Source organism: Oncorhynchus mykiss, chromosome 16, assembly GCF_013265735.2.
Source record: "Oncorhynchus mykiss isolate Arlee chromosome 16, USDA_OmykA_1.1, whole genome shotgun sequence".
Classification (NCBI taxonomy): domain Eukaryota; kingdom Metazoa; phylum Chordata; class Actinopteri; order Salmoniformes; family Salmonidae; genus Oncorhynchus; species Oncorhynchus mykiss.
Window position 1 is genome coordinate 43,918,460 of NC_048580.1, and position 243,793 is coordinate 44,162,252.

At 43.2% G+C, this 243,793-nt stretch overlaps 5 protein-coding genes and 1 pseudogene across 22 annotated transcripts; 4 read left to right on the forward strand and 2 right to left on the reverse strand.

The window, feature by feature from the left end:
• Nucleotides 1-28,024: 28,024 nt before the first annotated feature.
• Nucleotides 28,025-35,506, reverse strand: LOC110491066 (trypsin). Its single transcript, XM_021564436.2, has 5 exons — nt 35,491-35,506; nt 33,420-33,579; nt 30,849-30,990; nt 28,997-29,263; nt 28,025-28,712 (listed from the first exon to the last, which is right to left on the reverse strand). Exons 1-5 carry the CDS (start codon nt 35,504-35,506, stop codon nt 28,542-28,544), a joined length of 756 nt encoding a protein of 251 aa, XP_021420111.1. The 3' UTR covers nt 28,025-28,541.
• Nucleotides 35,507-44,139: 8,633 nt separating this feature from the next.
• On the forward strand, nt 44,140-48,257 carry LOC118939460 (annotated as a pseudogene).
• Nucleotides 48,258-50,318: 2,061 nt separating this feature from the next.
• LOC110492080 lies at nt 50,319-62,692 on the forward strand. Of its 2 annotated transcripts, XM_021566080.2 has the most exons (7): nt 50,319-50,713; nt 52,246-52,357; nt 52,677-52,735; nt 58,732-58,838; nt 59,011-59,171; nt 59,411-59,521; nt 61,988-62,692. In XM_021566080.2, the coding sequence occupies exons 1-7, from the start codon at nt 50,512-50,514 to the stop codon at nt 62,073-62,075; spliced, it is 840 nt and encodes a 279-aa protein (XP_021421755.2). In that variant the 5' UTR covers nt 50,319-50,511; the 3' UTR covers nt 62,076-62,692. The 2 variants fall into 2 exon arrangements, with proteins under 2 accessions (XP_021421755.2, XP_036802881.1); XM_036946986.1 differs by having other exon boundaries at nt 59,011-59,167; nt 59,411-62,692.
• Nucleotides 62,693-72,904: 10,212 nt separating this feature from the next.
• On the reverse strand, nt 72,905-79,381 carry LOC110492081 (dnaJ homolog subfamily C member 16). Its single transcript, XM_021566082.2, has 15 exons — nt 79,192-79,381; nt 78,681-78,869; nt 78,483-78,549; nt 78,034-78,358; nt 77,640-77,824; nt 77,445-77,549; nt 76,932-77,090; nt 76,556-76,686; nt 76,245-76,428; nt 75,848-76,030; nt 75,555-75,631; nt 75,377-75,457; nt 75,195-75,284; nt 74,848-75,018; nt 72,905-74,640 (listed from the first exon to the last, which is right to left on the reverse strand). The coding sequence occupies exons 2-15, from the start codon at nt 78,857-78,859 to the stop codon at nt 74,184-74,186; spliced, it is 2,394 nt and encodes a 797-aa protein (XP_021421757.1). The 5' UTR covers nt 78,860-78,869; nt 79,192-79,381; the 3' UTR covers nt 72,905-74,183.
• Nucleotides 79,382-79,436: 55 nt separating this feature from the next.
• casp9 (caspase-9) lies at nt 79,437-84,097 on the forward strand (the record flags this gene model as incomplete). Its single annotated transcript, NM_001124647.1, is given in 12 exon segments — nt 79,437-79,511; nt 80,066-80,231; nt 80,418-80,622; nt 80,727-80,774; nt 80,817-80,852; nt 80,937-80,998; nt 81,268-81,444; nt 81,542-81,631; nt 81,729-81,876; nt 83,329-83,520; nt 83,647-83,756; nt 83,912-84,097. Coding segments are annotated over 11 exon segments (1,326 nt in total). The 3' UTR covers nt 84,038-84,097.
• A 3,409-nt stretch (nt 84,098-87,506) lies between these two features.
• Nucleotides 87,507-242,897, forward strand: LOC110491067 (basement membrane-specific heparan sulfate proteoglycan core protein). 17 transcript variants are annotated; one of them, XM_036946987.1, is made up of 87 exons: nt 87,507-87,894; nt 135,922-136,054; nt 137,937-138,002; nt 156,434-156,543; nt 157,507-157,565; nt 158,083-158,255; nt 158,830-158,862; nt 159,759-159,884; nt 160,145-160,339; nt 160,607-160,726; nt 160,870-161,001; nt 161,311-161,455; nt 162,438-162,589; nt 164,189-164,329; nt 165,549-165,712; nt 166,199-166,378; nt 167,021-167,217; nt 167,472-167,619; nt 167,927-168,054; nt 168,841-168,927; nt 169,041-169,099; nt 169,421-169,482; nt 169,797-169,937; nt 170,239-170,412; nt 171,014-171,187; nt 171,437-171,555; nt 171,727-171,838; nt 172,102-172,215; nt 172,438-172,565; nt 173,993-174,079; nt 180,718-180,788; nt 180,934-181,001; nt 181,196-181,336; nt 181,583-181,774; nt 182,283-182,321; nt 183,727-183,966; nt 184,089-184,160; nt 184,949-185,032; nt 185,400-185,492; nt 185,670-185,759; nt 185,904-186,134; nt 186,366-186,479; nt 186,733-186,860; nt 187,115-187,201; nt 187,415-187,473; nt 187,646-187,813; nt 188,842-188,952; nt 189,163-189,263; nt 195,429-195,609; nt 199,157-199,216; nt 201,302-201,424; nt 202,074-202,274; nt 208,847-208,995; nt 209,239-209,316; nt 211,325-211,460; nt 211,701-211,861; nt 212,004-212,139; nt 212,378-212,521; nt 214,067-214,201; nt 214,365-214,546; nt 214,818-215,013; nt 215,283-215,462; nt 217,230-217,490; nt 217,687-217,849; nt 218,681-218,778; nt 219,339-219,605; nt 219,734-219,846; nt 219,968-220,115; nt 222,574-222,690; nt 222,930-222,947; nt 224,123-224,207; nt 227,376-227,520; nt 227,705-227,807; nt 228,010-228,119; nt 228,198-228,405; nt 228,592-228,813; nt 229,512-229,756; nt 230,029-230,200; nt 235,373-235,495; nt 237,878-237,934; nt 239,005-239,080; nt 239,343-239,427; nt 239,841-239,915; nt 240,571-240,641; nt 240,845-240,928; nt 241,537-241,640; nt 241,875-242,897. In XM_036946987.1, exons 1-87 carry the CDS (start codon nt 87,826-87,828, stop codon nt 242,045-242,047), a joined length of 11,202 nt encoding a protein of 3,733 aa, XP_036802882.1. In that variant the 5' UTR covers nt 87,507-87,825; the 3' UTR covers nt 242,048-242,897. The 17 variants fall into 17 exon arrangements, with proteins under 17 accessions (XP_036802882.1, XP_036802886.1, XP_036802884.1 ...); XM_036946991.1 differs by having other exon boundaries at nt 239,841-239,891; XM_036946989.1 differs by having other exon boundaries at nt 208,853-208,995.
• Nucleotides 242,898-243,793: the final 896 nt, after the last annotated feature.

Genomic DNA, 243,793 nt, shown 5'->3' on the forward strand with positions numbered 1-243,793 from the left:
CTAACTTGTTGCGTGTTCAGGCGTGTTGTCCGCACCCACTAATTGGCTCTTAATGAGTGCTTGTTTCCTTTTAAATTGGGTCTGGTGGCACAGTGGACTATTTCCATGGATAGAAAACAGAAGATCATAGGTTTAAATCTCACTGATGCCATGTCACAAAAGACAAGTGTTTGCATGATTAATGCCTAAGAAAATGCATTTCCATATGTCCTGTCTATGCTTGGAGTTCAAAACAGCAAGTGTTATTAAAAGTCTTATTGAAACATTTTCTCAGGACGTTATTTCATTACCTTCAAGTAATCTATAAAACTTTCCATGGACTTTCAGGGAACCACAGTAAATCTTCTCTGAATCTCCCAACAACCTAAAAATGTACTACCCCAGAATAGGCAAAGTTTTCAGAATGTTTAAAAAGCTTTCAGTTTTACCGGTCAGGAAGTTTATGGCTTCGTTCCCAGAACCAATGGAAAACCAAAAACGTACGTTCCCGCAACTTCCAAGGAACCAAATGTACTAGCTGGGAAGTCAGTCCCGAGCCAAACAAATTGAAAACAATAGGATTTACAACACACCTGATTGCACTTTCCTTAGTGTATGTAACGAGAGCCTTTTAAAAATGTGATTGCTTAGTGAAGGTTCATCACCAGAGGGCCTTCACCTCTGCTGCCACCCTTCTCTGGTTTAACAGTGGTGTAGACCTCAATGGAAGGCAACTTTCTCTGATAAAAAAGTGGTGCAGACCTTGACAATAGGGACTAAATGATATTTCCCTGCGTGATATTCCCTCTGCTCTGCTGGTATAAACAGACCTGTCTGAAGTCCAAGAACCTGTCCCAGGAGAGACAGACAAACGCAAGCCCACTTCAATTCAGTTCAGCCCACAGGCACAGGCTCCCACTTCAGGCTCAGCCTCTACCCCACCTGCTGTAAATCCATCCAGCAACTAATATCACAGCCTCACAGCAGTTATGGCTGGGGTAATCTCATGGAGCTTTAAACAATGTGGTTGTCAAGGGCCAGTCTGCACTGCCAAGCGTTTAGAGCCATGACCACTCTCACACAGCTCACAGAGGCAGAATGATCCCCCTAACTCAGGCCAGATTTGCTCTGTTCTGCTCTGTTCAGCCCCTGCTCTCCTCTAGGACCGATTGGAGTGTCTGAAAAGCATCTGGGTATTGGGTCTTCATTAGCTTCGCCCCAGACATTCAGGCATATCACCTCAAGCTATCCTTGAACAAAAATCATGTCATGGTCTGGTCCCAGGATAATAGGTCTCCATAGAAGTGAACGTTTGACCTACAAAGATCAACGTTGGACCTAGAAATATCTGATCTGACCGTTCTGTGAGAACAACGCTAGAGCCTGGTGACGCAGAACAAAATAGTTAATACGTGCTGTGACTAATTTATTATCCAATAAAAAATTACAAAGGGGTATTAAATTAGATGTCCAAGACAACAGGATAAATCACAAGGCACTGTATTTTTTACAATACCTTGTCGTAAAAGGCACAGCATAGTGTAGATTTCCCACACACACTATGGCTTTCCTCCCTCCTTCCCTCACTTGACGCAGTTCATCATTCATCTCTCATTGAAACCAATTAAAATTCTGATACATTCAGATTGGGACTTCACTTGCCAACAATATAAATGGGTTAGACATAGCTCTGATGGTTCTGGTTATGTTCTAGAATGAGGTCACACAGTGGAGTGAATGCAGACCTTATCTATTCCATTTATAAGGCCACCAGAGAATTACACTGCATTCACCTGCAGAGAGTGAGACCACTGACAGAACTATTTGATCTCTCAAAGGATGTGAGGCGGTGTTCTAGTTCCACAGTCCTCTGGGAGTCGTAGCACTGGCCAATGCTAATCAAATCATGCCACTGACACTGTTTCTGATATTTCTCCTCACTGTGTCGAGTGGCAGTTCCGTAATTCTGTTTTTTGGCTGCCTGAGAAAAATATTATTTTTAATATTGCATGCTGGCCACTCCATGCAGTTGCAGAACTCCTAAAATATAAGTTCCCTTTTCTCTGATAATATGTATTGGCAGACACCTGCTGGGCCTACACCTTAGCACCAATGAGACTCCTGAGCAGAGGGAACGTCAGCACTTGGAGGTAAGTAACCAAGGAGAGTTTATGGGAAGTGTCTGTTCAAAGGGCACTTAATGATGGTCTGTCAGACTCCAAGCTAAAAACAAATAGTCCCGACAGAAATTGTCTCTGCCTTCCTCCCAAAGCATTCATATATAACCTATCAAACAAGACAACAGAGAAATTATACAGAGCTGGGATTGTTTCTTTTTTCATTCTCAGCTCGAGATACTTCCCCATTAGTATGCTTGTTACTCAGCAGCCTCACTGGGGTTTGCTCATGATGAAAAATGATAATGAAATGAATGAACTCATTCTCATTTCCTGTACAGATAGACAATGATTGCAATTATTGTTATTATATTTTGTGCCTCCAAACATGAATGCACCATTACCAATATCTTCACGTCTGGCGTCTCCCAAGTTTCTGTAATTGCCAACCCATTCTCATTAGGTTGGATCTAAATGTCTATATTACTGTATATTGCTAATCGATATTGAATATTGAAGAAGTTACAAGACCATCTCAATCAGATCTCCTATTTAAACCAGAAAATCAACCATGAAAATAGAAAAGATGAGAGAGGAATTGAGCATATGTGATATTACTACGTAAATGGACTGGAACAAGGAGAAACCGCTAGCTCTTTAGTGTCTTGTACATGAATAAGGCAACACTAGAGATGCTTCCCAAAGCAGAATTATAGATTTATGAACCTTGGCTTGTTGACAAAGCTGAATAAACAACTTTCAGAGAGTAGCTGTTCTTGATTGTCTGACTCTCATCGTCTCCTGGCTGTGACTAAATAATGTAATTTACACAGCCGATACATGCGTGCATAACAACAGCACAGCTGGAAGCTAGCTGAGAACAATCCCTTTAATCGCATGAAATATTCAGATGGAGCCGCATCAACAGTCTTTGGTTTCTTCACCCAAAGTAACCCAATTTAGGCTGGGTATTTCCTGCCAATTGAATACTGCATACTGACTCACCTCATTGGTGAGCTGTGTGTACAGCATTGTTATGGTTTTTGGAGCCGACAACAGAGTTGATATACTGTTGACATACTGTGGTGCAGAGTATGGTGATTTATGACATTCCTGAAACGGCTGCCATTTTTATTGATACTTGACATTCAAATTCATGCGGATGTGTTTGTTTTTGAATAAAGCTTTGGCCTACATCAAATTGTATTGGTCACATAAACATTTTCAGCAGATGTTATTGTGGGTGTAGCGAAATGCTTGTCAGTTCCAAAATTACTGACACCCTTGATAAAGATGAGCAAAAAATATGAATACTGAGCTATATTGTATGCTCAAAGAAATTGGAAAACTATATTATTTTATAGTAATACAATGCTAATACAGATTTTGTTTAAAATGTGTTTGTTTTTTTATTCTCAAAAAGATATGGGTCAAAAATAATTGTCAGCCCTGTTTTCAAAACCTTTCATTGCCTCACCTTGAGAGAAGAATGGCACTGAACCTTTTTCTCAAATATTTCATGAGGTTGAAGAACACATTGAGAGGGATTTTAGACCATTCCTCCATACACAATCCTTCCAGATCCTCGATATCCTTCAGTCTGTACTTATAGACAGCCCCCTTCAATTCAAACCACCGGTTTTCAGGAGGTATGGGGTTCTTTTGGGCATATGCGTCTTTCGTTTGATGCAAAAACCCACAACTGGTGTGCGTGGCCAAAGAGCTCTATTTTCATGTCATCTGATCAAGAGCTGGTTCCAATCCAAGTGCCGTTTAGCAAACTCCAGGCATTTACATTTGTTGGAGGACATGAAAATAGAGCTCTTTGGCCATTACACCAGCGGTGGTTATTTTTGCATCAAAAGAAAGATGCATATGCTAAAAAGAACCCCATACCTACTGTAAAGTATGGTGGTGGATCTTTTAGATTTACAGCTGAATTATGTAGGCTATGTCAACATAAGCTGAACAAGGGTACAGTATATGAAAACAATATACCAATTTGTAAATACAAAGAATAGAGCACAACGGTACAGCACAACGGATCAAATTGTAAATTATTAACTTTTTAGTTTTTTGTTCCACTGTGAGAACTGCATAAATGTGTATAAAAATGTGCTAGACTGATCAAATATATTTGTTGTGCTGCTGTGCTAAAACAAACACACACAGGAGTACCACTGTATGCTACGCTCTTTCACTTTTGTGATCTACTAGAGCAAATAGAGTAATGGCACTCTATGGCATTTCAACAATTACCTCAGAGGATGGCCTTCCACATTAAAAGGCACCAGGTGGAAAATGAGCAATCAGAATGGAGGAACCCAAGTGAGACATTACTGTACCACATGGAGGGAAAAGAGAAATTGTTTGCAATTCTCTTCTCCCACGTACACACACACACACACACACGCTTGTGCAAACACATGCGCATACACGGTGCACGCACACACACACACATGTTTATGTGCACACACACACTACCCTTGTCTCTCTCTCTCAAACAACCATATTTAATATGTGTTTCAGTTTAATTGACCTACAGAGACACAATATAAACACCCACGAAACATAATCCAGGAAAGTCCATCACGATATTGCCCACTTTACTGTAAACAGTACAGTTTTTTCCCTCTCACACTTTGCTATCCATTCCACCAAAGACTATTGGGAAATGTCAGCAGAGAGGTTAGATGCTCCCTTCAGGGTCTAGGTTTGTCCCTTGACAAACAGTATCTAAAGTTATTGGCAGAAACAAGAGTTTTCTGGGAAATACGGCTACTTTTATCTCTATTGTAATAGGTTGTTTCCTCTACATAGTACAGACATTCAAAAAGCAAACAGCTAGCAGGCCAATTAATTTACCAATAGAAAGATGATCAAATCAAATCCAGCATGAGTAAAGTTATTTAACCATAAATCCCGTGACAGGATGTCACTGTCCTTCTGTTGTTTGATATACAGTGCATTCGTAAAGTATTCAGACCCCTTCCCTTTATCTACATTTTGTTACGTTACAGCCTTATTCTATAATGGATTCAATTGAATTTTTTCCTCATCAATCTACACACAATACCCCATAATGAAAAAAGCAAAACCAGGTTTTTAGACATTTTAGCCCATTTATAAAAAAAAGAAAAACAGAAATACCTTATTTACGTAAGTATTCACACCCTCCGCTATGAGATTCGAAATTGAGCTCAGGTGCATCCTGCTTCCATTGATAATCCTTGTTTGTTTCTCCAACTTGATTGGAGTCCACCGGTGGTAAATTCAATTGATTGGACATGATTTGGAAAGGCACACAACGGTCTATATAAGGTCCCACAGTTGACAGTGCATGTTAGAGCAAAAACCAAACCCTGAGGTAGAAAGAATTGTCCGTAGAGATCCGAGACAGGATTGTGTCGAGACACAGATCTGGGGAAGGGTCCCAAAACATTTCTATAGCATTTTAGGTCCCCATCATTCTTAAATGGAAGAAGTTTGGAACTACTAAGACTCATCCTAGAGCTGGCCGCCCGGGCCAAACTGAGCAATTGGGGGAGAAGGGCCTTTTCAGGGAGGTGACCAAGAACCCGGTGGTCAATCTAACAGAGCTCCAGAGTTCCTCTGTGGAGATGGGAGAAGCACTCAGAAAGACAAACATCCTGGAGTGGCCCAGCCTGAGCCCAGACTTGAACCCGATCGAACATCTCTGGAGAAACCTGAAAATAGCTGTGCAGCGACGCTCCCATCCAACCTGATAGAGCTTGATCTGCAGAGAAGAATGGAAGAAACCTCCCAAATACAGGTGTGCCAAGCTTGTAGCATCACCAAGAAGCCTCGAGGCTGTAATCGCTGCCAAGGAGCTTCAACAAAGTACTGAGTAAATGATCTAAATACTTACAGTATTTAAATTTGATATTTCAGTTTAGTTTTTTTATAAATGTGCAAAAATGTCTAAAAACTGTTTTTTCTCTGTCATTATGGGGTATTGTGTGTAGAATGTTGAGGGGAACAAAACAATTTAATACATTTTAGAATAAGGCTGTATGCAAAAAAGCAAAATGTGGAAAAAGTCAAGGGGTTCGAATACTTTCCGAATGAACTGTATGTCTATTTTTTCTAATGAAACGGGGGCAAACGGCCCATCATTCCACCCGAAGTTACTGTAAGGCCAAGTATATAGAAGTTGGAATAAAGTTTTAAGTTGTGCCTTTGAAATTGACTTTGTCTTGTTGTGCTGATGTATGGTCTTTCTCGTCCAGATGATAAACCCTATTTATAATATGGAATGGGTACCGGGCCAGAACAGTATTGATGTTTTATCTTTCTAAGAGTAATGTTTCTGGAGAATTCTGTCTAAAATAAAGGTCATAAAGAAGAGAAAGGGAAAGGAAAGGCAGTGAGAGACAGAGAAGGAGAAGGAAAGAGAGAGAGACAGAGAAAGAGAAGGAAAGGGAGAGAGAAAGAGAAGGAAAGAGAGAGAGAGAGAGAGAGAGAGAAAGAGTAGGAAAGAGAGAGAGAGAAGAAGGAAAGAGAGAGAGAGAAAGAGAAGGAACGAGAGAGAGAAGGAAAAAGAGAACGAGAAGTAAAGAGAGAGCAATAGAGAAGGAAAGAGAGAGAAAAAGAAGGAAAGAGAGAGAGGGAGAAAGAGAAGGAAAGAGAGAGAAAGAGAAGGAAAGAGAAGGAACGGGAGAGAGAAGGAAAGAGAGAAAGAGAAGGAAAGAGAGAGCAATAGAGAAGGAAAAAGTGAGAGAGAGAGAAAGAGAAGGAAAGAGAGAGAGAGAGAAAGAGAAGGAATGAGAGAGAAGGAGAAGGAAAGAGAGAAAGAGAAGGAAAGAGAGAGAGCGATAGAGAAGGAAAGAGAAAGAGAAGGAAAGAGAGAGAGATATAGAGAAGGAAAGACAGAGAGAAAGAGAAGGAAAGTGAGAGAGAGAAAGAGAAGGAAAGAGAGAGAGAGAAAGAGAAGGAACAAGAGAGAGAGAGAAGGAAAGAGAAAGAGAAGGAAAGAGAGAGAGATATAGAGAAGGAAAGACAGAGAGAAAGAGAAGGAAAGTGAGAGAGAGAAAGAGAAGGAAAGAGAGAGAGAGAAAGAGAAGGAACAAGAGAGAGAGAGAAGGAAAGAGAGAGAGAGAAACAGAGGGAAAGAGAAAGTAAGTGGGAAAGAGAGAGAGAGAAACCGAAACAGAGAGAGTGAGAGATTATTTTAAATAATAGAGAGAAAAGCAAGCCATCTTCAATTGGCTCTGAGAAGATGGGGAATGGGGGATTCTACCCTGTGAGATAACATGCACCGGATTGCTTGCAACATATCGATCCAGTGCCAAAGGACATCACAATCAAGCTCATTTAAGCCTGACACAATACGCCCTTTTCATTAATAATTATCTGTTAATATGGGTGCGGTGTACAGAGAAGTGTGGGTAGAATATAAAACGTTCAGAAAGCAGAGTCTACAACTGGGAATTGTATGAGAGAATAGTGTCTGCTCTCACCATATTAAATTATTGTGAATATGCATTACAATGGCCTTGAAGTTGAATTAAAAGGCTTGGTAAATTGCAGTTATGACCTTTGCATTTTGCCTCAAACTCAGAAAAAAAGGCTTTTCTTTTAGACAGAAACTGTGAATCAGTTGCAGAGTAAGATACCTATAGGAGGGTGCACCCCATCCCTGTGTTAAGGTGCACAGTATAAGCAATATTGTACAGTATTTGGGCATTTGCCTTGCTTTGTGTATTAACACAAGACTCTTAGCTGAACCAGCGGAATTCAACCTAGTGTACAATGTGCCATTTAAAAAGCCTCTCAGTGGCCTACTAACAGCTTTTCAGATAAAACAATTAGAGAGGGAGAGAGGTGCCTTCGGTTGCCAGGGGCCTGGATAAATCAACGGATCATTGGTCACACTGGATGATTCAATGGTCTGCTGATCACTTGTTGGTTCTCAGAAAAGCCATATTTTCTAGTTGTGAGAGACTGTAATACCTAACACTGCCTCTTTCAGGGCAGGTCCATGAGTATATGAGAGATTTCACTTTCTTGAACTGGTGTTTTACACAACATTTATTATCAGCAAAAATGAATGCCGATCCAGGATCAACACAGCTAAATGACAATCCAGGATCAACACAGTTTAATGACGATCCAGGATCAACACAGCTAAATGACGATCCAGGATCAACACAGCTTAATGACGATCCAGGATCAACACAGCTAAATGATGATCCAGGATCAACACAGCTTAATGATAATCCAGGATCAACACAGCTTAATGATGATCCAGGATCAACACAGCTTAATGATGATCCAGGATCAACACAGCTTAATGATGATCCAGGATCAACACAGCTAAATGACGATCCAGGATCAACACAGCTTAATGACGATCCAGGATCAACACAGCTAAATGATGATCCAGTATCAGCACAGCTTAATGATGATCCAGGATCAACACAGCTAAATGACGATCCAGGATCAACACAGCTTAATGACGATCCAGGATCAACACAGCTAAATGACGATCCAGGATCAACACAGCTAAATGATGATCCAGTATCAACACAGCTTAATGATGATCCAGGATCAACACAGCTAAATGATGATTCAGGATCAACACAGCTTAATGACGATCCAGGATCAATACAGCTTAATGACGATCCAAGATCAACACAGCTAAATGACGATCCAGGATCAACACAGCTAATTAACAATCCAGCATCAACACAGCTAAATGACGATCCAGGATCAACACAGCTAAATGGTGATCCATGATCAACACAGCTAAATGACAATCCAGGATTAACACAGCTAAATGACATTCCAGGATCAACACAGCTAAATGACAATCCAGGATCAGCACAGTTAAATGACAATCCCAGCTAGTGTGTCAACAGTCCTCTGTATCATATTCTGTATTGTGTGAGTGGAGAGACTGAGATTTAAGAGAAGGGTTATTCTGTCTTTCTAAAAGGACTCGTTATTCCTAACTAGTGGCTGACAATAATGGTATCATTAGACGGCAGTTTGAGATGAGGCAGTTCTGGCCATGCTGCTCCTGTAGTGCACTTGTTGTCAAACTTATCAGGTCCCTTTTAATTACAAGAATAGTTTATGATTGATAACATTTCAATATCAAACTATTATATATTATTTTTAATTACTGTATATGAGCGTTGATTGTCAACAGCTTTGACCCTTCCTGTACTGATTGACTGAATTGCACTACTGCATTGCCTTGAGAACTAACGCGCAGAAAACACATCAATGTTGTTATAGACATGAAATTCCATCCATTGTCAGTCAAAGTTATTTTTCAGAATGGTCTAATGGTCTCTTGTTTGAACTAGCTAAGTGAATCTGCATGGCAACATTTTGTTTGGTTGTGTGCCAGGACATAGGCTGGTAGGAACTAGAGGCAGTTGGTGACAGTTGGTCTGAGGGTTGAGTTATTTAATAATCTATGAAGCCCCAAACCACTAATGAATAAAACTGGGTATTGCTTACATGGCAATGGATAGGTCCATACCCCATGTTGTTAGACGATGAAAGGGATAAAAGTCATTCAAGAGGATATTGGCCAACCAGGCTTTAATATGATGTGCTACTAAGCATAACATGTTAACTAACATACAACAAACGGGCCACCAAGAAAAACTTCCAAAAGGACTAGTTCTACCTCAAATTAGTCATTTTGTTCGTTTTTCTTGATAAGCCCATTTGTTGGATTTTCGTCATTGCTGTCAAACACCCCTCCTATTTGTGTTTGTTGCTGTAGCGCAGAGGCCTACATGAACTCCCATATTAACTACAAGATTGTATTTGTTAATTGTATCCTCACTATCTTCCCATCTTGTTGAACCATCTGGTACTAGAACAAAGTCTCAATGTTCTAATGGTCATTTTGCCAGTGCAAGCCATAGGTCGGATAACTCCAAAGTAGCAGTAGACGGCTACAGTGGTAAGTGACTTGCCATCAGTGTTGACGTATAAAATAAACAGTTTATATTTCAGATTCTTCCCCAAGGCCCCTTTGACAGTAGACGTCCTCTGTCTAAGTGCTCGGGTCCCACAAGGTGCACGTCGACACGTCTACATAGCCTCGCAATAAGATCACTCTCTTCCTGTTCCCTCTCTAACATAACATAAACTCCATTAAACAGCAGCTCTGCACCACCCCAGGGCCTTCCAGGCTCGTAGCTCCCCTCCCGTCCTGCCCCACCTCCGGGCTCGTAGCTCCCCTCCCACCCCCAGCCCCTCCCACCCCCCGCCCCTCCCTCTGTGTTGAATTGGATGGGAGGTGGTTTGGATCACGATGGCTGGTGTACTCCAATATCCCATCCGGTATTCTCTTTCCTATTGATCGCCGTGATAAGTGACAGACAGAGAGCAGCATCCTGCACCGAGGTTGGCCTTGTGCATACTGATGAGATGTGATCTATCTGTCACACATCTTTAGCTGGAAGTGCTCTCTCTCTGTTGGCTGAGGGGCACTGAGGAAGAAATATCTCTGTTCTTTTGGATCACTACACACCAGACCTGGGTTTTAAATACTTGAAAAATATATTCAAATACATCTGTGTGCAAGTATTTGAACCCAGTTCTGAAACTTACCTGTTGTAAAAATGTCAGAGGAACAGTTGTTGAGCTGTAAATCTTACTGGATTTACAAGGATTATGTCCCTTTATATGCATAGTCTTAGTTTTAAAGTCGTGGATTTTGGAGCTTACTGTGTTTGCACTGTTGCCTGACAATGTCCCAGAAGCTTTGCAGTTTTTTTCACGTCTGGATGAAAGAACAATGTCATCATAATTCCTAACAATTCAAATGTTCCTCTAACACCCTTTGTTTTGTTGCAACACGTTAGAATGCAAAGGTCATACTCTGAGTGTGATCCAAGCCAGGGCAAGAGGAGCACACGTTTGTATTATCTCACCAGGCTTTTATCCATTGGGACTTAAAGAGCGTTTAAAGTTGATTTCCTTTGGGTGCTGCCTGCATTGAACATTCAGGCTGTTTGCCCTGTCTATTTAAGATTCTGTCTGAGTGACTCATCTTCAAACAGGAAGTTCAGAGCCAATTCACCACACACTCACCAGCCGGTGTCAAAACCTCTCACACTCCCCTATTCGTGACTGCTTTAGAGTTATTCAGTTCTTTTCTTTTTTCTTTGTTCCTCCCTGGAAGTGTGATTACGGTCTATTTTGAGTGAGGACAATGTTAAACAGAGAATGGAGAAAGACTAACTGCAAAAACAATTCTCATGCAAGTGTCTTTCTATCCTCACACAATTTCAGCTCCATCAGTCACATCACATGGGTGATGTAGGAATATTTTAGGTCCGTTTGTTTATCACAACATTTTCACTGTTGAAAATCATTCATTTCAATCATTTGCCAGAATTGGTGCCCTAGAACTTGCTTGCTGCTGTTATAACAGAAGACCCATGATCTTCTCAGTACTTCCGGCAATGCCGTGACATCGACGCTGAAGTCATCATGTCAAAAGCTTCATTAATAGTCTTTACACTAATGAACTGTATTTTTAGGGTCATGATGTTGCCCCAGTCCACCGTCATCATGCATCACACATGACTGGATCGCACACATTCCCCAAATCTCAATTTACGTAGACAGGAGACTGTTGAGGCGTGTTAATTGAGGTATTGAAATGACAGCTATCCACATTCAAACATGACAAGCCTGTCATCAGTTGTTAACACCATCATGTGGGCTTGTTTTTAGTGTTAATCACTCCCGCTTTTCCTCTCTCTCTCTCTCTCTCTCTCTCTCTCTCTCATTCTCTCTCTCTCTCTCTCTCTCTCTCTCTCTCTCTCTCTCTCTCTCTCTCTCTCTCTCTCTCTCTTCTCACTCTCTCCCTCTATCTCCCATCATCCATCTGACTGTCGCCCATCACACTGTGAGATTCAAGTGGCACGCATTCATATTCATAATCAAGTTGTAAATTAGCATCAACACTCCTAATTAGTCACTGCACTCTATTCCAGACGAGATGAGACCAACACATGACACAAAAATCAAACTTTACGCATTACAGCAGATATTAGCAAATGCGTACATACGCCTGCAACATCAGATGTGTATTGAAGCATTCGAGGCCGTTAAGTGAGAACAAAGTTGCTGTCAAACATTTGCGACATGAGTTTTCAGCAGGGCGTGTTGCTGCTGGCTGTGGGTGTGGGGAGTGTGTCAGTGTGTGTTAGTTAGGCTCCAATCAGATGTGCACCAAGAAGGGCTGTTGTGAGCAATTTCTCCACTGAGAACAAAGCCGCCCACCATTTTGATGGCAGCAGCTCTAAGTTAAGTTACTGTAGGAACCGTGAATAAAGTGCTCCAGTTTCTCCCTAATCCCCTAAAAAGGACAAGACGAGAGGCAAAAAAAAATGAAAGGAACGGCCAATGTGCCTGAAAGCATATTGTCCCATTGCTGCTTACAGTCTCTATAAAATCAAGATATATGGCTAACATGGGTAACATGTTCCCATACCTGTGTAGTATAATGGTATTACAACAGTAGCAGCATTGGGCACAGGTAAAAGAGCATCTTAATGTAAAGAAGTGCAGTCTGAACATATGGAACTGGAGGATGAGTGATCTCGGTAGACTGATTCATCAGCTCATCTGAGAGAGAGAGAGAGAGAGAGAGAGAGAGAGAGAGAGAGAGAGAAGATGATGATCCACCACGTTGTGTCTACTGGCTGTGCCTCATCTGTATCGACTATGGTAATTTTGGATACTGAAACACTGCACTCTGACCGCTTCAGGAAAACAGACATTGTGGAGTAGGGCCTAATTACCCTTTCGTCTTTCTCCCCCTCACTATATTCATGCTCATCATTTCCCTCAACAGGGACAACTGAACATTTTACTTTACATCCAGTCTGAACCCATCTACAATCGAATATAATTAATTTCCTTTAAGCCTCCCTTAGTTATTACTGTTGCAATCTCGGACAACATTTTCCTGAGAAGCCCAATTTGCCCTTCTAACCACTGGCGAAATCCCCTCGCAATGATCTTAACCTTTCCTCAAGCATCCCATTGGTTCTTGCATTAGCACATTTTTGTAATGCCCTCAATGGATTTCATGTGTTCCAAATGTGAGCTTGTCCGAGGTGTTGGATTTGACAACAGTTGCTATCCATTTTAGCGCTACGATTGGTTGCCTACAATTCTGGGGCTTAGCGAGGGGTCAATTAGCTGAATTGTAGCTAAGCAGATGTCCTGGTTTTCCAGAATAGGAGATTGCATAATAAATAAAGAGATTATAATTTACAACGAAAAGGTATGAAATATGGTAAGAAAATGCACCGACACTCACTGCATACAACCGGTGGAGCTCCTGAGGGGAGGCCGGCTCATAGTAATGGCTGGAAGGGAGTAAATAAAATGGAATGAAACACATTTAGTTTCCACGTGTTTCATTCTATTCCATCTACTCCATTCCAGCCATTAATATGAGCCGTGCTCCCATCACCAGCCACCTCTGCGGTATACATGCATTTGCAATATGCTGTTGCCATTTAATGATGATTCGGTATCAACACAGCTAAACGACAATCCAGGATCAACATAGGACAGTTATGTTCCTTCACTCAAAATCTAAATCAATGTACAATATAATGCATAATTACAATACGATGTTCCCTCCCTTCACAGTACTAGTCCATCTCAGATGGGAAGGTGAGGATGTAACACATTCATTATGACTAGGCTCAATTACAGAGAGTAGGGAATGTGTTTCATCATCTGACAAATGCGTGTCCCTCCCTGCCCCTGGAAAATACACATCATTTCCCCTCTCCTTGTCTTCAAGCAGTGTTTTACAGGCCTTATAAATGTCACCGGGTTTTAACGTACATCTGCGCTCTCCCGGGTGCACACTGCCAAAACTGACGGTACTCTGCGTTTGATCTATTCGTCTCAATTTAGCCACATTTCTGTGACTGTAGCTTTTCTCCAGTTGTCTATTATCTATCCTCTTGCCTAGTCACTGTATCCCTACCTATATGTACATACAGTTGAAGTCAGACATTTACATACACTTAGGTTGGAGTCACAAATTTCTTGTGGACAAACTATAGTTTTGGCAAGTCGGTTAGGACTTCTACTTTGTGCATGACACAAATACATTTTCCAACAATTGTTTACAGACAGATTATTTCACTGTGTCACAATTCCAGTGGGTCAGAAGTTTACATACACTAAGTTGACTGTGCCTTTAAACAGCTTGGAAAATTCCAGAAAATGATGTCATGGCTTTAGAAGCTTCTGTTAGGCTAATTGGCATAATTTGAGTCAATTGGAGATGTACCTGTGGATGTATTTCAAGGCCTACCTTCAAACTGCCTCTTTGCTTGACATCATGGGAAAATCAAAAGAAATCAGCCAGGACATCAAAAAACAATGGTAGACCTCCACAAGTCTGGTTCATCCTTGGGAGCAATTTCCAAATGCCTGAAGGTACCACGTTCATCTGTACAAACAATAGTACCCATGTATAAACACCATGGGACCATGCAGCTGTCATACCTCTCAGGAAGGAGACACGTTCTGTCTCCTAGAGATGAATGTACTTTGGTGCGAAAAGTGCAAATCGATCCGAGAACAACAGCAAAGGACCTTGTGAAGATGCTGGAGGAAACAGGTACAAAAGTATCTATATCCACAATAAAACCAGTCCTATATCGACATAACCTGAAAGGTCGCTTAGCAAGGAAGAAGCCACTGCTCCAAAACCACCATAAAAAAGCCAGACTACGGTTTGCAACTGCACATGAGGTCAAAGATCGTACTTTTTGGAGAAATGTCCTCTGGCCTGGTGAAACAAAAATATAACTGTTTGGCCATAATGACCATCATTATTTTTGGAGGAAAAAGGGGGAGGCTTGCAAGACGAAGAACACCATCCCAACCGTGAAGCACGGGGGTGGCAGCATCATGTTGTGGATGTGCTTTGCTGCAGGAGCGACTGGTGCACTTCCCAAAATAGATGGCATCATGAGGAGGGGAAATTATGTGGATTTATTGAAGCAATATCCCAAGACATCAGTCAGGAAGTTAAAGCTTGGTCGCAAATGTGTCTACCAAATGGACAATGATACTTACAAAGTTGTGGCAAAATGGCGTAAGGACAACAAAGTCAATGTATTGGAGTGGCCATCACAAAGCCCTGACCTCAATCCTTTAGAAAATGTGTGGGCAGAACTGAAAAGGCGTGTGCGAGCAAGGATGCCTACAAACCTGACTCAGTTACACCAGCTCTGTCAGGAGGAATGGCCAACTTATTGTGGGAAACTTGTGGAAGGCTACCCGAAACATTTGACCCAAGTTAAACAATTTAAAGGCAATGCTACCAAATATTAATTGAGTGTATGTAAACTTCTGACCCAGTGGGGATGTGCTGAAATCTGAAATCTGAAACCTGAAATAAATCATTCTCTCTACTATTATTCATTTCACATTCTTAAAATAAAGTGGTGATCCTAACTGACCTAAAACAGGGAATTTTTTACTATGATTAAATGTCAGGAATTGTGAAAAACTGAGTTTAAATGTATTTGGCTAAGGTGTATGTAAACTTCCGACTTCAACTGTACCTCAATTTAACTAGGCAAGTAGGTTAAGAACAAATGTTTATTTTCAATGACGGCCTAGGAGCAGTGGATTAACTGCCTCGTTCAGGGGCAGAACGACAGATTTGTACCTTGTCAGCTCGGGGTAGCCAAGTCATCGCTAGGCTACCCATTGTGTATTTATTCCTCCGATATTATTTTTCTATTTTTCTATTATTGATACGTTTTTTCTCTCTGCATTGTTGGGAAGGGACCGTAGTAAGTAAGCATTTCACTCTAAGTCTACACCTGTTGTTTGCCAAGCATGCAATTTGATTTTGAGTCGATTCGACTTCTCTCTCAATCAGGGGGAAGAATACATGGGCCCCATTTGAGTGGTAATTGGTTTCAGTGCTGACTGGCTGTAAACGCTTGAGACTGTCTGTCAGACCAATTATGAGACAGGACAACTATTAACTGGAGGAATTTGTTCTGTTCTTTTCAACCATACAGGAGCTATGACTTGTGTTTCTACATTAGCTAATGGATCGCTTTGTCTCTGTTTGTATCTTGGCAGGAGAATTGACTCTGAGTGGTATGTTTCTGTATTAATGACAGTCTGAACTGTAGAGGATAATTTAATCAGTTAAAACGTTTGTTATCCATTAATGGTAACGTCATGACTGATTCAATTATCCTTTGAATTTAACCTCTCTGGACACCTGTGAGTAGCAGATAAAAGTGTCATCTGTTGTGGTGCTCAGTGGCATCTACTGCGGTCATCAATTAGGCTACGCTGCTTCAAATCAAACATCATTTTATTTACTGCATGCTTCGTAGACATCAGGTGTAGACAAACAGTGGAATGCTGACTTATTCAAAGCAACAATGCAGAGTTAAAGATAAGATAAAACAATTGAATAACATACTGCTTTCGAAAAATCTAAAAATCTATCCTCTAAGATATGAGGATATATATATATATATATATATATATATATATATATATATATGGAATCATGTAGTAACCAAAAAAGTGTTAAACAAATCAAAATATATTTTAGATTCTTCAAAGTAGACACCTTTTGCCTTGTTGAGAGCTTTGCACACTCTTGGCATTCTTTTCATTCCAAGATGGCATAGCAGTCAGACGTACTTTGTCGTACACTTGTCGTGTATACAGTGGGGCAAAAAAACGTATTTAGTCAGCCACCAATTGTGCAAGTTCGCCCACTTAAAAAGATGAGAGAGGCCTGTAATTTCCATCATAGGTACACTTCAACTATGACAGACAAAATTAGAAAAAAAATCCAGAAAATCACATTGTAGGATATTTAATGAATTTATTTGCAAATTATGGTGGAAAATAAGTATTTGGTCAGCTACAAAAAAGCAAGATTTCTGGCTCTCACAGACCTGTAACTTCTTTTTTAAGAGGCTCCTCTGTCCTCCACTTGTTACCTGTATTAATGGCACCTGTTTGAACTTGTTATCAGTATAAAAGACACCTGTTCACAACCTCAAACAGTCACACTCCAAACTCCACTATGGCCAAGACCAAAGAGCTGTCAAAGGACACCAGAAACAAAATTGTAGACCTGCACCAGGCTGGGAAGACTGGACCTGCAATAGGTAAGCAGCTTGGTTTGAAGAAATCAACTGTGGGAGCAATTATTAGGAAATGGAAGACATACAAGACCACTGATAATCTCCCTCGATCTGGGGCTCCATGCAAGATCTCACCCCGTGGGGTCAAAATGATCACAAGAACGGTGAGCAAAAATCCCAGAAACACACGGGGGGACCTAGTGAATGACCTGCAAAGAGCTGGGACCAAAGTAACAAAGCCTACAATCAGTAACACACTACGCCGCCAGTGACTCAAATCCTGCAGTGCCAGACGTGTCCCCCTGCTTAAGCCAGTACATGTCCAGGCCCGTCTGAAGTTTGCTAGAGAGCATTTGGATGATCCAGAAGAAGATTGGGAGAATGTCATATGGTCAGATGAAACCAAAATATAACTTTTTGGTAAAAACTAAACTTGTCGTGTTTGGAGGACAAAGAATGCTGAGTTGCATTCAAAGAACACCATACCTACTGTGAAGCATGGGGGTGGAAACATCATGCTTTGGGGCTGTTTTTCTGCAAAGGGACCAGGACGACTGATCCGTGTAAAGGAAAGAATGAATGGGGCCATGTATCGTGAGATTTTGAGTGAAAACCTCCTTCCATCAGCAAGGGCATTGAAGATGAAACGTGGCTGGGTCTTTCAGCATGACAATGATCCCAAACACACCGCCCTGGCAACGAAGAGGTGGCTTCGTAAGAAGCATTTCAAGGTCCTGGAGTGGTCTAGCCAAGTCTCCAGATCTCAACCCCATAGAAAATCTTTGGAGGGAGTTGAAAGTCCGTGTTGTCCAGCAACCTTCCCAAAACGTCACTGCTCTAGAGGAGATCTGCATGGAGGAATGGGCCAACATACCAGCAACAGTGTGTGAAAACCTTGTGAAGACTTACAGAAAACGTTTGACCTCTGTCATTGCCAACAAAGGGTATATAACAAAGTATTGAGAAACTTTTGTTATTGACCAAATACTTATTTTCCACCATAATTTGCCAATAAATTCATTAAAAATCCTGCAATGTGATTTTCTGGATTTTTTTTCTCATTTTGTCTGTCATAGTTGAAGTGTACCTATGATAAACATTACAGGCCTCTCTCATCTTTTTAAGTGGGAGAACTTGCACAATTGGTGGCTGACTAAATACTTTTTTGCCCCACTGTATATATTTACATCTTTCTTCGCATATCTTTTATATATTTTCTTACTTCAAAACACTCTCCTGTTTAAAAAAATAAGTATTATTTACCTAAAATCTGAAATCCACAATAGAAGCTAGCCAGAAGCTAATCAGAAGCTAGCCAGAAGCTAGCCAGAAGCTAACCAGAAGCTAACCAGAAGCTAGCCAGAAGCTAACCAGAAGCTAGCCAGAAGCTAACCAGAAGCTAGCCAGAAGCTAGCCAGAAGCTAACCAGAAGCTAACCAGAAGCTAGCCAGTTTACTGGCTAATGTTAGTATTCAGCTAACCACAGTTGGTGGTCATCAGCTATCCTTTAGCTCGAAAAGCGCGACTCAGACCAGATCATACTGGACCTATTTTTCTCTCCATATCCCCAGATTTCAACAGAAAGCTCTGGACATTTACACCTGGATCTCGCAGCTAGCTAGCTGCTATCCGTGTGACTATTGGTTTACGTTGGTTCCGGAGCAAACATCAATTATTCCGGAGCTAGCCAGCTGAAGAGTTCCATCAGCCACTTCTGGGCTACAATCACCTATCCGGACCCGTTTTACTGCCGATGCAGAGCCCCACCGAGCCTTCACAACTGGACTACTGACGTTATCTGCCCGAGGGAGTTATCCAACTGGCCCCTTCATCGCGACGTTACCTGAACGCCCATCTGCGGCCCACTAATCGTTAGCTGTCTTATCGGCTGCTAGCTGGATAGGTCTATTGGACAATTTTTGGGGGGTCACTTTAACTATATCTATTTTGCCAATCGCAGGGAACCCCACTAATCTACTGACGGAAACGCACGAGGTGGCTAAAAACAGACCTCCATCCTATGCTAGCTTGCTACCGATGGCCCGGCTAGCTGTCTGAAACGCCGTGACCCCAACCACCCTCACTACTCACAGGACCCTTATGATCATTCGACTAAGCATGCCTCTCCTTAAGTTAATGTCAATATGCCTTGTCCATTGCTGTTCTGGTTAGTGTTTATTGGCTTATTTCACTGTAGATCCTCTAGCCCTGCTCATTATAACTTATCCAACCTTTCAGTTCCACCACCCACACATGCGATGACATCACCTGGTTTCAATTATGTACCTCAGGGTTCAATTCTTGGACCGACTCTTCTCTGTATACATCAATAATGTCGCTCTTGCTGCTGGTGAGTCTCTGATCCACCTCTACACAGACGGCACCATTCTGTATACTTCTGGCCCTTCTTTGGACATTGTGTTAACAACCCTCCAGACGAGCTTCAATGCCATACAACTCTCCTTCTGTGGCCTCCAATTGCTCTTAAATACAAGTAAAACTAAATGCATGCTCTTCAACCGATCGCTGCCTGCACCTGCCCGCCCGTCCAACATCACTATTCTGGACAGTTCTGACTTAGAATATGTGGACAACTACAAATACCTAGGTGTCTGATTAGACTGTAAACTCTCCTCCCAGACTCATATCAAACATCTCTAATCCAAAGTTAAATCTAGAATTGGCTTCATATTTCGCAACAAAGCATTCTTCACTCATGCTGCCAAACATACCCTTGTAAAACTGACCATCCTACCGATCCTCGACTTCGACGATGTCATTTGCAAAATAGCCTCCAATACCCTACTCAATAAATTGGATGCAGTCTATCACAGTGCCTTCCATTTTTTCACCAAAGCCCCATATACTACCCATCACTGCGATCTGTAGGCTCTCGTTGGCTGGCCCTCGCTTCATACTCGTCTCCAAACCCACTGGCTCCAGGTCATCTACAAGACCCTGCTAGGTAAAGCTCTGCCTTATCTCAGCTCGCTGGTCACCATAGCAGCACCCACCTGTAGCACGCGCTCCAGCAGGTATATCTCTCTGGTCACCCCCAAAACCAACTCTTCCTTTGGCTGCCTCTCCTTCCAGTTCTCTACTGCCAATGATTGGAACGAACTACAAAAATCTCTGAAACTGGAAACACTTATCTCCCTCACTAGCTTTAAGCACCAGCTGTCAGAGCGGCTCACAGATTACTGCACCTGTACATAGCCCATCTATAATGTAGCCCAAACAACTACCTCTCCCCCTACTGTATTTATTTTGCTCCTTTATACCCCATTATTTCTATCTCTACTTTGCACTTTCATCCACTGCAAATCTACCATTCCAGTGTTTTACTTGCTATATTGTATTTACTTCGCCACCATGGCCTTTTTTTGCCTTTACAGTGCCTTGCGAAAATATTCGGCCCCCTTGAACTTTGCGACCTTTTGCCACATTTCAGGCTTCAAACATAAAGATATAAAACTGTATTTTTTTGTGAAGAATCAACAACAAGTGGGACACAATCATGAAGTGGAACGACATTTATTGGATTTTTCAAACTTTTTTAACAAATCAAAAACTGAAAAATTGGGCGTGCAAAGTTATTCAGCCCCTTTACTTTCAGTGCAGCAAACTCTCTCCAGAAGTTCAGTGAGGATCTCTGAATGATCCAATGTTGACCTAAATGACTAATGATGATAAATACAATCCACCTGTTTGTAATCAAGTCTCCGTATAAATGCACCTGCACTGTGATAGTCTCAGAGGTCCGTCAAAAGCGCAGAGAAAAGATTTCCCAAGCTTTAAACATCCCAAGGAGCACTGTGCAAGCAATAATATTGAAATGGAAGGAGTATCAGACCACTGCAAATCTACCAAGACCTGGCCGTCCATCTAAACTTTCAGCTCATACAAGGAGAAGACTGGTCAGAGATGCAGCCAAGAGGCCCATGATCACTCTGGATGAACTGCAGAGATCTACAGCTGAGGTGGGAGACTCTGTCCATAGGACAACAATCAGTCGTATATTGCACAAATCTGGCCTTTATGGAAGAGTGGCAAGAAGAAAGCCATTTCTTAAAGATATCCATAAAAAGTGTCATTTAAAGTTTGCCACAAGCCACCTGGGAGACACACCAAACATGTGGAAGAAGGTGCTCTGGTCAGATGAAAGCTAAATTGAACTTTTTGGCAACAATGCAAAACGTTATGTTTGGCGTAAAAGCAACACAGCTCATCACCCTGACCACACCATCCCCACTGTCAAACATGGTGGTGGCAGCATCATGGTTTGGGCCTGCTTTTCTTCAGCAGGGACAGGGAAAATGGTTAAAATTGATGGGAAGATGGATGGAGCCAAATACAAGACCATTCTGGAAGAAAACCTGATGGAGTCTGCAAAAGACCTGAGACTGGGACGGAGATTTGTCTTCCAACAAGACAATGATGCAAAACATAAAGCAAAATCTACAATGGAATGGTTCAAAAATAAACATATCCAGGTGTTAGAATGGCCAAGTCAAAGTCCAGACCTGAATCCAATCGAGAATCTGTGGAAAGAACTGAAAACTGCTGTTCACAAATGCTCTCCATCCAACCTCACTGAGCTCGAGCTGTTTTGCAAGGAGGAAGGGGAAAAAAATGTCAGTCTCTCGATGTGCAAAACTGATAGAGACATACCCCAAACGACTTACAGCTGTAATCGCAGCAAAAGGTGGCGCTACAAAGTATTAACTTAAGGGGGCTGAATAATTTTGCACGCCCAATTTTTCAGTTTTTGATTTGTTAAAAAAGTTTTAAAATATCCAATAAATGTCGTTCCACTTCATGATTGTGTCCCACTTGTTGTTGATTCTTCACAAAAAATGTCCATGTCTTTTTGAGACGCAGAGTGTGTGAACGGATGATCTCTGCATGTGTGGTTCCCACCATGAAGCATGGAGGAGGTGGTGTGATGGAGTGGGGGTGCTTTGCTGGTGACACTGTCACGGACTTTCGAATTTCGAATTCAAGGCACACTTAGCCAGCATGGCTCCCACAGCATTCTGCAGCAATACGCCATCCCGTCTCGTTTGCGCTTAGTGGAACTATCATTTGTTTTTCAACAAGTAAATGACCCAAAACACACCTCCAGGCTATGTAAGGGATATTTGACCAAGAAGGAGAGTGATGGAGTGCTGCATCAGATGACCTGGCCTCCATAATCACTCAACCTCAAGCCAATTGAGATGGTTTTGGAAGAGTTGGACCGATGAGTGAAGGAAAAGCAGCCAACACGTGCTCAGCATATGTGGGAACTCCTTCAAGACTGTTGGAAAAGCATTCCATGTGAAGCTTTTATTTATTTTATTTTATTTATCCATTATTTTACCAGGTAAGTTGACTGAGAACAAGTTCTCATTTACAGCAACGACCTGGGGAATAGTTACAGGGGAGAGGAGGGGGATGAATGAGCCAATTGTAAACTTGGGATTCTTCGGTGACCATCATGGTTTGGGGGCCAGATTGGGAATTTAGCCAGGACACCGGGGTTAACACCCCTACTCTTACGATAAGTGCCATGGGATCTTTAAGGACCTCAGAGAGTCAGGACACCCGTTTAATGTCCCATCCGAAAGACAAAAATTGAGATGGTTTGGGATGTGTTGGACCGCAGAGTGAAGGAAAAGCAGCCAACACGTGCTCAGCATATGTGGGAACTCCTTCAAGACTGTTGGAAAAGCCTTCCCCATGAAGCCGAATGCCAAGAGTGTGCAAAGCTGTCATCAAGGCAAAGAGTGGCTACTTTGAAGATTCTCAAATATAACATTTATTTTGATTTGTTTAACCATTTTTGTGGGTTACTACATGATTCCATATATGTTATTTCATAGTTTAGATGTCTTCACTATTATTCTACATTCTATGAAATTATAAAATTAAGAAAAACCCTGATATGAGTAGGTGTGCCCAAACGTTTGACTGGTACTGTATATAATAATATATATATACAGTACCAAAAGTATGTGGTCCAACATCCGATTCCAAAATCATGGGCATGAATATGGAGTTTGTCTTCCCTTTGCTGCTTTAACAACCTCCACTACCTCCATTGACTACCTCCAACCTTTAACAACCTCCACAACCTCCATTGCTGCAGAGACTTGCTTCCATTCAGCCACAAGAGCATTAGTTTGGTCAGGCAGTGATGTTGGGCGATTAGGCCTGGCTCGGGGTCGGCTTTCCAAATCATCCCAAAGATGTTCGATGGGTTGAGGTCAGGACTCTGTGTAAATTGTTCCACACCAATCTCGACAAGATTTTTCTGGAACTAAGGCGCATGAATCATGAATAACAGCCCCAGACCATTATTTCTCCTTTAAACTTTGATGTTGTTTGTACTTTTACCACTTTTTCTCCCCAATTGGAAGTTACAGTCTTGTCCCATCACTGCAACCCATGTACAGACTCAGGAGAGTCAAATGTCAGGACCATGCGTCCTCCGAAACACGACCCTGCCAAGCCGCACTGCTTGTTTAACCCGGAAGCCAGCCACACCAATGTGTTGGAGGAAACACAGAACAACTGCATCAGCTTGCAGGCACCCAGCCTACCACAAGGAGTCACTAGAGCGCAATGGGACAAGGACATTCCAGCCAAACCCTCCCCTAACTAGGATGACGATGGGCCAATTGTGCACCGTCTCATCGGTCTCCCGTCATGGCCGGATGTGACACAGCCTGGGCTCGAACCCGGGGCTGATGTGAAGCCTCAAGCATTGCAATTCAGTGCCTTAGACCGCTGCGCCACTCGGGAGGCTCTCCACCAAACTTTACAGTTGGCACTATGCGTTCTCCTGGCATCTGTCGAACCCAGATTTGTTAGTCTGACTACCAGATGGTGAAGCGGGGTTCATCACTCAAGAGAATGCATTTTCACTGCTGAGCTTTACACCACGCTTGGCATTGCGCAAAGTGATCTTGGGCTTGTGTGCGGCTGCTGGGCCATGGAAATCCATTTCATGAAGCCCCGACAAACAGTTTTTGTGCTGACGTTGCTTCCAGAGGCAGTTTGGAACTCGATAGTTAGTGTTGCAACAAAGGACAGACCATTTTACGAGCTACGTACTTCAGCATTCAGTTGTCCCATTCTGTGAGCTTGTGTGGCCTACCACTTCTCGGGTTGAGCCGATGTCGTTCCTAGACATTTCCACTTCACAATAACAGCACTTACAGTTGACCGGGTAAGCTCTAGCATGGCAGAAATTTGACAAACTGACTTGTTGGAAAGGTGGCAACCCATAACAATGCCACATTCAAAGTCACTGAGCTCTTCAGGAAGGCCTTTCTACTGCCAATGTTTGTCTACGAAGATTGCATGGCTGTGGGTGTGGGGTGTGGCTGAAATAGCCAAATCCATTAATTTGAAGGGGTGTCCACATACTTTTGTAAATATAGTGTATGTCACAAATCTCTCCCATAGGATGTAATGTAAAAAAAATCATCCAACACATCAGTTATGGAAATATGGATATTGCTGCCTGGCCTAGTTTATGGAAGTCCATGTTAATTCCCCAAACTATATAACAAGCTTTGTCTTCGCAGTCACGAAGCCCTTTCCCCTGGGATTGCTTGTTTGTCTGTGCCAGAATCGATAGCCTACAATACTCTTTATTCAACGAACAAACACAACAAAAACTTTTCCAAATTTATTTGAGGTTAATGTATGTATGGCAAACTAAAATAGTCAAATGTCAGATGACATTCTAAAGATGGCAGCGGCACAATGGTAACCACTCTTAATGTAACCACTTGCAAAGTTTTAAAAAGGCCAAGAAACATGTCAATCATATTATATGACTCCTGGCCAACAGCAGTGAAACCAGAGAGGCGCGTTAAGCAGGCTATCAACTATTCATTCTGTTGTGATACGCCTAGCGCTATCAGGAGTCGCTCGATTCTGTATATATTCTCCAAGGTGTTAAGGCAGTCTCTAGGAGAGGCAGGTGGGTCCTTCCTGGAATCCCAGTGTTTACACTTCCGCCAGGCAGGGTGAGGGAATCAATCAAAGTCTTAGTCATTACATTAGAAGAAATTGCAGAGCAGAGCCGGGCCTGACTCTATGCATACTTCATTAGGGTTCTACGCCAGTCTTGAGGTAATTCATCAAGCAAAGAGCACCATCTACAACCATATTATTAAAGATGGTGACCTCAAGCAAACAGAGTGGCCGTGATAGCCGGATGACGTATAGATGAGGGCTACTGTCCAAGTGTTTGAGACAGAAATTAGTGCAGTCGTGCTGTTGAGCAACTGCAGACTTAATTTTGAATCACATGGTTTGCTACATAAGGACGCTGTTGTATCTCAGAAAACAAGTAATGAAGATTGATGCACCTCCCTAACGAGCTGGGTAGCTATGTTCCACTGGATTTTATTTCTGTAATTAACTCACCCTGCGTCCCAATACCACCCTGCGTCCCACTGCTGGTTTGCCTCTGAAGCTAAGCAGGGTTGGGCCTGGTCGGTCCCTGGGTGGGAGACCAGATGCCGCTGGAAGAGGAGGGCCAGTAGGAGGCATTCTTTCCTCTGGCCTAAAAAAAATATCCCAATTCCCCAGGGCAGTGATTTGGGACATTGCCCTGTGTAAGGTGCTGTCTTTCAGATGGGATGTTAAACGGGTGTCCTGACTCTCTGTGGTCCTTAAAGATCCCATGGCAATTATCATAAGAGTAGGGGTGGTTTCTTTTTTTGTAATTTGTATTTGAATATCACAATTTTCTCACATATTAAGAGATACAGTAACAAAGATAAAACAAGAATAACAAATAAAATAATATATATATTAAATTAACATACAGACAGAAAGTAAACACAAAAGCTCAGTTTAAATAAAGGAATCAGGTCTAACACATTTGTTACAGTGTAGTACAGTGTGGTACAGTGTAGTCCAGCAACAGGTAAGCTATTATGCAAGCATACTAGCTGATAAATTAGGTTCTAGGTCATTTAAATAAGGTTCCCACACTTTTGTAGAACTGATCTGTTTTAGAATTGAATGTACAGTACATGTCAGATAATCCAATGGCACCCATTCAAATAGTATCTTATGCCAATCCTTAATAGAATCTACTGTAAAAAAGATGTTTTGCGATTTGGGGATATATGCAATCTGTGTATTATTCTTAAATGGATTGCTCTAGTACAACTACAGATAGATATTGTTTTTGCATACATGTATCTCCTAATGTCCTCCCACATCTCCTCGTCAATAGTAACAGACAATTCTTTCTCCCACACTTGCTTGACCCTCTGTGTGTCAACAGTAGAAAAGGACCTCAAAGCATCATAAAATAAACGTACAGACATTTCCCTTTGTCAGAAAAAAAGCATAATTTCAATGACAGACACATCAGGGTTGCCAATTAAGGTGGTGCTCTTCAAATGATAATGTCCTGGTTGTAGAAAGTAGAAAAAGTCCTGCTTTGGAAGTCAATATTTCTCAACCATCTGCTCAAATTAAATTACATTTTTATTAGCGAATAAAACATTTAGTCTGCCTATGCCCTTATTAAGCGAAATGTTAAAGCCAGCATCCAGCAATCCTGGTAGAAAATCTGGGTTGTTAAGAATTGGGGTAAGAGCAGAGGTTAGTTTGGACCTTCCCAAAAAACATTGAACTGACCTTCATGCTTTGAGTGTGTTAAGTGTAATGGGATTATTGCAGTTATCTTTTACAGGCTTTAACCTTCTAAAAAATAAAATATCCTGCAGGGGGTATTTTGAAAAAGAAGTCTCAATATCTAACCAAATATATGAGTCATCATTTGTGATCCAGTCAGAAATATAACAGAAGTGGGCACACCACTGATAAAACCTAATATTGGGAAGATCCAAGCCACCCGTAGAACCTGGCAGCTGCAATATTGTCAAGTCTTGGCTTGTGTTTACTCCATATGAAGGAACTTAACCAGCCACTTAAATAGTTTATTACCTCATTGTAAAGTAAGACTAGGATCGTTTGGATTGGGTAAAGTAGTCCAGGTCAAATGTTAATTTTCAAGCGGGTTTTCTATCCAACCATGAAATCGGAAGAGAGTTCCAACGCTCCAGATCCTGTCTTATTGTATCGAATAGGGGAACAAAATTGGCTTTGAACATTTGCTGGAATTTAGGAGTTACAACTATACCCAAATATGTAAAACCTGAGGGGGAACATTTAAAAGGAAAGGGGGGAAAGGTAATAGGTACAGAGGGAAGACAACCAAGTGGCATAGCCTCTGATTTAGTTAAATTAATTTTGTAGCCTGAGAATTCACGGAGTAATTCAACAGTATTAACAAGAAGTCTCAGGGCTAGAGATGAATATCAAAACATCATCAGCATACAAGCAGATTTGATGATGAACGTCACCAATGAGCAGACAAGAGTAGGGGTGTTAACCCTGGTGTCCTGGCTACATTTCCAATCTGGCCCTCATATCATCATGTCCACCTAATCATCCCCAGCATCTAATTGGCTCATTCCTCTCCCCTGTAACTTTCCCAGAGTTTGTTGCTAAATGAGAATGTGTTCTCAGTCAACTTACCTGGTAAAATAAGGGTAAAATAAATAAATACAATTATGGGTACAGCTGGGATATTTGTTCAGGAACTTTGGAAGTTGATAACAACTCTACTATTTTTTTTGTTGTAAATATGCCTGTCCAGAATTTGATCCCTCAATTAAATCTGGATGACATACTTGCAATACAAATTGTGAAAATAAAACCAGTCCACCTTGAATTGGTAGTGATGCATTATATAAAACAAGGAAAACATACAGTTCACTTCGGTTTTTTATAACACACTCACAAATTCACAATTATTTAACTATTCTATGTAGTCTAAATATACATGCACTCACCTCTCAGACTTGAAGTTGCTTCATTCAAGTTTATGCTCTATGCATTTGTGTCTGGTTGATAACACTGGTGTTCATATAAACTAAACCATGTTAACTTGGCATTACATCTCTTGTTAAATAAATGTTTTATTGTTGACATGATTCATATTTTATCAGTTGTTCGTCATGTTGCTTTGTGGAATAGCATTGCTAGGGGACTACAAGTAGCAACATACTGTACTGCAAGAACATGTTGGGAATGGTCCATGTTTCTATCGATGTTTTATAAAAAAGTAAAAGTAATGAAAAGCTACATGACACTGGGAGACTTTTTATCCCCAATATTGGACGTGTTTCACATCAAGCTCTCTGAAATGTTTCCAAGTTCAAGATAAGGGTAGTGTTTCAGACAGAAACACTTGATTCTAATACTTGCTGCAGCGTCCGTAGTAGCTGAACATGATCCGGTCTATCCACCTGCGATACTTTGACACAGCAGTGTAGACTCCTGGGTACTTGGCATCGGCACAGCCCATCCCCCAGGAAACCACGCCATAGATCCGACCTTCACACACCAGTGGGCCCCCAGAATCTCCCTGAAACAACAGACAGACAAAAGCCTGGAGTTTAGAGACACAAACTCTTCTATACCGTGTGCAATGGCAATCAATATTTGGATGCCAAATTCGATTTTTCTAGATATCCTAAAGATTCAAGGCATGTTTGACGGACCAAGCTTAAACCTACTCCCTCGACTAATAGCCATGCTCAATGGGAAATATGTATTAAACATGCTTTTTAGTCTAGTATTAGGTATAATCCGACCCATAGCACTAGAAATCGTAAAACCCTATCCTAGTAACTATAGCGTGGGTCCTACCTTACACGCATCCTGTCTGCCAGCGCTGTAGCCTGCACAGATCATGTTGGATGTGATGTTCCCATTGAAAGACTCACTGCTGTTGCATTTGGCTGTGGAGATGATGGGAAGTTTGACTGTGCGCAGGGAGGAGGGTATCTGTCCCCCACTAGAGCTGGTGAACCCCCAGCCTGACACCCTGCACAACCGCCCCTCTGCCACCGAGGCACTCTGGCGGGGCAGCGGAGCGATGGACACATAGCTATTCAGGTACACTGGAGCTTTCAGCTGAAAAGAGATGGAGACAGACACTGGAAATGTGGGTCAGGTTAGGTTTGAAGAAAAAACTTTCTGTCCTTTACCAAGGCCTTCAAAGAGTAATTAAACACCTAATGATGACATTTAACTAAGCCTTGAGTGAAAAAGTACAGTACCAGTCAAAAGTTTGGACACACCTACTCATTCAAGGGTTTTTCTTTATTTTTACTTTTTTCTACGTTGTAGAATAATAGTGCAGACATCAAAACTATGAAATAACACATATGGAATCATGTAGTAACCAAAAAAACAAATCAAAATATATTTTAGATTCTTCAAAATAGCCACCCTTTGCCTTGATGGCAGCTTTGCACACTCTTGGCATTCTCTCAACCAGTTTCATGAGGTAGTAACCTGGAATACATGTCAATTAACAAGGTGTGCCTTGTTAAAAGTTCATTTGTGGAATTTATTTCCTCTTAATGCATTTGAGCCAATCAGTTGTGTTGTGACAAGGTAAGGGTGGAATACAGAAGATAGCCCTATTTGGTAAAAGACCAAATCCATATTATGCCAAGAACAGCTCAAATAAGCAAAGAGAAATGACAGTCCATCATTACCTTAATTAAAAGACATGAAGGTCAGTCAATCCAGAACATTTCAAGAAAATTGAATCTTTCTTCAAGTGCAGTTGCAAAAACCATGATGAAACTGGCTCTCAGGAGGACCACCACAGGAAAGGAAGACCCAGAGTTACCTCTGCTGGAGGATAAGTTCATTAGAGTTACCAGCCCAAATAAATACTTCACAGAGTTCAAGTAACAGACACATCTCAACATAAACTGTTCAGAGGAGACTGCGTGAATCAGGTCTTCATGGTCGAATTGCTGCAAAGAATCCACTACTAAAGGACACCAATAATAAGAAAAGACTTGCTTGGGCCAAGAAACATGAGCAATGGACATTAGACCGGTGGAAATCTGTCCTTTGGTATAATGAGTCCACATTTGAGATTTTTGGTTCCAACCATTGTGTGTTTGTGAGACGCGGAGCAGGTGAACAGATGATCTCTGCATGTGTGTTTCCCACCGTGAAGCATGGAGGAGGAGGTGTGATGGTGTGGGGGTGCTTTTCTGGTGACACTGTCAATGATTTATTTAGAATTCAAGGCACACTTAACCAGCAAGGCTACCACAGCATTCTGCAATGATATGCCATCCCATCTGGTTTGTGCTTAGTGGGAATATCATTTGTTTTTAAACAGGACACTGACCCAACACACCTCCAGACTGTGTAAGGGCTATTTGACCAAGAAGGAGAGTGATGGAGTGCTGCATCAGATGACCTGGCCTCCACAATCACCCGACCTCAACCCAATTGAGATGGTTTGGGATGAGTTGGACCGCATAGTGAAGGAAAAGCAGCAAACACGTGCTCAGCATATGTGGGAACTCCTTCAAGACTGTTGGAAAAGCATTCCAGGTGAAGCTGGTTGAGAGAATGCCAAGCATGTGCAAAGCTGTCATTAAGCCAAAGGGTGGTACAATTGATATAGTATACTACATAGCCTACCTAGATACTACAGATATCACCAGTATTTCTTCCTCTCTTTTACCTTGATAAGCATAATATCTGCGTTGTTCGTAATCTTGTTGTACTGGGGGTGGGGTATTAAGAGCTGGGGTATGAAGAACTGTTCAGTCCCTTCATACATGCTTACTGAATAGTCTCCTGCTACTATCATAATTTGTTCCACCCTGTAAAGGAAAGATACATATTTGTATTACTTCCAAGTTAATGCAGAGCCAACCATGGATACACACAGTAGGCCTTATTGTATGTGCTGACAAACTGGAGGGAATGACTGTTCAGCAGTATAATTATTTTTCATTCACCAGTGCATAACTGTAGCTCAACCAACATAGTTGGGTAACACTTTTCCAATGACTAGGGTAACACTTTTCCAATGACTATATATATGAATGGACAAAGCCATCAATCACGTGACACCATAAATCCCATGTGAAGACTTCTTCTGGGTGCAATTTTATGAGTCACAGTATGAGATGTTATAAAACCGGTTATAATGGGTGTTAATGACTGTTCATGTCCATTCAGGCTGTAAAGGCATCAATTTCCTCCTTAACTCAATTTAATGGCGAGAAAGCGGGAAGAAAATTATGAAAATATGCATACTTTCTTTTTGAAACACCATTTCCCATCACCATGCTGGAGTAGCTAATGCTACTTCCTGATGTTGCGCTCCGCATTCAGCCAGGGGTAAACAACTAGCTGGACGTGATCTAGCATTCCTAGGCATTAGCATTGTGGCTAACTCATTAAATTCATTTTTTTTTTTTAAATTGTACCCCTTTTTCGTGGTATCCAATTGTTTTTAGTAGCTACTATCATGTCTCATTGCTAGAACTCACGTACGGGCTCGGGAGAGACGACGGTTGAAAGTCATGCGTCCTCCGATACACAACCCAACCAAGCCGCACTGCTTCTTAACACAGCGCGCATCCAACCCAGCGCACCAATGTGTCGGAGGAAACACCGCGCACCTGGCAACCTTGGTTAGCGTGCACTGCGCCCGGCCCGCCACAGGAGTCACTGGTGCGCGATGAGACAAAGATATCCCTAACCCGGACGACGCTAGGCCAATTGTGCGTCGCCCCACGGACCTCCCGGTCGCGGCCGGTTACGACAGAGCCTGGCGCGAACCCAGGGTCTCTGCAGCACAGCACCCTTGGCCACTGCGCCACCCGGGAAGCCCCTGCAACCCTTCTTCTGACCCTTCCGATTTCAGCGATATGATTATCTGACAGAAGGGCTCTTAATGACTTTTCATTGCATCTGCTTTGTGTCAGCAAATCACATAACATAGCTGAAATTTGATGGACAGTTTGGAGATCCAATGAAATGTTATTGAGAGCTCTCGTGCCAGGGAATCGTATTGCTGAAATCAGAATAAAAGGTGGGAAATAAGATGGGAGAAGAGATATTGGCACTAGCTACAGCAAATAATATGGATAACAATAATGTTAGTTTGCTTGAGCTAAATAACGTGTATTAGCATGAAAAGGTAATTGTGTTTAAAGTAAAAGAGAACGTTAATGTGCAATGTGCTACAGAGTTTTTTACTTCCACCTTTAGCTAGTAAAGTTAGCTAGCTAGCGTCGAGAAAAAAAAAATAATAATTGATTGATTTAGCTTTAGCTAGTTGTAGTTCCATTTCTCTGACAGTTAGTTTTACCACAGACCTTATTTTCAGCATGTATCCAAAACCCTACAAAAAAAATAATAATTTCCCCATAATCTTTTCCCAACGAGCCATAGCGGAGTTAGCCTCCATTAGTGCCTACAAAAAGACACCATTATTATCTCTCTCTATTGCAACATAAACCAACTAGTCAATTACCTGATTAGTAAGCCATTTTTTTCATAATATAGCAGTCATTGTTACTGTAGCTTGCACATATTCATTTTTCACAGCTGTCACAAATCCTGTTGTGTCCCATGCAAAGTTGTTATCCATTTCGTTTCAACATTTTTCAACAGTGCAGACATTTTTCAAAAATGTACAGACATAAATCTTGCCTTTTGGGTTAATGTGTAAATTCACTTTCCCGAACAAAAGCTTCTGTGTTTTGGTAACCGTATGTAAGTATGTCGATTAGCCTCTGGGCCCTGGGATGCTTGAGTCAGTTTGCTGTGCCACAGAATCACGGCACAAAACCTCTTATTGTGAGCTTGGTGCCCCTATCGCTTTCAGGCACTTGCTCTCAGCCTTGATACGTTTCAGCTGGGACAATCTGATACCTCTCCATGGACCTGCTAATGGACTTGACTTACACACACCCACAGACACACTCATGCCCGCACGTGCACGCTTGCACACACACCACACTCACACACCACATGCGCACATACAAACACACTCTTATGGATGTCAAGTCGAGCTGCCCTGTGTCAATGAGTCTATTATATTGTTTCCCAGTTCCTGCATAGTGTACTTTTGAGGCCACCGTAGCTGCATCATTTCCCATCAATACTAAGGTACAGAGTGAGTAATGCTGTGTACTATATCTATTTCCTATCTGACCTGGTTAATTTTGTCAAGGTAGATCAGGTTTGTGCTTGCGACATACACACTGTACGCGGGGGGGCATGAAAATGAACTTACCCTATAGTACAATGTGCTGCTGTGAGCACCCAGTATGTATTTATCAAGGATCCTCCACAAAAGTGTTGTCCTCTAGTTGACTGTATTGATACAATGTATTTGATGGAATGGGGTGCAGGGGCATATCCCCCCACTATGCGCCCTTGTATCAGCTCCTGGCCTGTGATATAAAAAATAAAAAACATAAGGATATAGTACACAACACAATCACATATGGTTGTAACAGTTACTGTGGCAGCACACACCTCATAAAGACAACATCATAAGGTTTTATGGCACAGATGCTGTACAGATCAATAAAATCCAATCTCAGGCGTGCACAGAGTCAATATCAATCACATTTCACTGAGGCCATTATAGAGTGTAGCCTCTCATGTTGGTAACATGTTTTGGGGGACAATATTGAATTTGACCTGTATTGGATATTATTTTCCATGACATGCTTTGTTTTGCTTGTGCTGTTTCTGTGTATATCTATACATATAAAGCATATTGCGAAGACTGTAATATCCCTTATTTTACTGTTGTCTGTTTACTCATCATGTAAGATAGAATAGGATAGGATACAATAAACTTTATTTTAGCAGGGTGAACTAAGGTCTATGTACTACATTAACTAAAGTTTATCTGCATCATACTTGCCACATGTTGTCTTTTTGTATTGTCCTAGAAGGGGAAATTGTCTAGGACACACAGTCTAGGTACAGTATGTATTTAATAAAGTTAAGGCACAGAAAACCCAGGTTTGAGCACCACCCACTGGGCAAAAACTGGTTGAAACAACATTGTTTCCACGTCATTTCAACTAAAGAAATCAACGTTGAATCAACGTCAAAAAAACGGATTGGATTTGCAAAAATCATCAACATAAGGGAGTTTCAACCTAAATCCAAGGACATGGTGACATTTGTTGTTGATTTCACGTTGAATTCACGTTAGTTGACGACTCAACCAAATGCAAATTAAAACTAGAAGTTGAAATGACGTCTGTGCCCAGTGGGTAGAGACCAGACAGGAACTGAGATCTCTCTATGGAATGAAAGCCAATGCTCCATTACGTTTCTGGATATTGATCCTGTCCCACTCTATAATTAGACAGTTCCGTGTAAGAAGCAGCAGGAAAGGTAACCCTATACAATATGACCCAGCACGAACTGCACATTAACGTTCATTGTCACGAGTCTTGCCCTGGAGGCAGAACTGAGCGGTTTCCGCTAGATGGTATGTGGTTGTCCCATCTAACTATCTTAAGACGAATACTCTGGAGAAGAGCGTCTAATAAATTATTAAAACGTCAAATATAAATGCAATGGGCGAGCTGCAAAGTCAGAATTGGCTATGTTGTCAAAAATTCATGGAAACAAAAATGTGCTTTTGGCCATCATTTAAGGTTAGGGTTAGGCATTAGGGATAGCAGTGTGGTTAAGGTCAGTGTTAAGGTTAGAGTTAAAAATCAGATTTGATGACTTTGTGGCTCTGCCAGCTAGTGAACACTCCGCAGAGCTGCCTCCAGTACAGGAGTCATCTCAGTAAATGCCAAGCTGCATAGACTGCACCCTTATTCTGGTACAGTATGTGCTTGAAATGGACAATGACTATGTCCTGTCTACCACAGTATGAGAACTAGCACGTTCATGACATACGTAAGTCTATGGAACTAAGACCTGTGGAACTAACACATAATGAACAAGAACTATAAGGCACAGAGAGCATGTGTTTGAAGACACAAATCTGAAACGACATTGATTTTAAGTTCCATGGCTTAATAAACATGCGTTGCTTCCATAGTTTTTCAATCCAAAGGTATAACTGAAATGCACGTTTGAACTTTGATACATACATCGCCTCTTTCCTGTAATTGATGTGTGAAAACAGTTGCTAGAGTACAAATGCATTATTGAGCATCTGTTAAAGAAGCTACAAATAGTACGAGAAGAAAATCACCTCATGAGTGTTTGGGTGGAAAAGTAGCTCGTCAATAATTGTTTGGTCAGACAAATAAGTCAGACATCATAACTTGCCTTTTCAGATGAGAGTGAGCCTGACATTTTCGATAAATGACTCTTCCCACTTTGGACCTCAGCCATAACTGTCAACGTGATTTCATTTCTAAATTAGGATTCCTAATTACAAACAAATCAACTGTAGCAATAATCATCTCTAGATAAAAAATGACAGTGACAAATAATTGGCAAAAAGATATACCCCTTGGGACTATGACATCAGAAACAAGAAATACAGAACATAGAAAAACTGTTAAAAGTTTCCGATATCATGACCACAATGAGCAAATTCTACTATAATCCTTTCTACATTTTTTACCTTTGTCTTTTCACATTCAATCATAAAATCAGCATTCAATGGACTAGTCATCCAAGCACAGCCACGTACAACAACAGTAAATTAACCAGAAAATAGGAAATGAAACATTTGCTTACAGCTCACAGCAAGGAGTTCCAGAAGTATACATAGTAAAACTGAAGGCAGGTCCATGCTGAAACAAAGGAGAGGCCAGACCAGACAGAGACGTTCACCTTGACCTGTGCTACACTAATCCAATCTAAAGGTGAAGGGATCTAGGAACTCAACAGTATTCTCAGGTTTCTTAGTTCCGATGTCCGTTTCCATGGCCACCCTGTCGTCCTGAAACAATATATACAGTGCATTCGCAAAGTATTCAGACCCTTTGACTTTTTCCACATTTTGTTTACATTACAGCCTTATTCTAAAATGAATTCAATTGTTTTGTTTTTTATCAAGCTACACACAATACCCCATAATGAAAGCAAAAAAAGGTTTATAGAAATGTTTGCACATTTATTTAAAAAAATTAAAACGTAAATATCAGATTTACATAAGTATTCAGACCCTTTACTTAGTACTTTGTTGAAGTACCTTTGACAGCGATTACAGCCTCGAGACGTCTTGGGTATGACGCTAAAAGCTTGGCACACCTGTATTTGGGGAGATTCTACCATTCTTCTCTGCAGATCCTCTCAAGCTCTGTCAGGTTGGATGTGGAGCTTCACTACACAGCTATTGTCAGATCTCTCCAGAGATGTTCGATCAGGTTCAAGACTGGACTCTGGCTGGGCGACTCAAGGACCTTCAGAGACTGAAGCCACTCCTGCGTTGTCTTGGCTGTGTGCTTAGGATCGATGTCCTGTTGGAAGGTTCTCCCATCGCCACAGAGGAACTGGAGCTCTGTCAGAGTGACCATCAGGTCCTTGGTCACCTCCTTAACCAAGGCCCTTCTCCCCCGATTGCTCAGTTTGGCCAGGCTCTAGGAATGATGGATGCCACTGTGTTCTTGGGGACCTTCAAAGCTGCCGTAATGTTTTGGTACCCTTCCCCAGATCTGTGCCTCCACACAATCCTGTCTCGGAGCTCTACGGATAATTCCTTCAACCTCAATGGCTTGGTTTTTGCTCTGACATGCACTGTCAACTGTGGGACCTTCTATAGACAGGTGTGCCTCTCCAAATCATGTCCAATCAATTGAATTTACCACAGGAGAAACATCTCAAGGATGATCAATGGAAATTGGAGCACAATTTCGAGTCTCATAGCAAAGGGTCTGAATACTTAAGGTATTTCTGTTTTTTATTTGTAATACATTTGCAAACATAAAAAAACAAACATGTTTTCACTTTGTCCTTATGGGGTATTGTGTGTAGATTGATGAGGAACACATTGAATTGCATCAATTTTCGAATAAGGCTGTAATGTAACAACATTTGGAAAAAGTCAAGGGGTCTGAATACTTTCCGAATGCACTGTAACTGAAGCAGCAGCGTAAAGCCTACACCCCCTGGAATAACCTGTACTGTGACCTTTTCAGTCTTTTCTAATGATTAGAAAGGAAGAAATGTTAGGCGGCTGATTGCTGCTGGGCTCGGGAGATGTTTTTCTCTAGTTTCCCAGGGACAAAAGGGCAATTTCCACAGAAACAGAGTGATGCTGAGACTCAAATTTTTCACTTTAAAATACATGCCAAACATAAAACCAATGATTGCAAAGTTAAACAAACCATACAATTCTTTGCACAAAGACTAATTTTAACAATTTCCACTGAACATTTTTACAAAAATCCATTTACTTGAAGAACAGCGCAGCTGCAAAGTTTGGTAACAAAATGACGGTTTATGCTGTCTGTGCCGTCATTCTGTTACCAGAATTTGCATCTGCACTGTTCTTCAAGTAAATGTGTTTTTGTAAAATGTTCAACACACTGGTGTAGGTATAAACGCTCTGAATGAATGCAACAACCTGCTATGCTTTTTGTCTTGACCTGCAACTGATTGAATTGGGGCCTAAATGCAATACACTGTCTTACCATAAGATCACCCCTGGTGAGCATTTTACGGCTAAAGCACTACCAATGTGAATGAGAAATGGGCTGTACCACCAATGTGTATGTAAAATGGTCTGTACCACCAATGTGTATGAGAAATGGGTCGACTTCATGTCTTAATGAAAAAGAGAGTGAAGAGTGAGGTTTCTCAGCTCTTCATCATTATTGTCCCTTTTCTTATTGATCTTTACTGTCTGGAGTGACTGACTACCGTTTGACTGCGCCGCAGCAGTGTACTGCCTCAGGCTTGGCCCAGTACATCTTCCCAACAGGCCTGGCTAGGGCATCATTAAAAATGGAGCACAGAGCATTGACAGGGCTCATCAGTGACATTGTACGCACCCTCTCTCTCTGCATTTCTCTCTCTCTCTTTGTCTCCCTCTCTCTGTCTCTCTCACCAGTGCCACCTTCCCCTGGTGGACCTCCTGACCTCAGCCAGCTAATGGCCCTCAGCCAGCAAATTTGCATCTGACACTGTCTGACACAGCAAGCAACCTCCTCCCTCGCTCCTTCCCTCGCTCCCTCCCTCCGCTGCTCATCCTCTGGGTGCTGACCAAAGCTGTTTTTCCACGGTGCAAGGGCATTACCCCATCTTCATATCCCTGGAGTCATGGATAATTGGGGTCAATACCATATTCATTCTGTCAATTCAAGAAGTAAAACTGAAATTCCAATGTTCCTTTTTGTAAAGAAAATTAACTGGAATTTCAGTGGAATTTACCCAAATCCTACCTGTCTGGATGACGGTGACCTCACTGTTTTGACCCCTGACCTGTAACAACATTTGATATCGAGATGAATTTACCTAACAGTCCAGCTCAGGTGTCTGTTATTTAAGTTTCTGTACCAGATAGATATCAGTGGACCATGCGCTCACTGAATTCCAGTTCCGGAATCTAAAAAGGTCAAACGTAAATGCTCTGTTAATTCCTTCTTACGTATACTCTAATCGAGAAAGGTTTTGTGTTTATCTTGATCTACATTGGGACAAATTATGTGAAATCTTAGAAAGTTGATTACACCCTAACATGTGCATACAGTATTCTATATATCCTTTATACTGTAACAGAACCTTCTGGAAAAATATATGCAGAATCATGACTGTATATCATTTCACACAACGTATCTATATAATAACGTGATATCACTAACACAGTGGCAATCAGGAAAGAACATCCTTGAGCATAATGCTTTCTTCAAAATCTCTATTATTTCCTTTCTGAATATGTGGAAAATATTGCAAACGTATGCTGTTGAATTGCAAACAATGTGATATATACAGTAATGTGACACGCTCTACTTTTCCTTTCAGGAAAATATGAACACGATCTCAATAAACCCAATTTACCGTAAGAGCATAATTGGAACAGGGTGCTACAAAGGCCCATATATAAAGCAGAGTCATGAGCCATTGTCTGCCCTTGGACCACCTCAACAGCCATTAGTAAATCACAGTCCTTGGTAGCGGTGTAAAGTACTTAAGTAAAAATACTTTAAAGTACTAAGTCATTTTTGGGGGTATGTACTTTACCTTACTATTTATATTTTGACAACTTTTACTTTTACTCCACTATATTCCTAAAGAAAATATGTACTTTTTACTCCATACATTTTCCCTGACACCAAAAAGTACTCGTTATGATCCAATTCACGCACCAATCAATATAATGCGTTGTCATCATCACTACTGAATCCGATCTGATGGACTCACTAAACACAAATACCATGTTTGTAAATGATGCCTGAGTGTGTCCGAAAAATATAAATAATTGTGCCGTCCTGTGTGCTTAATATAAGAAATTTGATGTATAGCATTTACTTTTACTTTTTACTTTTACTCAAGTATGACAATTGAGTACTTTTTCCACCACCATACTTAAATACATTTAAAACAAGATAATTGTAGACTTAAGTAGTACTTTACTGGGCATCTTTTACTTTTACTTGAGACATTTTCTATTAAGATATGTTTACCTTTACTCAGGTATGACAATTGAATACTTTTTCCACCACTGGTCTTTGGTCACAACCATCAAGTAGGAGAGGGACTGATAGCGAGTGGCTTAATAACATACTTTGTAGGGATGGAGAGGTTAGTCTGCGTTACTGTCACAGCAGTGACGGGCGCTATAGGGAACTGTCAGATGCTGTTTTGTCAATTTGTGTCAATAGGCTTGTTCATTCAGAGGCTCAGGCCTGGTTTGTAACAAGTATATTCATAGTACAACTCCTCAGTCCTCCGTGTATTTGTGAGTAACAAAAGAGTTGGCTTAGAATTGACCTACAAAACTGTTTCTGTCTGTTGGGAATTTTCCTATCAAGGTTTGGAGTATAGAATCAGAGATGGGATCAGACAACAATGTAAACGGTTATCACAATGACACTGTAACTATAGTGGACGAATATATAAATTCAATAATTCCCCATTTCTTCAAAAATCAGTTGACATTGAAATAATATTTTGGTTTCCCATACCATTTTATTGGATTTTCAACATTGCACAAACTATTTTCCTTTTTGAAACTTAGGTTTACAATTCTTTTAATGTTTTATTTGGTTCCAAATGAAACATTCAAAGAAAAGAACACCCTTGGATCAAACATGTGGGAGGTTCAATGATGCTGTGGGGTTGCTGCCTCTGGTACTGGGGGCCTTAAACGTGTGCAAGGCATCATGAAATCAAGGTGTTTTGGACTCACGGACTCATGTTTTGGACAATGTTCGACCTAGTGTCCAACAACTGGGTCTCCGTCGAAGAGTATGCATCTTTCAGCAGGACAATTACACCAAACCCATTAAAAACACCCAGGAATGGTTCAAGAAGAAATGGTGATACTGTATGTTCTGTAGTGGCTAGGTTGAGTGCAGGTCTGAATCACATTGAAAGCAGCAGTTGGTTGAAGTCACCCCTCAAACTTTGCAGAATTGGAGCAGTTTGCAGCTCAACAGAGGGCCAAGCCTCCAGTAGAAAAGTGCAGCAAGCTCATTGATGGCTACAATAAGCATTTATGGGCAGTTATCTTGGCCCTACGATAGACTAGCGTCCTGTCCAGGTGGTGTACTTGTACATCCAGCTGCCTCACTCTTCAGAAATAGGATATACTGTAGGCTCCTGCTCCTATGAGCCATTTCATCTGTCAAGGGTACCAATATAAACTGAACAAAGATATAACATGTAAAGTGTTGGTCCAATGTTTCATGAGCTGAAATAAAAGATCCCAGAAATGTTCCATACAAACAAAAAGCTTATTTCTCTCAAATGTTGTGCACAAATGTGTTAACATCTCTGTGAGTGAGCATTTGTCATTTGCCAAGATAACCATCCGCTTGACAGGTATGGCATATCAAGAATCTGATTAAACAGCATGATCGTTAATGTAATGTTAATTTCTCTACCATAAGTCACCTCCAACATTGTTTAAGAGAATTTGGCAGTACGTCCAACTGGCTTCACAACCGCAGACCACATGCAGACCATATAAAAATGTCCCAGTTCTTCCATGGCCTGGATACTCACCAGACATGTCACCCATTGAGCATGTTTGGGATGCGGCAGGGTAGCCTAGTGGTTAGAGCGTTGGACTAGTAACTGGAAGGTTGCCAGTTCAAACCCCCAGGCTGACAATCTTTCATTCTGCCCCTGAAGAAGGCAGTTAACCCACTGTTCCTAGGCTGTCATTGTAAATAAGAATTTGTTCTTAACTGACTTGCCTAGTTAAATAAAGGTAAAATAAAATAAATGTTTGGGATGCTCTGGATTGACATGTATGGCAGTGTTTTCCAGTTTCCCCCAATATCCAGCAACTTCGCACAGCCATTGAAGAGGAGTGGGACAATGTTCCACAGGCCACAATCAACAGCCTGATCAACTCCATTATTTTGAGCAGAGAACAGGTAAAAAGGTAAATACTTCTGAATGCGTGAGTGTGCCTGTTTGTGTGCATGCTGTAGTAGGTTGGCGCCCCCCTTGGGTTGTGCGTGGCGGAGATCTTTGTGGGCTATACTCGGCCTTGTCTCAGGATGGTAAGTTGGTAGTTGAAGATATCCCTCTAGTGGTGTGGGGGCTGTGCTTTGGCAAAGTGGGTGGGGTTATATCCTGCCTGTTTGGCTCTGTCCGGGGGTATCATCGGATGGGGCCACAGTGTCTCCTGACCCCTCCTGTCTCAGCCTCCAGTATTTATGCTGCAGTAATGTGTCGGGGGGGCTAGGGTCAGTCTGTTATATCTGGAGTACTTCTCCTGTCTAGTCCTGTGTAAATTTAAGTATGATCTCTCTAATTCTCTCTTTCTTTCTCTCTCTCGGAAGACCTGAGCCCCAGGACCATGCCTCAGGACTACCTGGCATGATGACTCCTTGCTGTCTCCAGTCCACCTGGCCATGCTGCTGCTCCAGTTTCAACGGTTCTGCCTGCGGCTATGGAACCCTGACCTGTTCACCGGACGTGCTACCTGTCCCAGACCTGCTGTTTTCAACTCTCTAGAGACAGCAGGAGAAGTAGAGATACTCTTAATGATCGGCTATGAAAAGCCAACTGACATTTACTCCTGAGGTGCTGACTTGCTGCACTCTTATTATTATTTGACCATGCTGGTCATTTATGAACATTCGAACATCTTGGCCATGTTCTGTTATAATCTCCACCCGGCACAGCTAGAAGAGGACTGGCCACCCCTCATAGCCTGGTTCCTCTCTAGGTTTCATCCTAAGTTTTGGCCTTTCTAGGGAGATTTTCCTAGCCACTGTGCTTCTACATCTGCATTGCTTGCTGTTTGGGGTTTTAGGCTGGGTTTCTGTACAGCACTTTGAAATATCAGCTGATGTAAGAAGGGCTGTATAAATACATTTGATTTGAAATCTAATGCAAAAAGAGCTGTGATTAGCCTAAGTCCAGCCCTGAATAACCTTTGTATGTGACATCTTACCATCATCAACAAAGGTGTCAGGTCTTTCAGAAAAGGTTCTTATGACCTTTGAAGTCCCTGTAGTCCATTTCCATTGAACAGTGTACAACACAACAACTTACATTATCAGACTAACATTGTCAGTTTCAACGTTTTGTTGTCACATGCACGACATACAGCAGGTGTAAAACAGTACAGTGAAATCAAATAAAATCAAATTGTATTTGTCACATGCTCCAAATACAACAGGTGTAGACCTTACCGTGAAATATTACTTACAAGCCCGTTTGATTAGTTTAGTTGTTCAGCATTCTTATTTATGGCTTGGGGTAAAAGGTGTTAAGGAGCCTTTTGGACCTAGACTTGGCGCTCTGGTACCGTTTGCCGTGCGGTAGCAGAGAGAACAGTCTATGAATTGGGTGACTGGAGTCTTTGACAAATGTTTGGGCCTTCCTCTGACACCGCCTAGTATATAGGTCCAGGATGTCAGGAAGCTTGGCCTCTGCAGTGCCTTCCGATGAGATGCAGAGCAGTTGCCATTCCAGGCGGTAATGCAACCGGTCAGGATGCAAATTAATGTAGGTGCAAATTAATGTAGGAGAATATAACACATTAGATCTGGTAAAAGATAATACAATGAAAAAAACATGCATATTTTGTTTTTTGTACCATAATCTTTGAAATGCAAGAGAAAGGCCATAATGTATTATCCAGCCCAGGCGCAATTTAGTTTTTGGCCACTAGATGGCAGCAGTGCATGTGCAAAGTTTTAGACTGATTGAATGACTGAGCCAATGATGTTTGTACATGTTTGTACCAAATGTGCCTAATTGGTTTATTAATACATTTTCAAGTTCATAATTGTGCACTCTACTCAAACAATAGCATGGTATTATTTCACTGTAACAGCTACTGTAAATTGAACAGTGCAGTTAGATTAACAAGAATTTAAGCTTTCTGCCCATATCAAATATGTCTATGTCCTAGAATTTTTTAAAATGACTTACAACCTCATGCTAATCACATTATCCTATGTTAGCTCAACCGTCCCTTGGGGGGCACACCGATCCTGTAGAGGTTTTAATTAAAGAAGTGTTTTTAATGGGATACTTCAGGATTTTGGAAATGAGGCCCTTTATCTACTTCTCCGGCGTCAGATGAACTCTTGGATACCATTGTTATGTCTCGGGGGTCCAGTATGAAGGAAGTTTGAGATAGTTTTGTAAGCCAATGCTAACTAGCATTAGCACAAAGCAGATACCCATAGACCTCCAGTCATTGCGCTAAGGCTGGTTAGCAACTTCCTTCAAACTGCACGCAGAGACATAAAAATGGTATTCATGAGTTCATCTGACTCTGGGGAAGTACATAGATAAAGGGCTTCATTGTCAAAATCCCAAAGTATCCCTTTAAGCCTTGAGACAATTGAGACATGAATTGTGTTGGTGTAACATTCAGAGGGTAAATGGGTAAGACAAAATATTTAAGTGCATTTGAACAGAGTATGGTAGTAGGTGCCAGGCGCACCATTTTGAGTGAGTCAAGAACTGCAACGCTGCTAGGTTTCATACTCAACATTTCCTGTGTGTATCAAGAATGGTCCACCACCCAATTTGACACAACTGTGGGAAGCATTGGAGTCGACATGAGCCAACCTCCCTGAGGTACACTTTCGACACCTTGTCCATGCCCCGATGAATTGAGGCTGTTTTGAAGGCAAATAGGGGTGCAACTCAATAAAGCTGATCCTAATGTTTTGTATACTCCTTTTTATATACACAGCATAAGGTACGGTGTCAGTGAAAAACATGATGTTTGTACATTATAATAGTATGACAATTTAAAGTACAGTTGCTGCCAATATCCAGCTGGTTAGTGATTTTGTGTAATTAATGCATACAGTTTACACCGGTTTCATAATTTACATCGTTTTTCTAATGAGAGCCACAGAACCTTGAACAGAATCATCAATCAGGCCTCGTGTATTCCTTTTTCAGCCTTCTGTTCAATTAGTGTATCCATATTGGTTTTTAATGTACGCCCGTGTAGGAATCTGTGTAAACCAGTTTACTAATTTAGATGAATAACTGTCCTCTCATTCTAATCCACAGAGACACTTACAAAGAGAATCATCAGAGGCCAGGAGGTCCAGCCATACTCTATCAAGTACCAGGCGTAACAGGGACCACTACCGTGGAGCCACACTCATCCGACCCAAGTAGGTGTGTGTCTGCTGCCCACTGCTGGAAACCGTTGAGTACTGACTACAATTATGGGAGAGGGATGGATATCGGTGTACAGTGTACACAATAGCATATTTGGGTGGATTCATCTTATCTCGAACGGGTTTTGGACAATTCTATTGGTCCTAAATTGAAATGAAATGTTTTGTTTTTCTATCACTACAGCCGCAACAACATCATGCTCATCAAGGTAAGAGACTTTATTTTAATGTTTCACCACCATGAGCTAGAGTCGTTTCAATACCCACACAGGCATACCACTTACAACTTTGGGCAAGTGGTATGCTAGTGTAGATATCGGAACCTATCGATGGTGTTACGGTTGTTTGTACTTTATATTTCAGTTAGTCTGCTCACTGCGCATCTTCAGATGCTACTGCAGCCTAGACACTAAAATCCATACCGTCACTCTGTCCCTGTTGATCCCTGCTTCTGATTGGTCAGCATCTGATTGTGCGCCTTTGCTATGGTTGTGTGTGTTCTAGCTCAGTGAGCGAGCCCAGCTCAATGCCTACGTTCAGCCTGCCGCACTGCCAGAAGACAACACCCCTGGTCTCCAAGGGTACACCACCTGTACGGTGAGCGGCTGGGGCGTCACCCCGCATCTACAGCTACTACCTGTCCCCTGTGCTGCGGATGTGTAGACCTTACTGCCGCTCCTACTGCTGCTATTGCTACTACTGCTACTGCTCCTGCTACTGGAGGACCACAGACAACATGATGTGAGGTAGGACCCACTTTGGTGGCAAGGACTCCTGTCAGGTAAAGCCTAATCTCGGCACCCAGAACCAAATCCTTAACATCTGTCACAAGAGCCTAGGTATAAACTGGTATGAATAACAGGGTGTGGCCCTTAAAAACTGGGCCAGAGCCAATGGGGATATATACTGTTTGGATTAGGGAAATGTATGTGTTCAGACAAGGGAAATCAGATAGCGGTCTCCAGGTCATAGGATTTGTTTGCTATGATCTCTTAATAATAAAATAATCATATGAATGTGTTAAACTTCTATAGCGCTTTTCAGGATAGACATCTCAAAGCGCTTTATAAGCAAAAAACAAACAAACAATCATGACATGTCAGGTCAACCAATAGAGGCCAAGCCGCTGAATGCTGCATCCTTTGCGGATGGAGAGGGTCAGTTCTTGGCTCGAGTTTAAGCGGAGGGAGTTGGTCAGAAGTTACTAAGAGTTCCTTTGTAGCACTAACAAAAGGACCAGAGCTTTTGTTCACTATTGTGTCTTTTGTATTATTGTTCTACAGGGTATGGTAGAAATTATATAGGAAGAGAGACTGCAGATTCTTCCAAACAACAACTTTATTATAAGATTTGCAAAAATTGAGTATTTCAACAATTTCAACAAGATCAACAATTCCCGCATGTTTCCACACAGCTAAGTTCCTGTAGATTGTGGAAACAGGATGCCACATACTGCGGTCGCACCCAAACGGCTCTTATCTGTACACCCAGACTTATGACTAAGTCACAGAAGACAAGCCTGCATCAGCAAAAAATATTAACATGCAGTACCAGTCAAAAGTTTGGACACACCGACTAATTCAAGGGTTTCTAGATTGTATAATAATAGTGAAGACATCAAAATGATGAAATAACACATATGGAATCATGTAGTAAATAAAAAAGTGTTAAACAAATCAAAATATATTTTAGATTCTTCAAAGTAGCCACCCTTTACCTTGATGACAGCTTTGCACACTCTTGGCATTCTCTCAACCAGCTTCTGAGGAATGCTTTTCCACAGTCTTGAAGGAGTTCCCACATATGCTGGGCACTTGTTGGCTGCTTTTCATTCACTCATCGGTCCAACTCATCCCAAACCATTTCAATTGGGTTGAGGTCTGGTGATTGTGGAGGTCTGGTCATCTGATGCAGCACTCCATCACGCTCCTTCTTGGTCAAATAAACCTTACACAAGCAGTTGCTTGGCCCAAGCAACTCTGTTCTTCTTATTGGTTTTCTTTAGTAGTGGTTTCTTTGCAGCAATTCGACAATGAAGGCCTGATTCTCCTCGGAACAGCTGATGTTGAGATGTGTCTGTTATTGAACTCTGTGAAGCAATTATTTGGGCTGCAATCTGAGGTGCAGTTAACTCTAATGAACTTATCCTCTGCAGCAGAGGTAACTCTGGGTTTTCCTTTCCTGTGGCGGTCCTCGTGAGAGCCAGTTTCATCATAGCGCTTGACGATTTTTGCGACTGCACTTGAAGAAACGTTCAAAGTCCTTGACATTTTCTAGATTGACTGAACTTCATGTCTTAAAGTAATGGCTGTTATTTCTCTTTGCATATTTGAGCTGTTCTTGCCATAATATGGACTTGGTATTTTACCAAATAGGCCTATTTTCTGAAAACCAGCCCTAACCTGTCACAACACAGCTGATTTCCTCAAATGCATTAAGAAGGAAATCAATTCCACAAATGAACTTTTAACACCTTTTAATTGAAATGCATTCCAAGGTGACTAGCTCATGAAGCTGTTTGGGAGAATGCCAAGAGTATTTAAAGCTGTCATCAAGGCAAAGGGTGGCTACTTTGAAGAACCTCACAAGTGAAATATATTGTGATTTGTTTAACACTTTTTTGATTACTACATGATTCCATGTGTTATTTCATAGTTTTGATGTCTTTACTATTATTCTACAATGAGAATATAGTATAATAAATAAAAACTATACTGTTAAACAATGGACAATTCTCTAAGTAAAAACAGCATAGTATGTCTAATTAAACTGCATAGCATGTAATTAATTAATTTCCTCCACAAGGGTGACTCGGGCAGACTCCTTATCTGCAATGGAAACTTAGAAGGCATTGTCTCATGGGAAGTCAGCCGTGTGACATATGAACAAGAGCAGTGGCTGTGACTCTGAGCAGAGTCATGTATTTATAGAGAGCTGGGCCATTGAGGTTTCTGCATTATGTTAATTTACATGATGCTACAAACATTCTATGGCAATCATGTTAGCACCCCATTAACATTACATGGGAAATATTTCTATGTAACTGAATGTTTAAAAGTTGGTCCAACACTCTAAATATATGGTCCTGGCTCTGAGTAGTGGGCAAACACAGAAGCAATAGTATGGGATAGCACAAAGATCTCATGTAATTCTGTGTGGAACAGCCCCATGCCAAACCACAACTCCTTCATTTTATTATTAATTTCTGATGAACAGCTTTGGACACTGATTCCTGCTTACAAGCAAAAACTAAAGCAGGAAGTACCAGTGGCTCGCTCAATACGGATGTGGTCATGACGCGGATGCTACACTACAGGACTGTTTTGCTAGCACAGACTGGAATATGTTCCTGGGATTCATCCAATGGCATTGAGGAATACATCACCTCAGTCAACGGCTTCATCAATAAGTGCATCGATGACGTTGTCCCCACAGTGACTGTATGTACATATCCCAACCAGAAGCCATGGATTACAGGCAACATCCGCATCGAGCTAAAGGCTAGAGCTGCCGCTTTCAAGGAGCGGGAGACTAATCCGGACGCTTATAATAAATCTTGCTATGCCCTCAGACAAACCATCAAACAAGCAAAGCGTCAATACAGGATTAAGATTGAATCCTACAACACCGGCTCTGACGCTCGTCGGATGTCGCAGGGCTTGAAAACTATTACGGACTACAAAGGGAAACCCAGACGCCAGCTGCCCAGTGACGCGAGCCTACCAGACGAGCTAAATGCCTTTTTTATGCTCGCTTCGAGGCAAGCAACACTGAAGCATGCACGAGAGCACCAGCTGTTCTGGATGACTCTGTGATAACGCTCTCGGTAGCTGTTGTGAACAAAACCTTTAAACAGGTCAACATTCACAAAGCCGCTGGGCCAGACGGATTACCAAGACGTGTCCTCAAAGCATGCAAGGACCAACTGTCAAGTGTCTTCACTGACATTTTCAACCTCTGAGTCTGTAATACCTACATGTTTCAAGCAGACCACCACAGTCCCTTTGCCCAAAGAAGCAAAGGTAACCTGCCTAAATGATTACCGCCCGTGGCACTCACGTCGGTAGCCATGAAGTGCTTTGAAAGGCTGGTCATGGCTCACATCAACAGCATCCTCCCGGACACCCTAGGCCCACTCCAATTCGCATAACGCCCCAATAGATCCACAAATGATGCAATCTCAATCACACTCCACACCGCCCTTTCTCACCTGGACAAAAGGAACACCTACTGTATGTGAGAATTCCGTTCATCGACTACAGCTCAGCGTTCAACACCATAGTGCCCACGAAGCTCATCACTAAGCTAAGGACTCTGGGACTAAACACCTCTCTCTGCAACTGGATCCTGGACTTCCTGATGGGCCTCCCCCAGGTGGTAAGAGTAGGCAACACTACGTCTGCCACGCTGATCCTTAACACTGGGGCCCCTCAGGGGTGTGTACTTAGTCCCCTCCTGTATTCCCTGTTCACCCACGACTGCGTGGCCAAACACGACTCCAACACCATCATTAAGTTCGCTGACTACACAACAGTGGTAGGCCTGATCACCGACAACGATGAGACGGCCTATAGGGAGAAGGTCAGAGAACTGGCAGTGTGGTGCCAGGACAACAACCTCCCCCTCAATGTGAGCAAGACAAAGGAGGACTACAGGAACTACAGGAAAAGTGGACTACAGGAAAAGGTGGGCCGAACAGGCTCCCGTTAACATCGACAGGGCTTTAGTGGAGCAGGTCGAGAGTTTCAAGTTCCTTGGTGTCCACATAACCAACGAACTAACATGGTCCAAACATACCAAGACAGTCGTGAAGAGGGCACGGGGAAAAAAATCCCCCTCAGGAGACTGAAAAGATTTTACATGGGCCCCCAGATCCTCAAAAGGTCCTACAACTGCACCATAGAGAGCATCCTGACCAGTTGCATCACTAGTATGGCAACTGCTCAGTATGGCAACTGCTCAGCATCTGACCGTAAGGCACTACAGAGGGTAGTGCGAACGACCCAATATATCACTGGGGCCATTCTTCCTGCCATCTAGGACCTATATAATAGGCGTGTCAGAGGAAAGCCCATAAAATTGTCAGACCCCAGTCACCCAAGTTATAGACTGTTTTCTCTGCTACCGCATGGCAAGCGGTACCCGAGCGTCAAGTCTAGGACCAAAAGGCTCCTCAACAGCTTCTACTCCCAAGCCATTAGACTCTACCCCTGCACACTGACTTGGTACCGGTGCCCCCTGTATATAGCCTCATTATTGTTATTCTTATTGTGTTACTTTTTATTATTACTTTTTATTTTTGCCTACTTGGTAAATATTTTCTTCTTGAACTGCACTGTTGGTTAAGGGCTTGTAAGTAAGCACTACACTTGTTGTACAAAGTCTACACTTGTTGTATTCGGCGCATGTGGCAAATAAGGTTTGATTTGATTTGACTTTACAGATATCGTAGGCACCGAACACACAGCACCACTTCATGTGGCTCTTAAAAACCTGCTTTTTTATCTACAGCTGTCTATCAATCCACTCTCTATTTCTACCTCTTAACTCTCTCTCAACACACTCTCACACGGACACAGATACAACACAGACACTGACAAAGAAAGTGTTGTTATGACAGACCTCAGGATCAATGAGCTCAGGGTCGACGAAGCAGACACAGAAGCCAGCAATCACTCGAGTGAAGAAGAGAATGAGGATTGGATTAAACCTCTTATTTACCAGTCCCAGGGGGCCAAAGAGTTTGCCTACTGTCCCTACAGCAAGTTCCGGGTGGGGGCAGCCCTGTTGGCACATGACGGAACCGTTTTTACAGGTGAGGGGCTTACAAATAATATAATAATAATAATACATGGGTTGGGGGCTGATAAAATGGTTCCATTGATTTATTTGGTACAGTATGTTGCGTATTTAACTCTTCAGATTGCTTGAATAAAGCCCTACAGCGCAGTCATGACTGCTTATATCATTGTTATGAACAATGAATTAGAAGATGTGCCTTCTGTATAGGAATGGAATTACGAAAAGGAGAATAATAAGTTATAAAGTTTCTTGTTATCAGAGTGGCTGGTCTGGCCACCATCAGTGGATACAAACAGCATTTTCCTGATTCAATATTGGTAAAACACGTTTGCGATCAAAAACTCCTGTGCCTGTTGAACTACTGCACAGACAGAATATTTTTCTTTTTAATGTTTGGCCTGGTCGAGACTAACTTGTTGTATAGTTTTCTGTTTCATTTAAAAAAATATTTTTTGACACATTAGCGTTTAGATTATTTAGACATTCCTACTTTTTGACCCCAAAAAAAGTATTTAGGTGTTTCATTAGATTCATTTCATTATTGTGCAGGTTGGTCAGTGGTGCCAATGTTTTGATTTCACTGTGCACTTAGTAATTATTAGTATTGATACTATGACATTGGTTGTTAAGACCAAGGCAATGTTACATTTGTTGCATTCATTGGCACTGCAATGTTAAGTAATTGCAATGCAAGTCCTCAGTAGAGTAAAGGCTTGGTAAGTCAAACATCTTGTCCACTGTGGACACAGACTTTATTCTCTTTACTTAAATGTAAGAATCCCTCCTCGTGTATATTTTGCACTGAAGGCTTTCTACAGAACTAATTATTCTAATCTATTCCAAAAAAATGTTTTAAGTAGGTCTAAACCTTGTTTTAATACTGTTTTTTTTAATCCTGTTTTGCTTCTGAATGATATAACAATGGCCTGGTCGAGACTAACTTGTCGTATAGTTTTCTGTTTCATTTAAAATCTATATTTTTGACACATTAGCATTTAGATTGTTTAGGGTTAATCCTGTCAGAGAGGGGTGGGTCAGGTGAGGCAGGTAGCCTAGCGGTTAACAGCAACGGGCCAGTAACCGAAAGGTCGAAAGGTGAAAATCTGTCTATGTGCCCTTGAGCAAAGCACTTAACCCTAACTGCTCCTGTAAGTCGCTTATTGCTGGACAAGAGCGTCTGCTAAATGACTCAAATGTCAACGTAAAAAATATATATATATATGCCTGTACGACTAGTCCAGAGATGTACAAATATACAGAATATCTACATTCCTGATTATTTACATTCCTGTTTAGTGCAGGTCATACAATATGGAAAAGTCAATAACAATATATGACAGTCAGACTGCCCTCAGCAGCATCACATCTAACCCTCTAAGTGTTATCTGAATCAAGAATGATCATTGAGATTCATTAAAGTACTTTTATAGTGTTGTTAAGGATGAAGACGTGTTCTGTATTTGATTTGATACCATTCCAGAGATTCCGGGAGCTCTTACGAACACAGAAAACATTAACTAAAGCATCCTCCTTATTTCTTAACAGGATGCAATGTAGAAAATGCAAGCTACAATCTTGGTCTCTGTGCAGAGAGAACAACTATTGCAAAAGCTGTTTCCGAGGGATACCGACGTTTCAAGACCATTGCCATTGCCAGGTGCAGTATTCCTGAACTTTGCCTTGTTTCCGAGTAAACAACAGTTGATCCAAAATAATTATTGATTCAGTTATATTTCGTCCTGTTGAGTTCATCAGACAACATAACACTATACATGAAATTGTTTGAGTTCACTGGGTTCTGCTGCCCGTCAGACAGTGTAGATGGTTAAAACCTTCTACTCCTATGAGGTGATCTCCCTGAAGTGTTTAAATACTACTACACTGTATTATTGTCAACATAAAATATTGGTTAACAACACAGTACTGAAAATCACCACTGCGGGTAAATGTTGCTAATGATATGACTGATTTTGTAGTGACCTGGAAGACCAGTTCGTCTCACCCTGTGGAGGTTGCAGACAGTTCATGCCGAGAGGTAAGTCAATTATTTATACAACTTGGATTTGTCAATGATCTGTGAATGGTAAAAACCAATTTTATGCAATCACTTTTTGACAGCACCCCCTTTTGATTTGAACAAAACATTCCATAGATATTTGCTCATTGTAGAAGTGCTCAGAAAGTGACTTTCTGGAGCTGAATGTCGAAACATTCAAGAGATGAAGGTACTAGAAGTTCACCTATTTTGCATACCCACCATACCATGAGTCATCCATGTCTTCATCACCACTGGAAAAGATCAACGTTTGAGATTGATCTCATTTAAAAGCTTACAAACAGAGTTGTACAACTATTTTATCATTTTGATTTTTTTTTAAATGATAAAATAGTTTGACAACGCTGTTTGTAAACTTTTAAATGATTTCAAACTCAACCATTTATCTTTTCCAGTGATGAAGACATGGATGTCTCGTGGTATGGTGGGGTATGCAAATTGGGTCAACTTTGAACCCATTTATTTTCTGAATGTTTTGGCATTCAGGACCAAAACGTCACTTTCTGACCACTTCTTCCATGAGGAAACATGTATGAAAAGTTTTGTTAAAATCCAAAGGGGTGCTGTCAAAAAGTTACTGAATTCAAACGGAAAGGGAATGGGAAAGACTACATTGAGAATGGATCCAAGGTCTAATCCAGGAAACCTACATCTACTGTGGATTTAAAATTAATGGAACAGCACAACTAACTTTTCCCTTGTAGTTTGGTGATCAGTGGTCCGTGTACCTATCCAAGCCTGATGGGTCTTATGTGGAAATTACTGTAGGAGAGCTGCTTCCTGTGTCATTTGGACCTGAAGACCTGAAGAAAAAGACCATGTTCACTACACAGAATGGGTCATAATAGTATTCACAAGACAAGAGGAAAATCAGGAATCATTCATAACAGCATTACAAGTCCATGAAATGTCAATAACCCCTAGCCACATACATGAAGAATGTTAGACTTCCAATAAGACTACTAGGCAATGTATTAGTATTAGATAATGCCAGTGGATATTGACTTGTGTCTCAGAAATTAAGAAAATGCCTCAATGTGTTTTCTAACAAGTGTTGGAAATACAGTATATTACATCAAATTATATTTGGCTACACAGCTCACATTCACATTACTATTTGTATGTGTATGATTGGAAGTGATTGAAGTATCAATGTTAAAAATACTTGATGTATTACTCAAAAATATTAAAGTGCTTTAGGACAATTGAGTAAAGTTTAAATCGTTTTTAGGCCTATTTGCATAATTTGCTGACGCCGGTAAAATTGTAATTGTCGCACTTTTAAGTGGCTCTTTAATTCTAAAACAGGTCAAGTAACAAAATAACGTCCGGTGACTGTAACAAGGATGCCTCTGTATGTTCTAGTTTGTTTACATAACGATTCGTCCTTGTGGATCTTATGAACGACGAGGACTGATGGAGAAAGTATAAACTTGCTTTATTGTTAAAGCATGTCTGTAAAACATGGCATCAGCAGTGGGGTGGAGTTGGAACGGACAGTTTTCCAGTTAGGTTACTAACAGCAAAGTTCCAAGGTGAGTGTCTTTGTGTAGGACAACCAGTCCACACCGTTCAGCCTCAAACTTTCCTACCAGTTCGGTACCGATATTACCACACGTTGTTGAGTGATATTGCTACACAGCTGCAGACCGGTGGATTCAGGAGGTTTGGGGAGCAACGGTTTGCCAAGAAATAAAGTGGTGCTTTTGGTCTGGGGCGGGTTTGATTCAACGACAAAAGTAGTGATGTGACATGCCAGGAAATCCAGGTAAATAACAACATGGCTTTAGGCAGCAAATATATACAATAAAAATAGCTATAGTTAGTTATAGCCTAGCTCCGTAGTAAGATCACTGCAATGGATCGAACACTGGAGTTAAGTCTTAGCTAGGCAGCAAGTTGATTAACTAGCAGATTTGAGGTCATACTAAATGTCATACTTCCTTTTGATAGTTCAGAAATTGTAGATAGAACTTGTAGATCAACTTGTAGCTATAAAAAAAGATTGCCTAGTCATAACATATCTGTTCCAGCTGTCTGAAAGGCGTTATTAGATACTGTTTGGCGTAGAAGATAATTTTCGGCCAACATTATTAACTTGTCGATATTTCCTCAATTCCTCAAAATTCTCTTCTACGCCAAACAGTATCTAATAACGCCTATCAGATAGCTGGACAGAGTAATGGTCTGGCAATATTGTTAATAGCTACAAGTTGATCTATAAGCAGTGGAGACCCATCATTTTGTCTGCACCACCTGTTATGAAACCCACATTTACTTGGGCTTTCCTGTTTTGCATGTTATTTTGGCATTAATATGTGTCACATATCCGTTTGCAAACAATGTAAAATATATATATAACATTGAGTTAATAAAGCCACATACAAAACAGAACAGTGCTATCTGTGGTGGTGGGGAAAGCCAGCAGAAAATACGGAGTGTTGCGCCGTGATTGGCTCAGTGTTCTGTCACTCATGGGGATTACGTCACCTCCAAGTCTAAGGGTAGTGCTCTAAAATTCTAGCCCCTTTGGGTGCTGCCATAGAGTTACATTAGAAATGCCCATCCAAGAAGGTTCAAGATCATTGGCGACAGAAAAAATGATGTCCCCTATGTTGAACATAATAAACGGCTCTCTATCCACCAGATGTGTATCAAACTCACTAAAAGTGTCAGTAATAAAGCCTCTCTTGAAAAGCCAAACCTTGACCCAGAAAATATGAAAAACTATCGGGCTATATCGAATCTCCCATTTCTGTTTGGCGTAGAAGATAATTTTCGGCCAACATTATTAACTTGTCGATATTTCCTCAATTCCTCAAAATTCTCTTCTACGCCAAACAGTATCTAATAACGCCTATCAGATAGCTGGACAGAGTAATGGTCTGGCAATATTGTTAATAGCTACAAGTTGATCTATAAGCAGTGGAGACCCATCATTTTGTCTGCACCACCTGTTATGAAACCCACATTTACTTGGGCTTTCCTGTTTTGCATGTTATTTTGGCATTAATATGTGTCACATATCCGTTTGCAAACAATGTAAAATATATATATAACATTGAGTTAATAAAGCCACATACAAAACAGAACAGTGCTATCTGTGGTGGTGGGGAAAGCCAGCAGAAAATACGGAGTGTTGCGCCGTGATTGGCTCAGTGTTCTGTCACTCATGGGGATTACGTCACCTCCAAGTCTAAGGGTAGTGCTCTAAAATTCTAGCCCCTTTGGGTGCTGCCATAGAGTTACATTAGAAATGCCCATCCAAGAAGGTTCAAGATCATTGGCGACAGAAAAAATGATGTCCCCTATGTTGAACATAATAAACGGCTCTCTATCCACCAGATGTGTATCAAACTCACTAAAAGTGGCAGTAATAAAGCCTCTCTTGAAAAGCCAAACCTTGACCCAGAAAATATGAAAAACTATCGGCCTATATCGAATCTCCCATTTCTTAAAAAAAAAAAAAAAAGCTGTTGCGTAGCAACTCACTGCTTTCCTGAAGAGAAACAATGTATATGAAAGGCTCCAGTCTGGTTTTAGACCTCATCATAGCACTGAGACTGCACTTGTGAAGGTGGTAAATGACCTTTTAATGGTGTCAGACCGAGGCTCTGCATCTGTCATCGTGCTCCTAGACAGGGCTGCTTTTGATACCATCGATCACCACATTCTTTTGGAGAGATTGGAAACCCAAATTGGTTATTATTTGACCATGCTGGTCATCTATGAACATTTGAACATCTTGGCCATGTTCTGTTATAATCTCCACCCGGCACAGCAAGAAGAGGACTGGCCACCCCTCATATCCTGGTTCCTGGTTTCTTCCTAGGTTCTGGCCTTTCTAGGGAGTTTTTCCTAGCCACTGTGCTTCTACACCTGCATTGCTTGCTGTTTAGGGATTTAGGCTGGGTTTCTGTACAGCACTTTGTGACATCAGCGGATGTAAGAAGGGCTTTAGAAATAAATTTGATTGATTGATTGATGTCAAATCACGTTATATCTATAGTAGCTTTGATTGGACTGTCAACATCATACCTTCAAAATCTTAGCTAGTAGTCATCATCATGAATCAAGTCGACAATCTACTGGCAAATCCTTTTTAATCCTTGTCATATGAAGAGAAATAATGCGGAGAAATCATAGGTAAAATGTTTCGGTGCTCATCGGCCATTGGACATAAACATTACAAAACAAGTTGGAAATCGCAAGTTCAGCAATGAGTGATTTGGAAGGAATCAGTGGCTAACTGCAAGCATTTCAAAGTCATCATTAGCCTGCTATTCAGTGGAGTGGCTGTGGCTATTGTCCTAAGTCTAAGATTAAGGGTATTTTTTCCTAGTTTAAAATGATAAACATTCAACGTTGGATATGTTGTCAATGAAGCACGATTTGTGCAGCTCTCAAAACAACTGCTAACTCGGAACTGCAAAATCTGACTAGTGAGTTCAAGACAACTGGGCTACGACTGGGAAAAAACATTTTGAACTTTCATCCAACTCGGAATTGTAAGTTGTGAACTCGGGCCTCTTTCTAGAGCTACGACCTGAACATCACTGAAATCATCATGATTCAACCTTTTTTTCCCCCCCGAGTTCCCAGTTGTCTTGAAGCACCATAAATCCAGAAAATGCCAGACTTTGATGACAGAAGTTGCCCACGAAGGACCACCGCGCCACCCTCCTGTTCAAGTGAGCACAGCACAACAAGGTGAGTCCAAAAATGTATTGTATGCTGCTGCATAAATTATGTAATATGCCAGGGAGATATGTATACTGTAGCTGAGAAAGTAATACTAAGTGTATGTAAGCTGTTAGTAGACCATGTGCCTCACCCTAATAATTTGGTCTATTTTCACCTACTGATCTGACTTGGTGGTGCACATGTAGCCTATAGCCTGTTTTTGAGAAATGTATCCTATGGTTCTGACTTGGTGTACAAGGAGAATAATGTAAGAACCGCCCATGTTCTGAATTCTGTCGCCGTACATTTCAAAAGTGCTGAACAAATAGTTTTTTTTTTTTCACCTTTATTTAACCAGGTAGGCTAGTTGAGAACAAGTTCTCATTACAACTGCGATCTGGCCAAAATAAAGCATAGCAGTGTGAACAGACAGCAACACAGAGTTACACATGGAGTAAATAATAAACAAGTCAATAACACAGTAGGAAAAAAAAGAAAGAAAAAAAAAGTCTATATACATTGTGTGCAAAAGGCATGAGGAGTTAGGCGAATAATTACAATTTAGCAGATTAACACTGGAGTGATAAATGATCAGATGGTCAACAAATAGTTGCATTGACTACGTGCGTCCTAGTTCGCTCATTAATGTCTTAATCAAAATTGCGGATTGCCTCTTATCCGCTTGTTGTCTCCTTATGCCATAGTTTGTACATCTCAATTGTCAGTAGAAACCACATTTCTTTAAGCAAGTCAGCCATATCAGCTATGTTTTTTTCAAAGGCAGTAAATGAGGCTGAATGAACTGTTTCGCTGTCAGACAAGGCTCTGCTGAAAGCAAGGTGTGCAGTGGTATAGTGCTATTAATGTATTGTTCAGTGTTGTGTTGTGTAGTGGCTTTGATGGCATGCATCCCACTTTTTTTTTTGCCCCACCAAGATTTCCCTGCTAAAATTTTCACTGTCTACAAGTTCTATCTACAATTTCCAAACTACCAAAAGGAAGTACGACATGTAGTACAATAAAATAATAATACAATTGTCAAAATATATATAGATTTTTTAATTGCACGGCCATATTCAGATATCATGAACTTCATGGATAAAAAAAAAGGAGTGGTAGAAGAAATATGGGGGAAACTCTGTATAGCCTGTTCTTACAACAAGTAAGGACAGATTATTGGGGCACATGGAGTGTGTGTTACTTTTTGGTTTTCAAATATTACTGTAGAATACTGGCTATATTCAGCATGCAATTGGCATAGTAATACGATTGTATTCCCTGTTCCCCTGCAGGCTGGTTCATCAAGCAAGGCTATTCTGAGACCCATGTCCCAGGAGCTGATCCCTGCAGGCCCTCTCACCATGCAACAGGAAAAAGAGGAACAGATTGCATTAAACGGGTTAGTAACCGCAATCAGTCACAGCATCAACTTACTTTCAATAGTCACAGAATAGCCCAACATATTTTGAGATTGTCTCTCGAAAGATTGACCGAACATAAAACTGAGTTTTGGCACGCGATCAAGAGTGCCTTTCAAGTTGATTTCTATTGACTGAACAGCTGTTGGTTAGTTTTGCAGGTATTTCGGGGACGTGTCTGCCCAACCCAATGTGATCAGGGTGTACCGGCCGTTCACAGCGGACATACCCCTTCTACCCGGTGCACAGGAGGAGTACCCTGATGTCCTGCCAGACTCAACCCTGAGAGCCTGGGCAACAACCGTACTCTGTAAGTAAGGATCATTCTCCTCCATCCATCCTCCAGCTTTATCTCAATGTCTTGGGGTCTGTTTCCCAGCCCCAGATGAAGCCAACTTTTGGACTAAAAAGCATTTTTTTTTTTAGTCCAGGATTAGGCTTAATCTGTGTCCGGGAAACTGGCCCATTATGTATTATGTCCAGATTCGTCCAACTCTATATTCACCCACCCCAGAGTATACTGATCTAACCTCTCCTCCCCCTGTTTCCATAGTTACCCGTACACACTGCGTCAGTGCCTGGAGGTGAACGTGCCCAGCAGGAGAGAGGGCTCTCTAATGGTGCTGCAGCTGCTGGACCTCTTCCTCATTTCAACCAACATTGAGTAATCGTATTGTTATTTAATATCTTTATTGTGCAGATGGTTGCCCCCAGCTGGTTATCACTGACTGTGGCTGCTGCTTGGCTCAGAAAGACTCTAGTCTACAGCTGCCCTTCAACTCTATATGGGTGAACAAATATGGCACCTAAGGTAATCATCCTCAGAGAAATACAATAACACCACCTGAACATTCAAAACAACAAGCCCTTCTATTAGGGCTGTCCCTGACTAAATAAAATCTTGGTCGACCGAGATACATCTGTTCTTTTGACCAATCGATTGGTTGAAATTTTAAAAGGTGCATTTTTCCTCATACAGACACACCCTATGTGTTTTATTAAAATCAACTATATGTAGGCTATTGAGCTTGTCTTATGCTTTAAGAACACTGTGATCAAATAATTAAGACAAACAAATTACTCAAAAGGGAGCCAGGAGGACCTCCCTAGTGGTGCAGCGGTCTAAGGCACTACATCGTAGTGCTTAAGGCGTCACTACAGAACTGGGTTCGATCCCAGGCTGTGTTACAGACGGCCGTGACCGAGAGACAGGTTTGGCGGCGCACAATTGTCCCAGCGTCGTCCGGCGTTAGAGAAGGGTTTGGCTGGCCGGGATGTCCTTGTTCCATCGCGTTCTAGCGACTCCTTGTGGCAGGCTGGGCGCCTAAAAGCTGACTTCGGTTCCCCGTTGTACAGTTTTCCTTTGACACATTGGTCCAGGTGGCTTCCGTGTTAAGAGGACAGGTGTTAAGAGGCGTGGTTTGGCAGGTCATGTTTCGGAGGACGCATGACTCGACCTTTGCCTCCTGAGCGCGTTGAGGAGTTGCACCGATGAGACAAGATCGAAATTGTGGGGTAAAATACAAAAATTATACAATATTAATACCGTATAAATCACAATGGCTACGCATGGCATGTCTGCAAGGAACGTGAAACATTGTATCAACTAACAACTTGGTCCGGCCTGAAGCTGGCACTAGCAAACTTGCAACATTGTATAAAATATTCTTAGCCCCCCGAGTTTCCTGTGCCAGTGAGCTCCAGGCAGACACAGCTGTAAACTATTTGTGCAAATGATAAGAAGTAATCAGGTAGGCCTACTTTATTACGTTTCCACCGGATCAGAGCATGATATCCCCCCCTTCACGCGAGGAGTTATCGAAAGAGAAACGTTGAGGAACTGTTGTCATTCTCAATATATGTAAAACCAGACTTTGTTTACCTGCTGTTTGAGTTGAAGACAAAAATGACTTGATATTCCTCAATCAGATCCCCAAATGGGTACATTTATAGGCCTACATTTGCGTGCAGGCCAGTTAGCCTAGGCCTAATTCTATGCACAATCAGGTGTACTTCCTTACTCAACATTGACAGGAGCGCTACAAACAAAACTCCTAAATGGAATTAAATAAACCAAAACGCATTCCTCACAAGCGTAGCCTAGGTTGTACGGTCCGCAAACACCGTGTCCACTCTGACAATGAGAATGGTAAAATACTGTAATAATAATATATTGAATCCATTAACAGAAACTCTAGTACCCAAACAGACATTGTAGATTAGAACTGTAAACGTACTACTGGTGATACTGGTGTGCCATCCCTGCGACCTTCGCAATGGATTAGTCCACTGAGACAGGCGTGAATCAGACAGGTGTCCGTGTGCCATAAAAATAAAATAAAAACATACTGTATTTTTGCGACTGCTCGACTAAAAACATATCAGTCGACCAACAGCCTATCGACCAGTCGACTAAAGGGGTTCAGCCAACCCTTTCTATCTATCAATTTTTGAAGCAAACTTCGATTGTTCTACCAGGAGTTGCTGAACATCTTTTCATCTTTGCTCTCTCCAAAGGTGGCCACTGCAGTTCCAAGCCAGGGAGTGGTAATCAATTACAGCAAGGCAGATGCCAGGGCTGTCAGTGCCATTTCCTATGAGATATTTGGCCAGGCCAACCTGTTCTATGGAACAGGGGGCCTGGCTAGCAGGTGTTTCCAGGAGAAGCAGCTCCCTGCCCTACCTGCCAGTGTGCTGACATGCAGCTTGGGGCGGCAGGTAGCCTAGTGGTTAGAGCATTGGGTCAGTAACTGAAAGGTTGCTAGATCAAATCCCCAAGCTGACAAGATAACAATCTGTCTTTCTGCCTCTAGTCAGTTCCCCAGTAGGCTGTCATTGTAAATAAGAATTAGTTCTTAACTGACTTGCCTAGATAAATAAATAACATTTAAAAAAAAATAGTGGTCAGGCTGCTCATGCGAAGGAACCCCAATAAGGTAGGAGTCTAATTAGGATTTTCAAACCTTTACTTCATTGAAGGGTATGCAAGGTATTAAAGATGAATTCAGTATTCCGTTCAGTAAATAAGGGTTTGGTGCTTAGTATGCAAATCCATTACATTATCAGAGGTATCAGAGATATGCCCTGAATCCAAGACTCATATTATGCTCATATCGTTGTTTCTCTGCAGTGCCCCAGTGCCAGAATGGCTGCCAACATGCTGCATCTCAGCCTCTGGGGAAGGCGGGCCCTGGCCAATCAGGACAGCGCTGGTATGAAGACGTTAGCTGATTGGCTGCTGTGCCAGTCTGCCATGGTGCTCCTGAGAGGCTGCAGGCCCAGTGGGAGCTTGGAAGAGGCAGAGCTACAGTACAGAGGTGCTTCATGTCCAACGTGGACCTGGAAGACCTCAGATTGTGGTGGAAATAGAAAAGTCACTCTGTGAAGTTGTGGGAACCCACCAATATAAAATCATTGAATTTACCTGAAAAAGGAATATAATAATAATGTCAAAATAGTTTCTCTCCCCATTTCCACCCATGTGTGTAGAGCTTTCAGGAAACAAATACAGTGCGCTCCAAAAGTATTGGGACAGTGACACATTTTTTGTTGTTTTAGCTCTGTACTCCAGCACTTTGGTTTTGAAATGATACAATGACTGTAAGGTTAAAGACTGTCAGCTTTAATTTGAGGGTATTTTCATGCATATCGGGTAAACTGTTTCGAAATTACAGCACTTTTTGCACATAGAACCCCCATTTTCAGGGAGCAAAAGTAACGAGACAAATTCACTTTTGTATTAAAGTAGTAAAAAGTTTAGTATTTGATCCCATATTCATAGCGCGCAATGACTACATCAAGCTTGTGACTCTACAACTTGTTGGATACATTTGCTGTTTGTTTTGGTGGTTTCAGATTATTTTGTACCCAATAGAAATGAATGGTAAATAACATATTGTGCCATTTTGGAGTCACTTTTATTGTAAATAAGAATAGAATATGTTTCTAAACACTTTCACTTTAAATGTGGATGCTACCATGGTTACTGATAATTCTGAATGAATCGTGAATAATGATGAGTGAGAGTTAGACACATACAGTGCCTTGCGAAAGTATTCGGCCCCCTTGAACTTTGCGACCTTTTGCCACATTTCAGGCTTCAAACATAAAGATATAAAACTGTATTTTTTTGTGAAGAATCAACAACAAGTGGGACACAATCATGAAGTGGAACGACATTTATTGGATATTTCAAACTTTTTTAACAAATCAAAAACTGAAAAATTGGGCGTGCAAAATTATTCAGCCCTTTACTTTCAGTGCAGCTAACTCTCTCCAGAAGTTCAGTGAGGAACTCTGAATGATCCAATGTTGACCTAAATGACTAATGATGATAAATACAATCCACCTGTGTGTAATCAAGTCTCCGTATAAATGCACCTGCACTGTGATAGTCTCAGAGGTCCGTTAAAAGCGCAAAGAGCATCATGAAGAACAAGGAACACACCAGGCAGGTCCGAGATACTGTTGTGAAGAAGTTTAAAGCCGGATTTGGATACAAAAAGATTTCCCAAGCTTTAAACATCCCAAGGAGCACTGTGCAAGCGATAATATTGAAATGGAAGGAGTATCAGACCACTGCAAATCTACCAAGACCTGGCCGTCCCTCTAAACTTTCAGCTCATACAAGGAGAAGACTGATCAGAGATGCAGCCAAGAGGCCCATGATCACTCTGGATGAACTGCAGAGATCTACAGCTGAGGTGGGAGACTCTGTCCATAGGACAACAATCAGTTGTATATTGCACATATCTGGCCTTTATGGAAGAGTGGCAAGAAGAAAGCCATTTCTTAAAGATATCCATAAAAAGTGTTGTTTAAAGTTTGCCACAAGCCACCTGGGAGACACACCAAACATGTGGAAGAAGGTGCTCTGGTCAGATGAAACCAAAATTGAACTTTTTGGCAACAATGCAAAACGTTATGTTTGGCGTAAAAGCAACACAGCTGAACACACCATCCCCACTGTCAAACATGGTGGTGGCAGCATCATGGTTTGGGCCTGCTTTTCTTCAGCAGGGACAGGGAAGATGGTTAAAATGGATGGGAAGATGGATGGAGCCAAATACAGGACCATTCTGGATGAAAACCTGATGGAGTCTGCAAAAGACCTGAGACTGGAGACTGAGATTTGTCTTCCAACAAGACAATGATCCAAAACATAAAGCAAAATCTACAATGGAATGGTTCAAAAATAAACATATCCAGGTGTTAGAATGGCCAAGTCAAAGTCCAGACCTGAATCCAACCGAGAATCTGTGGAAAGAACTGAAAACTGCTGTTCACAAATGCTCTCCATCCAACCTCACTGAGCTCGAGCTGTTTTGCAAGGAGGAATGGGAAAAAATGTCAGTCTCTCGATGTGCAAAACTGATAGAGACATACCCCAAACGACTTACAGCTGTAATCGCAGCAAAAGGTGGCGCTACAAAGTATTAACTTAAGGGGGCTGAATAATTTTGCACGCCCAATTTTTCAGTTTTTGATTTGTTAAAAAAGTTTGAAATATCCAATAAATGTCGTTCCACTTCATGATTGTGTCCCACTTGTTGTTGATTCTTCACAAAAAAATACAGTTTTATATCTTTATGTTTGAGGCCTGAAATGTGGCAAAAGGTCGCAAAGTTCAAGGGGGCCGAATACTTTCGCAAGGCACTGTATATCATACCCCCAAGACATGCTAACCTCTCACAATTGCAATAACAGGGGATGTTAGCATTTTTTTGTGGGGGGGGTATGATATTTGTGCATCTGTAACTTTCTCACTTGTGTCTAACAAATTGTGCTTGTTACACAAAGGTAAGACAATGCATGGTCCTTTACAGATTTAGCCATCGTCAGAGCAGGGTCTGCCATGTTGAGGGCCTACAAAAGTGACACCCGGGCAGTGCCCTATGAGTCTCTGATGGTGGCTGATGTTGGGGACGTCAACGTGTATGAGGCCTACCGTACAATCCTGGCCACGGGCTTTATCCACCTTACTATTGGTGATGAGGAGCCCCCTTTTCTACACTATGCAATCTGAGATGTGAGGAAAGTGATTTTGGACATTAATAGCAAAGGCCTACTAACTGCAGTTCGGCAGTGTTCAGTTTACCTTTCAGATGTGCCTCAAGACAACACCTGCTTCGTCTTTCTCCTCGTCACACATTTAGGCTAATGTCGAATGAACCTTCCTGACAGATGCAGGACAAAGGTTACTGTTATAATGTTTTGACACGAAGCACTCAAGATACATTTGTTGTAATGTTTAACTGTATAGGCCACCTTTTTTTTTAAACAGGTGGTGATCACACCGTAGCATACCGTATTCTCCAAGCATTTGCTGAGAAATAAGTATTGTACTCGTAAGCTTCATTTTTCATATGCCAGAACAACTAGAATACTTTCAGGGCCGGTTTCCCGGACAAAGATTAAGCCTAGTCCTGGAATAAAAAGCACTTTCAATGGAGAATCTCTGATGAGCACATTTTTTTTCTTATGCAGGACTAGGCTGAATCTATTTCTGTGAAACAGTACATTTGTGTCCTGTGTTTGTCAGACACGGCCCTGTGGGTCTCATCCATGTGGGTGACAAAGATTGGCCCGGGGCCCCCTTCAGACGTTGTGAGTAGAAGGGCCTGCTGGACTTCAAGAGGGTTGTCCAGATAGAGCTGTGTGGAACACGCTACTCACCTGAAGCCTACGAGTGGAGCCGAGGACAGGTACACACTTCATTGTGTGTAGTGGTCTTCCTCACCTAGGGCGACACAAACATTAACAATAGTTAAAAATACAGGTCCTTCAGAAAGTATTCACCCCTTGACCTCTTCCACATTTTCCTGTGTTACAGCCTGACTTTAAAATGGATTACATTTAGATTTAAAAAAAATAATCATTGCCCTCCACACAATGCCCCATAATGTCATAGTGGAATTCTGTTTTTACAAATTCATAAAAAATTCATAGCTGAGATGTCTTGAGTCAATAAGTATTCAACCCCTTTGTTATGGGAAGCCTAAACAAGTTCAGGAGTAAAAATGTACTGAACAAGTCACATAAAAGGTTGCATGGACTCACTCTGTGTGCAATAATAGTGTTTAAAATGATTTTTGAATAACTACCTCATACCACACACATACAATTATCTGTATGGTCCCTCAGTCGAGCAGTGAATTTCAAACAGATTCAACCACAAAGAAAAGTGAGGTTTTCCAACGCCTCGCAAAGAGGTCACGGATTCCCCCGGTACTGCTGCTCATTCCGTGCACCAGCACTGTTTCATTATGCACACCTGGTTCCCATTCCCCCTGATTAGTAATTGTATATATGTGCCCTCTGTTCACCATTGTTTTGTCGGTTATTGTTCCCATGTCTGTTGGTGTGCTTTGTGGATTTGGTTTTCGTGCTGAGTGTATTGTTGTGCAGTTACTGTTATGGGTCTCATCCCATGTATTTGAGGTTTAAGCTCACTCTTTTGTTTGGGTTACAACCCTGTGTTTTTGTATACGTGTTTGTTTTGGGCTTCGTCCCCGTGTCTTTCATGGCATGTTGTATTTTTGGGTGGAGTATTAAAACCCCCTATTACATATCCCTGCACCTGTCTCCAATCATTTATATGTGATGCAGCCAGCAGCATACCACCCTGCATACCATTGCTGGCTTGCTTCTGAAGATAAGCAGGGTTGGTCCTGGTCAGTCCCTGGATGGGAGACCAGATGCTGCTGGAAGTGGTGTTGGAGGGCCAGTAGGAGGCACTCTTTCCTCTGGTCTAAAAAACATCCCATTGCCCCAGGCTGTCTTTCAGATGGGACATTAAACGGGTGTCCTGACTCTGAGGTCATTAAAGATCCCATGGCACTTATTGTAAGAGTAGGGGTGTTAACCCTGGTGTCCTGGCTAAATTCCCAATCTGGTTCTCAAACCATCATGGTCACCTAATAAACCCCAGTTTACAATTGGCTCATTCATCCCCTTCTCTCCCCTGTAAGTTTTCCCTAGGTTGTTGCTGTAAATGAGAATGTGTTCTCAGTCAACTTACCTGGTAAAATAACAGATAAATAGATGGGTAAACATAAAATAAAAAGCAGACATTGAATATTGCTTTGAGCATGAAGTTATTAATTCAAAACTTTGGATGGTAAAATCAATACACCCAGTCACTACAAAGATAGTCGTCCTTCCTAACTCAGTAGCCGGAGTGGAAGGAACCAGCTCAGGGATTTCACATTGAGGCAAATAGTGACCTTAAAACATATACAGTTTAATGGCTGTGATAGGAGAAAACAGCATTGAAAAATAGAATTGTAGTTACACTACCAACCTAATTGACAGAGTGAAAAGAAAGAAGCCTGTGCAGAACAAAAACATTCCAAAACATAAATCATTTTGGCAACACTCACAGTGTAATTAAAAAGCAATGTATATCAGGTTTCAAGTATGACCCAGATGCAGATAGTGTCGAAGAAACAAAAGTTTATTTTTAGTACAGGGGCAGGCAGTCTCAGGGTCAGGGCAGGCAGGGGTCAGTAATCCAGTGAGGTGGGGAAAGGTATAGAAAAGTAGGCAGGCTCAGGGTCAGGGCAGGCAGAATGGTCAAAACCGAGAAGGACTAGAAAACAGGGGCAAGAACAGACTGGAGCAGGGGAACAAACACTGGTAGGTTTCATGAAACAAAACGAACTGGTAACAGACAAATAGAGAAGACAGGTATAAATATACTGGGGATAATGGGGAAGATTGAAACAGGAGACAACGGGCTGTGAGACATGGATTTCCCTCTTGACACATGGAAGGTGGGATGTATACAGAGGGTACGGGGCAACAGAAGACAAACAGTAAAGGGGCTAATGACCTTGGAGATGGGAAAAGGACCGATAAACCAGGGGGAGAGTTTGCGGGATTCCATCCGGACAGACAGATCCCGGATGGACAATCATACCTTCTGCCCGAAACGATACAGGGGAGCCGGGGTCCGGTGACGATCCGCTTGTCGTCGATACCTGGAGGTGGTCTTGAGGAGGGCCGACCGGGCTCTCCTCCAGGTACGACGACAGCGGCGGACAAACATCTGGGCCGAAGGTATGCCAGGAAGAGCGGGTCTGTTCAGGGAAGAGCGGGTCTGATACCCCAGGGAACACTCAAAGGGTGATAGGCCCGTGGAAGAACAGGGAAGGGTGTTGCTGGCGTATTTGACCCACACAAGCTGCTGACTCCAGGTGGCGGGGTTTGCGGAGACCAGGCAGCGCAGAGTAGTTTCTAGGTCCTGGTTGGCTCACTCCAACTGGCCGTTGGACTGGGGATGGAACCCGGAGGAGAGGCTGGCCGATGACCCAATGAGGGTACAGAACACCTTCCAGAACCGGGACGAGAACTGAGGACCCCACTCGGAGACCATGTCTACTGGCAGTCCATGGATCCGGAAGTGCTCCACCATGAGCTAGGCCGTCTCTTTGGCAGAGGGTAGCTTGGGGAGAGGAATGAAGTGGGCGGCTATGGAAAACTGATCCACTACAGTCAGGATAGCGATGTTGCCATCAGACGGGGGGAGACCCATGACAAAGTCCAGGGAGATGTGAGACCAGGGATGGTGAGGGACAGGCAGAGGTTGGAAGAGACCAGCCGGAGCTTGACGAGGAGTCTTGCTCTGTGCACAGACCTTGCAAGCGGCGACGAATGCGGAGATGTCAGGAACCATGGTAGGCCACCAAAAGCATTGTCGCACAAAAGCCAGTGTCCGATGAGAGCCCGTGTGGCAGGCAAGCTTGGCGGAGCAGACCAGGACCAAGGAGCGGACCGCGTCAGGAACAAACATCCGGGGTTCAGCTGGGAACGGTGCGCCTCACGAACCTGCTTCCCTATCCCCCCGCTGTGTGCCATCGCTAGGCACGAGGTGGGAAGGATGGTCTCAGGTTCCAGGGTAGTAGCCGTGGGACTATAGCGACGTGAAAGTGCATCCGGCTTGACATTCTTGTAATTGGGCAGTATGGAAGGGAGAAGTAGAACCGGGTGAACAGTAGGGCTGACCTAGCTTGCCTGGAATTGAGGTGCTTGGCGTTGCAGAGATGTTCCAGGTTCTTGTGGCCGGTAAACACAATGAAAGGATGTTCCACCCCCTCCAGCCAGTGCCTTCACTCCTCCAATGCCATCTTCACCTCGAGAACTGACGATTCCCCACATTGTAGTTCCTCTCCATGGCATTGAGGCGGTGGGAGAAGAAGGCACAGGGATGTAACTTGAGGTCCAGGGCAGACCGCTTGGAGAGAGCAGCCCCCACTTCAGCATCCGAAGCATCGGCCTCTACCACAAACTGGGTCAGGATGAACCAAGATGGGAGCTATGGTGAAGCGGTGTTTGAGATCCCGAAACGCCCGGTCAGCAGCTGGGAAGCACGTGAACGGAACCTTGGGAGAGGTGAGTGCAGACAGGGGGGAAGTCAGGGTGCTGTAGCCCTGGATAAAGCATCAATAAACGTTGGCGAATCCCAGGAAATGTTGCAGCTGTACTCTGGACGTAGGGATAATCCACCACGCTCTCACTTTCCCAAGATCCATCTGTCCACTCCCTGCAGCGATGATGTAACCCAGAAAGGGGATGGTGGAGTGATGGAATTCACACTTCTCTGCTTTTACAAAAAGCTGGTTCTCCAGGAGGTGTTGGAGAACCTGTCGGACGTGGAACACGTGTTCTTAGGTGGAGCGGGAGAAGACGAGGATGTCATCGAGGTAGACGAAGACGAGCCGGTTCAACATGTCGAGGGGAACATCATTAACCAGAGCCTGGAACACGGCATTGGTAAAGCCAAATGGCACAACCAGATACTCGTAGTGAACACTGGCTGTGTTGAAGGCAGTTTTCCACTCGTCCCCTTCCCATATCCGCATCAGGTGGTAGGTGTTCCGTAGGTCCGGCTTGGAGAACACGGTGGCCCCGTGGAGCGGCTCGAAGGCCGAGGAGTTGAGGTAGAGGATAGCGGTTCTTCACCGTGATGTCGTGGAGACCCCGGTAGTCGATGCACGGGCAAAGGGTTTTGTCCTTCTTCTCCAGAAAGAGAAGCCTCTCTACCGGACAATGGAGAATCAAACACCTTCCAAACCTCTTCCACAAACTCCTCCAGACTGAGGCAGACGGCGAATTGTGGCTCCTACACCGCAGTGGCCCAGGCGAGTGCCCTCCCGGACATCAGCGTTATGATGTACGCTATCCTTGAGCCGTCCGAGGGGAAAGAAGAAGGCTGCAACTCGTAAATGAGGGAGCACTGGGAGAGAAAAGCCCAGCAGGTTCTGGAATCTCCAGCGTAGGTATGCGGGGTTCTCGGGACACTGGGGTAGGCTGGGAGATCACCATTGTGGTAGGCTGCCTAACAGTCAACCCACGGAATTGCTCCAGCAATGTGTTAAACGCTCAGTCATGGCGTTCGGCCAAGGTCTGGTACCCTTCCATCAGTCCACAAAGCAACTCCTTGTGCATTCCAATGGTGGCTCCTTGGGAGGAGAGGGCGTTGCGGAGCTGGTCCGAGTCTGCTGGGTCAGTCATGGCCAGTTCGTACTATCACGTTTCATGTATGACCCAGATGCAGACAGTGTCGAAGAAACAAGATTATTTATAGTACAGGGGCAGGCAAACAAACGCTGGTAGCTTTCAAGAAACAAAACGAACTGGCAACATACAGAGAACACAGGTACAAATACACTGGGAATAATGGAGAAGATGGACAAAGACAGGTGAAACAGATCAGGGTGTAACAATGTACAGTAGTATAAATATTAGAATTAGCTGTCATGAGAATACAGTATTTAAAGTGTGAAACAGAAAGTGTCCAGTGGTTTACTTTCTCTATAACGGGGTGAATCAGCTTTAATATTGCAAATAGATTGTGGCTTCTATCAATGTAATTGTCTGCCTAATATGTAATCCCCCCATATATTTTTTATAGATATTATTTTAAATATATTTTCCTTTATTATTTTCCCTTTACCCTACCACATCTCCCCTAATTGGAGTAAACTAATGGGCAACAACACTTAGGCTTCTACTTCCAGCTCCGACGCACCTGTGCTGCCTCCATCTGTTGGACGGTAGCAGAGTTAGTCCGTGGCTTGGGGGGGGGGGGGGGGGGGGGACCAAGCTGAATTTCTTCAGCCGCCTGAGGTACAAACAACAATACAATCAAAGGTAAAATAATCACTTGGTCTGACCATATCATGCCAAACAAGGATACTGATAAAGCTGAGAAATACAACTTGATATAATTTGTCTTGGCAACAAATGAACGTAAGCATTTATTTCACACAGCAAGAGGATATGCACTGTAGCAGAACCTTTGAGACATGTGAAACATCAGATTAATTTATTTAGTCAACATTGTAATTTTGTAACAAAATGTTTATAAATGGAACAAACAACAGTGTTTATAAATGGAACAAACAACAGTATTGGTGAATGATATGACCACATTATTATAATAAATCCATGTAAAAACAACAAATATTTGATGTATTACAGTATGTTAATATATGTACAGATGACGTGGTAGAACATGTACAGCATTTCCAAATTTGTAAATTAATTTGAGTTAAGCACAATAAAGTTTAGTTTTTTATTTCAAAATAGATCAGATAATGTCACATGAAATGTTGTCCATTCTCCAACACACAGTGCCTTGCAAAAGTATTCATCCCCCTTGGCGTTTTTCCTATTTTGTTGCATTACAACCTGTAATTTAAATGTATTTATAATTTGATTTCATGTAATGGACATACACAAAATAGTCCAAATTGGTGAAATGAAGAAAAAAAAAGAGACTTGTTTCAAAATTCTAAAAAATAAATGGAAAAAAAAAAACGGAAAAGTGGTGTGTGCATTGGTATTCACCCCCTTTGCGATGAAGCCCCTAAATAAGATCTGGTGCAAACAATTACCTTCAGAAGTCACATAATTAGTTAAATAAAGTCCACCTGTGTAATCTAAGTGGCACATGATCTGTCACATGATCTCAGTATATATACACACCTGTTCTGAAAGGCCCCAGAGTCTGCAACACCACCAAGCAAGCGGCACCAATGAGCTCTCCAAACAGGTCAGGGACAAAGTTGTGGAGAAGTACAGATCAGAGTTGGGTTATAAAAAAAAAAGGATCAGGGTTGGGTTATAAAAAAAAAATCTGAAACTTTGAACATCCCACGGAGCACCATTAAATCCATTATTAAAAAATGGAAAGAATATGGCACCACAACAAACCTGCCAAGAGATGGCTGCCCACCAAACTCACGGACCAGGCAAGGAGGGCATTAATCAGAGAGGCAACAAAGAGACCAAAGATAACCCTGAAGGAGCTGCAAAGCTCCACAACGGAGATTGGAGTATCTGTCCATAGGACCACTTCAAGCCGTACACTCCACAGAGCTGGGTTTACGGAAAACTGGCCAAAAAAAAGACATTGCTTAAAGAAAAAAATAAGCAAACACATTTAGTGTTAGCCAAAAGGCATGCGGGAGACTCCCCAAACATATGGAAGAAGGTACTTTGGTCAGATGAGACTAAAATTTAGCTTTTTGGCCATCAAGGAAAATGTCTGGCGCAAACCCAACACCCCGAGAACACTATCCCCACAGTGAAGCATGGTGGTGGCAGCATCATGCTGTGGGGATGTTTTTCATCGGCAGGGACTGAGAAACTGGTCAGAATTGAAGGAATGATGGATGATGCTAAATACAGGGAAATTATTGAGGGGAAACCTGTTTCAGTCTTCTAGAGATTTGAGACTGGGACGGAGATTCACCTTCCAGCAGGACAATGACCATACGCATACTGCTAAAGCAACACTCGAGTGGTTTAACGGGAAACATTTAAATGTCTTGGAATGGCCTAGTCAAAGCCCAGACCTCAATCCAATTGAGAATTTGTTGTATGACTTAAAGATTGCTATACACCAGCGGAACCCATCCAACTTGAAGGAGCTGGAGCAGTTTTTCCTTGAAGAATGGGCAAAAATCCTAGTGGCTAGATGTGCCAAGCTTATAGAGACATACCCCAAAAGACTTGCAGCAAAAGGTGCCTCTACAAAGTATTGACTTTGGAGGGGGGAGGGGGGTGAATAGTTATGCATGCTCAAGTTTTCCATTTTTTTGTCTTGTTTGTTTCACAAAAAACATTTTGCATCTTCAAAGTGGTAGGCATGTAAATCAAATGACACAAAGCACCCCTCAAAAAACCTATTTTAAATCCAGGTTGTAAGGCAAGAAGATAGGAAAAATGCCAAGGGGGGTGAATATTTTCACAAGCCACTGTACACTATTTCATTGCTATATGAAGCCACTGGCCAAGTTCTGTTGTAAAACTAAAAAAGCTCTGACGAAGGCCAAGAGGACGATATGTAAAGCCTAATAAAGAACAGTGACACTAGCAAGAGCAGTGTGCGGGTTTCTCTTGTCTTCCACGTAAAAAATAAAGGGAAATAGACTAATGCAAAAAACTTGGTCATGTAACAAAAAGCTAAAGTATAACGTTAAGACTTTTTTTTAAATAGCCTATTTCTACATGAATAAGAATGAACATGAAATATTAGCAGCCCAGGATAAATGGAAGGCATTGTAGTTACAGTATATATTGCACAAGAATAAAATATATTTTTTTGGAGTGAGGTCAAAATGGTGAAGAAAATAGATCTAGTAGAGCCATGCATCACTATTCACAGTACTGACCAATCACCATTGGGACAGTGAAGCTAATATCAAAGCACAATCTGATAGATTAGATATTTGAATAATGATGGATGACGGTTCTAAAAAGGCAGGAGTCTACTTATGACCACAGTGATTCAGTTAGCGCAGCTAGAGGTTGTAACAGCAGTCGATATTAGAACTAAGTAGCTAACTAATGACAGCATGCAGAGGAAGGGATCCGAAAGGGAAAGCAATCTAGGAACTGTTCAACGGTTGTTGCTTTGAGATCCACCATATTCTGCACCCTCCCTCTTTTACTGAAGCTACTTTTCTAAGTACTTCCGTAACAAATAAATATTTCAAGTGCAAAAAAAGGCAGCAGAACATGACGGCAGATAAATGTGGTACAGTTGTCGCAATGAGCCAAGCCAACCTCACTATTGAATGTAATTTCTTCAAACCATGTCCTAGTGCAATCACTCAAAACATACAGTAGCCTCTGAACACAGCCATGAGGATACCTCGGCGTCGTCTTGGCTTTTAAACACAGATAGCTTTGGAGCGCGTCCATTTAGGCCTGTATCCTGACTTGGGATGTGTGCATGCAATGCATCTCAAACTTCCAAGCATATCTTTTTGGGGATATTTTTTCACAACGTACAGTATAAGTAATTGACACGATTTCTATTTGGGGCCTGTGATCTTGTCCAGGCCCGGCCAGCCAGGAATGTAGTACCGGGGCAGAGTTCCCTCCATAAGCCTCTCCATCCACAGCCCCAGGCGGTCCAGTTTGTGGTGGATCTGCAGTGTGGCGGTGGAGCGGGACCTGGGCGTAGACCTGCGTGGTGGGTGGTCGTCCCTGGACCCGGACCTAGACCTCTTCCCTCCCCCAGTGGCGCCCCCAGGCCCTTCCTCCTCGGAGGACCCGCCTTCCTCCCCGGTGTAGACAGGCTTGAAGAGGCAGAGGTACTTCTTATGGCCGTTGAGTGCCAGCACATAGCCTGTGTAGTCTATCTTGTGGCGGGCACAGTCATCCTCTTCGGTGTCTATCTGCATGGCGTCCTGGGCAAACTCCAACAGTGTTTCCATCCATGCACTGTGCTTGTCCATGTTCAGGAAGGAAAAGTGAAGAGTCAGGCTCCTGTCGTGGCAAGAGGAGAAGACATGATATGTTGGTAACCCTTTAAACATGTATAAGCATTTAGAATGTGAATATAATAACGGCAGTTGTGTTCACCATACCACTCGCCTATAAATATTCATGCTATAAGCACAAAACATACATCATTCAATGTATGTCTATTTCACCTCAAGCACCAGACCATGTGGGATCATATCCTGCCCTCACCCGGTGAAAGAGTAGACTTCTTTGGCGAACTTGCTGAGTAAGACATTCTTGGTGGCATCAGTGAGCACCAGTACCACGTTCATATGGCCTGGTCTCAGCTTCACCAGGTTACTGGTGTATGTGATGTCTGTCAGCTCCGTCACCTCCACAAAGTTCTTCTTAGGTGGGCGACTATAAAATAAAATAAAATAAAAAGCAGAACCACTGAACCACTCATTTTCATTTATTGAAAGCGAAAGTCAAAATATAACCCCCCAAAATATGTCAGATAGTTAAACCAAAACATAATATTATAGTCACAGCTTGAATATTTTCAATATAGCTTAAAATAAAAAATGCTGTCTTGCCTTGAGGTGCTGCTGCTACCCGGTGACCCATTTTCTGCCTTAGTTCCTTCTTTTGCCTTCGGTTTGGATTTACCATCTTCACTGGAGTCACTGAAATCCCACAAAGCAGAACGGTAAGCCGAAACAGTTTCCCTCAAGGTGATGTGTTTGAGTAGCAGAATCACACTGTTCCTCCATTTTACCTGAAGGCCTGAACCACCACAGTGCCAAACAGGATGAATAAGGCAGAGAATATCAACGACAGGAGGGGCATCATCTCACGCCTGCAGAAACACATTACAGACATTGATTATGTCCTCTCCTCCTGATGTCGTCCGCTCCCAAATACAAACCTACAATTTTGAATAAAAGATAACTTACCAATTATTATGAAGAATATCATCAAGGATTTCAGAAATGTAATCATATGCTGTGTAGATCCATCGAATAAGAAACATCTGGAAAATATATATACATTTACTGCCTATAATTGTACTGTATTATCCATTATATTAAAAAACATTTCAGATTTGGAATGCCATAAAAGAACATTTGATCAAATACCTTATCTCTGGACACAGTACTAATTACTAACTACATCATTACCCTTGCTCTGCCGAGACTTAAGTAGGCCAGCCTTTCTAATGAGGATAATACTGTGGAACACAATTTACAGAGGCAAACTCATTGTTGAGCTCCGGCAGCATGGCGTCGTAGTTGAGGATGGAGGGGTCTTTCTGCAGCCTCTCCAGCTCATCCAACAGACGTTGTTTATCCTCATCAGTACCATTCCAACCGCCCGCCACCTCCTTGTACAGGACCTTCCCTGCTGGGTTACGACGCTCCAAGATGAACACCTGCCGAGCAAGCACACCCAGGCAGACACACACATCCACATGTGATACATTATAGCAGAGAGAGAGAGGATGAGTGACTGTAGCTCATTATACAGACACTTCGACCATAAGCTCTCAAAAACGGAATTGCAGTCCATATGGCTCTTAAGATGCATCCAAGGAGATCACATTAACAAAGTTAATCTCCACTACAGCTATGTTGGGATACACTTACCTGTGGTGGTGGAGGTGTGCTGTCCTTAGTCTTCAGCAGAATATCACACAGTGATTGTTGCAGTCTTTGGTAGACGTAGGCAAACCTCACCACCTCCAGAGTGTTGGTAGAGGCAAATGTGAGGAAGGCCTGGTTTCCTATGGTATAGGACTCCTCATCACCAGTGATCAGTAGAACACAGTACCTAAAAGACAGATGTTTGGGAATATGATGCAAAAGTGAAATCGTGTAAACTGGCTGTTCATAAACGGTATGTTTATAAATAGACAATAGACTTGAGCCAAAAAAGGAAATGAAAAGCACCAGCTTACTTCCTGCGTCGGTGGAACTGCTTCACAGGGCAAAGTTCATCAAACAGTTTCTGGTTCACCAGTCGAGGGACGAGGAGAAACTTGTTGTTCGTTATAAATTCATCAATGATTTGTTTCTTCATCCCTTTAGCCTAGAGAACAACGACACAAAGGCATCAAGGACATGAAATGCCATGTCTCGAATCAGCTTAAATTAACAACAAACACCGCATCTCGAAATATAATCAATGATATGTCAGTAATACAGATAATATGTCAGTAATACCTCAGATACTACGCAGGTATTCAAATGCTATTTAATTATTCAATCAAACTGTCTGGTGGGAAAGTAAGAGGATCCACAGTAGTCGAGTCTAGTAAAGCATCTAGTATCCACCTGTATAATGTCTGCAGGCTTGTCTGTACTCTCCTTAAAGACCAGCATGGTGGGGGCGTAGGTGTTGATGTTGAACTGCTTCAGTAGGTTCGCGGTCTCTGACAGGCCCTGGTCCACGTATCCAAACTGAACATAATCCTTATAGGCGAAAGCAGTCAGCTAAAAAATATAAGAGAAAAAAACTCAACTGTAAGCAAGTATTAGAAAGCTGTCGTCAATGGTCTATGCTCCGGAAGGAAGTAAATAATAGTTAGTCAGAACAGCGCTCTCAGTGGTGGTTAAAACTGATGCCAGACTGAATAATCTAGACCAGGGCAACTCCCGTCCTCGGGGGCCTGATTGTTGTCACACTTTTGCCCCCGGGCCCCAGCTAACACACTTGACTCCAATAATCAACTAATCATGATCTTCAGTTAAACATGCAATTAGTTTAAATCAGCTGTGTCTGCTAAGGATGGGGGAGAAGTGTGACACCAATCAGGACCCTGAGGACTGATCTAGACAATGGCTTACCTTGTACAAGAGTGGAACTACAGGCACTTGGTCAAACAGAAGCACGTGTGGCTTGTTCTGCTCATGCCAGCTGTTCAGGAATTGAAAGTCGTTCCTGTCTGTAACCTGAAACAGTTTATTTTTTGTAAACATAATTTCTGAGATGCCAACAACGGTGAGTCAAAAAACAAATCTGCCAAAAACGTGTAATTTTACCTTCTCAACCAGTCTCTGAGGGAGCAGGTCCTCCACAAACTGCCTCAGGTGCTCCTTCACCACAGCGTAGTGGAAGAAGGTCACTTTCCCGTTGATGACCCCCAGTATGGATGGGGTGCGGTGAGCACCGAGGTGATTGGCCAGACGTCTCTCATAACCAACGTCCACCACACCAATCCCCACACCTAAGACATAACACACCAGTTGAACACAATCAGCCAAACCAAGACTCCGTATGGTTATTTTACCTACTTTAGTTGAATGCACTGATTGTATGTCGCTCGGGATCAGAGTGTCTGCTAAATGACTAGCATGTAATGTAAAACACTATCATGTGGAAGGTGAAGTCGCTGAGTCATTTTCATTTGTGTAATGCATTTCATAACTTTCCTACCCAAGGCTTCCAGCTCCAACACAACCTCTTTCCAGACCGGTTCAATGTGGATACAGCTGAAACACCAGTCGGATGTGATTTTGATCAGGTACGGTCTCTTATAGCTGTCAGGCACCACGTCATTCACATACTGGTTGAAGTGCAGAGCGTACTTGCTGTCGGCAAACTCCCGGTTGCCCTTATTGTTGAATGGGAAGTGGAAGAAGGACTCGTCGAAGTAGAAGTGGTCGTGGCGGTGACCATAGTGACCATGACCATACGGCTGGGTGTCATCAGTCTGGCCATACCGGTCATAGTTGGTTCTCTTCTCCTCATTGGATAATATCTTAGAGTTTGGGTAGAAAGCAGACGCATATGGTTACCAGAGGGTGGAGCCTTCCCTTCTGAATAACGCATTTACAGTAAACTGCTGAGGTTTTAATATTGGCAAATATTGGATACTCTCTTACCTCATAAGATTTGGTAATCTTGATGAACATATCTTCAGCGCCTTCATTTTTGTTTTTGTCCGGATGCCTTACAGAAATAAAGGAACCATGCATCACTGGCCATGTATTTTTGTCAACAGGGTCATTCGTCTTAATGCTAAATATATCCAGTGAGTCCTGACACCCAGAAGAGAAAGGGTCAGTTAAAGATGTTCTTACCATTCCCTAACTAGGCGCTTGTACACTTTCTTGATTTCAGCTTGACTTGCACTTTTGGTCACTCCAAGAATCTTGTATGGGTCTACTTCATTGGCTGTCTCCATTGAGCCACCCAGAAGATGCAGACAGACAACCACTATACCAGGAAATGTCAAAAACATCCTTGTTCTTCTTGCCATGTGTTTTTGTCTGGAAAGCACCAACAAAGACAGTCAGATAGAACATATCTGCCTGATGGGATGTCTAGCTAAGGTTGGGCAAATGAGTCTGTATCGGTAAAAGGAAGATTTGAATGCCAATGGGAAACCTTTGAAATATACACAGACTAAAATAACCACCTAAACACAGCATTTAGCAGGCAATGGCATTATAATTGCCACATGTGAAGATTTAAAACAGAACACATGCATTAGATTGCCATTGACTTGAATCACCACATTGCTATGCAATCAATTTATAACAGAGAGCTCGCTAGCTATCCAGGCTAGCTTGTTGAAAAACATACACGCACCTCAAGAATCTGGTTGGATCAACTGTTCTTCTGTCACATTCATCTAAAATGTCTCTGTCACTGCTTTTCTACGAACGAAAAGCATGGAAAAGGTGTAATTTGAAGCATCATCCGAGCTCTCTAACGTTATCTCTCCTCCGTAAATGATAACCTGCTGGGACTGCATCCAGTGTGAAGGAGGGACCAGCTACACCGAGAAGCATTGTGGGAATTGGAGTCTATTGCAATCCATCAATCACGAAGATGTGCGATGTAAACAAGGAAGTCGGTGGTGAAATAGAAAGGGACATTTAAGTCTGTGAGGAGATCACACGGAGCTGGTAAATATATATTTATCACCACTGTTTGTCATTATATTCAGTGTGTTATTTGTATTCTAATTTACAACTGTATACATATACTGTATTGTAAAACTCAGCTCAAGACTTCCGTGTAACATTGCTTTAGCCCTGGTCAATGTCGTTTCATTATGTAGCTAGCTAAAGTTAGCATGTGAATGTGAATGTCTTAGCCAGGTACATTTTAGTGAGTTTGCACCCGCATTATAGAAATCCTAGATCCCATCTCCTGCCATTGTGCCCTTAAGCAAGGCCGTTAACCCCCACAACTGATCCACGGGCCCCACAGTATGGCTACCCTCTGCTCTAACCTCTCCAACTTATGTTTGTGTGTCTTTCGGAAGGGTTGGGATAACGCGGAAGTCGAATTTCCTTCAAAAAGGCAAACAGCCTGTTTGCTGTTTGTATTGCTCATTAATATTTCATAGTACTGGGATTGTCTTTGTACTACCATGTAAATACATAAATGTTTAGGAACACTTATGGAAATGGCACTGGTTTGGTCATTTCTCTTCTCTGCCACATAATCATTGCAGAGTTCCTGTTTCATGCCTCATATAAGCCTACAGAATGGAGGAGAGACACAAAAGGATTCTCCAACGCAATAGGGTCAATCTCGTGAGCGACCTGAACCCATCAGATATGTATGATGGACTTCTGTCAAAAGGAATCTTTACTCAAGACATGATTGACGAGATAAAGGTAAGGTGTGACGCTATTCTTCTTGACTATTATTGTCTGTCTTGCAGGAATCCCAGGAATAGACATCATTATGATTAGGCTATCCTCATTTCCATGCTTTTGCACACAGCGAAATCTGGAATTCTAACCAAGTATCATATGCTACTTTCAGTTCTCACAAGCCCATGCCTTGTTCCTCAATTTCAGAGATCAGGAACCAGGCGAGACCAAGCCAGACAGCTGGTTCGAGACCTGGAGACTCGTGGGAGTCGGGCCTTCCCAGCTTTAATAGAGTGCCTTCGTGAGAAAGGGCAGCATAGCCTGCCGGATCTCCTGTTGGCGGGGGAACCACAGAGCCAGCCTCTACCTCTGCCTGTCCATGTCCGGCCAGTCGTTAGGCCTTTGCCAGTTTGTAAGTATGCCTATGTGGTTAAATATCATCTGTGATTCATTGCAATGTCGGTCCATACTACTGAAATGTTCATATTTGCTTTGGATTTTGCTCTATTTTGACAGACTCTCATGTGGACACTGTGGTAACCCCTGTCTATCCAAGTCAACCAGTTAGACCTTTGCCTATAACCCCTGTCTATCCAAGTCAACCAGTTAGACCTTTGCCTACGCCTACCACTCCCAGTTTATGTAAGTGATCACAACAATTTTCTGTACGTACTTTGACATATGTCTCTGAATATTCAAGTATAAAAGTGGTGATTTTTATTACAGCCCCTGAAAGGGAGTTTGGAAAACCCAGGGCAACAGGAAGAGTTAGACGTGACAGTATTCAGGTAAGTTATCTTGCCTTTTGGCTCTATGTACTATAGGCTAAATGTAGCATCCGTTCCCCATTGTGGTTTTCGACAGTACTCTCCAGCGGAGTTGTTGTATCTCAGTTCTGTTGAATTTAACTTCACATATTATGCTATATAAATCCACATATTGTATCTTACCTCGTCAAGATTACAACAAGTCTAAATTTGAGTCTAACCAGTTCCCTAATTTTATAGTTTGGATATACTGTGGAATCAATGCATGCTTTTCTTTCATGTTCTCTCAGAGTTATAAGATGGATGCCAGCCCCTGTGGACACTGCCTGATCATAAACAATGTCGATTTTGAGCCTCAGTCAGAGCTGAATAACCGCACAGGGTCCAACATAGACTGCGACAAACTGGAGAGAAGATTTCAATCCCTTAACTTTATTGTCCTTGTCAAGAGAAACCTGAAACAGAAGGTGAGTATTTCCTCAGCTACCCTCCTTTATATATATTCATGTTTAACTTAGATACTGGCCTAATGATCTAATGCTTACAGTAATAACTATATTTCAGCAAATAAGGCAGGAGCTATCAGCTTTGTCCAAGAAGGATCATTCACAATGTGATTGTTGTGTGGTGATCATGCTATCACATGGGACGGAGGTAAGAGACTCCTTCTATCTTTTTACAAATGCATAGAAAGTAGAAAGGTTTGTCTTTCTGGAGATGAATAATGTTATTTCATTGCATTTGTTTTTAGGTAAGTCACAATCGCTTCCCTGGTGCAGTGCATGGAGTGGACGGGCCCAATGTCCCAGTTCAGCTCATCACAAACTACCTCAATGGTCAGAACTGCCCATCCCTACAGGGCAAGCCCAAGCTCTTCTTCATCCAGGCCTGTGGGGGAGGTAAGACAACTTTGCTGTAGGAGTTTCTTATGCTTAGTGATCCCTTAGTACTGCTTATGCAGCACTGTAACAATAGTGTTATAAATGTGATGTAATACTAGTCTGTACACTGGGTTACATCTCCAACAGTGGAGGAAATATTTTGGGGAAACCAGTCTCTCTCTGTCAGTCACCACCCCGGATTCATGTTTGAGAAACCTAGAACTGCTGGAGTCCAGGCTAGGATACTAATATCTACAGTACCAGTCAAAAGTTTGGACATGCCTGCTCATTCAAGGGTTTTTCTTTATTTGTACTATTTTCTACATTGTAAAGACATCAAAACTATGAAATAACACATATGGAATCATGTAGTAACCAAAAGGTGTTAAATAAATCTAAAAAAATGTTATATTTGAGATTCTTCAAAGTAGCCACCCTTTGCCTTGATGAAAGCTTTGCACACTTGACATTTTGACATTCTCTCAACCACTTTTGACATTCTCTCAACCAGCTTCACCTGAAATGCTTTTCCAACAGTCTTGAAGGAGTTCCCACATATGCTGAGCACTTGTTGGATGCTTTTCCTTCAATCTGCGGTCCAACTCATCCCAAACCATCTCAGTTGGGTTGAGGTCGGGTGATTGTGGAGGCCAGGTCATCTGACGCAGCACTCAATCACTCTCCTTCTTGGTCAAATAGCCCTTACACTGACAGTGTCACCAACAAATCACCCCCACACCACCTCCTCCATGCTTAAAGGTGCAAACCACACATGCAGAGATCATCCGTTCACCTACTCTGCATCTCACAAAGACCTTATAAACTTATCCTCTGCAGCAGAGGTAACTCTGGGTCTTCCTTTCCTGTGGCGGTCCTCATGAGAGCCAGTTTCGTCATAGTGCTTGATGGTTTTGGGACTGCACTTGAAGAAACGTTGAAAGTTCTTGAAATTTTCCTGGATTGACTGACCTTCATGCCGTTTCTCTTTGCTTATTTGAGCTGTTCTTGCCATAATATAGACTTGGTCTTTTACCAAATAGGGCTATTTTCTGTTGGCTCAAACTGATTGGCTCAAAGCCATCAAAAAGGAAAGAAATTCCACAAATTAACTTTAAAAACACACACCTGTTATTTGAAATGTATTCCAGGTGACTACCTCATGAAGCTGGTTGAGAGATGTCCTCAAGGGAAAGGGTGGCTATTTGAAGAATCTCAAATGTAAAATATATTTTGATTTGTTTAACACTTTTTTTTGTTGGTTACTACATGATTCCATATGTGTTATTTCATAGTTTTGATGTCTTCACTATTATTGTACAATGTAGAAAATAGTAAAAAATAAAGAAAAACTCTGGAAGGAGTAGCTGTGTCAACTTTGGACTGGTACTGTAGATGGGATGTTACTATGTCTATTACGTTCATGATCTATATCTCTAATAAAGATAATGCATATGCGTTGTGGTCTGGCAGGTGAGAGAGACACAGGCTTTGAGGTGACTCCTGACGAGGATAGGCCTTGTATTGGAGGAACAGATGACCAGACGGACGCCATGCCCATGTCCTCCAGCAGTGACTCTCTGAGCACTCCGTCTGATGAGCCAGACGCTAGGGCCACACTGCCCACACCTAGTGACATACTGGTGTCCTACTCCACCTTCCCAGGTGTGTGTGGGGGGGGGGAGGGGGGTTGCTCTCAAATACAATACTTATTTGTGGTGATCAATCGCAAGAAAGTGTCATTTGTATGCCTGTCGCCCTGATGGCTGTTTGTCTGTGTGACTTGAACAGGTTACGTCTCCTGGAGAGATACACAAGCTGGCTCCTGGTATGTAGAAACACTGGATAACGTCTTAGAAGACAATGCTGCCGATAATGACCTGGTCACCATGTTAATGATGGTGAGTTTGTTGTTTTTAATATTGTAAAGAAAAAATGACAATACAGTTAATTTATAGTTTTTTAAAAAAAATGTTGTTATAAAGCTGTATTTTTATTTTGAACGGCAGTAAGGATATTCTCTTATGAAGCTATTCATGTTTTTGTTTGTGGTCAGGTAAACCATGAAGTTTCACAAAACTCAGCCAAAGGCCTCTACAAACAGATGCCTGGTTCCTTTAACTTTCTACGCAAACTTCTCTACTTTCAAGTCCTGCCCTGCCAGAGACCAATCCAGGCATGACGGCACTCTCAGGAAACATTTGTCTCTTCATGTGCCATTAATAAAAATATCCTCTACCAATGTTTATCTGGATATGTGAACAAAAGGACCAAGATTGGAATTGAACGTTTGTTCCTTTTAAAATGTTCTTTCTTTTCTTGTTTTACACTCAATTTTTGCTCTTACAAGACCCAAAAACAATGTTTTTCCTTGAAGCGCTCTGCAAAAAATGAATCGGTACTGCACCCTCTATAACCACTGTGGTTATTATTTGACCCTGCTGGTCATCTATGAACATTTGAACAACGATTTGGCCTTAATGGCCATGTACTCTAAATAATCTCCATCTGGCGCAGCCAGAAGAGGCCTGGCCTACCCCGCAGAGGCTGGTTCCTCTCTAGGTTTCTTCCTATGTTCCTTCCTTTCTAGGAAGTTTTTCCTAGCCGCCGTGCTTCTGAATTTCTTGCTGTTTGGGGTTTTAGGCTGGGGTTCTGTATAACCACTTTCTGCTGATATAAAAAGGGCTTTATAAATACCTTTGATTTGATTTGACGACCTTTACTGTTAGCCAGAACCTCTAATGTTTATAATATGTTGTTTTCATCTTGAGTGATTTAGTTTTAGGTGAATGGGTGTTCAGTGAATGGGTATTAATGCCCTATAGCTGAATGTTGTGATGTCCAAATGTAATTGTGTAATGCTCTGTTCTGGTTGTCTTTCTATACAGTTTTTTATGTATTTGAAGGTTACCGTTGCATTCACTCAATTTAATGAGAGACTGTAGAGTTGACTGGCTCACTATGTCTGTAGCCTTAGTCAATTGTCATTTTTAGCTCAGTTGTCTATTCCCCGAATCTAATGATGCAAACGCTAGAATCTATCATTGGAGTATCTCGGCTGGAAGCCATGCACATTTGGCTGCACTAGAGGAGAGAGCTTCTTGGGAAAAGAATTCACACCTAGATATAAATATAGTACTGCTTATGTCTCTATTACATTTGAATACTTCACACAGTTGAAGGATGTAAAGGTAAGTGTCCAATAGATGGAGTCTGTGAGTCAGACGTTGAGGATTTGGTCTGTGTACATACCATACACAGACCAAATCTGTGATGCCAAACAGTGTTTCCCGAACTGTGGTCCACAATACATAAAAATCCATCTAATGGTGGATGATTTTCATTTATATTCCAAATCACACCATTGTGGATTCAGAGTCCTGCAACACAAATAATCCTTTGTGATTCTTGAATCCAAGAGAATAATAATATATGTATTTACATAAAGTCAAAGGCAGTAGAATATAATAAACATTTTAACACAAGTATAATACAGGAAGGCACAATGTGTAGTCCAATATGTACACGTGCTTTGGGGAAGGGGTGGATTGGGGTGTTTAAATTGTGCATTGTTAGCTATAGTAAATACACGCCTGGTAGCAGCAAGCCTGTGTGAGTGCATGTGTGCTAAGGTATGGAGAATCAGAGCAGGTGGTCAGTCCAGTTCAAGTGTTCAGCAGTCTGATGGCTAGTAGGTAGAAACGGTCTCTGAGCCTGTTAGTGTCAGTCCTCATGCTCCGATACCGTCTGCCCGACGGTAAGGGAGTGAACAGCTTGTGGCTGGGGTTTGAGGGGTCCTTGATGATGCTGTCCTCAGGCACCATTTCAAGTAGATGTCCTGGATGGGTGGGAGCACGGTCCGTCTTCATCACCCGCTGGAGGGCCTTGTGGTTGTGGACGCTGAGGAACTTAAGGCAAAGGGTGGCTACTTTGAAGAATCTCAAATATAACATATATTTAGATTTGTTTATCACTTTGTTTTGGTTACTACATGATTCCATATGTGTTATTTCATAGTTTTGATGTCTTCACTATTATTGTACAATGTAGAAAATATTAAAGATAAAACCCTTGAATTAGAAGGTGTGTTCAAACTTTTGACTGATGCTGTAGGCGTTACTCTTGTCCAGATGTCATGCCATGTGAATAGCGATGGAAATGGCATGTTCTGTGGATCTGTTGGAGCGGTAGGAAAATTGGAGTGGGTCCAGTGTGCCTCGCATGCACTACGGACGAGCCTGTAGTCTCTCATCCTGCACACCGTTTTCGTCGTCCTAGGAACTGGGGCAGGTTAAATGCCAAGGAAGAGCAGAGGAGCCAGCTCTAACCCTGGGGCCGATCACAATTTTCAGTATGTGTTTTTGTGTTCATATAACGGTGGTGTGCAATGCAACTTTGGCACCTGAATTCCATGTAACTTTGGTTCCACATTGCACTGTGTAATGCATATACATTAAATGCAGGTATAATGTAATTATAGTGTAGTTACATCGTATGACACCGTACTTACACTGTACCATGCATGCCTATGTAACTACACATATCTCTTCTGTTAATCAGTGTTGTTGCAGCCTTTGAGGAGTGGAAACATAGTGGAACAAGCTGCAGCTGAAATGCCAGGGTTAAACTCTTAATTGACAGCAGCTGCTCGGTGTGATCTCTTGAGATGGAGGCGTTCTTTGTACCAATTATGGATATGAATGAACAAAAACATAAATCCACTGTCAGTAAATGCTCTCTCTGTAGTTGTTCAGGGGATGGAGCATGGGGTTGAAAATAGCCAGACCTGGCCTACGTGCTTCAGGCCTAAAGGTTAGTAGGCTTAATAGTTAATCTGTAGGCTCGAACTGTTAGAGCAAGTCTCTTTTTGTTTGCAATGGAGTCCAGTTGCACAATTTTTTCAGTTATAATTCAATTGTTACTCTAGGCTTACACTATTATCATTTTAGAAAAGTACTTGCGCAATTATGATTTTGTGTGCTGATTTCATGAAGAATAGTATGTTCGTAATGTACTGTTAATCACATAAATGATCTGATATGCAGTGGAGAAACGTCATCAAGCCTTCATGATTGGCCCACAAGGGCAATTGATTCAAGGGCAACTGATTTGAGATCAACAGAGGGCGCCGATGTGCAGACTTCACCAGCGTCAAGGTAGGCCTAAACCACTGGTGCAAACTTTCCACATAGGCCTACAGGCTACAGTAATTTCAACTGGAATAGTTAATGCTTTAAAGGTAAAGTGATCCACATCGTGTAGTATCAAAATATAGCTCTCTCCTCAAACCACTTTTGGTATGGATTGTGGTTATGCATGAAAAAAAAAAGCGAGCCACACGTCTTTCGCGGGCATGAGAGTAGATCTAAAATACATGCCAAGAGGGCATCATTGTGTGACCAGTCAAGTGATTAGGATAAAGTACAACATTTGCATCCGAGTGGATTTTAAATTGGTGAGTCATTTAACGTATTAATCTATACATTAAATCCAGTTATTTTAACTTTATAACACATTTTGAACCAATGTGTTTTTAAAAAAAACTGTAACGCTAAATATGTCCTATGTGGCGTCTCCTCACGGAGTGATTGAGACTGCCTATCAGCAGCACTCCCTGAATTCCATTCCGCCTTTTATGCAGGGAAGTGGCTCGTGTGTCTCAATAGCGTCAGACTTCCCAGTGACTCACTGACTTGCGCTCGCATTACAAGTCGAAGTTTTGAGTGCAAAAGACAGTGGGTCCGAAGTGACGCAAACCGATCTATCTATTTCACGGCACTTTTGATAAATATTTTTGTTCTGCTTCCATAACAAAACGCACAAAGGGACAATTCTCTGTTGATGAAGTCCCACCGCGTGTGGGACGTATAAAGTGTTGAGGCGCACCTTTATATTACTTCAGTGGCCAGAAGTGAAAGACATTGATTTTCCTTTCCCCAGCATTTGCAGCCTGTGCTGGGTTGGTGGAACATGGGCACGCGGATCCACAAGGTCTCTGGACTTATCGTCTCGTTGATATTTACCTGTCATCTAGTGAATGTAAGTTATTTTTTGCATACTTTTATTTTGAAGTTTCATTTATTTCTGGTAAACCAGCTTTTGTAGATCATCTGCTCTAGTGCTCACACCGTTGCACGCACAGCAACCTTATTTATTTCCCAAAGAAAAGAAACCTAGTTAATTATTTTCAAAATGTTATTACAAAATATGAAACGTATTGGCTATTTGTTACTTGAGTGTTTCAGTTCAAGTGTTGTTACATATACCATAGTTGAACATATATAATTCCCCACACACTAATTATACTTTTCATAAAGATGCTGTTAAAAGTAATGTGACAAACTAGAATCTCTAGTGGAATAGAGTTGATCTAATTCTGTCCATAGAAACAGTCTATTCATAGTCTCAAACTTATATCTGAATCACACTCACTTCACTTGAAACACTTCAGGAAAATTAGCAAAATTTGACCACATTTCCAGTATTTGCAAAATGATGCAATGGTAGCTAATTTAACTCACTTGGTACCCAGAAGGAACTGATTATTACGTTTATTCAGTTATAGGTGGTAGCTGCAGACAATAAAGGTAACCTAGGGCTACATAAAATAATGATGGACGGGTAGTGAAAGAAACTGGTCAGCATCTAGAATTGGTTGCTTATTAGTGACTGTGCAATAAAATCAACTGTAACAGCTTTTTTTCTTGGGGGAAATACTGGTGTCTATAACATATCTTCATTGTGTCAATATACTTTGATCATGCCACTTGTGCTTGTATAAATATTCATCCGTGTACTTTTCAACTTGATACAGTCCTTGTGCTAGTGACATAATGTTTTCAATTCATTCAAAATGGTCTGTGAATACCTCTTCAGACAGAGCTTCACAGTCCTTGGATCATAAGGATCATGTATAAGATGTAGCCTGGCCCTGCATTCAAGTGATGTGCATTGTAGGAGTTGCCACTTTATCAAACATTATGAGAATAATTACTAGACTATACCCGAGATCATGTCTGGTTTCTCGCCTATTTGTTCTCTAACAGAAAAATCTGTCACGGTCTGTCTGCCTGTCTGTCTGCTACTACTCTGTTTTTAATTTGATCAAAAGTTAAGCCTTTTCAGAAGAGCCCACTGTAGTTCCTGTGGTTTACATGACGATAATGGAAAGTGTTGTTGTTATGTCCAATTGGCTGAAGTATGTGGTTTTTCTGTTTCGGGTGCATTTTCAAGCATATCATCAATCGCTATCGAAGATCAACTTATTATTATTTTTTTTTTCATTTGGCAGGAATGTTATACAGTTTGACTCAACGTCTTGTTGGTAATGGCAGATGGCTTCCATAGTTTTACAAGTAACCTCGGTGACAATAGCAGCATAATTGAATTATCTGGGACAAGGAGCAGTATCTTTTTCCAGCGTTTTGACTCTGCACTGTGACAGGCTTGACACTTGATTCAATTAAGCATATGTACTGATGTTAGTATAGGGCCTCCTTCACACGTCTGGAATGTGAGGGCCAGTTCTAGCAATCAACTCAAACAATCAATAGCTAGGTTTCCATCAAATTAGCTACAGATTTTCATGTGAATATTCTAAAATCGGATTAAAAACAATATGCGCATTTTCCCACGAGAGATGTGCTCCCATCAAATTGACTTTGTTGCAGATAAAAGGCTGAGCTTGATGTCATAATACATTAAATTCCCATGTACCAAATAAAAAAAAAACAAGTTAAATGGGTTTCCATTGCATTTTCAACTCTACTGATGGTTTCTCACAAAAAAATTGGCTTTGTATAGTGAGTGTGCCCACAATGGTATTGGCATGTGCGCTCTAGTCAACTGCTCACAGATACAGTGCAGGTATAGCCTACATACATGATGAGATTATTATGGACAAAAGCCAAGCATCAATGATCATGTCACCAGAATAAGACCGTTGATATTTTCTGTAAAGGATCATCAACTTTCACTTCCACAACCCTGTGAAGTTCATCATCATTTATTTCATCTGTAGCCTAATAAACTGCATCGTTTCCCGACGAGTCGTAGTGGAAGGGTCACACTACATGTCATCGTGTGACTGAAAGTTTACTTCGATGTAATGGTTATCATATCAGTGTTTGAGCGTAAAAGCGTTTCCACCGATATTTCTCTCGTAATTAATTTTACAGACAAAAAGATCCCGCATAGCATATTTTGTGTTGGCGACATTTGGAAAGTTTACCGACAAATGTTCTGTTTCCATCAGGCAGTGTCATTACATTTTTCTATCCGACATGTACTTAACTCGCATGAAAATGTTGGATGGAAACCTGGTTAATGTCAATACAACTCAATCAACTGCTCTCATCCTGCCTTTAACCATACATATCTTATGTTGGGGATCATTTCAGTGAAAGGCTTTTATTGTTAACACACTGATGAAGCCACCAGCATCTGTCCAGGGTAGTCGAGGGCCTGTCCTGATCATAGATATAGAACATGGTATATCTCTATGAACCTGACACCCTGTCCTTCTCGTGATAATACGAGCAGTTTGGAGTTTGGAGGCCACTTTGTTTTCTGGTTGTCTGACATCAGAACTGAGCACTGCTGACTATTTTGGCTCTGTGAGCCCTCCCTCCCGGTATAGAATACCACAGCCACAAGTGTCCCCTGACTTCATTGGTTGTTGTGTGTAAGGGGGAGGTTGCCCTGGATTTCTGAGCTCATATACAGCATGTGTGCCCATTGTCATAAACTTGTTCTTTTTTAATCCTGTAAAACGATCCCCTTTTAACTCTTATGCAACATCTTGATATAGCTAGTGATAGAGTCCAGGGTGTCAGGCCATGCTTTGTGTCAGGCCATGTGGTATATTAAGTAAGCGATTTAGTCTGTTCAAATCAAATTTCAAATCAAATGTATTTATATAGCCATTCTTACATCAGCTGATATCTCAAGGTGCTGTACAGAAACCCAGCCTAAAACCCCAAACAGCAAGCAATGCAGGTGTAGAAGCACGGTGGCTAGGAAAAACTCCCTAGAAAGGCCAAAACCTAGGAAGAAACCTAGAGAGGAACCAGGCTATGGTGGAGATTATAACATAACATGGCCAAGATGTTCAAATGTTTATAAATGACCAGCATGGTCAAATAATAGTAATCACAGTGAACAGGCCAGGGTTCCATAGCCGCAGGCAGAACAGTTGAAACTGGAGCAGCAGCACGGCCAGGTGGACTGGGGACAACAAGGAGTCATAATGCCAGGTAGTCCTGAGGCATGGTCCTAGGGCTCAGGTCTTCCGACAGAGAGCAAGAAAGAGAAAAAGAGAGAATTAGAGAGAGCATACTTAAGTTCACACAGGACACCGGATAAGACAGGAGAAGTACTCCAGATATAACATAAATACTAGAGGCTGAGACAGGAGGGGTCAGGAGACACTGTGGCACCATCCGATGATACCCCAGGACAGGGCCAAACAGGAAGGATATAACCCCACCCACTTTGACAAAGCACAGCCCCCACACCACTAGAGGGATATCTTCAACCACCAACTTACCATTCTGAGACAAGGCCGAGTATAGCCCACAAAGATCTCCGCCACGGCACAACCCAAGGGGGGCGCCAACCCAGACAGGAAGATCACGTCAGTGACTCAACCCACTCAAGTGACGCACCCCTCGGCATGAAAGAGCACCTGTAAGCCAGTGACTCAGCCCCTGTAATAGGGTTAGAGGCACAGAATCCCAGTGGTGAGAGGGGAACCGGCCAGGCAGAGACAGCAAGGGCGGTTCGTTGCTCCAGAGCTTTTCCGTTCACCTTCACACTCCTGGGCCAGACTACACTCAATCATATGACCCACTGAAGAGATGAGTCTTCAGTAAAGACTTAATGGTTGAGACCGAGTCTGCGTCTCTCACATGGGTAGGCAGACCATTCCATAAAAATTGAGCTCTATAGGAGAAAGCCCTGCCTCAAGTTGTTTGCTTAGAAATTCTAGGGACAATTAGGAGGCCTGCGTCTTGTGACCGTAGCGTACGTGTAGGTATGTACGGCAGGACCAAATCAGAGAGTTAGGTAGGAGCAAGCCCATGTAATGCTTTGTAGGTTAGCAGTAAAACCTTGAAATCAGCCCTTGCCTTAACAGGAAGCCAGTGTAGGGAGGCTAGCCAGTGTAGGGAGGCTAGCACTGGAGTAATATGATCAAATTTTTTAGTTCTAGTCAGGATTCTAGCAGCCGTATTTAGCACTAACTGAAGTTTATTCAGTACTTTATCCGGGTAGCCAGAAAGTAGAGCATTGCAGTAGTGTAACCTAGAAGTAACAAAAGCATGGATGAATTTTTCTGCATCATTTTTGGACAGAAAGTTTCTGATTTTTGCAATGTTACTTAGATGGAAAAAAGCTGTCCTTGAAACAGTCTTGATATGTTCGTCAAAAGAGAGATCAGGGTCCAGAGTAACGCCGAGGTCCTTCACAGTTTTATTTGAGACGACTGTACAACCATCAAGATTAATTGTCAGATTCAACAGAAGATCTCTTTGTTTCTTGGGACCTAGAACAAGCATCTCTGTTTTGTCCGAGTTTAAAAGTAGAAAGTTTGCAGCCATCCACTTCCTTATGTCTGAAACACAGGCTTCTAGCGAGGTCAATTTTGGGGCTTCACCATGTTTCATTGAAATGTACAGCTGTGTGTCATCCACATAGCAGAGAAAGTTAACATTATGTTTTCGAATGACATCCCCAAGAGGTAAAATATATAGTGAAAACAATAGTGGTCCTAAAACGGAACCTTGAGGAACACCAACATTTACAGTTGATTTGTCAGAGGACGAACCATTCACAGAGACAAAATTATATCTTTCCGACAGATAAGATCTAAACCAGGCCAGGACTTGTCCATGTAGACCAATTTGGGTTTCCAATCTCTCCAAAAGAATGTGGTGATCGATGGTATCAAAAGCAGCATTAAGGTCTAGGAGCACAAGGACAGATGCAAAGCCTCGGTCTGACGCAATTAAAAGGTAATTTACCACCTTCACAAGTGCAGTCTCAGTGCTATGATGGGGTCTAAAACCAGACGGAAGCATTTCGTATACATTTCGTATACATTGTTTGTCTTCAGAAGGCAGCTTTTTCTAAAATTCTTGAGAGGAATGGAAGATTCGATATAGGCCGATAGTTTTTTAAATATATTTTCTGGGTCAAGGTTTGGCTTTTTCACGAGAGGCTTTATTACTGCCACTTTTAGTGAGTTTGGTACACATCCGGTGGATAGAGAGCCGTCTGTTACTGTGTGCTTCTGCTTTGTCACCCCAGATCTGTCTGTGTGTTGAGATTTAGATGCAGGGATCCAAAGCCAAAATGACCACATACAGTATTTCAGTGAGTGAATTGCAACAGTTCAGTGATTTACAGTGTTTCATATTTTTGCCTGCCCACCCAGTTTTCTATGTTCAAACAAAATACAGACACTCTAAACCGATTAGCAATAATACGTTTTCTATTGACTAGCTTACCTGTTGTTCACTGCACAGCAGTCAAGATTCACACAATAAGGCCCCCACCTAGGGTCCCTGGTGCACTGCAGTGCAAACAGCAGTTTAGAAAGTTGGGCCTCAATAATTTGAGCTAATTGGGTGAAGACTTGGCTTGACAAACATTGCATTGTTGACTTAGTTCTCCCCCCAGGAGGCAAAGGAGGCCATCTTGTCTCTGAGGACAATGCTATCCTGAAGTGGCTGGCTTGCCCTGGCCTCCTCAAACATATTTAGGTGCACACACACACGCACGCACACACACACACACACACACATGGCTGTGCACATATGGAGTGCAGCAGACACTATAGGTAGTGCAGGCAGCATTTATTTACACTGCAGTAGAAGTGAGGTGTGACAAATGGGGCCTGGGTGGACAGAGGTCACAGAGGTTAGGACTCTTTTTTTCATAGTTCACAGTATGGGCCTCTTTATGATTTATTCACCCCAGAGATTGATTGCCCTGTGCCTTGGGGGTACACATTTCCATTCAGGGTTCCCATGCAAAATTGTACTCTTCATCTTGTTTCAAGTTGATTGTGAAGCCTCAAGCATCTAATTTTACAATGTATTCATTCTCTCCCACCATTCTTACTCATTTGTTGGAGAGCATCAAAATAGTGTTTGTGTGCAGAGTATTTGGCACTCACAGTTAATAAAGCAGAAAATAATTTGTTTTGTCACTCCGCTCTACAAACAAACCTCTTATATTTCTTCTCGCAATGCAGTGTGCTTTGCGGTTGTGGTTGTTATGGGGAGCGTGTGCTTCGCTTTCATGTGTGTTGCGTCCGTGTCAGGCGGAAGGGCAGACTCCAAACACAGCTGCACCTCAGCTGGTACAGCAGGACTGAGCATGTGCTGACATGAGCAGAAGCACCATAGCCTGCTCCTCTCCTAGTACCACCTTGCCTGATGCAACAGGAGACCCTGAGAAACTCTGTTTCCCTTTCTTTCTTCCTCCCTATTCTCTCTCCCCTAGATCTTTGCTAGCCTGTTTTTTGGAACACACATCATCCAAAACTACTAGTATGTTGCTGTGACATTCTGCCCAGAAATCTTGCTCTCTTCATCCCTCGTGGAATTATGCTAGATCTTGACTGACCCACGAGCTAAGTTTTAAGTGTAGGACAAGGGCTACAATTATCCTAAAATATGAATGTCCATGGTGTCAACCCACTGGGCACAAAATGGTTGAATCAACATTGTTCCCACGTAATTTGTCAGTGGTATTGTGACGCAGATATTTATGTGGAAAATACATTGGATTAAGGGTGAAATTTCAACCACAGGATTTTGTCATCATTGTAGCCAATTTCAACATAGACAAACCTTGTATGAAACATGTTGAATTTTTGTAACATCCGATCTTCAACGTTATAGCCACTATATAAAAATAAACAAGGCTGGGCAGCACCTCCTACTGGAGAGTTGAACTATAGCTATTCATTTGGTCTCCCGTCCAGGGTTTTAACAAAGCCCCGCTTTTATATTTGTCACTGACGACTACCACTGTGCTATTGTGAGAATGATTATTCAGAGACCTCTTAATAACTAAATATATTCACTGTTGCTATTGAAGTCATTCTAAAAGGTAGGTTTAAAAGAGCAAATTGAATAGTATCGTCAATGATACTATTGAGGCCTATATAGTATTTGCAAAGTCATCAACAGCTGCTGGGTTTCAATTCAACCCACAGTTCAACTAAAAATAGGCAATACATAGAGGCCTAGGGTTTCAAGCTTTGGTTGATTTCAAATGTAATCTTCAAGTTAATCATTATTATGTCGGATTCACATCTCAAGCTCAACTCAACATCAAAGTTAAAGAATAGGACTAAATCAAATCAGACGTTATTTAAAGTGCATTACAAATTTGATTAGATTTAGTCCTATTCTTTAACTTAGATTTTTGGTTGAGCTGGAGACATGAATCCAACAAACTGCATGTTGAATTGTGTTTGGTTGTAAATGCAACCAAATATCAGCATTTGAAGGAGATGTATCTTCTGCTTGGATAGTTCCATCTGTGCCACTGACTTAGTCTGGCTTTAATTCCAGCTTGTTAAAACCTCTCTAGGGTATGTGGGATGGTAGCGTCCCACCTGTCAACAGCCAGTGAAACTGCAGGGCGCCAAATTCAAAACAACAGAAATCCCATAATTAAAATTCCTCAAACATATATGTATTTTACACCACTTTAAAGATACACTTGTTGTAAATCCAGCCACAGTGTCCGATTTCAAAAAGTCTTTATGACGAAAGCAAACCAAATGATTATGTTAGGTCAGAGCCAAGTCACAGAAAAACACAGCCATTTTTCCAGCCAAAGAGAGGAGTCACAAAAAGCAGAAATATAGATAAAATTAATCACTAACCTTTGATGATCTTCATCAGATGACACTCATAGGACTTCATGTTACACAATACATGTATGTTTTGTTCGGTAAAGTTCATATTTATATCCAAAAATCTGAGTTTACATTGGTGCATTATGTTCAGTAGTTCCAAAACATCTGATTTTGCAGAGAGCCACATCAATTTACAGAAATACTCATAATAAACATTGATAAACGATACAAGTGTTATTCACAGAATTAAAGATATACTTCTCCTTATTGCAACCGCTGTGTCAGATTTCAAAATAACTTTACGGAAAAAGCAAACCATGCAATAATCTGAGTGGAATCTAGTGGAAGCCTTAGGAAGTGCAACATGACCCCATAGACACTGTGTATTTGATAGGGTAAGAGTCGAAAAACTACAAACCTCAGATTTCCCACTTCCTGGTTGGATTTTCTCGTATTATAGCTTTTATGGCACAGTAGCATGCAGTTTAATTTGGGCACGCTTTTCATCCAAAACTCCCAATGCTGCCCCCTACCCTAGAGAAGTTAATGAATAAGACATAATCAAATCAAACTTTAAATGCACTTTAAAAAAGTTTTTTTTAAATGTAGTCCAATTCTTTTTCTTTGATTCTTGGTAGAGATGGACACCTAAATCCAACATATAAATTATTAATTTGTAGACAAACTGGAATTTGTTGACAACCAAACACAACTCAATATCACTTTTTCTATACAGTTAATAGCCTATGAACTTGTTTGATAAATTAACAAATTAAATGTTGAATTCACGTCTCCAACTAAACCAAAAAAAAAGTTAAAGAATAGAATTAAGCCAGTGGCTCAGATGGAACTATCCAACAAATTGATATCCTTTAAATGTTATTTGGTTGTGTTGTCAACCAAACAAAATTCAATAATATTTTTGTAGTACAGTACATAGCCTAAAGTTAAAGCTATCTAGCAAACTAATGTAACCGTATTTGTTCAACATTCCATGGCCACATTTTGGGGTTAGCCTACTGTAACTAGTGTCTTATGTAATCATGGAAATCGTGCATGTTCAAGATAGCATGCAAAGGTCGCAGGTCTGCGGAGATCTTCACAATTGCTGTAATAATCTGTGCAGAATCTTGAACATCACTGATCACTTGCATTACGCACTTTTAATGTAATCTCAACTGCAATCCAGGTCATTTGGTTCTGCTATTAGATGTGAGAACACATTAAGTCATGTGTCAAACTCATTCCATGGTGGGCTGAGTGTCTGCGGATTTTGGCTCCTTCCCTGTACTTGATTGATGAATTAAGGTCACTAATTTGTAAGGAACTCCGCTTACCTGGTTGTCTAGGTCTTAATTGAAAGGGGGAAACTAAAACCAGCAGACACCAGGCTCTCCATGGAATGAGTTTGACACCCCTGCATTAGATTGTTGTATAAATACAAAATATCTGAAATTGTATTTCCATTTGAACTTTGTTGTGCTTTTAAATGGATGAAAGTGCAGAGATAACACATTTAGATGACAACTAATCAAAACATTTGACATTGTTTTGATTTGATTGTGCTTTTAGGTGGTTGAAAGCGTAGTGATGACTCATTGGGAATTCAACTCTTTTCAAGTGGGTGAATAAAGGTTGAAATCTCATTGATCAATCATCTCAACCAAATATTACCCACATTTCCACGTTAAAATGACCTGGTGTGACCAATGGGAATGGCCTCTAAGAAGTCCTTCCATACATAAACAGTCCAATGTGAAGTCTAATATACCTGATGCCAGTAACTGTTTAGTGGGGGATTCAGCTTGAGTGAATAAGCTTTAGTCTGGGTGGATTCTTCCTCATACCTCTTTTATGGAACTATGTATGTCAGTCAGAGAGCCAGTTGAGTTCATGACAAGGTCACCCACTGGCCGGAGGCCTCAGCGAGGGAAACTATTCCTGTGTGTCCCAAATGGCACCCTATTCCCTATTGTGCACTGCTTTTGACCAGAACCCTATGGAAATACGGTGCCATTTAGGAAACACACTTCATATTTTGCTGGTAGACTTTCTCTCCTGGCTGCCTGTCTCTTGGCCTGCACTTATTGGAGATTCATTGAAATGCTAAGTTAACTGTATAACATTTTCTCCCGTCGAAGGCTCTTTATCGTCGTCTGTGTTCTGTAGAATCTCCATAATTGTCTTTTTCCCTTGCATTAACGTTAAGCCATTTGAATGCCCTCCTTGTTGTCCAGAGGAGTTAATGCATTGTTATGTAAGGTTCCTACTCCCTGGTTGTAGACTTCCCTGCTCTGCAACTTTGAAGCGGGTTAGTTACCCTATTTACCCAGGCTTCTTTGGCTAAATAAATGATGTGCTTGAAGCCTCTATTTTGTTGCCAAAAGTATATTATTAAGAAAGTATTGTTATTTTTTAACCTAACTCTTTTTTTAACTCCTAGTGACCGTGCCATCCTGTGGTTTGTTGATTACAAATCCGCTTCCTTATTTGGTGATTCCCAAACCACTGAACAGAGACTAGAAGGCCCATGCCATCCTTTCCTTCAATGTCAGACAAGCCCCTGCCTGTCCCGAGAAGAAAAGCTCTGTTTTATCAATACTTGTTTTATTTTCTTCTCAACTCCAGTAAAATACACATTCTCCCTGGGTGTTATTAAATCATTGATGTTTATTGAGGAAACCGGGCAACGGGTATTTCACTGCCCTTGGGTCATTTTGCCTCACTGCAAAAGGAAGGTAATTAAGAGGGGGGAAAGACTTGTAACTTCTGGTTATGTTTTTTATTTTTTTACTGGGTTCGTGGGCCTCTGTTGATGCTGTGAGTGACAACTTTGTCATTTTATCCTGTAAAAAGTGATACTTTATTCAAAAGTCTGCTGGATACAACTATTTGGATGCAAAATCCAAATAGAGCTTGCGCCTGACCCAGTACAGTTGACCTAGTGGACGCATCCAGGACACAGTAGCTGTAATGCACAGTGCTCGTGCACTGTTGGCAAACAGGTATCTTTTGAAGCCCCTGCCAAAATATGTCTCAGTTTGCCTCTGTGTAGCCCTGTATCCCTGTAGCCCTGTAGTCCTGTAGTCCTGTAGTCCTGTAGCCCTGTATTCCTGTATTCCTGTATTCCTGTATTCCTGTAGTCCTGTAGTCCTGTAGCCCTGTAGCCCTGTAACCCTGTATTCCTGTAGCCCTGTAGCCCTGTAGTCCTGTATTCCTGTATTCCTGTAGCCCTGTAGTCCTGTAGCCCTGTAGCCCTGTAGCCCTGTAGTCCTGTAGTCCTGTAGCCCTGTATTCCTGTATTCCCGTAGCCCTGTAGTCCTGTAGCCCTGTAGTCCTGTAGCCCTGTAGTCCTGTAGCCCTGTAGCCCTGTAGTCCCGTAGCCCTGTAGTCCTGTAGCCCTGTAGCCCTGTAGTCCTGTATTCCTGTAGCCCTGTAGTCCTGTAGTCCTGTATTCCCGTAGCCCTGTGGCCCTGTAGTCCTGTAGCCCTGTAGTCCTGTAGCCCTGTAGCCCTGTAGTCCTGTAGCCCTGTAGCCCTGTAGTCCTGTAGCCCTGTAGCCCTGTAGTCCAGTAGCCCTGTAGTCCTGTAGTCCTGCGCCTGGTAGTGTTCCGCTCTCTTATCAGCACCCAGGGCCTCTGCTCTACACCCCTCTCATCCTCTCTCTCAGCCTACACAGCCCATTAGACTGGAGAGAGCAGCGAGGAGATAACCCCCTGAGAGGCCAGCAAGAGTCTGCCCGGAGTTAGCATGTCAACAGCCTTCCTATGAGAATGGACAATTCAACCACTCTCTCTCTCTCTCTCTTGCTCTCTCGCGCTCTCTCTTCCCTCTAGACTCTACAGAATATACCTTGTGTTATTTGTAAATTCACCTTTGCTTTCTATGTATATGCCTTGTGTTGGGGTACTAGTGGGGTAGAGGAGGCTGGTGGGAGGTGCTATAGGAGGACAGGCTCATTGTAATTGCTGAAATTGAGTCAAACATGGCACAGAGTCAAACATGTGGTTTCCATGTGTTTGATACCGTTCCATTCCAGCCATTACAATGAGCCCGTCCTCCTAGGGTTTTGGTTAAACTAGGGGTTAACAAACTCTTTTGTCCCTAGACCCCATTTTTTATTTTTTTTTAAATGTGCGGCCTCATCATGTAAAAAAAAATTGATGTAATTGGGGCTATGACAATCTATTACAAATCAGTCTGACAGCACTTTTCTCTGTATTTCAATCGGGAAGGAAGTATGGTTTGAAATGACTGAAATGCATCAGAAAGGTATTGGAAAGTTCAAAAGATCGTCATGTAATGATTTTTTAGGATCTTCTTTGTGGATAATAACAATAATTGATGATGTTTTTATTCCCCCAGTCAGATTTAGTGTCTGGTCTCGTACACTGTTCTATCGAGGCTTGTGGGCATTGTAGAGGGAAACGATAGAGGGAAACGAGTTTCTCACGTGACCCTCATTTTCAAATCAAGTGACTCCACATGGGGTCGTGACCCCTAGTTCGGAAAATGCTGGGTTAAGCCACAGTAGGATGTGCTGAGTAAATTACACTGTGCTCACTACAGCCTTTCTCGTCGGCTGCATCTCCAAGCCACCTGAGCGTGAGTTTCACCCTGCGTGACTTAATTCACAGTAGCAACGGTCGTCAAAAGTGATAGAAGGTTAAACAAATAAATAAAAATTGTAACAGCTGTAGAATGGAGTAAGATTCTCAACTTTTTATTTATAAAAAATAATCCATCAAATATTGACTGTATTACAGCACATAAACAATTGTACAATAATGTATAATGAGAGACAGAAAATCTATGTAATCTAGGCATTTTGGGAGGACTTCTGGAATTCAATTGAATGTTAAATATTTAAAAAAAATCTTCCTTGAAATTATACACGCCAAGGTTTTTAAACCCTATATGGACCTTTTTTATATGTTTTGTTTTTATATTAATAGAATATATATTTAGAGGGGCCTCCCGAGTGGCGCAGTGGTCTGAGGCCCTGCATCGCAGTGTTTTGCGGCGTCACTACAGCCTGGGGTTTGATCCCAGGCTGTGTCACAACCGGGTCCCATAGGCGGCACACAATTGTCCCAACGTCTTCCGGGTTAGGGAAGGGTTTGGCCGGGGGGGCTATATTTGGCTCATCACGCTCTAGATACTCCTTGTTGCGCCTGCAAGCTGACTTCAGTTGTCAGTAGAATGGTGTTTCCTCCGACACATTGGTGCAGCTGGCTTCAAGATTAAGAGCGGGTGTTAAGAAGCGAAGCGTGGGGGGTCATGTTTCGGAGGATGCATGACTCGATGAGACAAGATTGTTATCACGAAATTGCGGAGTAAAAGGGGCTAATTGTGCAGCGCCATATGGAACTCCCGGGATTGAACCCCAGGTTGTAGTGACACCGCAACACTGCGATGCAGTGCCTTGGACCGCTGCGCTACTCGGGAGGCCCTTACTTTATAATCTAATCAAACATCAACAATTTTCTATCCAACCAAGAGGAACACATCTGCACTTCTCAAATACAGCCAAAATATGGCAAAGAGATGTGTATTGCCAGGTGGGCGTGGCTTGAGCCTTGCTACTCACAGCACTCTCTGGTGTATCCTGAGAAACCAGGGAGGAAATCTGGCTAAGTGATTGGTCTCATCATGAGGTATCTTTAGAGCAACAGGCGACAAAGGGTTGGGATTTAGGATTTTTCTTTTTTCCTTCAACTAACAGACCATTGTTTGGTGTGGTGGTTAGTTGTTTGCGATTGTCTACAGAACAGAACGGGGCCACCATGTTGCTGACACATCGTCCTGTTGGGGGAAATGACACCTGGATTTATCTGCAGGACAAGTCGAGCCCCACTTCCCCGGAGTAAAAGTTTATTCAGGCTTTCCTGTGCCATGCGGGGCACATTGCAGTCAGACCATGTCCTGTCTGTCCTCTCCTATAGGACCTAGGCTACGTAGCCACAGCAGTAACCCTATGTGTTGTTTTTCTTCTCTTCCCTGGAACTATCTGCTCTCTGAAGTGTGTTTGGATTAGAAAATCCCCAAGATCTTCAATCATGCCTGTTTTCCTCTCAGGCGTCCTTATCTGTGGACTCAAAACACGGTTTACAGTGCTCCCCGCTTTCCCATAATCCCCTTATGTAGAGTGAACATGCACAAACCCACCGCACCGTCATTCCAAGTATTCAATCTCGTTCTCAGAAGAAAAGTTGAAACTCAGTTGCTGTGATCTGTGGAAACATGAAGCAAGCAGAACTGAACTGTCGACTGTTGAGAGATTTTCACATACTGTTTGGTCACAGTCAAAGCTGCATAGTGGGACCATGTAAGTCTTAACCTGGAAATGAATTAATTGCCTAGGACCCCATAGCACCAAACCTCGCCAGAACTACATACTTTACTGTTAATAGTTCCCTCTGAAGGGCCGCATGTGATATTTTGATTTCCATCACAGCTTCAACCGCGTCCATACAGGCTTGTTAGCCTAGCGTTCATTCAGCAGGTTCCGTTGGCATTAGCCAAATTATCTCGTCATGGAAAAACCCTCAATTTGAACCAAATGATAACCACTCACTGTGTTAGCTAATGTAATGACAAGAGAATATCAGTGAGCGTGAATTCCAGAGTATCTGACTAGAATTTGGCCTGCATCTGTTGGCCAGAGATGAAGAAGTGTGGAGTAAGTGAATGAGAGAGACATTGTGCATCAGTTAAGACTGAGAGAGTACTGCTGCTGATGGCAATCAGCTGGATATTATTTTGTAGAGATTCAATATGAGAGGTCTACTCATACTTCTTGTGTCAATATACTTAAATTAAAAGGAGATTTTTTTCCCAAGGCTACAGTACTTCAAAATGAGGCTGCCCACAGTATACCAGGAATGCTCTTCATAGCAAATGTTCTCTAGTAATGCAACAATTGTAATAAACTATATCTCCATCATTAGAAAAACTACTTAGAATGAATCCCGATGCCCCACCTTTGTGTTACCCTCTACTGGTAGTCTTTTTCTTGTTCTTTTCTTTGTTAGATCTGTGGACCATACTTTTGTAATGATTAGCTCAGAATGAGATTTCCAAAAGTTGTCCTTTAGTAAGCCCAGATAATTTACACTGAACAAAAATATGAATGCAACATGTAAGGTGTTGGTCCCATGTTTCATGAGCTGAAGTAAAAGATCCCAGAAATGTTCCATATGCACAAGAAGTGCATTTCTGTCCAATTTTGTGCACAAATTGAATTACATCCCTGTTAGTGAGCATTTCTTCTTTGCCAAGACAATCCATCCCTGTGACATGTGTGGCATATCAAGAAGTTGATTAAACAGCAGGTGCACCTTGTGGTGGGGGACAGTAATGGCCACTCTAAAATGTGCAGTTTTGTCCCACAACACAATGCCACAGATGTCTCAAGTTTTGAAGGAGTGTGCAATTGGCATGCTGACTGCAGGAATGTCCACCAGAGCTGTTGCAAGTGAATTTAATGTTCATTTGTCTACCAGATGCCGCCTCCAACGTCGTTTTACAGAATTTGGAAGTACGTCCAACCGGCCTCACAACCGCAGACCACTTATATGGCATCATGTGGGCGAGCAGTTTGCCAACAGTTTGTCAACAGTTGTGAACAAAGTGCCCCATGGTGGGGTTATGGTATGTGCAGGCATAAGCTATGGACAACGAACCCAAATGCATTTGAATGCACAAAAATACAGTGACGAGATTGTGAGGCCCATGGGGGGGGCCCATTTGTTTTAAGGTATCTGTGAGCAACAGATGCACATCTGTATTCCCAGTCATGTGAAATCCATAGATAAGTGCCTAATGAATCCCTTTCAACTGACTGATTCCTTCATATGAACTGTAACTCAGTAAAATCAATGAAATTGTTGCATGTTACGTTTATATTTTTGTTCCGTATATTTATAAATCACATCATTGGATGTTCAGGTAGTTGCGTTTCCCAACGGACTCCATAGGCCAGCATAGCCAATCTAAATTGTAAATATAGAAAGAAGGACTTGCCTGGTAATGTGTATGTGTCTTTCAAATCTTGGAATGTTCTCAAACCATTACTGTCCATGATATCGGTAAGGGTCCGGATTCCACATTTAGACCATCAGGGGGATCCAAAAGGCGGCCCTCAAAGATCACAATGCGTTATTGTGAAATATGTGAGTATGGGTATGCCATTTTGATTCCCAGTTACATTGTCTTTCAATTTTGCGCCAAATATAAATTGCGTGAGCAATAATAGCACCAAAGCGTAGTTTACATTGTTTAAGGGACATATCAGTGAAGTCCACCTCATCCAGGGCAATAGGAGACACCATATTTATCTCTATACTCAGCCAGAGGACAGAAGAATCATGTCTAAACCAATTTAGGAATGGACGAAATGATAAAGCCTCGAAATACAATTTAAAGTTTGGTACGGATAGTCCTCCTACATCTTTCCCTCTTTGTAAAAGTATACATTTTTATCCGGGATCGCTTACCTTGCCATAAAATGAACTGAACTACAGAAATTCAGCCGTGGCAATATATTCATTTTGACAATAGATATTCTACCGGTTTAAGCAATTGGGTTTTTATTCCATCTACTGAGGTCGGATTGAAATGATTTTAGAGTTCTGTTAAAGTTTCTGGCAATGGTTTTATCTAAAGAAGGAGATCTATCTAATCCCAAATATGTAAAATGGGAAACGTGTGAAATTGTGATTCCATAAGTAGAGATGGAGTCCTCCATGGGGGTCTTGAGATGCAGTAGGGCTGATCTGGTTAGATTCATTTTATAACTTGAGATGAAGCTAAATTTATCTATGATCTTCAATGCGTTTGGAGCGATTGAAATTCTTTGTCTAGATATAGTCAAATTTTGTCTGCATTTAATGCAGCTCAGCCTTCAAGGGTGCGTGCTTAGCCCCCTCCTGTACTCGTTGTTCACCCATGACTGCATGGCCACGCACGCCTCCAACTCAATCATCAAGTTTGCAGACTACACAATAGTAGTAGTCCTGATTACCGACAATGACGAGACAGCCGACAGGGAGGAGGTGAGGGCCCTTGTGGAGTGGTGCCAGAAAAATAACCTCTCCCTCAACGTCAACAAAACAAAGGAGCTGATCATGGACTTCAGGAGACAGCAGAGGGAGCACGCCCCAATCCACATCGTCGGGACCGCAGTCAAGAAGGTGAAAAGCTTCCAATTCCTTGGTGTACACATCACTGACAGTCTGAAATGGTCCACCCACACAGACAGTGTTGTGAAGAAGGCGCAACAGCGCCTCTTCAACCTCAGGAGGCTGAAGAAATTCAGCTTGGACCCTAATACCCTCACAAACGTTTACAGATGCACCATTGAAAGCATCCTGTCTGGCTGAATCCCCGCCAGGTACTGCACCGCCCGCAACTGCTGAGCACTCCAGAGGGTGGTGCGGCCTCTCCAACGCATCCCTAGGGGCACACTGCCTGCCCTCCAGGATACCTACAGCACCCAATGTCACAGGAAGACCAAAAAGATACAGTGCAGGTGCATCAAAGCTGGGACCGAAAGACTGAAAAAGAACTTCTATCTCATGGCCATCCGACTGTTAAATAGCCGTCAATAGCCAGCCAGCCTCCATCCAGTACCCTGCACTGAACTTAGTCACTGTGACTAGCCGGCTACCACCCGGTTACTCAACCCTGCACCTTAGAGGATGCTGCCCTATGTACATAGATATGGAATCACTGGTCACCTTTATAATGGAACACTGGTCACTTTAATAATATATATTTTTTAATTATGTCATATGTATACACTGTATCCTGCTGTATTTAGTCTATGCCACTCCGACATTGCTAATCCTAATATTTATGCATTTCTTATTTCCAGCCTTTTAATTTGAGATTTGTGTCTGCTAAATATGTGTATGTGACCAATAACATTTTATTTCCTCTTCCACTTGGCAAACATATGTGCCTACCTATTAGTAACGTCTCTGAGGTTCAGGCCAAAGTCAAGTTTTCCTTGTAAGGTGGGCTGTTATTGTTATTCAGACTGGATGGAGTGTGTCTCCCACAGGCTACTGGAGGAAGTTGTGGGCAAGGATGTAATGTGGATCCTGTGTTAGGCCGAGTGCTTCCTCTTCCTCTTGCCTAGTTCAATAAAGGTGAACTAAAAAAAAAGAGATACAAAAATTCATTAGATCAGAATCATGACCATTGCACCATGCTTGCTAGACATGTTCTACTCACTATGCGACGGCAGGTAGCCTGGTGATTAGAGCGTTGGGGCCAGTAACCGAAAGGTTGCTGGATTGAATCCCTGAGCTGACAAGGTAAATCTGTTGTTCTGCCCCTGAGCAAGGCAGTTAACCCAGTTAACGGCGAAGACGTGGATGTCAATTAAGGCAGCCCCCCCCCCCCCCCCCCCCCCGCACCGAGTCAGAGGGTTTGGGTTAAATGCGGAATACATATTTCAGTTGAAGGCATTCAGTTGTACGACTGACTTTCCCTAATGTGTCCACTGGAGACTGTCTAGTCATGGGACTGAATTACTTCATACCTACGTTTTTCTTTATGTTCATGAAAATAGTATAGGCAATCACATCTAATGAAAAGAATCATCAACATAAGCCCCAACTCACATTACGTTTTTGGGACATTCTATCGTGTGCACAGAAGTTGGGCACAATTGGCTAGATATTTAGGAACGGTTTACCCAGTACTGACTACCAGTCATGAGGGGAATTTCGGTGGCTTGCAGACTAAAGTGGTTTTATGTTATTTTCTCTACACCATCTGTTGATTCATGCTGGGACTAGGCTGGGTAGTATCACCCAAACACACTTTGCCTGCCTCTAGATAATCTATCTTAAAGGAATACTTTGGGATTTTGGCAATGAGGCCCTTGATCTACTTCCCCAGAGTCAGACAAATAGATACCAGTGTGGATACCATTTTTTTTTGTCTCTGTGTCCAGTATAAAGGAAATTCAAGGTAGTTTTGCCAGACAATGCGATATGCATGGAACACAGGAGGTTGGTGGCACCTTAATTGGGGAGGACGGGCTCGTTGGAATGACTGGAGCGGAATCAGTGGAATGGTATCAAATACATCAAACACTTGTTTCCAGGTGTTTGATGCCATTCCATTTGCTCTTTTCCGGCCATTATTATGAGCCTTTCTCCCTTCAGCAGCCAACACTGGACTGGAAGTCAATGGTATCTGCTAACATGCTAGCACATACCATAGACTTCCAGTCATTGCACGTTCATCTGACTCTGGGGAAGTAGATAAAGGGCCTCATTGCCAAACACCCCAAAGTATCCCTTTAAGATAGATTATCTATAGGCAGGCAGAGTGTGTTTAGGTGATACCACCCAGCCTAGTCCCAGCATGAATCAACAGATTGTTAAGGTTCATTTTCACATCAGGAAAATAATCCTGCAGCAACATGAAATGTGAATCACTATGTGGATTATAATGAATGGGACATTTTGTAAAGGTTGATACATTTTCCATTAGGGAAAATCAAGTCTGAAATGTTAAAGTGGAAATTTCAAACTTTTAGAAGCCTTTTTAAACCTTGGATACACTACAATTTGCATTTTCTCCTGCGCAGGAAAATTCTCTAGGACAACAGTGGTCCAATTAAGATAACAGATCTGGAGGTTAAATTTACACAGCTTTCAGAAGTTTTTTATCACGAGTTAACGACTCTTAAGGGCTTCATTGTTTAATATTTCAGTACTTGAGCAGACGTTCTCAGTAAATATAGCCTACCTCTGCGAATCTTCCCAGAATGACACAACAGGCTAAAACGCTAAAGTTGTGCTTTACTCATTGCAAGACTCAGTTGTACCTTAGCAGGTTAGTAATACTGATCTTTTGATGGCAGTGAGTCCCACCAGAAGTGTAATTGGAAGCACATGGGCGGCGGGCCTGCTTGCCGTTCTCTGTCGAAGTGAACACAGTTGATGGTGAACACAATGAGAACCATGGGGCTTGTGGGCACAACAGCTGCAACTCATTCTAACACGTGCTTTTTTTAATTCATAATTAACACCTATGATGTCATTGTTGTTACTACAGTTTTGAGTCTTGGGTCTTGGATTCCTTTGTTTGCTTATTAGAGAATGTAGTTAACACATGGATTTCTAGAAAGACCTGTTTGATGTTTCATGTCTGAGTCTAATGTTTCAGTTCAATGTAATCTATGTGTCCAGTCAGCTCTTGTTTATCAATTCTAAACTTCCCCACAACCATCTACTGTAGACCTTTAGAGGCTTCACAGTTCGAATTCACTCAGCTAACAGCACCTCTAGCCAAGTCAAGCAATTATTGCCTTTAAATGGGTAATTAATTGGTTCTTCCCTTAACTGTGAGAGTTTGTGATTTATGTCAACTTGCTGGAGGGCCTCTGGAGGAGGCTGTTTCAGTTGTACCGGGGAGGTGAGGGGCCCTAGACTTTCCCCAATCCCCACCAGAACTACTCCTGCTGGGCCTCTATTCTGGCCTTGTCTGCCCTTTCTGGCCCTGTCGTTGGGCACAAGGGGTGGGAAGGTGGTAGCAATTTGGCACAGAGGCGAGACTGCAGTCAGATTCCCTGGCACAGACACAAGCCCTGCCCACTGTGGGCACAGCACAGTTTTTTCACCAGGCAGGGGTTAGGGATCCCTTGTGCAGAACTAATGGAAAAGATTGCACCAAGGGGAGATTTGCAGACATAACAGAATAATGCAGGGCAAAGCTGTTTTTTTTCATGCATATTTGTTTTTTTTTAAGGCCAGATGAGACAGACAGGGGGAGGGCAGGCTCAGAGTTTATCATAGTCTGATCAGCCCAGACCAGGGTGGGATGTCCCTTAAAACCAGTCAGCTCTGTTCTCTCTCCTCTCCTGCTGCCCCTCCTGGTCAAATCCCCAACCCTGCTAGAATCATGTCAAGAGAATGTTTGCTCATATATTTGGGTTGTGAGGAAATGCTTGCTAGAGAAATTACAGGGAAAATGTTTAAAAAACGACACTTTTTTATTCAAATAGTATTGTGAAAGTCTAGGCTGAAAGATGACTCTTTTGAGTCATTTTCCTTTAAGAAAGATCACGAACTGGCTCATGATGAGGGCTTGTCTGGGTGATAACAATGCCTGTGAGTCACATAAGAACAGACAGATGTGTCTGTCTGTCTGTAGTTAGTGTCACTGCTTTCTAGTCTACCTGACTTGTCTGACTGATTGCAATCCAGAGCTCGGGAGACTTTTTCACGGACACCCAGATCCTCCCATTCCTGTAATTACATCGTATTATAGTAGGAAATGGAGGCTTCACATCTGCTCTCAATGAATGGGCCCAGCAATGGGCCCCCTGCTTTCTTGTATTGTTGCATAAACCTCTGGCAAACAGATGTCTAGGTAGGGGGCGAAGAAGCAGTCAGTGTTGGTGCGCAGTCTGCAACGCACCTTCTAAATTATACCAAGTGTTTGAATGAAAGGATAGGTGATGTGAAATGCTTCTGTCAAATGGTGGAGGACCGAAGACATGTTCCCGAGTATGTTTATTTCTTGGCAGTGAGAGGGCAGCCTGTTGGTCTGCTGTGTAATCCCCGTAAATCCCATAATGTTGTTCACTGTTTCCAGTAAGGGTACACTTCGCAGGGATTTAACGTTATTAGTAATCTACCCAGGCTTTTTGAGTTTACCCCTACATGCTCCCTGTAAGTACTGTATGTACACGTTTCATCCTCTTGTAATCCTTTTTAGATTGGACGAAAATATCCAAGGAGAGAGAACTGTTAGGTACACCAAACGAGGTACATCATTATGATCAGCGTTGAATATGTGCCAACGTTGGGGGATAGCGGTTAAGACATGGGATGTGGTTTCCTGTTAAATTGACCCGACTTTCTGGTCAACTGCACTCTTTCATGTCCAGCTCCTATGTGGGCTAGCTAATTGTAATGGGCAGCACATTACACCGGGGCAGAGCACAGAAGCAGACTTTCAGAGGCTTCGTTTTACAGCAGATCCCTCTCTTGGCTAGAATATCAGCTTTATTGCACATCTGTAGCGAAAAAGTGATCCCTAAAGTTCCCAGATCCCTGAAGTGTGGTTTGTGGTTCGAGTTTCTTAATGGTGGGATTATTGCTCATTAGTTTCGCACACAATTATACTTAAATATATTGGGAGGTTTCCGCTTCTGCCACCTTCAGTCAGACTAGGTTGCATCTGCAGCTTCTGAATAGGAGGAAAGCGGCTTAAGCCTACCTGGATTTGAATAGGCCTAATCTTTGAGTTTTAGATGAATGCTTCCTGCCCTAATGCATAGTACCAACTGTAAAGTTTAGTGGAGGAGGAATAATTGTCTGGGGCTGTTTTTCATGGTATTGGCTAGGCCTCTTAGTTCCAGTGAATGGAAATCTTAACGCTACAGCATACAATGACATTGTAGACGAATCTGTGCTTACAATTTTGTGGCAACAGTTTGGGAAAGACCCTTTCTTGTTTAAGCATGTCAATGCCATGTGCACTAAGCGAGGTCCCTGCAGAAATGGTTTGTCGAGATCGGTGTGGAAGAACTTGACTGGCCTGCACAGAGCCCTGACCTCAACCCCATCGAACACCTATGGGATGAATTGGAATGCTGACTGCGAGCCAGGCCTAATTGCTCAACATCATTGCCCGACCTCATTAATGCTCTTGTGGCTGAATGGAAGCAAGTCCCTGCAGCAATGTTTCAACATCTAGTGGAAAGCCTTCCCAGAAGAGTGGAGGCTGTTATAGCAGCAGACGTGGGACCAACTCCATATTAATAGTGTGTATGTGTGTCCTCAATTGCAGCGGGCATCCAAGTTTGCTGTCACTCAGTCAGAAAGCGAATTAGCGTTTCATCTTTTTTTCCCTAACCTTGCCCAACTTGTTAGATATTATGCACATTGATAGCTTGATAGCAATTGTCCTCTTCATGTGATGTATTATAGTAGCAGGCAGCAGCAATCTAAATGATCAGACCGAAAACATGCGAGAAAGTGATCCGGTGAAATTATGAAGCGAGTGGAAGGAGAAATACTGCTTCACTCTATCCAATCAGAGAAGCAGATAATTAAAAGAAATACTTGTATCATAATCGTATCCATAAAATTGCCCATATCCATTACGATACTTATTTTGTCCGACTACTCGGCACACACCTACCTACTACCATACCCCGTTCAAAGGCACTTACATTTTTCGTCTTACACATTAGCCCTCTGATTGGCACACATACACAATCCATGTCTCAATTGTCTCAAGTAATGTGGTTATACAGTCAATAGCCTGATGTGTTATCTTGGTGTTTGTGTTGTGTGTAATCCTGAAGGCCTTTGTCTGAGAGACTAGGACTATATCTGATAAGCAGGGAGGAAGAGACGGGAGAGAATGGAGATATTCTGTCAGAAGACTGGCATCTTCACAAAAATGGCCTTTTAAACAAACACACTCAAATTAGTATTGATATGAAAACTGTCAATTCAATGCAGTAGTTGCATGTTTTAGCAAGGGGTATATAGCTGGCATGGTAATAAGTCAGATATTAAATTGGACTGCTGCCAAATAAAATAATATATGGCATAGTAGACATCCCATGTTGACCTTGGCTGGCCTGCTGTCCCCAGTCTAATCTGCAGTCTAACAGCTTTCCCCCCTAGCTCTCATTCATAACCATATCTCCATCCTGCACTCTCAGTCTCACAGACAGCACAGCCTGCTTATCCACTGTCTGTCTTGAGTCCCACGTGACACCCTCTTACCAATAGTGTGCACTACTTGTGATCAGAACCCAATGGGTTCTGGTCAAAAGTAGTCCCACCATGTAGGGAATAAGTTTCTATTTAAAACACCGTCTGCGTCTTCCACTCCAGCACCACGCTGCCTTGGCCGGGAGTTCCAGAGTTGTTTCTGCACGGAGTTCTTGGAGGTATTACAACAGTGCGATTGAATTCTTGTTTCTCAATGTCCTACTGTTGGAACATCTGCTAAGAACCTGTTCAAAGTTGAACTCTACTTTTAGTCATATTATTGCTCTTGTTAAGTCCCACAAGAGGAATGTGTCTTTTAGTGACTCAGCAAGAGGTGCCCATCATATCCTTGTGTGTACAGTACTATACTTTATGGACATGCAAAAGGTGCTATGATCATGTGTTATGATATGGAGGAGGACCCATTTCAAATTGTACCCACAAAACACCAGTCTCAACGTCAACCGTGAAGAGGCGACTCCGGGATGCTGGCCTTCTAGGCAGAGTTCCTCTGTCCAGTGTCTGTGTTCTTTTGTCCATCTTAATATTTAATTTTTATTGGCCAGTTTGAGATATGGCTTTTTCTTTGCAACTCTGCCTAGAAGGCCAGCATCCTGGAGTCGCATCTTCACTGTTGACGTTGAGACAGGTGTTTTGTGGGTACTATTTAATGAAGCTGCCAGTTGAAGACTTGTGAGGCGTCTGTTTCTCAAACTAGACACTCTAATGTACTTGTCCTCTTGCTCAGTTGTGCACCGGGGCCTCCCACTCCTCTTTCTATTCTAGTTAGAGGCAGTTTGCGCTGTTCTATGAAGGGAGTAGTACACAGCATTGTACGAGATCTTCAGTTTCTTGGCAATTTCTCGCATGGAATAGCCTTCATTTCTCAGAACAAGAATAGACTGACGAGTTTCAGAAGAAAGGTCTTTGTTTCTGGCCATTTTGAGCCTGTAATCAAAGCCACAAATGCTGAGTCTCCAGATACTCAACTAGTCTAAAGAAGGCCAGTTTTATTGCTTCTTTAATCAGAACAACAGTTTTCAGTTGTGCTAACATAATTGAAAAAGGGTTTTCTATTGATCAAGTAGCCTTTTAAAATTATAAACTTGGAACACAGGAGTGATGGTTGCTGATAATGGGCTCCTGTACGCCTACGTAGATATTCCATTAAAAATCAGTCGTTTCCAGCTACAATAGTAATTTACAACATTAACAATGTCTACACTGTATTTCTGATCAATTTGATGTTATTTTAATGGACCAAAAATGTGCTTTTCTTTCAAAAACAAGGACATTTCTAAGTGACCCCAAACTTTTGTATGTTTATGTAAATCTCCCATTGGCTTCAATATATTTATGCAGAAGTTCAAGTTATGCTCAACTCCAGCCTGGAATGTCAAGGCTTGATAGAATATAATGACCTGTATGGTCCGTTTTGAGTAGAGTCAGACCTGTAGAACACAGTCTTCCCTAACTGCCCCCGTCAAAGGGTGAAATCCAACCTTCATATCCCCAGGATTCTCATCCAGACAGACCCTTCTCCTCTCATCTCTGACCCAGCCTCTAAAAGAGATAATCCTGTGGTCCGTCGGTCCACGAGTGGCCAGCTCCTTGATCCTTTGTCAGTGGGTGACAGGGGTAGTCTAAATCCAAGGATTTAAACCAGAGAATAGAGCCGAGGAGAGCCAATCAGAGACAAAGCATTTCATGCAGACCAAGTGTGCACCTGATCCCTTCTCACATGCTGAACCCATATAATTGGCCTCAGGAATGTTCACATTTTTCCTGCTTTACGTTGGTTCATGGTTTCAAAGAGACTACTGGTGGTGTTTTTGGGCGCATCTCAAGGGCCTTCCTGGTTAAATATAATATAAATAAAGAAGATTTGCCACCATTATTCTCAAACGATCACAAATCGGATCGAGGAAAGTAAATCACTTCTAGTAAAACACAGAAGGACCAAACCCTGGAAAGTTCTTGTTAGCCCCAAGCTTAGGGTCACACGGCTAGCATGGGTGGATGTGCGTCATGACACGAATGACTTGTTGAAAAGTTCTCTGTTGCAGTTTTTTTATTCCGTTTTTTATTTATTTTTTATAAATGATTCATGTTTTAATACAGACTTCTGAATTCTTATTAATGTACCCAATACCCATGCATGCTCTAATGAACAGCGGAGAGAAAGCATGACCTATTTAAATATTCCTGGAGTCCCCTTTTGTGTGAACAGTATGGGAGTGGGTGTCCCGAAGTGCTGCGCAACCGTTGGCTGGCTTTGTGTCCCACTCTTTTGCGACTGGAGTTTTTGTAAAGCATGTTTCTTTAGTGTGGACTGACCTCAAATGGCAAGGTTTGAGGATTTCAGAGCAGCTGTGTGCTGCTTACTGTAGCCTACGGCAGACTGCTATGTAAAGATGACAATGTCTTTGGTTCTGGGAAATGGGAAACGGTTTTGCAAAAATAGGCTGTAGAGAGGCTTTAACAAACGCATCTTTGAATAAACTTGGACTCAGGTGAATCTGTACACAGCATCATAGCCTCATACACTGGAATACTGTATAGCGAAGCTGTAGTTGCAACAAGGAGGCCGACTTTTACAGAATGCACTGATTGTGTTGACCATTGTTCTGAAGTAGCTGAGAAACATTTTCATGTTCAAAGCGTTTATTGTGTTCACTTTGCCAGTCAATTATGCACACAAGTACACACAGGAGTGTCCTTAGTCTGACGGAATCATTTAATGTGGGATCCTCCTTTCACAAATTGCTGGGTCTGCTGCTACAGCGTTGTGGACGTAGGACAGGTAAGGTTTTATGCATTGTACAGAGGCTGAAGCTAAACATATTTGAAATAGCGGAGTAAGCTATTTCGCTTACTGTTTAAGAGTGATAAATAGCCAGAAGAGTGGTGTTTCATTGTGAAGCTATTATTGCGTTGCATTAGGACTGCCGGTGTTTTTTTTGCTCTCCAATTCATAGGCTTGCATTGTGATAAATTCGTACAACTAGAACACCCACTCATGTTATTAAATGACACTGATGTTCAACATAGCTTGCTTCCATGTTCACCTTATGCATTGATAACTAATATTGATAGGCAATATGATGCAGTACAACTAGATTAGAAGGCTCATTCATCCTAATGTAAGCTAAATGCATTGGATACAAACAAATACTGACAAATGATAAAGGAGAACATGTCCAATTTAATTATATGCATGCATCTCGAACAGGAATATATATATATATATAACATTTAATGAATACACCATTGCAATACTACAATGGTGTATTCATTAAATGTTATATATATTCCTGTTGGATATGCATGCGTGTAATTCAATTGGGCACGTTCTCCTTTATCGTACGTCAATGTTTGTTAATGCCGTTCTCTCTCCTTGTAGGGGATTAGACAGATGAACTGCAACCCCTAGATGCCCAATCTTCAAAACCAGAACAGCGGGGAGATCTCAACATTTGTCATTTTTTATAACTATTAACCCTTTTATTGGTTTTGAATCCTTAGAACATAGCACATTGTACCGAGGTCAAGTTTCAGGTTTTATTAATGTTCTGTATAGTATACACATGCTCCAACTAAATGCTTACATGCAGGTTCCGTCTCGACAATACAACAACAATAACAAATAATACGAGATAATACGAACGTCAAGTAAATGGCTCAGTCGAATAGAATAAAAAATATGTGCATCCCCAAGTGAGGGACATTAAGGTGATGAACGATCAAAAGCTTGTTCAGTACATAAGGACACATTTTGTCATGACAGCCACAGGTTTTTTTTTATATACAGGACAGGACTTTGCAGGTTTGTGCTGGCAGGAATAAAAAATGTGCACACATGCGGATCCCTGGGGCAGAAATCACCCACATCTGTATTTCAGAATGAGCTTTATATGTTAAAATGAGCTGACCATTCTGCATGATAGAGAATAACACGTGGATCTACATCAAACATAGTGATGTTGCACACTGCTGAATAAGCTCCTGGGACAGGGGGATTTTTCTGTTGGAAGGGAGGCTCCCAAGATCTTTAAAACTGTCTGGGTGATGGGGTGGGATGTGCTTCAATCTGTGGAGAACAGAGCAGAAACCTAAGGCCAAGAGGGAGAAATGAACCTCACTGCTCAAATGTCAGTGCTGGTTCAAGTTGCTGAGAACCACCGCTACCTTTGTGAATGAGCAATGGTTTTGTTAACAGCTTTGCGTATACATAGCCTTGATCAAGTTGTCACCGATTTACTTTTAATTGGTCATTTCATTATTCAAAACATTTTATTGATATGCAACACAAAGAGGGTAGGGGAAAGTGCCGAGAAGAAAGTTAGCTTCGCAAGGTGTTATGGCATAGCCTCCCAGGCGAAGGGAACAAAAAAAGTATGCTCCCATGCATGCTTTGCTATCCAGATCTCCCAAGTACGCTTATAGAAGTTCCAGTAAACTTAGTACATACTTGCCTTTCCGAGTTATTATGTTTGGAATCGCACTTGAAAAATGACAGTTGACTTCCGTACTCGCTATACGCTCCCGATAGAACACAAGTAGGCATTTTGGAACACAGCTTTTTTGCCTAATTGATTAGAAGGTAATGAAAGTGCACACTACTTCAATTCAGATTTTGAATGGAAAATGGATTGTGTAACATGCTGGTTGTTCTGTATGAAACACTTTTGCTGCCTGGTGACGTGATTAATTAACTGGTGCCGTTACCTTAGTTCGCTGATGTGGAGTTGACTTATGATGTTCCTGCCAAAACCCACATTGTAATGTGGAAACAGCTGCAGACATTTATCGCTCATTGTTTGTCATGAGTCATGACTGTTGTTACCTTAGGCTACAGTATGTGAAGGATAGGTCCTACCCTGAAGTCATTTTTGTCCTGTGTTGATTTAATAAGTGAATAACAATCTCAACAAAGGAGACGGCATTGCATTCAGAGTCGCTCCAGAATAGCTCCAGTCAGTTTCAATCAGATCTGTGTGTTGTGTGACGTTTTTGTCACTGGGCGAGATGACTTCTCTGTCCCCCGAGCCTGTTGAATGTGGCACCGCTTCTTGATGGCCTTTCCAAAGGTTTTACCAAAGCCTTTTGAAACTTATTCTTCTTCTATGCATGACTCATTCAACCAATGTCAAACGTTTGCCCTGCAGTCTACAGACAGTCACGTCCCTCTCCAAGGAATGGGATGCTTACTTTCTTACCTGCAGGGATTTGTAGTATCATCTAGAACAGGACGGTGGTTCAGTGACTCATCCTCTAACCCTCTAATACAACTACTGGACTGATATTTGAATAAATAACACCAGCACTGCAAATCAACAGTGAAGGGAACTTATCAAAGTGACAGACACATACAGGGAATGACAACCATGTGTACCGTAGGCCTGATGCCCAAGAGGCCCTATCATCAGAATGTAATGTAAACCTTAACCAACTCCAAGGTATCAGATGATCATCCACTGAGACCTCATCCATCAGAGATGTCCAGACTTTTCTGTCAAAAATCCCCTCTGGGAACCTTCCATAGACTGTAGTTATTGATGAGCACATGGCTAGGACATGTTCATTCTCATAAAACAGGGAAGGTTTTCTGAAAATACAAGACGTCCGTGTGTGAAGTCTCTCCGTACTGTTGTTCCTGGGGTTTGTAATGGAAGTTGATCTCATGCCCAAGGATATGTTGCGTTGTGGTGTGTGTGTCGAGCCAGATCTTATTTCCCTCCCCAGTCGTCTTGTCTCCTCTCATCCCAGTGTTGCCTTTCCCAGAGAGCACAGGCTAAATAAAACAGCTGTTAGGTCATTTCCAGAGTAGAGGATGGAGCAGGCTTTTTAAAGCAGTGGATAACCTTTGAATACTTCTCCTTCTTCTCCCCTCTCTCCATCGCACAGGCCTTTGAGGATATTGTCAACATGAGTCTTTATAACCTCTTCTGTGTCATGCTCAATTTTGCTACATAAAACATCTGGACATTACTCTCGTCATCTTATGTACTGTTTATCGAATGATAATGCCTACTGTATATCCCTCAACAGAAAATAACTACTGACCATGTTTGTCAGTCTGTTGAAATATCTACTGCAAGGTCTCAAATAGAAAGAGCATTGCGTCTTTGAATTGCAGATGGGGCCCCCACAAAGCTCTGTGGCCGGTCCTGTTAGCAGGAGGTTTTTGTTGTGATCCTCGCTGAAAAGGAGCATATCAGGTTACCAAACAAAGAGGTTGAACTTGTGGTCTGAGATGCTCGGCATCGGTATGTTGTCGTTGCTCACTGCTCGCTCGACATTCCAAAAGCTTCACCACGGTGGTGCACTGCCAATTCCCAGTTAATTATGAGATAGCCGTCCCAAATAGCATTACCTTGTGAAGTTGGGAACTGTCTGGAAGTGGCTTTGCAACGTGAAATTACCCCTGGCCGTGAGGATGTTCTTTCCCTAGGCTTTTACACTGACCAGTTTAGAAAATGAAAAAGTTCACGTAGGACTGATAACTTTTTAGACTTATCTTTTACCTCACAATCTCTCACAAAACTTTGTAAACAAGGTCATTTTTGAGAATGTTCTGATTTGCACTAAAATATGTCATTTGACTTTACAGTGTTTTCTTGACATTTCTTTGCTCTTCCTGCTTTGCAATGCATTTTTTTGTTTTGAGAATTAGACATTTCCTAGGGTAAGACTCAGAAGGCTGTGAGTTAACTCATTTCATTCCTTTTGACCTGGTGGTCTGTGGCACAGTGTGAGCCAGCTTGGCCGAGGCAACAGGTAGTGTCAGACTTTCGCTCCTGAGGCGAAAATGAGAGCCAGAGTGGAGGATGAATGTAAAGCTGCCACTGCTGCTGGTGCTGCTACTGGTGTGAGAAACCAGAGCTTTATCAGAGTCATCAAACAGCTACCGCTACTTCCTTCATGACTCCTCCTGGCCGGCAGAGCTTGAAATCAGATGAGCTTGACTTACTTGGCTTAAACACTCCATGAGAAGCGTAGATCATCCAGCAGAGAATTGTGGTGCTATTGCTATCTCCTGAAGATCTGTGATGAATTCAAATAGATCTTGAGTGAATATTTGAACAAAAGTGTTTTTTAACTTTGCTGCTTATTATTGTTGACAACCATGAACACAAACTGTAAGATACATCCTACATCCTTTGTATGATTATAGAATGATGTCCATAATATATTTGTCCTTTTCACTAGTATTCAGCACTAGGTACTTGGAGCCTAGCCAAGCTTCAGTCGGTGAGTCCTTCCTTTTACATGGCGAAGCTATTGATCCCTTCCCTTGGTAGGCTGACAGAGCCTGGCAGTCAGGAGTTATCCAGGGGACGGAAACGTTATCGGGGCTGCTTAAATGACACAGTGTGGCGTTCCTGGGGCGAGGGGCCCTTCCATCCCGTTATAAATAACCCTAGCTGCTCTTCCCCTGTGAGCTGCCAGACGACCACCTCAATCAGCACCTCGCTGTCCCAGCTGTCGTCTGAGGGAACTGGACATGGTCAGGGAGGATCAGTCTGCATCCCAAATGGCACCCTATTCCCTATGCGGTGGACTACTTTTGACCAGGGCCCATAGGGTTCTGTTCAAAAGAGGCACAAAATGTAGGGAATAGGGTGCTCTTTGGGATGCTACCGCTGTCTCTTGGAGGCCTGCTGAGTCACTCTCTAAAGCTCCTTACCGGAAATGGACCTCTATTTTTAGACGCATAAAAATGCTTTTCCGTGTTTATGTTTTTGTAAGTCAAGGTGATTCATTTTTTGAGTTTTGGGGTCAGCTCAGGTCGGCAACGTCAGTGGATTATTTTTTGATAGTAGGCCGAAGCAGTAACGCATAACATTATGGTGGCCATTATCTGTGAATAATATCCCGAATAAGTCTGAATCCTGATCTTAACAGTGGACTGATAAGTGTGTCAATCTGTTTCACTAGGTTGTTTTGACAGTTGTGGAGTGTTGTCTCAGCCACCTCTCCTGTGGAGAGTGGTACCCTGTTGGTACCCCTGTTGTGGTGATAATTGAAGGGGGGGGGGGGGGGGGGGGGGGTCTGAAGGTGCCATCTGGGGGCCCTCTCTCACAGTCAAGGAAGGAAAGTTGTCTTGGAATGTGCTCCATCCCACTCAATCTACACACCCACAGATTACAGTTACTGTAAGGAACGACGCTGCAGAAGAGAAGCAGGTACGGGGAGTTGACATTCAACTTGGAACGGACATGCAACAGGACGGGAACAGCGTCAGAACTGGGGAAACACAAAGATAAACGACAATCAATGCAGCAGCGGAGGAACAGAGCTGGGGAACTGACAAATATCGGGGAGGTAATTAACAGGTGATTGAGTCCACGTGAGTCCAATATCGCTGATGCGCGTGACGAGGGAAGGCAGGTGTGCGTACTGATGGTGGCAGGAGTGTGTAAAGCAGGGCAGCCTGTCGCCCTCGAGCGCCAGGGGGGAAGAGCGGGAGCAGGCGTGACAGTTACAATCTACTGTTACTAGATGGAATATCTGCCTACCTTTGTAACATATACTTCACATGTTTTTCCATTCAGGGTGATTAGCCCAGGGGTGTCAAACTCAATCAGCGCAAGGGCCATATTGAAAAAAATACAAGATGTAAGTGGGCCAAACATAGCCTGTTACCAAAAAACGTCCATTAGAAATGGCCTGTTGTTTAAAATTATTATATATTTTTTAAATGGCCCTTTGTAATGTCCACTTATGTACGTAGGATGCTTCATATTGGATTTTTAACATATTAAAACAAAAGAAGAGATCAAAAATGTTTGTCCAGCCTTTGCTGGTATGCTTGCCGACTTGCATAATGTGCTGCGACCCTAATCGAAAAATGATTTCATAACTCAAAATAACAAAACCCAGCTAGGTTGTTGTGATATTTAAACTTAAAACATGTTGTCCGTTGTTTTGCACTGCATGGATCACTGGTGCGGTTGAATGCAACATTGCTGTATGTTTTGCACTCAAAACGTCTTGTAGTTGAGTAGCCAGCAAAGTCTCCTGCTTAAATGTTTCTGTCATAGACCTACATGTTTCTCCTTTGCATGGTGTTTTGTTGCAGGTTTTGGTCTGGTAGAAGATTGGGTCAGTGCCATTAGTGATGATATGATACAGAGCACTGGCTGGCTCGTGTGTGGTTCTGTGTGTGGGTCTGGGACGAGGGGTTGTGTGTGTGGAAATGCACTGCCGTTTGGCGTGCAGCACGTTGGCAGTGCTTGCTGTGACTTGTAGTGCAACTCACGGCGGGCTTTATGGAAGCAGGCCAAAATGAATTCACAACCCAAATCATTGCTTGGACCGGATAGAAATGTGTCATGGGCTGAATTCGCCCCACGGGCCTTGTGTTTGTTTGACACATGGATTAACCTATACCAGGGGTTTGCAACAGGGAGCATGTGATTTTTTTGGTGCCCCCCAGAGTTTTTAAGATTTTAGTTTTTGGTCAAGAAATACTAAAATCACCAGGACTTTAGCAAAAAGAAACTTGGGCCTTAGTTGCGGTCAATTTGCAATGTACAGTACAATGATTATTATTGTGTTCCGGAATCTAGTTGCCTACCCCTGGCCTATATTTTCTGTTACTGTAGCTCTGTCCTGTCAAATATACTGAACAAAAATATAAACGCAACATGTAAAGTGTTGGTCCTATGTTTCATGAGCTGAAATAAAAAATCCTCAGAAATGTTCCAAAAAGCTTTATTTCTCTCAAATTTTGTGCACAAATTTGTTTACATCCCTGTTAGTGAGGATTTCTCATTTGCCAAGATAATCCATCTACCTGACAGGTGTGGCATATCAAGAAGCTGATTAAAGTGTATGATCATTACACAGGTGCACCTTGTGCTGGGGACAATAAAAGTACACTATAAAATATGCTTTTCACACAACACGATGCTGCAGATGTCTCAAGTATTGAGGGAGCGTTTAATTGGCATGCTGACTGCAGGAATGTCCACCAGAGCTGTTGCCAGATAATTTAATGTTAATTTCTCTACCATAAACCGCCTCTAACGTTGTTTTAGAGAATTTGGCAGTACATCCAACCAGCCTCACAACCGCAGACCACGTCTAACCACATAAGCCCAGGACCTCCACATCCGTCTTCTTCTCCTGCGGGATGACCTGAGACCAGCCACCCGGACAGCTGATGAAACTGAGGAGTATTTCTGTCTGTAATAAAGCCCTTTTGTGAGGAAAAACTCATTCTGATTGGCTGGGCCTGGCTCCCCAGTGGGTGGGCCTGTCTAGGCCCACCCAAGCCCATCCATGGCTGCGCCCCTGCCCAGTCATGTGAAATCCGAAGATTAGGGCCTAATGAATGTATTTAAATTGACTGGTTTCCTTATATGAACTGTAACTCAGTAAAATCGCTGAAATTATTGCTTGTTGCTTTTATACTTTTGTTCAGTATAGTTCCAGGATCCTCCATTGCCTAATGCCTGTTACAAACCTCTTCCATAGGCCAACTCATCTCCTCATAGACAAGGAACATCATGGAAGGAAAATACATATCAGCTTGGGTCTTTCCAATGCCTTTTTCACTATACATAATATGTTAATAATATGTACTCGGTGTCTCATGATTCTGCTATCATCAAGGTTGAAAATGATTCTCCTGGTTTTAGATGTTTTATTTAGGGTGGTGTCTGACAGGGTTCTCTGGTTTCACAGCCCCACCTCTGGTCTCTGTGTCGCCAGCCATTTGTAACAGAGTAGGTCCTTTGCCTCCAAAACACCACTCTCAGTCAATTACGATATTGCAGCATGGCTGTTAGTGTTTTCATATACAGTAAAGGAAGGTGAGATGTGCTTCAAATTGTAGAGTTGCCAGTTAACCAATACGTATTTTAGGCTACATTTGTCACAGGAATAATTGCAAAAGCCTGCCTGCCAGTCCAGCATCTTTAATTTCACAGAGCCTCACTTCCCAGACAGTTTCTCTGTTTTTAAAATTATTCCATACTAGGCTCTCTGTATGTATGTTTCATCTACAAAATGTTTTTGTTTGAAATTGTCTGTCTCTTTGTACATGTGTGTACATGTGTGTTATCCTTTCCCCTCCTTTGGCTTACTCCACTGTTCCTTTTATCCCTGGGGAAAAAGAGAAAAGCATCTCCCCAACCCAGCAAGACACGGAGCAGCCAAACATTTCTTCACTTCTAATCACACCCTCCCTCTAATTGTGGTTTGGACATCTCCTTTCTCTCATCACTTGCCTAGCTCTGCTGCTGCAGCAGTCTCACCTTGCAAGTCCATACATGCCAGCCACTTCTTTTGACATGCCTTCCTGAACAATAGCTCTGGTGTAAATAAAGAGGTGTGTGTGTGTGTGTGTGTGTGTGTGTGTGTGTGTGTGTGTGTGTGTGTGTGTGTGTGTGTGTGTGTGTGTGTGTGTGTGTGTGTGTGTGTGTGTGTGTGTGTGTGTGTGTGTGTGTGACACACTGTGGAGCGGAGCGCTGCCCTTGCAAGGCTGAAGTCTCTGCTTGGCAGGCTGAGGCAGAAGTCATTTTTAACAGTGTTCCTCCCAGGGCCTTGTGTGGAAAAACTACAGGGAAACTGGCACAATATAGGGCCATAGTTTCCCCTTGTTTTATCTCAAATCAGCCGTGGTTAAAGAACAATAAAGGGTTGCACACACCTAGCGTGAATGCTAAATGACTCATACTCTCAATAGTTACCATTTCAATGACAACTGTGTTCTTGTTTTGTTTTCCTTGATCATTTTTTGGAACACTTCCCATTTTAGCAGCCTATTTCATGTTATTCAGGCATACAGTCAATATATGCAGCAAAGATGAAAAATACAAGATTGTACATTGAAGGCCAGAGGCAGCAGGCGTTCCCCGCAATGACTTGTTAAGTAGATGTAATGTGAAACACATGGTGGACTTCAAACCAGGGGCTGTACGTTGGCTTTGAGCTGGGTCGATAAACCAGAAATTGCCGACTCCAACCATACCAATCACTTGATCGCAGGCACATTGCTGATATAGTTCATTACGCCTATACCACAGAAATGTGAAGTTGGAAATTAAATAGGTTTGCAATATGGGTGATTGTTAATGGGACAATTGATGGCTACAACATCAAACTACTAGTAGTAGTTTTAAGGGTCATTAAAAAAACTGTGGTGCGCATGATTGTTATCAATTCAGGCAATTTCTCGCAATATGGATTTTTGTCTATATCACCCAGCTCTACATAGGCTACAAAGTTCCTCCTCACACTACTAGGAGATTATAGGCTGTCTCCAACATGACGAGCAGCTAATCTGAGCCTGACTCTGGACCCTTCCAAGACGTTAGTCAAGGGTGTCTAGAGAGAAATACCGGGCCTGGTACACACTGGAATGCCTGTGGGAGTGGTGACTTATCGTAGCATGCAGGGCCGGCTCCAGGCAGAAGCAAAAATGATTTTTGGGGGGAGGAGTCAACTTAATGAGAATAGTAGAATACACAAGGTGCAATTTCAACATTCGGTTGTGCATTAGCAGTTTTTCTCTTGTTATGTCAGTCACTAAGATATCATTTTTTTAGTCACTTTCACTAAGTTATCATTTACATGGCTTAAGTGTTGGCAAAATTAGTGCAATTGCATGCATGACATTTCTTATAAAATGGGGGAGGGGGCTGTTAGCATGCATGGCATCCTGTATGTAGGAGAGAATGAATGGCCTGGGGGAAGATTGCAGTCATTCTGAGTATTGCAGTCAGAATGTAATATTTCTAATATTTTTGTTCATTTTATCTCACACACACAAACATACACACACACACTGCCCATACACTAAAACATCCTGCCGGTGACAGCTCACCATGCGGTCACACTCATTTACACATTATACATTTACATTTTCTCTCTCCCTATCCGTCTTTCCATTTAGAAATATTGTGACCCTGCTTGTGTCAATGTCTGTATGGAACATTGAAAATAGATAATCCTGTAGCTAGTTGTCAGAGAGTTGTTGTCTGTTGAAAGAGGCTCGTATGCTTCCTTCCTGTCCCAGCATCACTTTGTATTGGACTGTGTAGAGCTCTGTAGAGAGCAGAGGGGCTTCTCTCATCGTCCTCTTTATCCAAGAGGGTCTCAGCCTGAGGTTTAGTGGTACAAGTGGCAGTTTGTCAATCCCCCCACCACTTTGTTCAAGGGGCTAAACGTACACAGGAAATTCACATGCATTTACACAGACACACACACTCAGGCACAGAGTCATCATGTTGTCATACCCTCATTGTCAATAAAAAGCTGGAGCTAAAGCACTGACTAGCGGAGAATAAACTGGACGCCAACAAAACAAAGAGAGTCGCACACTATTTAAGCTTCCAGTAATTTATTGGGTAAAACACCAATGTTTCAGTATCACTGTGCCTTCTTCCCATTTGGTGTTTTACACAATAAATCACAGTTGAAGTCAGAGGTTTACATACACCTTAGCCAAACACATTTAAACTCAGTTTTTCACAATTCCTGACATTTTATCCTAGTAAAAATTCCCTGTCTTAGGTCAGTTAAGATCACCACTTTATTTTAAGAATGTGAAATGTCAGAATAATAGTAGAAATAATGATTTCAGCTTTTATTTCTTTCATCACATCCCCAGAAGTTTACATACACTCAATTAGTGTTTGGTAGCATTGCCTTTAAATTGTTTAACTTGGGTCAAGCGTTTCGGGTAGCCTTCCACAAGCTTCCCACAATAAGTTGGGAGTCAGACTCGTGTGTGTATAGGTGGCAGGGAAGTCAGGCACAGGAGAATCCAACTGAGTGTAATGGAGTTATTTAATAACAATAAATGAAACATACTCCAAACACTAAATGTAACAAATAAACAAAGTGTGTACGAGGACCCGTCGCGCACCAATACAAAACAACACAACACTGAAATAACAAACAATCTCTGACAAAGACATGAGGGGAAACAGAGGGTTAAATACACAACGAGTAATGAATGGGATTGAAACCAGGTGTGTAGGAAGACAAGACAAAACAATGGAAAATGAAAAATGGATCAATGTTGGCTAGAAGACCGGTGACGTCGACCGCCGAGCACCGCCCGAACAAGGAGAGGCTTCGACTTCGGCAGAAGTTGTGACATTGGGTGAATTTTGGCCCATTCCTCGAAACAGAGTTGGTGTAACTGAATCAGTTTTGTAGGCCTCCTTGCTTGCACATGCTTTTTCAGTTCTGCCCACACATTTTCTATAGGTTTGAGGTCAGGGCTTTGTGATGGCCACTCCAATACCTTGACTTGGTTGTCCTTATGCCATTTTGCCACAACTTTGGAAGTATGCTTGGGGTCATTGTCCATTTGGAAGATCCATTTGTGACTAAGCTTTAACTTCCTGACTGATGTCTTGAGATGTTGCTTCAATATATCCACATAATTTCCCCTCCTCATGGTGACATCTATTTTGTGAAGTGCACCAGTCCCTCCTACACCAAAGCACCCCCACAACTTGAAGCTGCCACCCCCGTGCATCACAATTGGGATGGTGTTCTTCAGCTTACAAGCCTCCCCCATTTTCCTCCAAACATAACGATGGTCATTATGGCCGAACAGTTCTATTTTTGTTTCATCAGACCAGAGGACATTTCTCCAAAAAGTATGATCTTTGTCCCCATGTGCAGTTGCAAACCGTAGTCTGGCTTTTTTATGGCGGTTTTGGAGCAGTGGCTTCTTCCTTGCTGAGCGGCCTTTCAGGTTATGTCGATATAGGACTTGTTTTACTGTGGATATAGATACTTTTGTACATGTTTCCTCCAGCATCTTCACAAGGTCCTTTGCTGTTGTTCTGGGATTGATTTGCACTTTTCTCACGAAAGTACATTCATCTCTAGGAGAGAACTCGTCTCCTTCCTGAGCGGTATGACAGCTGCGTGGTCCCATGGTGTTTATACTTGCGTACTATTGTTTGTACAGATGAACGTGGTACCTTCAGGCGTTTGGAAATTGCTCCTAAGGATGAACCACACTTCTGGAGGTCTACAACGTTTTTCTGAGGTCTCGGCTGATTTCTTTTGATTTTCCCATGATGTCAAGCAAAGAGGCACTGAGCTTGAAGGTAGGCCTTGAAATACATCCACAGGTACACCTCCAATTGACTCAAATGATGTCAATTAGCCTATCAGAAGCTTCTAAAGCCATGGCATAATTTTCTGGAATTTTCCAAACTGTTTAAAGGCACAGTCAACTTAGTGTATGTAAACTTCTGACCCACTGGAATTGTGATTAAGTGAAATAATCTATCTGTAAACAATTGTTGGAAAAATTACTTGTGTCATGCAAAGTAGATGTCCTAACCGACTTGCCAAAACTATAGTTTGTTAACAAGAAATGTGTGGAGTGGTTGATAAACAAGTTTTAATGACTCCAACCTAAGTGTATGTAAACTCCTGACTTCAACTGTAAATATACAGAGAGTGTGCGACTCTATTTATTTATTTTTATATCTTATTTTTATATAATTGTTAAACATCACCAGTGGACATCTCTCTCTCTCTGTCTGTCTCCTGTGCTGCTCCTGTTCGCCTCAGTCAGTGTAATAGGTGTGGAATAAGTGTTTCTCAGTCAGTGTAATAGGTGTGGAATAACAGTGTTTCTCAGTCAGTGCAATAGGTGTGAATAACAGTGTTTCTAGGTCAGTGTAATAGGTGTGAATAACAGCGTTTCTCAGTCAGTGCAATAGGTGTGGAATAACAGTGTTTCTCAGTCAGTGTAATAGGTGTGAATAACAGTGTTTCTCAGTCAGTGCAATAGGTGTGGAATAACAGTGTTTCTCAGTCAGTGCAATAGGTGTGGAATAACAGTGTTTCTCAGTCAGTGTAATAGGTGTGAATAACAGTGTTTCTCAGTCAGTGTAATAGGTGTGAATAACAGTGTTTCTCAGTCAGTGTAATAGGTGTGAATAACAGTGTTTCTCAGTCAGTGCAATAGGTGTGGAATAACAGTGTTTCTCAGTCAGTGTAATAGGTGTGAATAACAGTGTTTCTCAGTCAGTGTAATAGGTGTGGAATAACAGTGTTTCCCAGTCAGTGTAATAGGTGTGGAATAACAGTGTTTCTCAGTCAGTGTAATAGGTGTGGAATAACAGTGTTTCTCAGTCAGTGTAATAGGTGTGGAATAACAGTGTTTCTCAGTCAGTGTAATAGGTGTGAATAACAGTGTTTCTCAGTCAGTGTAATAGGTGTGGAATAACAGTGTTTCTAAGTCAGTGTAATAGGTGTGAATAACAGCGTTTCTCAGTCAGTGTAATAGGTGTGGAATAACAGTGTTTCTAAGTCAGTGTAATAGGTGTGGAATAACAGTGTTTCTAAGTCAGTGTAATAGGTGTGAATAACAGCGTTTCTCAGTCAGTGTAATAGGTGTGAATAACAGTGTTTCTCAGTCAGTGTAATAGGTGTGGAACAACAGTGTTTCTAAGTCAGTGTAATAGGTGTGGAATAACAGTGTTTCTCAGGGACTGACTTTCTCCCTCTTTCCCTGATGCCTGTCATCACTCGTCCAAACGTAAAAAGCGTTGTGTGTGTGTGTGTGTGTGTGTGTGTGTGTGTGTGTGTGTGTGTGTGTGTGTGTGTGTGTGTGTGTGTGTATCTACTCTACTCTACTCTACATATAGTCCCGAAGCTGGGGTCAGAGAGATAAAGCATATGTCCCTGGTGCCATGAAGTGCTGTGCTAGGTGGGACTCTACACAGGGCAGCAGCCAGAAAGCTTTACAGTGTGTGTGCATGTGTGTGCAGGCAGGCAGGGAAGAGCCTACCCGTGTCATGCTTTCGTCCAGTTAATGCTGCTAGCTGAACTGTTTAGAGTTGTGTTCCTGTTTAAAGCCCAGGTAGCGTCGTCTCTCCTCCCTCCTCATGTCTGAGGAGATATTGTTAGGACTTAGCCGTGAAGGAAATAACATGAAGGGGTTTTCTGAATGTTGTGTTGTTCCCTGTGTTGCTGCTATCATACACCCACCACCATCTGGACTCTACAGAGATATGGAGTCTGAGCTCTTGCTTTGATCAGCATTCTCAGAAGAGGCTAGAAATGCAACCTTTTAGCACAATTAGGAAATACTGGCCCGAAGAGGAACTTTTTTACAAGATGTGTAATGCCGGAAAATTATATTGTAAGAAATTTGTAATGAAGTAAAACCAGTAACTAGTTTCAGTGACAAGTTAGACCTTGCTGTATCTGTATCTGGAAGATGTCTGGTTTAGGTGGTGAAGTTGATCTCCTGGAACATTCGTCTCACGCTGTTCTCTCTTGACAGGCATTGGCTGTTGGCTGTTACAGGGTCATGGTGGGGATGGGAATGCTGGACTGGTGTGTGTGTGTGTGTGTAAAAACAAGGTTATTTACACCATCTCATGGGCACACATCTGTCTGGCTCTGTGTCTCGCTATGATGACAGCAGATGTTTGACTCTCAAGACATGCAGGATAGCTGATGGTGCTCTACTCTATGATGGGATCTTGGAGGCGTTGTCCCAACTCCCTCTGTTCCTCCTGATCATTCTGCCCCTGCTGCTGGTCATTGATTGTTCACGGAGAAAAAATGTTGGTATTCATCTCCTCTTGCACTGTAAACAGCAGCTGGGCAAACTTAGAGGGGATATCTTGTCTCGGGGCTTCACCATGTGGACTCACCTGTCCTTTGATACCCCACAGAATGTGTGCCTGTCCCTTTTTGTCTGTACCTCCTTTTACATTCTAGCAAGGCAAACGTTTGTCATTGTGAAAAACCTAATTCAAAAGTAAACATTGGGATTCCAACAATGGGTGGAATGTGTTTTTTTCCCCCACCCCCCTCACCACTTTGCCTGGGTGTGTAGCTCCTTTACACTGACAAGGTTGGGTTGGAGGCAGGAAAACTGCAGAGCAGGTCGCAGGGTCTCAGATTATCTGTAGGGAATGATAAACACAAGACAGTGGACTTGTCCCAACTCTTAAGAGGGACACAAAGGTCACACTAGTTTTGATCTTTTTCCTGTTCTGGAAAAATCTAAAACATTTGGCTAGGGCTGGCACGGTAATGGTGTAATCGTGTAACCGATGATTATTGATGAAAATAAAATAAAAATAACCTGCTTAATAAATAGATACATAATAAATAAACAAATAATGCATTGAATATGATGATAGAATTATAATAAAATACATGTTTTATACTGTATATACAGTACCAGTCAAAAGTTTGGACACCTACTCATTCAAGAGTTTTTCTTTTCTTTTTTGCTATTTTCTACATTGTAGAATAATAGTGAAGACATTAAAACTATGATATAACACATATGGAATTATGTAGTAACCAAAGAAGCTTTGCACACTCTTGGCATTCTCTCAACCAGCTTCATGAGGAATGCTTTTCCAACGGTCTTGAAGGAGTTCCCAAAGATGCTGAGCACTTGTTGGCTGCTTTTCCTTCACTCTGCAGTCCAACTCATCCCAAACCATCTCAATTAGGTTGAGTGATTGTGGAGGCCAGGTAATTTGATGCAGCACCATCACTCTCCTTCTTGGTCAAATAGCCCTTACACAGCCTGGAGGTGTGATTTGGGTCATTGTCCTGTTGAAAAAAAAAATGATAGTCCCATTATGCACAAACCAATTGGGATGACGTATCGCTGCTGAATGCTGTGGTAGCCATGCTGGTTAAGTGTGCAAGTCTCTTCTTATTATTGGTGTCCTTTAGTAGTGGTTACTCTGCAGCAATTCGACCATGAAGGCCTGATTCACGCAAGACGCTGGGGTCTTCCTGTCCTGTGGCGGTCCTCATGAGAGCCAATTTCATCATAGCGCTTGATGGTTTTTGCGACTGCACTTGAAGAAACTTTCAAAGTTCTTTAAACTTTCCGTGTTGACTGACCTTCATGTCTTAACGTAATGATGGACTGTCGTTTCTCTTTTGCTTATTTGAGCTGTTCTTGCCACAATATGGACTTGGTCTTTTACCACCCCTACCTTGTCACACACAACTGATTGGCTCAAATGCATTAAGAAGGAAAGAAATTCCACAAATGAACAAGGCACAACTGTTAATTGAAATACATTCCAGGTGACTACCTCATGAAGCTGGTTGAGAGAATGACAAGGGTGTGCAAAGCTGTCATCAAGGCAAAGGGTGGCTACTTTGAAGAATCTCAAATATAAAATATATTTTGGTTACATCATGATTCCATGTGTTATTTCATAGTTTTGATGTCTTCACTATTATTCTAAATAGTAAAAATAAAGATCAACCCTTGAATGAGATGTTGTGTCCAAACTTTTCACTGGTAATGTATATTTATTTATCAACTTCATATTCAAGTCAGCAAACTTTACCCAAAAGCAGCAAAGTAAAAGTATGCCTAGTTTACATCTAACAACCGATATAAGGAGAGACGAGAGGAGGCAAAACGATGAAGTTTTAGAATTCTTTATGGAATTAACAGCTGACTGAAGACGGAACTACTGGGCATTCAAAAAGATGAAGCATGTGTTTGAGTCCGTTTCCACGGTAACAAGGACTCTTTACAACTTGATGAAACTTTGTTGCTCCTTGTTTCAGCAAGGTGTTGTAGCAAACAATCTCTGGTTGCCTAGGTAACCCCCCGCCAACCCCTTCCTACAACAGCAGCACATGCAGTCAGAAAATGTTGCTATCAGAACGATAATAACAAATAACCGTCATCCAAAATCCTATGACCTTCACAGCCCTATGTTTGACTGTTAGTGAAAATGTGATAACTGACACAGCATTGTTTCATGAGGAACATATCAGTTGATGAAGTTTGCCACACAAAAAAAGGCTTTTGTTTGCCAAAAATGGCAATGTATCGCCCATCCAGAAAGAGAGAATAAGTGAGAGAGGGAGAGAGTGAAAGAGTGAGATATAGGGAGAGAGAGAGACAGACAGACAGACAGAGAGGGAGAGAGAGAGAACCCCATCGGACCCCATCCATCCCAAGGGAGTGGGACCGGGAAGCAGGAGATGATCACACCAACGGTTGGCTGGTTGGCTCCAGTGAAAAGAATTGGTGCAGTCAGCGGTTTCCTTTTGAAAAAGGCCCGGGATTGTTGTTGTACGGTGTTCAGTCAGGGGAGAGAGGATTTGGGGGAGAGATAAAGTTATTTATTAGCCAGAGTCATTTAAACGGGAAACTCTGCCATGATGAGGGCGGATGAAAATGTGAACTGGCATGCCAGGCTGACTGGAAATGCCAAGGGGGGCATGCTGCCAGGGATGTAGGCAAACCTATAGCTCAGGTTTTGGACTGGTGGGGATGGTACTGACCCAGGGAGAGAGATTAGGGCTCTTTTTTAGCTCATATTTTTAAACTGAGCGAGTAGTCTGGAGACCTTGGGCAGTATCATTAAGACATTATCAAGATGATCAGGTATCAGATTATCTGTTTAGATTTTTCATGTCTTCAGTTAGATTTGTATGGGTTCTTTGGGTCAGTAATGTCCTTCCACAGAGATAGACTCAGGGCGGCTGGTAGCCTAATGGTTAGAGCGTTGGGCCAGTAAGTGAAAGTTTGCTGGATCAAATCCCTGAGCTGACGAGGTAAACATCTGCCCTTGAGCAAGGCAGTTAACCCACTGTTCTCTGGGGGCCGAAGACGTGGCTGTTGATTAAGGCAGTCCACGAACCTCTCTGGTTCAGAGGTTCAATGCGGAAGACACATTTCAGTTGAAAGCATTCAGCATTCATTCCTCCTTTCCCTCCCCCACTATTGAACTATTATCAAATTCTTATACCTTTCCCCTCTTCTCCAATTGCATTTAACAATCTCTTCACACCTTGACTAAATCAAGGAACACCTTCTGATCACCCCCCTTTCAGTGATTTCTACTCCACTGTGAGGATGTTTTGACTAGCCCAAGAGGTAACAATCTTTCCATGACAAAGTGCTTTCTGATCCTCTGTTGAGGGCCCACTATAAATCTCTCCTGCCTGCCTGTCCTGGGCGGATGGAGTTTAAAACATATTTGAACCGATTTGTGTCATCTAACTATTCTGATATCAACCTCAACTAACCACTGGTTTCAAGACACAGTCACCTCCAAAATGATTAGCAAACTTAATGAGTATAAAAAATACTGTATAACATAAATAATACACATGAGCAAAATTTTAAGAATTATATTATTTCATACTAATAAAATTGTTCAGAGAATAAGATTTTGCTTAACCAATTGTGAGCACTCGAAGGGTGGGAAAGGCCCACTTTTGGCCCCACCTGGTGGCCAAATGACTCGTTACAAGGTGTGGCAGCTCTCCATAGAGGCTTAATAGACTGCAGCTGCACACCTTGCTGCAATTAGGGCTGCAGCAGCGCATAGGCCATGCAGGGGCATTCACATGGCAGAGAGGTGTGAGGAGGATACACTGAAGCTCTGTCGCAATTGTTGCACCAGCCAGAAGAATTGAACCCCAATAAGATTAAGGTTTGAATCACTCTATACCCTGGGGTAAAAGATGGTCTTCCCCAGTATTTAAGTTTACTTTAGTTATTGAATTAAATGGCCAGTGTTTGTTTTGTAGCATTTGCCTTGGTTGAGTGAGAACTTTATTTTGGGACATGAAGATTCCCAAAGCTACATGTTAAGCCTTTTGAGTTAATAAATCCCCATTTGAGAACTGCATTTCCTTGTCTGACTCTTTGTTTTGCACTACAGTGCACATGGCACACCTCTACCTACAGAGTAATAAAAAAAAGATAGGTGTCAAAATGATTGACACCCCTGTTTATATACTTTGTGCACCCTCCCCTTGTGAGGATAATGGCACTCAGGCTTTTTCTACAATGTTTCATGAGATTGGACAACACCATTTGGAGGGATCATTAGACCATTCCTCCATACAGAATCTATCCAGATCCTTGATGTCATTCAGTCTGCTTATGGACAGCCCTTGTCAATTAAAATCAACAGGGTTCAAGTCTGGAGACTGATGGCAATTGCAAAATGTTGTTTTTTTGTGGTCACTTAAGGTCAATGGTAGAATGAACTCTACCAAGTCCCAGGACGTTTTTTGCCAAAAAAACTGGTTGCCTCTGCTAGGAGGCTGAAACTTGCCCACAAGTGGATCTTCCAGCAAGACAACGACCCCAAGCACACAGAAATGGTTAACCTCTTGAGACTAGGGGGCAGTGTTTGGATGAATAACGTACCCAAATGAAACTGCCTATTTCTCAGGCCCAGAAGCTAGAATATGCATATAATTGGCAGACTAGGATAGAAAACACTCTAAAGTTTCCAAAACTATCAAATATTGTCTGTGAGTATAACATAACTTATATTGCAGGCGAAAACCTGAGGAAAATCCAATCAGGAAGTGCTGTTTTTCTGAAACCTCTCTGTTCCATTGCCTTCCCTCCATTTAAAGGGATATCAACCAGATTCCTTTCATAGGGAAAGGAATCTGGTTGATATCCCTTTAAATGGAGGGATGGAGGGCTTCCACATGGTGTGAACAGTCTTTAGACATAGTTTCAGGCTTTTATTCTGAAAAATGAGCAAGAATGATCACATCGTGTCAATGGATAGCTGTGTGTCCCCAGAGTTTTGCATTTATTTTTATTTTACCTTTATTTCTGTTAAGAACAAATTCTTATTTTCAATGACAGTGCCTGTTCAGGGGCAGAACGACAGATTTGTACCTTGTCAGCTCGGGGGTTTGAACTTGCAACCTTCTGGTTACTAGTCCAATGCTCTAACCACTAGGGTACCCAGCCGCATGCTCGAGCAGCTTGGAGCAGACCTTTTCTCTCTCTCTCTCTCCTATTGAAAAGGCTACTGCTGCTAGCTGTTTGTAATGTTTTGTCTGCTGAGAGAGATGTCCTCACATAAACGCTTGGTTTGCTTTCGCTGTAAAGCTTTTTTGAAATCTGACACGCCAGATGGATTAACAAGCTAAGCTGTGTTTTGGTCTATTGCACTTGTGATTACATGAAAATTAAATATTTGTAGTAATTTAATTTGAATTTGGCGCCCTGCAATTCGGCGGATGTTGACGAAAATGATCCCCGCTAAACGGGATGGGTGCGCCAAGAAGTTTTAACAAGGGCCCCAATATGACCAGTGGTAAGCAAAACCGCCTGATAACATCAAAGATCCACCACTATATTTTACAGTAGGAATGAGGTTATTTTCTGCATTTGTATAATCCTTTCAATGCTGAACCCACCACTGGTGTGTGTGTGTGTGTGGCCAAATAGCTCTATTTTAGTCTCATCTGACCATAGCACTCGGTTCCAATCAAAGTGCCAATGCAGTTTAGCAAACTCCAGGCGTTTACATTTGTTTGCTCTCAAAGGCTTTTTTTAATGGCAGCCCTTCCAAAAAGCCTATTGGCATGGAGGTGCCATTGTAATTGTAGATATGGAGACTGTGACCCCCAAGATGTGACCAAGTTCTGCCAACTGTGGCCCTTGGACTCACTTTGTGTTGGGGACAAAATACACTTGCGTTCTTTGCCAGTCATGTTTACCACTATTCCAGTGGTTTTAAACATGTTAATAGTGGTGATATTTTTGTTGTACCAATTGCCTGGTTTATGAAAGTAAACCACCATTTGTCTTTCATTTGAGTCTTTTGCCTTTCCCCATGGTGATGGATGAAAGGGATTGCACATGCTTGTTTCTTCATTTTTATATTCCAGTGAAACAGGAAGCCATGGAAGGCCACAATAGTTCATTCAACTTTTTAAAAAGTAGAATGTTAATGGAGATTTTAATTTAGCTAGATTTTATTTATTGCAGTCCTTAGGATGCCAATTTTTAAATGAATATAATTAGCGAATTTTTTGGGCATAAATTATTCTGTATTTCTATTATGTTATACGGTCTTTTTTGCTCATCAGTTTTTAATATATCTGAGCGTGACAATGGGTGCCCCCCTGTGGGTGCCCCATTGTCGACCATGATTAGTACAAGTTTAGACAGCTGGCTAGACTAACTTACCAATCTAAAAAACAACAAAAAACAAATTGCTGACATGGGCTAACAAGAGCTGATGCACAACCAAATTTCAAAATTGCACCACTATTCTAACTCGCTACAGTTATTTTTGGGGGGAAGGGTTGAGCCATGGGTCTACAGGACTGCCAGTTACCCATCCCTGACCTAGATAATGAATGTTCAAGCTCCCAGCCTGTGTGAAGCTCCCAGCCTCACACCATCTCAGGTTTTGTTTTTCCTTCCACTCCCAGGCCCTGTATAATGGTCCTGCTGGGTGTAACCTAACTAACCTGGGCTTACATCCCAAATAGCACCCTATTCCCTATATAGTGCTACTTTTGACCATAGTCCTATGAGGTATAGTGTACCAAATAGGCAACCTGGGTTGCGTCCCAAATGGCACCCTATCTGGAGACATAAGACTTCAACCCCTATAAATCTCTTAAGTAGTGTTGTGTGTGTGTTTTCTGTCTGCAGGTGGCTCAGAGCTCCAAGGTGTGGGGAGAAGTGCCACTGCCCGAGGACCTGGATTCATCAAGGACTGTTCTCCAAAGATCTCAGCGCTTCCTGGACGATGACGAGGACTTTGCTGCCGATGAAGCATCAGGAGGTGGGGTCTAGGGTCAACACAGCTGGATCGCAAACAAGCTTTCTTTTCATAGACAAACTTTTATTTATGATATTTTAAGATCATGATTATAATACTATACTGTACAGAACTTCATACTACCTCTGAACTGTTCCTTACGAAACTGCAAACAATGTTAACAGTGGTGAACCATGGTGAATCCATGGTGAACCTAACTGTTTACTGTAACTATTATCTCCACCATAATCCCCTGGGTGCACAAGGGTCTGTAATACCTACATGCTTCAAGCAGACCACCACAGTCTCTATGCCCACGAAGACCAAGGTAACCTGTCTAAATAACTATCGCCCAGTAGCACTCACATCTTTAGTCATGCAATGCTTTGAAAGGCTGGTCATGGCTCACATCGACACCATCAGCCCAGACACCCTGGACCAGCTCCCGTTGGCATACCGCCCCAACAGATCCACAGATGATGCTATCTCTATTTCACTCTCCCACCTGGACTAGAGGAACACCTATGTAAGAATGCTGTTCATTGCTATATCTCGGCGTTTAACACTATAGTGCCCTCCAAGCTCATCACTACGCTCAGTACCTTGGGACTGAACACCTCCCTCTGCAACTTGGATCCCGGACTTCCGGACAGGGTGCCCCCAGGTGGTGAGGGTAGGCAACAACACATCCGCCACACAGACCCTCAACATGGGCCCCTCTGGGTGCATGCTTAGACCCCTCCTGTACTCCCTATTCACCCACGATGGCCACGCATGACTCCAACACCATAATTAAGTTTGCTGACGACACGACGGCGGTTGGCCTGATCACCGACGACGACGAAACAGCCTATGTGGAGGGGGTCAGTGACCTGTAAGTGTCATGCCAGGACAAAAACCACTCCCTCAACTTCAGCAAGACAAAAGGAGGGCCGAGCACGCACTCATCCACATTGATGGGGATGTAGTGGAGCTGGTCGAGAGCTTCAAGTTCTGTGTCCATGTCACTAAGGAATTATCATTGCCCACACACACCAACACCTCTTTCCCCTCAAAAGGCTGAAAAGATTTGCAATGGACCCTCAGATACCCAAAAAGTTATACAGTTGCACCACTGAGAGCATCTTGACTGGCTTCCTCACCGCTTGGTATGGCAACTGCTTGGTATCCGATCGCAAGGCGCTACAAAGGGTAGTGCGTATGGCCCAGTACATCACTGGCACTGAGTCCCCTGCCATCCAGGACCTCTATACCAGGCGATATCAGAGGAAGGCCCTAAAAATTGTAAAGACTCCAGCCACCCAAGTCATACACTGTTCTCTCTGCTACAGCACGGCAAGCGGTACCGATGCAACAAGTCTGGAACCAGCAGGACCCTGAACAGCTTCTAACCCCAAGCCTTAAGACTGTAAATAGTTTGTTAAATTGTTAACCATCAGCTACCCGGACTATCTGCATGGACCCTTTTTGCACTAACTCTTGACTCATCGCAACTGCTACTGTTTATTATCTATCTTCTTACATAGTCACTTTATCCCTGCCTATATGTACATACATATGTGTACATCAATTACCTTGTACCCCTGCATATCAACTCGGTGCTGGTGCCCCGTGTATATAGTCAAGTTATCGTTACTCATTGTGTATTTATTCCTTGTGTTATTATTTTTCTATTTCTCTCTGCATTGTTGGGAAGGGCCCGTAACTAAGTGTTTAATTGTCAGTCTACACCGGTTGTTTAACCAAGCATGTGACAAATACAATTTGATTTGATTTGACCCTGCTGCACTTCAGACGTAGACATGTATGTTCCACCTGTTGAGTAAATGAATGAGTCCTCCCTAGTCCTCCCTGGGCCTTGAGCTATGCTAACATTCTGACCACACCTCTTTTATCTTCCCCGTAGATCTGCCCAGTGGAGAGGAGGATGGAAGCACGCCAGAACCCACAGTGGTGACTGAGATCAGCACAAGTAAGAACCCTGAGCCCTCAGCCCTGAGCATAACACTCCCTGCACTCTTGGAAGATAAGCCACATGGTGGGGCTAAAAATAGATTCTAATAAACAAACACGCATCCCCCACCAGGGTTGCCTCATTTAAATGGCCACTTGTCCCATAGATGTGTACAAAACATTAAGATCACCTGCTCTTTCCATGACATAGACTGACCAGGTGAATCCAGGTGAAAGCTATGATCCCTTATTGATGTCACTTATTAAATCCACTGCAATCAGTATAGATGAAGAAGACGAGACAGGTTAAAGAATGATTTTTAAGCCTTGAGACAATTGAGACATGGATTGTGTATGTGTGCCATTCAGAGGGTGAATGGGCAAGTCAAAACATTTGCCTTTGAACTAGGTATGGTAGTAGGTGCCAGGCTCACCGGTTTGTGTCAGGAACTGTAATGCCGCTGTTCTTTTGTTGCGCTAAGTTTTGCGTGTGTATCAAGAATGGTCCACAACGCAAAGGATATGCAGCCAACTTGACAACTGTGGGAAGCATTGGAGTCAAAATGGGCCAGCATCCCTTTGGAATGCTTTTGACACCTTTCAGAGTCTATTCCTGGACAAATTGAGTCTGTTCTGAGGGCAAAGGGGGGGGGGACTAGGGCTTTTACAGAAATCGTATTACTGCCACACTGGCAGTCACGAGTCATGATGGCAGTCAAATTCCATGTGACCGTTTAGTCATGGTAATTAGGCTTCTCCTAGCTCTGATGCTGCTGATGGTCGTTAGTAGCCTACCAAACTTGCTAACTGCCTGGATCTCAGCACTCTATTCTCCCTCAAATCATGCAAATGTAATCGAAAATCTAATTAAACACTTCATGAGAGCCCATGAGCTCATGTTGCGCAACATTTCTATAGGCTATGCAATTGCGTGAAAAAACATTCATGGCCTCTTATTAAAAATAAGGGGCTCCATCAGCTTTCTATAGGCTAGGCTTACTAAACTCAGCAAAAAAAGAAACCTCCTCTCACTGTCAACTGCGTTTATTTTCAGCAAACTTAACATGTGTAAATACTTGTATGAACATAAGGTTCAACAACTGATACATAAACTGAACAAGTTCCACAGACATGTGACTCACAGAAATTTAATAATATGTCCCTGAACAAAGGGGGAGGGGGAGGGGGGGGGTCAAAATCAAAAGTAACAGTCAGTATCTGGTGTAGCCACCAGCTGCATTAAGTACTGCAGTGCATCTCCTCCTCGTGGACTGCATCAGATTTGCCATTTCTTGCAGTGAGATGTTACCCCAATTTTCCACCAAGGCACCTGCAAGTTACCGGACATTTCTGGGGGGAATGGCCCTAGTCCTCACCCTCCGATCCAACAGGTCCCAGACGTGCTCAATGGGTTTGAGATCCGTGCTCCTCGCTGGCCAACACGAGCAGTATGGCTGGTGGCATTGTCATGCTACAGGGTCATGTCAGGGTGACCCTGCAAGAAGGGTATCACGAGGAAGATGTCTTCCCTGTAACGCACAGCGTTGAGTTTGCCTGCAATGACAACAAGATCAGTCCGATGATGCTGTGACACACCGCCCCAGACGGACCCTCCACCTCCAAATCTATCCCGCTCTAGAGTACAGGCCTCGGTGTAACGCTCATTCCTTCGACAATGAACACGAATCTGACCATCACCCTGGTGAGACAAAACCGCGACTCGTCAGTGAAGAGCACTTTTTGCCAGTCCTGTCTGGTCCAGCGACGGTGGGTTTGTGCCCATAGGCGACGTTGTTGCCGGTGATGTCTGGTGATGACCTGCTTTACAACAGGCCTACAAGCCTTCAGTCCAGCCTCTCTCAGCCTATTGCGGACAGTCTGAGCACTGATAGAGGGATTGTGCGTTCCTGGTGTAACTCGGGCATTTGTTGTTGCCATGCTGTACCTGTCCCGCAAGTGTGATGTACCGATCCCGTGCAGGAGTTGTTACACGTGGTCTGCCACTGCGAGGACGATCAGCTGTCCGTCCTTTCTCCCAGTAGCGCTGTCTTAGGCGTCTCACAGTACGGACATTGCAATTTATTTCCCTGGCCACATCTGCAGTCCTCATGCCTCCTTGCAGCATGCCTAAAGCACGTTCACGCAGATGAGCAGGGATCCTGGGCATCATTCTTTTGGTGTTTTTCAGAGTCAGTAGAAAGGCCTCTTTAGTGTCCTAAGACCTTAATTGCCTTAATTGCCTTAATAAGCTGTTAGTGTCTTAACAACTGTTTTTTTGCTGAGTTTATATTTATTTGGCAACTTTCCAAATGTTAAGCACATTGCTTCTCTTTACAACAGGAGTATAGCCTACCTGGCTGGCATGAAAATGAACCAAATCTTAGTCGCACACCTCATGTAGTCTAGGCCTATATGTTTTGATAACGTTTGTATCACTGAAATGGCCAAATTACTTCAAATGAAGCACATTATTCCGCTTTACAACAGGTGTAGAGCCTAACTGGCATACATACCCAGCATTCGAGTTTCAAGCTTGGGGAAGATCATTTCCACCATAAAAATTACCTTTCATGACCGCCACAGCCCTACGGTGACACACTCAATATTAGGAAGGTATTCCTAATGTTTTTTTTATACTCAGTGTACATGATTATCTACAGTATCCACACAATGGTGGTCTTTTAGACGAAACTGATGATTTGTTAAACACCACCTCATTACATAGAGGGTCTTCCACAGCTAAATTTACTGGCAGTGGAATTTCACTCCTTGCTTGTTGAAACGTTTCTGTGAGGGCCTTATTTAGTCGATCTGTGGAAGAGATCACTCGTCTGTGGTGTCTTCCCCCATCTGTGATTGTGGGTTCCGCTGAGTGTGTGTGTGTGTGTGTGTGTGTGTGTGTGTGTGTGTGTGTGTGTGTGTGTGTGTGTGTGTGTGTGTGTGTGTGTGTGTGTGTGTGTGTGTGTGTGTGTGTGTGTGTGTGTGTGTGTGTGTGTGCGTGCGTGCGTGCGTGCATGCGCTTGTTTGAATGCATCCAGGAGAAACTGTCTGTTAGTCTGTCTCTGGATGGTGTCCCCCTCACATCCGGCTGCGCCATCTTTCACAGGGCTGAGTCTCTGGTCATAACACAGGGAGGCAGATTTTTGCCCGAGATGTAAACATTCACATCTCTTCCTTTCGTCCAATGGCTGAGGTGAAAACACAAGCACATGAAAGAGAAGATAAACAATACAGAGCTGAAGGAAACATCACCAACACCTTTGTTTTGCATTCCTCAATAGATACACACGGCGCAGCTTAATGTGACCATGCCCCTGAGTAGGGTACAGCCATAGGGTACTCCCATGTAATTTGCTTAACTTTGGCGGGATCCTAAGCAAACCGCTGACACTTTTTCAGCAGCCTCACGTGTCGTTATTAACATACTTGGCTGTCACAACAACAAATGATTTTCATAAATACTTATTCTGCCCCTCAAAAATGTGTTGCCCGACCTGCTTAACACTGGCAGTAAAGATAGTATAGCTGTCCCATTAAACTTACATCACTGTTTGTTTACCTCTAGCATGTTTTGCCAGTTAGCTGGCAATATCCAAATGCAGATGAATATTATAGCTGTTACTTGGATGGATACAGCTCACTAGTCCTTACTACAAGCTAACTAGCAAACTTGAATTCACCCTCTCATCTGACACATGTAGGAATAAATCACGTGTGAAAATGTTCACTTGAAAAAAAATATCATGTGACGCGTGGTTTTCGGACACAAAGTTTTTTTTGTTTTTTTTTTACATGTAAATTTTTCGGATTTGAACAAATCCCATGTGAAAACCAAAACTGTACATGAGTCAGATGCGTGGTTTTCGGACACGTGTGAAGTTTTACATACATTTCTCACATGTAAGTGTTTCACATGACACGTGGTTTACCAACATTTCACGTGATAGTCTTAAGTTTCACCTGTGTGCTTTTGTATCTGGCGGGATTAAAACCTGGGTCTCCCAGGTCTCCTTGAGAACCCAATGTTTTGACCATTATGTTGATTGTTCAATTCAAAATAGGGCTGTCAAATGTAATGTAAAAAAAAAAGTCAAGTTAATAGCAAGGATTTGCTGTGATTAATCACGTATTCGGAATTTGCTCAAATTGAGCGAATTTGAGATGTCAATATTCTTGTAATTATTTTTATATAGAACATCTTGATTTTTGTCCAAATTAACAGTTAGCAAAATGAGGTGAATTGATAAAGCACACTTTCTTTAACCTCAATGTCAACTTTTGACATCGCATTGTTGTTTTTAGCTGTATAGATGATGTATTTTCGATTTTCAAGGCTTTCCTACAATGTGATTAATCAACAACAAAAAATAAGTGCACTAAAATTACGAAAAGTTAACTGATTAAAACTCAAAATCATCTCTTTGTAGAAATGTGTCTGTTCACATTAATTCCAAAAGCAAACGCATTGAGCTTAAATTTAACGTTTAGAGTTCACATGCTAACACTACTCTTTAAAAAATATATATATATTTTTAGATACATGTGAGGAGAATAAAATGTGATCACCTTACATGTAAATTGCAAGTTCCCATGTGAAAAACAATCATGTGAAAATCACATTTGCAGTTTCACATGTAAGAACTCCAAATGTGTAAATCTCACTTTCACATGTGAAAAACAATGACATTGGAAGAAGCGAAAAGAACAGAGAAGTGGCTTATTTTTATTCTGTTTTCTGGTTTGTACGCATGGTTACGTTTTCAAAATCTATAGGTTACATGTTTAACTAAACTGTGACGAGTTTTCTGGTCATTTTTATGAATCATTTAATTGTTTTGACCGAGTGAAAAACAAGAGAGATTTTCAGGAGTGTAGACAGGCTTAGTATATCTAGCTAGTTCACTTTTATATGCAAGTCAATGAGAACAAGATGGCGTTTCGGATTGATTTGTTTAAATATCCGTTCTAAATGTTTTTGGCTCTTAAATGGTTTTATTTTTACAAATGAGGGCTCATATTGAGTGTATTTGCATGTGTACATTTGAACCTCGCATATTGATATGTATTTTAGAAGGTTACTTTTTATGACATTTGTATCTAATGGTCGCATGCTAATTGTTAACCGCTAGCTAGCTTAGTGATAGGCGATAGCTAGCCTTTCATTTCACCCTAGCTAGCTAGCTTCTGTTATTGTTAGATGTCCAATGTTTTTTGTTCCATTTAATCTAAAGGCCTAACAGGGATTTTAATGTATTTTAAAATGTGTGAATGCGTTTGCTTTTGGAGGAATGTGAAGAGATACTGTTCTGCAAAGAGATGATTTTTGAAATAGGGCTGTCAGAGTTAATCAGTTAACTCAAATTCACTTTTTGTCATTTTAGTGCACTGTAAAAAAAAAAAAATGTGATTAATCACATTGTCTGAAAGCGTTGAACATACACTGAAAACATCCAAAATACATAATCTATACAGCTAAAAACAACAATGCGATGTCAAAGGTTGACATTGAGGTTAAAGAAAAGTGTGCTTTATCAAAAGAATAGGAATGAGGAAAGTTGTTTCTGTGAACTATCCTTTTAACACAAGTATAATATGGAAAACACATGTAAAATGGCTGTTTTAAAAAATAAATAAAAAGTTGTAAGGGTTTCTTCACCGAAATGGCTCAGCACTGAGGCCTAGCGAGCTGGATATGTCCAGGTAAGGAGTACAAAAGTCCTTCAACTGTACACCTCCTTTATTGAAGCATCCAGAGTTAGCCATGACTAAGCAGGTGAGTTACGGTTTGCTCACAGCATTAGCAGATCACACTCGCAGTAGTAGATTTAAAGTCTCTAAGCCTCCAACAGTCAAATTGGAGCACATGAGTGGTTTGTTGACCCATTTGAGGATTATAGATGTGAACACACCAGACACCACTTGGGGCGTGTTTGTAGTTCTCGGCCAAATCCTGCTGGGAAGCTTGGATTAGTGGCCTCAGGGTCAAATCAGATTTGGCAGATATGCATTACACACTACACAAAAGTGTATTCAAATACAAAAGGAAGTGGGAAAGTCTGAAAATATAATTGAGAGTATATGGGATTTCTGGGGTTTTCCGCAAAATAATCGTCTGATAAACCATCCAGTCTTACTGTCCTACTGTATTGACATGCTTTTCCTACACTGGAGTCTTTTTTTCTACTGCTATCACAAAGAACTTGCTATTTCTGGCAGTAAAAATGCATATTTTAACTTTCGCTCTTCAGTTCAGTTAGTGTTACAATTTGGACTTGTTGTTAGTAAATATCCATGACTAAGTACTGTATCCAATTACTCAGACAGAATTGTCTGTTTCAGAATAGAAAACATGCCTTGTCTGGCAGCGGTGAAGGCCGGGGCAACAGTGTGCTGTGCTCATCGTTCCATTTTTAGATTATTATATGACAGCAGTTGGGAAGCAACATTACTGATTTCCTGAGTTGGATTTGTCTAGTCAACGCGTTGGTGCCGAGTCTCCCTGTCCAGCGGGTTGTCCTTGTGGCATGTAGGCTCTCGGCTCTCCTTCCTCCCCCGTTTACATAGTGTAGAGTGATGGAAGTAGAGGTGCCACTTCTGCACCCATTATGATGCACATACTGTTGTGTTTGCTGTGTTGAAGATTTCCACCTTTCCTAGTCTCTCAGGGACCTAACATTTGAACCGGTTGATCTGGCATTTGAAGCTGTGTGAGAAACAAATCCAGAGTCTTTAACCGTTATTTTCAACCTCTTGTCTATTGTCTTTTGGTCCACTGAAGGTTCTGAAGTTCAGTTCAGCATGGTCCCTCCCAACCTCCTCTCTTGACCTCTGCAGCATATCTCAATACAGTTCTATGGGAGACATCCTCCAGCCTGTCTTTCATCTCTCGGTATTCCACTGGTTCACATGCACCCGCCTCCTTGCAGACATTCCTAGAGCAGCCAGAGAACATTGTTTAGAGCCATAGAAACAGAGGTTAGTTAGAGAGTTCTTCCCAAGGCTAATTTTAAACCAGAGGCTTCAAAATTCACTATCTCCAGTCTGACTCGGTCTGTCTTCCCTTGGTTTAAAGGCATTTTATCACAGACTACATTGACCTCGAGACTGCTTGGTTATTTATTGTTTTTTGTGATGTTTGAAATCACATCTGCAAACAGTAGGTGGAAATGTATATACAATGTGTCATGAATTCTTACACTAATTTATTTTAAAACAATTCAAACATACATAATTAATCCCCTTTAATCAATATTTGAAGTTATTTCCAGCAGAGTGACAACACTTGTTTAAGATGGGTCAAAGGGCCTCCAGGAAGTTTGTTTTAACTTTGGGGTCATGGGAAGATTCTCACAATGCCCTCCCTGTATGTACACAATTAAAAACATGACATTACATTTCACCACACATTAAGTGTGTGCCCTTAGGCCACTACTCTACTACCACATACACTACATTACCAAAAGTATGTGGACACCTGCTCATCAAACATCTCATTCCAGAATCATGGGCATTAATATGGAGTTGGTCCCACGTCTGCTGCTATAACAGCCTCCACTCTTCTGGGAAGGCTTTCCACTAGATGTTGGAACATTGCTGCAGGAACTTACTTTCATTCAGCCACAAGAGCATTAGTGAGGTTGAGCAATGATGTCTGGCGATTAGGCCTGGCTCGCAGTCAGCGTTTTAATTCATCCCAAAGGTATTAGATGGGGTTGAGGTCAGAGCTCTGTGCAGGCCAGTCAAGTTCTTCCACACCGATCTTGACAAATCAATTCTGTATGAACCTCGCTTCGTGCACGCCCCTTTCCTGCTGAAACAGGAAAGGGCCTTCCCTAAACTGTTGCCACAAAGTTGGAAGCACAGAATCATCGACAATGTTGTTGTATGCTGTAGCATTAAGATTTCCCTACACTAGAACTAACCACTAACCACACCATGAAACACATCCCCAGACCATTATTCCTCCTCCACCAAACTGTACAGTTGGCACTATGCATTGGAGCAGGTAGCATTCTCATGGCAATATCGTCCACTACTAAGTTGTCAGACCCAAATGGCTTGTCGTTTTTGATAGACAACAATCATTTTTTCACCTCTTACAACGTTGTCTTTCAAAATGTGGTCAGTTAGATTCTGAACTTGTTGCTGGCAGGTCATGCCCAAGTTTGCTAATCTTGCCAATGAAAAAATCATTAAAATAATTGACAATATCAGTGGGTTTTGTGATGAATAAGCCATCTGATTCAATGAATGATGGAGCTGAGTTTGCCTTTTTGCCAAAAATTCATTTAAGGTGGCCCGAAGCTTTTTACTATCATTATTTATCTCATTTATCTTTGTTTCATATCACAGTGTGACGTGTGTAATGTGTGTGTCAGTCATTGGCGTTGTTTGTCAGACTGCCTGGGCTCTCAGATAGTCACACCGACAGGGGGCAGAAGGACAAGCGGTGGCAGCTGCAGTTATGTTGGTGTGTTCTTTGTTGCGGTTCTGCTCAGGCCTTCTCGGAGGGGGTCACTGGTCACACTCAGACACACCTGCGTCACTGACGTGAACAGGGGGCAGAAAGCTGAGCAGAACTTGCTATGGGAGGAAGGGATGGTGTGTGATAGGAGGACTACTCATGGGAGGATAAGAAAAATAAAAAACTGTAGTATTTTAGGACACTGTCTGATGGGGTTAAGCATTTCAATTTCATCCCTTAATCCTTGATTGTTTATTAGTTCACAGTGCCAAGGTATTGTCTTTGATTATTATTCAGTGTCAGTGTGAATGGTTTTACTGAATGGTTCCCAAACTGTGGGGCCCAAAGCATTGTTTTAATATTCTTTTTTTAACAAATTCTTACATTATCTTCAGGAGAATGTTAGCCTGGAGTGTCGGTCACAATTAAATCTGTTCCTTACGTTTTTCTTCAGATTCAAGCATAAATAATGGCGCAGCCCTTAATTGCTGCTCTTGACAACATAATTTGCGGCTCCTGATAATAATCTGTTATGAGTTCTAACTGGTGACTGTGGCTCTGCCTGCACTCTTCTCTTCTTTCTCCTGAACAAACCCTCACATCTCGGTGCTGGCTTAGAACAAATAAAATAGGGCAGTCAAATTGAACTTGGTAAATTCATACACACAAATAAGAATGATATCTTTCTAAATGTTTTCCAAATGGAGAAAGTTTATTTTTCTCAAAATGAGTGATAGTTGCAAACGGTTATATTGGGCTTAATTTTAAGAGTTGAAAGCCAACTTTGGCATTATTATTATTCTAAAATATATGGTTTCTAGTAGGCTACAGAATTAGAGGAGGGCTGTTTCTCTGAATCTCAGGCAGTAGGCTCAAGAAAGCCCATTTGTCTCCCCAGAGGCAGCTTGCCTATCTTCCAGACTCTGACAAGCAGTAGCAGGTCTCTAGGCATAAGCAACATAAACACTTAGATTTTAGGAGGGTCAGTCAGGGTCACAACTTACTTTCAGATAGGCTAGTACAATACACAATGTGAAACTTCTCAATTTGGTATCAGCAGTTTTCCTCTTATGTCAGTCACTGACACTCACTCAATTAGCCCGTGTCAGCTAAAATGTTATCGATTGCTAGGACTAGCCAGCTATCTAAACCTTGTAGTAATCAAGGCCGAATTATTGATTGGGCATGCAGGCCCAAAATGTTAGCAACAGCCCTGAGTAGCAGCAATCTATCCCCTGAGTAGCAGCAATCTGTCCCCTGAGTAGCAGCAATCTGTCCCCTGAGTAGCAGCAATCTATCCCCTGAGAAGCAGCAATCTATCCCCTGAGGAGCAGCAATCTATCCCCTGAGGAGCAGCAGTCTATCCCCTGAGAAGCAGCAATCTATCCCCTGAGAAGCAGCAGTCTATCCCCCGAGAAGCAGCAATCTGTCCCCTGAGAAGCAGCAATCTAGGCCATAATTCTGGGGGAAAGCACTAAACATGTTTATGCAACATAATAATCACCCTTAGAATCCTTCAAAACCACTTTAATTTGTATTTAAAATGAAGAATATCTACAATACAAATTGCCCCCACCCTAGTCAAAAAAGGAATGTGACATTGCACAATAGTAAGCTGGCTTATTTTCCTTCATTTTTCCCTTCTTGATTTCAATATGAACGAGGAAACAGGTACTGGTATTTGTATGTACTCATTCTTAGTCTGAAAAAGGCAAAATTTAAGAACTACATTTAAATAGTTAACATGCTGTATATTAGTGTAACAATAGTAGCAGTTAATTTAATTGGGGGGGGGGGGGGGGGGGGGGGGGGGGGGCACATGATGTTCCGTCATGATGAAAGGGGGCATGGGAAGCAGCTTCCTCATCCACTCCAGCTCTGGGCCCTTGATGCTGCTACAGTCGGTTGTGCCAATAACAGTTCATGTTGCCTTGGAAAAGTGGACTTTTCCCTCTCCTCTTTAGCAAACACTTCTTCAAGAGATTTAGTTTACACCGAGTTTACACAGTTTGTTACGGTTTCAGATACAATTCTCAACTTATTAGTAGTAGTAGATGGTAACAAATCCATCTGTTTAATTGACCTACATTACTGACAGGATGTCAGTGGGGGGTTATCGCTGATGTCAGTTGGATATCAACTAATCTCTGTCCCGCAAACCTAATCCTGCATGTGTGCTCGTCAGGCCAGCAAGTCGATTTGGCTAAATATTAAGATGTACTTTGGATATAAATACTACGGAACATTCCAATGAAAATATGTGAATAGATAATGGTGGTTCACTTATCTAGCTGATTATTCAATAGTCTCAAGTTCCCTCCAGTGCAGAGTTTGTTTTCATTGTGTATTTCAGTTCGACATGGTTTCCTGCTCTACGTTTTGGGAGTAACCAACTGTCCATTATCATAGTGATAATCCTTCTCCTGGGATTCGCTAAACGGTTTACAGCTTTTCTTCCGGTAGTTTGAAAAAGCTCATTCACATTACCCGCTGAAATGACCAAAAAAATGGGAAACAAAACTACCCACAACTCTTTGATCTAGTAAAAACTCAGATAGTCACTGAAACAGTGTTTACCGTACGGAGTCGTTGACGGCCAACAGTAAGTAGCCCAGGACTTAACAGGAGAGTTTAGCCACGACCGCTCTGCTCTCTGCTCTTTTTTTTTTCTTTCTCTCATGGCAGCAATTTGACTGTGACAAGGATCGCAACATTTCCAGTAGCTCTTTGAAGTTGTGCAGATGCTTCATTTACACTAATTAGGTTGGGTCACCATGAACTGGACTACCGACAAAACCCTTTAGCCTTTGGGGAAGGGGCCGCCACCGCCGCCCTTTTGACACGCACCACACTGTCATTGTTCTATGTATTTGACAGGAACATATAGGCACTTCTATACTGCTTCTGGAGAATGTTACCGTGAAGCAGAGCTGGCTGAAGCCATCTTTCCTCTAGAGACGTGACTTCTGTTTTTAGAGCGTCAACTTACATCGATCCCTTCATTAAATCGTATGAGCTTCCTCGCCAAGCAAGGGAGGGGCATGCATCATAGATTCTCTCTAGTCTATTCAATGATATTGTCTCAGCGAAGGCCCGTGTGTGTTTCTGTGTGCGCAGCAGGGGCACGGCTGGATCCAGCATACCTACTTGATTATATAGGCTTCACCAGCAGTTCAAGTTTATGACAGGGGACTTGCAACAGACTCTGGACTGGAGCCTTTTAAAGAGTCCCTTCAGCTAGGATCTCACTGTAAGAGTTAGCATTGCATAATGATTATTATTGCACTGATATAAATGCAAATGAGATTTGTATTATTATTATTATTGTGTTTTTCTTTGCAGAATCGTCTACAGTGATATAATGTTTATTATAAACTGGGTAGTTCGAGCCCTGAATGTTGATTGGTTGACAGCCGTGGTATATAAGACCGTATACCACGGGTATGAAAAAACATTTATTTTTACTGCTGAAATTACATTGGTAACCAATAGCAATAAGGCACCTCAGGGGTTTGTGATATGTGGCCAATATACCACGGCTAAGGGCTGTATCCAGGCACTCCTCGTTGCGTCGTGCATAAGAACAGCCCTTAGCTGCGGTATATTGACCATGTACCACACCCCATAGGGCCTTATTGCTTAAATGACCTATAGTATAAATGTTTACACAATGAGAATTTATTCTCAAACTCTTGCTCAATGTCTTTCAGAGCACGTCCTCTGGTCTAACCAAAGCAATGGAAGAATGATTGAGTCATCAGAAAATAGTCCCATTGACGTCTTTTCCAGTGTGATATATTGCACTGGTTTTTAGTGAGAAATCAGTCCAGTCTCCCAGCCTTTTCCCTCCTAATGGGAACAACAGGAAGTGCCAACTCCTAGAGTCCGAAACCCCCTTTTTTTTACAGAGTGGATCCAACCATCAGAGAAGCAGGCTGCTTTCCAAATATCCCCCTCTTCCCTAAATAGTGCACTATTTTTGACGAGAGCCCTGTGGTCAAAAGTAGTGCACTACTTTTAAGGTTTCATTTTGTGACGCACACGCAAATGCAGAGAGTGGAGGGAAGTGTGTTCAGTCTGAAGGATTTCCATTCAGCTCCCAGTGATATATTGACATAATTCCCTAAGAGATAACCTCTGACCTTCTTCCCAGGACTCTGTCATGCAACGGAGCTTTGTCATTGGTTTTTCCATTCAGTGCGTTGGTCATTTATCATCAAGCTCACACTGGAATGAGTGGGTGAATGGACACGCATGTCAAAGGAGCATTGCAGATAGTATCACTCATTGCAGTGTGATCAGATACACTGCTGCTATACTCTTTAGATTCTACATATATGGAGGACTGTCATGTCAGATATTGATTGAATGTACAGTCTTTGTCATTTTATCATTACATTTGAAGTACTTTGCTCTGTGAATGGACATTAGCATTGAATGTATGGATCATTACAGAGGCACTGTAAATTAAAGACAACTGTTTAGCATTTTTACATTTTATCGTTATTAACATTGTAAGTTCCCTCTCTGTGACAAGTGGCATTGATGTCAGAGGGATATCACATTGCAGATACACTGCTGCTATACTAGATATAGTGTACAACTCATGCAACTCAGACTCGTGTGTTCTGATATTCATTAAATGTGTGTCTCATTTATCATCTGGTTCACATATGTCTATGTGACGTGACGTTAAAGACAGTGGGATGTAACAGATCTACTGATAGACTGCAACCACATTTCATACATTGTAGTTCCATTGGATTTACTTTACACATCAGGATTCTATAGAGAGAGCTCAAAAAGTGCTCGCACTCAAACCAACAGTCACTGGTTATCACAGACTTGTCCTTGTGCCCTACGAGGTATTTTCACACTGTTCACACGTCCCGACTTTCAATTTCCACAAAGCTCGGCCCTCCTCACAATTCATTCAGTCTGAATAGCCCAGGGACTTTTTCTTAGTTGTGCAACTGTTTCTGTTGAGAGAACTCTCTTGAGAAATGTTCTGTTCTTTCTAATCAACGCTTTCCATTTTTTCTTTCCCCTCACACTCCGTGCCACACTCACCTGCCTGGAGTAACTCTGTCCTTTTTCCTGATTCGTCTCACTTGTTCTTGTTTTCTCTTTTGTCCCCTATTTTTTATTTTTTATTATTGAACCTTTATTTAACTAGGCTAGTCTGTTAAGAACAAATTCTTATTTACAATGACGGTCTACTCCGGCCAAACCCGGACAACGCTGGGCCGATTGTGAGCCACCCTATGGGACTCCCAATCACGGCCGGATGTGATACAGCCTGATTCGAACCAGTGACTATATTAATTGCCTCTTGCACTGAGATGCAGTGCCTTAGACCACTGCGCCACTCGGGAACCCCCTATCTTCGACCCCCCCCCTACTCCCCTTACCATAGCACTGCTGGTGGAACCTCCATTTATTGGGGAAATTCTAAGCCCAGACCAGGCAGTCTTCAGTAAGTCTATCTGATCTCTATGTCTATTGTTACTATTTCCCTTCTCCCTCTATTCAAATACCTTGACGAATCTTATCATCATCTGCTCTGTTCAGCTAAACACTCTCATTTCCACATTCACCCCAAGACACCATTCCTGGGATTCTTGGTCTTGTGAAGTTTGAGTCCAGTCTGAAGTTTTTTTTTCCATTTCAGGCAGGCTGCAATGTTTTCTGTTGCCAATGGAAAATTATGGGGTTGTTGCGTCTTGTCATAGCTTTCACTCCCTCCCATTGACACCAGCATTTCCAGCTAAAAACATCTAGGTTAAAATAGGTTTTCATTTCTCTTTTGATGAGTCGCCGTGTGTCATTTAGTCTTGAAAATCATGTTACATGTTTCACACTACAGTGACTTCCAATATTCCCTTATTTCATTTTCAGGGTTGTAGTTTAGTTCCAACACTAAGCATGACTGAACTGGATAATGGATTGGTCCACCCCAATGATGCAAACAGATTGTGTGAAAGGATCACTGCCAGCCAGTAGGATTTTTGTATGTGTAGTGGAAAGCCAATATGAGTGTTTACACGCTAAAAAGAAAGGTGGCCGGTGTGTAGAAGGAAAAATATAGAGAGAGCTCAAAAAGTACTCGCACTCAAACCATAAAAAGGAAGAACTCAAGGAGGCAGAGATGCTAAAATAATATACTCACGTACTCCATGCTCAAAACAATGCAAAAGATGATAGTAAAAGGTGCGGGGGGGGGGGGGGGGGGGGGTGTTCTGCTGTTTCCCTGAAAGGTTTTTTGACATTCAGATTGTGTGCTTGGGGAGAGAGAGCACAAAGGGGTTCCAGTAATATTGGGGCCAGAAGTCATTCCCTTGAGCTCTGAAGCAGTCTATTCTGTAGAACAGGGCTATTTGGCTGACCACCAGCGGTGGGGGAGGGGACAGAGAGAGACCCTCGTACTAGGCCGATTCCCCGTGGGATGCCGTGGTGATACGACTTGGGCCTCGTTCTTGTAGGCTCATGGTCTCGTTCTTGTAGGCTTATGGTCTCGTTCTTGTAGGCTTATGGTCTCGTTCTTGTAGGCTTATGGTCTCGTTCTTGTAGGCTTATGGTCTCGTTCTTGTAGGCTTATGGTCTCGTTCTTGTAGGCTCATGGTCTCGTTCTTGTAGGCTCATGGTCTCGTTCTTGTAGGCTCATGGTTTCGTTCTTGTAGGCTCATGGTCTCGTTCTTGTAGGCTCATGGTCTCGTTCTTGTAGGCTCATGGTCTCGTTCTTGTAGGCTCATGGTCTCGTTCTTGTAGGTTTATGGTCTCGTTCTTGTAGGCTCATGGTCTCGTTCTCCCACACTCAAATTTTTCTTTCTCTATTTATGTCTCGTTCATTTTAACCCTCACGCTCTCTTCTCTTTCATTCTCTTACGCCCTTTCTTTCTTTCTTTCTTTCTTTCTTTCTTTCTTTCTTTCTTTCTTTCTTTCTTTCTTTCTTTCTTTCTTTCTTTCTTTCTTTCTTTCTTTCTTTCTTTCTTTCTTTCTCCCCCTCTCTCTCCTCCACTCCCCTGCCATAGGCACTGAATAGAGAGAAGGGGGTTGAAGGTCAGGCTGAAAGCGTCTGGGCTTTAAAGGCCAGCCTGGGGCGCGTGCTCAATCAGCTCTTTGTCTTTTGCTACAGGCCTCTCTGTGTGTTCAGAGGGGGGGGGCGGCTCGCCTCACAAAACCGCCACATTTCTGCTGCACAGCTTTAATAACTAAATGTGTTTATGAATTAAGAGTTTGGAATGCAATTTTTCCAGGCTCATTTTTTTTCTCCCCCGCACTCTCTCACTCTCGGCAGGCAGTTTCATCACCCTTGGTGGTGCTTGACGGGGGATGTTCCCGTAAGTGGCATTCGGCAGAATGCTCGTCAGAGAGAGGGATAGGAGAAGGAAAAGAGCGAGAGAGGGAGAGGACATAGAGAGAGTAGGCCAGGGAGCCCTCGTTAGCGTTAAGGGCACAGCCCAACGCTGTAATCAAAAACTCATGGGCACTGAGTGTGCTCACCAGGCCGTGACGTGTCATCAGAGCGGAGAGGAGACAGGGTAATTAATGTCTGTTACTGGGTGTGTGTGTGTGTGTGGGTCTGTTCGCTGCAGGGAAAGTGCCAAGGGTCAAATGAGGCCCTTTGGTCAGTATCTGTGGGTCAAATGAGGCCCTTTGGTCAGCCCTTTTGATGTTGCTTGTCTTCTGGTACTGTTTTCAAACCATACAATATATCCTTTTAGGCCCAGCTGACTGTATGGAACAGTCTACCATGTCCATGCCAGGCTATACAGCTGTACACTAGATAGTCAGCTCACTCTGTGGGTTTATTTTTTAGTCTTTTTTTAAAACCCCTTTTCTCCCCAATTTCGTCATATCCAATTGGTAGTTACTGTCTTGTCCCATCGCTGCAACTCCCGTACGGACTCGGGAGAGGTGAAGGTCGAGAGCCACGCGTCCCCCGAAACACAACCCCGCCAAGCCGCACCGCTTCTCGACACGATGCCCACTTAACCTGGAAGCCAGCCACACCAATGTGTCAGTGTGCATGCGCCCGGCCGCCACAAGGAGTCCCTAGAGCGCGATGGGACAAGGACATCCCGACCGGCCAAACCCTCCCTTAACCCGGACGATGCTGGGCTGATTGGGTGTCGCCTCGTGGCTCTCCCGGAGGCGGACGGCTGTGACACCGTCCGGTATCGAACCAGGATCTGTAGTAACGCAGCTAGCAATGCAATGCAGTGCCTTAGACCGCTGCGCCACTCGAGAGGCCTGTTCACTTTGCAACAAGAAGTGGCAGGTGTCATGGAGGAACCAGGCCAGCTTGTGCCAATGTCCCGTTGTAATTAGAGCAAACTAAGATCTGCTTTGAAAGGCAGATTCTCACCACCAACCATAATAACACTGCTGCCGGCCAGTCTGCCCTGTCACTGGCACAATCATTATCAGACCCCTTAGGGCCTCAACGCAATGGATGTGTGTGTGTGTGTGTGTGTGTGTGTGTGTGTGTGTGAGGTACTCTTAATCCAACTTTTAATTAAACAGCAGGGTTCCTAAAGCATGATGAACACACGCTGTCATTGTCATAAGGAACACAGCAACACGTCGTCTAGCAGTATGTAATTACTTCAACCGCAGAGAGGAAGGGAGGGGGGGGCTGAAAGAGAAAGACAGGAGGGAAGATGTGTGCATGTGTGTGTGTTCTGTTGACTTGAGGCCCCAGTCTAGGGTATACCCACAGAAAACACGACTCGTCAGTAGAGCCAAGGCAAGTAGCAACTGACTGTAAGAAAGAACCCAAATATTGACTTCCTTCCCCCAACCTGGACCAGGCCAGGCAGAGACCAAGCTGAACAGAAGCTGGCAGACCCAGGCCAGCTCAACAAGGTTGGCAGGGTTGTGAGCCGGCCTGGGCTATTTAAAGGAGGTGTATTTGTGAGTGGTATGGGAGAAGATGTGCGTCTTGGAAAGTAAAATAGATCTGCAATAAAAATAGACCCTTTAATAGACCATGTAATAATAATAAGACGAACCATTAGTTGTTGTTGCTTTAGTTGCTAGGAGACCAAGTAGAAAAGCAGTGACAGTAGCCTACAGTATGTCTACAGAAGGTGACACGTTATAAGTTGCATAAACCGACCATAGACCACCAATATGGATAGTACAGTATCTATAGTATGACCTACTTGAGTATGAACTGCATAGCGCCAGGTCAGCATAGCTTAGCTAGCCTCTGTTCTCCGTAGGCAGTAGAGCCCCAGCCTCTCTGATGTGTTTGACTTCATTGATGGGAAGGGAATGTCGAGAATCACTCACTGGAGCTTTTTTCACCTCAGCCGTTGGTATAGTAGTGCTGCTACCTGGGTTGGGGGTGTAGCTGGGCTGGGGGCTCCCTTCCCATTCAGTTTCGAACTCCAACTGTGATGTCACCTGTTCACTGTGAGTAAAAGTGTAGCTCGCAAGGTAGTGAGTGACCCACCGTTGCTGACAGTGTGCTTGTACTTGTGTGTGCTTGTCCACACATGTGGATGTGTGTGTATTTGTATGACAAGTGTTGACGTAAGTGTGTGTCTGACGTGCACGTTTTGTGTTATAGACAGAGAGTGTGTTTGTGTGTGTGAGTGTTGGTGCGGGCATGCGTGTGCATGTTTATGCCTGCTGTGCCTCTCGTTCGAGTGTAAATGCGGCCCAGTTGTTAGGTTTACTACAGACCACAATATGGAACTATGCCCCATCATTTGTACATGGCTCTGAATTTAGCCACAGTTATGTTTCTCGAGTTTCTTTCTCCAAACATAGATCCAAGTTCTGCCAGAGGCACATTGTTCCCAAACAGTAGCCAAGCATAACTCTAAATTAATCTCAATTCCGTTTGAACAAGTCAACACCACCAAAGGAAAATCTCATGCAAATGTGGCCTTGTGTACATTATGTTGGCCTTTATGTGCGCTGTGGTTCCTGTATGTCATTATGTGGTTAAACTAACCGTTGTCTTTCTGTTCTAGCGTACTACAGAGCTCTGGTGAACTTCACAGACTCCATCGTGTACAGGCCTGACATGGAGGACATCTACTCGCTGTCTTTCCAGGAGATTTCGGATGCGGTGGTGGACACGGTAGGCCTATTCTAGAACCATATACTGTACACGGCCTATTCTAGAACCATATACTGTACACGGTAGGCCTATTCTAGAACCATACACTGTGTACTGTACACGGTAGGCCTATTCTAAAACCATATACTGTGTACTGTACATGGTAGGCCTATTCTAGAACCATACACTGTATACTGTACATGGTAGGCCTATTCTAGAACCATATACTGTGTACTGTACATGGTAGGCCTATTCTAGAACCATACACTGTGTACTGTACACGGTAGGCCTATTCTAGAACCATACACTGTGTACTGTACACGGTAGGCCTATTCTAAAACCATATACTGTACACGGCCTATTCTAGAACTATATACTGTACACGGTAGGCCTATTCTAGAACCATACACTGTGTACTGTACATGGTAGGCCTATTCTAGAACCATATACTGTGTACTGTTCATGGTAGGCCTATTCTAAAACCATATACTGTGTGCTGTACCTGGTAGGCCTATTCTAGAACCATATACTGTGTACTGTACACGGTAGGCCTATTCTAGAACCATACACTGTGTACTGTACACGGTAGGCCTATTCTAGAACCATACACTGTGTACTGTACATGTTAGGCCTATTCTAGAACCGTGTACTGTACACGGTAGGCCTATTCCAGATATAGTGCACAGTAGACCTATCCCAGAGCCAAATAGATTCTCTACACTGTGTATCCATCCCTCCCTCCCCACAGGGGCTGTATCGTTTACACAGGCCAGGGCAGGATTCTCACACCTTGCATTCCACTGCCAAGTCATGTCTGTCAGCAGGTCAAATACTGTAGATCATTTTAGTCAATATACTTTATTGTACAATATACTACTGTACATCAATGTATGTAAGAGCACTTGTTAGGAACGTTTTTAAACTTGTTAAAACATCTGTATGCTCATTTGTACCCATCTAAGTATTATTTTCTCTCTTCCACAGTTGGAGTCAGAGTACAACAAGATCCCAGGCATCCAGACTGTAAATGTGGTCCTCATCAAGTAAGATCGCTGTTCACCTCCAGCTGCTGTGACTTACTTTACTTGCTTAAGCCTGGGTGTAACAAAGGTGCTTCAGGGAACCATGATCGCGTGACGAGTCGCCTTGTCTGAGATCTGAAGACTTGGTTCCCAGAGCTAATGCTCAGGCTTCATCTTAGACTCTCCTCTGGTTGATTCAGCAAACACAGTCTCCAAGCTGCGTGTAACAAATCAATGTTCTTAGCATGAGAAAATCATGATATGCCCCGGGCCAAACATAAATTCAAACGGGAGCACTGTACTGCAAAATATACATTTGAGTCATTTAACGGACGCTCTTATTTAGAGCGACTTACAGGAGCAATTAGGGTTAAGTGCCTTGCTCAAAGGCACGTCGAGTGATTTTACACCTTCATTCGCAACCTTTCGGTTACTGGCCCAACGCTCTAAACCGCTAAGCTACCTGCCGCCCCAAATCGTTATTGTCATCACGTCCGTCTCTAACAAACCCCCTTGGTTCTTGTCCTGGTCTGTTTAGGAAGATGCCCAGGCAGAATGGAGTGGATGTGCTTGTAGAGCTTGACGTGGGCTCTGACTACAACAACAACGAAAATCAGATCCGCAACGTGTTGTATGGAGTGGTGAAGGAGGGAACCATCGCCTCCTACATCACCTCTGTCCAGGGATTCCAGTTCAGACGCCTGGGAGAAGGTAAGGACCACATGGGATAATGTTGACTCCGCATGATCAGGGCTGTCCAGTGTACGGAGCGGCTTCCATGTAAGGAAGTTGTCAAAGGTATAGCATCCATTTTAGGAAGTTGTCAAAGGTATGGCATTCATTTTAGGAAGTTGTCAAAGGTATGGCATCCATTTTAGGAAGTTGTCAAAGGTATGGCATCCATTTTAGGAAGTTGTCAAAGGTATGGCATCCATTTTAGGAAGTTGTAACTGACATCTTCCTACTATAAATGCTGTACAAGTGAGAGCGAAAAAAAGGTCTAGTCTCATAGCTGTAGTATTCTTTATTTAATTCAGACATTGATCATATCTCATTACAATCTTTCAAGTAAGCTAGGCTAGCCAGCCCAAGGCATCAAGCTAAAAAAGTGCTAGGTGGTGCCCTCTTTTCACCGTTCTTCTTCACTATTTTGACTTCTCCTCTATAAGTCTCCCCATCATTCTGGCCTATTTCTGTTAATAAACCAGTACAAAATGAAAATAAAGAAAAAGGAGGGCTAGGTGAACTCTAAGTAGTGTCCTTAACTTGTCTCTCTGGTTTCTAGCTCTGCCCCTTGTGAACCCCATGGCTGTCCCAGGTTTGTACTGTACCATGCCGACCTGGTTTCAATGCTATTTGAAATCATTTTAAGTACTTTAGATGGGTTTGACTGAGCATGCATGGCTCAATGGAACCAGTAGAAAACTAGCAAAAGAGCCAACTCCAGGCAGACTGTCACTCCAGGCAGGCTGAAGCAAACGCTAAAAGTATTTGAAAGACTTCAAATAGTATTTGAACCCAGGTGTGGTACCATGCCTGCTGCACGGAGACTGCCAGAGCTGCTGTAGAAACGATATGACTGTTCTGTAGCTATTTCTGGATGAGGAGCATGGAGATGACGACTAGCTCTCTGGAAATCTGTTAGAGTTCACGCAGGATGTTATGCATGTGTGCACCTAGAGTAGATGTCTGACAACGTTTTGGTTTTTGGAATGCCCAAGAGGACTGCGAAGATTTTTGCATGGCATGAGGATAGTTACAGATATTGCTTTTTGCTAAAAAATAAATAAATATAAAACCTTCAGAGTTTCTGTAGTGTGTAAATCGGCAAGAGTTTCTTCAGAAGGATCTCAATTTGCCTATCGAACCAGGCCATGGTACACCTATGGTACAGTACAGTAAGCTGTTAGAAGCCCCAGGCCCAAGCATGACCTGCAGTGACCCGGGAGGGTCAGTGGAGGCTGGTGATAGAAGGACGGTTCATAGTAATGACTGGAATGGAATCAAACACATGGCGTCTGTGATAACATTCCATTCCAGCCGTTACAATGAGCCCATCTTACGATTTTAAAGTGACGCCAGCCTCCACCGTGGAAGGTCTCCTTGTATTAAAAAAACAGACTTTTGAACAGCAAGCGTTGTGTTGTGTGGTGGCCTTTTAGCCGTGCATGTCTGACCCTTGAACCCCACCCCCCCCTCCCCCGTCTCTCTCAGTGATCCCCAACCCTCTGCCCTGCATGAAGGATGAGCACACGTGTCAGGATGGGGGTTGTATCCCTCTGGAGTACCTGTGTGACAACAGACCTGATTGCAATGACATGAGTGATGAGCTGGATTGTGGTGAGTGGAAATGGCATTGGTGTGGTGTGGTGTAAATGGCATTGGTGTGGTGTGGTGGAACTGGCATTGGTGTGGTGTGGTGGAGTGTGGAGTAGTGGCAAAGGGTCTGAGGTTTGTTGTATCCTAAGAAGAGCGTTATATCTGGTTATTGCCTTGCTGTGGCTTCTAACACCATGGCGTCTACAGCATATCTCAGGGCAACTCTGGTTATGGCTGTGTGAACAGTAGTTATAAACTCTTTTTGATTTTGATCTGATCAGATCAGATTCAGCCTGGACCAGTGACCCCCACCCCTCCCACCACCACCCCCATCAAGATGTCCACACGCCCCCTTGGCCCCCTAGGGCCCTGCAAAGTGGACCAGGCCACCTGCCAGAACGGGGAATGTGTCCCCAGAGACTACCTGTGCGATGGAGAGAGGGACTGCTCTGACGGCAGCGACGAGTTCAGATGTGGTGAGAATCAGGGACACACACGAAGACTTCAAAAGTGCAGTATACGCACAGGGAGGCACACAGAAGGAGGGCGAGAGGGGAGGGCAATAGTCTTCTGTGTGCCCTTTTCTATCTCTCCCTTTCATCATCCTTTCACACACACACACACACACACACACACACGACCGTCAGTCACAAAGCTTTGCATCTGCTTCATGTCAACACACCTGATCAATGTGTCTGATTGATGAAGTGCTCCTCTGATCATGCCCCTCTGTCTGGCTCCAGGCACTCCCTCTCCCTGTGAACCCAATGAGTTCAAGTGTAAGAACGGCCGCTGTGCTCTCAAGCTGTGGCGCTGTGATGGAGACAACGACTGTGAGGACAACTCAGACGAGACCGACTGCCGTGAGTTCCACATCCCACGTTTATTGATTGAACATTAAAGGACCGCTTTTCTAGTCCTTAGACTAAAAAGCTCTTTAAATTGTGAGTTTCTTTGTTTACATGAATGACGATGAAGTCATTTTCTATCTCTTCTTGTGTTCCAGCCACCAGAGGTCCAGGTGACACGTGTGCCCCAGAGCAGTTTGTGTGCCTCAGTGACCGCACCTGCATCCCATCTAGCTACCAGTGTGATGAGGAGCCCGACTGCCCTGACCGCTCGGATGAGTTCGGCTGCAGTAAGTCCCTGACCACCATACCATCTCTCTCTGTCTTTGTCCCTGTCCGTCTTTCTCTGTCCTGTCTCTCTCTGAGACACAGTGCAGAATTGTCCATCCATGGCAAACAGTTATATTTTCCCAAACTTTCCATCATGTTTGTGCCTCACCAAAGAGATTGAGACCAAAAATAAACCACTGCCGTTTTAAATTGGGGTTGGGTAGTGGGGACTAGTTTTGAAATGTGTGTGCGCCATCATACGTCACACAGTGCATGCATCCTTGGCTTTATAGATGCTCATGTTGTTTTCTCATAACTTTCCCTTTAAGCTCCTCCCACAGTGACCAATCCCCCAGAGGAATCTATTGAGGCGGAGCGGGGGGAGACGGTGACTTTCAACTGTGTGGCAGTTGGTGTTCCCACCCCCATCATCACCTGGAGGCTCAACTGGGGCCATATCCCCATCAGTGGCAGGTGAGTTGGTACAGTCCTCCTACTCCTTCCAACCTTGTCTGGTTCACCCCATAACAGCTCTTATCACAAACTTAGTTCGACATTTAGGCCAATGGCCCCATTCTGAATGACTCCTGAATCGATGGGATGTTATGTTGTGTTTGAAAATGTGTGTGTGAGTGTTGGCAAACATTCGACTCTAGAAGATGACATTAAAGTTGATATGCATCATACAAGTATTTCATGTGGAGTTCTGAACCCCTCTGTTGCGTGATACAAGTGGCTTCTCGTCAAACTCTGTCTGTCTGATGCCATTATGGAAGAGAGTGTTGATCTGTGCGGTGATAGCTCTGGAAAGAAAGCCGGGATTAATTTGTGGGATTGTGTGAAATGAGTCTTGCGTATAATTGATTGGAAACAGACCATAACCATTTTAAAATGACTGAGGATTTGTCCGCTATCCAATCTCGTTAGGCCACAAAATGCAGCATTTCATGCATTGCTGATTAAGCACTGTCATATATCTACAGACAAGTCATGTTTGATTTGATTCAAAGAAGACTCATCTTTCAAACACTTCTGTCATTAAGTATTGAGTTATTCAATTATTGCTTTGTGGCCAATCATGTCCAATAACAGAGCTTACTGTACATCCATTGAATGGCTGTTTTATACAGTAAAGTGCTATATTATGCTATATTATAAACTAAACTCCTACAGTTAACTCAATCACTATTAAATACCATTCTGAAAGCCTAAAGTTGCAGAGAGTAGGCTGTATGGCACTTCCTGTAGCAATATGTCAGTTCAGGAAAGAGATTTAGAGTCATAATATTCCTTGTCCTCTGAACGCCCTTTAGAGTCATAATATTCCTTGTCCTCTGAACGACCTTAACTTTGAAAAGTGAATCGTCACTGTTTGGTTAGAGGTGAGTCGAACACAGGCTGCAGTGGTTGAAGCATCAGTGTAATGTAAGCAATGTATATGTATCGGTCTTCCCAGGATCTCAATGACCAGTGAGAATGGGCGTGGCAGCCTGACCATCCGTGACGTAAAGGAGGCGGACCAGGGGGCGTACACCTGTGAGGCCATCAACGCCAAAGGCCTTGTGTTTGGTATCCCTGACGGGGTGCTCAGCCTCACACAGAAACCAGGTATGTACTCTATTGCCTGAATCACACTATAGGGCCAAGCTAAGCCATGCCTAGCTGATCTGAGCTGGCCTGGTTATGCATGGTTCCATCAAAGCTGCTGGGACCATGCTGTAAAGAACATCCAACATAGCTGCTGGAATCATGCTGCAAAGGATAGCTGCTGGGACCATGCTGGAAAGGACAACCACCATAGCTGCTGGGACCATGCTGGAGAGGACAACCACCATAGCTGCTGGGACCATGCTGGAAAGGACATCCACCATAGCTGCTGGGACCATGCTGGAAAGGACAACCACCATAGCTGCTGGGACCATGCTGGAAAGGACAACCACCATAGCTGCTGGGACCATGCTGGAGAGGACAACCACCATAGCTGCTGGGACCATGCTGGAAAGGACAACCACCATAGCTGCTGGGACCATGCTGGAAAGGACATCCACTATAGCTGCTGGGACCATGCTGGAGAGGACAACCACCATAGCTGCTGGGACCATGCTGGAAAGGACAACCACCATAGCTGCTGGAACCATGCTGGAAAGGACATCCACTATAGCTGCTGGGACCATGCTGGAGAGGACAACCACCATAGCTGCTGGGACCATGCTGGAAAGGACATCCACCATAGCTGCTGGGACCATGCTGGAAAGGACATCCACTATAGCTGCTGGGACCATGCTGGAAAGGACATCCACCATAGCTGCTGGGACCATGCTGGAGAGGACATCCACCATAGCTGCTGGAACCATGGTGGAAAGGACATCCACCATATCTGCTGGAACCATGCTGGAAAGGATAGCTGTTGGGACCATGCTGGAAAGGATAGCTGCTGGAACCATGCTGGAAAGGATAGCTGCTGGAACCATGCTGGAGAGGATAGCTGCTGGAAAGGATAGCTGCTGGGACCATGCTGGAAAGGATAGCTGCTGGGACCATGCTGGAAAGGATAGCTGCTGGAACCATGCTGGAGAGGACAACCACCATATCTGCTGGGACCATGCAGGAAAGGACAACCACCATGTCTGCTGGAACCATGCTGGAAAGGATAGCTGCTGGGACCATGCTGGAAAGGATAGCTGCTGGAACCATGCTGGAAAGGATAGCTGCTGGAACCATGCTGGAAAGGATAGCTGCTGTAACCATGCTGGAGAGGATAGCTACTGGGACTATGCTGGAAAGGATAGCTGCTGGGACCATGCTGGAAAGGATAGCTGCTGGAACCATGCTGGAGAGGATAGCTACTGGGACTATGCTGGAAAGGATAGCTGCTGGGACCATGCTGGAAAGGATAGCTGCTGGAATCATGCTGGAAAGGACAATGTGAGAAGGAAAGATCAGAGCCAGCAGGGTATGGTTTGTGTTGGCTCTATAGTGGGAATCGAGTATTGTGTACTACTCTTCCCTGGAATGTGCCACCACAACACTGAATAAAGAGTATATATAATGAATTATTTCAATAATAAAATGGCTTTGTGAGTATATGAAATGCCTAAAATGTTATGTCTGTCTGCATCTATTTGCCTGTACTGTCTGTTTAATGTCTTCTATTTGCACCGTACTGTCCTTTCGTTCAGTTTTGTCATCCTCTCTCATCGTCACCAGGAAACTGTCCCGACGGTCACTTCAGTGTGGAGGGACGTTGTATCTCCTGCTTCTGCTTCGGCATCACCAAGAACTGTGGCAACACTGGACGCTACCGCAACCAGATCAACCTGCGCTTCACTGACGAGGACGACTTCAAAGGTACTGGACTTCACCAAATACTAATGCCTGTCATACACGTCATGATTCATGTCATTTTTGTGGACCCAATCCTTCTAGAAGGCAATCTTCGTCAGCCGAGTCGAAATCCTCGTTGTCCAAATCGCTCCCCTGATCCGAGTCCGACCAGTATTAGATTCAAAGCTTCTATGTCGGTATACTTATTCATAGCTGCCTTCTTTTTAGCTTCCTGTTCAATATTCCCCCCCCCCCCTTTTTTTTTCTCCCTTGAGAAGCCATCGTTTATGCTAAAGCCATGAAATTAAAGCCATGAAATCTGTTTACAATGTAATGTAGCGTGCTCTATGCAACTCATCTCTGAGCCGGGTAGCAATAGTTCACATCAAACTTTGTCACATGCGCCGAATACAAAAAGTGTTCAATAGTACGCGTTAAATGTTCTAGGCCTTGCTCTGTCCCACCCAGGTCAACTGCATATCCCTGGAAAGCTTATCTCATTGGCTACAAGACTGCCAAGGTGGTGTAGTAGCCAATCCCCTGTGTAATGGATGCCTTCGGCTCGTAAGCAGGCAACATCATATTTTTCATGCGCCAAGATATAGTCACTCGGTGGACATTTGATGTTGCCATTAAGTCACACATCATCAGATAACATTAGATTCCTATCAACCGAAGGATTCATTTCATACCCACCATGTAGCTATAGCTCAAACACAGACCAAATGGAAGCTTGCCTTGGAAGCTGTTTGGTGAAAACGTTGTGTAAAATAAGCATTTTGACTCTCTGGGCTGGAGATCAATAACGGTAGGTCACAGGCAGACAAATAAGACCGCCCTCATGATCTGAGGAGTCCCGGCTTTCGGTGTGTATAGACGTATTCTGTGTTCATTTAGTTTATGCTTCACAACGCTAACCGGAATGTAGGTAGCAGGCGTCTTGAAATGAGGTCATTGGCTCGGGCCTTCCCTTATAGATTCGTATGCCCATATATGGTAGTAAGTCACACCAAAGATTTTAAGGCACTGATCAATAACTAAGATAACCAAGCTTTCTGCAGAAACCCTGCTTTTGCAGATAGAGGCTACCGTTCTCATACCAGACTGAATTAAATAAAACAAATCTAATAGGCTCCCCATTTAAGAGGTGTTAAGCATGAAAACGTTTGTTTATAGCATGAATGTCATAACTGGTACGAGAAAACTCTTATTTCATTTTCCCTGCCTCCCTCCCTAACTCCAGGAGTGAACGTGACTTACCCCTCTCGGCCGGGCACCCCTCCTCTCTCCTCCACTCAGCTCCTCATCAACCCAGAGGAAGAGGAGTTCCAGCTAGTCGACCTATCACGGCGCTTCCTCATCCTTGATTCATTTTGGACGCTGCCACGCCAGTTCCTGGGAAACAAGGTGCGGCGTCATCACTACATCAATTCCTGCTCTGCACTACTTTTGCTGTGTTCCCCTGTTTAGGCGTTGCATGCATCAACCAATGGTTGCATGCCACGTCAGGCACCATACTGCTATACCATAGGATGGATGTGGTTAGCTGATATGCAAAATTCCTATCCAGGCGTTGGTATGGTTTGGCATGCATCAGTAACCTCTGAGCAGGAGAACACAACCCTTGTCTATCCAATGACTCACCTTGACATCATGTTGAAATGATCTTACACCAGCAAGATAACTACTATATGAATTAAACATTTAAATGCACATCTAAAAGTGTCAGCACACAGAAAGTGTTTAAGATATATTCAAAGGAAGACGCTCCCCCACACTGCTTGTGTTACTCTTATTAATGGCTTACGTTTCAGCCTCACAGCCTTCGTCGGAGCATTGTCTGGCTTATATAACTATGAAATGAATACGGTGGCTGAATGTCTGTTTATTTAGATTGACTCCTATGGAGGGTCCCTGAAGTACAAGGTGCGCTACACGCTGGCCCGTGGCGAGACTGAGCCTGAGGAGAAACCAGACGTCGTCCTGACCGGGAACGGTCAGAGACTGGTCTACCGCAGGGGCAACCCCACCCCCTCCAGAGAGGTCAACCAGAAAGAGATCAAGTTTACTGAGGTGGGTCCATCTGCCAACAACCACCCCACTTTTAGCTTAGTTTGGTTCATATACACTTTGTCAAGCTCTTTATGAACAAAACAATGTAACTGTCTCTAGTCCTTATTTGTACAGTATAGCAGGGTTCCCCAACTGGCGGCCCACGGGCCAAATTTATCCCAAGGGCGATTTTATTTGGACCCATCCCAAAACACACATTTGTTTTTTATTGTTAGACATAAAATACTGTATAAACACCAGCAAATCAGCTCCAGTTGATTTCTATTTTGGAAATGTGTTCCAAGGTATTCCCACACATAATAGAGATATACAGTATGTGATTGTATACGAATGTAAGCAAGGTTTGAAATGATTATGTTTTAGTCAAATATGATCTATTAGGGCTTTCTTGCGGTCAAATTGCAGTCCACAAATTATTTGTAGAAAAAAATCTGCTGAATCTAATTGATGATCCCAGCAGTATAAGATCAGTGGTTTAAGATCCTTTGTCTACGTCTTATCTATGATCCTATACTGGCTGACATGTTGCTGTCTAAACCTTCCATAGTGCAGTTAATGACCATTGTTTTAAATGTAGCCTTCTGGGCCGTGTGTGATCATGATCAATGTCTGACCTCCGATGGTTTGTGTGTGTTCATGTAGGACAACTGGCAGCACTCGTCGGGTCGCCAGGTGTCCCGTGAGGACCTGATGATGACGCTGGCCAGCCTGGAGAGCATTAGCATCCGCACCGTCTACGACAACCACATGGTGAGCGTGGCGCTCAGCGACATCGTCATGGACACCACCACTGTGGAGTACAACATCCATGACAATGCCAAAGATGTGGAGGAGTGCAGGTGAGATCCCATAGACTGACTTCAGCCGAGGTTAAGATTTGAATTAGATGTTGTTTGTTATCGCTCCATAGAGTCACGGGCACTAAAACGTGACTTAAACCGGGACAAAAAAGAGGAGGAGTGCTGAGAACCTTTTAGTTCTTGCAACTGTAGGTATATGGTAAATACATTAGCATAGCATTGTATTGTGTTTGAATTGTAGGATAGTTTCTGTGGACAGTTGTAATGGCTTCCATGGTGTGTGTTCCTCCCAGGTGTCCCCCTGGCTACTCAGGACTGTCCTGTGAACAGTGCTCCACTGGCTTTGAGCGCGTGTCTGGGGGGAACTTCCTGGGATCCTGTGCTGGATGTAACTGTAACGGACACGCCAGCGCCTGCGACCCCATCAGTGGACAATGTCTGGTGAGGACTCCTCACAACACAACGTTATCATTATACTAAAGCCTGGCTGTGAATGTCAAAGCTTTGAAGTTGTATTCGACCTCTATGTCTTTCAGCTGTAAATTGAATCTGTTGCAAGTGTCGCGAATGTCTAGCAAATGCATTGAGTTGGTGGCTCTCACAGTCAGTGGCTGAATTGTTAACCTGACTGTAGTAGCTGTTTGCAAAGATACCAGTCATTTGCTGCACATTATTTGTTCAATGACCTGTGGACAAGTGTACATAATATAGAGGTAGTAACTGAACTACGTTCCTCTCCCTCCATCAGAGCTGTCAGCACAACACTGAAGGTCCTCAGTGTGACAAGTGCAGACCAGGCTACTTTGGTGACCCCAGGCGAGGTCGCCCCGATGACTGCAAGCCCTGTCCCTGCCCATACACTGAGACATCCCGCAGGTGAGGGGTCACCATGAGGTCACACACACACACACACACACACACACACACATACAGTACACCGGAGTTGGGAAGTAGTGAACTACATGTAGTTCGAATAGTAATTTAACTACCTTTTCCAGTAGTTTGGTGGTAGTTGAACTGAATTCAAATCAGTTGCTGCGGTGTAGCTAACTACTGGAACTACACACTACTTTTTTTTGCAAGAAGTAGGCAATATTTTTTTTATTTTTTTTTCTCTCGGCATCAGATCTGCCTAATTCTCACTTGAAACAAAGTTTGTGTGTTTAATAGGCACGTATCTACATTCTGTTAACATATGACCACATAGTGATCTGTTCTGGTGGTTTGCAGTCTGACATTTCAGATTTACATATGATCAATTTGGGATGTAGTGAACTACTTTTTCAAAGTATCTTAAGTTAAGTAACTATACTTTTCTTAAGGGTAACTTTAGTGTAGCTTAACTTCTTCCAGTGTGACGTAATTGGTAGCTTGGTTAGTTATATTTTCAGAGTAGCTTTCCTGTGTGAGCCTGTGTGACACATACTCACACAGACACACACACAAACACACCGTGGGAGAGAGACAGAGAGATGGAAAGAGCTTTTTCACACAGCAGGTTTACGTCCATATTGGGTAGATTCACTAAGCACTCCAGAAGAGCATTGGGCTTATTCATTCATTGCTGGTGTTGTCAACTTGTGACCTCCTCTCGCTACCCATTAACTGGCAGCTGTAAATATTAATGTCCAAATCCTGTGACGTTTGTTTGTGACTCCTCAGGTTTTCCGACACCTGTTTCCTGGACCATGACTCCCAGGCCACGTGCGACGCCTGCGCGCCAGGCTACACCGGCCGTCGATGTGAAAAGTAAGGAAGTGACATTTTCCCCTTTCACCTCCTTCTTGAAAGAAATGCTAGCTTCAGTATATATGGAATAGTTATAAAAGATGTTGATGGAAGTGTTTGTTTTTTCCCGATAGGTGTGCATCTGGGTATCAGGGTAACCCATTGCAGCCCAATGGCAAATGTTTTACAAACTGTGAGTGTTTCTTGTTTTTTGGGGGGTGGAACGTACATTTTTAGGCTTAAATGTGTTAGGAAAGTTATTCACCTGGACGGTTTTACAGAGACATTTGTACATATAAATTATGACTCTGCTTTATAGTGCATGCCATGCTTTATGTCCTACCTTTAAGAGCCTTGGTCTTGACCCAGGGTAATTATTAACATCAATCACACCTGCTGAGAAGGTGTGGTCATTGGCCTGGTATGTCGAGTGATTGTGGAGGGGTTAGAGTTGGTGGAGCACCCCCAGGTGTTGATCTCATCTCCCCTCCCTCTGTCTCCCTCCCTCCTTCAGCAAACTCAAAGTGTGATATTCGAGGAACAGTGAATTCCAACAGCAGACCATGCGCCTGCAAGGTAACATACTACGTTGCTATGGCCTACTGTACTTTATGGCCTACTGTACTTTATTGCCTACTGTACTTTATGGCCTACTGTACTTTATATTAGATGTAGAAGTTTTGATATGCCATAGTTGAAGAGTACACTCTCAATCACCGACACTTGAACACCATTGTCAGTTCATAGAGGCAGTCATAAACCTGAGCCCGTTTAGCTTAGCTGCCGTTGTACAGTCATCCTTTACGATTACAGACAGTGACTGATGAGCCGGTCGGACAGCCAGGGTTTCATGGCAGATGTGCGTGGCTGATGTTTTCTGTGCGTTGCAGTCCAACGTGGCGGGGTCGCAATGTGACGAGTGTAAGAGCGGCTCCTTCCACCTGACGGAGGACAACCCAGAGGGCTGTCTGCAGTGCTTCTGTATGGGCGTCACCAAGCAGTGTGTCAGCTCCACGTGGAGCCGTGACCAGGTCAGTGGCCCGGCCTTACTAGCACTCACACACACAACTTCTATCGGGCATGGGAGTTAGTGGACTGGGGGGGCTTGACGATTTGCTGAATCAAGTGTGTTAGCACTGTGAGTTGAAGAAGCATGCTCTACAGCTCATGGGAGAAGTAGTGCAGACACGTTAGCGGTCAGGAAATACAAGGAATGTACAAGGACGTCCCAAACCACAGCAGTGCATTGAGCCTGTTTAATGTACCCGGGCCTTTTTAGCTTGTACTTTGAGGAGAGTTGTCATGCGTCTAAAGTGTGTTTGTGTCCCCCAGGTTCGTGGCGGTGTGAATGGTCAGCTCTTCTCCCTCTCCAACGGAGCCAATACCAGAACCATCACAGACGGCATCGCTCAGAGAGGCTCCTCGGGGGTGGCGTACCGCTCCTTCTCTGACATCCCCAAGGACATCTACTACTGGGTCCTACCAGACAGCTTCAGAGGAGACAAGGTGAGAGAGGGGAGAGAGTGGAGATAAGGGGAGAGAGTGGAGATAAGGGGAGAGAGTGGAGACAAGGGGAGAGAGGGGAGAGCGAGTGGAGATAAGGGGAGACGGGGGAGAGAGGGAAGAGGAGGAAGACGGGGAGGGGTGAGAGGGAAGACGGGGAGATGAGAGGGAAGACGGGGAGATGAGAGACGAGGGGAGAGATGAGTGGTTGGAGGCTTTGACTCTTTTTTTTTTACACTTGCATGTATTTCTCCTCTTACCCTGAGAGTAGACTATAGGGACAGGAGAAACTGTCATCCACGTTTATTTTGTACTGAGTAGTCTTCCCTCTGGAAGCAAGGTGTGATTTAAATGTGGTCATGCTAGATGTCACCGTCCACATGCTCTCTCAACATGTGGAAAATATAGAGGCTTTACGTACCTACACGAAGAGAAGCTCTCTACTTCTGGTTGGAGTTCATGGTCATGCACATGTCATCATGTGACCTGTGACCTGGCGAGCTTTAGAGTCTCATGGAGTGAAATACATTTCCACTGTCCAGTAGAGTTAAGAGAATGGTTGTTCTAGAATCTTGAACGTCTCTTTCTGACATGTTGTTGCCAGGTGACAGCCTACGGTGGGGAGCTGCGCTACACTGTGCACTACGAGCCCCGGCAACGCTCCCTGGTGATTGACAGACAGCCAGACGTGGTTCTCCAAGGCAACGGCATCTTCCTGGAACACTTCTCCCAGATTAAGCCCCTCCCCCCCGCCACTGTCACTGTCACCTTCAGAGAAGTGGGTCACCGTGTGTGTGTGTGTGTGTGTGCACTCAGGTGCTCGAGTGTTTATTTTTTGACGGATTCTTAACTGTTTGTAATCTTAACATCAACATACAATACCATGTTGTCTTCGTTGATGATCTTGTTTAAATGACCTAATTAGATTACTATTGCCTAATTATGGCTATAATCCCAACTCCAGTCCTGAGTTTGCCATGGCAGTGTTGCACTGAGCTTCGTTTCTCTCTCTCTGTGTTTCCTCCAGTCTGCATGGAGGCGTGCTGATGGACAGCCCTGCACACGTGAACACCTCCTCATGGCCTTGGCTGATACTACAGTCTTCATGATCAGAGCCACCTACGCTGTCAACATGGTTGAGACCAGGTAAAACCGAACCAGGTGCCCTGTTGAGATTCACTCCGAATGATTCCACATGATTAGGATTCTTAAGAATTGTTTAGGAAACAGCTCTCTGTAGGCTCTACTGTAAACACCCATGTGGCTGATGTTGTTATGGTTGTTGTTGTTGCCTCACCTGTGTCGTTGTCTGTTCAGTCTCTCAGACATCCGGATGGACATTGCAGTGCCACATTCCACAGGCAACGAACGGGCCCTGGAAGTGGAGGAGTGTGCCTGTCCCCAGGGCTACAACGGTCCATCATGTCAGGTACAGCACACACATACCACAAAAATCTATGTACTGTACATCCCGATCTTCTAGTTCCTCCTCTGTTACCTCTTCGAGTTGTAAAGTTCCAGTGTGCTCACTTTGTTCCGTGGTACTGTAGACGTCTCGGAAAGAAACACAGAGTGGGACTCTTAGAGCATGCTGTAATGGAACGGCAAGACAGTCAACTGTGCTGCATGCGTTGTTATCGCCCCCACGGGCCCATGCTGTTTTCCCATGTCTTTCAATCTGTTTCTATACAGGAGTGTGATGTGGGCTACACCCGTACAGGCTCTGGGCTCTACCTGGGTACCTGTGAGAGGTGCGACTGTAATGGCCACGCCAGCGGCTGTGACCTGGAGACAGGCGCGTGCTTGGTAAGTCGCTCCACCCTCCGGTTGTAATGTATGCCAGTAGTACAGTTCTACAGCTGCACTTGGCTTTGAAGTCTGCTATGGAATGCGCTAATGGTTTCATGGCGAATCCCAACATGTGGAAACAGGTTCCGAACACACATGGTTTCATAATAGGATTTCACTGTTCCATGGATGGATCCGCCACTCTCTCTCTCTTCCCTCTCATGTGTCTCCCTTTTTTAGCAATGCCTTCACAACACGGCCGGCCCAAGGTGTGAGCGCTGTTTGCCAGGTTTCTACGGCAACCCTGTGACGGACGGACCTCAGGCTTGTCAGTCCTGCCCCTGCCCTGGCACTTCCCCCAGCAACCAGTGAGTTCACTCCTCCTCATGTACTCTACAGCAGCGATTCTGGTTGGTCGCGACCTAAATTTGGGTCGAGGTAGCATTTAAATTTATTTCAATGAAAAAGTATTCCGGTCTGAACTTAAACTAGATTACTAAAAACCTGCTTGAAAGTGGTAGAGACTCATTAAATAATTTAATCTCTGTTCAATGTTTCTTCAATCACGGTATTAAGAGATATTGGCAGCTCTATTCCGGTGGATTTGGCTGATTTTGTGGTCTCAAACTAGTGACCTTGTAAATTATTATTAGTCATCAAGAATCTGCTTGAAGAATTGCTGCAATTACTTAAAAAATATAGTATTAAAAGTAGTTTTCGGCCCTTGCGCATCGCAGTGCTACAGGCGTCTCTACAGACTTGGGTTCGATCCCGGGCTGTATCACAACCGGCCGTGATCGGGAGTCCCATAGGTTGACGCACAATTGGCCCAGCATCGTCCGGTCAGGGGGACTTTACTTGGCTCATTGCTTTCTAGCGACTCCTTGTGGCTGGCAGGCGCCCAAAGACTGACCTCGGTTGTCAGTTGAACGGTGTTTCCTCCGACACATTGGTGCGGCTGGCCTCCGGGTTAAGCGGCCGGGTGTTAAGAAGCACGGTTTGGCGGGTCATGTTTCGGGGGACGCATGACTCGACCTTCGCTTCCAGAGCCCATTCAGGAGTTGCAGCGATGAGACAATATCGACATTGGGGGTAAAATAAAAAAAACACAACAACAAAAAATGGCAATGTTAATATTGGATCATGACTGAGACAACCGGGTTTAATTTGGGTCCCAAGGCAAAACCAGTTGAGAACCAATGCTCTACAGTAGGGGTTCCCAAACTGTGGGGTGCGAGGTGCGGAATGGAAGGATTAGGTTTTCTAGCCCATAGATATTGTTGTAATTTTTTTTGTCACTCAAATATCACATGAATACACATTAAACATAGCAGAATGTATATAATTGCAAGAAAATGTGCTTTAAAACGGCAACATTTTCTTTGGACCTAATGACAAAATGTGTAGAGTTGTAGGAGATATGCTTTAAACCTGCAAAATCCTCATGATTATTCGCAGGATTTTCCCCAATGCTGGAAGTGGGGCCCTGAGTAAAAAAAATTGGTAACCCCTGCTCTTCAGAACAGAACTACACCTTTAGATGGATCAATGTCTCTGGAACAAGCTCCAGACATCTTTCATCTACTTATAAACACTACATTTAACTGATGGGTCAACCTCATAGAGATCAAAGTTCATTCTGTGGTCAACCTGCTCTTTGTAAAGACATTTGATCTGTCATTGACTGGTCATGCAGGTCGCACTGTTGTGTCAGCGATAACCTTGATATTTACAATGCAGAGTAGGGTTGTCTACTGGTTTACAAGACTGATGAAAGTATTTTCCTTTCCTGCAGGTATTCTCTGTCTTGCTACAAGGATGCGGACGGTCAGCCGACATGTGATAACTGTCCCCCTGGCTCCACCGGCCGGCGCTGCGAAAGGTAAGACTCGCTCCATCTCCACCTAACCCTTCCAGCCTTACTGGTCAGTGGGCTGGGGATGCTGGGCTGGCCAAAGCACGGAAAGCAGAGGTGACTAGTCTGGCACCCACTTGTTTCCTTTATTAAAACGGGTATAGTAGCATGTCTGTCCGATTTGCATCCCTCTTTCAACCAGTCTCTCCAACCAGTCATGATTGATATGTGAGTGTTTCGTGGAGTGGTGTGGGAGAAGCAAATCTCAAACCAACGCCACCCATTCCAGTTAGTTAGTAAAGGTTTCTGTGGGTCGGGTTTGGTCTCCGCAGTAGCACTGCTCTTTATGCTATTTGAGCGGTCAATATCTGTGTTGTATTAATGCGCTTGGCAAACGGACATTGTGTTTATCAATGGGCATTTTTTGTTTTAAAAATGTGTCTGGTGTTCCATGGGATTACACGTGTAATAATGAGTTGTGTTACTGGCTTTTACGACAAGAAAAGTAATAAGTCTTTCGTGTTTGGACTTGTAGTTGTGTCCTGAGGTAAACCTTATGTCACATGGGTTTTGCGTTCTCTCCTTTGCCTTAGCTTGATTGCTTTGCCAGAACTTTCTCTGAGTCTCCTGCTTTAGCTGCTTGTTAAAAGGTTTAGAAGCTGTGGGCTAATACTGCCAGTGTTTATGCCTGGGCCATGTTGACATTATTCTCTCTACAAGGCATAAATCTATTTTCTAATGTCATGTCTGTTTGACGACTCTTTGCTACTCGATGTGCAAAGATGACGATGAGGTGATTGGGGTAGACAAACATTTGGTATGTTTTGATAAGTTGACCCTGCCCTATGTCTCATTTTAATGTTTTGATCATTAAGAAAACAAGACAGTTGTGTGGACCCGTACCTGCAAGAGGACTATGACGGTTTCCTCCCACCCGGGTGTGGTGAGGCAGTGTTCAACTTTAGCCTGAGGAAACATGTGGTGCCAGAGGGCAGTGGAGACGAGGAGGAGAGGGAGGAGGATTATGATGAGGAGGAGGAGGAGGACACACGCTTCAGCCCACAGCCAGACGAGGAGAAGGAGGAGGAGATGGACTACAGCCCACAGCCAGATGAGGAGATGGACTACAGCCCACAGCCAGACGAGGAGAAGGAGGAGGATATAGACTACAGCCCACAGCCAGACGAGGAGAAGGAGGAGGAGATGGACTACAGCCCACAGCCAGACGAGGAGAAGGAGGAGGAGATGGACTACAGCCCACAGCCAGACGAGGAGAAGGAGGAGGAGATAGACTACAGCCCACAGCCAGACGAGGAGAAGGAGGAGGAGATAGACTACAGCCCACAGCCAGACGAGGAGCATGAGGGGACAGACTATAGTCCACAGCCAGACGAGGAGCATGAGGGGACAGACTATAGTCCGCAGCCAGATGATGATGATGAGGAGGACACTGAATACAGCCAACAGCCAGATGAGGAAAAAGAGGAGGACACAGGTTATAGCCAAAGACCATACACCCCCACATGGAGCCTACTGTCCACTACCAGCCACCGTACCCAACCCTCTCACCCTACCATCCCTACTCACCCTACCACTCGCCCACCCGCTCCCACTCGCCCAGCCACTCACCCTACAACTCCTACTCAACCAACCACTCACCCTACGACTCCTACTCACCCAACCACAACCACCCCCATAGCTGACATGGTCCGAGTCCACCTGAATAGGAGTCCACCCAGGGTTCCATCGCTGAACACGCCCAGCCCTGAGGTTAGAGAGCACAGCTTCCAGTTCCTAATGAGGCTCCACATGAACCGCTTCAACCAGCGCCTCAGCATGTTGGAGAGCAACACCCTGGACATCAGGGAGGGCATCCAGGCCATGAGGGGCCAGCAGAGCAATCTCAGCACCCAGCTGGAGATGCTGCAGTCACAGTCTGCCCTGGAGAAGAAGGAGAGGGTGGGCGAACTGGAGAGTAGCTACACAGACATGGAAACTCGTCTGAAAAGGCTGGAGGGTCGTCTGGAGATTGTGATAGATGGGTTTACTGCCCTGGCTCAGGAGATGAACAAGGTGAAACGCGTCAGACACAGAGCACGGTCTGCTAAGGAGGCGATGGCTCTGCCACCAGTGTCCACAGCCTTAGTGCCAAGGGGTACCACAATTCGACACTCCTTCAGGACTTCTCAATTAACAACCGTGACAACACTGAGATCCAATGTCGGGACTCAATCCACAACCACCAGGTCACAAACTATAGCCACAGTCCCCAATAGCTTACCCACGCCCCGTCTCCCTGCTAAGAAAGCCACAATGGCCCATAAGTCCACCACCAAAACAGTCAAAAAAACTACAAAACCTCAACCATTAACTAGATCCACCAAAAGAAATGTCAATTCAAAGTCCAGCCCAAGACAAAATACTACCATAAGTAAACCCAGGACTAGCTCTAGACCACGTAGTACGACAAAGCCTAGCACTAGACCACGTAGTACGACAAAGCCTAGCTCTAGACCACGTAGTACGACAAAACCTGAAACAAAGGCTACGATGGCCAAGCTTCATGTGACAGCTAATAAGCTCTCAACACAGACACGTCAATCAAAACCAAGGGAAGCTGTAGAAGACCTGGCTAACACTAAATATCAGCTGGCACCACCATCCCATAAACGTAAGCCTCCAACACAGGTGTCCAAGTCACGTAATGAAGCTGCTAAAAAGGGAAAGGATGCTTCTCGTGCTAGGAGCAACGATAAAAAAGACAGTGCCTTTAGATCAGTTGCACCTCATTCAAAGGTTCAACCCAATGTTAAACTCAAAGAAACTGTTGTCAAGAAACCATCCGACTCAAACGATGGTAACTCTAGACCTAACTTGGAAACCACTGCTCCAGACTCATACCAGTTGGCTCCACCGTCCCACAAAGTTCAGGAAGTGTCAAAAGCTAAAACAAGTTACTCCGAGAAAGTTCTCACCACCACGTCGGCACCCACCAAAACGGCCTCTTCTTCAAAGCGTTCCAGGTTAACAACGAAGAGTAAAGTCAAAGCTACTAGTTCCAAGAGACGCCCACAGAAGAAGAAAGCCCAGCCCCAGTCCAATGTTCTGGACCTGCTCAAACTTCTTCAAAGGAATGATCAAAAATCATCCCAAAAGAACAAGAAACAAAAGCAAGATGGTTCCGATGGTTCTTTTCACATTGTTTTAGGAAGGCTGGCCATTCCAATCAAAATTATCCCTGATTATTAGGTACATTTATATATATTTTTTAACTTGAACAAATTTCAACATGTATCTAAAAGAATCTGTTTCTGGTCCTGATATTTATGCTTATTTTTATTATGTATTTGTATCTATGGAATAAGTCTAATTATTTCTTTTTTATAAAGGACTGCGTGAGTTGAGAGTAACTTCTTCATGTAGAGGCAACATTGTTATTGTGTTTAAAACTGCATCATGAAATAATATCAGTTACCATGTTCAAAGTTGTGTATTTACAGGAGTTGTTTGGTGCTATTTTTCTTTAGCCCAGTGGGTCAGACTACCTCAAGACGTACACATACAGTATTTAGTATTACATTTAAACTTTCACAGCAGACTTTATAAATTACCCCTATTATATGGACAAATTGTACATGTAAAATTTGATTTAGCCCAATCATGCAAGTACAGTGCATTCGGAAAGTATTCAGACCCCCTTGACTTTTTCCACATTTTGTTAAGTTACAGCCTTATTCTAAAATGGATTCAAAAAAAAATTCCCTCATCAATCTACACACAATACCCCATGATGACAAAGCAAAAACAGGTTTTACAAAACTGAAATATTACATTTACATAAGTACTCAGACCCTTTACTCAGTATTTTTGTTGAAGCACCTTTTGCCGCAGTTACAGCCTTGAGTCTTCTTCGGTATGACCGTACAAGCTTGGCGCACCTGTATTTGGGGAGTTTCTCCCATTCTTCTCTGCAGATTCTCTGAAGCTCTGTCAGGTTGGATTGGGAGCATCGCTGTACAGCTATTTTCAGGTCTCTCCAGAGATGTTAGATCGGCTTCAAGTCCGGGCTCTGGCTAGGCCACTCAAGGACATTCACAGACATGTCCCGAAGCCACTCCTGCGTTTTTTTTGGCTGTGTGCTTAGGGTCGTTATCCTGTTGGAAGGTAAACCTTTGCCCCAGTCTGAGGTACTGAGAGCTCTGGAACAGGTTTTCATCAAGGATCTTTCTGTACTTTGCTCCGTTCATCTTTCCCTCGATGGTGACTAGTCTCCCAGTCCCTGCTGCTGAAAAACATCTCCACAGCATGATGCTGCCACCACCATGCTTCACCATAGGGATGGTATTGGCCAGGTGATAAGCGGTGCCTGATTTCCTCCAGGCGTGACACTTGGCATTCAGGCCAAATAGTTCAATATTGGTTTCATCAGACCAAATAATCTTGTTTCTCATGGTCTGAGAGTCCTTTAGGTGCCCTTTGGCAAACTCCAAGCGGGCTGTGATGTGTCTTTTACTAAGGAGTGGAATCTATCTGGCCACTTTATCATAAAGGCCTGATTGGTGAAGTGCTGCAGAGATGTTTGTCCTTCTGGAAGGTTCTCCCATCTCCACAGAGGAACTCTGGAGCTCTGTCAGAGTGACCAAGGTCCTTCTCCCCCGATTGCTCAGTTTGGCCCGGGTGACCAGTGGTTAAAAACTACTTTCATTTAAGAATGATGTAGGCCTCTGTGTTCTTGGGGACCTTCAATGCTGCAGAAATGTTTTGGTACCCTTCCCTAGATCTGTGCCTCGACACAGTCCTGTGTCAGAGCTCTATGGACAATTCCATTGACCTCATGGCTTGGTTTTTACTCTGACATACACTGTCAACTGTGGGGCATTATATAGACAGGTGTGTGTGCCTTTCCAAATCAATTGAATGTATCACAGGTGGACTCCAATCAAGTTGTAGAAACATCTCAAGGATGATCAATGGAAACAGGATGCACCTGATCTCAATGTCGAGTCTCATAACAAAGGGTCTGAATACTTATGCAAATAAGGTGTTTCTATTTTTATTTTTTTATACATTTGCTAAAAATGTCTAAAAACCTGTTTTCACTTCATCATTATGGGGTATTGTGCGTAGGTTGATGAGGGCAAAAATCGATTTAATCTATTTTAGAATAAGGCTGTAACGTATCAGAATGTGGGAAAAGTGAAGGGGTCTGAATACTTTCCGAATGCACTGTATATGTGTACGAGTGGAGGCTGGTGGGAGCAGCTATAAGAGGATGGGCTCAGTGTAATGGCTGGAATAAATGGAACGGTATCAAACACATCACACAAACAGTATGGACTCTGTTCCATGAATTCTATTCCAGCCATTACAATGAGCCCATCCTCCTATAGCTCCCCCCACCAGCATCCACTGATGTAAACTATACAGTACTGCCAGTTAAGTATTTGAAGTGAGTTTGTCCAAGCTTTCCGACGTCCCTATGTTCAGGTGTAAATATGTTTTAATTCCATCTGCTATTGTGATTGGATGACTATCGATATGATTGTGTATGTAAATGTGATTGTGGTGTATTATGTATTTATAGCATTCATTCTGCCCTTGCTGCCTTGTGATTGTACTTCAAATTATTTATTTTTTGCTTACTGTGCATAGCCCAAATAGCAACATGAAACATGTAAAATGTCAACCCATTTCTTGACCTCAATAATATCCCAGATTTGGCTTCATCATGCATTGGTCAGATAGTTTCCAAAAACTGTTTTAGCTTCTTACTGTAGATAGACTGGACAGGTTTTTCCAAAGTCCCATTGAAGCTGTGCGTTTGTTGGCTGTTCAACCGTGGAGCTTCCAGTGACAAGGTAAGAACTGGAGCAGCTAGGGTAGCTCTCCCCTAGGGTGACCTGGCCTATTGGGCTCTTTAGCTGGACAGAGCTTTGGTGGATGGACATAGTGCCTCAGCTTGCTTCTTCTTAGCTTCTCAGTGTTATATCCTGATGTGATATGATGCCTCTTTCTGCACTTAGACTTTAATTCTCCGGTTCATTCTCTCTGCTCTGCTGTCTTTATCAAGGTTTGGTGACACATTATTTTAAAATAGAAAATGAACTTTAACGCAACCTTCCTCAGTTCATCTTCTAGCAACCTAATGAGAAGAGAGATGGTTTCAACATTTGACCCATGTTGAGAGTTGTAGCATTGGCTGTGCTTTGTCTATCTCCAACATCGGCAATACATACACACCTTTTAGCCTTCTTTTGCATCTGGGATACTCAAAAGTCAGTGAATTTTCAAGGGGTGTAGCAAAGCTGTATGTGTCCCAATGTGATTGTGAGTAGTGTTTAAAAAATAAACCCCCCTCATAATTGCAGGGGACCTGGGGAATGCCTAGTGCATGGACAATGGAAATCCACAATGAATAAATTGTTGCTGTTGGCTAATAATGTGACAGCTCTGTTGTGTAGCGTGTATACATCATGCGTAGTATTTGACTAGCAGTGTATTTTCATGTGTCTGGGCCAAGAGTGTGCTGCGAGGACAAGCCTCATCACGTATCTCTTCACACGGCTCGCTCAATTTCCTGCCCCCATTGCTCCTTCCCTGTGTGTGTCCTCTTTGACTGGAAATGTTTGTTTTAAAGTGTAAATGTTGGCTGTTCTCCTTTTCAGATGTGCTGCTGGGTACACAGGCAACCCCCAGCTTGGACAAACGTGTATTGTTGGCAACAATGATCTCAATGGTAGGTATAGATTATTCAATTAAATATAACTCTATCCCCTCAGGGGCGGTGTTAACCGTGCTAACAGATTGCGGCTGTGTACATTATAGTATTTGGTGGAATGAAGGCACACTGAGTGCAACGCTCAGCTATGTCATGTTTACAGGTAACTGCTACAACTGTGATCAGAGAGGAAGTGAAGGATGCGATGGAAATGGTGTGTGTCGCTGCAAGGTAAGCAAACCAAGGCTTCTCTATGTTTTTCATTAAAACCGCCAGCCGCATTGACATCCTCCTGTATCCTTATCCACTTGTTATCTCTCTAGGTTTGTCCCATATAAATATAATCCCTTGAATGGCATTCCCATTCAAGTCTATGTTCTATGTATGTGTAGGTTCACCTCTCACACTATATCATTGCGTCTCAGATGAACGTTGAGGGCCCTGATTGCTCCAACTGTAAGCAGGGAACCTTCCACCTCAGCACAGACAACAAAGATGGCTGCCTGTCCTGCTTCTGCATGGGAGTCACTCAGCAGTGCTCCAGCTCCTCCCACGACAGAGACCAGGTACCCAGGCGACAAGAACTAGGAAACGACTTCCTGAAAACAATATATTAGTAAATATACGAAAAGAGCACTTTGAGAGTAGCCTGGCGCTGGTCTCATATCTGTTTGAGTTTGATGTGACAATGACCAATCAAGGAATATAGGCAAGTCAACACACAAACATATACTAACAGCTGAACTGAATAAACGGTTTTCCTGTCTCTCTGAGTGTGATTGGATGATCATCCCTTCATGTGTGTCCTGCAGGTGTCATCCGTCTTTGCCCCAGGCAACTTCCAGGGCTTTGCTTTGGTCAACCGGCAGCGCACCGTCCGTATCTCCACCGGATTCACCGTGGAGGTGTCCACTGACGGCACCCAGCTCTCCTACAGCAACTTTGACTACCTAGGCCAGGGGCCCCTCTATTGGCGGCTGCTCGGGGCTTTCCAAGGGGATAAGGTGAGTCCCAGATGAGGATCTGTCCACCGTGGCCATCAGAGACGATACAAACGCTGTCCCGGCGTCTACTCCCACTCTCTCGCTATATGGTGCGAAGTGGCTACTTCTCATTCGGGAATCCTCTAGCATTCCTGCTCCTAACAGCGCTTAAATGCTCTCTCAATTTCTGCCTGAATGTCTGTGCTGGTCCTTGTTGTGAAAGGGTTTGCTAAATGAGTTATCGTAGAAAACGCTATGTTTGAGGGCCAATCTCATAGTGGGAAATTGTCGTTTGGTTGTATGCTCCATGAATTTACCATGTATTACAGGCGGTAGAACCTCATCAGAAAGCATTGTCCATAGCAGTCTCTGAGATAGAAGTCAGTACTGTACTGTTTGTTGATGCATCTACTTTTAGAAAGCATCACATGGATGCATTTCATTATTTGTCTTGAGAAGACAGTTCTTTATGCATCATTCAAGTGTAATTGAGTTATTTTTACTCTTGGTTTGCCTGTCCACTCTATAGAAGGAAGCTTTCTTTGCTCGTATGAGACGAGCGCACCAGGTAAACCAGAGCTTGTCGTGTGGTGATGATTGTGGATTGACCAGTATCAAATCAAATTGTATTAGTCGCATGCGCCGAATACAACAGGTACAACCTTACAGTGAAAGGCTTACTTACCAGCCCCTCACCAATGACAGTTTACACATAAAAATAAAAATAACACTTTTTGTGAAGAATTGATGACTAAAATGTTTGCCTGTAATTCAAACAAAGGATTGGTGTGATTTGTCATTTGATCGTACTGATTTGATTTGATTTGTGTTGAGATAAATGCGTCATACATTACCCTTATTTTCTTGTGTGTAGGAGGTTTGTGTGTTTGAGATGCATGGGTTTCCTGCTTTTCCAATCGTCTCAAATTGCTCCTAGTTTCAGCTCCATTGTAGCAGCAATCGACATACAGTAATGGCCCTATTTACACACACTTCTGTAATATTAGGAATATTTCAGGTTCACATGCCATCGCGGGTTACACTCTACGCGTATTGGTTACTTATAGACGTCACTCTGTTTAATGGACCATTCACGCGGTGGATGACTCTGATGTAGTGCACTGAAGCGACTGAGTCGGGAGGAGTTTTGCAGACGTCCGACATTGATAGCCGTGAACAGCAGTTAAGTTCTTCAAGTCCCCACATTAGTCCTAAAGTCTTCCGCTGGCTCCCACGTGGGGAATTAGAAAGTGATCACGGGAGCCTTGTTTATTCACAACACTAGAGAGACTCCGCCTGGACAGAGGAGCAACGGAGGAAGGATGCGTCCGTTTGGGACATGATGAAGTCTTCGAAGGGTAATGGCACCTCCAGGTCCAAAAGAGCTAGCCAGGTATTCCTACTGTAGCCTAGCCACCCACTGCTATGTCCATACAACACATCTAATGACAACAGTACAACCCAGCCACCCCCTCCCCCCTGCCCCTGATATGGATTGCCTTTTGGGATGTCAATTGCCATGACATCCTTAAAGGTTAATCCCACCGCCCGTAAGACAGTATGTGACTGGATATTTACTGTAGCATGGTAGACATCAGCATGAAAGCAACTGCAGCACGTTGACAATACATTTACCTGATGCATGTCCTGAATGGGATTGTGAGGCGCTCTGGAATTTGAAGAGAAGAGAGCCATGTTGTGTCTAATAGCCGACGTGTTTGGATGTTTTGCGTCAAGACTTCCCTGTTTTAGGATTGTAGAAACTAGAAAGTTCAATGGCCCCAGTGAGTGAAGTTGTGTACATACCACAGGGTTGTAGACCTGGTTAAGAGCATGACACAGCATGTCCCCCTACCAACACCCCCAGACCCCAGTGCTTGGTGTGTCTCTTACCTTGCATGGTGTGCGGTCTCCTTTGGGGAAACCCTCATGAGCCCCCCCCCCCCCACCACCCTCCCCATCCTCTCCCCCAGGAACAAGTGAAGAAGCTGGATGATGAGATCTGGGAAATCCTCTCCAACTTTCCAGCCGGCTCTCCTCCCTTCCCTCACTCCTCTTCCTCTGAGAGGAAGGTCCCCAGCGCCTCGTTTCGGGCCGGGTCTCGTACCCCCCTGAGGCCCCCCTCTCCCCCTTCCTCCCTCTCTGGTATCTCCTCCCTGGTACGGCCTACTAGTCCTCAGCCAGCCTCCCCAGGTCACTCTCCTCGACGGAAGGTACATCTAAAATAACCCCTATGAGAAACACTCAAGCCTTTAACTTTTTAGCTCATCCATAGTTGTTATTGTGGTCGTTACTGACTGGTTTACTCTCTTTTTGGGCCTGGTCCTGTTGACAGACTCAACAGCGGGGGACCAAGAACATAGTGGGTGCTCCCAGTAGCCCCGGGCCTGCAGGGGCCTCCAGCCAGGTAGACATGATGATAGGCTGGCTGACTGACGGGCGGACGGACAGACCGACTGATTGGCTAGCTGACTGATTGGCTGGCTAAATGATGAACAGACGGACAGAGAGACAACCAGACTGTCTGACTGCATATCCCTGCTCTTGACAAACACAAGCAGAGGAAACTGCCTCCCTCCATGTGATAACATACAGTGTACTGTAGCCAGGAAGGTTAATCAACAACCGATCAGGTTGATCATAAAGTCACCCATTCACGAATCATGAGAGTGAATATTTCACAGGGTTATCCTGTACAGTTTTCCTTAGTATTGTCAAAGTGTTCGCCGCCTGGGTCTTTTTCAAAAGAACAAGAAAGAGAAGATAGGGCTGAAAAGGGAAGTATGTGCATAAATTCCATGACTAAGCAGGGTGGCATTTTCCTCTTTAAAGCACAGTACACAATTACTGTTAAAGTCGTACTCTGTAGTTCTTCACTTAAAGAGTAGCACTGGATCTGTAATCTATAATTATACTGTATAAGGGTCTAAACATGTCAGACAGTCACCTTTACAAGCTGTGATTTTCACATTATACACACTGGAAGCTGTTGTTTTAGTTGCCAGTTAACGCATGGTGTGAGTGTCACTTTGTCACCAAGTAGTAGTTAACTAGTAGGGGACCAAAATGTAAACCCTTTCTCTGCTCTCCTCTCTACTGTGCTTGCGATGCCTCTCTCTCTCTCTCTCTCTCCTTGCGTATCTTTTGAGCTCTGTCTCTGGCTTGCTCTCTCATGCTCTCCTTCCTCTGCCCCAGTACGCTTTGTTCTACAAAGGTTTCAGCTTGCACCCGGATGACACACTCTACTGGCAGCTCCCAGAGCAGTTCATAGGGGATAAGGTAACAGAACGAGCCAGGTCCAGCCTTCCTGCACCCTGACTGGGTGTTTACCCTTCGGTTAACCGTTTGGCCACAGAACCACCCCACCATTCCTCCACCTGAACTATCAGAGCTGTGGAAGGGAAATGAGGGGCAGGGCGGCACCGCCCTGTGTAGTGTACAGCACTTATTGATTCATGATCCCTGTTTAACTAAGACACTTCTCCAAGTGGTGGGAGTTCAAGCATGACTCAGTTTTTATTGGAGAAGATGAACATCTTAGAGAAATGTAATACATCATGTGCTCTATGATCGCTTTTTGCTCTTACAGAAAGACACATTTCTAATAGAAGAGGCCTAAATGTATTTATCTCCACCTCTACAATAGGTGAACTCGTATGGTGGGAAGCTGAAGTATACCATCTCCTATGTAGCCGGCCAGAGAGGAACAGCCATCGAAGACGCTGATGTTCAGATTATTGTAAGTATGCACCAAAGTTAACATTGCGTTCAATCTCATTTACTGTTGTTGCATCCATTCCATAGCACACTCAGGACCCCACAAGTTATGAACGTCATTCTCTTCCATGTACTACTGTCGCATCAATTAGTTTTACACTCACCTGCCATGGGTTGCCCTTGTCATTGTTGCCCACAGGGAAATGACATCACCCTGGTGGCTCACCAGCTGTGGCAGAGGGGAAAGGGGACAAGAGAGTCCCGCCAGTTTGAGCTCGTCTTCAGAGAGGTCAGTGTTCTACAGTAGCTGCGATCTTTATAGTCCCCAAATGGTGATTTGATTGCAACCTTTACCATCCGTTCCTCATTGACACAGGTCACACTAGCATCCTGGTGATACAATAGGAGTAACTCCCATCTCCCTGCCCTGTAGGAGAACTGGCGTCGCCCCGACGGCATGCCTGCCACTAGGGAGCACCTGATGATGGTGCTGGCTGACCTGGATGACATCCTGGTGCGGGCCTCCTACTACACAGAGATGAGGTCCTCCAGCATCTCCGAGGTCAGCATGGAGGTGGCCGTGCCCAACTACAGCGGCCTGGCTCAGGCTCTGGAGGTTGAGCAGTGCCGCTGCCCGCCCGCCTACCAGGGACTCTCCTGTCAGGTAAGAGGAGCTCTCTCTCTCTCTCTCTGCCACAAGTGGCAATGTTGACTAATTAACCTCAAACGTAAATGTATGTATGTATGTTTGAACAGTCAGCAGACTTTAAATGTTTTGCCTCCTGGAGAAAGCATACTCGAAGGAAGACCAGGCTCCGTGTCCAGGAAACCCACCCTGAGAGTGTCAAGCCCACGGTGTGATGTGTGATGACAGTTGTAACTCTCTCTCTACCAGGACTGTGCCCCTGGCTACACTCGTACCGGAGGGGGCCTGTACCTGGGCCACTGTGAGCTGTGTGAGTGCAACGGGCACTCTGACTCCTGCCACCCCGAGAATGGCATCTGCACGGTATGCAGCCCAGAGAATCTTTTTAGGGCAGTTGTTTTGATGAATTTCTCATTTCGTTTATTCAACCTTCATTTAACCCAGGTTAATCTCGTTAAGTTAAAACCAGGAATGCTAATGTAGGATCAGTTCAGCCTCTGAGATCACAATGAATCCTAGCTCACCACCCACATGGCCTCATGTCCAAAATAGCAGTAGATTTGAAACAAGTTCATTGAATAACAAGCGAGTGGTTGTCGTCTTCCCGCATCTCCAGAGCTGTCTGCACAACACCCAGGGAGAGCTGTGTGAGCAGTGTGCCCCAGGTTTCTATGGGGATCCCACCGCTGGAACCCCAGAGGACTGCCAGCCCTGTGCCTGCCCTCACACCGACCCTGACAACCAGTGAGTGAGCCGCTAACAGGATTAGGACACAGAACACAGTCTCAGTCCGGATGGGGGATAAAAAGGGGTCGTTGCTTTGCTTCTGTAACAACGATAAACGGTATCAAAATGGTCCTCCATTGGAACAAGATGTAGTTCTCAGTCATTCATATCTGTCTTTGAAACTTTGCCCTACATCCCAACTTGGAACAGATCCCACTGGGTTAGTTATTACTGGAGTATACTGTACTTGCTTATCTGTGTGTGTTTGCCAGGTTCTCCCCCACCTGTGAGAGCCTTGGTAACGGTGGTTATCAGTGTACTGCTTGCCAGCCTGGATACACTGGCCAGTACTGTGAGCGGTAAGCTGACACAACTCTCTCTTTACCTCTCTATTCTAGCCCGGTCCCAGATCTGTTTGTTCTGTCTTGTCGGTGTCCTGTGGTCATTGTCTTGCCAATGGCTATACAACACAAACTGAGCTAGTACCAGGCTGCTATATTCAGACTGGCTTTTCAGTGTCCTTTGACGTTGTGTTGACTCTATATGAATGTCTTTCTCTCTGTCCCCTACAGCTGTGCAACTGGATACGTTGGAAATCCACAAGACAGGATTAAGTGTCGTCCATTCAATAGTAAGGGAACCCAAAACGTCCAGTAGACTTGGATACATGTTGTATTGAGTGAACCAACTGAAAAGGAACTCAAAATCAATCTACTTTTTCTTCCTGCCAGACTGTAACCACCAAGAGTGTCTCTGCGATTGATCCTTGTGCCCTAACCTTTGACCCTTAACCTCTGACCCAGCAGCGGCAGCCTCCCTGGTGGTGAAAGTGTACCCTGAGAGGGTTTTGGTGGCCCAGGGCAGCCCAGTGACCCTGCGGTGCCAGGTGACCGGCCCTCCACCCCACTACTACTACTGGTCCAGGGAGGATGGACGCCCCGTGACCAACAGCGCCATCAGACAAAGACAAGGTATAGTATACTGGACAGACCAGTTCTGGGTAATAGGGAGTATGACTTGGCCTAGCATAAGAGCCAAACATACATTACTGTTGTATATAGCGGCACAGTATACACTCCTCACTAAAGACCAGTATTGGTGAATATAGATACAATCGTCCCTGCGCCTCTGTTAGAAGGTGTAGTAATGACCAGTAGGAGACAGATGTACAGAACACATTTTTTTTGCACACACTTAAGATGCACACACACCAATGTAGCAAGATGGGACTAGTAGAAGTGGTTGTATGGTCATAAATGCACTACACAGTAGGGACTGTCCAGAGAGGGAAGTGTCCATGGGGTGAAGCCCAGCGGTCAGTCTTCTGTGGGTTGCTACAGCCAGGTGGTTGGTCACCTTGCTATTCACTCCTGGAGTTGCAGAGAAAGACTGACGTACAGATGGTAGTGGGGGTCTGTTACCCCACCAGATAGGGCCTGTGATTGACTGACCCTGTCAGGTGACTGAGTTCCCTGGCAACTTGGTGTGAAATGGGGGCAGAGTGACCTAAGAACAATAGAAAGCCCATCCACCGAGTACCTCTACTCTTCTCCTTTCAAGTGACATTCCAGTCTCCTTTTCACCTCATTTAACACCTGATTTACTTAACAAAAGGCACATCTCAATAGGTGGTCCAGGCGAGTCATGACTTGGCACATGTGTGTGTGTGGGGGGGGCTGTCCTCTTTTGTTCTCTATTGCTCCTCAATTTTTTCTCAAGCAAGAGAGGAGGTGATGACATCACAGATTCCCAACAGAACAACATCTTGAAGTGTTCAGTTTTGTAAAAAATATATTTTTGCTCAAAACATATTTTTGTAGCCTGTAGTGTGTGTACTTTACTGTATTTATACTTTGGATAGCGCTTTTCAACAGTAAAAGATCCAAACATCGCTGGATGCCACTCATGGGAAACTGTAAGGGTTTTCTACGCTATTGAAGTACTAGTCCATTCCCCTTGGTAATTTAATCTCATTCCGTGTTCCTACCTATTCTCTCAGGAGAGGAGCTGCATATCCCCAGTGTTCAGCCCAGTGACACAGGCATGTATGTCTGTACCTGCAGAGACCAACGCAACACCAACAGGAGCCGCGCTGAGATTGTCGTCACAAGTACGCATTTCTAATTGTCCGTTAAAATAGCGCATTTGGAATACTTTTGTGATTTTTTTCCCCCCCACTGATCTTACCGATAGTTGTTGAATAGTTAAAAATGACTTGAACAAAATATGTTCGAAGTTGAGGCAGTAAAAACTTTTAAGAAATTGTAACTTGGGACATTTGAGTGTTTACTGAATGGTTTCTGTGCATGTCTTTCTCCAGCTGTCTCGTACAAACCCATTCAGGTGACCATCGAGGAGCCCAAAGCACGGAGTGTCACAGTTGGCGCAACAGTCAGCTTCATCTGCACAGCCAAGAGCCAGGTAAGACTAGCGACCGACATGGAGACATTAATGCAATCAATTCAGCTTATTTTAATATGTCTTTGATGGTTGGCATTGTGCTTAAATCATTTTCCACCACCTGGATTTTGTCCTATGTAGCAAAATTTGAAATTCTGTTTTTTACATTGGATAAAAGGAGAGACTCAAAGCTACAAAATTGTATATCATACACTGCAGTTGAGGAACAATGGGAAAGTTATTCTGCTTTGAAAGTTGATAAACATGTAACCCCTTTTGAGGAAATGGCCCTTTGAATTGTTTGGTACAACCAATGTTTTTCTACACCCATTCAGCATCATTCTCTTAAGCCTCAGCCCACTATATATCAAGTTTATTTGTCACATGCACAGGATACAGAAGGTGTAAACGGTACAGTGAAATGGTTATTTAAATATAAAAAAATATATATTGAATGATTATTAGATGATGCTTACCTGACGCACTTGTCTAAATTGATGGGTTGTGTGAAAGAAATGCTATAACCACCCCCCAGCCACATCTAGCTAAGTGGGTCACTATTGTCTAGACATGTACACATGTTCAATACAATAGATGGCCGTAATCACCCTCAGACAGACACATCTGGCTAATTTGATGGGTCATGCAATAATCCGTCCGAGGTGGAGTCTTTTGTTTAGACATGTAGTTAGCTAGCTAGTTTAACAATGAACTGGCATAATCCCAACTCATACTACTACCAATACAAAACATTGTCATGTAGTTTGAATCTGCAGGTACCTAAAGCTAACCAGCTAGGTTCAGTGTTAACTAGTTAACATTAGGCTATAACTAGCAATGCATTTCTGATTCTTATAATATTACTACACAGATCATGAACGTAACGTTAGCTAGCGAGCCAACAATCTAACGTTCGCTAGCTAGCGAACAGTATGCTTTAACTTGCAATGAAAACGACTTTCTGACTAAATTAGAACATCTGAAATGTAGCTAGACTCTTACCTGTATACATGGATGAACACAGCTCCATTTTGTTTGTAGCTACATCTTGTTTGGCGAATGTTGTGTCAAGTCACTCCGGTTCACACTGACTGTGGCGTGTGCAGAAAGTAGCCCATCACAACTTTTTCAACTGATCTGTCAATAGCACCTGCTAAATTCAGGGCATCAATGTTGTTACGTAAAGTAGCAAAACGTTTGTATGTCTAGATGGCTAACATTATATACATTTAAAACACGCAGTGTTAGAAGGGACTATCAACACATACTGTGCAGCTCATGTTATAGACAGAAACATGCTACATGGCAGACCAATCCAAACTCATCTTCCGGCATGTCCAGCTCATGCATTATCTCAGCCAATCATAGCTAGCAGGAAGGTATTTTTCTGTGGCTTAACCAACTAGGGTCGTAATTTAACAATTTTATTCATATTTACAGATGGAATACATGTTTGTTATTAAGGCACATGAAAGTTCATGTTCCAGGAGGCAATTCTTCCAAAAATACGTTTTGCCTCTCCTGTGAAGTAGTGATGTGCGAAATACCACCCAAATACCACCTAGCATCCTGAAACAGGTTATAATTGACAACACCTTTGTTTACCATATACCTTATTATTAAACTATTTTTTATTTTATTTCACCTTTATTTAACCAGGTAGGCCAGTTGAGAACAAGTTCTCATTTAAACTGCGACCTGGCCAAGATAAAGCAAAGCAGTGCGACAAAAACAACACAGAGTTACACATAAACAAACGTACAGTCAATAACACAACAGAAAAATCTATGTACAGTGTGTGCAAATGTAGAAGAGTGGGGAGGTAAGGTAATAAATAGGCCATAGAGGCTAAATAATTACAATTTTGCATTAACACTGGATGTGCAGATGATGTGCAAGTAGAGATACTGGGGTGCAAAGGAGCAAGAGAAATATATCTGCTGGAGCGCGTGCTACGGGTGGGTGTTGCTATGGTGACCAGTGAGCTGAGATAAGGCAGGGCTTTACCTAGCAAAGACTTATAGATGACCTAGAGCCAGTGGGTTTGGCAACTAATATGTTGTGAGGGCCAGCCAACGAGAGCATACAGGTCGCAGTGGTGGGTAGTATATGGGGCTTTGGTGACAAAATGGATGGCATTGGGATAGACTGCATCTAGTTTGCTGAGTAGAGTGTTGGAGGCTATTTTGTAAATGACATCGCCAAAGTCAAGGATCATAAGGATAGTCAGTTTTACAATGGTATGTTTGGCAGCATGAGTGAAGGAGGCTTTGCTGCGAAATAGGATGCCGATTCTAGATTTAATTTAGGATTGAAGATGCTTAATGTGAGTCTGGAAGGAGAGTGTACAGTCTAACCAGACACCTAGGTATTTGTAGTTGTCCACATATTCTAAGTCAGAACCGTCCAGAGTGGTGATGCTAGTCGGGCGGGCGGGTGGAGGCAGCAATTGGTTGAAGAGCATGCATTTAGTTTTACTAGCATTTAAAAGCAGTTGGAGGCCACAGAATGAGTGTTGTATGGCATTGAAGCTCGTTTGGAGGTTTGTTCACACAGTGTCCAAAGAAGGGCCAGATGTATGCAGAATGGTGTCGTCTGCGTAGAGGTGGATCAGAGAATCACCAGCAGCAAGAGCGACATCATTGATATATACATAGAAGAGAATCGGCATAGAAGAGAATTGAACTCTATCAGAGAAGTAGTTGGTGAACCAAGGCTATTGAGTCTGCCGATAAGAATGCGGTGATTGACAGAGTCGAAAGCCTTGGCCAGGTCGATGCTGACGGCTGCACAGTGCTGTCTTTTATCACTGGTGGTTATGATATCTTTTAGGACCTTGAGCGTGGCTGAGGTACACCCATGACCAGCTCGGAAACCAGATTGCAAAGTGGAGAAGGTACGGTGGGATTCGAAATGGTCGGTGATCTGTTTGTTAACTTGGCTTTCAAAGATTTTAGAAAGGCTGGGCAGGATGGATATAAGTCTATAACAGTTTGGGTCTAGAGTGTCTCCCCCTTTGAAGAGGGCTGTGACCGCGGCAGCTTTCTAATCTTTGGGGATCTCAGACGAAACGAAAGAAAGGTTGAACAGGCTAGTAATAGGGGTTGGGCAAGTTGCTTCAAGGGGGGCTGATCTGTTGGCCAGGGTAGGGGTAGCCAGGTGGAAAGCATGGCCTGCTGTAGAAAAATGCTTATTGAAATTATCAATTATCGTAGATTTCCCAGACGTGCTCAATGGGCTTGAGATCGGGACTCTTCGCTGGCCATGGCAGAACACTGACATTCCTGTCCTGCAGGAAATCACGCACAGAACGAGCACTATGGCTGGTGGCAATGTCATGCTGGAGGGTCATGTCAGGATGAGCCTGCAGGAAGGGTACCAAATGAGGGAGGAGGATGTCTTCCCTGTAACGCACAGCGGTGAGATTGCCTGCAATGACAACAAGCTCTGTCCGATGATGCTGTGACACACTGTCCCAGACCATGACCGACCCTCCACCTCCAAATCGATCCCGCTCCAGAGTACATGCCTCGGTGTAACACTTATTCCTTCGACGATAAACGCAAATCCGACCATCACCCCTGATGAGACAAAACCGCGACTCGTCAGTGAAGAGAACTTTTTGCCAGTCCTGTCTGGTCCAGCGACAGTGGGTTTGTGCCCATAGGCAACGTTGTTGCTGGTGATGTCTGGTGAGGACATCTCGAGGTGCATATTCATTAATTGTTTATGGTTAATTGAACAAGCATGGGAAACAGTGTTTAAACCCTTTACAATTAAGATCTGTGAAGTTATTTGGGTTTTTACAAATTATCTTTGAAAGACGGGGTCCTGAAAAAGGGACGTTTATTTATTTACTGAGTTAATATCCACAGTAAAACGAGTCCTATATCCACATAACCTGAAAGGCCGCTCAGCAAGGAAGAAGCCACTGCTCCAAAACTGTAATAAAAAAGGTCTTCCAATAGGTCTTCTAAATGGACAATGACCCCAAACATACTTCCAAAGTTGTGGCAAAATGGTTTAAGGACAACAAAGCCAAGGTATTGGAGTGGCCATCACAACGCCTTGACCTCAATACTATAGAACATGTGTGGGCAGAACTGAAAAAGCATGTGTGAGCAGGGAGGCCTACAAGCCTGACTCAGTTACACCAGCTCAAAATTCACCCAATTTATTGTGGGAAGCTTGTGGAAGGCTACCCGAAACGTTTGACCCAAGTTAAACAATTTAAAGGCAATGCTACCAAAAACTAATTGAGTGTATGTAAACTTCCCAAGAAAGCTAAGGTAACTGAGCTAAATGACAACCGCCCTGTAGCACTCACTTCCATCATCATGAAGTGCTTTGAGAGACTAATCAAGGACACCCTAGACCCACTCCAATTTGCTTACCACCCCAATAGGTCCACAGACGATGCAATTGCCATCACACTGCACACTGCACAATGCCCTATCCCATCTGGACAAGAGGAATACCTATGTAAGAATGCTGTTCATCGATTACAGCTCAGCATTTAACACCATAGTACCCTCCAAACTCGCCATTAAGCTCGAGACCCTGGGTCCCGACCCCGCCCTGTGCAACTGGGTCTGGACTTCCTGACGGGCCGCCCCCAGGTGATGAGGGTAGGTAACAACATCTCCATCCCGCTGATCCTCAACACTGGGTCCCCACAAGGGTGCGTTCTGAGCCCTCTCCTGTACTCCCTGTTCACCCACGACTGCGTGGCCATGCACGCCTCCAACTCAATCATTAAGTTTGCAGACGACACTACAGTGGTAGGCTTGATTACCAACAACGACGAGACGGCCTACAGGGAGGAGGTGAGGGCCCTCGGAGTGTGGTGTCAGGAAAATAACCTCACACTCAATGTCAACAAAACAAAGGAGATGATCGTGGACTTCAGGAAACAGCAGAGGGAGCACCCCCTATCTACATTGATGGGACAGTAGTGGAGAGGGTGGAAAGTTTTAAGTTCCTCCGCGTACACATCACGGACAAACTGAAATGGTCCACCCACACAGACAGCGTGGTGAAGAAGGCGTAGCAGCGCCCCTTCAACCTCAGGAGGCTGAAGAAATTTGGCTTGTCACCAAAAACACTCACAAACTTTTACAGATGCACAATCGAGAGCATCCTGTCAGGCTGTATCACCACCTGGTATGGCAACTGCTCCTCCCATAATTGTAAGGCTCTCCAGGTGCAAACTACCTGCCCTCCAGGGTACCTACACCACCCGATGTCACAGGAAGGCCAAAAATATCATCAAGGACAACAACCACCCGAGCCACTGTCTGTTCACCCCGCTATCATCCAGAAGGCGAGGTCAGTACAGGTGCATCAAAGCGGGGACCAAGAGACTGAAAAACAGCTTCTATCTCAAGGCCATCAGACTGTTAAACAGCCATCACTAACTTGAGTGGCTGCTGCTAATATACTGACTCAACTCCAGCCACTTTAATAATAGAAACATTGATGTAATCAATTTATCACTAGCCAATTTATATAATGCTTACATACCCTACATTACTCATCTCATATGTATATACTGTACTCTATACCATCTACTGCATCTTGCCTCTGCCGTTCGGATCATGTATTTTTATGTACATATTCATTCCTGTACACTTGTATAAGGTAGTTGTATAAGGTAGCTGTTGTGAAATTGTTAGGTTAGATTACTTGTTAGATATTACTGCATGGTCGGAACTAGAAGCACAAGCATTTCCTTACACTCGTATGAATTATCTGCTAACCATGTGTATGTGACAAATACATTTGATTTGATTTGATGAAAGAAATAAAAGATGAAATAAATCATTCTCTCTACTATTTTTCTGACATTTCACATTCTTAAAATAAAGTGGTGATCCTAACTGACCAAAGACAGGGAATTCTTACTAGGATTAAATGTCAGGAATTGTAAAAAAAAAAAAAATTAAAACGGAGTTTAAATGTATTTGACAACGGTGTTTGTACACTTCCGACTTCAACTGTATATACGAAGAAAACAATATATACACGGGACAGGATGGGACAAGCCAAAACACACGTCCGACTGCTACGCCATCTTGGTCAGACACATTAAGCACAATTGTCTCCCTCTTACTGGCCACCCTGTTGCATTTCTTTCTCTCTTATTTGTGTTAACTTCACATCTTGTACCCATCTGTCCCCTCCCAGTCTCCAGCCTACACCCTGGTGTGGACTCGGCGGGGTAACGGCAAGCTGCCCAACAGAGCCATGGACTTCAACGGCATCCTGACCATCCAGAACGTCCAGCCTGAGGACGCTGGCATCTACGTGTGTACAGGCTCCAACATGTTTGCCATGGACGAGGGTACAGCCGTCCTCTACGTGCCAGGTTCGTGATCCCAGGCAGGCTCCATCGTGCTGTTAGCCATCAGCCTCTATACCACCACCCTACAAGCTCTATTTCTTTGAGTTCCTCCCCTTAGCCCTCCTTGAATGGTGCATGACCCGCCTTCCTTTTGCTCTGCCTCCGTCTCCCTTATATCATGCACTGTGTTGAATGTGTTTGTCTGTCTGCAGCTTCTGGCAAACAGCATAACCCCTGTCACTCCCGCTCCCTGCCCCCCACTTCCTAAACTTCATAACCTCTCACTTTAAACCCTTCCAATCTCTCTCTATGCTACCTGTCTCTGTCTTTCTAATAATGGCCCGACCTTCGTACTGTGTGTACAATCTTTACTAGTATTAGGTTCTAAACTCACGGACAATTAGTAAAGCTTAAACTAAGTTGAATCAATCAAAGGGTCAGACAGCTGGAACAGAGAAAAAACATGTTCCCACCAGCACAAGTATATATACCCCAATTTGGGTTAAGTCTCCTCATTCCCTATAAACATTACATTTGTATTGTTAGTCATAAAGTGAAGTGATGTGGGTAATAAACTGTTCCTTCTCCCTGAATTTGACCTGACCTGACCTCACAGCTCTCCACCCTTATCAGTGACCTCGACCACATACGTTCCTCCTACAGATAACTATTAACTTCTGGTGTAGAAACCAGACTGTGGCCATTTCTCCTTTCCCTAGGGTACCTGATGATTAACAATATTTCAAGTTTTAGAAGTCAGAACCCATGACTGGTCCATGAGCAATATACCGCTTGTGGATATACTAATGATTTAATAATCAAAAGGTCCATCAGTTTAAGATACAATATGTGTGTGGTTTGTCTAAGACATCATAGCACACAGTAGACCTCAATGCTACCAAAGTCCAAAGATATTGCCCACTCAAGAGGTTCAAGTAGTTTTAGTTACTATGAACTGTGGTCTTACCACCCCCAATGGATATACCAAAGAAGGTTGTCTTGCCCAGTGGCATATATTTGATTCATTTTCAAGTTGCTTCTTGGTTTAATACTCAGTGAGGACTTATCAATCCTTTGGTCTCTGTTGCCATCGGTGACAGTCCTTTGGTCTCTGTTGCCATCGGTGACATCTTCTTTCTGATCTTTAGCTGTTGCTGTCTTCACTGTGGGTTCGGTGGTGGTGGTGATGTTTTGGTAACTTTTTAGCCACTTGTACTCTAGTTTGTGCCACTTCAATTTTCTTACTAGCAGGGTGTTGGTTATTCGGTGTCTTTCCTGAGCTCTGCAACCCTGGCTGGGAAGGTGGTGGTTTCTCCTTGAGCTGTAGTGGTTGAGGAGGTATATGGATGACAAGATGGGTGCTTAGTGACTCTGACTGGGACTGACATTCAAAGAGGACTTCAGTCAATCACCCCGGGGACATACAGTACTGTATAGAAGCCCCATCACGATCCCAATCTCCATCCTCCCTCGAGTGTGACGTGATGATCATACATGGAAAGAACAAACACAAACTGTATAAAAATCTGATCCTTTGTTACTTTCCTGATTGTTTTGATGAATGTTAATGTTGAAAATGGTGCTATCAACCTTGCAGCAGGTAAAGAACCTGTGGTTGAACTTTAGGTTCGTAGTATATCTATCTATCTATCGCTGCTTTCACTATCTGTTCTATGGATCTGATTATTAAGAGGGTCCAAGGCATTGCATTGTCAATAGTAAGTAAGGCTTCTTGTTTTGCATCATACTATCCAGTATGTATAAATCTGGCGTCAAGAAAATGTGTTCAAGATTTGACTTTTGAAAGGTTATTGAGGCTAGTTTGATTTCAATGCTGTAACAAGTCAACTTACTTGCTTGCGTATGTCACACTTTGTTGCGTTTAATTTGTGTTGAGTTTTAACATTTTATTCAACATTTATAAATCAGGGGCACAGTAAAAAAAAAAAAAATTAGAATTGATTTTTTATATCAATATGTTATCCAAGCATAGCATTTTTTTACTATTACAATCAAATTTGAGAAATGTTAGAGAAATGTTACATAAACAGCAAGATACATAGATAGGGACAGATGATTGGTTAGTACTTGATTTTACGCTGTATTCATGCGTTTACTTGCATGATAAAAACACAGTTTACATTTCTTTTGACAACAGATAAAAAGTTTGTACAAATGTTTTGTCAGTGCATTCATTTTTTTATGTTTCAAATGTGTCTTGTCAAAAACATAAATGAATAAAATATATATATTTACACAGTATCTTACTATGAGACAAATAGATTGATTCGGTGGCTGAAATATGCCAATTCAAATCTCGCTGGTGTGCCGATAGACAGAATCTGCCAGGATAACCAAAGGTGCCGTTTCAAACATATTTTGCTGTACAGTATACTATGTACTGATTTAAATTGATTTGTAATACCTAACGGATACTGACGCAATATACAAATACCACAATGTGTTAAAAAAAATAATAATCTTAACTGTGAAAATGTTTGTGAAAAATATCAAGTTGATTTAAAGTAATGATCATAGACTTGAAGATATGACACTGAGTCATGCAGAGTGAGACTTCAATGGATCAGAAGATATTACCACCCTCAGTGTACAAGGCTCCAGATATGACTTCTTGACTACTAACATGCATGTTTCGTAAATGTGTCTCTCTACTATCTGTATTCTTGTTGTCTTGTGTTCTGCCATACCTTATTGTTGTGTTCTTGTCCCATGTGTTTGTGAAGTATACCTGTAACTAGTTGATTTTGAATCTCTCTGAGTAGACATTATTCACTGTTACACCAGCAAATGACCATAGTTCATAGCAGCAATGTTTTATATAGCATAGGGGAAGACACATTTCGGTTGAATGCATTCAGTTGTGCAACTGATAGGTAGCCCCCTTCCCCCATTCCTGTATGTAATATGAATGCAACAACACAATCTCCAAGGTGATATGGTTTATATCCTACCCAACATTCACAGAACCTCAGAAATCTCTCAGAAAGCATACAATTACTCACCTAAATTCATTGAAAGGTAAGTGTGTGTGTTGATTGTGAATACATACAACTACAGCTATCTCTGATCATCATGAAAAAGCTACCTTACTCCTTGGTCTGTATGTGTCGTACTGGCTGAATCAGATTAGTTTTTGCATGTGTCTAAATGGACAATCCTCGAAAATGCAAATTTTTCTTTGAAGAAAGGGGCTAGTGTCCTCAATACGTAGTTGTTGTTCCTCATTCAGTTCTCAATCTGAATTGGAGAACCTGTTTGAATACTTAAAATGCATGATGGGGATTTGGTGCCTATTGCATTCAAGTTCTGGTATGTTCCTTGCCTATCATTCTACTGTTGTATTGTTTTGTCTTGTGCTTTTTGGAAAATCACTGGCACAAGAAATACCAGGCTGTACTTGGATGGACCACAGTATTCTGGGGAATAATTGGGCCACAGGCTCAGTGGGAGGAGCATTGGATGATGATCCCAATGCCAGTGTTCCACCGTTGACCTGGAGACTCACCTGTCAGTTTGCCTGTCCCTTCCTCCTCCCTCCCCCCATTTCCAGAGGCCTCACAGACTCAGATGTTTTACACGACCTATGAAATGTTGGAAGGACATGGAAAGCGTAAGTGGGCATGGCATGGCCACACCTCTCCACCTCCACCCCACCTCACCCCTGGAGGGCTTCTCACTCTCTCGGTCACGCATGCATTCATCTACCGCCGTCGTCAGCATGAAAATGGTGGTCTGGTAATGCCCATGTACAATCAACCACAGGGATTACATACAGTTTGCACTTCACATAAGGTTATACGGTTACATGGATATACGGTTAACTGGACTATCATAGGGAGGCATGCATCTTCAAAGGTCTTAATTGAAATGCCGAAATGCAAGTCGAAGCTGGCTCTGTATTTCGCCTCCTCAAACGTATAGCCTTTGAACAGACAATATTCCTGATAACAAAAATCTTTACATATATATCATTATTTTTGATAACATATGTTGGTATTACTCTTGACATCATATACTTTAGTTATTACAGTACATAGTAGGTTGTACATTAGCATTACTAGGCCATGTCTGGCTCCTATGGTATGGGTTCATAGGTGCAGGTGCATGGTCATTTATGTTGGAAGCTCCTCTCAAAGGTTGAGTCCACAAAAGGTTGAGTCCACCCACAAAGTTCCTCATACACTTAATCTCAGGTCCCCTCAAGTTTTCCATTTGCACAGTAATTCACACTCGCATTTTTAACACAATTGCGTGAATGCACATTTTAGTACATTCATCCGACTGAGATCAGATCTGTATCTTTACCTTATAGGATTCAAGTATCTGAACTATTTAGAGGGAACGTTACATACTCAATAAGATTCTAGAATGTTCTTATTTCCCCATTCTATGTAGATGCACTTAAGCTTGTTGTCTTCCAATCAACACTCAACACAGAGGAGACCCCACCCACACTCACCCTATCTGCAGTCTGCTTGCCAGTCCCACACAGGGACACACACTGGTCTGGAATAGCTTTCATAATGTGCTTCAAACATCATGCTGTGCCTAGTACACCGCATCATATCCACCATCATGGCTGTTAGCTCACTGGAGGGTGGAGAATTCCTCTCATCTTCATTGTTCACCTCATCTCCCTCTGGCAGCTAACTACAGACAGCCTCCTTCAACTGTCACAGTGAATGTTTCAATGAGATAGAATACTCATGGCCTGATGTCACCTCACCACCCATTTACAGAAGTGATATTGTAAGGAAACTGCAGGTTTGGAAAAGCTTTTAGGAATCTGTAGAATAGACTAGAGAACTTTGCAAAGTTCACACGCAGGTCACTCAACTGTATAAGTCTTCATCAAAGTCAAGCCCTAATATTCAATCATCACACTGTAACATTATTATATATCATTGTATACTTTGTTCCCCCAGTATTTCCATGTCTCATTGTTGAGGTTCACCACAGTCAGTGCCCATCCTCTTAGAAAAACAAAGATGATGAAATATTGGCCTTTTTAGTGTCTGTTTCTGTCAGATCAGTAAGTCCCAGACCCAGACCAGGGCTTATCTCAGAGCTTAAATAGCCTGATGGTCCTCCCTGGCTGCTGAAAGGGGGATTTCTTTTGCTCTGACGCCCTGGGATCAGATGGGATTGAATGTGACTGGGGCTCAGTGTCCAGTCAAGCTGGCACAGAGAGCTGTGCCCAGAGAACTGTGTGCCCTGCCAAGGCCAGCCTGCCACCTCTCATCTGCATCGGCTGCACAGAGGCTGTGGCTGCCAAGGGGCACGGGCGTAGACCACGTACTTAGGCTTTGTCCTGCCACCCTCTCTCTGCCTTCCATCATAAGCATTTGCTTTGCACACAGACACAGTCTTGGCCTGAGTGAGTCAGGACCCAGCCTCAATGAAATTCGCTACAGCCAAAAAAGCACTCTGACTAAAGTCACTTCAAGTTCCAGTCTGGTAGCCATGAATATATTCTTTATTGCTACCATTTATTATACAAATGGAGGAGGTAAGTGTTTGTTGATCGAGTGTGACATCATTTCCAATCTCATGCAGTAGCTGTAAAGTGTTGACTGTAAACAAAGCTCCTTCCTACAGAAAAGCCCCTTCCTGCCCTTTTTTGAACACTAATGTCCCGTATTTTGCGGGCAATGTATTTCTGAGTCATTCTGTACTGTTCTCTGTCTTATTGTAGCTCGCGAGGGGGCCCAGCCAGTGGCTACTGTCACTCCCTCTGTCCTGACCATCCAGCAAGGAGGCCATGCTGAGTTCCACTGTACTGTGACTGGCAACCCTACCCCTGCCATCGAATGGATAGGTAAGGAAGGCCTGGCTATAGCCAGTGGAAAATGTATAGCATTAACTAAGCCAGCACAAACTGTATTGTCTTGTTCTTTATCAATGGAGTTTATGCTGGCTTAGTCTTGAAGTTTTGGAAGTATACACTGAGGGTATGAAACATTAAGAACACCTGCTAGTGGTATAGACTGACCAGGCGAAATCTATGATCCCTTATCGATGTCGCGTGTTAAATCCACATCAATCAGAGTAGAATAGATGAAGGGAAGGAGACAGTTTCAAGGAAGATTTTTAAACCTTGAGAGAATTGAGACATGGATTGTGTGTGTGTGCCATTCAGAGGATGGATGGGCAAGACAAAATATTTAAGTGCCTTTGTACGAGGTATGGTAGTAGCACCTTGTTCAAAGGCACTGGCCCAGGCGCAAGAACTGCAACGCTGCTGGGTTTTTTCACTCAACAGTTTCCCATGTGTATCAATAATGGTCCAACACCCAAAACACATCCGACCTACTTGACACAACTGTGGGAGGGTGGGAGTGGGAGGGGGGGGGGGGGGGGGGCAGCAGCAGCAGCATCTCAATATTAGGAAGGTGTTCTTAATGTTTATTCACACTGTATAATTTCATTACTTTCAAAAGGGAAACATGAAATCTATGTGTTTTTAGGTCCCGGTAATAGGATGAGCCCCAATGCTGTGGTCCGTGGAGGGGTCCTGACCATCCTTGCTGTGGAGAGGGAGAATGGGGGGGAGTACATCTGCAAGGCCCTCAACACCCACGGAGAACACACATCACGGGCTGTCCTCCACGTCAGTGGTTCCCAAACTGTGGGTCGGGACCCACTTGTGGGTCACAGCAGGGGTCCAGGTGGGTCGCGGGATGCCAAAATATAAAATATAAAACGCAACATGCAACAATTTCAAAGATTTTACTGAGTTAGAGTTTAAATAAGGAAATCAGTCAGTTGAAATAAATACAGTAGGCACTAAACTATGGATTTCATGACTGGGAATATAGATTTGTTTTTGTTTTTAAGTAGGGACGTGGATCAGAAAACCAGTCAGTATCTGGTCTGACCACCATTTGCCTCATGCAGTGCGAAACATCTCCTTCACATAGAGTTGATCAGGCTGTTGATTGTTGCCTGTTGAATGTTGTCCCACTCGTCTTAAATGGCTGTGCAAAGTTGCTGGATAATGGCGGGAACTGGAACGCGCTGTCGTACACGCATGCCATACACGCTGTCTACCATCTGAAGTAGGTTACGCCAGTGACAATCGAAGGTGAGCATTTGCCCACTGAAGTAGGTTACAATGCTCAACTGCAGTCAGGTCAAGATGTGGTGAGGACTGTGGTGGCATATTTCTGCTTTACTAAATGAGGAGAGAGTTACAAACTTCACACACCAGTCAGAGTTATACTTAAACTACATATTTTTTAATAATAAGCTTTGCAATAGCCTTTTTGACTTTCAATGATGCGCTATCTCTAATGAACCATTGAAAAGTACCAACAAAAAGTACAAAGATCTTTTATAGCCAAGATACACCCCTCTCCACTTACACTGACGAACCACAGATCTTAGGAACAGTTCACAAAGGTTAAGATTTGTATGGAAGGTATCTATAAAACACAGCAGACAGTTACTGCTGTGTCAACAGTTTTCATTGTAAAGACCAGTGTCTGGCCCTCTCTACTCCAAACTAGAACCCGTCTCACCTTGGTACGGTAGAGCACAAAAACATTACCTCATGTTATCTGGAATGCTCTTTAGGCTTTATTACCCAAAGACATCGTAATTCTCCTCTGTCAGTGCTATCTCATAGAGGCCCATCCTCAGTAGAACACACACACACAATACTTTATTCTGTCAAATAAAACAACCATTATAATGCAGTATAAGCATTATAACATCATCTTGCAATTTTCCACATCAGGACAACGAGCATGAGTTTCCCTGAGACAATATCTGACGTTTGTGCAAAAAATTTGTTCCCACATATGCTGTGCAAACCCACAGTTTCATCAGCTGTCCGAGTGGCTTGTCTCAGACCATCCCGCAGGTGAAGTTGCCGGATGTGGAGGTCCTGGGCTGGGGTGATTAGACATGATCTGCGGTTGTGAGGCTGGTTTGAAGTACTGCCAAATGTTTTTAAAAAATGTTGCAGGCTGCCTATGGTAGAGAAATTAACATTAAATTCTCTGGCAACAGCTCTGGTTGACATTCCTGCAGTCAACATGCCAATTTCACGCTCCCTCAAAACTTCAGACATCTGTGGCATTGTGTTGTGTGACTAAACTGCACATTTTAGAGTGGCCTTTTATTGTCCCCAGCACAAGCTGCACCTGTCTAATGATCATGCTGTTTAATCAGCTTCTTGTTATGCCACACCTGTCAGGTGAATGGATTATCTTGTAAAGGAGTAATGCTCACTAACGGATGTAAACAAAATAGTAAAGAAATTTAGAAAAATATGTTTTTGTGCGTATGAAACATATCTGGGATCTTTTATTTCAGCTCATGAAACATGGGACCAACACTTTACATGTTGCATTTATATTTTTGTTCAGTATATATAAAAATATATATACTTTTTTGTGATGGAAAACACTTACAGTTTAAACTTAAACTTTAAAAGACCAAGTCCATATTATGGCAAGAACAGCTCATATAAGCAAAGAGAAACGACAGTCCATCATTACTTTAAGACATGATGGGCATTCAATCTGGAAAATGTCAAGAACTTTGAAAGTTTCTTCAAGTGCAGTCGCAAAAACCATCAAGGGCTATGATGAAACTGGCTCTCATGAGGACCACCCCATGAAAGGAAGACCCAGAGTTACCTCTGCTGCAGAGGATATGTTCATTAGAGTTACCAGCCTAAGAAATTGCAGCCAAAATAAATGCTTCACAGAGTTCATGTAACAGACACATGCCAACATCAACTGTTCAGAGGAGACTGCGTGAATCAGGCCTTCATGGTCGAATTGCTGCAAAGAAACCACTACTAGAGGACAAGAAGATAAGAAGATAAGAAGAAACACGAGCAATAGACATTAGATTGGTGGAAATCTGTCCTTTGGTCTGGAGTCCAATTTGAGATGTATGGTTCCAGCCGCCGTGTTTTTGTGAGACGCATAGTAGGGGAACGGATGATCTCCACGTGTGTGGTTCCCACCGTGAAGCATGGAGGAGGAGCTGTGATGGTGTAGTGGTGATTTAGTTAGAATTCATGGCACACTTATCCAGCATGGCTACCACAGCATTCTGCAGCGATACGTCATCCCATCTGGTTTGCGCTTAGTGGGACTATAATTTGTTTTTTAACAGGATAATGATCCAACAAACCTCCAGGCTGTGTAAGGGCTATTTGACCAAGGAGGAGAGTGATGGAGTGCTGCATCAAATGCCCTGGCCTCCACAATTGCCCAACCTTAAATCAAATCAAATTGTATTTGTCACATGCGCCGAATACTATAGTGAAATGCTTACTTACAAGCTCTTAACCACAATGCAGTTTTAAGAAAATAAAAAAATATATATATATATATACACACTACCCTTCAAAAGTTTTGGGTCACTTAGAAATGTCCTTGTTTTTTTTTAAAAGAAAAGCACATTTTTTTGTCCATAAAAATAACATCAAATTGATCAGAAATACAGTGTAGACATTGTTAATGTTGTAAATGACTATTGTAGCTGGAAACGACTGATTTTTAATGGAATATCTACGTAGGTGTACAAAGGCCCATTATCAGCAACCATCACTCCTGTGTTCCAATGGCACGTTGTGTTAGCTAATCCAAGTTTATCATTTTAAAAGGTTAAATGATCATTAGAAAACCCTTTTGCAATTATGTTAGCACAGCTGTAAACTGTTGTGCTGATTAAAGAAGCAATTAAAACTGTTCTTCTTTAGACTAGTTGAGTATCTGGAGCATCAGCATTTGTGGGTTCGATTACAGGCTCAAAATGGCCAGAAACAAAGACCTTTCTTCTGCAACTCGTCAGTATATTCTTGCTCTGAGAAATGAAGGCTATTCCATGCGAGAAATTGTCAAGAAACTGAAGATCTCTTACAACGCTGTGTACTACTCCCTTCACAGAACAGTGCAAACTGGCTCCAACCAGAATAGAAAGAGGAGTGGGAGGACCCGGTGCACAACTGAGCAAGAAGACAAGTACATTAGAGTGTCTAGTTTGAGAAACAGATGCCTCACAAGTCCTCAACTGGCAGCTTCATTAAATAATCTTGACCTGACTGCAAATCACCAGTCTCAACGTCAGCAGTGAAGAGGTGACTCCGGGATGCTGGCCTTCTAGGCAGAGTTGCAAAGAAAAAGCCATATCTCAGACTGGCCAATAAAAAGAAAATTTAAAGATGGTCAAAATAACACAGACACTGGACAGAGGAAGATTGGAAAATAGTGTTACGGACAGACGAATCTAAGTTTGAGGTGTTCGAATCGCAAAGAAAAAATTTGTAAGACGCTGAAAAAATGAAAAGATGCTGAAGGAGTGCTTGACGCCATCTGTCAAGCATGGTGGAGGCAATGTGATGGTCTAGGGTGCTTTGGTGGTGGTAAAGTGGGAGATTTGTACATAGTAAAAGGGATCTTGAAGAAGGAAGGCTATCACTCCAGTTTGCAAAGCCATGCCATACACTGTGGACGGCGCGTAATTGGAGCCTATTTCCTCATACACCAGGACAAAGACCCAAAGCACAGCTCCAAACTATGCAAGAACTATTTAGGGAAGAAGCAGTCAGCTGGTATTCTGTCTATAATGGAGTGGCCAGCACAGTCACCAGATCCCAACCCTACTGAGCTGTTGTGGGAGCAGCTTGACCGTTTGATACTTATGTGCCCATCATACCAATCGAACTTGTATGAGGTACTTCAGGAAGCATGGGGTGAAATCTCTTCAGATTACCTCAACAAATTGACAACCTGAATGCCAAAGGTCTGCAAGTCTGTAATTGCTGCAAATGGAGGATTCTTTGACGAAATAAAAATTTGAAGGACACAATTATTATTTATTTTATTATTATTTCAATTAAAAATCTTTAATTATAACCATGTCAATGTCTTGACTATATTTCCTATTCATTTTGCAATTCATTTCATGAATGTTTTCATGGAAAACAAGGACATTTCTAAGTGGCGCCAAACTTTTGAATGGTAGTGTATATAGAAAAACACAAAAATAAAATATAAACAAAATCTATAAAAACTGTAAAAAAATCTATATTTAAAAAAAGAGATGATAAATAGATCAAAATAATAATAAATATTTAAATGCAGCATTAAAATAACAATAGCGAGGCTATATACAGGGGGTACCGGTACAGAGTCAATGTGCAGGGGGCACCGTCTGGAACTAGACTTGGCGCTCCGGTACCGCTTGCCGTGCGGTAACAGAGAACAGTCTATGACTAGGGTGGCTGGAGTCTTTGACCATTTTTAGTGCCTGCCTCTTACACAGCCTGATATAGAGGTAGCTTGGCCCCAGTGATGTATTGGGCCGTACGCACTACCCTCTATTGCGGTTGGAGGCCGAACAGTTGCCATACCAGGCAGTGATGCAACTAGTCAGGATGCTCTTGATGGTGCGGCTGTAGAACCTTTTGAGGATCTGAGGACCTATGACAAATTCTTTCCGTCTCCTGAGGGGGGAATAGGTTTTGTCGTGCCCTCTTCAAGACTGTCTTGGTATGCTTGGACCATGTTTGTTTGTTGGTGATGTGGACACCAAGCTCTCAACCTGCTCCACTACAGCCCTGTTGATGAGAATGGGGGCATGTTTGGTCCTCTTTTTCCTGTTAATTAATCATCTCCTTTGTCTTGATCACGTTGAGGGAGAGGTTGTCCTTGCACCACACGGCCAGGTCTCTGACCTCCTCCGTATAGGCTGTCTCGTCGTTGTTGGGGATCAGGCCTACCACTGTTGTGTCATTGGCAAACGTAATGATGGTGTTGGAGTCGTGCCTGGCCATGTAGTCATGCTTCTACACCTGCATCGCTTGCTGTTTGGGGTTTTAGGCTGGGTTTCTGTACAGCACTTTGCGACATCAGCTGATGTAAGAAGGGCTTTATAAATCTGTTAGACTGATTACATTTGATTGACTGAAAAGGGACTGAGGGGACTGAGCAGGCACCCCTGAGAGTCACTGGTGCTTCCTGCTCTCTTGGTAAATAGTGTGGTCTACAGCTTATCGTTATTGTACCTCAGGAGAGCAAAACCTTGAGACTTCCTTAGATTTCGTGCAACAGCCGTTGTTTACAAAAATACATAGACCGCCACCCCTTGTCTTACCAGAGGCCGCGGTTCAATCCTCCCGAAAAAGCGTAAAACCCGCCCTCTGTATGTTTATTAATGTTGTCGTTCAGCCACGACTCGGTGAAACATAAGATATTACAGTTTTGAATGTCCCGTTGGTAGGATCTACGTGATCTTAGTTTGTCTATTTCATTATCGATTGATTGTACGTTGGCTAATAGGACCGATGGTAAAGGTTACTACATGACTCCAGATGCGCTATTTCATAGTTTCGATGTCTTCTCTATTATTCTACAATGTAGAAAATAGTAAAAAAAAATAAAGAAAAACCCTTGAATGAGTCGGTGTCCAAACTTTTGGCAGGTACTGTGTATATTTTTTAATAACAGCCGACAATCTTTCAGAATTTACAGTCACCAAAATAAAAGCTCGACAATCAGGCCCCCCATTGAATTTGTTATGTTTGAGCATAACAACGCAGCATTAGTAATGCCAGAATGTGTAGAATTGCAGGAAATTAAGCTTAAAACTGAACGATTCTCTCCTAGCTCCATGGCAAAATGTATAGAACTGCAGGAAATTGGCTTTAAAATTGCAAAATGTTCTTTCAGCTCCATGGCAAAATGTGTAGATTTGCAGGAAATGATCTTTAAAATTGCACAATTGTCTCTCCGCTGCCAAGATGAGCGCCTCAAATGTTCTTGCCCAGGGCCCAGACAGAATTCAGCCCGTTTCTGCGCCATATCTCACCATCTAAGCCCCATTTTGATCCCCCCAAAAAACCCTGCACAACTCATTTCCTAATTATACAGTCAGTTCTTAAAATTGGTCACTAAAGACCATACTCAAATCTATATTCAGTTGAATGTTTTGAAGAAGAGATGATGAATCTACTTTTTGACTTTTTCTTTGTGTGTATGTTTTTTCACTTATGGTGGGTCGCGACTCAAAACACACCTCAATTGGGTCAGGAAGCCAAAAGGTTTGGGAACCCCTGCCCTACGTACACAGTGGGTCTCAACATCAACAGCAGGCCAATGTCACAGGTTCATAGGGTGGTATTGTGACTTGAGAATACTCTGCATCCGGCCCATATATCTACCAGTCTTGTTGGGTACTCATTTGGTCATCTCCTGTTTCCTTCCTGTGTGCTTGAAAGCTTCAGGTGCCAGCCTGCCCCACGTGCAGGTGAGCCCCCAGAGGGTGGACATCTATGAGGGTGAGACTCTGAGGCTGTACTGCAGGGCTGGAGGCAGGCCCAGCCCCGGACTCACCTGGAAGAAACAGAAAGGACAACTCCCCCCGCAGGTAAACACAGGTCCTTTCTATCTGATACTTTCTGCCTGGGACTCAGGATGTGGTTGGGATATATCCTGATCTGAAGAGTAACTATTATGTATTGTATATAATATATGGTGCTGGTATCTCACCGTGGGTTGTATGGTGAAAAAGTGAATTCTGGTGTATTTTGACATACCGTTGTTTTTTCCTTCTTGTGTTTCCTTCTCCCCCTTTTTTATTCCCCCCCTTTTTCCTTGACGTTTTGCTCAGGCCATTCCTTCTCACGGTTTCCAACAGTTTAAAAGCAACAGTCTCGATGTGTTACAGAGACGTATTGAGGAGCTGCAGGTCTGTCCATCTGTCCTCTGTCTCGATGTCTGTCTGTCCCATCTCTTACTTCCCACCTGTTGTTCTCTACTGACCTCTACTGACCCTTCAACACACTCTACTAAAAGCATGATCAAACGTTCCTTTGATTCATCATCACACACGGTAACCACCATTCATTCACCACAAGCAAATAGCTTTTTACAAAGCCTCCATGATGCGTATGGCATGGTTTAGTTGTTGTTTTTGTCTTATAAGTGTCACATCCATCCATCGTCCTCCATTTTCAAATTTGTCCACATGATCATATCATCCCTGACATTTGTTTGTCCTAAAAAAAATATTGATCCCCTCCATTCTGTTTACATTATTATTAGTATTCCTCTATGTACACACCCAGGCCCCAGGGCATAGCTAGGTATTTGGGACATTGCTTCCTCGTGCCAGGTCCTGCCCCCCCCCACCAAGGGGCTTTGGGTTATTCCCTCCGTACCTCGTGTCTTCTCTGCCACCCGAGGCCCTGGGCTTTGTTCTGCCTCATGGAGCTTCAGCGTTGTGTCAGCTTTTCCCAGGGGGACTCGGGCTCTGCCGTGCGGCCACGCAGAAATTCTGTGTGCTCTCGCAAATGGATTGCTTTGAAAACTTGTGAATGGGTTCATACACACATTGAGCCGGGCCCGCCACGGCTTCTGCTCACTTTAGCCTGGCCCTCACGGTTGACTCGCCCGGAGCTAAGCAGCTTTATCCACGGATGGATGCCACACCACCACCACCTCCCAGATACTGTAATCCACCCAGCCCAGGCCTGACACACCCCTTTAAATACTCTACCTAGACACACCCCATTAAATTTTCCATCTAGAAACACCCCTTTAAATTCCCTCTAGACACACCCCTTTAAATTATCTTTAGGTGTACTACTGTGTATTCTCAGCCAAAACACTGGTCCATTTTACACGCTGATGCTTTATAAGGTTTGAAATATTGACAAGGTCCACCCCACTGTCCTTTATAGTTAAGTGTGAAGTAGTTGCTTAGGGACTCGATTTGACATTACCATACACAGGCTGATTATTTCCCCATTGGAAAAGAGGATCACGCTGTCTTACTATTGTGTTTGGTTGTTGAACATTGGGATTCATTTAGAGATGAAGGCATAGCGTTGATGATGTTGTAAGTATTAGGAAACATCTGTAATGCATTTCCAGTGATTTCATACATGGATAGAGAAGATTTGTATTGCCTGTGATGAAACCATTGGCTCAAAGGCCTATGTCATATATCTTAATTCCCTAACAGTTTCCCATTCCTGTCAACATTGTACTGAATCAGTTCAACAACGATTATTTTAAGTGTACAAAAGTGTCCAAAAACATACTACGATGGACGACAAAACATACTTCTATACCTAATGTAGTCTACTACTAACTAGTGTCAAAGACATCTACTGTATGTCATTGGTAACTATTTCAATGGTGATCATTATTCGTTGTCAATTCAACAGTTGTACCTGTAGAATCATCATAGTAATGTTGATGAAAGGAAACATTATTATTCTCAACAACCAACCAACTGGTTTGATTTTTTTTGTTTTCTTTCGTGCAAAGCACAGCTGAAAAGCCTTTTTAATGATTATCATAACACAAACATTGTCACAAATCACAACCGTATAACAATGGTGTGTATATATATATATATATATATATATATATATATATATATATATATATATATATATGCTGAAGATCCACCTGCGATGTGATTTTGTTGGTTTTGCCTCCTCATGGATTAAAAATCATGTCAAGTATGTCTGTTGTTTGCACCATTTGTGGTCTGTGAAATCCAATGTTTATAGAGTAGGCGTTTCTCTAAAGGTAAGTCATCTCATGTGTCTGTATGGTGTCCTTCTATTGGATTTGGGTAGAGACGTGATCATTGTCAGGTAGTTCATACCACAGTAGTCCGTGTCTTAAGGCCATTGTGACATAGTCTTCATCCCTCTTCTTCATCGTTGCCGTGTCCTCTCTAGGCCAGTATGGAGCGCACAGACATTGGCACCCTGCTAATCCCTAACATCAAGTCGTCTGACTCTGGCACCTACTTGTGTGTGGGCACCAACTCCATCGGATCCTCAGAGGCTCGCATCGAGGTCACCGTCAATAGAGGTGAGAGGTCGCACTTGGATCGTTGTCAGTAGGGTACACATTTTAAAATGCTGTGCAACAATATATAAAAACTGCTGTATTGTAGTGGACAAGTTCAGATAGTACTGATTCATTCTGTTTCAAAACGTTTTCGCCCTACTGAACACGACCCAGGTCAACCTACCCCAGAGGAGTACTGCTGTGTGTTGACAGTAATATAACTTTTGTAAATGTCTGTATCCTGCGTTTGTTGCTGTGTAGCAATAGGAAGAGACACCATCTCGTCAGCCATCACCATCCAGCCCTCCATAGCTGACGTCCAGGAGGGACAGAGCCTGGACCTCAACTGTTTTGTCCCTGGTAACCCCCCACCTGCTGTCACCTGGAGGAGGGAAAGTGGACGCCTGTCCGCCAATCACCAGGTTGGAATACACACACACATACACGCACAGCTAGTAAAAGCTAATTGGTAATGTCATGAAAATCTGTTCTGTTTATTTCAGCTGAATAGTCACTCATATGTACTGTGTGTGTGTGTGTGTGTGTGTGTGTGTGCGTGCGTAGGTTTTGGGCACCAAGCTGCGTATCCTCTCTGCCGGTCCAGATGACTCTGGGAAGTATATCTGTCTTGTGGAGGGAGGGCCTGGTACTCCTGTCCGTCAGGCCTCAGTCTCTGTCTCAGTCACTGCCACCTCCTCTCGTAAGTCACTAAGCCATTCTCTCTGTGACAGTACAATGAAACTATCCTCCCCACTGATATCACCAGGGATGATGGTGAAACAGCCAGAGGCATATGCAGTAGGAACATCTGTTTTTTTAGAGAACTTTATTTAGTGGCCTTTCGTCAGGTACAGTGGTACTTTTCCAGTTGTTTGTTTTCTAACCCTCCCTAAAGTGACCTCTGAGAGTATGTTTTTCTATTCTATTTCCTGGAGTAGGTCTGCAGACCCCCATCATCTCCATTGAGCCCCAAAGTGCAGCGTTGCGACAGGGAGAGTCAGCCAGCTTCAAGTGCAGAGTCTACGGTGGAGCAGAGCCCATACGGCTGGAGTGGAAACTGTCCAACAACCAGCCCCTTCCTGGTGAGGCCCCTCCCATTCAGTTCAATAAGTCTGAACTTTTCTTTTTTTACTATTACCCCTTTTCTCCCCAATTGGTAGATAGTCTTGTCCAATCGCTGCAACTCCCGTATGGACTCAGGAGAGGGCGTCCTCCGAAACACGACCCTGCCAAGCCACACTGCTTCTTGACACACTGCTTGCTTAACCCAGAAGCCAGCCACACCAATGTGTCGGAGGAAACACCGTACTGTCTTACAGCTGGCGACCGAAGTCAGCGTGCGTGTGTCAGGCCTGCCACAAGGAGTCACTAGAGCGTGATGGGACAAGGACATGCCGGCTGGCCAAACCCTCCCCTGTGCCTTCTCATGGGTCTCCCGGTCGCGGCCGGCTGCAACACAGCCTGGGATCGAACCTGGGTCCTTAGACTGTTGCGCCACTCGGGAGGCTCCAATTCCATACGACTTTTGCAGAAAGGCATTTAGTCAGTGGTGGAAAAAGTATCCCATTCTCATACTTGGGTAAAAGAAAAGATACATTAGTAGAAAAGGATTCAAGTAAAAGTGAAAGTCACCCAGAAAATACTACTTGAGTAAAAGTCTAAAAGTATTTGGTTTTAAATATACTTAAGTATCAAAAGTAAATTAAATTGCAAAAATATACTTATATACGTATCAAAATTGCTCATATTAAGCAAACCAGAGAGCGCAATTTTCATGTTTTTTTTTTTAAATTTACGAATAGCAACCCTAATTTACGGATAGCAAACCTCAGACATAAGACCCTCAGACTACAACCCTCAGACATCATTTTCAAACGAAGCATGTGGCCTAGTGGTTAGAGCATTGGGCCAGTAACCGGAAAGGTTGCTGGATTGAATCCCTGAGCTTTTTACAAGGTAAAAATCTGTTGTTCTGCCCTTGAGCAAGGCAGTTAACCCACTGTTCCCCGGCGCCGAACCGAAGACGTGGATGTCGATTATGGCAGCTCCCCGCACCTCTCTGATTCAGAGGGGTCGGGTTAAATGTGGAAGACACATTTCAGTTGAATGCATTCAGTTGTACAAGTGACTAGGTATCCCTCTTTCCCTTTAGTCTGTCCGCAAGATCAGAGGCAGTAGAGATGACCAGGGATGTACTGGACAATTTTCCTGTCCTGCTAAGCATTCAAAATACTGTATAACGAATACTTTTGGGTGTCAGGGACAATGCATGGAGTAAAAAGTACATTATTTTCTTTAGGAATGAATTGAAGTAAAAGTTGTCAAACTTATAATTAGTAAAGTAAAGTACAGATACAGATAAAGTGGTACTTTAATGTATTTTTACTTAATTACCTTACACCACTGCATTTAGTAATATTCATTTCAGATGTCAGAATCATGTCATTATCCACACAAGCAAACTACCTGCAATATCTACAGTAATATATAGTACTATAATATAGTCTGTATCCTGTTACATTTCCTTCATATTTAGCTATGTTTTTAATCAAACACACAACGTTGCTGCTTGTCAGAGATGTACTTGACAGACTAAAAGATTCCACATGAAACCTTTCATTCTGTAGACAATGTGAAGGTTGGCCATTACGGCACTGTCCTCACCATCGCTGACGCCCGCCCTAGCAACCAGGGCACCTACAACTGTGTGGCTACCAACCTGTTTGGAATCACCCAGAGTATCGTCTCTCTGATCATCAGAGGTATGGCACACACAGACACACACACACACACACATACGGTGTTGATGTTTCTGGTGTGGTTCACCGTGAGCATCTGCCCTCTGTTACAACCCCCTTAGTAATTGCCGTGGCAACAGAGTGACCAAATGGTTGTTCGTCGTGATGATGTCATCCTTCCTTCCAGAGTCTCCTGTAGCAACCGTCACCCCTCAAGGGCCCGTGCGAGTCAGGATGGGTGAACCCATTAACCTGGAGTGCCAGGCTTCCGGGGAGCCACGCCCATCTGTCACATGGCACAGACTGGACAGCGCCCGCAACACCATGCTTAGCAGCCCTGTGCCCATGGAGTCCAACGCCGTCATGCAGGTAGTGTACTGCATTAGTGTTCCTGATCCTCAACTTCCTATGAAACCTCCAAGTCATTGTTACTGAGCTTTTGTGCTTTCCTAAACCCAGATTAAGTTGAATCCTAGGTTCTCAATTCAAATGGCTTCTTGGTATAAGACTAGGCTTAATCTGTGTCTGGGTAACCTGCCCTAGTATTTGGATATCATTCATTTTCGCGCTAAACTAAATGACAGGGTGTGCTATTTATTCTACGCTGGGCAGACCCGGTAATGCTGTTCCCCTTCCGCAGGTCCTAGTGGCCCGTCCAGAGGACAGTGGTACCTATGTGTGCACAGCCCACAACGACGAGGGCACCACAGAGACCAGGGTGGAGGTGATCGTGGAGGGGATTGCCCAGGTGCCCGTCACGCCCCGTGCCTCTGTGCCCGATCCCCTCATGGTGGTGGTGGAGGGACAGAGCACCACACTGAGATGTGACGCTCACGGTAACTAATCCACCTTTAAATTACACAAATGAGTACTATAGCAAAGAGAACTGAGAAGAGAATAATTTTTGTATTGTTTGTACTGATACTTGTTAGTACAGAGAATACTTTTAAGTAAAATGATATTATGCAAATGAGAGCTGAGAGGAAATGGATGTTATAGTCACCTCCTCTTTGCTAAGATCATAGAATTGGCATGACAAATAATTGACTGTACAAGTCCTTTTCACACACTGATATTCATTGTGCTTTCAAAATCAACTCTTCAGGCTTCCCTGTCCCTAAGATCACGTGGTCTAAGCTGCGTGCCCCTCTCCCCTGGAGACATAAGGTAGTGGACAACACGCTGATCCTGCCCAATGTTGGCCGGGCAGACTCTGGAGAGTACATCTGCAACGCCACCAACAGCATGGGCACCACCGAAGTCACCATCATGCTGGACGTGGAGAGTGAGTCTCAAAATTTGTGCACGCTGGTCTGGCCAGCTAGTCATGAGCGATAGATTGGTTTCATAATTGAAAGCAAGTTCCCAGTCTGTACAGAAACACTATGGAGATAGATATGGGTACACATACACTACCTTTCAAAAGTTTTGGGTCACTTAGAAATGTCCTTGTTTAATGTCCAGTTTTTGTCCATTAAAATAACATCAAATTGATCAGAAATACAGTGTAGACATTGTTAAGGTTGTAAATTACTATTGTAGCTGGAAACGGCTGATTTTTTAATGGAATATCTACGTAGGCGTACAGGAGCCCATTATCAGCAACCATCACTCCTGTGTTCCAATGGCACCAATGTTTCCAATGTTGTGTTAGCTAATCCAAGTTTATCTTTTTAAAAGGCTAATTGATCATTAGAAAACCCTTTTGCAATTATGTTAGCACAGCTGAAAACTGTTGTTCTGATTTAAAGAAACAATAAAACTGGCCTTCTTTAGACTAGTTGAGTATCTGGAGCATCAGCATTTGTGGGTTCGATTACAGGCTCAAAATGGCCAGAAACATTCTTCTGAAACTCATCAGTCTATTCTTGTTCTGAGAAATGAAGGCTATTCCATGCGAGAAATTACCAAGAAACTGAAGATCTCGTACAACGCTGTATACTACTCCCTTCACAGAACAGTGCAAACTGGCTCTAACCAGATGAGAAAGAGGAGTGGGAGGCCCCGGTGCACAACTGAGCAAGAAGACAAGTACATTAGAGTGTCTAGTTTGCAAAAGGGTTTTCTAATGATCAATTAGCCTTTTAAAATGACCAATTTGGATTAGCTAACACAACTTGCCATTGGAACACATGAGTGATGGTTGCTGATAATGGGCCTCTGTACACCTATGTAGATATTCCATAAGAAATCTGCCATTTCCAGCAACAATAGTAATTTACAACATTAACAATGTCTGCACTGTATTTCTGATCAATTGTATGTTATTTTAAAGGACAAAAAATGTGCTTTTCTTTCAAAACAAGGACATTTCTATGTGACCCTAAACTTTTGACCGGAAGTGTATAGATATGAACACGAGTAAACTGAAAGATTGATACACAACATAGATAATAAGGAACTGGTCCACTAGTGTATATGAAACATAGCTTTGCATTGTGACTGAATGTTGGTCTTCGGTGCCCGTTCCTTGCTTCGCTCATGAGTAGCATTGTCCAATCAATCAATCAATCAATCAATAAAATGTATTTATAAAGCCCTTTTTACATCAGCAAATGTCACAAAGTGCTATAAAGAAACCCAGCCTAAAACCCCAAACAGCAAGCAATGCAGATGTAGAAGCACGGTGGCTAGGACAAACTTCCTAGAAAGGCAGGAACCTAGGAAGAGACCAAAGACAGGAACCAGGCTCTTAAAAGTGGCCAGTCCTCATCTGGCTGTGCCGGGTGGAGATTATAAGAGTACATGGCCATTTTTAAGGCCAGATTATTCTTCAAGATGTTCAAATGCCCATAGATTACCAGCAGGGTCAAATAATAATCACATTGGTTGTCAAGGGTGCAACAGGTCAGCATCTCAGGAGTAAATGTCAGTTGGCTTTTCATAGCCGATCATTCAGAGGTCGAGACAGCAGGTGCGGTAGAGAGAGAGTCGAAAACAGCAGGTCCGGGACAAGGTAGCACGTCTGGTGAACAGGTCAGGTCATGTTCAAATCATCCTAATGTCTCAATACCAGTACCTGTCTCTACTCACTAAACCTCCTTGGACACAGCTCCTCCCTATGCCACCTCCCTGCCCGACGACGTGGCAGTGCGTGTGGGCGAGGTGATCCGACTGCAGTGCCTGGCCCATGGTACTCCCCCCCTGCTCTTCCAGTGGACCAAGCTGAATGGCAGCCTGTCCACCAGGGCCGACGTCCAAGGAGGAGACCTCCAGATTAACCTAGCCACACCCGAGGACGCTGGCACCTACAAGTGTGTCGCCACCAACAAAGTGGGCACCAGTGAAGCACATGCCACAGTCACTGTCAGGTGTAAGTACTGTGCTCAGTTACAGCTTTGTCTGTTCTTATTTGGCAAACCAAATTGAGCCGACAGCTCAATTACTTTGCAATGGGAAATGCTTTCATGAAAAGCAAACCTAAAAGCCATGCGACTGGGAACTCAAAGCAGAATGTGTTTGTGTGGGTGTGTGGATGTGTTGGTGTGGATGTTTGGATGTGTGTGTAGCCCCCCTGGCAGTGCGTGTGTCTCCTCAGGTGGAGGTAAAGGCCCGGGGTAGTGCTGTAGAGTTTACCTGCTCTGTTGCAGGAGGCCTGGGGACCACCATGGAGTGGCTGAAGGAGGGAGGAGCCCTGCCCCCCAACCATCACATCAAAGATGGGGTGCTGAGGTGAGTCACACCCACCAGGAGAGAAACTTCACAGCAGGCAGTCAAAATACCTATAATGATCAACACAAATAAATGAGGGTCCAGAATTAACCTAACTTAAATGCGATCCTGGATCAACCTAACTTAAATGCGATCCTGAATCAACCTAACTTAAATGCGATCCTGGATCAACACAACTTAAATGCGATCCTGGATCAACACAACTTAAATGCGATCCTGGATCAACACAACTTAAATGCAATCCTGGATCAACACAACTTAAAGATGATCCAGGATCAACACAACTTAAAGATGATCCAGGATCAACACAACTTAAAGATGATCCAGGATCAACACAACTTAAAGATGATCCAGGATCAACACATCTTAAAGATGATCCAGGATCAACCTAACTTAAATACGATCCAGGATCAACACAACTAAATGATGATCTGTCGTGTATGCTCCCTCTCCGGCTCTCGAGGTCACCAGGCTGCTCATTATTACGCACACCTCTCACCATCGGTACGCGCACCAGCCCCTCATCAGACTCACCTGGACTCCATCACCTGCCTGATTACCTTCCCTATATATGTCGCTCCCTTTGGTTCTTTCCCGAGGCGTTATTGTTTCTGTTCCAGTGTTCATGTCTGTAAGCTACCCGTGTTTCTTGTTTTGGTCTATGTTAATTTATTTATTAAATACACTCCCTGAACTTGCTTCCCAATTCCCAGCATACAGGAAACACGGATCAACCAGATGATGATCCAGGGTCACGTCCCACTTGGTAAAATCAGGAAGTGCATTTCCGTCATCTGTCTTGCGCTGATACGTTTGTGTACTTTTATGTAGGATTGAGAACCTGGAGCAGCGCAACGAGGGCATCTACATCTGCAGAGCCACCAGTGTTCACGGCCAGGCCCAGGACTCCGCCAAGCTTACCATCCAAGGTCTGTCCAACATCCACAAAATCACTGAGACACACTGACACGCGTTTTGACACACAACCCTGAGTTATAACAGCGGAGACTTTTGTATAGTCGCTCTATGCAATCTATTATAATTCTGTTCGAAATCAGGGGCATAAAACATATTGCCCGCAAACCAGATCCGGCACACGAGCTCATTCAATTTGGCCCGCAGGGGGGTGATTTTTTTATTTATTTTGGGGGCGGGGAAATGATCTCAATTGACATTGAAATGGCTAAAACCAAACTGAAACTGTGTAGAAGTGGACCTACATTTTATAGTATATTTTCTCTGTCCAGCTTGCTAACAGTCAATGAAACGAATGTTAGACAGTCAGGGAGCATGGAACATTTTAAAAGCGATGGCTAGAGGACTATTTGCTTGTTTTGACGGCATGGAGATATAACACATTTTAGTTGCAGTGCTCCGGACCTTGGTGAAGACTGAATGCGGCCTGCGGGGCAAAATGAGTTTGACACCCCCTAAATATATCCATTCCAGCATTAATTTAATGTTGGTATTAACTCTCTCCCGTCTACAGCCCTGCCCAAGGTGATGATCAACGTACGTACCGCTGTGCAGACAGTGATGGTGGGTAACTCCGTGGAGTTTGAGTGCCAGGCAATCGGTGAGCCCCAGCCCACGGTGCGCTGGAGCAGGGTGGGAGGGCCTCTGCCGGCACACATCATGGTGAAGGGAGGCATGCTGAAGATCGAGCAGGTGTCTGATGCTGACGCTGGACAGTACCGCTGCACTGCCACCAACAACGTGGGCTCTGTGCAGTCTCAGGTGGTCCTACATGTCCAGTGTGAGTAGAAAGAGAAGTGTACTGCACCTGCACGTCTGCAAACACACATAGACACAAAGACACAACACGCGTACTCCTATAGCCCTTGTCCCCTCTGATCATGTATTGTTGGATATTTCTTTGTAAAGCCCTACCCCAGATCGCAGCTCTGCCAGAGCTGAACGAAGTGACAGTGGGATCAGATGCTGTCCTGCCCTGTGTGGCATCAGGATACCCAGTGCCTGCCATCAAATGGTCCAAGGTAGCCAACAAACTATTAGATAATGCCTATCTGTTTCTGACCATTTTCATCTGCTTTGTGCCTGGTGAACAGGATCCTGATTTGACCCTTTGTATCATGTTCTGTGTCCTTCTCTCTCTAGCTGGATGGGGAACTCCCTCCTAAGTGTAGACAGGTAGTCAACACCTTGACGGTTCCCGAAGTGACCCACGAGGATTCTGGCATCTACGTGTGCACTGCCTCCAACAAGCAGGGCAAAGTGGAGGCCTTAACGACCCTCAAAGTCCATGGTCAGTCAGCTGTATAGAAACACTGTGGAAGGCAATATACAGTTGAAGTCGGAAGTTTACATACACCTAAGCCAAGTACATTTAAACTCAGTTTTTCACAATTCCTGACATTTAATCCTAGTAAAAATTCCCTGTCTTTGGTCAGTTAGGATCACCACCTTATTTTAAGAATGTGAGATGTCAGAATAATACACTGCTCAAAAAAATAACGGGAACACTTAAACAACACAATGTAACTCCAAGTCAATCACACTTCTGTGAAATCAAACTGTCCACTTAGGAAGCAACACTGATTGACAATACATTTCACATGCTGTTGTGCAAATGGAATAGACAACAGGTGGAAATTATAGGCAATTAGCAAGACACCCCCAATAAAGGAGTGGTTCTGCAGGTGGTGACCACAGACCACTTCACTTCTCAGTTCCTATGCTTCCTGGCTGATGTTTTGGTCACTTTTGAATGCTGGCGGTGCTTTCACTCTAGTGGTAGCATGAGACGGAGTCTAGTGGCTCAGGTAGTGCAGCTCAGCCAGGATGGCACATCAATGCGAGCTGTGGCAAGAAGGTTTGCTGTGTCTGTCAGCGTAGTGTCCAGAGCATGGAGGCGCTACCAGGAGACAGGCCAGTACATCAGGAGACGTGGAGGAGTCCGTAGGAGGGCAACAAACCAGCAGCAGGACCGCTACCTCCGCCTTTGTGCAAGGAGGAGCAGGAGGAGCACTGCCAGAGCCCTGCAAAATGACCTCCAGCAGGCCACAAATGTGCATGTGTCTGCTCAAACGGTCAGAAACAGACTCCATGAGGGTGGTATGAGGGCCCGACGTCCACAGGTGGGGGTTGTGCTTACAGCCCAACACCGTGCAGGACGTTTGGCATTTGCCAGAGAACACCAAGATTGGCAAATTCGCCACTGGCGCCCTGTGCTCTTCACAGATGAAAGCAGGTTCACACTGAGCACGTGACAGACGTGACAGAGTCTGGAGACGCCGTGGAGAACGTTCTGCTGCCTGCAACATCCTCCAGCATGACCGGTTTGGCGGTGGGTCAGTCATGGTGTGGGGTGGCATTTCTTTGGGGGGCCGCACAGCCCTCCATGTGCTCGCCAGAGGTAGCCTGACTGCCATTAGGTACCGAGATGAGATCCTCAGACCCCTTGTGAGACCATATGCTGGTGTGGTTGGCACTGGGTTCCTCCTAATGCAAGACAATGCTAGACCTCATGTGGCTGGAGTGTGTCAGCGGTTCCTGCAAGAGGAAGGCATTGATGCTATGGACTGGCCCGCCCGTTCCCCAGACCTGCATCCAATTGAGCACATCTGGGACATCATGTCTCACTCCATCCACCAACAGACTGTCCAGGAGTTGGCGGATGCTTTAGTCCAGGTCCCTCAGGATCTCCTCCCGCCACCTCATCAGGAGCATGCCCAGGCTTGTAGGGAGGTGGAGGCCACACACACTACTGAGCCTCATTTTGACTTGTTTTAATGACATTACATCAAAGTTGGATCAGCCTGTAGTGTGGTTTTCCACTTTAATTTTGAGTGTGACTCCAAATCCAGACCTCCATGGGTTGATATATTTGATTTCCATTGATTATTTTTGTGTGATTTTGTTGTCAGCACATTCAACTATGTTAAGAAAAAAGTATTTAATAAGAATGTTTCATTCATTCAGATCTAGGATGTGTTATTTTAGTGTTCCCTTTATTTTTTTTGAGCAGTGTAGATAATTTTGTACCTGTTTCCTCCAGCATCTTCACAAGGTCCTTTGCTGTTCTGGGATTGATTTTCACTTTTCGCACCAAAGTGCGTTCATCTCTAGGAGACAGAACGCGTCTCCTTCCTGAGCGGTATGACAGCTGCGTGGTCCCATGGTGTTTATACTTGCGTACTATTGTTTGTACAGATGAACATGGTACCTTCAGGCGTTTGGAAATTGTCTAAAATGTCAAATAAAAAAAAATCTGATTTCTTTTGATTTTCCCATGATGTCAAGCAAAAAGGCACAGAGTTTGAAGGTAGGCCTTGAAATACATTCACAGGTACACCTCCCATTGACTCAAATTGTGTCAATTAGCCTATCAGAAGCTTTTAAAGCCATGACATAATTTTCTGGACTTTTCCAAGCTGTTTAAAGGCACAAGCTGTTTAAAGGCACAGTCAACTTTGTGTATGTAAACTTCTGACCCACTGGAATCTGTAGTAGATGTTCTAACTGACTTGGCAAAACCATAGTTTGTTAAGAAGAAATTTGTGGAGTGGTTGAAAAACGAGTTTTAATGACTCCAACCTAAGTGCATGTAAACTTCTGACTTCAACTGTTACATTATTGCCAGTATCCAACACCATGGTTCCCCATCCCCTATCTCTAGTTCATAGGCAGTAAGCTCAATCGGAGGGGAACTTTTGATATTGCCAGTATCTAACTCGACGATTCTCCATCCTTTATCTCTACAGATCGAGTGATGCCCTATTTCACCCAGGAGCCCCTGTCCTATCTCACTCTGCCCACCATCAAGAATGCCTACAAGTCCTTCAGCATCAAGATCAGCTTCAGGCCAGACAATCCTGATGGTGAGGCTGTAGTCACTTACAGTCAGACTTATGTACTGAAAAATAGCTTTCTCTGCACCAGTGGATTTGCAACTTTTGCTTTGAAGATAGTTTCACTGACTACAGTGATCCTGACTGCATCTGTTATGTCTTTGTGTCCGTTGAGTGCGTTCTCTTTCCTTGGTTTTTTTTCACATGATTTCACCCCCCTCTTCTGTCCCTCCACACACTCCCTCTCTTCTCACCCATGTGGTGTGAAGGTCTCATCCTCTATGCGGGTGAGTCGCAGTGCTTGAGCTCACACACTCAGGACTGATGCAGGTGATGCTTTTTGGGCTGAAAAGCCACCAGTGATGTTGACCTTTTACCTTGCCATAATGCATCCTAATGTAGAGCACAGCTGATGGCTGTGAGAGAATCCTATTGAAGAATGGTCTATGTCCTCATTCAGGCATGGTGGCTGTGTTGGCACCCCCCGCTCGTCATTCCATTAGTCTTTGTCCTATTGATGAGGACAGTATGATGCCATCATTACAATCCATTTCTATGCATCAGCTTCTACCTACAAGACTGCCTTGCTGCTACTTAAGACAAGCTTTATTATTGCAAAATGAATGTCTTATTAGCCTATACAGTGATTAGGCCTCATAATTTTTATTTATTTTATTTTACCTTTATTTAACCAGGCAAGTCAGTTAAGAACAAATTCTTATTTTCAATGACGGCCTGGGAACAATGGGTTAACTGCCTGTTCAGGGGCAGAACGACAGATTTGTACCTTGTCAGCTCGGGGGTTTGAACTCGCAACCTTCCGGTTACTAGTCCAACGCTCTAACCACTAGGCTACCCTGCCGCCCCTGATTGGACAGTACTGTATGTGGCTTTGCAATTCTGAAGCTAGTAAAGAGTACAGTACCACCAGCGAGGTGGGGTGCTTCAATGGGTGACACACATACTCTGATAACAACTTCCATACCAGCTCATGGAAGCTGTACAGAGTAAACTACCCCCACCCCCAAAAAAAACAAAAAAAAACAATTGTGCCGCATTTAAGAAATCTCTCTCTGCTATAACCTCTACGTTTCAGAGCCGTAGATGTTACGGATACATTTATGAGGAGGCATGGTTTTCGACTGCCCTGGCTTTGACCTTGCTGATGATGGTTGGGCAGAGTTTAGCAGAGCATGTGTCGCTGGCATGCAGCCCGTGTGAAGGCAGCGATGGATCAAGCCAGACAGACGAACAGTTTGATACAGAGCAGAGCGATGCCCCAGGGCAGCAGATACTAGAACCTGTTTTTGACTGTCCCAAGCTTGGCCCTTAATCTGCTAGCATGCAGCTTATTTGAGTGACCTCAGCTCCCCTCTTGGTGCCAGGGGGACTGTTTTTCTCTGACTGGCTCCAGGGGGCGTGGGTGTGTACCAAGCTAACTGTACCTCCACTGGTCCACCAGGTATGATCATCTACAATGGACAGAAGAGGACCATGGGAGCAGACTTCATCTCTCTGGGGCTGGTGGGAGGCAGGCCTGAGTTCAGGTGAGCACCTAGCTGTCATTCTGGCGCACTATGAACACTACATGAGCTCAATGTGTAAGAATAAACAAGCTATTGATGAATGGTAACTTGAACTGTCCTTAGTCTCTGTCAAAATTAGCTGATCAAATCAAATCAAATGTATTTATATAGCCCTTCGTACATCAGCTGATATCTCAAAGTGCTGTACAGAAACCGAGCCTAAAACCCCAAACAGCAAGCAATGCAGGTGTAGAAGCACGGTGGCTAGGAAAAACTCCTTAGAAAGGCCAAAACCTAGAAAGAAACCTAGAGGAACCAGGCTATGTGGGGTGGCCAGTCCTCTTCTGGCTATGCCGGGTGGAGATTATAACAGAACATGGCCAAGATGTTCAAATGTTCATAAATGACCAGCATGGTCGAATAATAATAAGGCAGAACAGTTGAAACTGGAGCAGCAGCACGGCCAGGTGGACTGGGGACAGCAAGGAGTCATCATGTCACGTTGTCCTGGGGCATGGTCCTAGGGCTCAGGTCCTCCGAGAGAGAGAAAGAAAGAGAAAGAGAGAATTAGAGAGAGCACACTTAAATTCACACAGGACACCGAATAGGACAGGAGAAGTACTCCAGATATAACAAACTGACCCTAGCCCCCCGACACAAACTACTGCAGCATAAATACTGGAGGCTGAGACAGGAGGGGTCAGGAGACACTGTGGCCCTATCCGAGGACACCCCCGGACAGGGCCAAACAGGAAGGATATAACCCCACCCACTTTGCCAAAGCACAGCCCCCACACCACTAGAGGGATATCTTCAACCACCAACTTACCATCCTGAGACAAGGCCGAGTATAGCCCACAAAGATCTCCGCCACGGCACAACCCAAGAGGGGAGCGCCAACCCAGACAGGATGACCACATCAGTGAATCAACCCACTCAGGTGACGCACCCCTTCCAGGGACGGTATGAGATTGCCCCAGTAAGCCAGTGACTCAGCCCCTGTAATAGGGTTAGAGGCAGAGAATCCCAGTGGAAAGAGGGGAACCGGCCAGGCAGAGACAGCAAGGGCGGTTCGTTGCTCCAGAGCCTTTCCGTTCACCTTCCCACTCCTGGGCCAGACTACACTCAATCATACGACCCACTGAAGAGATAAGTCTTCAGTAAAGACTTAAAGGTTGAGGCCGAGTCTGCGTCTCTGACATGGGTAGGCAGACCGTTCCATAAAAATGGAGCTCTATAGGAGAAAGCCCTGCCTCAAGCTGTTTGCTTAGAAATTCTAGGGACAATTAGGAGGCCTGCGTCTTGTGACTGTAGCGTACGTGTAGGTACAGTGCCTTGCGAAAGTATTCGGCCCCCTTGAACTTTGCGACCTTTTGCCACATTTCAGGCTTCAAACATAAAGATATAAAACTGTATTTTTTTGTGAAGAATCAACAACAAGTGGGACAAAATCATGAAGTGGAACGACATTTATTGGATATTTCAAACCTTTTTAACAAATCAAAAACTGAAAAATTGGGCGTGCAAAATTATTCAGCCCCTTTACTTTCAGTGCAGCAAACTCTCTCCAGAAGTTCAGTGAGGATCTCTGAATGATCCAATGGTGACCTAAATGACTAATGATGATAAATACAATCCACCTGTGTGTAATCAAGTCTCCGTATAAATGCACCTGCACTGTGATAGTCTCAGAGGTCCATTAAAAGCGCAGAGAGCATCATGAAGAACAAGGAACACACCAGGCAGGTCCGAGATACTGTTGTGAAGAAGTTTAAAGCCGGATTTGGAAACAAAAAGATTTCCCAAGCTTTAAACATCCCAAGGAGCACTGTGCAAGCGATAATATTGAAATGGAAGGAGTATCAGACCACTGCAAATCTACCAAGACCTGGCCGTCCCTCTAAACTTTCAGCTCATACAAGGAGAAGACTGATCAGAGATGCAGCCAAGAGGCCCATGATCACTCTGGATGAACTGCAGAGATCTACAGCTGAGGTGGGAGACTCTGTCCATAGGACAACAATCAGTCGTATATTGCACAAATCTGGCCTTTATGGAAGAATGGCAAGAAGAAAGCCATTTCTTAAAGATATCCATAAAAAGTGTCGTTTAAAGTTTGCCACAAGCCACCTGGGAGACACACCAAACATGTGGAAGAAGGTGCTCTGGTCAGATGAAACCAAAATTGAACTTTTTGGCAACAATGCAAAATGTTATGTTTGGCGTAAAAGCAACACAGCTGAACACACCATCCCCACTGTCAAACATGGTGGTGGCAGCATCATGGTTTGGGCCTGCTTTTCTTCAGCAGGGACAGGGAAGATGGTTAAAATTGATGGGAAGATGGATGGAGCCAAATACAGGACCATTCTGGAAGAAAACCTGATGGAGTCTGCAAAAGACCTGAGTCTGGGACGGAGATTTGTCTTCCAACAAGACAATGATCCAAAACATAAAGCAAAATCTACAATGGAATGGTTCAAAAATAAACATATCCAGGTGTTAGAATGGCCAAGTCAAAGTCCAGACCTGAATCCAATCGAGAATCTGTGGAAAGAACTGAAAACTGCTGTTCACAAATGCTCTCCATCCAACCTCACTGAGCTCGAGCTGTTTTGTAAGGAGGAAAGGGAAAACATTTCAGTCTCTAGATGTGCAAAACTGATAGAGACATACCCCAAGCGACTTACAGCTGTAATCGCAGCAAAAGGTGGCGCTACAAAGTATTAACTTAAAGGGGCTGAATAATTTTGCACGCCCAATTTTTCAGTTTTTGATTTGTTAAAAAAGTTTGAAATATCCAATAAATGTCATTCCACTTCATGATTGTGTCCCACTTGTTGTTGATTCTTCACAAAAAAATACAGTTTTATATATTTATGTTTGAAGCCTGAAATGTGGCAAAAGGTCGCAAAGTTCAAGGGGGCCGAATACTTTCGCAAGGCACTGTATGTACGGCAGGACCAAATCAGAGAGATGGGTAGGAGCAAGCCCATGTAATGCTTTGTAGGTTAGCAGTAAAACCTTGAAATCAGGCCTTGCTTTGACAGGAAGCCAGTGTAGGGAGGCTAGCACTGGAGTAATATGATCAAATGATGATCAAAGCTGATGATAATGGCGATCACAATCATGCTGGCAAAAACGACAATGATAGCGATAACGCTAACCTGAACTGTTTTCTCCTGCCAGGTTTGACGTGGGTTCTGGCATGGCCACCATCCGCTACCCCACCCCCATCAAACTGGGAGAGTTCCACACCATAGAGCTCTACCGCAACCAAACCCAGGGCTCCATCATAGTGGACAGGGAGGCCCCCGTCAATGGGAGCTCACAGGTAGTGTCCCGCTCTCATTCTTTTTAGATCCAGAGACTGTTCAACAATGTCATTCACACGAAGAGAATATCCAACAGACGCTCCCGGGTAGTTTCACATAGTCAAAGACTGTTGAGTTCATACAAAGTACATACAGTATCAAGGAGATGAATCCATGAACACTGTTTCCTGTCTTGTATCACAGGGAAAGTTCCAGGGACTGGATCTAAACGAGGAGTTGTATGTGGGTGGTTACCCCAACTACACCCTCTTGGCCAAGACAGCTGGCCTCAAGACCGGCTTTGTCGGTGAGAGATCACTCTTTGTTCACTTTCAACCAGAACACCTGGTGCAACACAAATGTCCCATACTTCAGGGAACAGTAGATACACATTTATAACATGCAGTATTTGTTTGTTTGGTAACTGGTTATTTCTTAACAGTAAACAAGACTTTGCTGATCACTGTTTTGGAATGTTCCCATCGGTTCTTGTTCTTGGTTCTATCCAGGGTGCATCCGTAAGCTGGTCATCCAAGGTGATGAGATCATCTTCAAGGATCTGCAGCGCAGCTCCACGGGCGTGTCCAACTGTCCCGTCTGCACTGACCGCCCCTGTCAGGTCAGCTGACAACCACGTCCTCAGACCCCGCTTGAAAAATATATGAATTTGTTCATTCATTGAGGCGTTGTGTTTCAGAATGGAGGGATGTGCCAGGACTCTGAGGCCAGTCTGTACAAGTGTAGCTGTCCCAGAGGATTCACAGGGAGTAACTGTCAGCACCACTCCTCCCTGCACTGCCACCCAGAGGCTTGTGGACCGGACGCCACCTGCATCAACCGTCAGAACACCCTGGGCTACGACTGTCGATGCCACCTGGGCAAGTCTGGAAACAAGTGCATGGACGGTAAGGGAAACCAGTTTTTTTTTCTTTTTTTTTCTTTTTTTTCTGTGCATTGCCCACTTTCCTGTATTGCAATTGAGGCATAATCACAAATGACTAGATATCATAGATATTCTCTCTATCCTGTTTGTTTTTAGGCATTTTGGTCACATGAAATTTCAACATGTTGTTGCTGTTTGTTTCCTCTAGGTGAATTGGTGACTACTCCCCTGTTTGACGGTAAGGACTCGTACATTGCATACCCTCCTCTGACCAACATCCACAACGACCTGCGCATCGAGATGGAGTTCAAACCCATGGCCCTGGACGGCCTGATGTTCTTCAGCGTGGGCAAGAAGATGAAGACGGAGGACTTTGTCTCCCTGGAGATGGTGGACGGATACGTGCAATTCCGCTATGAACTGGGGACTGGTGAGAGCATAAAGACACATTCTAATTAGGCAATAAGGCCCGAAGGGGTGTAGTATATGGCCAATATACCACGGCTATTGACTGTTCTTATGCACGATGCAACGAAGAGAGCCTGGATACAGACCCTAGCCGTGGTATATTGGCAATATACCACAAACCCCTGAGGTGCCTTATTGCTATTATAAACTGACTACCAACATAAGTAGAACAGTATAAATAAATGTTCTGTCATACCCATGGTATACGGTCTGATATACCACTGCTTCCAGCCACTCAGCATTCGGGGCTGGAACCACCCAGTATATAATACAAATATATCTATATACAGTGGGGCAAAAAAGTATTTAGTCAGCCAATAATTGTGCAAGTTCTCCCACTTAAAAAGATGAGAGGCCTGTAATTTTCATCATATGTACACTTCAACTATGACAGAATTAGAAAAAAAATCCAGAAAATCACATTGTAGGATTTTTAATGAATTTATTTGCAAATTATGGTGGAAAAGAAGTATATAGAACACTGCGATAGCTACTCATCCTGGTGTATCCTCTCCGACTTATCTTTTCGTTTTCAAGCTGAAAGCTTTTTCTGGCTGTGCCATAGATTCTTGAATCTTAGCTTATAGATCTAGAAAGCACTGATGCCTTCAGACATAGTGGACATAGTGGAACCCATGCTACTACTGTCTTTGTTTCCAGGCCAAGCCGTCCTGCGCAGTCCTGAGCCGATCATCCTTGGCCAATGGCACCGCGTGGAAGCCGGGCGCCTCGACAAGGACGGCTCTCTGACAGTTGACGGTGGCCGGGAGGTCAGAAGGTCGTCACCTGGCAAGGCCCAGGGCCTGAACATCCACACCCCCATGTACCTGGGAGGAGTCCCCAACTTTGAGATCGTACCCAAGACCCTTAACAACAGTGATATGTTTTATGGATGCGTTGGAGCGGTGCGCTCAACACACACACACACACACACACACACACACACACAGAGTGAGAGAGACACGTGAGGATTCATGATTCCCTTTATTACCATTCATAATCACTAATGTCATGTTTATAATCACCTTAGTACCGCCAATGTCACTTCAGATATCCAGTCACAGAACAGTCACAGAATATCCGTGTACAATAGAGGGGGAAAACAAAATGTATTTTCCCTGACAATTTGACTTGACAGGACCTTTAACCTCTACCATGTGTATTGTCCCTTGTCCAGGTGTCCATCAATGGTAAGAAGGTGGACCTGTCCTACAGCTTCACAGAGAGCATGGCCATCATCCAGTGTAAGGACAACAGTCCCTGTGACCGCAACCCCTGTCTGAACGGGGCGAGATGCATGCCCACTGCTGAGTATGAATACCAGTGTCTCTGCAAGGATGGCTTCGAGGGTGAGTCCATTGGAAATGTTAAATGACGTACAATCTATGGGACTTCAGTTTGGATCGAGCTTATATGCCATAGATTGATTTAAGAATTTGGTATTCAATAACCCTATCCTATTCTGATAATATTGACCAAATCAATTGTCTTTGTCACATGCTTTGTGAACAACATGTGTAGACTAGTAGTGAAATGCCTACTTACGGGCCCTCCAAACAATGCAGAGATAATTGTTGTTTATTATAATAGAAAGGTAATAACACAATAAATACAGTGATAACTTGGTTATATACATGGGGTACCAGTGAAGGAATACGTTGATATGAAGGAATACGAGGTAACTGAGGTAGATGCACTACAAGACCAGAAGTATGTGGCCACCTGCTTGTTGTGCGTCTCATTCCAAAATTATGGGCATTAATATGGAGTTGGTCCCCCCTTTGCTGCTATAACAGCCTCCACTCTTCTGGGAAGGCTTCCCATTAGGAGTCGAAACTAGAGGTTGACCGATTAATCGGAATGGCCGATTAATTAGGGCGGATTTCGAGTTTTCATAACAATCGTAATCGGCATTTTTGGACACCGATCATGGCCGAATACATTGCACTCCACGAGGAGACTGCGTGGCAGGCTGACTACCTGTTATGCGAGTGCTGCAAGGAGCCAAGGTAAGGTGCTAGCTAGCATTAAACTTATATTATAAAAAACAATCAATCTTAACATAATCACTAGTTAATTACACATGGTTGATGATAATACTAGTTTACCTAGCTTGTCCTGCGTTGCATATAATCAATGCGGTGCCTGTTAATTTATCATTGAATCATAGCTTACTTGGCCAAATGGGTGATTTAACAAGCGCATTCGCGAAAAAAACACTGTCGTTGCACCAATGTGTACCTAACCATAAACATCAACGCCTTTCTTAAAATCAATACACAAGTATATATTTTTAAACCTGCATATTTAGTTAATATTGCCTGCTAACATGAATTTATTTTAACTAGGGAAATTGTGTCACTTCTCTTGCGTTCTGTGCAACAGAGTCAGGGTATATGCAGCAGTTTGGGCCGCCTGGTTCGTTGCGAACTGTGAAGACTATTTCTCCCTAACAAAGACAGCCAACTTCGCCAAACGGGGGATGATTTAACAAAAGCGCTATGCGAAAAAAGCACAATCGTTGCACGAATGTGCCTAACCATAAACATCAATGCCTTTCTTAAAATCAATACACAGAGGTATATTTTTCTTAAACCTGCATATTTAGTTAAAATAAATCCAGGTTAGCAGGCAATATTACACTTGGGACATTGTCACTTCTCTTGTGTTCATTGCACGCAGAGTCAGGGTATATGCAAAAGTTTGGTCCGCCTGGCTTGTTGAGAACTAATTTGCCAGAATTTTACGCAATTATGACATTACATTGAAGGTTGTGCAATGTAGCAGGAACATTTAGACTTATGGATGCCACCCGTTAGATAAAATATGGAACGGTTCCGTATTTCACTGAAAGAATAAACGTTTTGTTTTCGAAATGATCATTTCCGGATTCGACCATATTAATGACCCAAGGCTCGTATTTCTGTGTGTTATTATGTTATAATTAAGTCTATGATTTGATAGAGCAGTCTGACTGAGCGGTGGTAGGCAGCAGCAGGCTCGTGAATGCATTTGCCAGCAGCTCTTCGCTGTGCTTCAAGCATTGAGCTGTTTATGATGTCAAGCCTATCAACTCCCAAGATTAGGCTGGTGTAACCGATGTGAAATGGCTAGCTAGTTAGCGGGGTGTGCGCTAATAGCGTTTCAATCGGTGACGTCACTCGCTCTGAGACTTTGAAGTAGTTGTTCCCCTTGCTCCGCGGCTTTTGAGGAGCGATGGGTAACGATGCTTCGAGGGTGGCTGTTATCGATGTGTTCCTGGTTCGAGCCCAGGTAGGGGCGAGGAGAGGGACGGAAGCTATACTGTTACACTGGCAATACTAAAGTGCCTATAAGAACATTCAATAGTCAAAGGTATATGAAATACAAATGGTATATAGAAATAGTCCTATAATAACTACAACCTAAAACTTCTTACCTGGGAATATTGAAGACTCATATTAAATGGAACCACCAGCTTTCATATGTTCTGATCAAGGAACTTAAACGTTAGCTTTTTTACATGGCACATATTGCACTTTCTTTTCCAACACTTTGTTTTTGCATTATTTAAACCAAATTGAACATGTTTCATTATTTATTTGAGGCTACATTGATTTTATTGATGTATTAAGTTAAAATAAGTGTTAATTCAGTATTGTTGTAATTGTCATTATTACAAATATTTTTTTGGGGTCCTCCAATAATCGGTATCGGTGTTGAAAAATCATAATCGGTCGACCTCTAGTTGAAACATTGCTGCAGGGACTTCCTTTCCTTCAGCCACAAGAGCAGTAGTGAGGTCGGACACTGATGTTGGGCGATTAGGCCTGGCTCACAGTCGGCATTCCAATTCATCCCAAGGGTGTTCGATGGAGTTGAGGTCAGGGCTCTGTGCAGGCCAGTCAAGTTCTTCCACGGCAATCGCGACAAACCATTTCTGTTTGGACCTCGCTTTGTGTGCAGGGGCATTGTCATGCTGAAACGGGAAAGGGCATTCCCCAAACTGTTGCCAGAAAGTTCATTGTAACTAAGGGGCCTAACTTGAAAAACAACCCAAGGCCATTATTCCTCCTCCACCAAACTTTACAGTTGGAATTATGCATTGGGGGTGGGAGCATTCTCCTGGCATCCGCCAAACCCAGATGGTGAAACGTGACTCACCACTCCAGGAAATGCGTTTCCACTGCTCCAGAGTCCAATGTTAGTGAGCTCTATACCACTACAGCCAAAGCTTGGCATTGTGCAAGGTGATCTTAGGCTTGTGTGTGGCTGCCCGGCCATGGAAACCCATTTCAAAAAGCTCCCTGCTAACAGTTCTGACGTTGCTTCCAGAGGCAGTTTGGAACTCGGCAGTGAATGTTACCACGAGGACAGGTGATTTTTACGCTCTTCAGCACTCAGCATTCCCCTTCTGTGAGCTTGTGTGTCCTACCACTTCGCGGCTGAGCCGATGTTGCTCCTAGATGTTTCCGCTTCACAATAACAGCACTTACAGTTGACTGGGGCAGCTCTAGCAGGGCAGAAATTTGACAAATTAACTTGGAAAGGTGGCATCCTATGACGGTGCAACGTTGAAAGTCACTGAGCTCTTCAGTACGGGCCATTTTACTGCCAATGTTTGTCTATGGAGATTGCATGGCTGTGTTCTATTTGATACACCTGTCAGCAAAAGAAATCCACTAATTTCAAGTGGTGTCCACATACTTTTGTATATACAGTTCCAGTCAAATCAAGGCAAAAGGTGGCTACTATGAAGAATCTCAAATATAAAATGCAATTTGATTTGTTTAACACTTTTGTGGTTACTACATGATTCCATTAAGCAAACTTAACATATTTGTGTAAATATTTGTATGAACATAACAACCGACATAAACTGAACAAGTTCCACAGACATGTGACTAACATAAATGGAATAATGTGTCCCTGAACAAAGGGGGGGTCAAAATCAAAAGTAACAGTCAGTATCTGATGTGGCCACCAGCTGCATTAAGTACTGCAGTGCATCTCCTCCTCATTGACTGCACCAGATTTGCCAGTTTTTGCTGTGAGATGTTAGGCACCTGCATGTTCCCGGACATTTCTGGGGGGAATGGCACTAGCCCTCCGGTCCAACAGGTCCCAGAAGTGCTTAATGGGATTGAGATCCGGGCTCTTCGCTGGCCATGGCAGAACACAGACATTTCCTGTCTTGCAGGAAATCATGCACAGAACGAGCAATATGGCTGGTGGCTTGTCATGCTGGAGGGTCATGTCAGGATGAGCCTGCAGGAAGGGTACCAAATGACGGAGGAGGATGTCTTCCCTGTAACGCACAGCGTTGAGATTGCCTGCAATGACAACAAGCTCAGTCCGATGATACTGTGACACACCGCCCCAGACCATGACGGACCCTCCACCTCCAAATCAATCCCGCTCCAGAGTACAGGCCTCGGTGTAACGCTCATTCCTTCTATGATAAACGTGAATTCAACCATCACCCCTGGTGAGACAAAACCGCGACTTGTCATTGAAGAGCGCTTTTTGCCACTCCTGTCTGGTCCAGCGACGGTGGGTTTGTGCCCATGGGCGACATTGTTGCTGGTGATGTCTGGTGAGGACCTGCCTTACAACAGGCTGACATGCCCTCAGTCCAGCCTCTCTCAGCTTATTGCGGACAGTCTGAGCACTGATGGAGGGATTGTGCGTTCCTGGTGTAACTCGGGCAGTTGTTGCCATCCTGTACCTGTCCCACATGTGTGATGTTTGGATGTACCGATCCTGTGCAGGTGTTGTTACACGTGGTCTGCCACTGCGAGGATGATCAGCTGTCCGTCCTGTCTCAATGTAGTGCTGTCTTAGGCGTCTCACAGTACGGACATTGCAATTTATTTCCCTGGCCACATCTGCAGTCCTCATTCCTCCTTGCAGCATACCTAAGGCACTTTCACACAGATGAGCAGGGACCCTGGGCATCTTTATTTTGGTGTTTTTCAGAGGTAGTAGAAAGGCCTCTTTAGTGTCCTAACTTTTCATAGCTGAGACCTTAATTGCCTACCATCTGTAAGATGTTAGTGTCTTAACATCCGTTCCACAGGTGCATGTTCATTAATTGTTTAAGTTCATTGAACAAGCATGGGAAACTGTGTTTAAACCCTTTACAATGAAGATATGTTAAGTTATTTGGATTTTTACTAATTATCTTTGAAAGACAGGGTCCTGAAAAAGGGACGTTTCTTTTTTTGCTGAGTTTAGTTTTGATATCTTCACTATTATTCTACAATGTAGAAAATAGTAAAAAATAAAGAAACCCTGTAATGAGTAGGTGTCCAAACTTTTGACTGGTACTGTACATATAGGTAGGGATAAAGTGACTAGGCAACAGGATAGATAATAAAGAGTAGCAGCGTATGTGATGAGAGTCAAGAGTTAGTGCAAAGATGGGTCAGTGCAGATAGTCCAAGTAGCTATTGGTTAACTATTTAGCAAATAGGGTCACTGCCGTGTTTATCTGTCCTCCTAATGCCACTTTGACCCTTCTGACCCTGTGCCCTCTGCAGGTGAGCGCTGTGAGGTGGTGAGGGACACCTGCCAGAGCAGTGACCAGTGCCAGAATGGAGGCAGCTGTGTGAATGGCCAGTGTGTGTGTCCCGTAGGCTTCAATGGCCCCATCTGTGGACAGAGTAAGTACTGCTCTTATTTTCCTATACACTGGACACAACACAACCATTCCACTATATCTTGGTCCTCTGTAGGGGTCTTGGTGGTCCTTTGAAGCTCAGTTGGTAGAGTATGGCGCTGGCAGTGGCAACATCAGCATAGTGGGTTCAATTCCCAGGACTACCCATACTTAAACATGTACGCGTGACTGTAAGTCGCTTTGGATAATAGCGTCTGCTATATGACATCTATTATATTATCTTTTAGTCCTTTGAGATGTAACTTTGTTATCAAAGAGAATGAGGGAGACCAGCAGAACGAATGGAACAATTCTGGATAAAGTATCTGGATAAGGAAATATTATAAACCTTATTAAAACACTTTAATATATTGCATTTTAGTTTTCTACCAATTACTCCAAGAACTGCCCTGTTACCATAAAAGCTGATGTATGGTATAATTGTGAATGATGGTTTTGTTTGCAGTGCTGTGTCTTCATTAGCTAGGAGATAAAGAAATCTCTGGAGATGCCATGAAATCTCTTCACAACACCACATTAGTTTTAGAATACACCCTTATCATATTGAGCGAGATTGTTACAGTGGCTTGCGAAAGTATTCACCCCTCTCGGCAATTTCTTATTTGTTGCCTTACAACCTGGAATTAAAATAGATTTTTTGGGGGTGAGGTTTGTATTATTTGATTTACACAACATGCCTACCACTTTGAAGATGCAAAATATTTTGTCTTGTGAAACAAAAAAACTGAATTTGAACATGCATAACTTTTCACCCCCCTCCACCTCCCCCCCAAAGTCAATACTTTGTAGAGCCATCTTTTGCAGCAATTACAGATGCAAGTCTCTTGGGGTATGTCTCTATAAGCTTGGCACATCTAGCCACTGGGATTTGTTTTCCCATTCTTCAAGGCAAAACTGCTCCAGTTCCATCAAGTTGGATGGGTTCCGCTGGTGTACAGATTCTCAATTAGATTGAGGTCTGGGCTTTGACTAGGCCATTCCAAGGCATTTAAATGTTTCCCCTTAAACCACTCGAGTGTTGCTTTAGCATTACACTTGGGCTCATTGTCCTACTGGAAGGTGAGCCTCTGTCCCAGTCTCAAATCTCTAGAAGACTGAAACAGGTTTCCCTCAAGAATTTCCCTGTATTTAGCTCCATCCATCATTCCTTCAATTCTGACTAGTTTCCCAGTCCCTGCCAATGGAAAAACATCCCACAGCATGATGCTGCCACCACCATGCTTTACTGTGGGGATGGTGTTCTTGAGGTGTTGGGTTTTCCCCAGACATGGTGTTTTCTTTGATGGCCAAAAAGCTACATTTTTGGCTCATCTGACCAGAGTACCTTCTTCCATATGTTTGGGGAGACTCCCACATGCCTTTTGGCGAACACTAAATGTGTCTGCTTATTTTTTTCTTTAAGCAATGGCTTTTTTCTGGCCACTCTTCCGTAACGCCCAGCTCTGGAGTGTACGGCTTAAAGTGGACAGATACTCCAATCTCCACTGGGGAGCTTTGCAGCTCCTTCAGGGTTATCTTTGGTTCATTTGTTGCCTCTCTGATTCATGCCCTCCTTGCCTGGTCTGAGTTTTGGTGGGCGGCCCTCTCTTGGCAGGTTTGTTGTGGTGCCATATTCTTTACATTTTTTAATAATTGATTTAATGGTGCTCCGTGGGATGTTCGAAGTTAATGTTTTTTTTATTTTTATAACCTAACCCTGATCTGTACTCCAACTGTGTCCCTGACCTGTTTGGGCAGCTCCTTGGTCTTCATGGTGCCCCTTGCTTAGTCGTGTTGCAGGCTCTGGGGCCTTTCAGAACGTGTGTGTGTATGTGTGTGTGTGTATACTGAGATCATGTGACACTTAGACTACACAAGTGGACTTTATTTAACTAATTGTGACTTCTGAAGGTAATTGGTTGCACCAGATCTTATTTAAGGGCTTCATAGCAAAAGGGGTGAAGACACGCACCACTTTTCTGTTTTTTATTCTTTAGAATTTTTTGAAACAAGTTATTGTTTTTCACTTCACCAATTTGGATTATTTTGTGTATGTCCATTACATGAAATCCAAATAAAAATCCATTTAAATTACAGGTTGTAATGCAACAGAATGGGAAAAACGCCAAGGGGGATGAATACTTTTGCAAGGCACTGTATGTCTACTGGTAACTATCTCTATCCCATAGGACGTTGCGTTAGCTAGACCTCAACCAGACCCCTCGTCTAAGGAATGGTCCCATATGAAGATGATTCTCCACACTCGAACCTCCATACCATAACATTAGACAGTTAGTCTATAGGATCCAGCCGTGCTCTGAAGTGTTGGGTGTCTGAGCCACATGTCTTACCCCTGGCCTCTCATGGTTATATCCCACACACACAGGCCAGGTCTCCAGCTTCGCCGAGTCCCTGTGGAATTTGGAGGGTAGCGGGGGGAATGGTACAGTATCCCTCCCTTCAGTTCTGCCTAACATAACCGTGACTAACCGTCAGGGGCCCCACCGACCGACCTGAGGGCCCTCAAGAGCCCCAGTGGGCCCCCGCCGCCAGCCTAACACACTCAGCAAATCAGAGAAACAAGTCAATTACACAACACGTGTACTGTACTACCAAACCAACACTACACATGTCTGTTCTGTACTCAACTGGTGGCTTGTGGTCCTATCTGTGACATGTTGGGAGAGGGGAATTCTATGTTAAAGGCTAAGTGTACTGTAGCATGCAGATGGATATTACATAGTCTTGCAGTTGCGTCTCAGCAGCTTTTGGCCCAGTGACACTTTCTCTTTGTCTTGTTTGAGATACCTTATAGGTTTTAAATGTAGAATTCCCGTTTTTTTCCCTCTCCTAAACAAGCGTCCTGTCGAGTCTATGACATAATAACCAACCTCTCACTGCAACACGAACCTCTGTTCCGTCCTCTGAACTGCCTGTCCAAAAACACAACAGAAACAACTCCCCTACTGCTGTCGGTGGAAACTGACTGTGAAATGCATTTTCTACATATTGGAACAAGGATGTTCGTTGTCAGTTACTAACCACTAAAAGTATTTGGATGAAAGTATTATGAGGGGTGTGTTGAAACTCCTGAAGATGATAACATGGAGTATTACATCATTTGGGTCCCCACTGCACTGATATGCCTGTATCTTTTGACTAGTTTGTGTGTGTGTGTAAGGAATGACATGTACTATGGAGAATGTCATCTGACTGGAGTTTTGTACAGTTTGTCTGTCAATACAGAATCTTCAATCTGCAACATTGGTCTAAAATACTGTACTGTAAGGAATACATGTCAAAAATAGAGTTATTTGAAATGTTAATTCAAATATTGTTCCTAAAGTCAAACAATAAGAAGATGCTCTGTCTTTTCCCCTCTTTCCATGTCTGTCTTCACTCTTGTGTAACTACTGTAGTTTCTAACTGAGCCAGTTGGATGGTTCTATTCAGCCTGCTGCCACCTATGGCAACATACAGGAAACTAAAGTGTTTTCTACAATGTTTTTATAGATGCCCCCATTGAGTATGCAGCTCAATTCTATGACAACGGTTACCTTGCTCTTCCCAAGACTATCTTCCCCAGAAGGTGAGACAGAGTTTCCCAAGTGGGGAAGGAAGCAACTTTCTTTAAGCTGTATCAGTTTCCTTCTCTAAAATTGTCACTATTGTAGTGAGGCATCGACGTGGTCTTTGTAGTTTAAAATCTCGGCTGTGTGTGTGTGTGTGTGTGTGTGTGTGTGTGTGTGTGTGTGTGTGTGTGTGTGTGTGTGTGTGTGTGTGTGTGTGTGTGTGTGTGTGTGTGTGTGTGTGTGTGTGTGTGTGTGTGTGTGTGTGTGTGTGTGTTGCAGCGGCCCTGACGCTCCAGAGACCATCGAGATGGAGCTCAAGGTCAACACCTCCTCCAAAGAGGGCCTGATCCTGTGGCAGGGAGTAGTATGTCCTAACCTTGCCACCGTACCACGCAGCACTCCTTACCATCTAATCACACATTTACCAATAACCCACCTTCACAAAATGACCTACCTTTTTTACACTCACATTAATACTAATACATTTGATGTGTATGAATAGCTTTTCTAAGACTCAAATAGGTTCGCTTGACATTCAACTGCTCTTTTCTGTTTGGTTAATAATGTTTGGCTCTCACTGCTCACTCCTTACTTGTTTCTTTGAGATTGATGCAACTTACAGAATGGCTGTCGGTTTGGCATGATTGGCTCTGAGCGAGCCATGTGACAGTCCCAGGTCCAGGCATGGTTTGAGAGCACTGTTTTGTTTGCCTGCACTGCATGTCGCCTGGTTGACGCTTTGCCTCTCTCACCCGACCCCACTCCCATCTTCCCCAGGAGCCCTTTAATGGCGCTAGCCATTTCCGCAGGATGCATGCTAGTAAAAAGGTATCCACCTCACCAAAACACCTGGTTAATATGGTATAGTTCAGGATATGTACTTCACAGGAGGTTGGTGGCACCTTAATTGGGGAGGACGGGCTCACAGTAATGGCTGGAATGGAATAAATGGCTTGATAATCAAACGCAAGGTTTCCGTGTGTTTTGAGATCATTCACTTAATTCCAGCCATTATTATGAGCCGTCCTCCCACTCCGCAGCCTCCTGGGATGTACTTCATGTATAGATGTATTGTGAGAGAATTTGACAGTCTTACACTACTATGGACGACATGTTTTGAAATGTACAACAATCTGGATAAGGCTACTTGGCTTTCTTTGGCTGGAGCAGCCTACCACTTTTAGCTATCAATTCAATCAATCTTTAACAATGTACTATGATATGCACCATCGCTGTGGCAGCTTCAATGCAAATTGTTATGTTGCATGTAACTTAGCTTGTACTGTACTACCAAAAGGAGCTTGATTCAGGTTTGTGATCAAAGCTTGAATAGGTATACAAAATATATATATATATGTATGTATCTTCTACAATACAGGCAACTCCACAAGTCTTAATAACAGAGAATCCGTGCACTCAGTAAATAAATAAAAATCCATTATGGTTTTAATATATCAATATACTGTCATAACTTTCCGATGTGTCACCTAAACAACTTTATTTCCAGGAGCTTGGCGATCAAGGAAAGGGCAAGGACTTTATAAGTCTTGGTCTGCAAAACGGACACTTAGTCTTCAGGTAAGAAAGCATCACTGTCATGACTGTTTTTCTTTTTGATAATTGTGGTTGCCTAAGGAACATGCCATGCTTACGGTTCGTATATAACTGATTTGGTAAAGTGTTTACACCAGTCCTAAGTAAGCACATAGCTGCTCATTCTCCTGTATGTCGTCCTACTGCAGTAGTAATGCTACTGTTGCATGTTCCCTGTCTGTCCACAGCTACCAGCTGGGCAGTGGAGAGTCTCAGATACAGTCCAGGGAGCCCATCAATGATGGCAGATGGCACAAGGTCACTGCCGTGAGGTAATGTACCATACGTGACCTTCCACTCATGTTCTGTTACACCTATTATCAGTACCTCCGGGATTCGGCCATTCTGCGATCTCAATTTTGTTGTTGTTGATAAATCAACAATTCCCTGCATATTATACGAGGGCTTGCATATTTGACCAATCACCGCACTATTTCCACTTAAAACAGTGAAATCATCGCAATATTATCGAATTAAACTGAGCCATTCCCGCAGTACAAAAAGAGGGCTCACAATTTCAACCAATCACCCCACATTTACCACAGAAATGGTTCAATCAAGCCAGACGTCAACAAACGTTTTCCCTCGTCAGCACATTTTCATGACAAATGTTGCCATGCTAAATCTGAATTGCTTCAGCAAAATCAAGCATTTTTTGCCTGCAAATATCACCAAAAATCCTGGAAGGACTGTCTTTTTTTTACCTTTTATTTTTCACCTCTTGTTCCACAGTGTCTTTAAAAATGTATTTCTAATGTCACTGATGGATCTATTTTGAATCGATTTTTGGTAGGGGTGTATTTTCTCAATGAATGGACTCTGCTTTGTGACAAAGTGTCTTGATCATACGAGTAAGGGAAGTTTTCTTCTGTGTGATCAGAACTGGTAAACAGGGATATATTCAGATAGACGGAGCAGCCATTCAACGAGGACAATCACAAGGCAAAAGCATCATGGTGAACACCAAAGGCAACGTATACCTGGGTACGTCTCCTTCCTGTTGGGAAAATCTCAAGTATTATATTTCAGTCTCCAAAGAGTAGAGAAATACAGTACCTTAAATATCCTGTTGGAAATGTGAACTTTACCCTTTCCCAAAGTGTCTAAATAGTACAAAAGTACAGCGTCCAAATTCTATAGGGAAATGACTGACTAAAAGAGGTGATATTATGTCTTCTCTAAGGACATGCACTGTGTGTATGTGTCTGTTTGTTACAGGGGGAGCCCCAGATATATCTGCGATGACGGGAGGGAAGTTCTCCTCTGGGCTCACAGGCTGTGTGAGGAACCTGTCTCTGATGAACGCCCGGCCGGGAGATCAGCCAGCCAGACCCATCGAGCTGCAGGCCGCCGCAGAGAATGGCATCAACGTTGGGCGCTGCTCCTCATAGACCTATAGCAGCCCACACACACACACAGAGACTATGGAGACAAGATTCAATCAGACTCAGAGAGACTTGCCCATATACATACATACAGTCAGTTTGAAAAAAAAACATGGTGCTTTGCTGCTACCAAAAACAAAGATACACAACAAAATTATATTTTGCTCTTTGTGCATTGAACCAAAAAAAAAGTGAACAAATACTAACAAGTCTTCACTTGCTTAGTGCTGTATTCTCAATGAAGCACACAGGAGATCCAGTATAGTTTTCATACTCCCAGCAGTAGCTTTTAGTCATGAGAAAGAGTCAAATGCCATAGGCCTTCTACAATGGATCAGATCCTATGGAGTTGGAGAAGTTTTTACAGCACTGAATTTTTATTTATATACATATAAATATATATTATATATTTGTGGGGGAAACATGCAAACTAACCATAACTGCTCTTTGTCCTAGAGTTGATTCTGGGTTCTAATACTGTGTGTCCAGGGCTTTTTTATAGGGCCTAGTTGTGTTAATACTTGCAGACATTAAAGCCTTTTTTCTTCACTTCTGTAGGGGAAATTTAGCGGTGAGCATGCTTACAGACTTGTTACGCTATTGGGAGAGGGGTCATGGCACAAAGCAACATCAAGACACATCTCAGGGGAAGACAGGATTTTAAAAACAGGCAGAACGCTATTAGAAGTACTCGTACTTTTCGTTTCTACCAAATCGTTTCTGATCTGTTTCTGAAATCACTTGCCTTCCCACACCTAGCATGGTTGCCATTTTTTGTGTCTGTAAAACATATATATATATATTTTAAACTTGGTGCTATTAAGTTAGACATGGAAATACAGCCCACTAGTGGTTATTTGTCTGTCTCCTTATAATAATGTAGTACATGTGTTTCTTCATTTCTACATTTGAAAGAATATCAGTGTAAAACACATGCTACACGTGCCTACTTCCTTTCACCTTTCCTGAGGTTGGGGAGGTTGTGGTGTTCTCCAGATATGCATGAGATCTGAGGTTTGTTTTAGTATAAGCTGAAATCGTCATTGTTTAAGTGTCTCCTCCGACGTCCCATTTGATTGAGTAGATCTCAAAAGACGTCAAGGTGTTTTAAAGAATGAATGGCGATTTATATTGTGTTTATTTTTATTATGAGTGGTTCTGAGAATTCTAAGACATTTTGTCATTTTACTTCTGCTGTCAGCCATGTGGCAACTATCTGCCAGTCAGGTAAAATATCAGTTTAGTCTGGGTGTGTGTGAGTGGCTACATGTGTACTTATAAGTTCAGTATGTATGTGTTGCCCCTCAACCCCCACCCTCTCTTTAAACCCCTATAAGATGCTTGTGTATGAACTGTATATGTGTACTGAAAGCGAGTGTGTACTGTTACTGTGTGTGTGTGTGTGTGTGTGTGTGTGTGTGTGTGTGTGTGTGTGTGTGTGTGTGTGTGTGTGTGTGTGTGTGTGTGTGTGTGTGTGTGTGTGTGTGTGTGTGTGTGTGTGTGTGTGTGTGTGTGTATGTACTGAATGTGAGTCTCGCCATCTAAATCCTCAGGAGGGTCACCGCAGAACTGACTCAAGATGTTCCTCAGTCAGTTTCAGGTTCAGTAGCAACTAGCCTTGGTCACAGTCTTCTAGAAACTAACAAGTCTGATATTGAACTCTTTAACAGCTGCATAATTTTGTTAGCTGTTGTGCCTAACACTGTATGGAAGCACATTCATGCCAACATAATTTTTTATTGGGGTAGACAT

Excerpts from the sequence above, each read along its gene's own strand:
- LOC110491067 (XM_036946987.1), top strand. The coding sequence starts at position 87,826 with ATGGGCACGCGGATCCACAAGGTCTCTGGACTTATCGTCTCGTTGATA. Across the intron at positions 215,463-217,229 it reads CATCATGCTGGACGTGGAGA|CTCCTCCCTATGCCACCTCC; the intron begins GTGAGTCTCAAA and ends CCTTGGACACAG. Across the intron at positions 240,929-241,536 it reads CACAAGGTCACTGCCGTGAG|AACTGGTAAACAGGGATATA; the intron begins GTAATGTACCAT and ends CTGTGTGATCAG.
- LOC110492081 (XM_021566082.2), bottom strand. The coding sequence starts at position 78,859 with ATGGCAAGAAGAACAAGGATGTTTTTGACATTTCCTGGTATAGTGGTT. Across the intron at positions 75,632-75,847 it reads TCAACAATGAGTTTGCCTCT|ATGTTTCTTATTCGATGGAT; the intron begins GTAAATTGTGTT and ends TATATTTTCCAG. Across the intron at positions 75,285-75,376 it reads GTGGTGGTTCAGGCCTTCAG|TGACTCCAGTGAAGATGGTA; the intron begins GTAAAATGGAGG and ends GTGGGATTTCAG.
- LOC110492080 (XM_021566080.2), top strand. The coding sequence starts at position 50,512 with ATGACAGACCTCAGGATCAATGAGCTCAGGGTCGACGAAGCAGACACA. Across the intron at positions 58,839-59,010 it reads GAACAGATTGCATTAAACGG|TTTTGCAGGTATTTCGGGGA; the intron begins GTTAGTAACCGC and ends GCTGTTGGTTAG. Across the intron at positions 59,522-61,987 it reads CTCATTTCAACCAACATTGA|TGCCCCAGTGCCAGAATGGC; the intron begins GTAATCGTATTG and ends GTTTCTCTGCAG.
- LOC110491066 (XM_021564436.2), bottom strand. Across the intron at positions 30,991-33,419 it reads GCAGCACATTGTACTATAGG|GGTGGAACAAATTATGATAG; the intron begins GTAAGTTCATTT and ends TTTCCTTTACAG. Across the intron at positions 28,713-28,996 it reads GCAGACAGGATGCGTGTAAG|GGAGATTCTGGGGGCCCACT; the intron begins GTAGGACCCACG and ends CTGTTGTTTCAG.